Below are 288,358 nucleotides of genomic sequence, written 5' to 3'. Positions count from 1 at the left end.
TTCTAGGTGGGATTAGTAAAATTGGCACACTGCAATTTGCTCATTCATGTATCTCTTGGCCTCAGTAACTCCTTAGGAATTCTGATGGGAGGGGTGAGTTCGTCTCTCAGCGCCATATTTGCCAACTCGACATGAATCTCTCTGTTATCAGCCGTGCACATGCATACGTCATTCCCAGGAAATCATTTAGTTGTTCGTATCTACAAAAAGAATAGAATCTATTAGTTATATATTCATTAACTATTAACATAATCCATGTGCATATACACATTTGCATACATACTGTACATACACATAGATTATTCCATCATCTCTATATTGATTCACACTGATTAGGTAATCTATTTAAAGAAACTAATTGATTTTCTATAATATATATTTTACCTTGACAGACCCCCCTAAAATCAATTATTTGCTTTTAATATCCATATGCTAAAAATCAGAGGGGGAGAAGAATTGACCGTATGTTAAGGCTATTCTGGAGCCCTACGATGTGACGGGCGCCCCGTCCCTTTTAGACGGACCCACTGACGTTCCTAAATCTAACTCATACGAAGACCTACAGGAAAGGGATGGATGGAGACCCTAAACGATCTAGTGACTGGGTAATCGAGGGCCACCCCTAACACAGAAATATGGATATTAACTTTACAAACTCATTTACTTCCGGTAATCTCTCTGGTACAACACTTTTGTTCTAAGGAGAACTGTTTGTTCATAGATTTTGAGAGCCTTAGTAACTTTCCCTGTGGGGCCGATATTTTCTGGGATATACGTACAACAATGCTCATCTATCATTTTGCATACCCCTCCTTCTCTGCAAGTAACATATCCAGAGCTATTCTGTTTTGGAAGGCCATGGTAGATGTGGGTTCTAGTTGGTCAGCTATCCCGTGCAATGCATCTTTGGTGCAATTGACAAATCAATGTTGGCTATAATATATGTAATTTATCCAATCTACGTTCTTGTTAATGGTTATTATGGCTATTATGGGCTCAAATCCCGCCTTCACTTGGTCTCGGGCCTTGAATTTGTCTGGCACCCCCCTAAGCACTCTGAGAACATTAATATATATGTGTGGGTCAAAACTGCCTTTGGGGTTAACTTCTCTCTTGGCCCTGTATGTACCTGCAAACGCAGCCTTTATTTCCTCTTTGGATTCCTGAGACTCAGATATAAGGTAAACAGACATTATTGCTTTAGTTATGGCACACTCCCCAGTCCATTTGCCCTCCAGTCTAATCCTAATCTTCATGTCACCACATTCAAGGAAGTGTTGTACCAGAAAACTGGAATATCATTCTGTTTAGTAATAATTGCTTGGAATGCACGTGTTACCGTAACAAAGGCCCCCCCCCCCCCAGCTACTGTCATCAGACAAAGGAACATCAGGGTTGTGGGTCTGAGACCACCTTCTTGCAATGGGATGTGTGGACCCATGATTTTCGGTCTTCGACCTTCACAGCCGTAGGTGATGTAAGCAACACTTGGTAGGGCCCTTCATATCTGGCATCCAGTGTGCCTCGCACGTGATTCTTTATCCAGACAAATTCTCCAGGCTGGATGCTGTGAGTACCTGGTTCAAGATCTGAGTCTGGAATAGAAGAGTGTTAGTTTTAACTCTTTAGCAAGTCCGACAACAAAATTCACAAGCTTATCATTCCCTGAACTAAGCTGCTCTGGGTAATATCGACCCATTCTAGGTGGCCCCCCAAACAAGATCTCATATGGTGTGAGCCCTGTGGGTTGTCTCGGGGTATGTCGGACTGAGTATAGGGCAATAGGCAGCACCTCCTGCCATGGAAGTGACAATTCTTTAATGGCTTTAAGAATTTTGTTTTTTAAAGTGCCATTCATCCTTTCAACTTTGCCGTTACTTTGAGGACGATAAGGAGTATGCAGGCCCAAATCCGCCCCAATCATCTCCAAGATTGATTTGGTAACTTCTGCAGTGAAGGTGGGTCCTTGATCACTTTCAATCACTTCTGGAATCCCGAATCTGCAGATAAGTTCTGCCAGAAGCCTTTTCACTGTAGTTCTAGCAGTCAAGTTGGCTACTGGGTATGCTTCTGTACAGCCGGAAAACATATCCACCACCACCAGAACATATTCATATCTTCCACTCTTGGGTAATTGCATATGATCAATTTGGATTCTCTGGAAAGGATACTGTGACTTTGCCAGTTTCTTCTTTGGCACATGTTCTGTTCTTCCGGGATTACAAGTGTTACAAATCTCACAGTTCCTAGTATAGTTTGTAGCAAGAACTGAGATCTCTGGTGAAATGTAGAGTTTATTGATAACTGAAATCATCTGATTCTTCCCTCTATGTACCTTTCCATGAGCCCACTGAACCACCGCAGGATACAGTGCTCTTGGCAGACATAGTCTTCTTCCCACTCTCCAGAGACACACTGAAGAAGGCGTTTGCCAAGTTGATTACTGTAAAATGCGTTGCCTCAGGGGGAATTTCACTGAGTAATGTATGTGGATTTGGCATCACAGCTCTCAGATCTTGCACCATCCTAAATTTGTCCGGTTCTCCTCTTGCAGTTTTCTTCTTCACTGGAAACAATGGAGTATTAGCAGGAGAAACACAGGGCAGTAATGCTCCTTTCTTGAGTAATTCTTGGATCTGGGCATCTAATGACGCTTCTTGGGCTGCTTTCAGTGGGTACTGTGGGAGTCTGGGAATCCGTGAACCTTCTTTCAGGAAAACTTGAACTGGTGGGACAGGTAGCCGGCCTATATCATCAGGACCTTGAGACCAGAGTTCAGGTGGTATGCAGTCAAGATAATGCTGTGGTATGGCGGTTGTTGCAAATTGGATGACACACAATGGGAGGGCATGTACCTTTGTTTGTTCCTCTAATGATAACGGAGTAGAGACATCTAGATGCTTTCCATTCTCATTATATGATATCTGAGCATTTAACTTCTGGAGTAGATCTGCTCCCAACAAATTAAGCGGGCAGGTGTCTGAAACGAGCAATCTGGCCAGCAGCTTCTGTTCTTTCCCAATAGGCAATGGAAATGTTAGTCGGGATGAGTGTGGTTTTCCATCCACTCCCACACAAGAAAGGAAATCATCAGATATAAGCGATTCATAGGGTAAATCTCTTGACCGTATTACTGATCTGGCTGCACCCGTGTCTACTAAAAAAGGTAAAGTTCTGTCCCCTACATCTATTTTGACAGTAGAAATCAGTCCAGATTTAGTGGGGACGTTTTCAACTGAGGTCAAGGTGAGCACGGGTTTGCCACTGTCCTATGGGGGGTAATTCTGGTCTTCCCCCACAAACCTGCGTGGTGGGTCCCTGTTATTTTGGTACATCTGTTGCAGTGGCTGGTCTCTGTAATTCTGCACAGGTTCTCTTGGCATTGTCTCATATTCTCTCTGTGGTGGCTGCCGTGATGGCTGTCTATACTCTTGGCGGGAGTACCGTGGATTCCCTTGGTAGCGTGAAGAATCTCTTCTTTCAAATTGCGGGTTGTAGGAGAGTGGCATCGAGCCATAGAAAGGATCCCCTCTATTCTCTGGACATTCTCTTCTGAAATGACCTGGTTGGTTGCAATGGTGACAGATTGGTTCCCTTAGTCTTAAACTCACTCCTCTGTACATTTGTTGAGGAGCCATCCATCGTGGGGGTGAGCGGTATAGTTGTTGTGGGTATCCTGGGGGATATGGCAACTGTTCTTGTTGATTATCTGCAGGTTGATATGACTCGCCCCCTGGGCCGTGGGGTACCCGGAACCAGGCCTTCTGTATGATGCTGGGGGTAGTAGTGGCAACCCGATCCCGTGGCTCAGGGTGGTCAGACCAAATGGTGGCAGTCTATTTATCAGTGTTTTGAATGTCCGACTACGCCACCCGTGGATTGCAGTCAGGGATAACCGCCGCTGCTAGGCAGACCGCTGAGGCTGGTGTTGGTGTGCAGCACAGGGGTAGGATAACACCCCACGGGATGAGTGTAGCCTCAGGGCAGTGTAGGTGGACGCTGGGGGTGATAGTGCAGGCCGCAATAGTAAGAGTTCAGAGTCCACTTCAAACAGTCCAGGGTCTTTATTGTAGGAATTATTAATGACCCAACAGTAGTACCGGTTAGGAATGGGCCTGGGTGTCTGAGAGCATATGGGCGAGCCCACTGGTCAGGGTGAGTGTGTAGGCCTACCGTTCTCTCTATGCTCTTTCTGACTATCCCCCTCTTCGTGGTGTAATAGCCCACGTCCCTGAGCTGGCCGTGTACTTCTCGCCTGTATGGCTTGTGACTCGGGCCTTGTGTACCTTTTGCTTTCTCTTTGCTGTACTGGTCCCTCTGTGTGGCGGAGCCTCCAGGCTTCTTAGGCCAAGGGACTTGAAATCCCTCGCGGGTTGGTTCTCTTCTGCTGGGCTTGATAACCCGGGCAGCCTCGGACCCCAATGTCCGGTTAGATTCGTTCTCTCAGCCAGGACCGGCTCTCGTCGCCTCTGTCCCTGGCTTGTAGTTTCTCCTCTGCCCCATGGACTCCTCAGCTGCTGCTGACCTGTCCCTTTTCTCTGAGAACCCTTCTGGACACTTCAGAAGTGGGTTCTGGTCTCTCTAACCCTGCCCCAGTTCCAGCTTTTATAGGGGCAGCCAGCTCCCCCTACTGGCCTGGGACAGGAGGTGCTGCATGCTAATGGTCCCTAACCAGGGAACCTCCCTCCTGCTCTCAGACACAGCCTTTAATATTTGTGGCATCCAGGCCTGGGGTGGCACAGATAGATTGCTAGAGCAGCAGGAGCAGGAACAGGAGTCGGTGCAGGTGCTGGAGCAGGCTCTGGAGCAGGCCTTGGAGCAGGCCTTGGTACAGCATCCAATTGTTTCTCTATAGCTTTAGCAATAAGGAGTACCTTTCGCGGGGACATGTCCACATATTCTGGTCTGGAGTCTGTAAGCTTCGCTGAGATTTTCTCTCTGAGTCCCCTAACAAATGAAGTGACTAGCAGATTTTGTTGGATCCTCTGACCTTCATCGAACCCTTGATCCTTGAACAGAGTATGGATTCTGGTGTAAAATTTTTCGACATTCTCCCCTGATTCTTGAGTACAGTCCGATACACTGGTAGATGAGTCTGTGAGCCGCTCCTTGGCCCATTGCTGTAGTTGTTGACAAAAAGCTCCTCCTGATTGGTAAGTCTCCTTGTCTGTCACTTGGCTGTCATTCAGAGCTACTTGAATTATTGGCCAGAAGGCATAATAATAATCATCATTTTTATTTTTTTAGTGCCAACATATTTCGCAGCACTTTACAATTTTAGGGGATAGGCATCTCCCGCTCTAATGCTAATGATTTCATGAAGATCTTTCCAAGTGGCTGAATAAGTTAGTTGAATTTGTCTGATTCTTCTGTAGAACGCCATAGGGTGTCTGTCTGGGTCAGGTAGTTGACTAATCACTAGATTAACTTGCCAGGGTGTGAATGCCACATATCTATTATGGTGATCTGGCACTGGAGATTCTGACTGAGAAGATGTTAAGGGAGATACTGGCAACACAGCAATAGGAGGTGGGCTTGTTTGTCTAGGAAATAGTTCATTTGGGTTATATTCTGAGGTCATCTGGCGGCTGAGTGGGTCTGATCTAGCTGGGTGAGAATTTGAGATTTATGATAATCATTGCTGATTAGTCTTATCTCCTCCAACTTATTTAGTCCTCTATACTCCCGTATAGCTTGGACTATTGCTTGGGCACAGGCTTGCATAGGAAATCCATACATTCCAGAACTTACAGCAGGAAGAGCAATAGAAGTAAGGTTCCTTGTTCCAGCATAGTTCAGAATATTGTTGATTGTAGCTCTAAGTTGTGACACACAGTGATCATGATGATCTTCATCATACACTGGACCTACTGCATGAATGATAAGCCTGCATGGTAATGTGGCACCCCAGGGGTCTGGTTCCCACAGTAATAGCAATATTACGTCTGTGAGCAGGTGGGAGGTTTCCTGGTCAGACATCCTATGCATGCCACACCTCCTGCCCAGTCCTGGGAGGGGAAGAACTTCCCCTATATAAAGCTGGGGCTGAGGCAGGGTTAGGGTGAGAAAGAGCAGAGAACACAGACAGAGACACAGTCTGGTCTGTAGTGGAGCAGCTTTAGGAACAAGAATGATCAGGAGCTCTGTGGGAGCTGTGCTAAAAGAGATCAGGGGCTGGAAGCTGTAGAGCTCGCCCTGATTGAAGAGTTCTTACCGGACCCGGAGTCCGAGGCTGTGGGGATTAATCCTTACCCAGCAGCAGAAACCGCCCGGCAGGGGATTTCAGGTCCTCTGGCCAAGAAACCCGAAGGCACGGTCACACGCAAGGGACCAGCACCGCGACGTGGAGCGGAAGCTACCAGAAGGCCCCGAGTCACCGGCCATACGGGTGAGCACCACACGGTACACTCAGGGACGTGGGCTACTTTTATCAGCCTCTAGCAAGTTAGCCAGAAGAGTACGATTAGTTGGGGAGGCCTACAACTCCGCCTGGCCAGGGGAGATCCCATCAGCTCACGGACTGACCAGGCCCCGATCGCTAGCCAGTACTCCGGGAGGGTCTACCTTGTCACCAGTAAAGACCCAAAACTACACCGCACCGTCTCTGAGTGGTTCCTGCTACCCCCCTTCAAACACGTCGGCTGCCCTGTGGCCATACCCCTCCCGTTGGGGGTTCTACCATCTACGCTGCACAACCTTACCACCGGCCTCAGCGGTCTGCCCTGCAGCGGCGGCTTCATAGCCGCATTCAACGGGTGGCGTAGTCGAACACCGTACCATCTTCTGCTAAATACTGCCACTCAGTTTGACTCCCTGGGCACGGACCGGGTCACCGCCACGAGACTACTACCCCTATCAGATCCGGCTCCGGTTAGGCCCCCGCGTGCGCAACGCTACTCAGCACAGGCCCAGGGGCGCGTCAACTTTTGGCGTAGTCGGCAGGATTTCGTGCCCGCAACCACCGGGTACTGCGTGCCTGAAAAAGAGACTTTTAAACTTACCATCCGGCGCCATCTTCTGCCTTCTTCCCGCCATCCGTGAAGTTTTCCCGCCATCCGGCGCCATCTTCTGCCTTCTTCCCGCCATCCGTGGAGTTTTCCCGCCGTTGGACGCCATCTTGAAGACGCCGCGCGGGAAGAAGAGGGGCGTGGACTCCGAAAAGCCCGCGAGAACTGAAGCCCCGCCTCACGTGCGGACGTTGCGTAAGGTCCTGGAAGGAGCCCAGCAGACGCCGACGTCATAGGAGCGCGACGGAAGGTCCTCGACCCTGACGATCCACTGTGGAGCCGCGGCCTACGGAAGAGGATCATCGCAAGGTAGGCCACGGTCCACTAGGGGGGAGGAAGATGTCGGATACAGAGGAGAGCTTCACTGCCGCAGCCACCGCCAGCGCCACCGCTGCTGCGGTCATGCCTTTCACTATGCCCTATATCCCGGGGGCAGCCTGGCTACCCCAGTACTCAGGGGAGTCACATACCCTGAATGACTTTAGAGAAAAGCTGGATAGCCTCTTCCAGGTGTACCCCCTCACAGAAGAGCAAAAAGTGAGCATCCTGGTGGCCCAACTAACCGGGGCAGCCCAAAGGGAGGTAAAGTCCTGGCCACCTGGGAGGAGGACTGTCGCAGGGATATTAACCCGGCTGAAGGACACCTTTGATACAAGCACCTCAGCCGAGATTAAGCTTAGATTCTACGGGTGCAAACAGCGAGCACATGAGAATATAAGGGACTATGCACTAAATCTACAAGAGGCCCTGAGAGCCATTAAGCAGACCGACCCTGACGGCGTGGGAAACGAGGACAGGCTGTTGACCGAACAATTTATAGAGGGACTATATTGCAATGCCCACCGAACCCAGTTGCGGGCAATGGCCTTACAGGATCCTCATCTGGACTTTGCACAGTTCAAGGACAGAGCCATCCGGGTGCTCCGAGAACCGGCACCGGGTGGCGTGGTGACCCACAGGCGCCCTACTACCGCTTACCACCAGGAGGCGGCGCCCTTGTCGGCAGGGCCTGTGGGAGCTGACGCGCAGGCTTTGAACAATGACCCGGCTCCAGACCTGCACCATCAGGTCCAAGAGCTAGCTAAAAGCGTAGCTGCGCTAACCCGAACTGTGCAGTCTTTACAGGTTTCTGCTCCAGGGAAGATCCAGCTGGCATCCGGACCGGAGGACATCCCGTGGCGTCGACCAAGGAGGACCCCACCGGCCAGAGGAAGACCCAGCGACCGATACAACGAGGACGGACAACCCATCTGCCGCCGCTGCAATCAACCCGGACATATGGCAAGGTACTGTCCTTTAAACTGGCACAACCTGGGGTAGAGGGCCGACCCCTAGGAATAAGATCACCAGGCCCATCGAACTGGCGTGACAAATATGTGGGAGGACGTCCAGTCTTGCCTGTGGTACTGGATGGCATTCCTATGAGTGCCCTACTTGACACCGGGTCACAGGTCACCACAATCCCGTACGTGCTCTTCAAGCAGTACTGGAATGACTCGGATATAACCCGCTACCCTGACGTCGACTTGAGTATCATCGCCAGCAATGGTCAACCCGTGCCACAGATCGGATTCAAAGAGATGACCATTAAAATCGGTAGAGTCGAACTGGCAGCACAGGGACTGATCATTGTAGACATTGACAAGCGCGAGAGTTACCCAAAGATAACTCTAGGAACTAATGTGATTGAAAATTGTCTTGCAGAGGTGATTTTCATTTTACAGCAGGTTGCCAAGAACGCCAGCTCCGGCCAGCAGCGAGTGCTCCAAAAAGAGATCCGGGCACTGATGCGGCGGCAACAGGTGGAACTCTCCGGTGGTGAGATTGGAAGCGTGAGAATGTGTGACCCTTTCCCTATTGCCATGCCCCCAAAAAGTGAAATGATGATTTGGTGCCGGGCAGCTATTGGTCTAAGAGGTAGAGACTACCAAGCAATGGTAGAACCCGTCTACTCAGACAGTAGGCCCACCATTTTGACAGCACGGGGGGTGGTTGATGTACGCCATGGGAGGGTGCCCGTTTGCATAATAAACATCGGGAAAAGGGAAGTGTACCTGCCTCGGTATGCTACGCTAGCCAAATTGTATACCATCAATCAGAATTCTGTACAGGCCGTGGAACCCTTACCTCCATCCCAACCAGAGGAAGGTAACGGCTCTAAGAAACCAATGGAGGACTGGTGTCAGCAACTACACCTGGGTACTGACTCCACTCCCTCACACCAGAAACAAGGAGTCTATCGGGTGGTTCAAGAGTACGAGAGAGTGTTTAGTAAACACCCGTTAGACTTCGGGCAAGTAAAGGGGGTAGAACACCATATCCCCACGGGAGACCATCTTCCCATAAAGGAGAGATACCGACCCGTACCCCCTGCACACTACCAACACGCCAAGGGGATGCTTAGAGACATGAAGGAGGCTGGGGTAATCAGGGATAGCTGTAGCCCCTGGGCAGCTCCACTAGTCTTGGTTAAAAAGAAAGACAACACCATGAGAATGTGTGTAGATTACCGGAAAATCAACCGTATCACACACAAAGATGCGTACCCCTTACCAAGGATAGAGGAGTCTTTGGCTGCTTTAAAATCTGCTAACTTCTTCTCCACTTTGGATCTCACTAGCGGGTACTGGCAGGTTCCTGTAGCAGAGGCGGACCGGGAGAAGACCGCATTCACCACCCCGATGGGACTTAGCGAGTTTACCTGCATGCCGTTCGGACTCTGCAACGCACCAGGAACCTTCCAACGATTGATGGAATGCTGTCTGGGACACCGAAACTTCGAGACGGTCCTGTTATACCTGTACGATGTCATCGTCTACTCCAAGACCTACGAGGACCACCTGAAACACCTGGCAGAAGTGTTCGAAGCTCTGGCAAACTACGGCCTAAAGGTGAAACCCTCCAAGTGTCACCTCCTGAAACCAAAGGTGCAATACCTGGGACACGTGGTGAGTGCTGACGGAGTGGCTCCCGACCCTGATAAGATCACCGCAATTAAGGAATGGCCAAGCCCCTCCAGCGTAAAGGAAGTGCGGCAGTTACTCGGGTTGGTAGGCTACTACCGAAGATTCATTCCCGGTTTCACCAAAAAGGCAGCTCCTATGCAGGACCTCCTGATAGGCCAGTCCAGGAAGGCCAAGAACCAGAAGCCGCCCTTCAAATGGGAGAAGCTGGAAGAAGAGTCCTTCCGCCAGCTGAAGATGGCCCTCACGGGGGATGAAATCCTGGCGTACCCTGATTACAGCCAGCCCTTTATCCTCTACACCGACGCAAGTAACATCGGGCTAGGAGCCGTACTGTCCCAGATCCAGCAGGGGAAAGAACGGGTAATTGCTTACGCCAGCCGAAAACTGCGACCCACCGAAAGAAACCCTGAGAATTACAGCTCATTCAAGCTAGAGTTCCTGGCAGTGGTGTGGGCAGTCACCGAACGCTTTAGGCACTACCTCGCCTCTTCCCGGTTCACCGTGTACACGGATAACAACCCGTTGACACACCTGGATACGGCAAGACTCGGTGCCCTGGAGCAGAGATGGATGGCCCGCCTGTCCAACTACGAGTTCACGATCAAGTACCGGGCAGGACGCTCCAATACAAACGCGGATGCCTTGTCCAGAATGCCAAACCTACCGGACGTAGGGGAAGATCCAGAGGAACTGGAAGAAGTTGAACTCCCCGCGTTCCACCGTCATGGGACTATCCAGTATTCCCACCGTGTAAGGAGTAAGCAATCTGCTACGTTCAACCCCTTACCTCATTACAACTGGGCGGAAACGCAAGACAGTGACCCCGCCGTCCGACTGGTGAAGGAGATGCTGACTCAGCCAGATGCCCGCCTTGACCCAGACGCTCCGGAGGAGACCAAGCAACTGTGGGCTGAGAAGAGTCGACTGTTCCTTTACAAGGGGAAGTTGTGCCGCAGAATGGTTAACGCCCGGACGCATGAACTGATCTGGCAAGTAGTGGTGCCAAGAAGAGATGCGGCTATGGTACTGGAGGCATACCACGACGGAGCTGGGCACTTCGGATGGAAGAAGCTGGAGTTCCTGCTGCGCGGGCGGTTCCACTGGGTAGGCATGAGAGGAACCATCGAGAGGTGGTGCAGAGACTGTGGACCGTTCCACCTACGAAGGAAGGACCGTGCTAGCCAGAAGACTCCCTTGCAGCCCATCATCACCCGACAGCCACTGGAACTGGTAGCCCTGGACCATGTAAAACTGACCCCCAGCAGAAGTGGCTACGTCTATGCGTTAACCATCGTGGATCACTACTCCCGGTTCTTGGTTGTCGTCCCCGTCAAGGACTTAACGGCTCAAACAGCAGCTAGAGCCTTCCAGCAGCACTTCTGCCGTCCACACGGATACCCAGAGCAGGTGCTGACGGACCAAGGACCTGCCTTTGAAGCGGAAGTCTTCCAGGAGTTCTGTACTCTGTATGGCTGCCGGAAGATAAGAACAACACCCTATCATCCGCAAACCAATAGGCTCTGCGAGAAAATGAACCAGGTGGTGATGGATCTTCTGAAAACATTGCCCCTGGAAGAACGCAGTCTGTGGCCTGAGAAACTGCCTGATCTGGTGGACCTATACAACCACATCCCGGTAGGTTCTACCAACTGTACCCCGGCTTACCTAATGAGAGCAAGACCTGGTAAGCTTCCTGTTGATCTGGAGATGGGAGTCCTGACACCCGAGGGCACTTCACCAGAAGCAGACTGGGACACAGAAAGACAGCAGCAGTACCGGAAGGTACAGGAGAGCGTGGAGCGAAGTCTCTGTCAAGCTAGAGAAAGACAGGAGAAGACTTACAACCAGTATGCTCCCGCTGTTCCCCTGGTACCTGGAGAGCAGGTCTTGAAGAGGAAGAGACGCCTCCACAAGTTGGACGACCAGTGGGAGAAGGACCCGTACACCGTACTGCCCTCAAGCCATGAGAACCCGAAAGTCTGCATAATCAGTAAGGACGGAGGAGAAACCACAGCCATTGTCTCCCGAGATCACCTGAAGAAGTGTCCCGAACAGCTACGAAGCCCTGAAGAAGAGCAAGAAGACCCTCGACCCTCAGAGGAAAGGGAAGATATGGTCAGTACTGTGCTCGGAGACTTCCTTCGGTCTTGGACTCAAGTCAATGGCGCTGTTGTGGTACCCGTCCTCACCTTCCTCCAACCAGCATCTCAAGTACCTACGGAGAGACAGGTAGAGCTGGAAGAGCAGCCGGTCCAGGAGGCAGAAGACCCCACACAAGCAGACCAGGAGGATCAACCCTCTGCTTATAGTGAGCCTGCCGTACCCCTAGTGAGCCAAAGAGCCCGTAGACAGCTGCCCAGTTTAGTTTTGATAGCTCCTACCACCCGTAGCTCAGGACCAGTCAGTCAGCTCCGTAGGTCCACTAGGGTCACTAAAGGCCAGTTGCCCGTACGTTGGAGGATCTAGGTGTTTAAACTGTTTATTTGTATTTACCTGTTTTCTGTTACTTGTAAATAATTGTGTATTTTTAGTTATTTTATAGGTGTCGTTTAGGGATTATCCGGAATCCTTTGTACATATGTTGGAGCGTAACCCAGGAATGGACTAAAGACTGTTAAGGACTCGGGGCAGGACAGACCCCTACCTGGTTACGGCTCCCGGTCTCTTGGTGAAATGGACACCTTTGTTTTCTTCAAAGACTGCATCCGGTTGTGGACATGCCGTGACCATCCTAATGTGTTTTTCTTTATTGTACTGTTTCTGTTTTTACTTGTTATGTTTTACAAAAATATGTTTAGTCCCGGAGTACTAAATTTCACTAGGGGGGAATGTGGCACCCCAGGGGTCTGGTTCCCACAGTAATAGCAATATTACGTCTGTGAGCAGGTGGGAGGTTTCCTGGTCAGACATCCTATGCATGCCACACCTCCTGCCCAGTCCTGGGAGGGGAAGAACTTCCCCTATATAAAGCTGGGGCTGAGGCAGGGTTAGGGTGAGAAAGAGCAGAGAACACAGACAGAGACACAGTCTGGTCTGTAGTGGAGCAGCTTTAGGAACAAGAAAGATCAGGAGCTCTGTGGGAGCTGTGCTAAAAGAGATCAGGGGCTGGAAGCTGTAGAGCTCGCCCTGATTGAAGAGTTCTTACCGGACCCGGAGTCCGAGGCTGTGGGGATTAATCCTTACCCAGCAGCAGAAACCGCCCGGCAGGGGATTTCAGGTCCTCTGGCCAAGAAACCCGAAGGCACGGTCACACGCAAGGGACCAGCACCGCGACGTGGAGCGGAAGCTACCAGAAGGCCCCGAGTCACCGGCCATACGGGTGAGCACCACACGGTACACTCAGGGACGTGGGCTACTTTTATCAGCCTCTAGCAAGGTAGCCAGAAGAGTACGATTAGTTGGGGAGGCCTACAACTCCGCCTGGCCAGGGGAGATCCCATCAGCTCACGGACTGACCAGGCCCCGATCGCTAGCCAGTACTCCGGGAGGGTCTACCTTGTCACCAGTAAAGACCCAAAACTACACCGCACCGTCTCTGAGTGGTTCCTGCTACCCCCCTTCAAACACGTCGGCTGCCCTGAGGCCATACCCCTCCCGTTGGGGGTTCTACCAGCTACGCTGCACAACCTTACCACCGGCCTCAGCGGTCTGCCCTGCAGCGGCGGCTTCATAGCCACATTCAACGGGTGGCGTAGTCGAACACCGTACCATCTTCTGCTAAATACTGCCACTCAGTTTGACTCCCTGGGCACGGACCGGGTCACCGCCACGAGACTACTACCCCTATCAGATCCGGCTCCGGGTAGGCCCCCGCGTGCGCAACGCTACTCAGCACAGGCCCAGGGGCGCGTCAGTAATCTCCCTGGTCTGGTGGCTACCAGGTCTGTTGCCTCCACCGGTCATGAAGAATGTACAATGCTGTTAGGGTATGTGCACACGATGCAGAAATGCTCAGGATTTTTTCCTGAGCGTTTCTGCATCTCTCTGGCAGGAAAAAACGCATGCGGATTGTACATGCGGTTTCCTGCCAGGGACATGCGGAAATGAAGCGGTCTTCACTTTCATTTCCGCATGCGGGTTGACAAGCGCTTCCCAAGCGATTTTAGCATCACTTGGAAAGTGCTTGTCAACTTCACACTATATAAATCCATGCAACTGGCATGGATTTATATAGTGTGTGAATGTCAAAAAATAAAAAATAAATCTATACTTTACCCTCTGATGGCCCCCGGTGTCCTGCTTCGCTCGGTCCCGGCTGCCGGCAGTGAAGACTTTAGGACCTTCCGACGTCAGCGTCACGTGACCCGTCAGATGACTCTGACATCAGCGAAGGTCCTTCTTCATTCAGCCGCGAACCAAGCAGGAGCGCTGCGCGGTCCGTCAGAAGGTGAGAATATATATATTTTTTATTTTATTCTTTTTTTTTTAATGGTACCTGGGTCTGGATGAGAGTCTTCTCCTCCACACCTGGGTACCATCCGCACATTAGACCGCATGAAAAGCGCATCAACATATACAGTGATGCGGATTCCATGCGGTCTAATGCAAGTCAATGGCGGCAAAAGAGCAGCGTTTCCGCAAAATTAATTGACATTTTGCGGATTTTTGACGGCAGCGTTTACGCTGCGGAAAAATCCGCATCATGGGCACAGCACATGCAGATTTCAATTGGGGAACATTGCTTCCCTTCTACCATGCGTTTTTCATGCGTTTCCGCGGCGTTTACGCAACTGCAAAAACACTGCGGAAACGCATGAAAAACGCATCGTGTGAACTCAGCCTTACAGTCTTCCTGAATAGCATTACCTCCGGCTTGCACAATAGTCTTAGCCACTCCTCCCCTATGTTGTAATCTAGGGTTTGCTGCATTAACTATAGCATCCACCCGCTGTGTTACCAGATCCCCCAGACCTGCTGTTAGTACCGTTGATGACTTCCAAATCATTCTTTCTGTCCATGGTTTCAACACCTGTGGATATTCTTCATCTGAAAGGGTGGTACGGGAATCCTCCCGATCAGGAGTGAATTCTGATATTGGTGTACGAAATGTCACACCAGCTGGTTTACCTTCTGTATCGCTTATGGGTGTGGACGCTGATGGTGCTGATGGTGGTGGTGGTAGTGCTGCCGCCTCTTCATCCCCCGGCTCCCCCGGTTCAATTGTATTTCTCCTTCGGTTAAGGGCCTGCCGGAACTCCGGACTATTAAATAGAGTTTCAGCACTGGGCAAATGAGGATAGAGAGGAACATAGTCTTTTGGGACATAGTACGCACCATCCGGAGTGACAACCGGACACACTGGTATAGGAGTAAATGTTGCGGTTGATGTTCCGGGTGTAATGTGTATTGCGGCCTGTATTCCGGGTGCGCCAAGATGGCCGCCACTGGAAGGAAGCACACTACCGGAAGGGTGCGTGCCACTGGGAGGAAGCACACCCACTGACATCTGGTCAGAGGCTGGAGGTGATGCAATGGGTGTAGTAACATGGCCGCTGCAGGAAGGGTTGGAACTTTGGGCGGACATAGGTATAACAGATGAAGATGGGGCACTAGGAGTGGCTTGGGTAGTAGCGAGGGGTGGGCCTCCTGGACGGGGCGCATGACATGCAACACAATACTCCGCTGACATTGGATTCTGTTGGCCACAATTAGAACACACCCAACAATTCATTGCGCCGCTATTATAGGGCGGTGGCGGAGGCATCTCTCTAACATAGAAATAACCAGTTATGTTCCTTTTGTTATCCCTATCCTCAATTTCCACAAACCCTTCTTTCGATAAACTCAGCGCAACCTTTCTCCACATGTATGCACTTTGCAACAACCCATTATCTTCCAGTTTTCCCCTGTTTTCACAAATTGCTGCATTCAACATCTCGTACTGTAATCTACCCCCCAGGTACAACCCACACAATGACATAACTTTTTTGGTTTTCTCTACATATTTCCTTCCTTCTCTTCTAGCAACTATATCTTTGGGGTCTTGTAGCTCCTGATCGAGCGACCCCTGCCACACAAACAATGTCTTTAGTTTTTCCAGGATTTGGGCTCCAGGTGTCCCGTCCCCTTAGACTTATGATCAGACCAGGCAGCTGATACACAAGTAGAATTGTAACAGGTCCCTACACTCCCTACCAAGCACTGAATTGATTATTTTACGACTTAATGAAGCACTGAGCACCCCGCGCACCCACGTCCTAGTGACATTGTAATATGCCTCTTAACGATGCAGTTGGCTCCCCGAGTATTACACGTCTTAATAGAGGATTAGTTGACCCCGCTTGTCCACGCCCTAATAGCGTCTTAATACACGACTTATCAGCAACTTCACTCCCTGCATGTCCCACGACTTAATACACAACTTAATAGAGGATTGGTTGGCCCCGTGTGCCCGCGCCCTAATGGCGTCTTAATACACGACTTATCAGCATTCTCACTCCCCGCGTGCCCGCGTTATAAACAAAGAAATTTTCCTAAATTCTCAAGTGTATACTTGTACTCCCCTGCGTACAAAGATCGTTCTAATGGGACTGAACACCTCAGAAACCACAGAGCAGCAGTTAGCCAGGAGCGACTACACACCAGAGTTCTTGGAATCACACAGCGGGGACCGCCCAGTCGCACCGGGCCGTCCCTAAGGGCCAATCTAGACATCACAAACTCACCAGAGACTGCTCAAAATACGAATAAGCACTACGGATTCATTAAATCTGCAGACTTACCGTATTCAGTGATGAGAGTTGATCAGGTTCTCGCTTTGAGCAGTACCGGCTCGTCTGTAGGTGGTCCGGTGATGGGCACCCCAAGACCTAGAGTACCCTCGAGTGTGATCCGAGTCACGGCACCATTTGTGGAGGTTTCACCAATTTAAGATACACCAGGTAACTGCTCTCCTCCAAATTAAAGATGTCCGTGTGCATGCAAAGAAGCTAATTAACCAAATCTGCTAATCTGGTTAAAAAGCTTCACTCAGAGACTGAACCGTGCAAAATGGCATACTTTATTATGTAGACAAGGGGTTATAGAGTATTCCACTCCTAGGTGGGATTAGTAAAATTCATTTCTCTTTCTGATAACTTGGCACACTGCAATTTGCTCATCCATGTATCTCTTGGCCTCAGTAACGCCTTAGGAATTCTGATGGGAGGGGGTGAGTTCGTCTCTCAGCGCCATCTTTGTCAACTTGACATGAATCTCTCTGTTATCAGCCATGTACATGCATACGTCGTTCCCAGGAAATCATTTAGTTGTTCATGCCTACAATAAGAACAGAAACTGTTAGTTATATATTCATTAACTATTAACATAATCCATGTGCATATTCACATTTGCATACATACATACACATAGATTATTCCATCATCTCTATATTAATTCACACTGATTAGGTAATCTATTAAAAGAAACTAATTGATTTTCTATAATATATATATTTTATCTTGACAATAGTACCATCGCCGTATTGCCGCTCAATACTGACCATAGAGAGGTTTTCACTCCTCATGTCACATAGTACACTGCCGGGGACATTTATACCATACTGGACCCTATAAATACAGGGAACATAGATGGAAGTATTAAAAATGATATGACAATATTTGCCATCCCTCTAGAGAGAGGACGTCCGCTCAGTTTGGCGGTAGTATGTGTTCACCATATGGCGGTATAATGTGGGTGGTTTTATACGGTGATACTACATTTTCTTTTTTATCGTGTATTCATTACATAATGATAACAAGTAATGACATTTTTAGGGCCACATATAATATAATATAATATACATGCCCTTTTTTTACATTCCTCAACATGGAAATTGTAGCAAGAAGGAGAAGTGGTGGAATTCTGGAAATCCCAGGATGGAGACGTCACTGATCTGCAGAAGATGAAAGAAAATGTCTGAGTCTTGGAATATGATGAACCCCACGAAAAAGATGATTTATTTTGTGTAAAGGCAGTAAAATATAAGAAGGATATAAATTGTATATTGTTATTATCATTTCTACTGCAGGAGAAAAGCTGATCTGTCCGTTATACTGAGGAGTGAACAGGGGGTAAAATAACACAGAATTGTTGTTTCTTCTCTACATTTCACCTCCAAAAAAGTGTAGAATGAATTATCCAAAAGACGAATCTATCAGAGAATGGAGCGACATCTTGTCACGCAGAAATGAAGCCCTCCTATAACTTCATTGCCTAAAAAATGTAAAACTTTCTGCTCTCAGGATCCGGCGACACCAGAAGAAATGATTTATTTCCAGTATATTTATATCCTGTGATTTCTGTAATTCAGGAGTTTTCCTTCTTGGTTTTACAATTTCAATGTTGAGGGATTTATAACAATACTTGATGGTGGCTCGATTCTAACGCATCGGGTACTCTAGAATAGGTATGCGGCCGACCGGGCGCAAGCAGCAGAGCGGTGTTAAAATTTGGCACCAATATCGCTGATTGGTCACGGCCGGCCACCGCGACCAATCAGCGAAGCGGTGTTTAAATTAGGCGCCAATATCGCTGATTGGTCACGGCCGGTGGTTGCGACTAATCAGCAGAGCGAGGTTTAAATTTGGCGCCAATACTGCTGATTGGTCGCGGCCGGCGACCGCGACCAATAAGCAGAGCGTTGTTTAAATTTAGCACCAAAATTGCTGATTGGTCGCGGCCGGCCACCGCGACCAATCAGCAGAGCGGGTTTACATTTGACGCCAAAATCGCTGATTGGTCACGCCCGGCAGTAGCGACCAATCAGCAGAGCGGTGTTTCAATTTGCCCCCAAAATCGCTGATTGGTCGGGGCCGGCAGCCGCAACCAATCAGCGTCGTATTAGTGAGGACCGGGGAGCAGCGCTGCCTGTGCGAGTACTTCCGCTGCCAGCAGCTGGGAGATGAGCGGCTGCTCGCAGCAGAAGCATCCCGACCGGCGGTGCCGCTCCTCGGTTCTCCGTTCACACTTGCCGTTGGGAGAAAATAGAGCATTGTTTACATTTTGCGCTAATCTCGCTGATTGGTCGCGGTCGGCTGTCATCCACGACCAATCAGCAGAGCATTGTTTAAATTTGGCGCCAATCTCGCTGATTGGTCGCGGCTGGAGACCGCGACCAATCAGCAGAGCGTTGTTTAAATTTGGCGGCAAGATCGGTGATTGGTCGCGGCTGCTATTTAAATGTGGCGCCCAAATTGGTGACCAATCAGCAGAGCGGTGTTTAACTTTAGCGCCAAGATCACTGATTGGTCGCAGGCGGAGAGCGCGACCAATCAGCAAATCGTATTGGCAGGGTCGGACTGGGGTGCCTAGGGCCCACCAGGGGAACTGACTCTAGGGGCCCACACTACAGCCCACCATAAACGGTATTATTACTTGTTATGCTTGTCTATAATGCACTATAGTTACATGATTGGCTGCACTGTGGAGCACTGAGCGGCAGGACTTTCTTCGAACAGTCATTCCATACTGCCAGAGTGTCTATAATGGTAACTTGTCACCTTGAAAAACGCTATTTATCTGCAGATATAGGGGTAATCTGCAGGTAAATAGGGTTTAAAGCCTGGTTAGACGGCTTAATGGAAAAGCGTTGGCTACACGGAGAAAATTACGTTTTATTCTCCCTGCCGCCACTCGCTTCCTGTCATAGGATCGGTGCAAGGAGGGAGACATTACAGTCACCGCGAACTACAAAGTGAGGGTGCTGCAATAACGTCCGACACCTGGATTGTGACACTTCCATGGAGCCCAACCTCAGGCTGAGCTTCATTGAATGACTAACATGGCAGCAGCACCTGGTAACTAGTGCTGAGCGAGAATGGTCAGATAAGGTGTGATCCCAGCATGCTCGGGTGTTATCCAGGTATCTTGTAGTGCTCTGCTAATATGCTCGAGTCCCCAGGGTAGCATGTTTTGCGGCAGTAGACAGACGCAACACATGCAGGAATTGCCTGTTTGTTAGGTAATCCCTGCATATGTTGCTTCTATCTACTGCTGCAAAACATGTTACCGCAGGGACTCGAGCATATTAGCAGAGCACTACAAGATACCTGGATAACACCCGAGCATGCAGGGATCACACCTTATCTGACCACACTCACTAAGCACTACTGGCAACCCATCAGCAATCTGCAACTGCGTCACAGGGGGCAGAAGGGAGCAGGTGACTGCATGCACCGGGCATCATGCTACCTAAATGCTGCTGTCAGTGATTGACAAGGGCACTTAAATACTCAAAACAGCAGCAATCAAGGCGAGCTCTGATCACTGCTGTTACAGGCAGACGCCGGCTATGTAACACAGCCGACATCTGCCTGGTATGGAGCAGGCTCAGCTCCTGAACCCGCTCCATACAAGTACAACCCAATGGTGACAGTTATGACAAGGTTAGCAAATTTCACTTGTCTGTTCCTAAATGTGGAAAGACAAATGGAATTCCCTAACACATGTGAAAGAGACCTAATAGATTTAGTAAAGGTGCCTCAAGCATATGAATGTTATTACACACCACAATGCACAGTTACATACACACATCTTACAAAATACATACTATTCCAGATACGCAGACGAGCACAAACACATCAGTACATGAATACATCATCTGAACCACCACCATTTGTAATGTCAGGTCAGCCCCATATATCTTTGTATCGCATAAACCTACAACTCCCAGTATGTAATTAACAATAGAGATACTGGGAGTTATCAGTCATCATCAGACTGCGGACCATACAGGAACCACAGTACTGATGAGACACAGGCAGGATCACAAATGAACATTTACATCCAGGTTTCTTACCTGAGACGTCTTCTCTGATTAGAGTCGTTCTCTTTCTTTTCTTCCTCTTGTCCAGTCTCCATGATGACTTTTCTCATCCACAGCTCGTCTCTGCAGACTTCCATCTTCTCCGGTCTTCTGCAGCACATCCCGACAAGATGCCCTTAAAGATTATAATGCTCCTGAATAACAATATCTACACTGAGCCCCTGAATAAACCTAACTCTTACAATGCTTCCTGCACAAAACATGACATACACTCTACCCCTCTTATGGTACCTGCTCTCCACACTGTCCTATCCTTACCATACTGGGCCCCCTCTTCACATTGTCCTCTCACACGGTGTCCCCCCTATACTACCCAGTCTCTATACTGTGCCCCTTCATCACACTCCCCCTCCTCAGCATACTGTTCCCTCCTTTCTGTGCCCTCACACTGTTTCCCCCATACTGCCGCATCTCTATACCTTCCCCCACACTACCTAGTCTCTGTGCTGTGTCACCTCACACTTTTCTCTCCCCATACTGTCTCCTCACACTATTCCCCCACTCTCCATACTGTTTCCTCATACATCCCCATTCTGTTCCTGCACTCATTCCCACCCCTCCCCTAGTTCACCATACTGTTTCTTCACATATCTCCCCATTCTGTCTCCTAAAATTTCTCTCCCATCTCTCTCCAAATATAATAAATCTTCGGAAGAGCACACAGACATGCAGAAGCACGCTTACACACACAAAAGCGCACACAGACACATACTAAGGGCTCTTTCACACGTCAGTACATGCGGTGACCGTTTCCACACGTACCAGAGACACTGACACACGTAGACCCATTCACATGAATGCGTATGTGCACATGTCAGTGTGTTTCCACTTTCTACAGACCATGTGGTGTCTGTGGGCAAATCACGCTGACATGTCTGTTTTTTACCTGCTGTCCAGACCGCAAAAAGTCCCGCACACTGATGACAGTTAGCACCCGGTGCTTGGGAAGAGCGCTGAGCGCTGCCCTCATCATAGATCCCTGCAGGCGCTGCGATCAGTACCAGCAGGGTCAATGATGAGAGTAGTAGTCTACTCCCGCCATGTCCAACTGTAAAAAGAATAAATTAAAAAAAACCTTATACTAACCTCTACTAAGTGTCACCCGCTGTAATCCGTGCGAGCGTTCACGCCGAGGAGAATGTCTCCTGCAGCGAGTGGGCTCCGGAGCTGCGCTCAACAAGCGGTGCCCTGTCATTCACTAAGCGCAGCTCTGGAGCAAGCTCGCTGCAGGAGTCATTCTCCTCAGCGTGAGCGCTCGCACGGATTACAGCAGGTGACACTTAGGAGAGGTGAGTATAAGGATTTTTTTATTTTATTCTTATTTTTACAGTTGGACACGGACACGGTGGGAGTAGACTACTACTCTCATCATTGACCCCGCTGCTGCTGATCACAGCGCCTGCAGGGATCTATGATGAGGGCAGCGCTCAGCACCCGGCTCTTGGGAACAGCGCTAACTGTATACTGATTCCCAAGCGCTGGTACGTGTCACACGGATGACACACAGGTGGACACGGATATTTCCAGTCCCGTAAATATCAGGACATGTGAAAGAGCCCTAATATACACACGCAGATACACATGCTCACAGAAATGGGGACAAGTACACACACAGGCAAGCACACACAGAAATGCACAGACACACTCAGACAATCACACACAAAAATGCAGACACGCAGGGAAGCACACACACACATATGTGTGAAGACACATAAACACACAGTCATATACACACACACCGGCATATACACACACACACACATACAGGCATATACACACACAGGCATATACACACACACACACACACACAGGCATATACACACACTGTACACACACAGGCATATACACACACTGTACACACACTGTACACACACAGGCATATACACACACTGTACACACACAGGCATATACACACACACAGGCATATACACACACAGGCATATACACACACACACACACAGGCATATACACACACTGTACACACACAGGCATATACACACACTGTACACACACTGTACACACACAGGCATATACACACACTGTACACACACAGGCATATACACACACTGTACACACAGGCATATACACACACAGGCATATAAACACACTGTACACACACACACACTGTACACACACACACACTGTACACACACACACAGGTATATACACACACACACACAGAGACATACACACACTGTACACACACAGGCATATACACACTCTGTACACACACAGGCATATACACACTGTACACACACAGGCATATACACACACACTGTACACACACAGGCATATACACACTGTACACACACAGGCATATACACACACACTGTACACACACAGGCATATACACACACTGTACACACACACACACAGGCATATACACACACACTGTACACACAGGCATATATACACGCACTGTACACACAGGCATATATACACACACTGTACACACAGGCATATACACACACTGTACACACACACAGAGGTATATACACACTGTACACACACACACAGGCATATACACACACTGTACACACACACACAGGCATATACACACACACTGTACACACACACAGGCATATACACACACAGGCATATACACACACACTGTACACACACACGCATATACACACACACTGTACACACACAGGCATATACACACACACTGTACACACACACACAGGCATATACACACACACTGTACACACACATGCATATACACACACACTGTACACACACACACACAGGCATATAGACACACACTGTACACACACACGCATATACACACACACTGTACACACACACACAGGCATATAGACACACACTGTACACACACACACACAGGCATATACACACACACTGTACACACAGGCATATACACACACACTGTACACACAGGCATATACACACACACTGTACACATGTGGCACCCCAGGGGTCTGGTTTCCACAGTAATGTAATGTTATGTCTGAGAGCAGGTGGGAGGTCCTTTGGTCAGGGATCCTGTGCATGCCACACCTCCTGCCCAGTCTTGGGAGGGGAAGAACTTCCCCTATATAAACCCGGGGCTGAAGCAGGGTTAGGAGTCAAGGAGAGTAGAGACAAGAAACAGTCACAGGAAGAAACAGCAGAAGCTCAGTGGGAGCAATACTACTACAAGTCAGGGGCTGGCAGCTGCAGAGCTCGCCCTGACTGAGAAGCTTTCTTACCGGACCCGGCGTCCGAGGCTGTGGGGACTAACTCTTACCCAGCAGCAGAAGCCGATCGGCAGGGGATTTCAGGTCCTCAGGCCCAGAAACCCGAAGGCACGGTCACACGCGTGGGACCAGCGCCGCCATCGTGGAGCGGAAGCCATTAGAAGGCCCCGAGTCACCGGCCATACGGGTGAGCACCACACGGTACACTCAGGGACGTGGGCTACTTATACCCGCTTCTAGCAAGGTAGCCAGAAGAGTACAGTCAGTTTGGGAGGCCTACAACTCCACCTGGCCAGGGGAGATCCCATCTGCTCAAGGACTGACCAGGCCCCGTTCGCTAGCAAGTACTCCGGGAGGGTCTATCGTTGTTACCAGTAAAGACCCTGAATTACACCGCACCGTCTCTGAGTGGTTCCTGCTACCCTCATCTTCCACGTCGGCTGCCCTGAGGCCATACCCCTCCCGTTGGGGGTTATACTATCACGCTGCACAATTCTACACCGGCCTCAGCGGTCTGCCCTGCAGCGGCAGCTCCATAGCTGCAAATCAACGGGTGGCGTAGTCGACACTCAAATAACATCTATCAAGACTGCCACACACTGAGTTGACTCCCTGGGCACGGACCGGGTCCCCGCCACTCGGAGACTACAACCCTCATCTGATCCGGTTCCGGGTAAGCCCCCGTGCGCGAGACGCTGCGCGACACAGCAGGCCCAGGGGCGCGTCAACTTTGGCGTAGTCGGCAGGATTTCGTGCCCGCAACCACCCGGTACTGCGTGCCTGAAAAAGAGACTTTTCAAACTTACCTGTGGTGAAGATTCCCGCCATCCGGCGCCATCTTCAGCCTTCTTCCCGCCATCGGTGAAGTTTCCCGCCATCCGGCGCCATCTTCTGCCTTCTTCCCGCCATCCGTGGAGTTTTCCCGCCATTGGACGCCATCTTGAGGACGCCGCGTGGGAAGAAGAGGGGCGTGGACTCCGAAAGCGCGCGAGAACTGAAGCCCCGCCTCACGTCCGGACGTTGCGTAAGGTCCTGGAAGGAGCCCAGCAGACGCCGACGTCACAGGAGCGCGACGGAAGGTCCTCAACCTTCCACTGCGGAGCCGCGGCCTACGGAAGAGGATCATCGCAAGGTAGGCCACGGTCCACTAGGGGGGAGGAAGATGTCGGATACGGAGGAGAGCTTCACTGCCTCAACCCCCGCCAGCGCTACCGCTGCTGCAGTTATGCCCTTCACCATGCCCTATATCCCGGGAGCAGCTTGGCTACCCCAGTACTCAGGGGAGTCACATACCCTGCATGACTTTAGAGAAAAGCTGGATAGCCTCTTCCAGGTGTACCCCCTCACAGAAGAGAAAAAAGTGAGCATCCTGGTGGCCCAACTAACCGGAGCAGCCAAAAGGGAAGTAAAATCCTGGCCACCTGGGAGGAAGACTGTCGCAGGGATACTAACCCGGCTGAAGGACAGCTTTGATACCCGCACCTCAGCCGAGATTAAGCTTAGATTCTACGGGTGCAAGCAGCGAGCGCATGAGAGTATAAGGGACTATGCACTAAACCTACAAGAGGCCCTGAGGGCCATTAAGCAGACCGACCCTGATGGAGTGGGAAACGAGGACAGGCTGTTGACCGAACAGTTTATAGAGGGACTATATTGTAATACCCACCGAACCCAGTTGCGGGCAATGGCCTTACAGGATCCCCATCTGGGCTTTGCACAGTTCAAGGACAGAGCCATCCGGGTGCTCCGAGAACTGGCACCGGGTGGCGTTGTGACCCACAGGCGCCCTGCTATCACTTACCACCAGGAGGCGGCGCCTTTGTCGGCAGGGCCTGTGGGAGCTGATGCGCAGGCTTTGGACAATGACCCGGCTCCAGACCTACACCATCAGGTCCAAGAGCTAGCTAAGAGCGTTGCTGCGCTAACCCGAACTGTGCAGTCTTTACAGGCTTCCACCCCAGGGAAGATCCAGCTGGCATCCGGACCGGAGGACATCCCGTGGCGTCGACCAAGGAGGACCCCACCGGCCAGAGGAAGACCCAGTGACCGATACAGCGAGGACGGACGACCCATCTGCCGCCGCTGCAATCAACCCGGACATATGGCAAGGTACTGTTCTTTAAACGGGCACAACCTGGGGTAGAGGGCCAACCCCCAGGAAAAAGATCACCAGGCCCATCGAACTGGCGCGACAGATATGTGGGAGGACGTCCAGTCTTGCCTGTGGTACTGGATGGCATTCCCATGAGTGCCCTACTGGACACCGGGTCACAGGTCACCACCATCCCGTACGTGCTCTTTAAGCAGTACTGGAATGACTCGGATATTACCCGCTACCCTGACGACGACTTGAGTATCATCGCCAGCAATGGCCAGCCCGTGCCACAGATCGGATTTAAAGAGGTGACCATCAAAATCGGTAGAGTCGAACTGGCAGCACAGGGACTGATCATTGTAGATATTGACAAACATGAGAGTCACCCAAAAATAACTCTAGGAACTAATGTAATTGAAAATTGTCTTGCAGAGGTGATTTTCCTTTTACAGCAGGTTGCCAAGAACGCCAGCTCCGGCGAGCAGCGGGTGCTCCAGAAAGAGATCCGGGCACTGATGCGACGGCAACAGGTGGAACTCTCCGGCGGTGAGATTGGTAGCGTAAGAATGTGTGACCCTTTTCCTATAGCCATGCCCCCAAAAAGTGAAATGATGATTTGGTGCCGGGCAGCTATTGGTCTGAGAGGTAGGGATTACCAGGCAATGGTAGAACCAGTTTACTCGGACAGTAGGCCCACCATTTTGACAGCACGGGGGGTGGTTGATGTACGCCATGGGAGGGTGCCCGTTCGCATAATAAATATCGGGGAGAGGGAAGTGTACCTGCCCCGGTATGCCACGCTAGCCAAATTATATACCATTAACCAAAATTCTATACAATCTGTGGAACCCTTGCCTCCATCTCACCCGGAGGAAGGTAACGGCTCTAAGAAAAACATGGAGGACTGGTGTCAGCAACTACATCTGGGTACTGACTCCACTCCCGCACACCAGAAACAAGGAGTCTATCGGGTGGTTCAAGAGTACGAGAGAGTGTTCAGTAAACACCCGTTAGACTTCGGGCGAGTCAAGGGGGTAGAACACCACATCCCCACGGGAGACCATCCTCCTATAAAAGAGAGGTATCGACCCGTACCCCCTGCCCACTACCAACACGCCAAGGGGATGCTTAGAGACATGAAGGAGGCTGGGGTGATTAGGGATAGCTGTAGCCCCTGGGCAGCTCCACTAGTCTTAGTCAGAAAAAAAGACAACACCATGAGGATGTGTGTAGATTACCGGAAAATCAACCGTATCACACACAAGGATGCGTACCCCTTACCAAGGATAGAGGAGTCATTGGCTGCTTTAAGATCTGCTAACTTCTTCTCTACCTTGGATCTCACTAGCGGGTACTGGCAGGTTCCTGTAGCAGAGGCGGACCGGGAGAAGACCGCATTCACCACCCCGATGGGACTTAGCGAGTTCACCTGCATGCCGTTCGGACTCTGCAACGCACCAGGAACCTTCCAACGACTAATGGAGTGTTGTCTGGGCCACAGAAACTTCGAGACGGTCCTGTTGTACCTGGACGATGTCATCGTATATTCCAAGACGTATGAGGACCACCTGAAACACCTGGCGGAAGTGTTCGAAGCTCTGGCGAGTTACGGCCTAAAGGTGAAACCCTCCAAGTGTCACCTCCTGAAACCAAAGGTGCAGTACCTGGGACACGTGGTGAGCGCTGACGGAGTGGCTCCCGACCCTGATAAGATCACCGCAATTAAGGAATGGCCAAGCCCCTCCAGCGTAAAAGAAGTGCGGCAGTTCCTCGGGTTGGTAGGCTACTACCGAAGGTTTATTCCCGGTTTCACCAAAAAGGCAGCACCTATGCAGGACCTCCTGATAGGCCAGTCCCGGAAGGCCAAGAACCAGAAGCCGCCCTTCAAATGGGAGGAGCTGGAAGAAGAGTCCTTCCGCCAGCTGAAGATGGCCCTCACGGGGGACGAAATCCTGGCGTACCCGGATTATAGCCAGCCCTTTATCCTCTACACCGACGCCAGTAACATCGGGCTAGGAGCCGTACTGTCCCAGATCCAGCAGGGGAAGGAACGAGTAATCGCCTACGCCAGCCGAAAACTGCGACCCACCGAAAGGAACCCCGAGAATTACAGCTCATTTAAGCTGGAGTTCCTGGCCGTAGTATGGGCAGTCACCGAGCGCTTTAAGCATTACCTCGCTTCTTCCCGGTTCACCGTGTACACGGATAACAACCCGTTGACACACCTGGACACGGCAAGACTCGGTGCCCTGGAGCAGAGGTGGATGGCCCGTCTGTCCAACTACGAGTTCACAATCAAATACCGGGCAGGACGCTCCAATACCAACGCGGACGCCCTGTCCAGGATGCCCAACCTGCCGGACGGAGGAGAAGATCCGGAGGGACTGGAAGAAGTTGAACTCCCTGCGTTCCACCGTCATGGGACTATCCAGTATTCCCACCGGGTAAGGAGTAAGCAGGCTGCTACGTTGAACCCCTTACCCCACTACAACTGGGCGGAAACGCAAGACAGCGACCCTGCCGTTCGACTGGTGAAGGAGATGCTGACTCGGCCGGAGGCTCGCCTTGAACCAGACGCTCCGGAGGAAGCCAAACAACTATGGGCAGAGAAGAGTCGACTGTTCCTTTACAAAGGGAAGTTGTGCCGCCGAATGGTTAACTCCCGGACGCATGAATTACTCTGGCAAGTAGTGGTGCCACGAAGAGACGCAGCCATGGTGATGGAGGCATACCACGACGGAGCTGGACACTTCGGGTGGAAGAAGCTGGAGTTCCTGCTGCGCGAGCGGTTCCACTGGGTAGGCATGAGGGGAACCATCGAGAAGTGGTGCAGAGACTGTGGCCCGTGCAACCTGAGAAGGAAGGACCGTGCCAGCCAGAAGACTCCCCTGCAGTCCATCGTCACCCGGCAACCGTTGGAACTGGTAGCCTTGGATCATGTAAAACTGACCCCAAGCAGAAGTGGCTACGTCTACGCGTTAACCATCGTGGATCATTACTCCCGGTTCTTGGTTGTCGTCCCCGTCAAGGACTTAATGGCTCAAACAGCAGCTAGAGCCTTCCAGCAGCACTTCTGCCGTCCACACGGGTACCCGGACCAAGTGCTGACGGACCAGGGACCTGCCTTTGAAGCAGAGGTCTTCCAGGAATTCTGCAATCTGTATGGCTGCCGGAAGATAAGGACGACACCCTACCATCCGCAAACTAATGGACTTTGTGAGAAAATGAACCAGGTGGTAATGGATCTTCTAAAAACGTTGCCCCTGGAAGAACGCAGTCTGTGGCCTGAGAAGTTGCCCGATCTGGTGGACCTATACAACCACATCCCGGTAGGTTCCACCAACTGTACCCCGGCTTACCTAATGAGGGCAAGACCTGGTAAGTTACCTGTTGACCTGGAAATGGGAGTCCTGACACCCGAGGACACTTCACCAGAAACAGACTGGGACACAGAGTGGCAGCAGCAGTACCGGAGAGTACAGGAGAGCGTGGAACGAAGTCTCTGTCAGGCTAGGGAAAGACAAGAGAAAACTTACAACCAGTATGCTCCCGCTGTTCCCCTGGTACCTGGAGAGCAGGTCTTGAAGAGGAAGAGACGGCTCCACAAGTTGGACGACCAGTGGGAAAAGGACCCGTACACCGTACTGCCCTCAAGCCACGAAAACCCGAAGGTTTGTACCATCAGTAAAGATGGAGGGGAAACCACAGCCATTGTATCCCGGGACCACCTGAAGAAGTGTCCCGAACAACTGAGGAACCCTGAGGAGGAACAAGAAGACCATCGACCCGTAGAGGAAAGGGAAGATATGGTTAGTACTGTGCTCGGGGACTTCCCTCGGTCTTGGACTCAAGTCAATGGTGCAGTTGTGGTACCCGTACTCACCTTCCTCCAACCAGCATCCCAAGCACCTACGGAGCAACAGGTAGAGCTGGAAGAACAGCCGGTCCAGGAGGCAGAAGACCCCACACCCGCAACCCAGGAGGATCAACCCTCTGCTTGCAGTGAGCCTGCCATATCCCTAGTGAGCCAAAGAGCCGGTAGACAGCTGCCCAGTTTGCCCTTGACAGCTCCTACACCCTGTAGTTCAGGGCTAGGCAGTCAGCTCCGTAGGTCCACTAGGGCCACTAGAGGCCAGTTACCCGCACGCTGGAGGATTTAAAGTGTATAAATTGTTTTATTTATGTTTACCTGTGTATTGTTGCTTGTGTATAATTTTGTGTTTCTAGTTATTTTTAGGAATCCTTGGTGGATCTACCGGGAATCCTTGTACAATTAGTTGGAGCGTAACCCAGGATGGACTAGAGACTGTTAAGGACTCGGGGTAGGACGGACCCCTACCTGGTTACGTCTCCCTGTTTTGGTGAAATGGACACCTTTGTTTCTTCAAAGACTGCACCCGGTTACGGACATGCCGTGACCACCTTTATGTGTTTCTTTATTGTATTGTTATATCTTGTTATGTTTTTCTAAAATATGTTTAGTCCCGGAGTACTAAATTTCACTAGGGGGGAATGTGGCACCCCAGGGGTCTGGTTTCCACAGTAATGTAATGTTATGTCTGAGAGCAGGTGGGAGGTCCTTTGGTCAGGGATCCTGTGCATGCCACACCTCCTGCCCAGTCTTGGGAGGGGAAGAACTTCCCCTATATAAACCCGGGGCTGAAGCAGGGTTAGGAGTCAAGGAGAGTAGAGACAAGAAACAGTCACAGGAAGAAACAGCAGAAGCTCAGTGGGAGCAATACTACTACAAGTCAGGGGCTGGCAGCTGCAGAGCTCGCCCTGACTGAGAAGCTTTCTTACCGGACCCGGCGTCCGAGGCTGTGGGGACTAACTCTTACCCAGCAGCAGAAGCCGATCGGCAGGGGATTTCAGGTCCTCAGGCCCAGAAACCCGAAGGCACGGTCACACGCGTGGGACCAGCGCCGCCATCGTGGAGCGGAAGCCATTAGAAGGCCCCGAGTCACCGGCCATACGGGTGAGCACCACACGGTACACTCAGGGACGTGGGCTACTTATACCCGCTTCTAGCAAGGTAGCCAGAAGAGTACAGTCAGTTTGGGAGGCCTACAACTCCGCCTGGCCAGGGGAGATCCCATCTGCTCAAGGACTGACCAGGCCCCATTCGCTAGCAAGTACTCCGGGAGGGTCTATCGTTGTTACCAGTAAAGACCCTGAATTACACCGCACCGTCTCTGAGTGGTTCCTGCTACCCTCATCTTCCACGTCGGCTGCCCTGAGGCCATACCCCTCCCGTTGGGGGTTATACTATCACGCTGCACAATTCTACACCGGCCTCAGCGGTCTGCCCTGCAGCGGCAGCTCCATAGCTGCAAATCAACGGGTGGCGTAGTCGACACTCAAATAACATCTATCAAGACTGCCACACACTGAGTTGACTCCCTGGGCACGGACCGGGTCCCCGCCACTCGGAGACTACAACCCTCATCTGATCCGGTTCCGGGTAAGCCCCCGTGCGCGAGACGCTGCGCGACACAGCAGACCCAGGGGCGCGTCACACACACACAGGCATATACACACACAGGCATATACACACACACTGTACACACACACGCATATACACACACACTGTACACACACAGGCATATACACACACACTGTACACACACAGGCATATACACACACTGTACACACACAGGCATATACACACACACTGTACACACACAGGCATATACACACACTGTACACACACACATGCAGGCAGCATATACATAAAAATCCATACAAACACACAAATATTACAGTACCTTGGCTTGTCTCCAGCCCACAGACACGCTCCTAATGTGGGAGACTGCAGTGCAGGGCGCGCTGTGACGTCACTTTTAGCAGACGTGCTTCCCTGTCTGCTGAGTGTGACGCTGCAGTGCAGCCCCTGCTCTCCTGCTCCCAGGCCCCTCCCGCTACTGTCCTGGGCATCGCGTCGGTGAAAGTGCGTGCGCGCGCCCTTAAAGGGCCCACGACCACTTTTTTTTTTTTTTTTAATTCTTCAGTTCCCTCTGCATGGGGCCCGGGGCCCACCGGGAAATTTCCCGGCGCCCCGCCAGGCCAGACCAAGCCTGCGTATTGGTGAGGACCGGGGAGCGGAATCGTATTGGTGAGGACCGGGGAGCGCCACGGCCTGTGCGGGTACTTCCGCTGCGAGAACACGGGACATGAGCGACTGCTCGCAGCAGAAGTATCCTGACCCGCAGCGCTGCTCCCCGGTCCTCCCTTGACACGCTAGCCGCTGATGTCCCCACAGTATCCTCATGGTGTTACAAAGGTCCGGACATTTGTGTTAAAAATCGCTGATTGGTCGCTGGCGCTGCCCGCACCAATCAACGATTTGGGCGCCAAATTTAAATATCGGCCGCGCATCTGATAACTGTATGTAAACGTATATGCAGTGTGTGTATATATATATATATATATATATATAAATATATATGTAGCACCCTGAGGATTCGGCTGCTACAGGGGTATTGCACCTCAACCCAGAGGTGTGATATTCCACTCCCGGGTAAGGATGGAGTGTGGACCTGAGCTCGGTAGGCTGCATGCTCTACACACATCCCATTTCCGAGGAGCAGACCGACGGTACTCCCACTTAGAAATGTGCAGGTACGACCGAGTCTGTTCCTGGCTGGAGTGGGAGGGGGGTGGAACATCCCAAGTAGTGTAGGGGCAGATAGGGGGAGCAGCCTGGGTAAAGATAGGAGCTCATTGGGTGCTGGTCACCTGAGCTCACACATAGAGGGTGTATATAAGGTGGGCACCATCAAAGAACAGAGTCAGTCTTTGCAGAGGAGTCAGTCTGCCACAATCGGTCAGTCTGTCAGAGTCAGGAAGAGGAGCAGAGAAGCCCCAGAGAGAGAGAGAGGAGAAAGCAAGAAAGACCCAGAGGGGGAAACAGAAAAGGAACTCTGAGAACCCAAAGTCCATCAGCGGGTGAAGAGTTGGCAAAAGGGTACCGGATCCCAAGCTGGTGGGGGCAAAAGCACACCCTAGCCAGAGACCGGAGGCCGTGGGCAGCGTCTGCCACGGCCACCCACCACATCCACCCCGAAGGCATACCACGTGGAGGGTCAGGGAACCCAAGGCCAGGGGTGTCCCAACAGAAGGCCCGAGGGAGCTGGACCTGGGTGGATCACTAGTGGGGACGGCCAGAGGAAAGGACAGAAGGAGAGCTCAGGGTCACGCTCCGGACTTGTTTGGGGGTTAGCTGGATCCAGGACCTGGTGGACGCAGCACGGCTCGGGTGGTCACTTGAAGCTGGAGTGACCGGAACATCAGCAGTGAGTAAATACCCTAAACTGCACAACCCGACTCTGTCTTCCTTTCACATCTATGCTGCACCACCACAACCCCCATCCTCTGCACCTGACCCCCTGAGGCTATACCCCACCCGTTGGGGGTTATACCACCAAAAGCTGCACCTACACCATCAGCCTCAGCGGACCCTGCTGCAGCGGCGGCCGTAGTGACCGCAATACAACGGGTGGCGTAGTCGACAAAAAGAACTTTATAACATCTGTAGGACTGCCACATACAACTGAGTTTGACACCCTGGGCACGGACCGGGTCACAGCCACTCGGAAGACTACAACTCCCATCTGATCCGGCTCCGGATATTCCCCCTAAAGAATATGGCCCAGGGGGCGCGTCAACTTTGGCGTAGTCGGCAGGATTACGTGCCCACAACAACCGGGTACTGCGTGCCTGAAGAAAAGAACAAGTTTACCTCAAAAAGAAGTCTCCTGCCGGTTCCGGAGGGTCCCCGCCATCGGACTCCATCACAGGTCGATTTCCGCCGGTTGTCCGCCATTAACAGCTTTTTCCCGCCATCTGCAGAGTTTCCCGCCACTGGGAGACGATTCCCGCCATTTACAAAGGTTTCCCGCCTTGTCAGAGCGGACGCCATTATGGGCGTGCCAGAGGATGGCAAGAGGCCGCCTCCCATCGTGGGCCAGGACCGAAAATGGCGCCAAAAGTGGAAACCGCCCCCACCAACAGAGACTGTGATGCTAGAGGTGTCTGTCAGCGTGAAAGAACAGCCCCTGGAGCTGACAATCACCAAGTGGCCCCGGGACCGCCCTCGAAGGGGGAGGAGACGAAAGGAGAGAACAAAGATGGGTGTCGCTTGGAGCAGTCGAGAGCGAGCGCACCCGGAGGCAAGAAGCCTGGAGAAGAGTATCGGAGGAGCTTACCCGGAGATGGCGAGAAAGCAGAGCAGCACCGGCCCGCTGGCCAGGAGCCTGCTGGAGACAACAGAAGAGGGAGAGCAGAGCAGCACCGGCCCGTTGGTCAGGAGCCTGCTGGAGACAACTGAAGGAGAGCAGAGCGGCACCGACCCGTTGGTCAGGAGCCTGCTGGAAGCAACGACCCCACTAGGCCTAGTGGAGGTCCTAGCACAGCTCCCCCGAGACCGGGAGTGTGCACAGACCGCTCTGGAGGGCCTCGCAAGGAGGATGGCCCGGGTGCAGCGAGAGACGTTGGCGGAGTGGAGCCGTGAGATGGCCCAGCAGACCGAGACCTGTCAGCGGAGCACGCCACCCGAGACGAGGAAACAGACCGCCTCTGAGGATGGCGCGGGAGGATTGAAGGCCGGAGACGGCGCCGAGAAGGGAGCCGAACGAGTGGAGGCAGGTAAAGGGGACGTCTATACCCCAAACCGGGAAACCGCGTACCTGCCCCAGCTCCCCGTCGCAGAGCCCGAAGTCTATCCTGCCGTGCCCGTCGCTGCAACGTCACCGCCGCAGACTAGGCCTCAAACGGGAGCCGCGACCCCTGTGACGTCACACGCCTCGACCCCGAGCGTGACCAAGCAGGAAGTACCACCAGCCTGGTCGCAAGGCCTAGTACCCCCGGGCGCCGCAATACCAACAGCGCCCCCTACCTCCGCGGAGCCCCCGGCCTGGTCGCAGGGCCAAGTAGCCCAGGGTGCCGCCGTCCTTACGGTGCCCTTTACCTTCCAGATACCCCAGGCCTGGCCGCAAGGCCCGGGCAACCCGGGCGCTAACACCACCGCGCCCATAAGACCAAGAGTGCCGCATCTGGGAGAGGACCTGTACGCCCAGCATACGTGCCCGGATGGGCAGCCATTTATATGGCCACCGGAGTTCCACCATCCCCGACTCCGGAGAGAGAGACCCCTGGATGAACCCCTGATCCCGGCTCCAAAGCCCGTAAAGAGGATCTCGCCCCCGCTAGCAGAAGCGCAGTTTGAGTGGGACCCCACCGGAGAAGATCTCATGGGGTTCACTCAAGAGACTCGGGCAGCTGCAGCGGAGCGTGCTGAGTGCTGCCGCCAACAGCTCGAGGACTTTGAGAGGGAGCGGAGAGAGAGGCGGGTCCGGGAACAGCAAGCTCAAATAAGGAGCGCGGAGCAGAAGAGCCGGGCCAGGAGAGACCCCCGTGCAGCGCATAGTCCCCGCACCACCGGGACTGTGATAAAGTTTAACATGCAGCATGGGTGGGGCTTCATCCGAGACCACCGCACCCTAGGCGACGTCTTCGTGACCAGGAGAGACGTTGAGTCCCACCTACCGGAGGGACACAGAGGTCGTGACCTTTACATCGGGGACGAGGTCACCTTCACCCGGCACAAGTGTGCCAAAGGACCCTACGCCCTCCATGTGCATCGTCTGACGGAGGAAGAGCTGCGGTGTGAGGAGGAAGAACAAGAGGACCCGGACGGGTCTGAAACTAGAGTTAAAGGTAACCATAAAGAAAGAGCAGGAGGACGCCGTCGTTAAGTACAGCAGAGTAGAAGCTGTATATAGTTGCCCGTCGGGGCACCGTGAACTGAAACTGTTACTGTTGCTAATGTAGTCCCCGTTGGGACCAGCATGTGTGAACTGTTACCCGTAATTCCCTAAATCCCACTGACCGAGGACTGAGAGCGGTCATTCCTCCCTAATACTTGGCCGAGGACTGAGAGCGGCCACTACCCCTGTATATAGTTGCGCGTCCTAAAGCGCCCCCTACCGGTTTTATAGGAAAACCATTTGTCTAGAGAGACTGTCGCACTTTACCCGGTCACAAGTTGCACAGTGACCGGAGGAGGAGCCAGAGGCGACGAGAAAGTTTTATATGAAAAGTTTTATTAATATATATATATATGATGTTTTATATGTTTATGCAAAAATTTGTATGTTTTTGGTGTTTTGTTCTTACAGCCCGAGGACGTGCTGTGATTTACCAGGGGGGAATGTAGCACCCTGAGGATTCGGCTGCTACAGGGGTATTGCACCTCAACCCAGAGGTGTGATATTCCACTCCCGGGTAAGGATGGAGTGTGGACCTGAGCTCGGTAGGCTGCATGCACTACACACATCCCATTTCCGAGGAGCAGACCGACGGTACTCCCACTTAGAAATGTGCAGGTACGACCGAGTCTGTTCCTGGCTGGAGTGGGAGGGGGGTGGAACATCCCAAGTAGTGTAGGGGCAGATAGGGGGAGCAGCCTGGGTAAAGATAGGAGCTCATTGGGTGCTGGTCACCTGAGCTCACACATAGAGGGTGTATATAAGGTGGGCACCATCAAAGAACAGAGTCAGTCTTTGCAGAGGAGTCAGTCTGCCACAATCGGTCAGTCTGTCAGAGTCAGGAAGAGGAGCAGAGAAGCCCCAGAGAGAGAGAGAGGAGAAAGCAAGAAAGACCCAGAGGGGGAAACAGAAAAGGAACTCTGAGAACCCAAAGTCCATCAGCGGGTGAAGAGTTGGCAAAAGGGTACCGGATCCCAAGCTGGTGGGGGCAAAAGCACACCCTAGCCAGAGACCGGAGGCCGTGGGCAGCGTCTGCCACGGCCACCCACCACATCCACCCCGAAGGCATACCACGTGGAGGGTCAGGGAACCCAAGGCCAGGGGTGTCCCAACAGAAGGCCCGAGGGAGCTGGACCTGGGTGGATCACTAGTGGGGACGGCCAGAGGAAAGGACAGAAGGAGAGCTCAGGGTCACGCTCCGGACTTGTTTGGGGGTTGGCTGGATCCAGGACCTGGTGGACGCAGCACGGCTCGGGTGGTCACTTGAAGCTGGAGTGACCGGAACATCAGCAGTGAGTAAATACCCTAAACTGCACAACCCGACTCTGTCTTCCTTTCACATCTATGCTGCACCACCACAACCCCCATCCTCTGCACCTGACCCCCTGAGGCTATACCCCACCCGTTGGGGGTTATACCACCAAAAGCTGCACCTACACCATCAGCCTCAGCGGACCCTGCTGCAGCGGCGGCCGTAGTGACCGCAATACAACGGGTGGCGTAGTCGACATAAAGAACTTTATAACATCTGTAGGACTGCCACATACAACTGAGTTTGACACCCTGGGCACGGACCGGGTCACAGCCACTCGGAAGACTACAACTCCCATCTGATCCGGCTCCGGATATTCCCCCTAAAGAATATGGCCCAGGGGGCGCGTCATATACAGTACAGACCAAAAGTTTGGACACACCTTCTCATTTAAAGATTTTTCTGTATTTTCATGACTATGAAAATTGTACATTCACACTGAAGGCATCAAAACGATGAATTAACACATGTGGAATTATATACTTAACAAAAAAGTGTGAAACAACTGAAAATATGTCTTATATTCTAGGTTCTTCAAAGTAGCCACCTTTTGCTTTGATGACTGCTTTGCACACTCTTGGCATTCTCTTGATGAGCTTCAAGAGGTAGCCACCGGAAATGTTTTTCACTTCACAGGTGTGCCCTGTCAGGTTTAATAAGTGGGATTTCTTGCCTTATAAATGGGGTTGGGACCATCAGTTGTGTTGTGCAGAAGTCTGGTGGATACACAGCTGATAGTCCTACTGAATAGACTGTTAGAATTTGTATTATGGCAAGAAAAAAGCAGCTAAGTAAATAAAAACGAGTGGCCAACATTACTTTAAGAAATGAAGGTCAATCAGTCCGAAAAATTGGGAAAACTTTGAAAGTGTCCCCAAGTGCAGTTGCAAAAGCCATCAAGCGCTACAAAGAAACTGGCTCACATGTGGACCGCCCCAGAAAAGGAAGACCAAGAGTCACCTCTGCTGCTGAGGATAAGTTTATCCGAGTCACCAGCCTCAGAAATCCCAGGTTAACCCCAGCTCAGATTAGAGACCAGGTCAATACCACACAGAGTTCTAGCAGCAGACTCATCTCTACAACAACTGTTAAGAGGAGACTTTGTGCAGCAGGCCTTCATGGCAAAATAGCTGCTAGGAAACAACTGCTAAGGACAGGCAACAAGCAGAAGAGACTTGTTTGGGCTAAAGAACACAAGGAATGGACATTAGACCAGTGGAAATCTGTGCTTTGGTCTGATGAGTCCAAATTTGAGATCTTTGGTTCCAACCACCGTGTCTTTGTGCGACGCAGAAAAGGTGAACGGATGGACTCTACATGCCTGGTTCCCACCGTGAAGCATGCAGGAGGAGGTGTGATGGTGTGGTGGTGCTTTGCTGGTGACACTGTTGGGGATTTATTCAAAATTGAAGGCATACTGAACCAGCATGGCTACCACAGCATCTTGCAGCGGCATGCTATTTCATCCGGTTTGCGTTTAGTTGGATCATCATTTATTTTTCAACAGGACAATGACCCCAAACACACCTCCAGGCTGTGTAAGGGCTATTTGACAAAGAAGGAGAGTGATGGGGTGCTACGCCAGATGACCTGGCCTCCACAGTCACCAGACCTGAACCCAATCGAGATGGTTTGGGGTGAGCTGGACTGCAGAGTGAAGGCAAAAGGGCCAACAAGTGCTAAGCATCTCTGGGAACTCCTTCAAGATTGTTGGAAGACCATTTCCGGTGACTACCTCTTGAAGCTCATCAAGAGAATGCCAAGAGTGTGCAAAGCAGTCATCAAAGCCAAAGGTGGCTACTTTGAAGAACCTAGAATATAAGACATATTTTCAGTTGTTTCACACTTTTTTGTTAAGTATATAATTCCACATGTGTTAATTCATAGTTTTGATGCCTTCAGTGTGAATGTACAATTTTCATAGTCATGAAAATACAGAAAAATCTTTAAATGAGAAGGTGTGTCCAAACTTTTGGTCTGTACTGTATATATGGAATGGAAGGGGGGAGGGATAGAGCATATATACATGGAATGGGAGGGGGGAGGGAAAGAGCATATATACATGGAATGGGAGGGGGGAGGGAAAGAGCATGTATACATGGAATGGGAGGGGGGAGGGAAAGAGCATATATATATGGAATGAGAGGGGGGAAGGGAAAGAGCATATATACATGGAATGGGAGGGGGGAGGGAAAGAGCATATATACAGGGAATAGGAGGGGGGAGGGAAAGAGCATATATACATGGAATGGGAGGGGGGAGGGAAAGAGCATATATACATGGAATGGGAGGGGGGAAGGGATAGAGCATATATACATGGAATGGGAGGGGGGAGGGAAAGAGCATATATACATGGAATGGGAGGGGGGAGGGAAAGAGCATATATACATGGAATGGGAGGGAGGAGGGAAAGAGCATATATACATGGAATGGGAGGGGGGAAGGGATAGAGCATATATACATGGAATGGGAGGGGGGAGGGAAAGAGCATATATACATGGAATGGGAGGGGGGAAGGGATAGAGCATATATACATGGAATAGGAGGGGGGAGGGAAAGAGCATATATATGTAGCACCCTGAGGATTCGGCTGCTACAGGGGTATTGCACCTCAACCCAGAGGTGTGATATTCCACTCCCGGGTAAGGAAGGAGTGTGGATCTGAGCTCAGATAGACTGCATGCACTACATACATCCCATTTCAGAGGAGCAGGCCGACGGTACTCCCACTTAGAAATGTGCAGGTACAACCGAGCCTGTTCCTGGCTGGAGTGGGAGGGGGGTGGTACATCCCATGTAGTGTAGGGGCAGATAGGGGGAGCAGTCTGGGTAGTGATAGGAGCTCATTGGGTGCTGGTCACCTGAGCTCACACATAGAGGGATATATAAGGAGGGCACCAACTAAGATCAGGGTCAGACGCTGAGAACAAGTCAGTTGGAGAGGAGAGAGAAGAAAACAGCAGCCCTGGAGAGAGAGAGAGGAGAAAGAAAGAGAAAGACCCAGAGGGGGACAGCAGAAGGGACCCAAGAACCCAAATTAGAGCACCGGGTGAGGAGTCAGCACAAGGGTACCGGAACCCAAGCTGGTGGGGGCAAAAACATCCCTAGCCAGAGACCGGAGGCTGTGGGCAGCATCTGCCACGGCCACCCACTACATCCACCCTGAAGGCATACCACATGGAGGGTCAGGGAACCTAAGGCCAAGGGTTGCCCAACAGAAGGCCCGAGGGAGCTGGACCTAGGTGGATCACTGGTGGGGACGGCTGAAGAAAGGACAGAGGGAGAGCTCAGGGCCACGCTCCGGACTTGTTTGGGGGTTGGCCGGATCCAGGACCTGGTGGACGCAGCACGGCTCGGGTGGTCACTCGGAGCTGGAGTGACCGAAACATCCGCAGTAAGTAAACTCCCTTAACTGCACAACCCGAGTCTGTCTTCATTGCCGGCTGCACCGCACCACCACAACCCCCATCCTCTGCGCCTGTCCCCTCTGAGGCTATACCCCTCCCGTTGGGGGTTATCCCACCAAGCTGCACATCCACCATCAGCCTCAGCGGACCCTGCTGCAGCGGCGGCCACAGTGACCGCATTACAACGGGTGGCGTAGTCGACACAAAAGAACTCTTATAACATCAGTAAGGACTGCCACATAACACTTAGCTTGACGCCCTGGGCACGGGACCGGGTCACAGCCGCTCGGAGACTACAACCCCCCATCTGATCCGGTGCCGGGTATTCCCCTCAAAAAGGAATATGTCCCAGGGGGCGCGTCAACTTTGGCGTAGTCGGCAGGATTACGTGCCCGCAACACCCGGGTACTGCGTGCCTGAAGAAAAGTGCAAGTTTACCTCAGAAAGAAGTCTCCCGCCGGTTCCGGAGGGTCCACGCCATCGGACTCCATCACCAGTCGTTTCCCGCCGATTGTCCGCCATTTCCAACTTGTTCCCGCCATCTGCAGAGTTTCCCGCCACTGGGCGACGCTTCCCGCCAAAACCGCAGATTTCCCGCCTTGGAAGAGCAGCGGACGCCATTATGGGCGTGCCAAAGGAGGGCAGGAGGCCACCTCCCATCGTGGGCCAGGACAGAAAATGGCGCCAAAAGTGGAAACCGCCCCCACCAACAGAGACTGTGATGCTGGAGGTGTCTGTCAGCGTGAAAGAACTCCCCCTAGAGCTGACAGTCACCGAGTTGCCCCGGGACCGCCCTCGAAGTGGGAGGAGACGAAAGAAAAGAACGAAGATGGGTGTCGCTTGGAGCAGTCTGGAGCGAGCGCACCCGGAGGCAAGAGGTCTAACAAGGAGTAGCGGAGAAGCTCACCCGGAGATGGAGAGAAAGCAGAACAGCACCGGCCCGCTGGCCAGGAGTCTGCTAGAGACCGAGGAAGGAGGGCAGAGCAGCACCGGCCCGCTGGCCAGGAGCCTGCCGGAAGCCGAGCAGAGCAGCACCGACCCGATGGTCAGGAGCCTGCTAGAGTCCACAACCCCGCTAGGTCTAGCGGAGATCTTAGCACAGCTCCCCCGAGACCGGGAGTGTGCACAAACTGCCCTGGAGGGCCTCGCACGGAGGATGGCCCGGGTACAGCGGGAGATACTGGCGGAGTGGAGCCGGGAGATGGCTCAGCACGCAGAGACCAGTCAGCGGAGCACGCTACCCTGGAAGAGGAAGCAGACCGCCTCTGAGGATGGCGCAGGAGGACCCAAGGCCGGAGACGGCGCCGAGGAGGGAGCCGAACGCATGGAGGCAGGTAAAGGGGACGCCTATACCCCAAGCCGTGACACCGCTCACCTGCCCCAGCTCCCCGTCGCAGAGCCCGAAAGTCCCCCTGCTGTGCCCGTAACCGCCAGGTCACCGCCATGGACTAGGCCCCGACCGGAAGTCGCCGCAGCGACCCCTGTGACGTCACGCGCCTCGACCCGGAGCGTGACAAAGCAGGAAATACCACCAGCCTGGTCGCAAGGCCTAGTACCCCCGGGCGCCGCATCACCAACAGCGCCCCCTACCTCCGCGGAGCCTCCGGCCTGGTCGCAAGGCCAGGTAGCACAGGGCGCCGCCGTATTTACGGTGCCCTTCACCTTCCAGATACCCCAGGCCTGGCCGCAAGGCCCGGGCAACCCGGGCGCCACCACCACCGCGCCCGCGCCCGTAATACCAAGAGTGCCGCATCTGGGAGGAGTCAGAGGACCCGGACGGGTCTGAAGAAACATCATATCAAGAAAGAGCAGGAGGAAGACGCCGTTGAGTGCGGCAGAGCAGGAGTTGTAAATAGTTACCCAATCGGGGTATAAAGGAACTGAAACTGGAACTGTTGCTGCTGCTAAAATAGTCCCCGTTGGGACCAGTGAACTGTTGTACCCGTTAACCCCTTCATCCTACAGGCTGAGGACTGTGAGCAGCCATTCCCTTTCCTCTACCTGGCCGAGGACTGAGAGCGGCCAACTTCCAACTTTCACTGTATATAGTTGCGCTTCCTAAAGCGCCCCCTACCGGTTTTATAAGAAAACCAGATTTTTCTAAGAGACTGTCGCACTTTTCCCGGACACACGTTGCACAGTGTCCGGAGGAGGAACCAGAGACAAGAGAAGTCTACGAGAATGTTTATATAAAAAGTTTTATATATATATAATGTTTATATGTTTTATATGTTCATATAAAAATTTTGTATGTTTTGGTGTTTTATGTCTTACAGCCCGAGGACGTGCTGTGATTTACCAGGGGGGAATGTAGCACCCTGAGGATTCGGCTGCTACAGGGGTATTGCACCTCAACCCAGAGGTGTGATATTCCACTCCCGGGTAAGGAAGGAGTGTGGATCTGAGCTCAGATAGACTGCATGCACTACATACATCCCATTTCAGAGGAGCAGGCCGACGGTACTCCCACTTAGAAATGTGCAGGTACAACCGAGCCTGTTCCTGGCTGGAGTGGGAGGGGGGTGGTACATCCCATGTAGTGTAGGGGCAGATAGGGGGAGCAGTCTGGGTAGTGATAGGAGCTCATTGGGTGCTGGTCACCTGAGCTCACACATAGAGGGATATATAAGGAGGGCACCAACTAAGATCAGGGTCAGACGCTGAGAACAAGTCAGTTGGAGAGGAGAGAGAAGAAAACAGCAGCCCTGGAGAGAGAGAGAGGAGAAAGAAAGAGAAAGACCCAGAGGGGGACAGCAGAAGGGACCCAAGAACCCAAATTAGAGCACCGGGTGAGGAGTCAGCACAAGGGTACCGGAACCCAAGCTGGTGGGGGCAAAAACATCCCTAGCCAGAGACCGGAGGCTGTGGGCAGCATCTGCCACGGCCACCCACTACATCCACCCTGAAGGCATACCACATGGAGGGTCAGGGAACCTAAGGCCAAGGGTTGCCCAACAGAAGGCCCGAGGGAGCTGGACCTAGGTGGATCACTGGTGGGGACGGCTGAAGAAAGGACAGAGGGAGAGCTCAGGGCCACGCTCCGGACTTGTTTGGGGGTTGGCCGGATCCAGGACCTGGTGGACGCAGCACGGCTCGGGTGGTCACTCGGAGCTGGAGTGACCGAAACATCCGCAGTAAGTAAACTCCCTTAACTGCACAACCCGAGTCTGTCTTCATTGCCGGCTGCACCGCACCACCACAACCCCCATCCTCTGCGCCTGTCCCCTCTGAGGCTATACCCCTCCCGTTGGGGGTTATCCCACCAAGCTGCACATCCACCATCAGCCTCAGCGGACCCTGCTGCAGCGGCGGCCACAGTGACCGCATTACAACGGGTGGCGTAGTCGACACAAAAGAACTCTTATAACATCAGTAAGGACTGCCACATAACACTTAGCTTGACGCCCTGGGCACGGGACCGGGTCACAGCCGCTCGGAGACTACAACCCCCCATCTGATCCGGTGCCGGGTATTCCCCTCAAAAAGGAATATGTCCCAGGGGGCGCGTCATATACATGGAATGAGAGGAGGAGGGAAAGAGCATATATACATGGAATGGGAGGGGGGAAGGGATAGAGCATATATACATGGAATAGGAGGGGGGAGGGAAAGAGCATATATACATGGAATGGGAGGGGGGAGGGAAAGAGCATATATACATGGAATAGGAGGGGGGAGGGAAAGAGCATATATACATGGAATGAGAGGAGGAGGGAAAGAGCATATATACATGGAATGGGAGGGGGGAAGGGATAGAGCATATATACATGGAATGGGAGGGGGGAAGGGAAAGAGCATATATACATGGAATGGGAGGGGGGAAGGAAAGAGCATATATACATGAAATGGGAGGGGGGAAGGGATAGAGCATATATACATGGAATGGGAGGGGGGAAGGGAAAGAGCATATATACATGGAATGGGAGGGGGGAGGGAAAGAGCATATATACATGGAATGGGAGGGGGGAAGGGATAGAGCATATATACATGGAATGGGAGGGGGGAAGGGATAGAGCATATATACATGGAATAGGAGGGAGGAGGGAAAGAGCATATATACATGGAATGGGAGGGGGGAGGGAAAGAGCATATATACATGGAATGGGAGGGGGGAGGGAAAGAGCATATATACATGGAATGGGAGGGGGGAAGGGAAAGAGCATATATACATGGAATGGGAGGGGGGAAGGAAAGAGCATATATACATGGAATGGGAGGGGGGAAGGGATAGAGCATATATACATGGAATGGGAGGGGGGAGGGAAAGAGCATATATACATGGAATGGGAGGGGGGAGGGAAAGAGCATATATACATGGAATGGGAGGGGGGAGGGAAAGAGCATATATACAGGGAATGGGAGGGGGGAAGGGATAGAGCATATATACATGGAATGGGAGGGGGGAGGGAAAGAGCATATATACATGGAATGGGAGGGAGGAGGGAAAGAGCATATATACATGGAATGGGAGGGAGGAGGGAAAGAGCATATATACATGGAATGGGAGGGAGGAGGGAAAGAGCATATATACATGGAATGGGAGGGAGGAGGGAAAGAGCATATATACATGGAATGGGAGGGGAGGGAAAGAGCATATATACATGGAATGGGAGGGAGGAGGGAAAGAGCATATATACATGGAATGGGAGGGGAGGGAAAGAGCATATATACATGGAATGGGAGGGAGGAGGGAAAGAGCATATATACATGGAATGGGAGGGGGGAAGGGATAGAGCATATATACATGGAATGGGAGGGGGGAGGGAAAGAGCATATATACATGGAATGGGAGGGAGGAGGGAAAGAGCATATATACATGGAATGGGAGGGAGGAGGGAAAGAGCATATATACATGGAATGGGAGGGAGGAGGGAAAGAGCATATATACATGGAATGGGAGGGGAGGGAAAGAGCATATATACATGGAATGGGAGGGAGGAGGGAAAGAGCATATATACATGGAATGGGAGGGGAGGGAAAGAGCATATATACATGGAATGGGAGGGAGGAGGGATAGAGCATATATACAGGGAATGGGAGGGGGGAAGGGATAGAGCATATATACATGGAATGGGAGGGAGGAGGGAAAGAGCATATATACATGGAATGGGAGGGGGGAGGGAAAGAGCATATATACATGGAATGGGAGGGAGGAGGGAAAGAGCATATATACATGGAATGGGAGGGAGGAGGGAAAGAGCATATACACATGGAATGGGGGGGGGGAGAGCATATATACATGGAATGGGAGGGGGGAGGGAAAGAGCATGTATACATGGAATGGGAGGGGGGAGGGAAAGAGCATATATACATGGAATGGGAGGGGGGAAGGGAAAGAGCATATATACATGGAATGGGAGGGGGGAGGGAAAGAGCATATATACATGGAATGGGAGGGGGGAGGGAAAGAGCATATATACATGGAATGGGAGGGGGGAAGGGAAAGAGCATATATACATGGAATGGGAGGGGGGAGGGAAAGAGCATATATACATGGAATGGGAGGGGGGAGGGAAAGAGCATATGTACATGGAATGGGAGGGGGGAGGGAAAGAGCATATATACATGGAATGGGAGGGGGGAGGGAAAGAGCATATATACATGGAATGGGAGGGGGGAGGGAAAGAGCATATGTACATGGAATGGGAGGGGGGAGGGAAAGAGCATATATACATGGAATGGGAGGGGGAGGGAAAGAGCATATATACATGGAATGGGAGGGAGGAGGGAAAGAGCATATATATGTAGCACCCTGAGGATTCGGCTGCTACAGGGGTATTGCACCTCAACCCAGAGGTGTGATATTCCACTCCCGGGTAAGGATGGAGTGTGGAACTGAGCTCGGTAGGCTGCATGCACTACACACATCCCATTTCCGAGGAGCAGACCGACGGTACTCCCACTTAGAAATGTGCAGGTACGACCGAGTCTGTTCCTGGCTGGAGTGGGAGGGGAGTGGTACATCCCAAGTAGTGTAGGGGCAGATAGGGGGAGCAGCCTGGGTAAAGTTAGGAGCTCATTGGGTGCTGGTCACCTGAGCTCACACATAGAGGGTGTATATAAGGTGGGCACCAACTAAGAACAGGGTCAGATGCAGAGAACAAGTCAGGAGCAGAGGAGAAGGAAAGACCCAGAGTGAGAGAGGAGAGAGAGAGACCCAGAGGCACAGAAGAACAGGACTCTAAGATCCCAAATTAAAACCCCGGGTGAAGAGTCGGCATCAGGGTACCGGAACCCAAGCTGGTGGGGGTAAAAACATTCCCCAGCCAGAGACCGGAGACCGTGGGCAGCGTTTGCCACGGTCACCCACTACATCCACCCCGAAGGCACACCACATGAAGGGTCAGGGAACCCAAGGCCAAGGGTGTCCCAACAGAAGGCCCGAGGGAGCTGGACCTAGGTGGATCACTGGTGGGGACGGCCAGAGAACGGGACAGAAGGAGAGCTCAGGGCCACGCTCCGGACTTGTTTGGGGGTTGGCTGGATCCAGGACCTGGTGGACGCAGCACGGCTCGGGTGGTCACTCGGAGCCGGAGTGACCAGTACAACATCTGCAGTAAGTAAACACCCTTAACTGCATAACCCGACTCTGTCTTCACTGCCGTCTGCACTGCACCACCACAACCCCCATCCTCTGCACCTGTCCCCCCTGAGGCTATACCCCTCCCGTTGGGGGTTATCATCACAAGCTGCACCTGCATCATCAGCCTCAGCGGACCCTGCTGCAGCGGCGGCCACAGTGACCGCATCACAACGGGTGGCGTAGTCGACACAAAAGAACTCTTAATAACATCTGTAGGACTGCCACATAACACTGAGCTTGACGCCCTGGGCACGGGGCCGGGTCACAGCCGCTCGGAGACTACAACCCCCCATCTGATCCGGTGCCGGGTATTCCCCTCTAAAAGGAATATGTCCCAGGGGGCGCGTCAATTTTGGCGTAGTCGGCAGGATTACGTGCCCGCAACACCCGGGTACTGCGTGCCTGAAGAAAAGTGCAAGTTTACCTCAGAAAGAAGTCTCCCGCCGGTTCCGGAGGGTCCACACCATCGGACCCCATCACAGGTCGTGTCCCGCCGATTGTCCGCCATTTCCAGCTTGTTCCCGCCATCTGCAGAGTTTCCCGCCACTGGGCGACGCTTCCCGCCAAATCCGAAGATTTCCCGCCTTGGAAGAGCAGCGGACGCCATTATGGGCGTGCCAAAGGAGGGCAAGAGGCCGCCTCCCATCGTGGGCCGGGACAGAAAATGGCGCCAAAAGTGGAAACCGCCCCCACCAACAGAGACTGTGATGCTGGAGGTGTCTGTCAGCGTGAAAGAACTACCCCTGGAGCTGACAGTCACCGAGTTGCCCCGGGACCGCCCTCGAAGTGGGAGGAGACGAAAGGAGAGAACAAAGATGGGTGCCGCCTGGAGGAGTCTGGAGCGAGCGCACCCGGAGGCAGGAAGCCTGGAGAGGAGCAGCAAAGAAGCTCACCCGGAGATGTCCAGAGAGCAGAGCAGCACCGGCCCGCTGGCCAGGAGCCTGCTGGAAGAAGAGCAGAGCAGCACCGACCCGTTGGTCAGGAGCCTGCTAGACACCACGACCCCGCTAGGCCTAGTGGAGGTCCTTGCACAGCTCCCCCGAGACCGGGAGTGTGCACAAACTACCCTGGAGGGCCTCGCACGGAGGATGGCCCGGGTACAGCGAGAGATATTGGCGGAATGGAGCCGGGAGATGGCCCAGCAAGCCGAATCCAAGACCCGGAGCACGCCAGCCAAGATGAGGAAACAGACTGCCTCTGAGGATGGCGCGGGAGGACCAAAGGCCGGAGACGGCGCCGAGAAGGGAGCCGAACGCATGGAGGCAGGTAAAGGGGACGTCTACACCCCAAGCCGGGACACCGCTTACCTGCCCCAGCTCCCCGTCGCAGAGCCCGAAAGTCCCCCTGCTGTGCCCGAAAACGCCATGTCACCGACGCAGACTAGGCCCCAACCGGAAGCCGCCGCCGCGACCCCTGTGACGTCACACGCCTCGACCCCGAGCGTGACCAAGCAGGAAGTACCACCAGCCTGGTCGCAAGGCCTAGTACCCCCGGGCGCCGCAATACCAACAGCGCCCCCTACCTCCGCGGAGCCTCCGGCCTGGCCGCAAGGCCAGGTAGCCCAGGGCGCCGCCGTATTAACGGTGCCCTTCACCTTCCAGGTGCCCCAGACCTGGCCGCAAGGCCTGGGCAACCCGGGCGCCACCACCACCGCGCCCATAAAACCTAAAGGGCCGCATCTGGGAGAAGATCTGTTCGCCCAACACACATGGCCGGACGGGCAGCCCTTTGTCTGGCCCAGGGAGTACTACGAACAAGAGCTCCAAAAGAGGGCAAGGCCCATGTGTGAACCCCTGATCCCGGCTCCAAAGCCCGTTAAGAGGATCTCGCCCCCGCTAGCAGAAGCGCAGTTTGAGTGGGACCCCACCGGAGAAGATCTCATGGGGTTCACTCAAGAGACTCGGGCAGCCGCAGCGGAGCGTGCAGAGTGCTGCCGCCAGCAGCTCGAGGTCTTTGAGAGGGAGCGGAGAGAGAGGCGGGTCCGGGAACAACAAGCCCAGATAAGGAGCGCGGAGCAGAAGAGCCGGGCCAGGAGAGACCCCCGTGCAGCGCATTGTCCCCGCACCATCGGGACAGTGATCAAGTTCAACCAGCAGCATGGGTGGGGCTTCATCAGAGACCACAACACCCCCGGCGACGTTTTTGTAACGCGCAGAGACGTTGAGTCCCATCTGCCGGAGGGGCACAGAGGTCGTGACCTTTATATCGGGGACGAGGTCACCTTTACCCGGCACAAGTGTGCCAAAGGACCTTACGCCCTCCACGTACACCGCCTGACGGAGGAGGAGTTGCGGTGCGAGGAGGAGGAGCAAGAGGACCCGGACGGGTCTGAAGTTACCACCAGCTATAAAGAAAGAGCAGGAGGACGCCGTCGTTAAGTACAGCGAAGCAGGAGCTGTATATAGTTGCCCGTCGGGGCACCATAAACTGAAACTGAAACTGTTACTGTTGATAATATAGTCCCCGTTGGGACCAGCATGAGTGAACTGTTTACCCGTTTACCCCTTAATCCCACAGGCTGAGGACTGTGAGCAGCCATTCCCTTTCCCTCCTTACCTGGCCGAGGACTGAGAGCGGCCAACTTCCCCTTGTATATAGTTGCGCGTCCTAAAGCGCCCCCTACCGGTTTTATAGAAAACCTGTTTTTCTAAGAGACTGTCGCACTTTTCCCGGACACACGTTGCACAGTGTCCGGAGGAGGAGGAACCAGAAACAAGAGACGACGAGAATGTTATATGAAAAGTTTTATATATATATAATGTTTTATATGTTTTATATGTTTATAAAAATTTGTATGTTTTGGTGATGTTTTATGTCTTACAGCCCGAGGACGTGCTGTGATTTACCAGGGGGGAATGTAGCACCCTGAGGATTCGGCTGCTACAGGGGTATTGCACCTCAACCCAGAGGTGTGATATTCCACTCCCGGGTAAGGATGGAGTGTGGAACTGAGCTCGGTAGGCTGCATGCACTACACACATCCCATTTCCGAGGAGCAGACCGACGGTACTCCCACTTAGAAATGTGCAGGTACGACCGAGTCTGTTCCTGGCTGGAGTGGGAGGGGGGTGGTACATCCCAAGTAGTGTAGGGGCAGATAGGGGGAGCAGCCTGGGTAAAGTTAGGAGCTCATTGGGTGCTGGTCACCTGAGCTCACACATAGAGGGTGTATATAAGGTGGGCACCAACTAAGAACAGGGTCAGATGCAGAGAACAAGTCAGGAGCAGAGGAGAAGGAAAGACCCAGAGTGAGAGAGGAGAGAGAGAGACCCAGAGGCACAGAAGAACAGGACTCTAAGATCCCAAATTAAAACCCCGGGTGAAGAGTCGGCATCAGGGTACCGGAACCCAAGCTGGTGGGGGTAAAAACATTCCCCAGCCAGAGACCGGAGACCGTGGGCAGCGTTTGCCACGGTCACCCACTACATCCACCCCGAAGGCACACCACATGAAGGGTCAGGGAACCCAAGGCCAAGGGTGTCCCAACAGAAGGCCCGAGGGAGCTGGACCTAGGTGGATCACTGGTGGGGACGGCCAGAGAACGGGACAGAAGGAGAGCTCAGGGCCACGCTCCGGACTTGTTTGGGGGTTGGCTGGATCCAGGACCTGGTGGACGCAGCACGGCTCGGGTGGTCACTCGGAGCCGGAGTGACCAGTACAACATCTGCAGTAAGTAAACACCCTTAACTGCATAACCCGACTCTGTCTTCACTGCCGTCTGCACTGCACCACCACAACCCCCATCCTCTGCACCTGTCCCCCCTGAGGCTATACCCCTCCCGTTGGGGGTTATCATCACAAGCTGCACCTGCATCATCAGCCTCAGCGGACCCTGCTGCAGCGGCGGCCACAGTGACCGCATCACAACGGGTGGCGTAGTCGACACAAAAGAACTCTTAATAACATCTGTAGGACTGCCACATAACACTGAGCTTGACGCCCTGGGCACGGGGCCGGGTCACAGCCGCTCGGAGACTACAACCCCCCATCTGATCCGGTGCCGGGTATTCCCCTCTAAAAGGAATATGTCCCAGGGGGCGCGTCATATACATGGAATGGGAGGGGGGAGGGAAAGAGCATATGTACATGGAATGGGAGGGGGGAGGGAAAGAGCATATATACATGGAATGGGAGGGGGAGGGAAAGAGCATATATACATGGAATGGGAGGGGGGAGGGAAAGAGCATATGTACATGGAATGGGAGGGGGGAGGGAAAGAGCATATATACATGGAATGGGAGGGGGGAGGGAAAGAGCATATATACATGGAATGGGAGGGGGGAAGGGATAGAGCTTATATACATGGAATGGGAGGGGGGAGGGAAAGAGCATATATACATGGAATGGGAGGGAGGAGGGAAAGAGCATATATACATGGAATGGGAGGGGGGAGGGAAAGAGCATATATACAAGGAATGGGAGGGGAGGGAAAGAGCATATATACATGGAATGGGAGGGGGGAGGGATAGAGCATATATACATGGAATGGGAGGGGGAGGGAAAGAGCATATATACATGGAATGGGAGGGGGGAGGGAAAGAGCATATATACATGGAATGGGAGGGGGGAGGGAAAGAGCATATATACATGGAATGAGAGGAGGAGGGAAAGAGCATATATACATGGAATGAGAGGAGGAGGGAAAGAGCATATATACATGGAATGTGAGGGGGGAAGGAAAGAGCATATATATGTAGCACCCTGAGGACTCGGCTGCTACAGGGGTATTGCACCTCAAACCAGAGGTGTGGTATTCCACTCCCGGGTAAGGATGGAGTGTGGGACTGAGCTCAGTAGGCTGCATGCACTACATACATCCCATTTCCGGGGGACAGAACTACGGTACTCCCACCAAGTAGATGTGCAGGTACGACAGCGTCTGTCCCTGGCTGGAGTGGGGGGGGGGGTGGAACATCCCAGTAGTGTAGGGGCAGATAGGGGAGGGGCTCTGGGCATAGAGATAGGAGCCCAATGGGTGCTGGTCACCTGGGCTCACACATAGAGGGAGTATATATGGTGGGCACCATCTTAGGACAGGGTCGAGTTCAGTCTGAGGAGAAGCAGAGCAGAGGAGCTCAGCCAGGAGGGCTGACAGGGAGCTGTGGCTCCGGCTGGGCCCAGCTCCAGGGCCAGGCTTGTAGTGGAGAGGAAGAAGGAAGGCCCAGAGACGCAGAAAAGAGGGAACCCTAAGATCCCAGAAGCAAACCAAAAAGGGTGAAGGGTTGGCAGAAGAGGGCACCGGATTCCAAGCTGGCGGAGGCAAAAGTAACCCTTAACCAGGAACCGGAGGTCGTGGGCAAGCTTTGCCACGACCCTCACCACATCCACCAGGAAGGTACACCAAGAGTAGGGTCAGGAAAGCCAGAGAAGGTTTTACCATAGAAGGCCCAAGGGAACCGGACAAAGGTGGATCCCTGGTGGGGACGGCCAGGAGAAAGAGAGAGAGAGGGAAGCTCAGGACCACGCTCCGGAACTGCCTGGGGGTTGGCCGAGTCCAGCACCTGGTGGATGCAGCACGGCTCGGGTGGTCACTCAAGGCCAGAGTGACTGAAGGAACACCTGTGAGTAAAAACCCTGAAACTGCATCTCACGTCTCTGACTCTCCTTTCTGCACTATCACTACCCCCATCATCCACACCAGCTGCCCTGAGGCCATACCCCTCCCGTTGGGGGTTATACCACCATCGCTGCACCCATACTACCGGCCTCAGCGGACTGTTCTGCAGCGGCGGCGTCAAAGCCGCACTCAACGGGTGGCGTAGTCGACACAGAAACAACATCTACCAAGACTGCCACACACTTAGTTTGACCACCCTGGGCACGGACCGGGTCACCGCCACAAGGACTACTACCCCTATCTAGATCCGGCTCTGGGTATCCCTTGAACATGGCCCAGGGGGCGCGTCATATACATGGAATGGGAGGGGGGAGGGATAGAGCATATATACATGGAATGGGAGGGGGGAGGGATAGAGCATATATACATGGAATAGGAGGGGAGGGAAAGAGAATATATACATGGAATGGGAGGGGGGAGGGATAGAGCATATATACATGGAATAGGAGGGGAGGGAAAGAGCATATATACATGGAATGGGAGGGGGAGGGAAAGAGCATATATACATGGAATGGGAGGGGGGAGGGAAAGAGCATATATACATGGAATGGGAGGGGGAGGGAAAGAGCATATATACATGGAATGGGAGGGGGGAGGGAAAGAGCATATATACATGGAATGGGAGGGGGGAGGGATAGAGCATATATACATGGAATGGGAGGGGGGAGGGATAGAGCATATATACATGGAATGGTAGGGGGAGGGAAAGAGCATATATATGACGCGCCCCCTGGGCCATGTTGTTAGGGATACCCGGAGCCGGATCAGATGGGGGTTGTAGTCTCCGAGTGGCTGTGACCCGGTCCGTGCCCAGGGTGTCAAACTCAGTGTGCGGCAGTCCTTGCAGATGTTCTTAGTGTCGACTACGCCACCCGTTGATTTGCGGTCAAAAGGCCGCCGCTGCAGGATGGTCCGCTGAGGCTGGTGGTGGTGTGCAGCTGTGGTAGTATAACCCCCAACGGGAGGGGTATAGCCTCAGGGGGTCAGACGTGGAGGATGGTGGTTGTGAAGGTGCAGCAAGGAGACTCAGAGTCAGGAGATGCAGTTCAGGGCTTTTACTTACTGGTGTTCTTTTGGTCACTCTGGCCTTGAGTGACCACCCGAGCCGTGCTGCGTCCACCAGGTCCTGGACTCGGCCAACCCCCAGGCAATTCCGGAGCGTGGTCCTGAGCTCCTTTCTGACTCTCCCTTCCTCTGGCCGTTCCCACCAGGGATCCACTTTTGGCCGGCTCCCTCGGGTCTCTTGTTGGTCAAGCCTCCTCTGGGCTCCCTGACCCTATGCTCGGTGTGCCTTTCTAGTGGATTTGGTGAGGGTCGTGGCAGATCCTGCCCACGACCTCCGGTTCCTGGCTAAGGTGTGCTTTGGCCTCTGCCAGCTTGGGTTCCGGTACCCTGGTCCGCCAACCATTCACCCTTCTGTCCTTATTCTGGGATCTTGGGGTTCCTTCTTGTTTCCTCTCTGGGTCCTTCTGACTCCTCTCTCTCTCTCTCAGCAGGCTCTGTTCTGGAGCTGGGCCCAGCCGGAGCCACAGCTCCCTGTCAGCCCTCCTGGCTGAGCTCCTCTGCTCTGCTCCTCAGGCTAAAGACTCTCACTGACTGACTCTGTTCTAAGATGGTGCCCACCTTATATACTCCCTCTATGTGTGAGCTCAGGTGACCAGCACCCAATGAGCTCCTATCTTTACCCAGACTACTCCCCCTATCTGCCCCTACACTACTGGGATGTTCCACCCCCCTCCCACTCCAGCCAGGGACAGACGCTGTCGTACCTTCACATATACTTGGTGGGAGTACCGTAGTTCTGTCCCCCGGAAATGGGATGTATGTAGTGCATGCAGCCTACTAGCTCAGTTCCACACTCCATCCTTACCCGGGAGTGGAATACCACACCTCTGGCTTGAGGTGTAATACCCCTGTAGCAGCCGAGTCCTCAGGGTGCTACATATACATGGAATGGGAGGGGGGAGGGATAGAGCATATATACATGGAATGGGAGGGGGAGGGAAAGAGCATATATACATGGAATGGGAGGGGAGGGAAAGAGCATATATACATGGAATGGGAGGGGGGAGGGATAGAGCATATATACATGGAATAGGAGGGGAGGGAAAGAGCATATATACATGGAATGGGAGGGGGGAGGGAAAGAGCATATATACATGGAATGGGAGGGGGAGGGAAAGAGCATATATACATGGAATGGGAGGGGGGAAGGAAAGAGCATATATACATGGAATGGGGGGAAAGAGCATATATACATGGAATGGGAGGGGGGAGGGAAAGAGCATATATACATGGAATGGGAGGGGGGAGGGAAAGAGCATATATACAGTACAGACCAAAAGTCTGGACAGACCTTCTCATTAAAAGATTTTTCTGTATTTTCATGACTATGAAAATTGTACATTCACACTGAAGGCATCAAAACTATGAATTAACACATGTGGAATTATAAACTTAACAAAAAAGTGTGAAACAACTGAAAATATGTCTTATATTCTAGGTTCTTCACAGTAGCCACCTTTTGCTTTGATGACTGCTTTGCACACTCTTGGCATTCTCTTGATGAGCTTCAAGAGGTAGTCACCGGAAATGGTTTTCACTTCACAGGTGTGCCCTGTCAGGTTTAATAAGTGGGATTTCTTGCCTTATAAATGGGGTTGGGATCATCAGTTGTGTTGTGCAGAAGTCTGGTGGATACACAGCTGATAGTCCTACTGAATAGACTGTTAGAATTTGTATTTTGGAAAGAAAAAAGCAGCTAAGTAAAGAAAAACAAGTGGCCATCATTACTTTAAGAAATGAAGGTCAGGCAGTCTGAAAAATTGGGAAAAATTTGAAAGTGTCCCCAAGTGCAGTTGCAAAAACCATCAAGCGCTACAAAGAAACTGGCTCACATGAGGACCGCCCCAGGAAAGGAAGACCAAGAGTCACCTCTACTTCTGAGGATAAGTTTATCCGAGTCACCAGCCTCAGAAATCGCAGGTTGACAGCAGCTCAGATTAGAGACCAGGTCAATGCCACACAGAGTTCTAGCAGCAGACACACCTCTACAACAACTGTTAAGAGGAGACTTTGTGCAGCAGGCCTTCATGGTAAAATAGCTGCTAGGAAACCACTGCTAAGGACAGGCAACAAGCAGAAGAGACTTGTTTGAGCTAAAGAACACAAGGAATGGACATTAGACCAGTGGAAATCTGTGCTTTGGTCTGAGAGTCCAAATTTGAGATCTTTGGTTCCAACCACCGTGTCTTTGTGCGATGCAGAAAAGGTGAACGGATGGACTCTACATGCCTGGTCCCCACCGTGAAGCATGGAGGAGGAGGTGTGATGGTGTGGGGCTGCTTTGCTGGTTACACTGTTGGGGATTTATTCAAAATTGAAGGCATACTGAACCACCATGGCTACCACAGCGTCTTGCAGCGGCATGCTATTCCAACCGGTTTGCGTTTAGTTGGACCATCATTTATTTTTTAACAGGACAATCATGGGCGGACCTATCGCCCGTGCAGCCGGTTCATTGAACGGGGCCCCCGAGGGAGAGGGGGCCCCTCCAGCCTCCAGCAGGGCCGCCATCAGAGAATGACTGCCCTGACACCAACAAGGGGCCCAGCCAGTCGGGGCCCCCTCGGGGCCCCCCTCTTGTGCGTCTCCTCATGGGGCCCCCCCCGCCATCACATGACCGGAAATGTCCCTGTGCTCAGCATGGGCCCCCGGCCCCATGCTGAGCACAGGGACATCTCCGGTCATGTGACGGCGCCGGCACAATACTTACCCCTCCCCGTGCCTCCGCAGCGTCTTACGCGTCCTCTGACTGTGATGTCTCAGGTCAGAGGGCGCGGTGATGTCTTTACACCGCGCGCGCTCTCTCCTGACCTGTCACAGTGCAGAGCGGGAAGACGCGGGCAACGCTGGAGTCCGGAGCAGCGCCAGCAGCAGGTAAGAAGTGAGGTGAGTATTGTTTTTTTTATTTTTTTCATGTATGGGGGCATGGGGCATTATATGGTGGGGAGAGAGAGGGTGTGACATCCTGCATGGGGCATTATATGGGGGGGTGATATCCTGCATGGAGCATTATATGGAGGGAGAGGTGACATCCTGCATGGGGCATTATATGGGGGGTAGAGGTGACATCCTGCATGGGGTATTATATGGGGGAGGTGACATCCTGCATGGGGCATTATATGGGGGGGTGACATCCTGCATGGGGCATTATATGGGGGGGTGATATCCTGCATGGGGCATTATATGGGGGGTGACATCCTGCATGGGGCATTATATGGGGGGAGAGGTGACATCCTGCATGGGGCATTATATGGGGGGTAGAGGTGACATCCTGCATGGGGCATTATATGGGGGTAGAGGTGACATCCTGCATGGAGCATTATATGGGGAGTAGAGGTGACATCCTTCATGGGGTATTATATGGGGGGTAGAGGTGACATCCTGCATGGGGCATTATATGGGGGGGTGACATCTTGCATGGGGCATTTTATGGGGGGTAGAGGTGACATCCTGCATAGGGCATTAAAAGGGGGGTGTCATCCTATATGAAGCATTATAAGGGGGGAACAGCCTGCATGAAGCGTTACATGGGGGCCAATATTCTGTATGGAGTGTTATATGGGGGTCAGTATTCTGTATGGAGCGTTATATGGGGGACAGTATCCTGTACGGAGCGTTATATGGGGACCAGTATCCTGTATGGAGCATTATATGGGGACCAGTATCCTGTATGGAGCATTATAAGGGGGTCAGTATCCTGTATGGAGCATTATATGGGGCCCATAATACTGTATGGAGGACTATACTGTCCGGTCTGCACTGTGCGCTGTGAGGATTCGCCGGCTTCTGAGCTATTGTAGAATTTACAATAGATATCGCTCATGTAATGTAGTAAGTGAAATCCTTGGCCTTGTACTATACATATATATTTATCTGTGGTATCTGAGCATCATGAATCATGGTATGTGTTAAAGGGGCCACTGAAACTCTGTCGCCCAGGGCCCACAAAAATCTGGAGCCGGCCCTGGGGGTAAGTATAACAAGTTTTATTTTTTTTAAATACAATTAATTAACTAGGAGTGGGGGGAATCAGAGATGCACGAGGGGATGAGAGATGCACGGGGAGGGGGGGGTCCTTCATGCCCCCTATGAAGGGCAGGGGGGGGCCCCCAAAAAGTTCTTGCACAGGGGCCCACTACAGTTTGTGTCCGCCCCTGGGTGGAGTCACTGTGTACATTCATTACATTACTGATCCTGAGTTACATCCTGTATTACACTCCAGAGCTGCACTCACTATTCTGCTGGTGCAGTCACTGTGTACATACATTACATTACTGATTCTGAGTTACATCCTGTATTATAATCCAGAGCTGCACTCACTATTCTGCTGGTGTAGTCACTGTGTACATACATTACATTACTGATCCTGTACTGATCCTGAGTTACATCCTGTATTATACTCTAGAGCTGAACTCACTATTGTGCTGGTGCAGTCACTATGTACATACATTACATTACTGTTCCTGTACTGATCATGAGTTACATCCTGTATTATACTCCAGAGCTGCACTCACTTTTCTGCTGGTGCTGTCACTGTGTACATATATTACATTACTGATCCTGTACTGATCCTTAGTTACATCCTGTATTATACTCCAGAGCTGAACTCACTATTGTGCTGGTGCAGTCACTGTGTACATAAATTACATTACTGATCCTCTACTCATCCTCAGTTAATTCCTTTATTATACTCCAGAGCTGCACTCACTATTCTGCTGGTGGAGTCACTGTGTACATACATTACATTACTGATCCTGAGTTCCATCCTGTATTATACTCCAGAGCTGCACTCACTATTCTGCTAGTGCAGTCACTGTGTACATACATTACATTACTGATCCTGAGTTCCATCCTGTATTATACTCCAGAGCTGCACTCACTATTCTGCTGGTGCAGTCACTGTGCACATACATTACATTACTGATCCGGTTCTGATCCTGAGTTACATCCTGTATTATACTCCAGAGCTGAACTCACTATTCTGCTGGTGCAGTCACTGTGTACATACATTACATTACTGATCCTGTACTGATCCTGAGTTACATCCTGTATTATACTCCAGAGCTGCACTCACTATTCTGCTGGTGCAGCCACTGTGTACATATATTACATTACTGATCCTGTACTGATCCTGAGTTACATCCTGTATTATACTCCAGAGCTGCACTCACTATTCTGCTAGTGCAGTCACTGTGTACATACATTACATTACTGATCCTGAGTTCCATCCTGTATTATACTCCAGAACTGCACTCACTATTCTGCTAGTGCAGTCGCTGTGTACATACATTACATTACTGATCCTGAGTTCCATCCTGTATTATACTCCAGAGCTGCACTCACTATTCTGCTGGTGCAGTCACTGTGCACATACATTACATTACTGATCCGGTTCTGATCCTGAGTTACATCCTGTATTATACTCCAGAGATGCACTCACTATTCTGCTTGTGCAGTCTCTGTGTACATACATTACATTACTGATCCTCTACTGATCCTGAGTTACATCCTGTATTATACTCCAGAGCTGCACTCACTATTCTACTGGTGCACCAATGTGTACATATATTACATTACTGATCCTGTACTGATCCTGAGTTACATCCCTTATTATACCCCAGAGCTGCACTCACTATTCTGCTAGTGCAGTCACTGTGTACATACATTACATTACTGATCCTGAGTTCCATCCTGTATTATACTCCAGAGCTGCACTCACTATTCTGCTTGTGCAGTCACTGTGCACATACATTACATTACTGATCCTCTACTGATCCTCAGTTACATCCTGTATTATACTCCAGAGCTGCACTCACTATTCTGCTGGTGGAGTCACTGTGTACATACATTACATTACTGATCCTGCACTGATCCTGAGTTATATACTGTATTATACTCCAGAGCTGCTCTCACTATTCTGCTGGTGCAGTCACTGTGTACATACATTACATTACTGATCCTGAGTTACATCCTGTATTATACTCCAGAGCTGTACTCACTATTCTGCTGGTGCAGTCACTGTGTACATACATTACATTACTCATCCTGAGTTACATCTTGTATTATAATCCAGAGCTGCACTCACTATTCTGCTGGTGCAGTCACTGTGTACATACATTACATTATTGATCCTGTACTGATCCTGAGTTACATCCTGTATTATACTCCAGAGCAGCACTCACTATTCTGCTGGTTCAGTCACTGTGTACATACATTACATTACTGATCCTGAGTTACATCTTGTATTATAATCCAGAGCTGCACTCTCTATTCTGCTGGTGCAGTCACTGTGCACATACATTACATTACTGATCCTGTACTGATCCTGACTTACATACTGTATTATACTCCAGAGCTGCACTCACTATTCTGCTGGTGCAGTCACTGTGCACATACATTACATTACTGATCCTCTACTCATCCTCAGTTACTTCCTTTATTATACTCCAGAGCTGCACTCACTATTCTGCTCGTGGGGTCACTGTGTACATACATAATATTACTGATCCTGAGTTACATCCTCTATTATAATCCAGAGCTGCACACACTATTCTGCTGGTGCAGTCACTGTGTACATACATTACATTACTGATCCTGAGATACATCCTGTATTATACTCCAGAGCTGCACTCACTATTCTGCTGGTGCAGTCACTGTGTACATACATTACTGATCCTGAGTTCCATCCTGTATTATACTCGAGAGCTGAACTCACTATTCTGCTGGTGCAGTCACTGTGTACATACATTACATTACTGATCCTGAGTTCCATCCTGTATTATACTCCAGAGCTGTACTCACTATTCTGCTGGTGCAGTCACTGTGTACATACATTACATTAGTGATCCTGAGTTACATCCTGTTTTATAATCCAGAGCTGCACTCACAATTCTGCTTGTGCAGTCACTGTGTACATATATTACATTACTGATCCTGTACTGATCCTGACTTACATCCTGTATTATACTCCAGAGCTGCACTCACTATTCTGCTGGTGCAGTCACTGTGCACATACATTACATTACTGACCCTCTACTGATCCTCAGATACATCCTGTATTATACTTCAGAGCTGCACTCACTATTCTGCTGGTGGATTCACTGTGTACATACATTACATTACTGATCCTGCACTGATCCTGAGTTATATCCTGTATTATACTCCAGAGCTGCACTCACTATTCTGCTAGTGCAGTCACTGTGTACATACATTACATTACTGATCCTGAGTTCCATCCTGTATTATACTCCAGAGCTGCACTCACTATTCTGCTAGTGCAGTCACTGTGTACATACATTACATTACTGATCCTGAGTTCCATCCTGTATTATACTCCAGAGCTGCACTCACTATTCTGCTAGTGCAGTCACTGTGCACATACATTACATTACTGATCCGGTTCTGATCCTGAGTTACATCCTGTATTATATTCCAGAGCTGCACTCACTATTCTGCTGGTGCAGTCACTGTGTACATACATTATATTACTGATCCTGTACTGATCCTGAGTTACATCATGTATTATACTCCAGAGCTGCACTCACTATTCTGCTGGTGCAGCCACTGTGTACATATATTACATTACTGATCCTGTACTGATCCTGAGTTACATCCCTTATTATACCCCAGAGCTGCACTCACTATTCTGCTAGTGCTGTCACTGTGCACATACATTACACTACTGATCCTGAGTTCCATCCTGTATTATACTCCAGAGCTGCACTCACTATTCTGCTGCTGCAGTCACTGTGTACATACATTACATTACTCATCCTGAGTTACATCTTGTATTATAATCCAGAGCTGCACTCGCTATTCTGCTGGTGCAGTCACTGTGTACATACATTACATTACTGATCCTGAGTTACATCTTGTATTATAATCCAGAGCTGCACTCTCTATTCTGCTGGTGCAGTCACTGTGCACATACATTACATTACTGATCCTGTACTGATCCTGACTTACATACTGTATTATACTCCAGAGCTGCACTCACTATTCTGCTGGTGGAGTCACTGTGTACATACATTACATTACTGATCCTGAGATACATCCTGTATTATACTCGAGAGCTGCACTCACTATTCTGCTGGTGCAGTCACTGTGTACATACATTACTGATCCTGAGTTACATCCTGTATTATACTCGAGAGCTGAACTCACTATTCTGCTGGTGCAGTCACTGTGTACATACATTACATTACTGATCCTGAGTTCCATCCTGTGTTATACTCCAGAGCTGTACTCACTATTCTGCTGGTGCAGTCACTGTGTACATACAATTACATTACTGATCCTGTACTGATCCTGAGTTACATCCTGTATTATACTCCAGAGCTGCACTCACTATTCTGCTTGTGCAGTCACTGTGTACATATATTACATTACTGATCCTGTACTGATCCTGACTTACATCCTGTATTATACTCCAGAGCTGCACTCACTATTCTGCTGGTGCAGTCACTGTGCACATACATTACATTACTGACCCTCTACTGATCCTCAGATACATCCTGTATTATACTTCAGAGCTGCACTCACTATTCTGCTGGTTTAGTCACTGTGTACATACATTACATTACTGATCCTGCACTGATCCTGAGTTATATCCTGTATTATACTCCAGAGCTGCACTCACTATTCTGCTGGTGCAGTCACTGTGCACATGCATTACATTACTGATCCGTTTCTGATCCTGAGTTACATCCTGTATTATACTCCAGAGCTGCACTCACTATTCTGCTGGTGCAGTCACTGTGTACATACATTACATTACTGATCCTGTACTGATCCTGAGTTACATCCTGTATTATACTCCAGAGCTGCACTCACTGTTCTGCTGGTGCAGCCACTGTGTACATATATTACATTATTGATCCTGTACTGATCCTGAGTTACATCCTGTATTATACTCCAGAGCTGCACTCACTATTCTGCTAGTGCAGTCACTGTGCACATACATTACATTACTGATCCTGAGTTCCATCCTGTATTATACTCCAGAGCTGCACTCACTATTCTGCTGGTGCAGTCACTGTGTACATACATTACATTACTGATCGTGAGTTACATCCTATATTATACTCCAGAGCTGCACTCACTATTCTGCTGGTGCAGTCACTGTGTACATACATTACATTTCTGATCCTGAGTTACATCCTGTATTATAATCATGAGCTGTACTCACTATTCTGCTGGTGCAGTCACTGTGTACATATATTACATTACTGATCTTGTACTGATCCTGACTTGCATCCTGTATTATACTCCAGAGCTGCACTCACTATTCTGCTTGTTCAGTCACTGTGCACATACATTACATTACTGATCCTCAGTTATATCCTGTATTATACTCCAGAGCTGCACTCACTATTCTGCTAGTGCATTCTCTGTGTACATACATTACATTACTGATCCTGAGTTATATACTGTATTATACTCCAGAGCTGCTCTCACTATTCTGCTGGTGCAGTCACTGTGCACATACATTACATTACTGATCCTGTACTGATCCTGAGTTACATCCTGTATTATACTCCAGAGCTGCACTCACTATTCTGCTGGTGCAGTCACTGTGTACATACATTACATTACTAATCCTGTGCTGATCCTGAGTTACATCCTGTATTATACTCCAGAGCTGCACTCACTATTCTGCTGGTGCAGTCACTGTGTACATACATTATATTACTGATCCTGTACTGATCCTGAGTTGCATCCTGTATTATACTCCAGAGCTGCACTCACTATTCTGCTGGTGCAGTCACTGTGTACATACATTACATTATTGATCCTGTACTGATCCTGAGTTGCATCCTGTATTATACTCCAGAGCTGCACTCACTATTCTGCTGGTGCAGTCACTGTGTACATACATTACATTATTGATCCTGTACTGATCCTGAGTTACATCCTGTATTATACTCCAGAGCAGCACTCACTATTCTGCTGGTGCAGTCACTGTGTGCATACATTACATTACTGATTCTGTACTGATCCTGAGTTACATCCTGTATTATACTCCAGAGCTGCACTCACTATTCTGCTGGTGCAGTCACTGTGTACATACATTACATTATTGATCCTGTACTGATCCTGAGTTACATCCTGTATTATACTCCAGAGCAGCACTCACTATTCTGCTGGTTCAGTCACTGTGTACATACATTACATTACTGATCCTGAGTTACATCTTGTATTATAATCCAGAGCTGCACTCTCTATTCTGCTGGTGCAGTTACTGTGCACATACATTACATTACTGATCCTGAGTTACATCTTGTATTATAATCCAGAGCTGCACTCTCTATTCTGCTGGTGCAGTCACTGTGCACATACATTACATTACTGATCCTCTACTCATCCTCAGTTACTTCCTTTATTATACTCCAGAGCTGCACTCACTATTCTGCTCGTGGGGTCACTGTGTACATACATAATATTACTGATCCTGAGTTACATCCTCTATTATAATCCAGAGCTGCACACAATATTCTGCTGGTGCAGTCACTGTGTACATACATTACATTACTGATCCTGAGATACATCCTGTATTATACTCCAGAGCTGTACTCACTATTCTGCTGGTGCAGTCACTGTGTACATACATTACATTGCTGATCCTGTACTGATCCTGAGTTACATCCTATATTATACTCCAGAGCTGCACTCACTATTCTGCTGGTGCAGTCACTGTGTACATACATTACATTACTGATCCTGAGTTACATCCTGTTTTATAATCCAGAGCTGCACTCACTATTCTGCTTGTGCAGTCACTGTGTACATATATTACATTACTGATCCTGTACTGATCCTGACTTACATCCTGTATTATACTCCAGAGCTGCACTCACTATTCTGCTGGTGCAGTCACTGTGCACATACATTACATTACTGACCCTCTACTGATCCTCAGATACATCTTGTATTATACTTCAGAGCTGCACTCACTATTCTGCTGGTGGAGTCACTGTGTACATACATTACATTACTGATCCTGCACTGATCCTGAGTTATATCCTGTATTATACTCCAGAGCTGCACTCACTATTCTGCTGGTGCAGTCACTGTGCACATACATTACATTACTGGTCCGGTTCTGATCCTGAGTTACATCCTGTATTATACTCCAGAGCTGCACTCACTATTCTGCTGGTGCAGTCACTGTGTACATACATTACATTACTGATCCTGTACTGATCCTGAGTTACATCCTGTATTATACTCCAGAGCTGCACTCACTGTTCTGCTGGTGCAGCCACTGTGTACATATATTACATTATTGATCCTGTACTGATCCTGAGTTACATCCTGTATTATACTCCAGAGCTGCACTCACTATTCTGCTAGTGCAGTCACTGTGCACATACATTACATTACTGATCCTGAGTTCCATCCTGTATTATACTCCAGAGCTGCACTCACTATTCTGCTAGTGCAGTCACTGTGAACATACATTACATTACTGATCCTGAGTTCCATCCTGTATTATACTCCAGAGCTGCACTCACTATTCTGCTGGTGCAGTCACTGTGCACATACATTACATTACTGATCCGGTTCTGATCCTGAGTTACATCCTGTATTATACTCCAGAGCTGCACTCACTATTCTGCTGGTGCAGTCACTGTGTACATACATTACATTACTGATCCTGTACTGATCCTGAGTTACATCATGTATTATACTCCAGAGCTGCACTCACTATTCTGTTGGTGCAGCCAATGTGTACATATATTACATTACTGATCCTGTACTGATCCTGAGTTACATCCCTTATTATACCCCAGAGCTGCACTCACTATTCTGCTAGTGCAGTCACTGTGTACATACATTATACTACTGATCCTGAGTTCCATCCTGTATTATACTCCAGAGCTGCACTCACTATTCTGCTGGTGCAGTCACTGTGTACATACATTACATTACTGATCCTGAGTTACATCCTATATTATACTCCAGAGCTGCACTCACTATTCTGCTGGTGCAGTCACTGTGTACATACATTACATTTCTGATCCTGAGTTACATCCTGTATTATAATCATGAGCTGTACTCACTATTCTGCTGGTGCAGTCACTGTGTACATATATTACATTACTGATCTTGTACTGATCCTGACTTGCATCCTGTATTATACTCCAGAGCTGCACTCACTATTCTGCTTGTTCAGTCACTGTGCACATACATTACATTACTGATCCTGAGTTATATACTGTATTATACTCCAGAGCTGCTCTCACTATTCTGCTGGTGCAGTTACTGTGCACATACATTACATTACTGATCCTGTGCTGATCCTGAGTTACATTCTGTATTATACTCCAGAGCTGCACTCACTATTCTGCTGGTGCAGTCACTGTGTACATACATTATATTACTGATCCTGTACTGATCCTGAGTTACATCCTGTATTATACTCCAGAGCTGCACTCACTATTCTGCTGGTGCAGTCACTGTGTACATACATTACATTACTAATCCTGTGCTGATCCTGAGTTACATCCTGTATTATACTCCAGAGCTGCACTCACTATTCTGCTGGTGCAGTCACTGTGTACATACATTATATTACTGATCCTGTACTGATCCTGAGTTGCATCCTGTATTATACTCCAGAGCTGCACTCACTATTCTGCTGGTGCAGTCACTGTGTACATACATTACATTACTGATTCTGTATTGATCCTGAGTTACATCCTGTATTATACTCCAGAGCTGCACTCACTATTCTGCTGGTGCAGTCACTGTGTACATACATTACATTATTGATCCTGTACTGATCCTGAGTTACATCCTGTATTATACTCCAGAGCAGCACTCACTATTCTGCTGGTGCAATCACTGTGCACATACATTACATTACTGATCTTCTACTAATCCTCAGTTACTTCCTTTATTATACTCCAGAGCTGCACTCACTATTCTGCTCGTGGGGTCACTGTGTACATACATAATATTACTGATCCTGAGTTACATCCTCTATTATAATCCAGAGCTGCACTCACTATTCTGCTAGTGCAGTCACTGTGAACATACATTACATTACTGATCCTGAGTTCCATCCTGTATTATACTCCAGAGCTGCACTCACTATTCTGCTGGTGCAGTCACTGTGCACATACATTACATTACTGATCCTGAGATACATCCTGTATTATACTCCAGAGCTGCACTCACTATTCTGCTAGTGCAGTCACTGTGAACATACATTACATTACTGATCCTGAGTTCCATCCTGTATTATACTCCAGAGCTGCACTCACTATTCTGCTGGTGCAGTCACTGTGCACATACATTACATTACTGATCCGGTTCTGATCCTGAGTTACATCCTGTTTTATACTCCAGAGCTGCACTCACTATTCTGCTGGTGCAGTCACTGTGTACATACATTACATTACTGATCCTGAGATACATCCTGTATTATACTCCAGAGCTGCACTCACTATTCTGCTAGTGCAGTCACTGTGAACATACATTACATTACTGATCCTGAGTTCCATCCTGTATTATACTCCAGAGCTGCACTCACTATTCTGCTGGTGCAGTCACTGTGCACATACATTACATTACTGATCCGGTTCTGATCCTGAGTTACATCCTGTTTTATACTCCAGAGCTGCACTCACTATTCTGCTGGTGCAGTCACTGTGTACATACATTACATTACTGATCCTGTACTGATCCTGAGTTACATCATGTATTATACTCCAGAGCTGCACTCACTATTCTGTTGGTGCAGCCACTGTGTACATATATTACATTACTGATCCTGTACTGATCCTGAGTTACATCCCTTATTATACCCCAGAGCTGCACTCACTATTCTGCTAGTGCAGTCACTGTGTACATACATTATACTACTGATCCTGAGTTCCATCCTGTATTATACTCCAGAGCTGCACTCACTATTCTGCTGGTGCAGTCACTGTGTACATACATTACATTACTGATCCTGAGTTACATCCTATATTATACTCCAGAGCTGCACTCACTATTCTGCTGGTGCAGTCACTGTGTACATACATTACATTTCTGATCCTGAGTTACATCCTGTATTATAATCATGAGCTGTACTCACTATTCTGCTGGTGCAGTCACTGTGTACATATATTACATTACTGATCTTGTACTGATCCTGACTTGCATCCTGTATTATACTCCAGAGCTGCACTCACTATTCTGCTTGTTCAGTCACTGTGCACATACATTACATTACTGATCCTGAGTTATATACTGTATTATACTCCAGAGCTGCTCTCACTATTCTGCTGGTGCAGTCACTGTGCACATACATTACATTACTGATCCTGTACTGATCCTGAGTTACATCCTGTATTATACTCCAGAGCTGCACTCACTATTCTGCTGGTGCAGTCACTGTGTACATACATTACATTACTAATCCTGTGCTGATCCTGAGTTACATCCTGTATTATACTCCAGAGCTGCACTCACTATTCTGCTGGTGCAGTCACTGTGTACATACATTATATTACTGATCCTGTACTGATCCTGAGTTGCATCCTGTATTATACTCCAGAGCTGCACTCACTATTCTGCTGGTGCAGTCACTGTGTACATACATTACATTACTGATTCTGTATTGATCCTGAGTTACATCCTGTATTATACTCCAGAGCTGCACTCACTATTCTGCTGGTGCAGTCACTGTGTACATACATTACATTATTGATCCTGTACTGATCCTGAGTTACATCCTGTATTATACTCCAGAGCAGCACTCACTATTCTGCTGGTTCAGTCACTGTGTACATACATTACATTACTGATCCTGAGTTACATCTTGTATTATAATCCAGAGCTGCACTCTCTATTCTGCTGGTGCAGTCACTGTGCACATACATTACATTACTGATCCTGTACTGATCCTGACTTACATACTGTATTATACTCCAGAGCTGCACTCACTATTCTGCTGGTGCAGTCACTGTGCACATACATTACATTACTGATCCTCTACTCATCCTCAGTTACTTCCTTTATTATACTCCAGAGCTGCACTCACTATTCTGCTCGTGGGGTCACTGTGTACATACATAATATTACTGATCCTGAGTTACATCCTCTATTATAATCCAGAGCTGCACACAATATTCTGCTTGTGCAGTCACTGTGTACATACATTACATTACTGATCCTGAGATACATCCTGTATTATACTCCAGAGCTGTACTCACTATTCTGCTGGTGCAGTCACTGTGTACATACATTACATTGCTGATCCTGTACTGATCCTGAGTTACATCCTATATTATACTCCAGAGCTGCACTCACTATTCTGCTGGTGCAGTCACTGTGTACATACATTACATTACTGATCCTGAGTTACATCCTGTTTTATAATCCAGAGCTGCACTCACTATTCTGCTTGTGCAGTCACTGTGTACATATATTACATTACTGATCCTGTACTGATCCTGACTTACATCCTGTATTATACTCCAGAGCTGCACTCACTATTCTGCTGGTGCAGTCACTGTGCACATACATTACATTACTGACCCTCTACTGATCCTCAGATACATCTTGTATTATACTTCAGAGCTGCACTCACTATTCTGCTGGTGGAGTCACTGTGTACATACATTACATTACTGATCCTGCACTGATCCTGAGTTATATCCTGTATTATACTCCAGAGCTGCACTCACTATTCTGCTGGTGCAGTCACTGTGCACATACATTACATTACTGATCCGTTTCTGATCCTGAGTTACATCCTGTATTATACTCCAGAGCTGCACTCACTATTCTGCTGGTGCAATCACTGTGTACATACATTACATTACTGATCCTGTACTGATCCTGAGTTACATCCTGTATTATACTCCAGAGCTGCAATCACTATTCTGCTGGTGCAGCCACTGTGTACATATTTTACATTACTGATCCTGTACTGATCCTGAGTTATATCCTGTATTATACTCCAGAGCTGCACTCACTATTCTGCTAGTGCAGTCGCTGTGTACATACATTACATTACTGATCCTGAGTTCCATCCTGTATTATACTCCAGAGCTGCACTCACTATTCTGATAGTGCAGTCGCTGTGTACATACATTACATTACTGATCCTGAGTTCCATCCTGTATTATACTCCAGAGCTGCACTCACTATTCTGCTGGTGCAGTCACTGTGCACATACATTACATTACTGATCCGGTTCTGATCCTGAGTTACATCCTGTATTATACTCCAGAGCTGCACTCACTAATCTGCTGGTGCACCACTGTGTACAAATATTACATTACTGATCCTGTACTGATCCTGAGTTACATCACTTATTATACCCCAGAGCTGCACTCACTATTCTGCTAGTGCAGTCACTGTGTACATACATTACATTACTGATCCTGAGTTCCATCCTGTATTATACTCCAGAGCTGCACTCACTATTCTGCTGGTGCAGTCACTGTGTACATACATTACATTTCTGATCCTGTACTGATCCTGAGTTACATCGTATATTATACTCCAGAGCTGCACTCACTATTCTGCTGGTGCAGTCACTGTGTGCATACATTACATTACTGATCCTGAGTTACATCCTGTATTATAATCCTGAGCTGTACTCACTATTCTGCTGGTGCAGTCACTGTGTACATATATTACATTACTAATCTTGTACTTATCCTGACTTGCATCCTGTATTATACTCCAGAGCTGCACTCACTATTCTGCTTGAGCAGTCACTGTGCACATACATTACATTACTGATCCTCTATTGATCCTCAGTTACATCCTGTATTATACTCCAGAGCTGACTCACTATTCTGCTGGTGGAGTCACTGTGTACATTCATTACATTACTGATCCTGAGTTACATCCTGTATTATACTCCAGAGCTGTACTCACTATTCTGCTGGTGCAGTCACTGTGTACATACATTACATTACTCATCCTGAGTTACATCTTGTATTATAATGCAGAGCTGCACTCACTATTCTGCTGGTGCAGTCACTGTGCACATACATTACATTATTGATCCTGTACTGATCCTGAGTTACATCCTGTATTATACTCCAGAGCAGCACTCACTATTCTGCTGGTTCAGTCACTGTGTACATACATTACATTACTGATCCTGAGTTACATCTTGTATTATAATCCAGAGCTGCACTCACTATTCTGCTGGTGCAGTCACTGTGCACATACATTACATTATTGATCCTGTACTGATCCTGACTTACATACTGTATTATACTCCAGAGCTGCACTCACTATTCCGCTGGTGCAGTCACTGTGCACATACATTACATTACTGATCCTCTACTCATCCTCAGTTACTTCCTTTATTATACTCCAGAGCTGCACTCACTATTCTGCTCGTGGGGTCACTGTGTACATACATAATATTACTGATCCTGAGTTACATCCTCTATTATAATCCAGAGCTGCACACACTATTCTGCTGGTGCAGTCACTGTGTACATACATTACATTACTGATCCTGAGATACATCCTGTATTATACTCCAGAGCTGCACTCACTATTCTGCTGGTGCAGTCACTGTGTACATACATTACTGATCCTGAGTTACATCCTGTATTATACTCGAGAGCTGAACTCACTATTCTGCTGGTGCAGTCACTGTGCACATACATTACATTACTGATCCTGAGTTCCATCCTGTATTATACTCCAGAGCTGTACTCACTATTCTGCTGGTGCAGTCACTGTGTACATACATTACATTACTGATCCTGTACTGATCCTGAGTTACATCCTATATTATACTCCAGAGCTGCACTCACTATTCTGCTGGTGCAGTCACTGTGTACATACATTACATTACTGATCCTGAGTTACATCCTGTTTTATAATCCAGAGCTGCACTCACTATTCTGCTTGTGCAGTCACTGTGTACATATATTACATTACTGATCCTGTACTGATCCTGACTTACATCCTGTATTATACTCCAGAGCTGCACTCACTATTCTGCTGGTGCAGTCACTGTGCACATACATTACATTACTGATCCGGTTCTGATCCTGAGTTACATCCTGTATTATATTCCAGAGCTGCACTCACTATTCTGCTGGTGCAGTCACTGTGTACATACATTACATTACTGATCCTGTACTGATCCTGAGTTACATCATGTATTATACTCCAGAGCTGCACTCACTATTCTGCTGGTGCAGCCACTGTGTACATATATTACATTACTGATCCTGTACTGATCCTGAGTTACATCTCTTATTATACCCCAGAGCTTCACTCACTATTCTGCTAGTGCTGTCACTGTGCACATACATTACACTACTGATCCTGAGTTCCATCCTGTATTATACTCCAGAGCTGCACTCACTATTCTGCTGCTGCAGTCACTGTGTACATACATTACATTACTCATCCTGAGTTACATCTTGTATTATAATCCAGAGCTGCACTCACTATTCTGCTGGTGCAGTCACTGTGTACATACATTACATTACTGATCCTGAGTTACATCTTGTATTATAATCCAGAGCTGCACTCTCTATTCTGCTGGTGCAGTCACTGTGCACATACATTACATTACTGATCCTGTACTGATCCTGACTTACATACTGTATTATACTCCAGAGCTGCACTCACTATTCTGCTGGTGCAGTCACTGTGCACATACATTACATTACTGATCCTCTACTCATCCTCAGTTACTTCCTTTATTATACTCCAGAGCTGCGCTCACTATTCTGCTCGTGGGGTCACTGTGTACATACATAATATTACTGATCCTGAGTTACATCCTCTATTATAATCCAGAGCTGCTCACACTATTCTGCTGGTGGAGTCACTGTGTACATACATTACATTACTGATCCTGAGATACATCCTGTATTATACTCCAGAGCTGCACTCACTATTCTGCTCGTGGGGTCACTGTGTACATACATTACATTACTGATCCTGAGATACATCCTGTATAATACTCCAGAGCTGCACTCACTATTCTGCTGGTGCAGTCACTGTGTACATACATTACATTACTGATCCTGTACTGATCCTGAGTTACATCATGTATTATACTCCAGAACTGCACTCACTATTCTGCTGGTGCAGCCACTGTGTACATACATTATACTACTGATCCTGAGTTCCATCCTGTATTATACTCCAGAGCTGCACTCACTATTCTGCTGGTGCAGTCACTGTGTACATACATTACATTACTGATCCTGAGTTACATCCTATATTATACTCCAGAGCTGCACTCACTATTCTGCTGGTGCAGTCACTGTGTGCATACATTACATTTCTGATCCTGAGTTACATCCTGTATTATAATCATGAGCTGTACTCACTATTCTGCTAGTGCATTCTCTGTGTACATACATTACATTACTGATCCTGAGTTATATACTGTATTATACCCCAGAGCTGCTCTCACTATTCTGTTGGTGCAGTCACTGTGCACATACATTACATTACTGATACTGTACTGATCCTGACTTGCATCCTGTATTATACTCCAGAGCTGCACTCACTATTCTGCTTGTTCAGTCACTGTGCACATACATTACATTACTGATCCTCAGTTATATCCTGTATTATACTCCAGAGCTGCACTCACTATTCTGCTAGTGCATTCTCTGTGTACATACATTACATTACTGATCCTGAGTTATATACTGTATTATACCCCAGAGCTGCTCTCACTATTCTGTTGGTGCAGTCACTGTGCACATACATTACATTACTGATACTGTACTGATCCTGAGTTACATCCTGTATTATACTCCAGAGCTGCACTCACTATTCTGCTGGTGCAGTCACTGTGTACATACATTACATTACTGATTCTGTACTGATCCTGAGTTACATCCTGTATTATACTCCAGAGCTGCACTCACTATTCTGCTGGTGCAGTCACTGTGTACATACATTACATTATTGATCCTGTACTGATCCTGAGTTACATCCTGTATTATACTCCAGAGCAGCACTCACTATTCTGCTGGTTCAGTCACTGTGTACATACATTACATTACTGATCCTGAGTTACATCTTGTATTATAATCCAGAGCTGCACTCTCTATTCTGCTGGTGCAGTCACTGTGCACATACATTACATTACTGATCCTGTACTGATCATGACTTACATACTGTATTATACTCCAGAGCTGCACTCACTATTCTGCTGGTGCAGTCACTGTGTACATACATTACATTACTGATCCTGTACTGATCCTGAGTTACATCCTATATTATACTCCAGAGCTGCACTCACTATTCTGCTGGTGCAGTCACTGTGTACATACATTACATTACTGATCCTGAGTTACATCCTGTTTTATAATCCAGAGCTGCACTCACTATTCTGCTTGTGCAGTCACTGTGTACATATATTACATTACTGATCCTGACTTACATCCTGTATTATACTCCAGAGCTGCACTCACTATTCTGCTGGTGCAGTCACTGTGCACATACATTACATTACTGACCCTCTACTGATCCTCAGATACATCCTGTATTATACTTCAGAGCTGCACTCACTATTCTGCTGGTGGAGTCACTGTGTACATACATTACATTACTGATCCTGCACTGATCCTGAGTTATATCCTGTATTATACTCCAGAGCTGCACTCACTATTCTGCTGGTGCAGTCACTGTGCACATACATTACATTACTGATCCGGTTCTGTTCCTGAGTTCCATCCTGTATTATACTCCAGAGCTGCACTCACTATTCTGCTGGTGCAGCCACTGTGTACATATATTACATTACTGATCCTGTACTGATCCTGAGTTACATCCTGTATTATACTCCAGAGCTGCACTCACTATTCTGCTAGTGCAGTCACTGTGTACATACATTACATTACTGATCCTGAGTTCCATCCTGTATTATACTCCAGAGCTGCACTTACTATTCTGCTAGTGCAGTCACTGTGTACATATATTACATTACTGATCCTGAGTTCCATCCTGTATTATACTCCAGAGCTGCACTCACTATTCTGCTAGTGCAGTCACTGTGTACATATATTACATTACTGATCCTGAGTTCCATCCTGTATTATACTCCAGAGCTGCACTCACTATTCTGCTGGTGCAGTCACTGTGCACATACATTACATTACTGAACCGGTTCTGATCCTGAGTTACATCCTGTATTATATTCCAGAGCTGCACTCACTATTCTGCTGGTGCAGTCACTGTGTACATACATTACATTACTGATCCTGTACTGATCCTGAGTTACATCATGTATTATACTCCAGAGCTGCACTCACTATTCTGCTAGTGCAGCCACTGTGTACATATATTACATTACTGATCCTGTACTGATCCTGAGTTACATCCCTTATTATACCCCAGAGCTGCACTCACTATTCTGCTAGTGCTGTCACTGTGCACATACATTACACTACTGATCCTGAGTTCCATCCTGTATTATACTCCAGAGCTGCACTCACTATTCTGCTGCTGCAGTCACTGTGTACATACATTACATTACTCATCCTGAGTTACATCCTGTATTATAATCCAGAGCTGCACTCACTATTCTGCTGGTGCAGTCACTGTGTACATACATTACATTATTGATCCTGTACTGATCCTGAGTTCCATCGTGTATTATACTCCAGAGCAGCACTCACTATTCTGCTGGTGCAGTCACTGTGTACATACATTACATTACTGATCCTGAGTTACATCTTGTATTATAATCCAGAGCTGCACTCTCTATTCTGCTGGTGCAGTCACTGTGCACATACATTACATTACTGATCCTGTACTGATCCTGACTTACATACTGTATTATACTCCAGAGCTGCACTCACTATTCTGCTGGTGCAGTCACTGTGCACATACATTACATTACTGATCCTCTACTCATCCTCAGTTACTTCCTTTATTATACTCCAGAGCTGCGCTCACTATTCTGTTCGTGGGGTCGCTGTGTACATACATAATATTACTGATCCTGAGTTACATCCTCTATTATAATCCAGAGCTGCTCACACTATTCTGCTGGTGGAGTCACTGTGTACATACATTACATTACTGATCCTGAGATACATCCTGTATTATACTCCAGAGCTGCACTCACTATTCTGCTGGTGCAGTCACTGTGTACATGCATTACTGATCCTGAGTTACATCCTGTATTATACTCGAGAGCTGAGCTCACTATTCTGCTGCTGCAGTCACTGTGTACATACATTACATTACTGATCCTGAGTTCCATCCTGTATTATACTCCAGAGCTGTACTCACTATTCTGCTGGTGCAGTCACTGTGTACATACAATTACATTACTGATCCTGTACTGATCCTGAGTTACATCCTGTATTATACTCCAGAGCTGCACTCACTATTCTGCTTGTGCAGTCACTGTGTACATATATTACATTACTGATCCTGTACTGATCCTGACTTACATCCTGTATTATACTCCAGAGCTGCACTCACTATTCTGCTGGTGCAGTCACTGTGCACATACATTACATTACTGACCCTCTACTGATCCTCAGATACATCCTGTATTATACTTCAGAGCTGCACTCACTATTCTGCTGTTGGAGTCACTGTGTACATACATTACATTACTGATCCTGCACTGATCCTGAGTTATATCCTGTATTATACTCCAGAGCTGCACTCACTATTGTGCTGGTGCAGTCACTGTGCACATGCATTACATTACTGATCCGTTTCTGATCCTGAGTTACATCCTGTATTATACTCCAGAGCTGCACTCACTATTCTGCTGGTGCAGTCACTGTGTACATACATTACATTACTGATCCTGTACTGATCCTGAGTTACATCCTGTATTATACTCCAGAGCTGCACTCACTGTTCTGCTGGTGCAGCCACTGTGTACATATATTACATTATTGATCCTGTACTGATCCTGAGTTACATCCTGTATTATACTCCAGAGCTGCACTCACTATTCTGCTAGTGCAGTCACAGTGTACATACATTACATTACTGATCCTGAGTTCCATCCTGTATTATACTCCAGAGCTGCACTCACTATTCTGCTAGTGCAGTCACTGTGAACATACATTACATTACTGATCCTGAGTTCCATCCTGTATTATACTCCAGAGCTGCACTCACTATTCTGCTGGTGCAGTCACTGTGCACATACATTACATTACTGATCCGGTTCTGATCCTGAGTTACATCCTGTATTATACTCCAGAGCTGCACTCACTATTCTGCTGGTGCAGTCACTGTGTACATACATTACATTACTGATCCTGTACTGATCCTGAGTTACATCATGTATTATACTCCAGAGCTGCACTCACTATTCTGCTGGTGCAGCCACTGTGTACATATATTACATTACTGATCCTGTACTGATCCTGAGTTACATCCCTTATTATACCCCAGAGCTGCACTCACTATTCTGCTAGTGCAGTCACTGTGTACATCCATTATACTACTGATCCTGAGTTCCATCCTGTATTATACTCCAGAGCTGCACTCACTATTCTGCTGGTGCAGTCACTGTGTACATACATTACATTACTGATCCTGAGTTACATCCTATATTATACTCCAGAGCTGCACTCACTATTCTGCTGGTGCAGTCACTGTGTACATACATTACATTTCTGATCCTGAGTTACATCCTGTATTATAATCATGAGCTGTACTCACTATTCTGCTGGTGCAGTCACTGTGTACATATATTACATTACTGATCTTGTACTGATCCTGACTTGCATCCTGTATTATACTCCAGAGCTGCACTCACTATTCTGCTTGTTCAGTCACTGTGCACATACATTACATTACTGATCCTCAGTTATATCCTGTATTATACTCCAGAGCTGCACTCACTATTCTGCTAGTGCATTCTCTGTGTACATACATTACATTACTGATCCTGCGTTATATACTGTATTATACTCCAGAGCTGCTCTCACTATTCTGCTGGTGCAGTCACTGTGTACATATATTACATTACTGATCTTGTACTGATCCTGACTTGCATCCTGTATTATACTCCAGAGCTGCACTCACTATTCTGCTTGTTCAGTCACTGTGCACATACATTACATTACTGATCCTCAGTTATATCCTGTATTATACTCCAGAGCTGCACTCACTATTCTGCTAGTGCATTCTCTGTGTACATACATTACATTACTGATCCTGCGTTATATACTGTATTATACTCCAGAGCTGCTCTCACTATTCTGCTGGTGCAGTCACTGTGTACATACATTACATTACTGATCCTGTACTGATCCTGAGTTACATCCTGTATTATACTCCAGAGCTGCACTCACTATTCTGCTGGTGCACTCACTGTGTACATACATTACATTACTAATCCTGTGCTGATCCTGAGTTACATCCTGTATTATACTCCAGAGCTGCACTCACTATTCTGCTGGTGCAGTCACTGTGTACATACATTATATTACTGATCCTGTACTGATCCGGAGTTACATCCTGTATTATACTCCAGAGCTGCACTCACTATTCTGCTGGTGCAGTCACTGTGTACATACATTACATTACTGATTCTGTACTGATCCTGAGTTACATCCTGTATTATACTCCAGAGCTGCACTCACTATTCTGCTGGTGCAGTCACTGTGTACATACATTACATTACTGAACCTGTGCTGATCCTGAGTTACATCCTGTATTATACTCCAGAGCTGCACTCACTATTCTGCTGGTGCAGTCACTGTGTACATACATTACATTACTTATCCTGAGTTACATCCTGTATTATAATCCAGAGCTGCACTCACTATTCTGCTGGTGCAGTCACTGTGTAAATACATTCCATTACTGATCCTGTACTGATCCTGAGTTAAATCCTGTATTATACTCCAGAGCTGCACTCACTATTCTGCTGGTGCAGTCACTGTGTACATACATTACATTACTGATCCTGTACTGATCCTGAGTTACATCCTGTATTATACTCCAGAGCTGCACTCACTATTCTGCTGGTGCAGTCACTGTGTACATACATTACATTACTGATCCTGTACTGATCCTGAGTTCCATCCTGTATTATACTCCAGAGCTGCACTCACTATTCTGCTGGTGCAGTCACTGTGTACATACATTACATTACTGATCCTGTACTGATCCTGAGTTACATCCTGTATTATACTCCAGAGCTGCACTCACTATTCTGCTGGTGCAGCCACTGTGTACATATATTACATTACTGATCCTGTACTGATCCTGAGTTACATCCTGTATTATACTCCAGAGCTGCACTCACTATTCTGCTAGTGCAGTCACTGTGTACATACATTACATTACTGATACTGAGTTCCATCCTGTATTATACTCCAGAGCTGCACTCACTATTCTGCTGGTGCAGTCACTGTGCACATACATTACATTACTGATCCGGTTCTGATCCTTAGCTACATCCTGTATTATACTCCAGAGCTGCACTCACAATTCTGCTGGTGCAGTCACTGTGTACATACATTACATTACTGATCCTGTACTGATCCTGAGTTACATCCTGTATTATACTCCAGAGCTGCACTCACTATTCTGCTGGTGCACCACTGTGAACATATATTACATTACTGATCCTGTACTGATCCTGAGTTACATCCCTTATTATACCCCAGAGCTGCACTCACTATTCTGCTAGTGCAGTCACTGTGTACATACATTACATTACTGATCCTGAGTTCCATCCTGTATTATACTCCAGAGCTGCACTCACTATTCTGCTGGTGCAGTCACTGTGTACATACATTACATTACTGATCCTGTACTGATCCTGAGTTACATCCTATATTATACTCCTGAGCTGCACTCACTATTCTGCTGGTGCAGTCACTGTGTGCATACATTACATTACTGATCCTGAGTTACATCCTGTATAATAATCCTGAGCTGTACTCACTATTCTGCTGGTGCAGTCACTGTGTACATATATTACATTACTGATCTTGTACTTATCCTGACTTGCATCCTGTATTATACTCCAGAGCTGCACTCACTATTCTGCTGGTGCAGTCACTGTGTACATACATTACATTACTCATCCTGAGTTACATCTTGTATTATAATCCAGAGCTGCACTCACTATTCTGCTAGTGCAGTCACTGTGTACATACATTACATTACTGATCCTGTACTGATCCTGAGTTACATCCTGTATTATACTCCAGAGCAGCACTCACTATTCTGCTGGTGCAGTCACTGTGTACATACATTACATTATTGATCCTGTACTGATCCTGAGTTACATCCTGTATTATACTCCAGAGCAGCACTCACTATTCTGCTGGTGCAGTCACTGTGTACATACATTACATTACTGATCCTGAGTTACATCTTGTATTATAATCCAGAGCTGCACTCTCTATTCTGCTGGTGCAGTCACTGTGCACAAACATTACATTACTGATCTTGTACTGATCCTGACTTACATACTGTATTATATTCCAGAGCTGCACTCACTATTCTGCTGGTGCAGTCACTGTGCACATCCATTACATTACTGATCCTCTACTCATCCTCAGTTACTTCCTTTATTATACTCCAGAGCTGCACTCACTATTCTGCTGGTGGAGTCACTGTGTACATACATTACATTACTGATCCTGAGTTACATCCTGTTTTATAATCCAGAGCTGCACTCACTATTCTGCTTGTGCAGTCACTGTGTACATATATTACATTACTGGTCCTGTTCTGATCCTGACTTACATCCTGTATTATACTCCAGAGCTGCACTCACTATTCTGCTGGTGCAGTCACTGTGCACATACATTACATTACTGACCCTCTACTGATCCTCAGATACATCCTGTATTATACTTCAGAGCTGCACTCACTATTCTGCTGGTGGAGTCACTGTGTACATACATTACATTACTGATGCTGCACTGATCCTGAGTTATATCCTGTATTATACTCCAGAGCTGCACTCACTATTCTGCTGGTGCAGTCACTGTGCACATACATTACATTACTGATCCGGTTCTGATCCTGAGTTACATCCTGTATTATACTCCAGAGCTGCACTCACTATTCTGCTGGTGCAGTCACTTTGTACATACATTACATTACTGATCCTGTACTGATCCTGAGTTACATCCTGTATTATACTCCAGAGCTGCAATCACTATTCTGCTGGTGCAGCCACTGTGTACATATATTACATTACTGATCCTGTACTGATCCTGAGTTACATCCTGTATTATACTCCAGAGCTGCACTCACTATTCTGCTAGTGCAGTCACTGTGTACATACATTACATTACTGATCCTGAGTTCCATCCTGTATTATACTCCAGAGCTGCACTCACTATTCTGCTAGTGCAGTCACTGTGTACATACATTACATTACTGATCCTGAGTTCCATCCTGTATTATACTCCAGAGCTGCACTCACTATTCTGCTGGTGCAGTCACTTTGCACATACATTACATTACTGATCCGGTTCTGATCCTGAGTTACATCCTGTATTATACTCCAGAGCTGCACTCACTATTCTGCTGGTGCAGTCACTGTGTACATACATTACATTACTGATCCTGTACTGATCCTGAGTTACATCCTGTATTATACTCCAGAGCTGCACTCACTATTCTGCTGGTGCGGCCACTGTGTACATATATTACATTACTGATCCTGTACTGATCCTGAGTTACATCCTGTATTATACTCCAGAGCTGCACTCACTATTCTGCTAGTGCAGTCACTGTGTACATACATTACATTACTGATCCTGAGTTCCATCCTGTATTATACTCCAGAGCTGCACTCACTATTCTGCTAGTGCAGTCGCTGTGTACATACATTACATTACTGATCCTGAGTTCCATCCTGTATTATACTCCAGAGCTGCACTCACTATTCTGCTGGTGCAGTCACTGTGCACATACATTACATTACTGATCCGGTTCTGATCCTGAGTTACATCCTGTATTATACTCCAGAGCTGCACTCACTATTCTGCTTGTGCAGTCTCTGTGTACATACATTACATTACTGATCCTGTACTGATCCTGAGTTACATCCTGTATTATACTCCAGAGCTGCACTCACTATTCTGCTTGTGCAGTCTCTGTGTACATACATTACATTACTGATCCGGTTCTGATCCTGAGTTACATCCTGTATTATACTCCAGAGCTGCACTCACTATTCTGCTTGTGCAGTCTCTGTGTACATACATTACATTACTGATCCTGTACTGATCCTGAGTTACATCCTGTATTATACTCCAGAGCTGCACTCACTATTCTGCTTGTGCAGTCTCTGTGTACATACATTACATTACTGATCCGGTTCTGATCCTGAGTTACATCCTGTATTATACTCCAGAGCTGCACTCACTATTCTGCTTGTGCAGTCTCTGTGTACATACATTACATTACTGATCCTGTACTGATCCTGAGTTACATCCTGTATTATACTCCAGAGCTGCTCACACTATTCTGCTGGTGGAGTCACTGTGTACATACATTACATTACTGATCCTGAGATACATCCTGTATTATACTCCAGAGCTGCACTCACTATTCTGCTGGTGCAGTCACTGTGTACATACATTACATTACTGATCCTGAGTTCCATCCTGTATTATACTCCAGAGCTGTACTCACTATTCTGCTGGTGCAGTCACTGTGTACATACAATTACATTACTGATCCTGTACTGATCCTGAGTTACATCCTGTATTATACTCGAGAGCTGAACTCACTATTCTGCTGGTGCAGTCACTGTGTACATACATTACATTACTGATCCTGAGTTCCATCCTGTATTATACTCCAGAGCTGTACTCACTATTCTGCTGGTGCAGTCACTGTGTACATACAATTACATTACTGATCCTGTACTGATCCTGAGTTACATCCTGTATTATACTCCAGAGCTGCACTCACTATTCTGCTTGTGCAGTCACTGTGTACATATATTACATTACTGATCCTGTACTGATCCTGACTTACATCCTGTATTATACTCCAGAGCTGCACTCACTATTCTGCTGTTGCAGTCACTGTGCACATACATTACATTACTGACCCTCTACTGATCCTCAGATACATCCTGTATTATACTTCAGAGCTGCACTCACTATTCTGCTGGTGGAGTCACTGTGTACATACATTACATTACTGATCCTGCACTGATCCTGAGTAATATCCTGTATTATACTCCACAGCTGCACTCACTATTCTGCTGGTGCAGTCACTGTGCACATGCATTACATTACTGATCCGGTTCTGATCCTGAGTTACATCCTGTATTATACTCCAGAGCTGCACTCACTATTCTGCTGGTGCAGTCACTGTGTACATACATTACATTACTGATTCTGTACTGATCCTGAGTTACATCCTGTATTATACTCCAGAGCTGCACTCACTGTTCTGCTGGTGCTGCCACTGTGTACATATATTACATTATTGATCCTGTACTGATCCTGAGTTACATCCTGTATTATACTCCAGAGCTGCACTCACTATTCTGCTAGTGCAGTCACTGTGTACATACATTACATTACTGATCCTGAGTTCCATCCTGTATTATACTCCAGAGCTGCACTCACTATTCTGCTAGTGCAGTCACTGTGAACATACATTACATTACTGATCCTGAGTTCCATCCTGTATTATACTCCAGAGCTGCACTCACTATTCTGCTGGTGCAGTCACTGTGCACATACATTACATTACTGATCCGGTTCTGATCCTGAGTTACATCCTGTATTATACTCCAGAGCTGCACTCACTATTCTGCTGGTGCAGTCACTGTGTACATACATTACATTACTGATCCTGTACTGATCCTGAGTTACATCATGTATTATACTCCAGAGCTGCACTCACTATTCTGCTGGTGCAGCCACTGTGTACATATATTACATTACTGATCCTGTACTGATCCTGAGTTACATCCCTTATTATACCCCAGAGCTGCACTCACTATTCTGGTAGTGCAGTCACTGTGTACATACATTATACTACTGATCCTGAGTTCCATCCTGTATTATACTCCAGAGCTGCACTCACTATTCTGCTGGTGCAGTCACTGTGTACATACATTACATTACTGATTCTGAGTTACATCCTATATTATACTCCAGAGCTGCACTCACTATTCTGCTGGTGCAGTCACTGTGTACATACATTACATTTCTGATCCTGAGTTACATCCTGTATTATAATCCTGAGCTGTACTCACTATTCTGCTGGTGCAGTCACTGTGTACATATATTACATTACTGATCTTGTACTGATCCTGACTTGCATCCTGTATTATACTCCAGAGCTGCACTCACTATTCTGCTTGTTCAGTCACTGTGCACATACATTACATTACTGATCCTCAGTTATATCCTGTATTATACTCCAGAGCTGCACTCACTATTCTGCTAGTGCATTCTCTGTGTACATACATTACATTACTGATCCTGAGTTATATAATGTATTATATTCCAGAGCTGCTCTCACTATTCTGCTGGTGCAGTCACTGTGCACATACATTACATTACTGATCCTGTACTGATCCTGAGTTACATCCTGTATTATACTCCAGAGCTGCACTCACTATTCTGCTGGTGCAGTCACTGTGTACATACATTACATTACTAATCCTGTGCTGTTCCTGAGTTACATCCTGTATTATACTCCAGAGCTGCACTCACTATTCTGCTGGTGCAGTCACTGTGTACATACATTATATTACTGATCCTGTACTGATCCTGAGTTACATCCTGTATTATACTCCAGAGCTGCACTCACTATTCTGCTGGTGCAGTCACTGTGTACATACATTACATTACTGATTCTGTACTGATCCTGAGTTACATCCTGTATTATACTCCAGAGCTGCACTCACTATTCTGCTGGTGCAGTCACTGTGTACATACATTACATTACTGATCCTGTGTTGATCCTGAGTTACATCCTGTATTATACTCCAGAGCTGCACTCACTATTCTGCTGGTGCAGTCACTGTGTACATACATTACTGATCCTGTGCTGATCCTGAGTTACATCATGTATTATACTCCAGAGCTGCACTCACTATTCTGCTGGTGCAGTCACTGTGTACATACATTACATTACTTATCCTGAATTACATCCTGTATTATAATCCAGAGCTGCACTCACTATTCTGCTGGTGCAGTCACTGTGTAAATACATTCCATTACTGATTCTATACTGATCCTGACTTACATCCTGTATTATACTCCAGAGCAGCACTCACTATTCTGCTGGTGCAGTCACTATGTACATACATTACATTACTGATCCTGTACTGATCCTGAGTTAAATCCTGTATTATACTCCAGAGCTGCACTCACTATTCTGGTAGTGCAGTCACTGTGTACATACATTACATTACTGATCCTGAGTTCCATCCAGTATTATACTCCAGAGCTGCACTCACTATTCTGCAGGTGCAGTCACTGTGTATATACATTACATTACTGATCCTGTACTGACCCTGAGTTACATCCTATATTATACTCCAGAGCTGCACTCACTATTCTGCTGGTGCAGTCACTGTGTACATACATTACATTACTGATCCTGAGTTACATCCTGTATTATACCCCAGAGCTGCACTCACTATTCTGCTAGTGCAGTCACTGTGTACATACATTACATTACTGATCCTGCACTGATCCTGAGTTATATCCTGTATTATACTCCAGAGCTGCACTCACTATTCTGCTGGTCCAGCCGCTCCCTCTCTCCTCACACACATATTATACATATATACACAATAATAACTACTCATATTGCAGACTTCTGGTCCGGTTACCAAACAAATAATAACAATATAATAAGTAAAATAAACAATAACCGACAAAAATATATAGAAACTAATATATACATTTTTTTTATATATATTAATATAAAATAAATACTAACTATACAAATGTAAACATTACTAAACAAAACCCCCCACACTCAAGCCCACCAGTCCCTCCCCGGCACTGACCTGAGAGCTGGTCCTGCGCCTCATGCCTCAGTCCAACGTCCATAGGCCAGATCAGGCAGTGCCAGTTTTTCACCCAAATAACCAGATGAACCCACCTCCCCCCTTTTCCCTCCACCCAACCTAATACCTACACCCAAACCCATATATACAATATATACAGAAACAAACAATACAATAACCACAACTGACAAAGCCCAAGTTCGGCGCCTGCAGCCCTACATCACTGTCTACTGATCAAAACAAAACAAAAATCTATGGTGTCAGCAGCAGCCCACCACCAGGAGAGGAGACGACCAGACTAGGGCACACTAAAAGAAAAGCCCCTCCAGAGGAGAGCGGCCCTCCGTGTACCCAGTCTCTCATACTCCAGAGAACGTACCTTCACCAGGTCACCGAGTATGGTCCTAAACACATCGTCCACTGGGAGGATTTTCCACTGCGTCGATACTAAGCACCGTGCGTTCCACGTGTGATACCTAACCACTGCGCTAACTAGAAATAAGGTGCAGCGGTCCTGACCACCCAGGTCCCCGAATGCTCCATAGGCCAATTCCGCATAAGAGAGCCCGGCCAGCTGGGGCCAGCCAATGGAGGCGCCCACCCTGTTGTACACCTCTGTGTTAAAGGGACAACGAAGCAGGAAGTGGTCCATGCTTTCAAGCATGGTAACACAATGCTCTCGAGGACAGTTCCTGTCCTCAGAGCTCCTACTCTTCAGATTGTCCCTCACACACAGCTTCCCATGGAAGCAGCGCCAAGCCAAGTACCAAAACTTTGAGGGGATCCTGAAAGAATTCAAAAGATGCAGACCCACCCCAAGATCCCGACTTGGGCAATCCCTGCGCGCCAGAGGCCTCTGAAAATGGGTCAACAGAACCCTTTTGTCAAGGAGCTTCCTTGGCAGAGTCCTGAACTCCCACATTCCCAGACCCCACCTGCGAATTACCTTCAGAACCACAGTAGCGTAAGCTGGTAGATGTCCATGTGGTGTGCGTAGATCTTTCACTTGCCCTCCTGTCTCCCATTCCTGGAAGAAAGGCTGAAACCATCGCTTACAGGAGAATACCCACAGAGGAGCCCTCTCTTTCCAGAGGTTTGCAATATTGATCTTAATGAAGGTATTCACAAGGAATACCACAGGGTTCACCATACCCTACCCTCCTAGTCTCCTTGTATGGTAAGTAACCTCCTTCTTGACCAGGTTCAGTCTATTCCCCCATAACAGTTGGAAGAACAAACTGTAGACCCGAGTCCAGAGAGGCTCCAGCAAGATGCACACACTGCCCAGATAGATCAGCACAGGGAGCAGGTAAGTTTTGATCAGGTTTATCCTTTCCCTTAGGGTCAAAGACCAACCCTTCCATTGGTACACCTTCTGAATGGCGATCTGTAGCCTGCTGTCCCAATTTTGTTTGGGGTAATCCCCCTGGCCAAATTTGATGCCAAGAACTTTTGCAGAGACTTTGGGTTCTGGAAGGGTGTCCGGGAGATCAAAACCAGAATCTCCTCCTCCCAGCCAGAGACTCTCACACTTATCCCAGTTGATCTTGGACCCGGATGCCTCCGAGTAGCGATTTACCTCTGACATCAGCCATTCTGCCTCCCCATCAGAGGAAACAAAAATGGTGACATCATCGGCATACGCCACCACTCTCAGAGTGGCTTCCGGTGCTGCCCGGTCCATCACGATCCCAGCCAATGGTCCACGCTCCACCCTCCTAAGAAGTGGGTCAATCGCAAACACGTACAGCAGCGGGCTCAAGGGACAACCCTGGCGAACACCACACCCAACCTCAAAAGAGCTGCCAATCCAACCGTTCACAAGCGGGAAACTCTCTGCCCCAGCGTACAAGGTCTTAAGCCAATCAACAAACCCCCCCGGCCGGCCATACCTCAGAAGGACAGACCAGAGGTACTCATGATTAACCCGATCAAACGCTTTTGCCTGGTCCAATGACAGCATGTACCCCTTCCAGTGACCAGCCCTACTCTGCTCCACCGCCTCTCGGACACAGAGTACAGCACTAATTGTACTGCGGCCCGGAACAGAGCAATGCTGGGCTCCCGAAAGGAGCCGGGGCGCAAATTTCACCAGCCGATTAAACAGCACCTTTGCCAAAACCTTCCTGTCTGCATTGAGAAGCGTTATGGGACGCCAATTCTCAATGCAAGATGAGTCCTTACCCTTTGACAAGATAATCAGGGCAGACCTCCTCATTGACTTTGGCAGAGTGCCCGAGGAAAGACATTCATTGAATACCTCAGTCAAGAGGGGAACCAAGGCGTCCTTAAAGGTCTTATAGAATTCAGATGTTAAGCCATCTGGACCGGGAGATTTCTTTAGGGCAAGCCCTTCAATCGCCAACTTAACTTCCTCTTCCCTGATCATCTCTGTCAAAACGCCAAGAGAGGGGTCTACCCCTGGTTCGGGGACGGCTTCAGCCAGAAAAACCGACATCTCATCCCAATACAGATCCCTCTTCCCCAAGAGGTGCGAGTAGAAGGATCTGACAACCTCCAGGATCCCTGATCTGGATCTTTTCAGGGACCCCGCAGTGTCAACCAGTCCTGTAATAACTTTACTATTCACTGACATCTTGCAGTTTCTGTAAGGGTCGGGCGAGCGGTACTTCCCATAATCCCTCTCAAAAACCAAAGATGGTCTACAGGATCAATAGATACATCACCTGTACTACTAGATATGTTATATACTTTGCCACGTGTCCATGTGGACTTATATATGTGGGCATGACTACCCGTCAATTTAAAGTGCGTGTCCGCGAGCACGTTTTGGACATTATTGCTGCGGCTGACCACATGGACACATCCACCCTCAAAACCTTACCTCGCCATTTTAAGATCCACCACAATTGTGATGCGTCGATGCTCAAAATAAGGGGCATCGACTGCATAATACCCAGTATACGGGGGGGTAAGGTGGGTCAGCGACTGGCCCAAATGGAATCCTGTTGGATTTGGTCCCTCAACACATTGCACCCAAAGGGACTCAATGAGAGCATGAGCTATTCCCCCTTTCTCTAATCCCTAGTATCTACCACAAAGTTCTATCTAAGGTGGCCACAGTTAATTGAGGCTAGATTTTATAATCTTAACATCCAATATACATGGTTTTAATGATTTTAACTCACTGTTTTTCTTGCAATAATTAGTTCTTACCTTTTGTCTGGTCGTTTCTTTTCTTCACTATCTGGGGGTGGTTTCTCGATCCGGCCGTGAGAATGGGCCCTCTACCGGACATGGTGTTCCATTCAGTCCATGTGAATCTGCGGGGGATCATGGACGACAATCTGCATGGTGGAGATATTAAATTATTAAAGCTGTAAGATTATAATCTGTACTCATAGATACATCTATTATACTACATGTAAATATCAATTCATGCTATAATGTTGTATAAAACGAAAAAGTGGACTGATATTTTCTTCAATGACATTTTTCGATATTATGTATCTTAATGTTGTGTATCTTGCATATGAACATATGTTTTGTAGTATGTTGGGTGTCTATTGCACAATGGGTGTGCAGGGTACTGTTATATCTCCGTCATGTATGTTATGTACACACATACATATGGGCGCACACGGCGCAATTTTGTTTATTTATGTGTGTATATACACTGATGGACATCATCGCACACATGTATGTATTTGGGCGAATTATGGGGTATATATCTGATGACACAGCCAAATGTTGGCCCCCTAAAAAATTAAAAATTATGTTGATATAACAAATAACATCATTTGTGTGTGTGCCTGTGATCTGATATGTATATACAATCAGGGATGCCAAATATATCCGGATGGGTATCATCTGTTCTTTATTTTATTTTTTTATTTTTTTACCTCACATGTCGCACTTGGGTCTCCCCCCCCCCCCCCGGATCATGTTTTCTTTCCCTTCTTTCTTTATTTTATCTTTTAGACAATCTTTGATATGTGGCATCATGGCCTTATAGAACTGACTCTCGTTATTTCAGTGAGAGGGCTGCGATGATACCTGGTCTAGTGAAGGAGACAGTCAGGCAAATGTGCTGACTATGTGGGTCTGTGCGCCGGCCGGCTTTCCGTGTCCCAGTGACATGAGGTGTTGTGGCTATTCTGTAGCCCCCGCTTCTTTCACATGACGCGGATGCTGGCCGGCGTCCGGATCCCCATGGTGACGCACACGTCACTTCCGGTCCTGCGGTCTTTGTGTTCTAGCGGTGTGTGGCGTCAGGGATTATGCCCCGCCCCTCTGCTGTCACATGACGCGGATGCCGGCCGGCGTTCTACCTCCGCAATGACACTGTGTGTTTCAGCGGTGTGTTGCGTTAGGGCTTAAGCCCCGCCCCTCCACTGTCACATGATGCGGATGTCGGCTGGCGTCCTGGTCTCCGCAGTGACGCTGATATCACTTCCGGTCTTTAAATGTGCCTGGCGCCAATATAAGCAAGTGACAGCGAGGCAGCAAACATGCCCCCTGACGAAGGGAACCACCAAAACGCGCGTCGGGGCTTCTCTGCACCGCATGTGCCGACCTTAGACGGACCTCTAAATCTTTGACTATTCCCTGACTGTCTTCTGCTGAAGCTTGATATCTCTGGTATGTATATATAGTGACTTAGCAGGTCACTTATGGTTATATCTGGCATATGATAGGGAACGTACACTCAGCAGTATAGAACAGCATGGGTATTCTAGTCCAGTATAGGTGCTGTACTTGAAAATATGTATTGACATATCATCTATGTATGGTGTTACTCCTCAAATACTTAGATAGTCTATATCCGACTTAAATTGTACTGTTTGGTCCTGCATGTGTCCGCCATGTGGAGAGGGTTGTTGCGGGTTTCTATTCCTCATGTGTTTTCCACACTGATTCCTGCTTTTGTCTGATCATCTATGTACTAATAAATTTTGATGCATATCTTTAAAACCATTGGCTCCTTTTTCGTTGCTTTGTTTTGGTTGGATTTGTAATTTATGGCGATGGAGCCTAATATGTCCGTAATAGGGTAGTATTGAATAGAGTAACAATTCTATGGTTATTTATATTTGACACGATATATACTATCTACTCATGATTAGCGTGTATTATATTATTTTATATACATTGGGTACAGAAAGTATTCAGACCCCTTTAAATTTTTCACTCTTTGTTTCATTGCATTCTAAAAAGTTCATTTTTTTCTCATTAAAGTACACTCTACACCCCATCTTGACTGAAAAAAAAAACAGAAATGTAGAAATTTTTCCAAATTTATTAAAAAAGAAAAACTGAAATATCACATGGTCATAAGTATTCAGACCCTTTGCTCAGTATTGAGTAGAAGCCCCCTTTTGAGCTAGTACAGCCATGAATCTTCTTGGGAATGATGCAACAAGTTTTTCACACCTGGATTTGGGGATCCTCTGCCATTCTTCCTTTCAGATCCTCTCCAGTTCCGTCAAGTTGGATGGTGAACGTTGGTGGACAGCCATTTTCTGGTCTCTCCAGAGATGCTCAATTGGGTTTAGGTCAGGGCTCTGGCTGGGCCAGTCAAGAACGGTCACAGAGTTGTTCTGAAGCCACTCCTTTGTTATTTTAGCTGTGTGATTAGGGTCATTGTCTTGTTGAAAGGTGAACCTTCGGCCAAGTCTGAGGTCCAGAGCACTCTGGAAGAGGTTTTCATCCAGGATATCTCTGTACTTGGCCGCATTCATGTTTCCTTCAATTGCAACCAGTCATCCTATCCCTGCAGCTGAAAAACACCCCCATAGCATGATGCTGCCACCACCATGTTTCACTGTTGGGATTGTATTGGGCAGGTGATGAGCAGTGCCTGGTTTTCTCCACCCATACCGCTTAGAATTATCACCAAAAAGTTCTATCTTCATCTCATCAGACCAGAGAATCTTATTTCTCATAGTCTGGGAGTCCTTCATGTGTTTTTGAGCAACTTCTAGGCGGGTTTTCATATGTCTTACACTGAGGAGAGGCTTCCATCGGGCTACTCTGTCATGAAGGCCAAACTGGTGGAGGGCTGCAGTGATAGTTGACTTTGTAAAACTTTCTCCCATCTCCCTACTGCATCTCTGGAGCTCAGACACAGTGATTGGGTTTGTTCTTTACCTCTCTCACCAAGGCTCTTCTCCCACGATTGCTCAGTTTGGCTGGATGGCCAAGTCTATGAAGACTTCTAGTGGTCCCAAACTTCTTCCATTTAAGGATTATGGAGGCCACTGTGCTCTTAGGAACCTTGAGTAATTCAGAAATTATTTTGTAACCCTGGCTAAATCTTTGCCTTGCCACAATTCTGTCTCTGAGCTCCTTGGGCAGTTCCTTTGAGCTCATGATTCTCATTTGGTCTGACATGCACTGTGAGCTGTGAGGTCTTATATAGACAGGTGCTTGCCTTTCCAAATCAAGTCCTATCAGTTTAATTAAACACAGCTGGACACAATGAAGGAGTAGAACCATCTCAAGGAGGATCACAAGGAAATGGACAGCGTGAGACTTAAATATGAGTGTCTGAGCAAAGGGTCTGAATTCTTATGATCTTGTGATATTTCAGTTTTTTTCTTTTTTAATAAATTTGCAAAAATTTCTATATTTCTGTTTTTTTCAGTCAAGATGGGGTGCAGAGTGTACTTTAATGAGAAAAAAATGAACTTTTTAGAATTTACCAAATGGCTGCAATGAAACAAAGAGTGAAAAATGTAAAGGGGTCTGAATACTTTCCGTACTCACTGTATACATTTATTCAGGATGTGGGGGGGGCGCAATCCCGGGCCCATCAGACTATAGTTACCCCACTGTATGTACATATATATACAATATTCATTTTTTAGAGTTAGGCATATAACAATTTTTAACAACTGCATACCAATTCCGTCTTGTTTCAATGGCACTCTCATACATACACAGCGATGGGTGACATTGATGCCTGTTCCCCAGGTAGCACATTCTAATCCCACAACTGGGGTTATAAAATCCTTGGGGATTAATTTCATAGTGTTTTTATGAATTTTTTTTTATATAGTACTGTCCACACTGAGTATTTAATTCTCCCCTCTTTTCCTTCCTTTTTTTACTGTCCCATTTTACCATTCTTATTTGAATAAAAATGAATGAAAAACTAAAAATAAATACAATTGTTCACGTCCCCCACTCAACAACAGCGCTTCCGGCTGGAACATCACTCCGGACGGGCACAGGAGAGGGGCAGATTCGGGATGCTGCTCCCGCAACATTTCCACCTTGCCAGAGGACCCTACCATAGTCACTACCATGGAGTGGGAGCTGGAGGACTGCTAACAAAATTGTATTCATCTGAATGCTGGAAGCAACGGTGCTGTACATACCTAGTACAAATGAACTCAGCTGTCTCCCTGCGGTGGATCAGGGGATACCTTGTGTAATATTAAAGATTTTCCTGCAAAAATTGCTGTATATTCACAATTATTTGCTATTAGTCATTATTATATGTGGAGATTGTCTTACTGACCCCACAGCCCTGGTGAGAAGGGTGGTCTCTAGAATACAGAAGGTCTTATTATGTCACAGTGGGGATGTGACCCCTGGGCTCCCCAGGACGCCCAGCACCGAATCCAATTGGTTCCTGTGCATAAAACTTAGGTCGAGCCACATTTAGGTAAAAGGGTCCGAGTCTATGGATAAAATCTATGGATCAGAACATGTTTTTCCTACATTGACCATCATTTTCAGGTTTAACAGAATCACTGGTCCTCTCCTCCACTTTTGGCCGAGATCTGGAGGATTACTGGGAGACATGGAACAGATGTTCTCCTGTTTGTAGCCCACCCATCAGACATGTATGTCGTAAACAACTGACACCCCATAAATGTCAGGAGGACTCTATTAAATACAAAGGGACATTAATCAATTTAAAAGTTTTATTTTTAAATTAAGAATTGCATGGAAGGACGAGGAGATGTTCTTGGAGGAACCTCCTTCTTCAGCAGATGTTCTTTGCTGGTCAGGAGGCCACATGTAGATGGTGCCAGTCCTTCCATACAGGTACAGCATTGATGGTGGACGCGCTGTACTTTCCTCAGGGTGCTAGACGTGGCGGTTTTCTGCCCTCGCGATGTTTATGGAGCCGCGGTGACAGACACCAAATAAGCAGCTTTCTCGGATGGAGTGAGCAGCCCTGGATAGTCCACGCCGGCAGGATGAGATCACCCGGCGGAAGAGAGAACCTATGAGAAGAGACGTAACACTGATGTCAGTAACAGGACTCCATATCAGAGGACACGGCTGTGCGGTCACTGTGGCCGGACGGCAGAGGAATCATCCATACACAGGTACGGGGGGATTGTCCGCCATCATACATGTGACAATCCCACCACTGACAGATCTGCTCCACGGCCGACACCACACAACATGGGGCTTATTGTCACACTCACCTCTTCTCCTTTCCCCTTCTTCTTCTCTCTCTGGTTTTTGTTGTTTTTTCGGTTTTCTTTTCCCCTGAACTGGAAATTCGAATAAAAAACAAGAAAAAGATGTTGATTATAAACTCCTAAGAGATGAGCTTTGTATGGTTCTATAGGATGGTGTTATTCTCGTGGCTTGTAGCCCTGGTAATCGATTATTGCCCCATAATGGGGGAAATATGTCACACATACATAACATCAGCAGAGGGGTGAGAATTAGATTACCCAGAGAACTGATTAATATGAAACCTGCCATGTGGGGTCTCGACAAGGAGCTATGTCCCTTCTTACCATGACATTACTTGTAATGTGCCGCAGTGTTGCCTTATAATCAGTTACATAAACCTCAGTGTAACATTGAGGCCATAAAGGGGTCAGTATGGGCCATATGGGGCCGTGGGCGCAGGATTTGAGTCAGTTTGGCAGAAGACTGAACGGCCCCTTAGAACTTTTAATGCATAAAAGAATGAAGATTTTTACAGAATGAACTGCTCATCGCTTTATAGGGAGAAAAAAGTAGTAATTTTCTGATCCTTTATGTGCACGTTCACATTACACGTTTTGATCATAGACTGTGATAGGATGTCATATAGACCTGTACACACCTGACAATGGGGAGGACTCGCTGTAATTAGCAGTGAAACACTGCTTGTCTACATCAGGTTTAGAAGGGGAAGATTCTTGCTGCCTGTTTGGTAGAAGAAAAACATAAATTACAAGCGAAAACAATACAAAATGAACGAAAACCCGTCTGCAAGGCCGGTTAGGACATTTGGATAACATGGAGGAGGCACCCTGCTCAGGACCCACTTCTATCACTAAGAATGGAGAATCGCTAGTAATATTGGCCTGTAATGAGCTGGAAATGATTGACTGGTTGCAATGATCGGCTGTTATCGCCAGCGTTATCACAAGCCAGAACCACAGTGATCATCAATCATGGGGTGGTGGCGCTGGATATAGTGCTGAGTTACACTTATCTTACAGTTTATCTTCTGATATATCAGATCCAAACCCGATAATAATAATTTACTCACATGTCTGAGTGTTTTGCACTCTCTGGGGAATACACTGGAGGTGGCTTCAGTTCTTCATCGTTCATCACCCTGGTATTGGTGGAACAGAGCTAAAACATAGAGAAAAATAAAATAAATACATATTTAAACTTTATTTTAATTATAAGTTTTATAGATCTTACCGGTCACACTTACTTTAGAAAGCCTTTGAGACGATGATATAAAGTTCAGGCTTTCTGGCCAGTCATTATCCTCGCTTGTGTCCCCCTCATCTGAATCAATAAGTTCGTAATTGCTACATTGAGCTGAAAAGCACAAGTGTTATTAGACATTATTAGTATGAGACCCGATCACGGAAAGTCACCATTTTATCACTAATAATGATTGGGACTGATTGTCACAAAATATGAAAGACAAGACACACAAAAGCTTTCTGCAGATGACGTCTCCTTCTACTTACGGTCAAAGTAGCCAGTGTCCTCTTCTGACTCAAAGTCAGGAATGAAATGTGGCTCTTTACTTAGAAGACTGTCAAAGTCTATGCCACATAGGAATGGATGCATTTTGATCTCTTTCGCTCCTCCTGGGAAAGGAAGACAATAAAAAGTGATCTAGACATTATCAGATAGACAGCTCCATATCTGAACAGTTTATGTTACTCTGAACTAAAGACGTAACAGAGCTGATGTGAAGAAAAGTTGCTGAAAGTAAAGCAGAGAACCTCAGTGCTGATCCTCAGGGGCGTGATCATTTGTCTGGTCACAGATGTGTAATAATTCATTATTAATACTATTATATACATTACCTGTCCCAAGTCTATGTGCCGGATCTTTTCTGAGCAGCTCAGTGATGATGTCCTGAGCATCAGGTGGAGGAGTGCGATTATCAAATGTCCAAGTTATGTCATCTGTTATATTAAAAGAAAATGTTACAGAAAATAAAACCTCTTCATTTACTTTATTAAGACAAAAATCTTTTGTATTAACACAACAAGTAACTAAACCACAGAACCAATCTAAGCAAATAACAATGACACCACACCGCATTCAGATTATTTTACTTACCCCTTAATATACTGCAGTAAGTGTCATATTTGGAATCCCCATGAAATGGTACACGGAATAGAAGGAATTCGTGTAGGATGATCCCTACCGACCACCAGTCCACAGGCCGCCCATAGCCTTCCTGTAAGATGACTTCAGGGGCGATGTATTCAGGGGAGCCAGCAATCTGGAAAGCAACAGAAGAAGGAGATGAGGAGATGAGAAAATAATTGTGACGAATAACATCAGAGGAAAACGTTTTCTAGATGAGAAGATATCAGAGAAGAAGAAATAGATGAGAAGAGTAAAGATCAAGATCCTGTAAGTAAAGCCGACCTCATCATCACGGAACTCTCTGGTGACGTCCTCGGTTGGAGCCTCGTAGGTTTCTGATGTTGGTCTCATGAGGCCGAGTTTGGAAAGTCCGAAGTCCGTGACTTTAATATGACCAGATGCCGATACCAGGAGGCTGTGAAAAAACAGACGGTGTCAGCCCCAAGTAATAACCCATAGACTTTATGATAATCTCTAACTTTCTTCCTCCTAGAGGGGGCACTTACTTCTCAGGCTTCAGGTCTCGGTGCACCACACCAAAGCTGTGCAGGTATTCCACAGCCAGGACTGTTTCTGCAATGTACTTTCGGGCCAAGGGGACAGGTAAAGGTCCATAGATGTTCATAAGACTGCCACAGTCTCCTCCTACAGGAGAAAGCAAATATGACAGGAGAGGGTTTGTTACAATGTAAATTACACCTGATGCGTGTGAATGAGAAATAAGCGGAGACATTGGGGCAGGATGTCACACATAGAGATATACTGTGTAATAATGCAAAAGAAAAACAATGGAGCGTACCCCAATAGTAACTAGGACTGCGCTGAATGTCTATGAAGCCAAACCACAAATGTGCAAAAGCTGCAGAAATAAGTGCAAGGAAACAACGTCCCATATAAAAATGTGAAGCTATACTATGTATATTACAACAAATAACCTAAATAAATCTATAATTGATAGAAGGTGTCAGCCGTCTCATAGTATGGTGTAATATAATCTGACGGAGTATGAAACGCTTGTTGCAGCGCGGTACTCATACTTTTTTTCTTAAATATAGCTATCCACTCTCCTTCATGGTGGGATATTACCATCAACAAGAATATATTATATATACTACCCCATGCTATGAGATTGCTGACATCTTCTATGATTTATAGATTTATCTCGCTTATTTATTGTAAGACACTATACTTTTGTGGCCGTATTAGTATCCCTTTTTTCTATGAGTCACCTTGTTAGTTTAAGTTATTTATTCCATGGGACTAATAAAGATTCATATTTTTATATAGGGGGTTGTTTTATTGCATTTATTTGTACAGCTTTTGCTCATTTGTGGCTTTGCTTTATGTACTGTACAATGTAGAGCGTATACTATATACTGCAGAGCGACCCTATACAAAAAGACAGAGCTGGGCTTCATCTACGAGCCTCTGGTTCATTTCTCTATGAAATGCTCATCTACCGTGGTTCCCCGAAAATAACAACTACCCCGAAAATAAGCTCTAGCAAGGTTTTACAGGATGTTTGGAGTATGCTTGAAATATAAGTCCTACTCCAAAAATAAGCCCTAGTTACAGTCAGGGCCAGCATTAGGGCGGGGGGGGGGGAGACACTTGGCAGTTGCCCAGGGCCCGCACTCTTTTAGGGGCTCCCAGCATTTCTATTCCGAGGTTAAGACTGCTTAAGGACCTTTGGTGACATCATGGTCATGTGACCATGATGTGTCCATAGGTCCTTTAACTACAAGAGAGTCTAGATGAACTGAAGGGGAGGCCGGCAACTGTGTATCATTTATGCTGTGTGTGTATAGGCATGTGTATGTATGTGCTGTGTGCATGTACGTATCTATGTATGTGCTGTATGTGTATAGGCATGTGTATGTATGTGCTGTGTGTGCATGTACATATCTATGTATGTGCTGTGTGTGTATATACATCTGTATGTGCAGTATATGTGTGTATAAACATGTGTATGTATGTGCTGTGTGTGCATGTACATATATATCTATATATTTGCTGTGTGTGTATATACATGTGTATGCATGTGATGTGTGTGTATAGGCATGTGTATGTATGTGCTGTGTGTGCATGTACATATCTATGTATGTGCTGTGTGTGTATACATCTGTATGTGCAGTATATGTTAGAACTCTCCTGTTAGGTTTTTTCTAATTTGCTGGTCACAAGACCTTTTTTGCCTATTTAATCCTGCTCCGCACTCCTGGCCTTGCTGGACTTCATTGTAATTTCTAATCTTGAGCTAGCTTGGTGCTCTGTTGCCTTTCTCAGTCAGTTTTGCTGGGTCTTCGGAACCTCTATGTTCTATGTTGTTTGTTTGTCTTATTTCTGCTTCAATTTCTGCTAGGAGGTGTCCATCTTTCTCCCAGACCCTAGTTCTTGTAGGGATCCCTCCCTCACATCTATAGGTCTTCGTTCAGACTAGCCGAGGACTTTAGTGGGTCTGATCGCAGGATCAGGTTCCCCGTTACATCATAGGGATCCAGCTTAGTTCTATTGTAGGGACAGATCTCCTGTCTTTCCTTAGTGCTTGTAGCAGATCATAACAGTATATGTGTGTATAAACATGTGTATGTATGTGCTGTGTGCATGTACATATATATCTATGTATTTGCTGTGTGTGTATATACATGTGTATGTATGTGATGTGTGTATGTGCAGTGTTTCTGTGTATACAGTTGTGCTCAAAAGTTTACATACCCCAGCAGAATTTTTCTTTCTTGGTTTTGTTTCAGTGAATATGAATGATAACAAATAAACTTTTTCTCCACTCATGGTTATTGGTTGGGCGAAGCCATTTATTGTCAAACTCAGCAAATACTGGAGGCAAATTTGCACTCATCAGCCCAGAAGCTGCGCATGGGACATACTTGGACGTTCCAACATGACAACGATCCAAAACACAAGGCCAAGTCGACCTGTCATTGGCTACAGCAGAACAAAGTGAAGGTTCTGGAGTGGCCTCTCAGTCTCCTGACCTCAATATCATTGAGCCACTCGGGGGAGATCTCAAGAAAGTATTTCATGCAAGACATCACAGGAATTTACAGGAACTGGAGGCTTTTTGCCAAGAAGAATGGGCAGCTTTACCATCTGAGAAAATAGAGAACCTCATCCACAACTACCACAAAAGACTTCAAGCTGTCATTGATGTTAGAGGGGGCAATACACGGTATTAAGAACTGGGGTTTGTGAAGTTTTGATCAGGGTCATTTGGATGTTTTTGGTTGTCATTAAGATTTAAAAAGAGAAAACACAGTAGTTTGACAATAAATGGCTTCACCCAACCAATAACCATGAGTGGAGAAAAAGTTATCATTCATATTCTCTGAAACAAGGCCAAGAAAGGAAAAATTCTGGCGGGGTATGTAAACTTTTGAGCACAACTGTACATGTGAATATGTAGTGTGTGTATGTGCAGTGTGTGTGTTTGATGACATAGTTATATTTGAAAAAATGTTTCTTTTTTTCAAGAATAAATGTGGATTGTTGTGCATGAGGAAAACAATAAGACATCCCCTGAAAAACAACGAACCCATCTCTCACAGCAAAAAACTATAGACCCTGTGTTATTTTTGAGGAAACATGGTGCAAACTGTTAAAATTCAGTCAAATCCTCCTTTCTCCATAGTGGAGATTTCTGCCATGCTCAGTGAGGACATACCCTGAAGACCTTCACAGACAAATTCATTTTTCTGGCCTGTTGTTAACAGATAACTTATAGTAAAAGCAGTGTGGACATGTAACCATCTATGTGGTCACATTCTGCTTATGGAGAAGGTCCTAGAGATGAGCAGACCAGCGCTGGATATAGATACGATGGAGATGTCCTACCTGGTACATACTCCATGACCATGCACAGATGACGTGTAGTTGGAAAGGAGCACAACATGGAGGCCACGAAGGGACAATCTGCAAATGTTAGGATGTCCCTCTCTAGAAAGGCCCGTTCAAGTCTTACTGGATCTTTCAGCTTCTGCTTGTCCAGTTTCTTCATGGCGTATAACTGTTTGGAGTCTTTTTGGCGCACTAAGTGGACGGTTCTGAAGAGGAAGAAAATCGGTGGTTTATAATGTATTCTTACTAACAGTCTGTCTATAGACCTCATCACATCTCCTGTACTAATGGTGAATACTAGATATGCTGCCATCGCTACATAGATGATCTCCACTGGGAGGTCCTCATCCATGCCCCATCGTAAATGAACGGAATAATGACAATTAGATGTGCACAGAAGAGATGAGAGAATTAATTACAGTGAAATAGAATTCTACTCATATTTTACAAAGATCTGTATTCACCAACATGGCGATTTTATTTTGTAATTTGCTTCCTCATGGATTCAGCAAAATGATGAGCAAGTGGACACTATTTTCTAAACCTTAAAAGGCTTTCAAAATGTTAAAAAAAAAACACATTCTTATCCTCACCTCTCCGGCCCCTCTGCCTCAACTGCCTGGTCCGCACTTTCAAATCTCTGCTGCCAGTGCAGAAGTCCAAACATGTCTAAGGCTGAGACAGGACTTCTGGCATTGAGGAGGTCTAGGAGGATTCTGCACAAACGCATAAAAGCACGGTGTCGTGGCGTTGGGAACCTTCATGAGCTTGCATAGAATCCTCCTGAAGCTCCTCAAAACTAGAAGTTCTGGCCCAGCATGAGCAGCGGCAATCTGAAGATGTGGTGAGGACTGGACGGATGTTGGTAAAAAGCAGAGGGGTCGGAGAGGTGAGCAGTGAGGTCAGTATAAGTCTATTTTCCACTTTTTACATCTTACATTTATTAGGCTCTGGGGTCTGGAGAGAACCCAGACCATAACAAAAGACATTCAATTCGTGAATCACATTTCCCAGGAAAGTCTGCATGAACAGGCGAATGTGAATTATGCCAGATCCGCTCTTCTCTAGAGAACAGGGATGTGGACTCCAATAATTCCTCTATGGTAACACTGTACGGGCACAGAGACAGAGGGATCGTCATAAGGAGCCCTAGAAAACATAAATTATGCCGACATCAAGCTCACCCAAAAGCTCCACAGCTGAACTGTTTGATCTGTTTGTAGTCGCTCTTACAAGGATTTCTCCCTGGGTTCAATGATCCGATCAAGGCCTAGAAATAATAAGAAACGGCATTAAAGCATAAAATCTGCAGAAAGATAACATCTGTGGATGCAGGAACTTCTGTATATTATGTGGATGTGATACAAGCCGGACCCCCACAGACAACATTATATATAGGGGATATCCCCCATACACAGACATCACTGTACTGCAGGGGAGGAGACGGGAGATCACATAGCGGGGGCAGGAATAATAATGCCGCCATCACACACAATAGATCTGATCTACAAGAAGAATAGGGATATCCCCTCGTCATATGGGGGATAATATTATATGTGTAATTCACCCCCGTTGCCTGATCATACACAGACGTCTCCGCTGATACTTACACTGGCAGGTTCCTGGATCTCGGGGGTCTCACGTATTCCACCGTCAGTAATTGCCGGCACAGATATTCCTATAATAATGAGGAAACGTTTTGTATTAGACGATATCAGTACATAATATATAACATCCATATAAAGAAGGAGATGAGACGGGCTCTGTACACGGTGTAATACTGGTATATGGGATTCTGCACACAACATATATATTTATGGCTCCTCCATAGATGGATATTCTGGACCATAAATGGCCATTGTTCAGGATCTGATTCATCCTAGAACAATTACATGATCGGGGACCTAGGAGCCTCCTTGTACATGATGGAGAAGAGCACAGAGGAGAGAAGCGGAATTACCTGCGCCCCCTCCATTATAGTCTATAAGGGGCTCCGGAGCCGTCACCGGCCTCATACAGAGGTTGGAGAGTAAATCTACATGTTCTCTGCCGTTCTCTATAATATCCAGATATGTGAATGTAAGAATATTAGATGATTGCTCACCTTCCATCAGATCAGTGTTCAGCCCCTGCTGACTGGTATTAGGGTCCGGGATAGTCAGGTTTTCCCCCTCTTCGGAGTCACCTTCTGATGTTTCCTGATGGGTTTAATATGTGCAATTAATATAACATTTCACAAATACTAAATTACCGTATACAGTCCGTCCTCGACTTATGAACTTCTGACTTACAAACGACTCCAAGATACAAAGGGTTGATGTTGAAAAAAAAGCTAATATTCACCCTCCAGTCCTTTCCACTGTCATGTGCCATTTCTCTGGTCTCTTTACTATAGTCTAGGACTTCCGGCCGCATTCAGAACCCAGAGGTCACTGCTCATCATAAGGTCATAAGGATGAGGCTGGAAGTCCTGCCCCATAGTGAAGAGGCTGGAAATGTGGTGCACTATGATGGAAAAAGGAGGACCAGGTGGCGGGCAGCGAGCAAAAAGTTATTGTTTTTTTTTACCCGGTTTTAACTTATATACAAATTTGGGTTACAAACAAACCTATAGGATTTATCTAGTTTGTGACAAGGGGACGACCTGTACATAAGTCAGGAAGTACTAAACCAGGACCTAGGGAATAAGCTCAGTATTGGACGGACTATGCATAAGGCAGGAAGTACTAAACCTGGATCTACGGGACAATCTCAGTATTGGATGTACCATACACGGCCGCTCCCTCCAGAAAATCCACATGAATTTGTAAGGGACTTGTATCTACAGCTGTTTTCTAATAACTTCTATTATCAGAACTGCAGCATTTACAAGATGGAAGATTGTGATGATGGAATGAGACAGAGACGGAAACACAACCTCTGCAGCCGTAGAGACAGGCGGCCATAGAATATCCTGCACCTCTGACATCATAAATCTGCCCCTCTGCTGTATGACGGCTAATCTGGAGAAGATCAGACCAGGACGTGTGATATAGAAGGTGATGGATCCTTACCAGATGCTCCAGTGAGCCGGCCGGACGCTCCAGTACATACAGGACATTTTGGGCCAGTTGTATAATAAACGCCAATTCTCCACTTGAGGATTTTTCTTCAGACTATAAAGATGGAAAGAAATAGAAAGGGAAAATCATGAGAGAACATGGAGGAGGCCAGTTATGCCACTTTACTCCTGCGATCTACTCTACAATTACTACATATCTGGTGACTTGGTGCCAGTTGTCTATAATATAATCAGGGATGTGTCCGTCTGTCCGAAGCCTCTATAGACTGCGCCTGCACAGTCTGGCCCCAGACAGAAGAATGCATCCAGCCATTACAGGTGACAGATAAGATGAGTATATTGTACTGGAGATCGCAGTATGCGTAGGCACTGAAGGCATACGCATACCTAGGCCGGGGGAGGAATGCAACGTCGGAATCGGCGCTTGTGCATAGCGCACTATCTGGCGCCATTTTAGTGAAAGCAGATTTGCAGTGCGTCTTCAATAAAATGACACTGGACAGCGCTGTATGCGCACGCGAGTACTCTGGCGCCTTTTTGTTGAATACATGCGGTAAATGTGTCTTCACTAAAATGGAGCCAGATTCCGATTGTCATTTCAGTAAAATAACACAGGTGACGCGCTTCCGGGGAGCGATGGAAAGGTGAGTAGGATGGGTAGCACATAACAGGATGGGGGAGCAAGATGGGGGAGCACAAAACAGGATGGGGGAGCACATAACAGGATCGTGGAGCACATAACAGGATGGGGTGCACATAATAGGATGGAAGAGCACATAACAGGATGGGGGAGCACATAACAGGATGGGGGCAGCACATAGTATAAGGGCAGCACATAACAGGATGGGGAGCACATAACAGGATGGGGGAGCACATAACAGGATGGGGAGCACATAACAGGATGGGGGCAGCACATAGGATAGGGGCAGCACATAACAGGATGGGGAGCACTTAACAGGATGGGGGCAGCACATAGTATAAGGGCAGCACATAACAGGATGGGGAGCACATAACAGGATGGGGGAGCACATAACAGGATGGGGAGCACATAACAGGATGGGGGCAGCACATAGGATAGGGGCAGCACATAACAGGATGGGGAGCACATAACAGGTTGGGGGCAGCACATAACAGGAGGGGGGCAGCACATAACAGGATGGGGGAGCACATAACAGGATGGGGAGCACATAACAGGATGGGGGGGCAGGATGGTGGAGCACATAACAGGATGGCAGAGCACATAACAGGATGGGGAGCACATAACAGGATGGGGGAGCACATAACAGGATGGGGGAGCATGGACCAGAATGGGGGCAGCACATAACAGGATAGAGGAGCACATAACAGGATGGGGTAGCACATAACCGGATAGGGAAGCATATACCAGGATGGGGGAGCATATACCAGGATGGGGAAGCATATACCAGGAAGGGGGAAGCACATAACAGGATGAGGAAGCAGGATGGGGGAGCATGGACCAGGATGGGGGAGCATGGACCAGGATGGGGGAGCATGGACCAGGATGGGGGATCATGAACCAGGATAGGGGACCATATACCAGTAAAAATGCTCCCCACCCGGGCGTAGAATGGGTTCAATAGCTAGTATACTATATTACTGTCGGCCTAAAGAACAATTTTATGTGAATAAACTTATATTCCATCATTATTACTTTTATATGTTTTGTGCAGATTTCTGCTACTTACTTGTTGCACCAATGTCCTGATGTTCTTCTGTAAATGCTCAAGATATGCTGAGCTCATACGACCTTGCTGGTATTTGGTCAGGCAGTCTCTCACTAGCTCCATAACCAGCCGGTAAGTGAAGCTGAGGACGCCATCGGGTAGTGGTAGCACAATGTCAGGGGCATAGGTGGTAAGAATCCCCTGCAGCAGTGCTAACACCTGAAAATTGTCTGAAGGAATTTCAGACATTTCAAATAAATCCAAATCGCAGTCAGTAAATCACTAGCTATGTAGTTAATCACCAACAACAATGACACCGGAATGTCAAAGTGACACTGTAGCTGTAAACACTGGCACAAGTATTGGTGGTGCATTATGATGTCATAATAGCAGTGATATCATCACGGAATGTTGAGATGTTACCTTATATGGAGCTTCTCTCCATAAAAGTAAGTTGCCTAGCAACACAAGCAGCATCATCACAGGCTGAGCATCAGTACCAGGTGCAGGCATGGAGGAAAGACCTGTGGGGGCTTTACTCCTCTGACCAGCAGGGGTGATTTTTATGTTTTAAATTCAATCATTTACATCTGTTCTACATAATAAAAAATATATAATTTCTATAAGAAATCCAGATTCAGATGCTAAAAGAAGTATATTTACTGGTGGACCAGAGACTGCAGCTCAGAGGCCCACACCTCCCCCCACACCCGCTTCCCAAGATAGGGGTCTGTGCACAGCTCTCCGCAGCAGCCAGCAGCCAGGCAGCATTATGTGATGAGTATGGCAGCGCTGCAGTGCTGAAATCAGCAGGTCTGCGGCAGCACGGTATGGCATAGTGCGCCTGGGACCTATGGGATCTTCAAGGGTTTGTTCAGCGCCGCGTACTTCCATACTGGGAAGTGAACAGCGCTGATGACATCACATCTACAGATACATGATGGGACGGTGTAAGTGTGGTCGCCATCATGCCTGTGACTTGGTAGGTATCCTCAGACGGCAGCTCACTCACCTCCCAATGTGGAAGGAAGCGGCCGGAAAATCCTTTTAGTCTATAAAAAAAATTAAGATTCCACCAATTCTTGCAGACAATTTTTTTTGCTCTTCTCACCTCAGAAAAAAAAACAAATGATGAGAACATCTCATGTACCGCGCACTGTTACCCATAAATATTGTAGCTCGTTCCATTGAGCTCCTGGTCAAATCTAAACAGAAAAATGAAAGTTATGGGTCAATGATTAAAAAAGCAAAATAAACTGGATATCTGTGTAATTGTATCAACCTGCAGAATAAAGATAATTTGTCTACAGTGAGCGGCAAAAAAGAAGGAAAATAAAAAAGTGATGGAAGATTTATTTATTTATTCATCGTCACTCATATCATACCATTAAAAAAGAAAGAAACTGTAGTGGTGGTGAATTCTGATGTCATAATAGCGGTGATGTCATCATGGAATCTTGTGATGGAATCTTATATGGAGCTTCTCACCTTATAAGGAAGTTGCCTAGCAACAGTGAAGATGGTAAAACCATAGGGTGAGCATCAGTGCTTGTATGTAAGAGGGAGCTGTGGGCACCGGGCTCTTCTCATTGTAGCACCCTGAGGATTCGGCTGCTACAGGGGTATTACACCTCAAGCCAGAGGTGTGGTATTCCACTCCCGGGTAAGGATGGAGTGTGGGACTAAGCTCAGTAGGCTGCATGCACTACATACATCCCATTTCCGGGGGACAGAACTACGGTACTCCCACCAGTATATGTGCAGGTACGACAGCGTCTGTCCCTGGCTGGAGTGGGAGGGGGGTGGAACATCCCAGTAGTGTAGGGGCAGATAGGGGGAGTAGTCTGGGTAAAGCTAGGAGCTCATTGGGTGCTAGTCACCTGGGCTCACACATAGAGGGAGTATATATGGTGGGCACCATCTTAGGACAGGGTCTTTTTAGCCTGAGGAGCAGAGCAGAGGAGCTCAGCCAGGAGGGCTGACAGGGAGCTGTGGCTCCGGCTGGGCCCAGCTCCAGAGCCAAGCCTGCAGAGGGAGAGAGGAGAAAAGAAGGACCCAGAGAGAAAGACAAGAAGGGAACCCCAAGACCCCAGAATAAAGACAAAAGGGTGAAGGGTTGGCGGACAAGGGTACCGGATCCCAAGCTGACAGAGGCCAAAACAAACCTTAGCCAGGAACCGGAGGTCGTGGGCAGGATCTGCCACGACCCTCACCAAATCCACCAGAATGGCACACCGAGCATACGGTCAGGGAAGCCAGGGAAGGTTCAACCAACAAGAGACCCGAGGGAGCCGGACACAGGTGGATCCCTGGTGGGAACGGCCAGAGAGAGAGAGAGAGTCAGAAGGGAGCTCAGGACCACGCTCCGGAATCGCCTGGGGGTTAGCCGAGTCCAGGACCTGGTGGACGCAGCACGGCTCGGGTGGTCACTCAAGGCCAGAGTGACCAAAAGAACACCAGTAAGTAAAAACCCTGAACTGCATCTCCTGACTCTGAGTCTTCTTTCTGCATCATCACAACCCCCATCATCCACACCTGCTGCCCTGAGGCCATACCCCTCCTGTTGGGGGTTATACCATCACTGCTGCACATATACCACCGGCCTCAGCGGACTGCTCTGCAGCGGCGGCGTCAAAGCCGCACTCAACGGGTGGCGTAGTCGACAATCAAGTTAACATCTACTGCCATAGACTGCCACTTAGTTTGACACCCTGGGCACGGACCGGGTCACCGCCACAAGGACTACTACCCCTATCCAGATCCGGCTCCGGGTATCCCTTGCACATGGCCCAGGGGGTGCGTCATCATCAGTGAGGGGATTTATAAATATATTTATTAATATATGTATACACAATAAAAATCATAATTACGTATTTATAAGAAATCTGGATTCAGGATCTAAAAAAGTATCTTTATCTGGGGGGTTGAGGGACTGAAAGTCAGAAGCCCACGCCTCACCACCCCCCAACTTCCCAAGATGGGGGTCTCTATTACAAATATAACCCTGCCTGACATTTGAGAAAATCTAAATTTTGTTAATTATTACTAATTTTTATTACGAAACAGAAAAAAAGAGTCAGAATCAGGAGAATTCAGGGATGTTTAGATATTTAGCTCAAATTTTGAGTAGGTGACAGATCCTCTATAATCTTGGGGAATGAAACACTTGTCCTAATAAATCTCCTCCTACGTTCTCCGATCACCACCATATTTGTATTCCAAGAGCCTCAAAGCACCGGAAAGAGAAAGTAAGTGAAGAATCAGGTGCATTCTAATCTGTAACCATGGAGACACATAGGCTGCATAAGAGCTGTATACACTACACAAGATTTACAAATTTGTTTCATTTTTTATTTTAAGGAAACAAATAAAAAAAAATACTGTAAAAGATCTTCTAACAACTAGAAATGATTCCAGGATTGTCTTTCCACTATATATACAGTATATACTCACAACACAAAGGTTAACTAATAGTTTTAATGATTTTAATAATTATTTGTAAAAATATGAGAAACATTTATATAAAAATACAGCAAATGATAATAAATATTTCAATTATAAAACAAGAAATACGTCTTATAATAATATTACTCAGCGATTTATAAAAATAACAAAGTTCTTGTCGCTGCTGCTCCTGACGACCAATCAGATTTCTGCCGTTTTGCCTCTTGCAGTGCGGAATCGATGGCTGGAATCTGACTGGTTGCTACGGGCAACACTTTCATTATTCTCTACACTGTTTGTATAAATAATCCTTGAACTCTCGTTGTCGATAGCAACCGATTAGAATTCAGCTTTTACATTTGTAATTTACACGAGATAAATAAACGTGATTTCTGATTGGTCGCTAGGGGTAACAAAGACGCTACATGACAGCTGAGGCTCCGTGACAATGGCGTCTGTTACTCCAGGTACTGGATGATGGGCCGGACACAGGTGCAGCCCACCGTCACCAGCGGCTTCTCCAGCCTATAGGTGGGACACATCCTCTCATCTCACCACGCAGGACCAGGATCTCCTGTCTGATGGGGACTGAGTTCATGCTGAGGTCCACATGACCCTCCGGGTCCAAACATCCGCGGTGGAGACATCGGGCCTCGCTGATGACCGCAGGGAATCTGTTATTGTCCACATTAGAGCTGGTGGAAGGAGATGAGAGAAATCAGGACACAGCAGTAACCATGTTTAGTCCCCCATACTCCGGCCTGCTGACCCCTATATATCATTATTATTATTTCTGCCATTACTCCATGTACATTTACCTGTATTCCCATGGAGAGATGGAGCGGCTCCTCACACTGTCCGCCATTACTTGTGCAGAACTCCGACTGCCGACCTTCATATCCACCTTCACACGTGGAGGAAATGTGGTGTCCGGTGTGAAGAGACATCCCCCGCCGGACACTAGAGGGGCCTCCCAGCCATCAGCGCCAGGGACCTGCTCTTCTCCTCCATGGACACAAGAGATGAAGATCAGAAGAAGCAAAGTGGAGAAAACCTGAGGACAGAAGATGTCACACATGTGATAGGGGACATTGTGGAAGTGTCAACATTATGTAGTGATATAAGTAAGGGTTAAATAATGGATCAATAATATACACTAATAATATTCATACTCGTATGGACCTATCCCAAAGATATGCAACAGCGCTCAAGCCAAGAGCAACCAGATATGACTATATAACACATATAAGAAAGTCCAACATTTTAAGTGGAATTCATTCAACAATCTATTATACTAGCTATTGAACCCGTTCTACGCCCAGGTGGCGAGCATTTTTATTGATATATGGTCTCCCATATATCGTATGAGTATGTGTTCCCTCCTCCTGGTATTTGTGCTGCCCCCATCCTGTCCCCACGATCCTATCCTGGTATGCATGGCACACCTCAACCCCAATCCTGGTATGCATGGCACCCCTCATCCCCAATCCTGGTATGCATGGCACTCCTCACCCCCAATCCTGGTATGCATGACACCGCTTACCCCAATCCTGGTATGCGTGGCTCTCCTCATCCCCCATTCTGGTATGCATGGCACCCCTCATCCCCAATCCTGGCATGCATGGCCCCCTCATCCCCAATCCTGGTATGCATGGCCCCCCTCATCCCCAATCCTGGTGAGCATGGCACCCCTCATCCCCAATCCTGCTATGCATGGCCCCCCTCATACCCCAATACTGGTATGCATGGCAACCCTCATCCCCCAATCCTGGTATGCATGGTACCCCTCATCCAGCTATCCTGGTATGCATGGCACCCCTCAACCCCAATCCTGGTATGCATAGTACCCCTCACCCCCCAATCATGGTATGCATGGCACCCATCACCCCAATCCTGGTATGCATGGCACCCCTCAACCCCAATCCCGGTATGCATCGCACCCCTCATGCCCAATCCTGGTATGCATGGCACCCCTCATGCCCAATCCTGGTATGCATGGCCCCCCTCATCCCCAATCCTGGTATGCCTGGCCCCCCTCTTCCCCAATCCTGGTATGCATGGCACCCCTCATCCCCAATCCTGGTATGCATGGCCCCCCTCATCCCCCAATCCTGGTATGCATGGCAACCCTCATCCCCCAATCCTGGTATGCATGGTACCCCTCATCCCCCTATCCTGGTATGCATGGCACCCCTCAACCCCAATCCTGGTATGCATAGTACCCCTCACCCCCCAATCCTGGTATGCATGGCACCCCTCAACCCCAATCCCGGTATGCATCGCACCCCTCATGCCCAATCCTGGTATGCATGGCACCCCTCATGCCCAATCCTGGTATGCATGGCACCCCTCATGTCCAATCCTGGTATGCATGGCACCCCTCATCCCCAATCCCGATATGCATGGCACCCCTCATCCCCAATCCCGGTATGCATGGCACCCCTCATCCCCAATCCCGGTATGTATGGCACCCCTCATTCCCAATCCTGGTATGAATGCCACTCTTCATCCCAATCCTGGTATGCATGGGCCCCTCATCCCCAATAATGTTATACATGGTACACCTTATCCCTATCCTGGCATACATGGTACCCCTCATCCCTCTCCTGGTATGTATGGTACCCCTCATCCTGGTGTGCTTGGTACCCCTCATCCCAATTCAGGTATGTATGGCATCCTCATCCCAGAAACCTGGTATGCATGGCACCCAATCCCTCATCCTAGAATGCATGGTACCCCTCATCCTTATCCTGGTATGCAAGATACCCCTCATCCTGGTACGCATGGCACCCCATACCTCATCCTGGTATGCATGGTACCCCGCATTCCTATCCTAGCATGCTTGGTACCCCTCATCCCTATTCTGGTATGCATGGCACCCCTCACCCCCCCAATCCTGGTATGCATGGTCCCCTCACCCCCCAATCCTGGTTTGCATGGTCCCCTCACCCCCCAATCCTAGTATGCATGGTCCCCTCAACCCCCAATCCTGGCATGCATGGTCCCCTCACCTCCCAATCCTGGTATGCATGGGCCACTCATCCCCCAATAATGGTATGTGTGGTAGCCCTCATCCTGGTATGCATAGTCCCCTCACCCCCCAATCCTGGTATGTGTGGTACCCCTCACCTCCCAATACTGGTATGTATGGTTTCCTCACCCACCAATCCTGGCATGCATGGCACCCTCACCCCCCAATCCTGGTATGTGTGGTACCCATCACCCCCCAATCCTGGTATGCATGGTCCCCTCACCCCCCAATCCTGGTATGTGTGGTACCCCTCACCCCCCAATCATGGTATGCATGGTCCCCTCACCACCCAATTCTGGTATGTGTGGTACCCCTCATCCTGGTATGCATGATCCCCTCGCCCCACAATCCTGGAATGCATGGTCCCCTCACCACCAATCCTGGTATGTGTGGCCCCTTCATCCCTTTCACTCTGTACACACATACAAAAAAAATAAACAGTTATACTCATCTTTCTTCTCTGTGCTCCAGCGCTGCTGCGTCCTGTTTTGCCGGGGGCCTGGGGAGGAGTGCGGCGCTGGAGCACCGCGCTGTCCGGCGCCATTTTGCTGAAGACACACTGCAAATGTGTCTTCAGTAAAATGGCGCCAGATAGCGCTATGCGCATGAGCCCATCCGATGCCTCACTCCTGCCCCGGACTTCGGCGAAAAGAGGCGCCGTGGCAACGCTTCCCCCAGTCAGGTAAGTATGTATGTATGGAGATCGCGGGATGCGTTCAGTTTCTACGCATACCGCGATCTCCGGCGCCATATCCTCCTCTTATCTGTAACGGCTGGATGTATGATTCTGTTTGGAGTCAGACTGCGCATCGCGCATGCACAGTCTATCGAGGCTTTAGACAGAGACACGCATCGCAGGTTATATTATAGACTAGATATAGAACCCGTTCTACTCCCGGGTGGCGAGCATTTTTATTGGTATATGGTCTCCCAGGCTGGTATGTGCTGCACCCCTCCTGGTATTTGTGCTGCCCCAATCCTGTCCCCGCCTTTCTATCCTGATATGCATGGCACCCCTCATCCCTATCTTGGTATGCATGGCACCCCTCATCCCTATCCTGTAATGCATGGCACCCCTCATCCCTATCCTGGTATGCATGGCACCCCTCACCCCTATCATGGTATGCATGGCACCCCTCATCCCTATCCGGCATGCATGGCACCCTTCATCCCTATCCTGTAATAGATGGCACCCTTCACCCCCCATCCTGTAATGTATGGCATCCTTCACCCCCAATCCTGGAAGGCATGGCACCCCTCATCCCCAATAGTGGTATGCCTGGCACCCCTCATCCCCACTCCTGGTATGTGTGGTACTCCTCATCCCTATCCTGGTATTTATGGTATCCCTCATCCTGGTATGCATGGCACCCCTCACCCCCAATCCTGGTATGCATAGCACCGCTCACCCCCAATCCTGGTATGCATGGCACCCCTCAACTCCAATCCTGGAAATCATGGCATCCCTCATCCCCAATCCTGGTATGCGTGGCACCCCTCATCCCCAATCCTAGTATGTGTGGTACTCCTCATCCCAATCCTGGTATGCAGGGTACCCCATCCCTCATCCTTATCCTGGTACGTATGGTATCCCTCATCCTTGCATGCATGGGCCCCTCACCCACATCCTGGTATGCATGGCACTCCTCACCCACATCCTGGTATGCATGGCATCCCTCACTCCCATCCTGGTATGCATGGCACTCCTCATCCCTATGCTGGTATGCATGGCCCCTCATCCGAATCCTGGTATGCATGGCACCCCTCATCCCCAATCCTGGTATGCATGGCATCCCTCATCCCCAATCCTGGTATGCATGGCACCCCTCATCCCCAATCCTGCTATGCATGGCACCCTTCATCCCCAATCCTGGTATGCATGGCACCCCTCACCCCCCAATCCTGGTATGCATGGCTCCCTCATCCCCAATCCTGGTATGCATGGCCCCCTCTTCCCCAATCCTGGTATGCATGGCAACCCTCATGCCCAATCCTGGTATGCATGGCTCTCACATCCCCAGTCCTGGGTATGCATGGCTCACTCATCCCCAATCCTGGTATGCATGGCTCCCTCATCCCCAATCCTGGTATGCATGGCATCCCTCATCCCCAATCCTGGGAAGCATGGCACCCCTCATCCCCAATCCTGTTATGCATGGCACCCCTCATCCCCAATCCTGTTATGCATGGCACCGCTCATCCCCAATTTGGTATGCATGGCTCCCTCATCCTCAATCCTGGAATGCATGTCATCCCTCATCCCCAATCCTGGTATGCATGGCACCCCTAATCCCCAATCCTGTTATGCATGGCACCACTCATACTCAATCCTGGTATGCATGGCTCCCTCACCCCCATCCTGGTATGCATGCCATCCCTCATCCCTAATCCTGGTATGCATGGCACCTCTCTTCCCCAATCCTGGTATGCATGGCACCCTTCATCCCCAATCCTGGTATGCATGGCATCCCTCACCCCCCAATTCTGGTATGCATGGCTCCCTCATCCCCAATCCTGGTATGCATGGCCCCCTCTTCCCCAATCCTGGTATGCATGGCACCCCTCAACCCCAATCCTGGTATGCATGGCTCCCTCATCCCCAATTCTGGTATTCATGGTACCCCTCATCCCCAATCCTGGTATGCATGGCTCCGTCATCCACAATCCTGATATGCAAGGCACTCCTCATCCCTATCTTGGTATGCATGGCACTCCTCATCCCTATCCTGGTAAGCATGGGCCCCTCATTCCCAATCCTGGTATACATGGTACCCCTCATCACTATCCTGGTATGTATTGCACCCCTCATCCTCGTATGCATGGCACTCCATCACTCATCCTGGTATGCATGGTACCCCTCATCCCTATTCTGGTATGCATGGTACCCCTCATCCTGGTGTGCATGGCACCCCTCATCCCAATTCTGCTATGTATGGCCTCCTCATCCCAGAAACCTGGTATGCATGACAACCAATCCCTCATCCTAGTATGCATGGCACCCCTCATCCTTATCCTGGTATGCATGGTACCCCTCATCCCTATTCTGGTATGCATGGTACCCCTCATCCTGGTATGCATGGCACCCCATCCCTCATCCTGGTATGCATGGCACCCCGCATTCCTATTCTGGTATGCATGGCACCCCTCATCCCCTAATCCTGGCATGCATGGTCCCCTCAACCCCAAATCCTGGTATGTATGGTCCTCTCACCCCCCAATGCTGGTATACATGGTCCCCTCACCCCCAATCCTGATATGCATAGTCCCTTCACCCCCCAATCCTGGTATGTATGGTCCCCTCACCTCGCAATCCTGATATGCATTTTCCCTCACCCCCCAATCCTGGTATGCATGGCACCCCTCATCCCCAATCCTGTTTTGCATGGCACCCCTCAACCCCAATCCTGTTATGCATGGCAACACTCATCCCCAATTTGGTATGCATGGCTCCCTCATCCTCAATCCTGGTATGCATGGCATCCCTCATCCCCAATCCTGGTATGCATGGCACCCCTAATCCCCAATCCTGTTATGCATGGCACCAATCATCCTCAATCCTGGTATGCATGGCTCCCTCACCCCCATCCTGGTATGCATGGCACTCCTCATCCCTATCCTGGTATGCATGGCCCCTCATCCGAATCCTGGTATGCATAGCATCCTTCATCCTCAATCCTGGTAAGCATGGCATCCCTCATCCCCAATCCTGGTCTGCATGGCCCCCTCTTCCCCAATCCTGGTATGCATGGCTCCCCTCAACCCCAATCGTGGTATGCATGGCTCCCACATCCCCAGTCCTGGTATGCGTTGCTCCCTCATCCCCAATCCTGGTATGCATGGCTCCATCATCCCCAATCCTGGTATGCATGGCTCCCTCAGCCCCAATCCTGGTATGCATGGCTCCCTCATCCCTAATCCTGGTATGTGTGGCACCCCTCATCCCCAATCCTGTTATGCATGGCACCACTCATCCCGAGTCCTGGTATGCATGGCTCCCTCATCCCCAATCCTGGTATGCATGGCTCCCCTCATCCCCAATCCTGGTATGCATGGCTCCCTCATCCCCAATCCTGGTATGCATGGCACCCCTCATCCCCAATAATGTTATGCATGGCACCACTCATCCCCAATCCTGGTATACATGGCTCCCTTATCCCCAATCCTGGTATGCAAGGCACCCATCATCCCCAATCCTTGAATGCATGGCACCCCTCATCCCCAATCCTATTATGCATAGCACCTCTCATCCTCAATTCTGGTATGCGTGGCTCCCTCATCCCCAATCCTGGTATTCATGTTACGCCTCATCCCCAATCCTGGTATGCATGGCTCCGTCATCCACAATCCTGATATGCAAGGCACTCCTCATCCCTATCCTGGTATGCATGGCACTCCTCATCCCTATCCTGGTAAGCATGGGCCCCTCATCCCCAATCCTGGTATACATGGTACCCCTCATCACTATCCTGGTATGTATGGTACCCCTCGTCCTCGTATGCATGGCACTCCATCCCTCATCCTGTTATGCATGGTACCCCTCATCTCTTTTCTGGTATCGATGGTACCCCTCATCCTGGTGTGCATGGCACCCCTCATCCCAATTCTGCTATGTATGGCCTCCTCATCCCAGAAACCTGGTATGCATGACAACCAATCCCTCATTCTAGTAGGCATTGCACCCCTCATCCTTATCCTGGTACACATTGTACCCCTCATCCCTATTCTGGTATGCATGGCACCCCTCATCCCCTAATCCTGGTATGCATGGTCCTCTCACCCCCCAATGCTGGTATACATGGTCCCCTCACCTCCCAATCCTGATATGCATAGTCCCTTCACCCCCAATCCGGGTATGTATGGTTCCCTCACCTCGCAATCCTGATATGCATTTTCCCCTCACCTCCCAATCCTGGTATGCATGGTCCACTCTCCCCACAATCCTGGTATGCTTGGTACCCCTCATTCCCCAAATCCTGGTATATGTGGACCCCTCACCCCCAATCCTGGTATGTGTGGTGCCCTCACCCCCCAATCCTGGTATACATGGCACCCCATCCCTCATTCTGGTATGCATGGCACCCCTCATTCCCCAATCCTTTTTTGTGTAGTACCCCTTTATCCTGGTATACATGGTCCCCTCACCTCCCAATCCTGGTATGTATGGTCCCCTCACCCCACAATCCTGGTAAGCTTGGTACCCCTCATCCCCCAAATCCTGGTATGTGTGGCCCCCTCACCCCCAATCCTGGTATGTGTGGCCCCCTCACCCCCCAATCCTGGTATGTGTGGCCCCCTCACCCCCCAGTCATGGTATGTTTGGCCACCTCATCCCTTTCACGCTGTACACACATGCAAAAAAATAATCACTTATACTCACCTTTCTTCCCTGTGCTCCAGCGCTGCTGTGCCCTGTTCTGCCGGAAGCCGGGGGAGGAGTGTGGCGCCGGGGTACGTGCATGCCCATACCGCACTGTCCAGTGCCATTTTGCTGAAGACAAACTGCAAATGTGTCTTCAGTAAAATGGCGCCGGATAGCACTATGCACATGCGCCTATCCGACGCCTCACTCCTGCCCCGGTCTCTGGCGAAGAGCAACGCTCCTCCTGGTCAGGTAAGTATGTAAGTATGGCACCAGAGATCGCGGTATGCATTCAGTGTCTACGCATACCGCGATCTCCGGCGCCATACACACTCCTCTTACCTGTAACAGCTGGATGCGGCCTTCTGTCTGAAGCCAGACTGTGCGTCGCGCATGCGCAGTCTATAAAGGCATCAGACAGAGACACGCATCTCCCATTATATTATAGATTGTCATGTCATTGACCAAAAACCCAAGCTCAGGACAACAGTATCTATAATATAACGGCAGAGGCGTGTCTCTGTCCGAAGCCTCGATAGACTGCGCATGCGTGACGCGCCTGCTGAGTCTATACCCCCCACAGAGGCACGCATCCCCATCCTAAACGAGGATGTGGACTGTGGCGCCAGAAATCGCGGTACGCATAAGCACTGAACGCATACCGCGATTTCCGGCACCATAACAACTTACCAATCCGGGAGGTCAGTTGCCACGGCATCTCTTCAGGCAGAAGGCCGGGATCCACCGTCGGTACCGGCGCATGCGCATAGCGCACTTCCAGCGCCGTTTTATTGAAGACACATTGCAAGGGTGTCTTCAACAAGATGGCGCCGGAAACCGCGGTCTGCGCAGGCGCTGATCCGGCATCAGTGCTCTCCCCCGCCCTCTTCTGACATCACTAATCATTTAAATATCTAACGTACCCCCACACTTCGCCGCCATTTTAAAAACAGAAGATTTCTGCGTCACACAGCGCCTCCAGTTTCTAGCTTAAAAAAACAAAAACATTTTGTAGTATATATAGATATATATATTACACATATATCTATATATAAAGAAGATACTATATACAAATATATATATCTATATATACTATATAGAATAGTTATCAGAGTACTCCAACACAGTCAGCGGAGCAATCCCGCACAAAATACGTCAGCGGAGCAATCCCGCACAAAATACGTCAGCGGAGCAATCCTGCACAAAAAACCTCAGCGGAGCAATCCCGCACAAAATACGTCAGTGGAGCAATCCCGCACAAAATACGTCAGCGGACCAATCCCGCACAGAAAAACGTCAGCGGAGCAATCCCTCACAAAATACGTCAGCGGACCAATCCCGCACAAAACACGTCAGCGGAGCAATACCGCACAAAATACGTCAGCGGAGCAATCCCGCACAAAATAAGTCAGCGGAGCAATCCCGCACAAAAAACTTCAGCGGAGCAATCCCACACAAAATACGTCAGTGGAGCAATCCCGCACAAAATACGTCAGTGGAGCAATCCCGCACAAAATACATCAGCGGAGCAATCCCCCACAAAATACGTCAGCGGAGCAATCCCGCACAAAATACATCAGCGGAGCAATCCCCCACAAAATACGTCAGTGGAGCAATCCCGCACAAAAAACTTCAGCGGAGCAATCCCGCACAAAATACGTCAGTGGAGCAATCCCGCACAAAATACGTCAGCGGAGCAATCCCACACAAAATATTTCAGCGGAGCAATCCCGCACAAAATAAGTCAGTGGAGCAATCCCGCACAAAATACGTCAGCGGAGCAATCCCGCACAAAATACGTCAGCGGAGCAATCCCACACAAAATACGTCAGCGGAGCAATCCCGCACCAAATACGTCAGCGGACCAATCCCGCACAGAAAAACGTCAGCGGAGCAATACCGCACAAAATACGTCAGCGGAGCAATCCCGCACAGAATACATCAGCGGAGCAATCCCGCACAGAATACATCAGCGGAGCAATCCCGCACAAAATACGTCAGCGGAGCAATCCCGCACAAAAAAACGTCAGCGGAGCAATCCCGCACAAAATACGTCAGCGGAGCAATCCCGCACAAAAAATGTCAGTGGAGCAATCCCACACAAAATACGTCAGCGGACCAATCCCGCACAGAAAAACGTCAGCGGAGCGATCCCGCACAAAATACGTCAGCGGAACAATCCCGCACAGAATACATCAGCGGAGCAATCCCGCACAGAATACATCAGCGGAGCAATCACGCACAAAATACGTCAGTGGAGCAATCCCGCACAAAAAAACGTCAGCGGAGCAATCCCGCACAAAAAAACGTCAGCGGAGCAATCCCGCACAAAAAACATCAGTGGAGCAATCCCGCACAAAAAACGCCAGCGGAGAAATCCCGCACAAAAACCGTCAGCGGAGAAATCCCGCACAAAAAACCTCAGCGGAGCAATCCCGCACAAAATACGTCAGCGGACCAATCCCGCACAGAAAAACATCAGCGGAGCAATCCCGCACAGAAAAACATCAGCGGAGCAATCCCGCACAAAATACGTCAGCGGAGCAATCCCGCATAAAATACGTCAGTGGAGCAAACCCGCACAAAATACGTCAGCGGAGCAATCCCGCACAAAAAACATCAGCGGAGCAATCCCGCACAAAATACGTCAGCGGAGCAATCCCGCACAAAATACGTCAGCGGAGCAATCCCGCACAAAATACGTCAGTGGAGCAATCCCGCACAAAAAACGTCAGCGGAGCAATCCCGCACAAAATACGTCAGCGGAGCAATCCCGCACAAAATACGTCAACGGACCAATCCCGCACAGAAAAACGTCAGCGGAGCAATCCCTCACAAAATACGTCAGCGGACCAATCCCGCACAAAACACGTCAGCGGAGCAATACCGCACAAAATACGTCAGCGGAGCAATCCCGCACAAAATAAGTCAGCGGAGCAATCCCGCACAAAAAACTTCAGCGGAGCAATCCCACACAAAATACGTCAGTGGAGCAATCCCGCACAAAATACGTCAGTGGAGCAATCCCGCACAAAATAAGTCAGCGGAGCAATCCCGCACAAAAAACTTCAGCGGAGCAATCCCACACAAAATACGTCAGTGGAGCAATCCCGCACAAAATACGTCAGTGGAGCAATCCCGCACAAAATAAGTCAGCGGAGCAATCCCGCACAAAAAACTTCAGCGGAGCAATCCCCCGCAAAATACGTCAGTGGAGCAATCCCGCACAAAACACGTCAGCGGAGCAATACCGCACAAAATACGTCAGCGGAGCAATCCCGCACAAAAAATGTCAGTGGAGCAATCCCACACAAAATACGTCAGCGGACCAATCCCGCACAGAAAAACGTCAGCGGAGCGATCCCGCACAAAATACGTCAGCGGAACAATCCCGCACAGAATACATCAGCGGAGCAATCCCGCACAGAATACATCAGCGGAGCAATCACGCACAAAATACGTCAGTGGAGCAATCCCGCACAAAAAAACGTCAGCGGAGCAATCCCGCACAAAAAAACGTCAGCGGAGCAATCCCGCACAAAAAACATCAGTGGAGCAATCCCGCACAAAAAACGCCAGCGGAGAAATCCCGCACAAAAACCGTCAGCGGAGAAATCCCGCACAAAAAACCTCAGCGGAGCAATCCCGCACAAAATACGTCAGCGGACCAATCCCGCACAGAAAAACATCAGCGGAGCAATCCCGCACAGAAAAACATCAGCGGAGCAATCCCGCACAAAATACGTCAGCGGAGCAATCCCGCATAAAATACGTCAGTGGAGCAAACCCGCACAAAATACGTCAGCGGAGCAATCCCGCACAAAAAACATCAGCGGAGCAATCCCGCACAAAATACGTCAGCGGAGCAATCCCGCACAAAATACGTCAGCGGAGCAATCCCGCACAAAATACGTCAGTGGAGCAATCCCGCACAAAAAACGTCAGCGGAGCAATCCCGCACAAAATACGTCAGCGGAGCAATCCCGCACAAAATACGTCAACGGACCAATCCCGCACAGAAAAACGTCAGCGGAGCAATCCCTCACAAAATACGTCAGCGGACCAATCCCGCACAAAACACGTCAGCGGAGCAATACCGCACAAAATACGTCAGCGGAGCAATCCCGCACAAAATAAGTCAGCGGAGCAATCCCGCACAAAAAACTTCAGCGGAGCAATCCCACACAAAATACGTCAGTGGAGCAATCCCGCACAAAATACGTCAGTGGAGCAATCCCGCACAAAATAAGTCAGCGGAGCAATCCCGCACAAAAAACTTCAGCGGAGCAATCCCACACAAAATACGTCAGTGGAGCAATCCCGCACAAAATACGTCAGTGGAGCAATCCCGCACAAAATAAGTCAGCGGAGCAATCCCGCACAAAAAACTTCAGCGGAGCAATCCCCCGCAAAATACGTCAGTGGAGCAATCCCGCACAAAACACGTCAGCGGAGCAATACCGCACAAAATACGTCAGCGGAGCAATCCCGCACAAAATAAGTCAGCGGAGCAATCCCGCACAAAAAACTTCAGCGGAGCAATCCCACACAAAATACGTCAGTGGAGCAATCCCGCACAAAATACGTCAGTGGAGCAATCCCGCACAAAATAAGTCAGCGGAGCAATCCCGCACAAAAAACTTCAGCGGAGCAATCCCACACAAAATACGTCAGTGGAGCAATCCCGCACAAAATACGTCAGTGGAGCAATCCCGCACAAAATAAGTCAGCGGAGCAATCCCGCACAAAAAACTTCAGCGGAGCAATCCCCCGCAAAATACGTCAGTGGAGCAATCCCGCACAAAAAACTTCAGCGGAGCAATCCCACACAAAATACATCAGCGGAGCAATCCCGCACAAAAAACCTCAGCAGAGCAATCCCGCATAAAATACGTCAGCGGAGCAATCCCGCACAAAATACGTCAGCGGAGCAATCCCGCACAAAAAACCTCAGCGGAGCAATCCCGCATAAAATACGTCAGCGGAGCAATCCCGCACAAAATACGTCAGCGGAGCAATCCCACAAAAAATATTTCAGCGGAGCAATCCCGCACAAAATAAGTCAGTGGAGCAATCCCGCACAAAATACGTCAGCGGAGCAATCCCGCACAAAATACGTCAGCGGAGCAATCCCACACAAAATACGTCAGCGGAGCAATCCCGCACCAAATACGTCAGCGGACCAATCCCGCACAGAAAAACGTCAGCGGAGCAATACCGCACAAAATACGTCAGCGGAGCAATCCCGCACAGAATACATCAGCGGAGCAATCCCGCACAGAATACATCAGCGGAGCAATCCCGCACAAAATACGTCAGCGGAGCAATCCCGCACAAAAAAACGTCAGCGGAGCAATCCCGCACAAAATACGTCAGCGAAGCAATCCCGCACAAAAAATGTCAGCGGACCAATCCCGCACAGAAAAACGTCAGCGGAGCAATCCCGCACAAAATACGTCAGCGGAGCAATCCCGCGCAGAATACATTAGCGGAGCAATCCCGCACAGAATACATCAGCGGAGCAATCACGCACAAAATACGTCAGCGGAGCAATCCCGCACAAAAAAACATCAGTGGAGCAATCCCGCACAAAAAACGCCAGCGGAGAAATCCCGCACAAAAACCGTCAGCGGAGAAATCCCGCACAAAAAACCTCAGCGGAGCAATCCCGCACAAAATACGTCAGCGGAGCAATCCCGCACAAAATACGTCAGCGGACCAATCCCGCACAGAAAAACATCAGCGGAGCAATCCCGCACAAAATACGTCAGCGGAGCAATCCCGCATAAAATACGTCAGTGGAGCAATCCCACACAAAATACGTCAGCGGAGCAATCCCGCACAAAAAACATCAGCGGAGCAATCCCGAACAAAAAACGTCAGCGGAGCAATCCCGCACAAAAAACATCAGCGGAGCAATCCCGAACAAAATACGTCAGCGGAGCAATCCCGCATAAAATACGTCAGTGGAGCAAACCCGCACAAAATACGTCAGCGGAGCAATCCCGCACAAAAAACATCAGCGGAGCAATCCCGAACAAAAAACGTCAGCGGAGCAATCCCCCACAAAATACGTCAGCGGAGCAATCCCCCACAAAATAGGTCAGCGGAGCAATCCCGCACAAAAAAACGTCAGCGGATCAATCCCGCACAAAAAACCTCAGCGGAGCAATCCCGCACAAAAAAAGCCAGCGGAGAAATCCCGCACAAAAAACGTCAGCGGAGCAATCCCGCACAAAAAACGTCAGCGGAGCAATCCCGCACAGAATACGTCAGCGGAGCAATCCCGCACAAAATACGTCAGCGGACCAATCCCGCACAGAAAAACGTCAGCGGAGCAATCCCGCACAAAATACGTCAGCGGAGCAATCCCGCACAAAATACGTCAGCGGAGCAATCCCGCACAAAATACGTCAGCGGAGAAATCCCGCACAGAATACGTCAGCGGAGCAATCCCACACAAAATACGTCAGTGGAGCAATCCCGCACAAAAAACTTCAGCGGAGCAATCCCGCACAAAATACGTCATCGGAGCAATCCCGCACAAAATACGTCAGCGGAGCAATCCCGCACAAAATACGTCAGTGGAGCAATCCCGCACAAAAAACTTCAGCGGAGCAATCCCGCACAAAATACGTCAGCGGAGCAATCCCGCACAGAATACGTCAGCGGTGCAATCCCGCACAAAATACGTCAGCGGAGCAATCCCGCACAGAATACGTCAGCGGAGCAATCCCGCACAAAATACGTCAGCGGAGCAATCCCGCACAAAATACGTCAGCGGAGAAATCCCGCACAGAATACGTCAGCGGAGCAATCCCACACAAAATACGTCAGTGGAGCAATCCCGCACAAAAAACTTCAGCGGAGCAATCCCACACAAAATACGTCAGCGGAGCAATCCCGCACAGAATACATCAGCGGAGCAATCCCACACAAAAAAACATCAGCGGAGCAATCCCACACAAAATACGTCAGTGGAGCAATCCCGCACAAAAAACATCAGCGGAGCAATCCCGCACAAAATACGTCAGTGGAGCAATCCCGCACAAAAAACATCAGCGGAGCAATCCCACACAAAATACGTCAGTGGAGCAATCCCGCACAAAAAACATCAGCGGAGCAATCCCGCACAAAAAACTTCAGCGGAGCAATCCCACACAAAATACGTCAGTGGAGCAATCCCACACAAAATACGTCAGTGGAGCAATCCCGCACAAAAAACATCAGCGGAGCAATCCCACACAAAATACGTCAGTGGAGCAATCCCGCACAAAAAACTTCAGCGGAGCAATCCCACACAAAATACGTCAGTGGAGCAATCCCCCACAAAATACGTCAGCGGAGCAATCCCACACAAAATACGTCAGCGGAGCAATCCCGCACAAAATACTTCAGCGGAGCAATCCCGCACAAAATACGTCAGCGGAGCAATCCCGCACAAAATACTTCAGCGGAGCAATCCCACACAAAATACGTCAGTGGAGCAATCCCCCACAAAATATGTCAGCGGAGCAATCCCGCACAAAATACGTCAGTGAAGCAATCCTGCACAAAATACTTCAGCGGAGCAATCCCACACAAAATACGTCAGTGGAGCAATCCCGCACAAAATACTTCAGTGGAGCAATCCCGCACAAAATACGTCAGTGGAGCAATCCCGCACAAAATACTTCAGCGGAGCAATCCCACACAAAATACGTCAGTGGAGCAATCCCCCACAAAATATGTCAGCGGAGCAATCCCACACAAAATACGTCAGCGGAGCAATCCCGCACAAAATACGTCAGTGGAGCAATCCCCCACAAAATATGTCAGCGGAGCAATCCCCCACAAAATATGTCAGCGGAGCAATCCCACACAAAATACGTCAGCGGAGAAATGCAGCCACTTTATACTGAACATATATATATATAATACGTCAGCAGAGCAATCCAGCCACTTTCTACTGAATATATATAATACGTCGGCGGAGCAATCCGGCCACTTTCTACTGAATATATATAATACGTCAGCGGAGCAATCCAGCCACTTTCTACTGAATATATATAATACGTCAGCGGAGCAATCCGGCCACTTTCTACTGAATATATATAATACGTCAGCGGAGCAATCCAGCCACTTTCTACTGAATATATATAATACGTCAGCGGAGCAATCCAGCCACTTTATACTGAATATACATAATACGTCAGCGGAGCAATCCGGCCACTTTCTACTGAATATATATAATATGTCAGCGGAGCAATCCAGCCACTTTCCTCTGAATATATATAATACGTCAGCAGAGCAATCCGGCCACTTTCCTCTGAATATATATAATACGTCAGCAGAGCAATCCGGCCACTTTCCTCTGAATATATATAATACGTCAGCGGAGCGATCCAGCCACTTTCCTCTGAATATATATAATACATCAGTGGAGCAATCCGGCCACTTTATACTGAATATATATAATACGTCAGCGGAGCGATCCAGCCACTTTCCTCTGAATATATATAATACATCAGCGGAGCAATCCAGCCACTTTCCTCTGAATATATATAATACGTCAGCGGAGCGATCCAGCCACTTTCCTCTGAATATATATAATACGTCAGCGGAGCGATCCAGCCACTTTCCTCTGAATATATATAATACGTCAGCGGAGCGATCCAGCCACTTTCCTCTGAATATATATAATACGTCAGCGGAGCAATCCAGCCACTTTCCTCTGAATATATATAATACGTCAGCGGAGCGATCCAGCCACTTTCCTCTGAATATATATAATACGTCAGCGGAGCAATCCAGCCACTTTCCTCTGAATATATATAATACGTCAGCGGAGCGATCCAGCCACTTTCCTCTGAATATATATAATACGTCAGCGGAGCGATCCAGCCACTTTCCTCTGAATATATATAATACGTCAGCGGAGCAATCCAGCCACTTTATACTGAATATAAATATATATAATACGTCAGCGGAGCTATCCAGCCACTTTCTACTGAATATATATATATATATACTACATCAGCGGAGCAATCCGGCCACTTTCTGCTGAATATATATATATATATACTACGTCACCGGAGCAATCCAGCCACTTTCCTCTGAATATATATAATACGTCAGCGGAGCGATCCAGCCGCTTTTTTGACTATATCAAACGTCAACAGAGCTAAATATTTTAATTAAAGTTTACAACCTTATTCGTTCCGTAATTCCATTATAATGGCCCCCAAACGCCAGCAAGTTCTTTCTGAGGAGGAAACTCAGGCAAAAAAATCAAAAAGGGCTGAAGCTCAAAAGGTTGGTAGAAGTAGGGGTAAAAAACAGCACCTTAAATTGCAGCGTGAAAAAAATACTGTCAGAAGAAAGGCTGCCCGTCATAATCTCACCCCAAAAAAGCCTCAACAGATGCGCAACGCTGACGCTGAGAGGCATAGGTCTGCCCCAGAGAGGCATAGGTCTGCCCCAGAGAGGCGTAGGTCTGCCCCAGAGAGGCGTAGGTCTGCCCCAGAGAGGCATAGGTCTGCCCCAGAGAGGCGTAGGTCTGCCCCAGAGAGGCATAGGTCTGCACAGGAGAGGCATAGGTCTGCCCCAGAGAGGCGTAGGTCTGCCCCAGAGAGGCATAGGTCTGCCCTAGAGAGGCGTAGGTCTGCCCCAGAGAGGCGTAGGTCTGCCCCAGAGAGGCGTAGGTCTGCCCCAGAGAGGCGTAGATCTGCCCCAGAGAGGCATAGGTCTGCCCCAGAGAGGCGTAGGTCTGCCCCAGAGAGGCATAGGTCTGCCCCAGAGAGGCGTAGGTCTGCCCCAGAGAGGCGTAGGTCTGCCCCAGAGAGGCATAGTTCTGCCCCAGAGAGGCGTAGGTCTGCCCCAGAGAGGCATAGGTCTGCCCCAGAGAGGCGTAGGTCTGCCCCAGAGAGGCGTAGGTCTGCCCCAGAGAGGCATAGGTCTGCCCCAGAGAGGCGTAGGTCTGCCCCAGAGAGGCGTAGGTCTGCCCCAGAGAGGCATAGGTCTGCCCCAGAGAGGCGTAGGTCTGCCCCAGAGAGGCATAGGTCTGCCCCAGAGAGGCGTAGGTCTGCCCCAGAGAGGCGTAGGTCTGCCCCAGAGAGGCGTAGGTCTGCCACAGAGAGGCGTAGGTCAGCCCCAGAGAGTGTGACAGATGCTGAGCTTCAGCAGCATCGCAGCGCCAATGCTGAGAGACACAGAGGAGCCCGTACTAAACAACCAGCCCGCTGGGGTAAAAACGGAAGATCTCGCAACACTGCTTTGCTTACTGAAAACTTCAATGAAGACGACATTGGGGCATGCTATCTTGGCCCAATGAACAACAAATGTTCATTTTGTAATGCCAACCATTTCCAAAATGAAATTACAACAAACTGTTGTCCTAGTGGAACCATAAAACTGGAAGAAGTGTGAATGCATCCCGATATTACTAATTGCATGAAGAGATCAGAACCAAACTCCAAGAATTTCATGGAAAACATAAGATCATACAATAGTGCAAACGCTTTTGCATCCATGGGCGCACAAATTGACCAATCAATTAACAGGCGATCAGGTCCTTTCTGTTACAGAATCCATGGGCAAATTTACCATGCAACATCTGCGTTGCACCCTAACCAAGGTGAATCACCAACATACGCCCAGTTATATATTCTGGATTCGGCACAATCCAGCCAACAGTGGATGCATTCGTAATCTTATGGAAAATCTACAAAGAATTCTGGAAGATATCAATCCTTTCTCCAGAGAATACAAAAATATGTTGCAATTTGAACAAGAAGAAATGCTAAAAGCAAATCTAGAAAACCGAATGCCAATTGAATATAGCATGACTTTCGTGAGAGAAAAAGTAAATACTATGCACCCCGGCAGAATCAATGCTCCAACTGCCAGAGGGGAAATTGCTGCCATTTTCCACAGCACAGATGGTGCACCCCCAGAAAACCGTGACATTACCATTCATCCAAAAAGTGGAATTTTACAAAATATATCTATTCTGAGTAGACTCTGTGACCCAATGAGCTACGCTTTGCTTTTCCCTTATGGGGACTCTGGGTGGACTACAGAACTAAAAAAAACAGTTGGTCGAGGAAATGTGACTCCACTTCAATGGTATTCATACCACTTTGCCATTCGTGATGGTACTTTAACCAGTTCCTTAATGCAGGAAAGCTGACACACCAATTTATGGTTGATGCCTATTGCAAAACTGAGGCAAACCGTTTGAATTGGGTGCGCACAAATCAAAGTACTGTAAGAGCTGAAGAATATGACGTCCTTCACCAATTCATGACCAACCACCGTTTCATGAACATAAATATCCTACCTGGAAAAAAAGTCATATAGCCATCGACTTTCCAAGGAAGTCCAAGAAATATGGCACAAAACTACCAAGATGCCATGGCAATGGTCAGGAAATATGGCAAACCAGACCTATTTGTAACAGTAACGTGCAATCCAAAATGGAGGGAAATCAGGGAAAACTTACTTCCCAGTCAGCAACCATGCGACAGGCCCGATTTAGTAGCTCGAGTATTTAACATGAAACTAAAATTGCTACTTGGAGACCCAACCACATACCACAGATTTGGACGTGTTGATGGTATGGTGTATGTAATTGAGTTCCAAAAAAGAGGGCTCCCTCATGGACACATATTGGCATTTATGGCCCCGGAATACAAAGCCTGGGAAAAAGAAAGAATTGACAAAATTGTTTGTGCAGAGCTCCCGCACAAAGACACGCATCCGAAGCTTTATGAAATTGTACAATCTTGCATGATACACGGTCCATGTGGTCCACTTAATCCAAATGCACCATGCATGGACAATGGAAACTGTACAAGGTTTTCCCAAGGATTTCTGTTCCGAAACTAATAGCAATGTAAATGGATCCCCTAAATATCAACGCCGGGATGAGAACAACTTTGTTGAACTTGGTGGAAACAGGGTTGATAATAGATGGGTTGTACCTTACAATCCTTATCTTTCCTTAAAATACAATGCCCACATAAACGTTGAGATTTGCAGTTCTACAAAGTGTAAAATATTTGTTCAAATATGTTTACAAAGGGCATGATTGTGCAAATCTACAGTGTGTTACTGCTGCCACAGAACAAGAAGCCACGGTTGAATGGGATGAAGTAAAAAATGACTTAGAAACTCGATATGTAAGTGCACCTGAAGCATGCTGGAGACTCAGGGAATATAAAATGCACCATCAACCTGACCATGTGGAAAGATGAAATGTCCACCTTGAGGACAAGCATACAATATGCTTTATAGCAGGTAAAGAAGCTGAAGCTGTGCAGCGAAAAAACACCAAGTCTAAACTTCTTGCTGGGTTTAAACTGAATCGGGAAGATCCTAATGCCCAACAATATTTCTACATTGAAATCCCTGAACATTTCACTTGGGATGAAAAAAACGTTAAATGGAAACCATGTTGCAAATGTCATAAAACCACAATTGGCAGAATGTTTAACGTTAGTCCATTAGACAGAGAAAAATACTTTCTCCGAATTCTCCTTCTCAATGTTAGAGGTGCAACATCTTTTGAGGATCTCAGAACAACTGAAGGAAACCGTTTTGCTACTTTCCAAGAAGCCTGTATTGCAAGAGGGTTAACTGATGATGACTCTGAATGGGATACTCGCCTAACAGAAGCTGCCACTTATCAAATGCCAATACAACTTACACAATTGTCTGCATTTATTTGCATCATGTGTGAGCCGTCTAATGCTGCAGCATTGTTTCAAAGGCACAATAAAAATCTCATGGAAGACTATACCAGACGTTTCCCTCATGTAGAAAAGGCCGTCTATATGACATTACATGAAATTGAGCCTGTGTTACGGACACATGGAAAGTCATTACAAGATTTTGGCCTACACCTTCCTGTTGGCAAGTACGATGATCCAATCAATTCTGGCAAATATTACGACCCTGTTGCGGAAAAGGCTTTGAGGAGAAATTCCAAATGTTAAACCCAGGACAACGAAAGGCTTTCGAAAAAATCAGAGAAGCTTTTGAGATTCCAACTTGCAACAACGTCTATTTTTTATTGACGGACCTGGTGGAAGTGGTAAGACATTCCTGTATAATACAATCATGCATTACGTTCAGAGCAAAAATGAATTAGTCTTGCCATGTACATTTACAGGCATTGCTGCTACTTTGCTGGAAGGAGGCCGAACTTCCCATAATCTGTTCAAACTGCCTATACCAATTAATGAAACGTCGACGTGCAATATTCGTCATGGCAGCAATACTGCCAATGAGTTGAAAAACACCAAACTCATAATCTGGGACGAAGCTTCTACGGCTCCAGCTCATGCTGTAAATGCAGTTGACACCTTCTACAAAGAACTCATGGCTGAAGATCCAAAAGTTCCCTCCAAAAAAACGTTCGGAGGTGCAGTGTCTGTTTTTGGTGGAGATTTTTGACAAATCCTTCCTGTTGTACCACATGGCACCAGAACCGAAATAATTTCAGCATGCATGAAGAACAGCAATTGTTGGAGGAATATTGAAGTCCTCAAATTGGACCAAAACATGCGTACCAATGAGGACAATGTCCCCCAAGAACATCAAGGCTTTTCCCAATGGCTTTTAAACCTTGGAGATGGAAAACTTCAAGAACCAGGACTAGAGGAAGGTATCTTTGAAATTCCTTCTGTCTGCATTGAAAATGGATGTATTGTTGATGCTGTCTTTCCTCAAGTCATACAACCAGAAGGTAAAAGCATTGCAAACCGTGCAATCCTAACTCCAAAAAACCAACATTCACATGAACTGAATGAAAATGTTCTTAGACGAATTCAGTCTGAATTGAAATGCTACACCAGTATTGATTCCATTCAGCAAGATACTGCAAATGCTGAGGAAGCAGCAAACTATCCGATGGAGTTCTTAAACAGCTTAACGCCTGGTGGTATGCCTCCTCATAGATGACATTTGAAAGTTGGAGCAGTAGTCATGCTATTAAGAAACCTTAACTCAAGAAGAGGTCTTTGCAATGGCACCAGAATGGTTGTGAAGCAAATGATGTCAAAAGTCATTGACTGTGAAATCCTCAGCGGATCATTTAAAGGTACAAGGGTATCATTCCCAGAGTTATTCTGCCCCAAGCCATCCTCATCTTCCTTTTACTTTAAAACGAAAACAGTTTCCCTTAAGACTTGCTTATGCTATGACCATCAACAAAAGTCAAGGGCAAACACTGGATTCAGCTGGCATATATTTGCCATCTCCAGCCCTCAGCCATGGCCAACTTTATGTCGCCTCTTCAAGGACAAAATCCTTCCAACAAGTCAAAGTCAAAGTTTTTGCTACTGATCAACGAGGCAACTTAAAGAAAGACCACAGAGTTTACACCAAAAATGTTCTTTACACAGAAGTTTTTGCACAATAATTTTTTTTTCCAGCTAATAGTTTAACAAAATGTAAAATGTTATATATAACAGTGAATGTGTCTTTCTGTTCAAAGCCAAAATGGGTGGCGGCTGTGCAGTGTGGTGCCTGAGTCAGAGCGTGTGCACACTGCACTACGATGCCATTTTACTGAAGACACTGTGTGTGCAAATTCCCAGACACAGTGTCTTCAAGAAAATGGCGCCAGATATTGTGAGATGCGCACACGTTGACTCAGGCACTATTTTATGGGAACAGCACATACCAGGATGGGGGCACAGGATGGCAGCAGCACATACCAGGATGGGGGCACAGGATGGCAGCAGCACATACCAGGATGGGGACACAGGATGGCAGCAGCACATACCAGGATGGGGGCGCAGGATAGCAGCATATACCAGGATGGGGGCACAGGATGGGAGGAGCACATACCAGGATGGGGACACAGGATGGGAGGAGCACATGACAGGATGGAGGCCATATACCAATATAAATGCTCGCCACCCGGGCGTAGAACGGGTGGTTCAATAGCTAGTACATTATAGGTGAAGTAGACTCAAAAGACCAAAGCAGATTCAACCTTAAAGAACGAGTCATTACTTCTTCTTTTACCCATGAGCCCCGCACGTCATGTCCAACTGCCCCAATGCACATTTCGAATCTTCCTCAGGGGGTGCCGGTGCGTGCGTTGGGGCAGTTGGGCATGACGTGCGGACTCACGGGTAAGTGCCTCATTCATTACCAGTATACTTATCTCTAACATTCAAGAAGTTGTCCACTACTTTATGTATCCCCCCCGGGGCCCCTAAGACTTATTGTGAATACCTTCTGTTGCTGATAATGCCTGTGAGCGGCGCTATCGGTTGCCTCTCACAGGCATCACGTGACCCCGGCTGACGTCATGACAAGTGAGGCGTGACTCAGCACTGGGGTCCCCGCGGTGGCCGCTGGGTTGTGGGTGGGGTTACCCCCGCGTCACACCTTGCATCCACCGCGCGCTTTCCCAATGAATGGAGAGAGGCAGAGCGCGTGGTGGATGCTGGGTGTGACGAGGAGGGGTCCCCCGCCCACAGCCTGGCATCCACCCTGGAACCTGGAAGACAAAGACCCCCGGCTGCTGCCAGCACTTGTCGTGACATCAGCGGATGTCAGAGCCGGCTGCAGCCGGGGGTCACATGATGCCTGTGAGCGGCCAGTGATAGCGCCACTCACAGGCCGTATCTGCAACAGAAGGTATTTACAAGAAGTCTTAGGGGCCCCGGGGGGATACATGGGGGGGATATAAAGTAGTGGACATCCCCTTTCAGCCATGGCGCTCTGTTTTACCACCTGTGTGCCTGTTTTTATGTAATCTCCACCTATATGATGTGTGCTGCTCCTCTTTATTGATTTTGATTTAATTATACTGAGTTAGGACCTAAGCACTATAATACTGTTGTGGGGATCTATGTGATACTGCTATATCTATGTCAGATATGTAATTGGTCTGGCACCCCCACTAAAACCACGTCCCCTCCCCCACCCCCCACCCCCCCGTCCAACTAATCTCATATATGTGTGTCTCTCTTGTGATTAATACAATTGATATTGATATTTACTTTATGATTGAAGTAGTAATGACTCGTTCTTTAAGGCTGAATTTGTCATGTCATTGTATCATAACACAGGATAACAAAAAAAATGGTGGTAGCCCATGCAAGTGCTGCACTCACTCTTCTGCTGGTGCAGTCACTGTGTACATACATTACATTACTGATCCTGTACTGATCCTGAATTATATCCTGTATAATACTCCAGAGCTGCACTCACTATTCTGCTGGTGCAGTCACTGTGTACATAAATTACATTACTGATCCTGAGTTACATCCTGTATTATACTCCAGAGCTGCACTCACTATTCTGCTGGTGCAGTCACTGTGTACATACATTACATTACTGATCCAGAGTTATATCCTGTATTATACTCCAGAGCTGCACTCACTATTCTGCTGGTGCAGTCACTGTGTACATACATTACATTACTGATCCTGAGTTACATCCTGTATTATACTCCAGAGCTGCACTCATTATTCTGCTGGTGCAGTCACTGTGTACATACATTACATTACTGATCCTGAGTTACATCCTGTATTATACTCCAGAGCTGCACTCACTATTCTGCTGGTGCAGTCACTGTGTACATACATTACATTACTGATCCGGAGTTATATCCTGTATTATACTCCAGAGCTGCACTCACTATTCTGCTGGTGCAGTCACTGTGTACATACATTACATTACTGATCCTGAGTTACATCCTGTATTATACTCCAGAGCTGCACTCACTATTCTGCTGGTGCAGTCACTGTGTACATACATTACATTACTGATCCTGAGTTACCTCCTGTATTATACTCCAGAGCTGCACTCACTATTCTGCTGGTGCAGTCACTGTGTACATACATTACATTACTGATCCTGAGTTCCATCCTGTATTATACTCCAGAGCTGCACTCACTATTCTGCTGGTCCAGCCGCTCCCTCTCTCCTCACACACATATTATACATATACACACAATAATAACTACCTACACCATGACATCTGGTCCGGTTACCAAACAAATAATAACAATATAATAAACAATAACCGACAAATTATATACAAACTAATATATACATTCTTTTTTTTTTTTATTATTTTTTTTTATTATAAGTAAAATAAATACTAACTATACAAATATATACAAGACAAAACAAAACACCCCACACTCAAGCCCACCAGTCCCTCCCCGGCAGTGACCTGAGAGCTGGTCCTGCGCCTCATGCCTCAGTCCAACGTCCATAGGCCAGATCAGGCAGTGCCAGTTTTTCACCCAAATAACCAGTGTCCCACAAGATGAACCCACCTCCCCCTTTTCCCTCCACCCAACCTAACACCTCCACCCAAACCCATATATACAATATATACAGAAACAAACAATACAATAACCACAACTGACAAAGCCCAAGTTCGGTGCCTGCAGCCCTACATCACTGTCTACTGATCAAAACAAAACAAAAATCTATGGTGTCAGCAGCAGCCCACCACCAGGAGAGGCGATGACCAGACTAGGGCACACTAAAAGAAAAGCCCCTCCAGAGGAGAGCGGCCCTCCGTGTACCCAGTCTCTCATACTCCAGAGAACGCACCTTCACCAGGTCACCGAGTATGGTCCTAAACACATCGTCCACTGGGAGGATTTTCCCCTGCGTCGATACTAAGCACCGTGCGTTCCACGTGTGATACCTAACCACTGCGCTAACTAGAAATAAGGTGCAGTAGTCCCGACCACCCAGGTCCCCGAATGCTCCATAGGCCAATTCCGCATAAGAGAGACCGACCAGCCAGGGCCAGTCAATGGAGGCGCCCATCCTGTTGTACACCTCTGTGTTAAAGGGACAACGAAGCAGGAAGTGGTCCATGCTTTCAAGCATGGTACCACAATGCTCCCGAGGACAGTTCCTGTCCTCAGAGCTCCTACACTTCAGATTGTCCCTCACACACAGTTTCCCATGGAAGCAGCGCCAAGCCAAGTCCCAAAACTTCGAGGGATCCTGATAGAATTCAAAAGATGCAGACCCACCCCAACATCCCGACTTGGGCAATCCCTGCACACCAGAGGCCTCTGAAAATGAGTCAACAGAACCCTTTTGTCAAGGAGCTTCCTTGGCAGAGTCCTGACCTCCCACATTCCCAGACCCCACCAGCGAATTACCTTCAGAACCACAGTAGCGTAAGCCGGTAGATGTCAATGTGGTGTGCGTAGATCTTTCACTTGCCCTCCTGTCTCCCATTCCTGGAAGAAAGGCTGAAACCATCCCTTACAGCAGAATACCCACGGGGGAGCCCTCTCTTTCCAGAGGTTAGCAATATTGATCTTAATGAAGGTATTCACAAGGAATACCACAGGGTTCACCATACCCAACCCTCCTAGTCTCCTCGTATGGTAAGTAACCTCCCTCTTGACCAGGTTCAGTCTATTCCCCCATAACAGTTGGAAGAACAAACTGTAGACCCGAGTCCAGAGAGGCTCCGGCAAGATGCACACACTGCCCAGATAGATCAGCACAGGGAGCAGGTAAGTTTTGATCAGGTTTATCCTTTCCCTTAGGGTCAAAGACCAACCCTTCCATTGGTTCACCTTCTGAGTGGCGATCTCTAGCCTGCTGTTCCAATTTTGTTTGGGGCAATCCCCCTGGCCAAATTCGATGCCAAGAACTTTTGCAGAGACTTTGGGTCCTGGAAGGGTGTCCGGGAGATCAAAACCAGAATCTCCTCCTCCCAGCCAGAGACTCTCACACTTATCCCGGTTGATCTTGGACCCGGATGCCTCCGAGTAGCTATTTACTTCTGATATCAGCCACTCTGCCTCCCCATCAGAGGAAACAAAAACGGTGACATCATCGGTATACGCCACCACTCTCAGAGTGGCTTCCGGTGCTGCCCGGTCCATCACGATCCCAGCCAATGGTCCACGCTCCACCCTCCTAAGAAGTGGGTCAATTGCAAACACGTACAGCAGCGGGCTCAAGGGACAACCCTGGCGAACACCACACCCAACCTCAAAAGAGCTGCCAATCCAACCGTTCACAAGCGGGAAACTCTCTGCCCCAGCGTACAAGGTCTTAAGCCAATCAACAAACCCCCCCGGCAGGCCATACCTCAGAAGGACAGACCAGAGGTACTCATGATTAACCAGATCAAACGCTTTTGCCTGGTCCAATGACAGCATGTACCCCTTCCAGTGACCAGCCCTACCCTGCTCCACCGCCTCTCGGACACTAATTGTACTGCGGCCCGGAACAGAGCAATGCTGGGCTCCCGAAAGGAGCCGGGGTGCAAATTTCACCAGCCGATTAAACAGCACCTTTGCCAAAACCTTCCTGTCTGCATTGAGAAGCGCTATGGGACGCCAATTCTCAATGCAAGATGAGTCCTTACCCTTTGACAAGATAATCTGGGCAGACCTCCTCATTGATTTTGGCAGAGTGCCCGATAAAAGACCTTCATTGAATACCTCAGTCAACAGGGGAACCAAGGCGTCCTTAAAGGTCTTATAGAATTCAGATGTTAAGCCATCTGGACCGGGAGATTTCTTTAGGGCAAGCCCTTCAATCGCCAACTTAACTTCCTCTTCCCTGATCATCTCTGTCAAAACGCCAAGAGAGGGGTCTACCCCTGGTTCGGGGACGGCTTCAGCCAGAAAAGCCGACATCTCATCCCAATCCAGATCCCTCTTCCCCAAGAGGTGCGAGTAGAAGGATCTGACGACCTCCAGGATCCCTGATCTGGATCTTTTCAGGGACCCCGCAGTGTCAACCAGTCCTGTAACAACTTTACTATTCACTGACATCTTGCAGTTTCTGTAAGGGTCTGGCGAGCGGTACTTCCCATAATCCCTCTCAAAAACCAAAGATGCGTGTCTATCATACTGACACCTCATTAGCAAAGATTTCACTCTGGAGATCTCCTCCGGCTACCTCCAGTTGAGACAAGATGCTCGAGTTTCCTCCTCAGGCCCTGATACAGGTGGTACCTGTCCAGGCTCCAGAGTCTCGCCACCCTTTTCTTGAACATCTCCCACCACTCTGACTTACTACTACAAAGATCCAGTAAGGGTACCTGGCTCTGAAGAAAATCCTCAAAGGACTGTCTTATCTCCGCTTCTACCAAGAGAGACGAATTGAGCCTCCAAAAGCCTCTTCCTATCCGGGGAGTCTCTGTAACATTCAGAAAAAACAAAATCAAACAGAGATCGGAGAACTCCACCTCAACAGCAGATACTGCTGAAGAGACGGCTTCCTCCTTTAAATAAAACTTGTCTATCCTGGACCTACAGTTACCTCTATGATAGGTGAACCCCTCGTGGACTGCGGTGAGCCGGATGTGGACATCTACCAGGCGAGCTTCACTAGCTACACTATTAAGGGCGACGCCATCATAAGTCAGCTTGTCTCTGGAACCTCCTCTATCTCGGGGCCTCATGACAGTGTTAAAGTCCCCTCCAAAGACGACCTGCCGACTCGTAAAAAGGTAGGGCTTGATTCTCATAAAGAGACACTTCCGGTCCCACTTAGATTGGGGACCATAGATGTTAATGAGCAAGAGCTCTTGTCCCTTCATGAGGACATCTAATATCAGGCACCTCCCCATTTCTAACTCAATAACCCGTCGGCATTCTACCGGTGCGGTAAAAAGGACCGCCACTCCGCTATACGGCTCGGCCGCAAGAGACCAATAGGAGGGCCCAAGTCTCCACTCCCTCTGCCATATTTGGCAGCCTGGTCTCTTGCAAAAAGAAAACGTCAGCTTCAACCCGGCTGAGAAAATCAAAGGCCGCCAATCTAGCCATATTTGACTTAATGCTGGCGACATTAATGGACACCAGCGTCAACGGAGTGGGTACCGCCATCATTGGTGATTGAGTTAGATAGCTTTCTTCTTCCCACTCCCCTTATCCTCTGCCTCAGAGGAGGAATCCTTCCCCCTCTTTAATGATACAGAGGTGTCCATTCCCACATTTTTCCTTCTTTTTTCGTCCTTGTCTCCGGACTCTGGGCCAGTCCCTCCCCCCAAGGACCTTGCATCCCCAGGAGAAGGAGACTCGGCGCCCACTGTAAGCTCCGCCGAAGCCAGAACCTCACCCTCAGCCTCCTCTTTTGAGGAAGAGATGTTATCAAGGGCTTGGAAGCGGTTAGAAAGACCAACTAGAGGGGAGTCAGTTTTACCTTCCTTAGGTACCTTGGTCAGAGCGGGAGAAGATATTTTATCTCCCTTCTTTCTCTTCTTTTTGGTGCCGAGCTTACGCTTGTTCTCTAGCCACCGCTTATTGTCCTCATCCATACTTTCATATTGGGAGGATTCTGAGGCAGAGGGGGTTTTCTCCCTGTGGATCCTCCTGACCTTCTCATCAAACTCATCATCCCTCGGGGCCTCAGCAGCAACACTGGCATCCAGGACAGGGGCCGCCCCCGTAGCCCGGAGCTCGCCCCGCTCCCTCTCCTGTCTGCACTTGTCTAGACGCCTCAGCTGGGCAGGCATCTTTTTATTGTTTTTCTTCCCTGGCCCCTCAGCTCCCCCACCCCTGCTAGTCCTCTCCCCAGCAAAATCGGCCTCACGGCTTTCTCCCACCGGGGTCTCGACTGCATTAGCGAAGGAGCGAGGACAACGGCTGACTGGGTGACCTAACTCACCACACAGGTGGCACCTAATCTCCACACAAGAGGCAGCAAGATGACCGACACCCCCACACAACGCACATTTCTGCACAGTGCAGTTTGCACTGAAGTGTGTAGGGTCGCCGTACCTGTGACAGAGCTTTGGTTGCCCCAGGTAGAAGACCAGGATACGATCCCTACCCAGGAAGGCAGATGATGGAATGTGGGCAACCGTACCACCTGAACACTTAAGTTTTACCATAAACGTCCAGGCCCCTGACCAGATACCAAACTCGTTGCGTTTTTTATTTGGCATCTCCACCACCTCTCCACACTGACCAAGCCATAATCATCAACATTAACAGAAATAAACACTTGAAATAGATCACTCTGTGTGTAATGACTCTACATAATATATGAGTTTCACTTTTTGTATTGAAGAACTGAAATAAACTAACTTTTTGATGATATTCTAATTTAGTGAGATGCACTTGTATATTACCTCTCTTATCTGAGATTCGTGTACAGGAGACCTATATCAGTTGGGATAGCGTTTTACAGGCATCTAGTCAGGGATTATTGCATTGTACTCCGTGCTTGAAAAAAACTATTCCCTATTGAGAACGCTGTTAGCTGCTTTTAAAATAGGGACAGGTGCTAGATGGTATTATCAGCTGGAAATGAGTGTTCATTCTGGATGTGTTTGATCATATCTCACACACCACATGGCCAGATAAGGTAGCAAAATGTTAAAATGACATTTGCGGGTGAATGCATTTTTCACCGTTGAAAAAAATGCAAAAGTGCAAAAACACATCAAAAACGATAAGTGTGAACTTAGCCCAAGGTCTGGAGGTGCATTTTTGCTTTTGGTTATTTATTTGGCTTTATATACAGTGGCAAATCCAACCAAAACAAAGCAACGAAAAAGGAGCCAATGGTTTTAAAGATATGCATCAAAATTTATTAGTACATAGATGATCAGACAAAAGCAGGAATCAGTGTGGAAAACACATGAGGAATAGAAACCCGCAACAACCCTCTCCACATGGCGGACACATGCAGGACCAAACAGTACAATTTAAGTCGGATATAGACTATCTAAGTATTTGAGGAGTAACACCATACATAGATGATATGTCAATACATATTTTCAAGTACAGCACCTATACTGGACTAGAATACCCATGCTGTTCTATACTGCTGAGTGTACGTTCCCTATCATATGCCAGATATAACCATAAGTGACCTGCTAAGTCACTATATATACATACCAGAGATATCAAGCTTCAGCAGAAGACAGTCAGGGAATAGTCAAAGATTTAGAGGTCCGTCTAAGGTCGGCACATGCGGAGCAGAGAAGCCCCGACGCGCGTTTTGGTGGTTCCCTTCGTCAGGGGGCATGTTTGCTGCCTCGCTGTCACTTGCTTATATTGGCGCCAGGCATATTTAAAGACCGGAAGTGATATCAGCGTCACTGCGGAGACCAGGACGCCAGCCGACATCCGCATCATGTGACAGCGGAGGGGCGGGGCTTAAGCCCTAACGCCACACACCGCTGAAACACACAGTGTCATTGCGGAGGTAGAACGCCGGCCGGCATCCGCGTCATGTGGCAGCAGAGGGGCGGGGCATAAGCCCTGACGCCACACACCGCTAGAACACAAAGACCGCGGGACCGGAAGTGACGTGTGCGTCACCATTGGGATCCGGACGCCGGCCAGCATCCGCGTCATGTGACAGAAGCGGGGGCTACAGAATAGCCACAACACCTCATGTCACTGGGACACGGAAAGCCGGCCGGCGCACAGACCCACATAGTCAGCACATTTGCCTGACTGTCTCCTTCACTAGACCAGGTATCATCGCATCCCTCTCATTGAAATAACGAGAGTCAGTTCTATAAGGCCATGATGCCACATATCAAAGATTGTCTAAAAGATAAAATAAAGAAAGAGGGGAAAGAAAACATGAACTGGGGGGGGGGACCCAGAAATGTAGAAATTTTTCCAAATTTATTAAAAAAGAAAAACTTAAATATCACATGGTCATAAGTATTCAGACCCTTTGCTCAGTATTGAGTAGAAGCCCCCTTTAGAGCTAGTACAGACACGAATCTTCTTGGGAATGATGCAACAAGTTTTTCACACCTGGATTTGGGGATCCTCTGTCATTCTTCCTTTCAGATCCTCTCCAGTTCCGTAAAGTTGGATGGTGAACGTTGGTGGACAGCCATTTTCAGGTCTCTCCAGAGATGCTCAATTGGGTTTAGGTCAGGGCTCTGGCTGGGCCAGTCAAGAATGGTCACAGAGTTGTTCTGAAGCCACTCCTTTGTTATTTTAGCTGTGTGATTAGGGTCATTGTCTTGTTGAAAGGTGAACCTTCGGCCAAGTCTGAGGTCCAGAGCACTCTGGAAGAGGTTTTCATCCAGGATATCTCTGTACTTGGCCGCATTCATGTTTCCTTCAATTGCAACCAGTCATCCTATCCCTGCAACTGACAAACACCCCCATAGCATGATGCTGCCACTACCATGTTTCACTATTGGGATTGTATTGGGCAGGTGATGAGCAGTGCCTGGTTTTCTCCACCCATACCGCTTAGAATTATCACCAAAGTTATCAAAAAGTTCTATCTTCATCTCATCAGACCAGAGAATCTTATTTCTCATAGTCTGGTAGTCCTTCATGTGTTTTTGAGCAACTTCTATGCGGGTTTTCATATGTCTTGCACTGAGGAGAGGCTTCCATCGGGCTACTCTGTCATAAAGGCCAAACTGGTGGAGGGCTGCAGTGATAGTTGACTTTGTAAAACTTTCTCCCATCTCCCTACTGCATCTCTGGAGCTCAGACACAGTGATCTTGGGTTTGTTCTTTACCTCTCTCACCAAGGCTCTTCTCCCACGATTGCTCAGTTTGGCTGGACGGCCAAGTCTATGAAGACTTCTGGTGGTCCCAAACTTCTTCCATTTAAGGATTAGGGAGGCCACTGTGCTCTTAGGAACCTTGAGTAATGCAGAAATTATTTTGTAACCTTGGCCAGATCTGTGCCTTGCCACAATTCTGTCTCTGAGCTCCTTGGGCAGTTCCTTTGAGCTCATGATTCTCATTTGGTCTGACATGCACTGTGAGCTGTGAGGTCTTATATAGACAGGTGTGTGCCTTTCCAAATCAAGTCCTATCAGTTTAATTAAACACAGCTGGACACAATGAAGAAGTAGAACCATCTCAAGGAGGATCACAAGGTAATGGACAGCGTGAGACTTAAATATGAGTGTCTGAGCAAAGGGTCTGAATTCTTATGATCTTGTGATATTTCAGTTTTTTTCTTTTTTAATAAATTTGCAAAAATTTCTATATTTCTGTTTTTTTCAGTCAAGATGGGGTGCAGAGTGTACTTTAATGAGAAAAAAGAATGAACTTTTTAGAATTTACAAAATGGCTGCAATGAAACAAAGAGTGAAACAGTTAAAGGGGTCTGAATACTTTCCGTACCCACTGTATATATTTATTCAGGATGTGGGGGGGGGCGCGGTCCCGGGCCCATCAGACTATAGTTACCCCACTGTATGTACATATATATACAATATTCATTTTTTAGAGTTAGGCATATAACAATTTTTAACAACTGCATACCAATTCCGTCTTGTTTCAATGGCACTCTCATACATATACAGCGATGGGTGACATTGATGCCTGTTCCCCAGGTAGCACATTTTAATCCCCCAACTGGGGTTATAAAATCCTTGGGGATTAATTTCATAGTGCTTTTATGAATTTTTTTTTATATAGTACTGTCCACACTGAGTATTTAATTCTCCCCTCTTTTCCTTCCTTTTTTTACTGTCCCATTTTACCATTCTTATTTGAATAAAAATTAATGAAAAACTAAAAATAAATACAATTGTTCACGTCCCCCACTCAGCAACAGCGTTTCCGGCTGGAACATCACTCCGGACGGGCACAGGAGAGGGGCAGATTCGGGATGTTGCTCCCGCAACATTTCCACCTTGCCAGAGGACCCTACCATAGTCACTACCATGGAGTGGGAGCTGGAGGACTGCTAACAAAATTGTATTCATCTGAATGCTTGAACCAACGGTGCTGTACATACCTAGTACAAATGAACTCAGCTGTCTCCCTGCGGTGGATCAGGGGATACCTTGTGTAATATTAAAGATTTTCCTGCAAAAATTGCTGAATATTCACAATTATTTTCTATTAGTCATTATTATAGGTGGAGATTGTCTTACTGACCCCACAGCCCTGGTGAGAAGGGTGGTCTCTAGAATACAGAAGGTCTTATTATGTCACAGTGGGCATGTGACCCCTGGGCTCCCCAGGACGCCCAGCACCGAATCCAATTGGTTCCTGTGCATAAAACTTAGGTCGAGCCACATTTAGGTAAAAGGGTCCGAGTCTATGGATACAATCTATGGATCAGAACATGTTTTTCCTACATTGACCATCATTTTTAGGTGTAACAGAATCACTGGTCCTCTCCTCCACTTTTGGCCGAGGTCTGGAGGATTACTGGGAGACATGGAACAGATGTTCTCCTGTTTGTAGCCCACCCATCAGACATGTATGTCGTAAACAACTGACACCCCATAAATGTCAGGAGGACTCTATTAAATACAAAGGGACATTAATCAATTTAAAAGTTTTATTTTTAAATTAAGAATTGCATGGAAGGACGAGGAGATGTTCTTGGAGGAACCTCCTTCTTCAGCAGATGTTCCTTGCTGGTCAGGAGGCCACATGTAGATGGTGCCAGTCCTTCCATACAGGTACAGCATTGATGGTGGACGCGCTGTACTTTCCTCAGGGCGCTAGACGTGGCGGTTTTCTGCCCTCGCGATGTTTATGGAGCCGCGGTGACAGACACCAAATAAGCAGCTTTCTCGGATGGAGTGAGCAGCCCTGGATAGTCCACGCCGGCAGGATGAGATCACCCGGCGGAAGAGAGAACCTATGAGAAGAGACGTAACACTGATGTCAGTAACAGGACTCCATATCAGAGGACACGGCTGTGCGGTCACTGTGGCCGGACGGCAGAGGAATCATCCATACACAGGTACGGGGGGATTGTCCGCCATCATACATGTGACAATCCCACCACTGACTGATCTGCTCCATGGCCGACACCACACAACATGGGGCTTATTGTCACACTCACCTCTTCTCCTTTCCCCTTCTTCTTCTCTCTCTGGTTTTTGTTGTTTTTTCGGTTTTCTTTTCCCCTGAACTGGAAATTCGAATAAAAAACAAGAAAAAGATGTTGATTATAAACTCCTGAGAGATGAGCTTTGTATGGTTCTATAGGATGGTGTTATTCTCGTGGCTTGTAGCCCTGGTAATCGATTATTGCCCCATAATGGGGGAAATATGTCACATATACATAACATCAGCAGAGGGGTGAGAATTAGATTACCCAGAGAACTGATTAATATGAAACCTGCCATGTGGGGTCTCGACAAGGAGCTATGTCCCTTCTTACCATGACATTACTTGTAATGTGCCGCAGTGTTGCCTTATAATCAGTTACATAAACCTCAGTGTAACAATGAGGCCATAAAGGGGTCAGTATGGGCCATATGGGGCCGTGGGCGCAGGATTCGGGTCAGTTTGGCAGAAGACTGAACGGCCCCTTAGAACTTTTAATGCATAAAAGAATGGAGCTTTTTACAGAATGAACTGCTCATCGCTTTATAGGGAGAAAAAAGTAGTAATTTTCTGATCCTTTATGTGCACGTTCACATTACATGTTTTGACCACAAACTGTGATAGGATGTCATATAGACCTGTACACACCTGACAATGGGGAGGACTCGCTGTAATTAGCAGTGAAACACTGCTTGTCTCCATCAGGTTTAGAAGGGGAAGATTCTTGCTGCCTGTTTGGTAGAAGAAAAACATAAATTACAAGCGAAAACAATACAAAATGGACGAACACCCGTCTGCAAGGCCGGTTAGGACATTTGGATAACATGGAGGAGGCACTCTGCTCAGGACCCACTTCTATCAGTAAGAATGGAGAATCGCTAGTAATATTGGCCTGTAATGAGCTGGAAATGATTGACTGGTTGCAATGATCGGCTGTTATCGCCGGCGTTATCACAAGCCAGAACCACAGTGATCATCAATCATGGGATGGTGGCGCTGGATATAGTGCTGAGTTACACTTATCTTACAGTTGATCTTCTGATATATCAGATCCAAACCCGATAATAATAATTTACTCACATGTCTGAGTGTTTTGCACTCTCTGGGGAATACACTGGAGGTGGCTTCAGTTCTTCATCGTTCATCACCCTGGTATTGGTGGAACAGAGCTAAAACATAGAGAAAAATAAAATAAATATATATTTAAACTTTATTTTAATTATAAGTTTTATAGATCTTACCGGTCACACTTACTTTAGAAAGCCTTTGAGACGATGATATAAAGTTCAGGCTTTCTGGCCAGTCATTATCCTCGCTTGTGTCCCCCTCATCTGAATCAATAAGTTCGTAATTGCTACATTGAGCTGAAAAGCACAAGTGTTATTAGAGATTATTAGTATGAGACCCGATCACGGAAAGTCACCATTTTATCACTAAAAATGATTGGGACTGATTGTCACAAAATATGAAAGACAAGACACACAAAAGCTTTCTGCAGATGACGTCTCCTTCTACTTACGGTCAAAGTAGCCAGTGTCCTCTTCTGACTCAAAGTTAGGAATGAAATGTGGCTCTTTACTTAGAAGACTGTCAAAGTCTATGCCACATAGGAATGGATGCATTTTGATCTCTTTCGCTCCTCCTGGGAAAGGAAGACAATAAAAAGTGATCTAGACATTATCAGATAGACAGCTCCATATCTGAACAGTTTATGTTACTCTGAACTAAAGACGTAACAGAGCTGATGTGAAGAAAAGTTGCTGAAAGTAAAGCAGAAAACCTCAGTGCTGATCCTCAGGGGCGTGATCATTTGTCTGGTCACAGATATGTAATAATTCATTATTAATACTATTATATACATTACCTGTCCCAAGTCTATGTGCCGGATCTTTTCTGAGCAGCTCAGTGATGACGTCCTGAGCATCAGGTGGAGGAGTGCGATTATCAAATGTCCAAGTTATCTCATCTGTTATATTAAAAGAAAATGTTACAGAAAATAAAACCTCTTCATTTACTTTATTAAAACAAAAATCTTTTGGATTAACACAACAAGTAACTAAACCACAGAACCAATCTAAGCAAATAACAATGACACCACTCCGCATTCAGATTATTTTACTTACCCCTTAATATACTGCAGTAAGTGTCATATTTGGAATCCCCATGAAATGGTACACGGAATAGAAGGAATTCGTGTAGGATGATCCCTACCGACCACCAGTCCACAGGCCGCCCATAGCCTTCCTGTAAGATGACTTCAGGGGCGATGTATTCAGGGGAGCCAGCAATCTGGAAAGCAACAGAAGAAGGAGATGAGGAGCTGAGAAAATAATTGTGACGAATAACATCAGAGGAAAACGTTTTCTAGATGAGAAGATATCAGAGAAGAAGAAATAGATGAGAAGAGTAAAGAACAAGATCCTGTAAGTAAAGCCGACCTCATCATCACGGAACTCTCTGGTGACGTCCTCGGTTGGAGCCTCGTAGGTTTCTGATGTTGGTCTCATGAGGCCGAGTTTGGAAAGTCCGAAGTCCGTGACTTTAATATGACCAGATGCCGATACCAGGAGGCTGTGAAAAAACAGACTGTTAGAACCTTGCTGTTAGGTTTTTTTTCCTTTGCTGGTCACATGACCTTGTTGGCCTATTTAATCCTGCTCCGCCCTTCTGGCTTTGCTGGACTTCATTGTATATCTACTTTCTAGCTAGCCTGTGCTCTGTATCTAACTCTGTTAGTTTGCTTGGTCTACGGACCTCTAGGTTCTATCTATTTTGTTTGTTCGTCTGTCTGCTGCTATTTCTGTTAGGAGGTGTCCCATATTCCTCCCAGTCCTTAGTACTTGTAGGGATTCCCTCCCCAAATCTATAGGTCTCCGTACAGACTAGATTAGGACTTTAGCAGGTCTGATCGCAGGATCAGGTTCCCTGTTACATCGTAGGGATTCAGCTGAGTCTTATAGTAGGGACAGATCTCCTCTCTTTCCTTAGCTTTGGTAGCAGAACATAACAGTAAGTCCAGCCTGTAAATTCTCTAAGGAAAGATTTTTTTTGTTCCATCATGGTGTCGGTTCAGGATTTGGCTAAACACCTGCAGGGACTCTCTCTGGAAGTGGCCGAGCTCCGTCAGCACGTGAGTAACTGTCCTGGAGCATATTTCTTGGAGCCTAAGGTATGTTTGCCGGATTTATTTTTTGGTGAACATCGAGAATTTTTTTCATTTAAAAATGCTTGCTTATTGTATTTTCGTTTGAGACCCAAGTCCTCTGGGGATGAATCCCAGCGCGTAGGGTTCATAATGTCACTTTTGCGCAAAGAGCCTCAGGAGTGGGCCTTTTCTTTGCAACCTAGTGATACATGCTTCAGATCAGTGGATAGTTTTTTTTCTGCTTTAGGACTATTATATGATGATCCTGACCGTGTGGCATCAGCTGAGACTGAGTTGAGACGTTTAAAACAAGGATCAGGTAATATGGAAAAATATTGTACACATTTTCGTCGTTGGTCCACTCAAACAGGGTGGAACGATTCTGCTCTGAAAAGTCTATTTCTTGCTGGGCTCAGTGAAAAGGTTAAAGACCTGCTAATTGCTTATCCTACACCTGAGGATTTGCAACAGGCTATGCAATTAGCTATACGGGTGGACAGAAGACTGCGTGCTAGGGTTAATGAGAGCAAATCCTCTGCTATGTCAGTTTCTGGTTATGATAATGTGTGTACTAACAGTGGTGAACCGATGGAGATTGGATCGGTGGCACCTCGCTCTCAAGAAAAACACCGTCGTTTTTCAGAAGGCTTGTGTTTCTATTGTGGAAAATCTGGTCATTTGATTAAAGGCTGTGAGCTTCGTATGAAGAAAGAAAAAAAAATGGTCAGTCACGCCCGTATTGCCTGTTTAAATTCCAAGGGTATATTTTTAGCTGCTTCCACGATTGCTCAGGAAAAATTAATGGAATTTCGGGTGTTTGTTGATTGCGGGTCTACACTGAATGTAATTGATGGGGGATTCGTGGAAAAACTCAATTTAAAACCTGAACCTTTATCATCCCCCATTGCTGTGGTTTCTGTGGATGGCTCCCCTTTGAAGAATATTACTCTCAAGGTCAGTGAATTTCCTCTCACTATTAATGGTGTTCACCATGAGAAATTGGATTTGGTAGTGTTGAATAACTTGCCTTCTCCAGTAATATTGGGTTTGCCCTGGTTAAAATTTCACAATCCTGTACTGGATTGGTCTACCAGTGAAATTAAATCCTGGAGCCATAAATGTTATGACAAGTGTTGTAACGGGCGTATTGCAGCTTTGGATAGGGGAGAATTGCCTGTTCCTATTCAGGATTTTTGGAGAGTTTTTTCTGAGAAAGAATCGCAGGTTTTGCCTCCCCATAGAGACTATGATTGTTCTATTGAATTTGTCCCTGGAGCGACTCTTCCTAAAAGTCGTTTATTTAACCTTACTATTCCTGAGAGGAAGGCTTTGGAGGAATACATACAGACAAGTTTGGCCGCCGGTCACATTAGGCCCTCTAAGTCTCCTGTGGCGGTTGGATTTTTTTTTGTAAAAAAAAAGGACGGCGGTTTACGTCCTTGTCTGGATTTTCGTGAGATTAACAAAATTACGGTACGCAATCCTTACCCACTGCCATTGATTCCTGATCTGTTTAACCAGTTATTGGGGGCCAAGTGGTTCTCTAAAATTGACCTTAAGGGGGCATACAATCTGTTGCGCATGAAGGAGGGTGATGAATGGAAGACTGCTTTTAACACTCCTGTGGGTCATTTTGAGAATCTGGTTATGCCTTTTGGTCTTACTAATGCTCCTGCATTTTTTCAGAATCTGATTAATGACATCCTTAGACCTTTGATCGGTAAAAATGTGGTTGTGTATTTGGATGACATTTTGATTTATTCGCCAGATCTGGAGTCTCATTGGCGGAGCGTGCGTGAGGTATTACAGTTATTAATGGACAATTCGCTTTTTGCTAAGCTGGAGAAATGTGAGTTCGCTGTACAGAGAATTAGTTTTTTGGGCTACATTATCTCCAGCAAAGGTTTTGAGATGGATCCGGTTAAGGTTCAGGCTGTGCAGGAATGGCCTAGGCCTATTGGTTTGAAATCAATACAGAGGTTTTTGGGTTTCGCCAATTACTATAGAAAATTCATAAAAAATTTTTCTAGTATTGTCAAACCTCTGACTGATCTCACCAGGAAAGGTGCTGATGCGGTTCAGTGGTCTTCTGAGGCCATTGAAGCTTTTGTGTATCTCAAGGAGAGGTTCACCTCTGCTCCCATCCTTATGCAGCCTGATGTTACTAGGCCGTTTTTGGTTGAGGTTGATGCTTCCTCTGTGGGGGTTGGCGCAGTATTGTCTCAGGATAACGGGGATGGATTACATCCCTGTGCATTTTTTTCAAAAAAATTTTCGGAGACTGAATTGAATTACGATATTGGTAATCGGGAATTATTGGCTATTAAACTCGCATTTGAACACTGGCGCCACTTCTTGGAAGGTGCGGAATTTCCCGTTCAGGTTCTTACGGATCATAAAAATCTGATATATCTTGACGCTGCCAAGCGCCTGAATGCCCGTCAGGCTAGGTGGGCACTGTTTTTCTCGCGGTTTAATTTCTCCGTTACTTACATCCCTGGTACTAAGAATGTTAAGGCGGATGCCTTGTCTCGCAGTTTTTCTCCCATAGTCGGTGCTGAGAAAGAGGAAAACATTTTACAAGAAGGTGTTGTGATAGCTGCTTTAGACTCCGTTTTGGAAGATGAGATTCTTAAAGCTCAGGAGAATGCCCCATCTAACACTCCTCATGGGAGGTTGTTTGTGCCTGGGACCTTTAGGAGAGATTTGTTTGTTGAGTGTCACGAATCTCGGTTGGCAGGTCATCCCGGAATCTCTGAGACCAAGAGACTGGTGGGTCGCAGTTTTTGGTGGCCTGGATGGCAGAAGGAAGTCATTAAGTGGGTGCGCCAATGTACTATATGTGCTAGATCTAAGTCCTCACATACTCCTGCTGCGGGGTTGCTTTGTCCTTTGGAGGTCCCCAGTGCTCCTTGGACACATTTGGCTATGGACTTTATAACTGACCTTCCCCCCTCTGAGGGTTTTACTGTCATCTGGGTGGTCGTGGACCGTTTTAGCAAGATGTGTCACTTGGTTCCCTTCGTCAAACTGCCCTGCGCTAAAACTCTCGCTAAGGCCTTTGTCAAGGAAATTGTCAGACTTCATGGCGTTCCTACTGACATTGTTTCTGATAGGGGTCCTCAGTTCGTGGCTCGTTTTTGGCGTGCCTTTTGTGACAGGTTGGGAATTCATTTGTCGTTTTCGTCCGGATATCATCCTGAATCTAATGGCCAGACAGAAAGGAAAAACCAGGATGTTGAGCAGTTCTTGCGTTGTTTTGTGGCAGACAATCAAGAGGGGTGGTCTGAGTTTCTGCCACTTGCCGAATTTGCTCTGAACAATCATACATCTTCTTCTGCTGGTTGTTCGCCTTTTTTTTGTTGTTCTGGGAGACATCCGTCGTTTGGGTCGTTCTCCAAGTTGGGATCTGCCGTGCCTGAGGAGGAGAATTTTTCCGGTGATTTGGAAAGAGTTTGGACGGATGTGCGTGGTAATCTTCAGGAGGCCAACAGAAAATCTAAAGACTACTTTGATAGGAAACGACAGGAGGTTTTGTTCGCTGTTGGTGACATGGTTTGGTTGTCCTCTAGGAATCTGCGGTTGAGGATTCCTTCTAAGAAATTGGGTCCCAAGTTTGTAGGGCCCTTTAAGGTGCTTCAGGTTGTCAACCAATCTGCTGTTAGGTTGGAGGTTCCTACCTCCTGGAGAATTAATCCGGTCTTTCATGTCTCTCTGTTAAAAAAAGCTGTTGTGTCGGATGGTGACGCCTCTGCCTCTGTTCCTCCGGTGGTGGAGGACGGGGAATATGAAATTTCTCGCATCCTTGACTCTAGACGGTATAGAGGTAGTTTGCAGTATCTTGTGGCCTGGAAAGGTTTCGGACCCGAGGATAACTCTTGGGTGAGGTCAGATGATGTTTCCGCGTCCAGACTTATCAGAGCGTTTCACAGGAGATTTCCTGATAAGCCTGGTCCTAGGGGATCCGGAGGATCCTCTTAGAAGGGGGGGTACTGTTAGAACCTTGCTGTTAGGTTTTTTTTCCTTTGCTGGTCACATGACCTTGTTGGCCTATTTAATCCTGCTCCGCCCTTCTGGCTTTGCTGGACTTCATTGTATATCTACTTTCTAGCTAGCCTGTGCTCTGTATCTAACTCTGTTAGTTTGCTTGGTCTACGGACCTCTAGGTTCTATCTATTTTGTTTGTTCGTCTGTCTGCTGCTATTTCTGTTAGGAGGTGTCCCATATTCCTCCCAGTCCTTAGTACTTGTAGGGATTCCCTCCCCAAATCTATAGGTCTCCGTACAGACTAGATTAGGACTTTAGCAGGTCTGATCGCAGGATCAGGTTCCCTGTTACATCGTAGGGATTCAGCTGAGTCTTATAGTAGGGACAGATCTCCTCTCTTTCCTTAGCTTTGGTAGCAGAACATAACACAGACGGTGTCAGCCCCAAGTAATAACCCATAGACTTTATGATAATCTCTAACTTTCTTCCTCCTAGAGGGGGCACTTACTTCTCAGGCTTCAGGTCTCGGTGCACCACACCAAAGCTGTGCAGGTATTCCACAGCCAGGACTGTTTCTGCAATGTACTTTCGGGCCAAGGGGACAGGTAAAGGTCCATAGATGTTCATAAGACTGCCACAGTCTCCTCCTACAGGAGAAAGCAAATATGACAGGAGAGGGTTTGTTACAATGTAAATGACACATGATGCGTGTGAATGAGAAATAAGCGGAGACATTGGGGCAGGATGTCACACATAGAGATATACTGTGTAATAATGCAAAAGAAAAACAATGGAGCGTACGCTAATAGTAAGTAGGACTGCGCTGAATGTCTATGAAGCAAAACCACAAATGTGCAAAAGCTGCAGAAATAAGTGCAAGGAAACAACGTCCCATATAAAAATGTGAAGCTATACTATGTATATAGATGTGTATGTGCAGTGTGTGTGTATATAGCTGTGTATGTGCAGTATATGTGTATATAGCTGTGTATGTGCAGTATATGTGTATATAGCTGTGTATGTGTAGTATATGTGTATATAGCTGTGTATGTGCAGTGTGTGTGTATATAGCTGTGTATGTGCAGTGTGTGTGTATATAGCTGTGTATGTGCAGTATATGTGTATATAGCTGTGTATGTGCAGTGTGTGTGTATATAGCTGTGTATGTGCAGTATATGTGTATATAGCTGTGTATGTGCAGTATATGTGTATATAGCTGTGTATGTGCAGTATATGTGTATATAGATGTGTATGTGCAGTATATGTGTATATAGCTGTGTATGTGCAGTATATGTGTATATAGCTGTGTATGTGCAGTGTGTGTGTATATAGCTGTGTATGTGCAGTGTGTGTATATAGCTGTGTATGTGCAGTATATGTGTATATAGCTGTGTATGTGCAGTGTGTGTGTATATAGCTGTGTATGTGCAGTATATGTGTATATAGCTGTGTATGTGCAGTATATGTGTATATAGCTGTGTATGTGCAGTATATGTGTATATAGCTGTGTATGTGCAGTGTGTGTGTATATAGCTGTGTATGTGCAGTATATGTGTATATAGCTGTGTATGTGCAGTATATGTGTATATAGATGTGTATGTGCAGTATATGTGTATATAGCTGTGTATGTGCAGTATATGTGTATATAGCTGTGTATGTGCAGTGTGTGTGTATATAGCTGTGTATGTGCAGTGTGTGTGTATATAGCTGTGTATGTGCAGTATATGTGTATATAGCTGTGTATGTGCAGTGTGTGTGTATATAGCTGTGTATGTGCAGTATATGTGTATATAGCTGTGTATGTGCAGTATATGTGTATATAGCTGTGTATGTGCAGTAAATGTGTATATAGCTGTGTATGTGCAGTGTGTGTGTATATAGCTGTGTATTTGCAGTATATGTGTATATAGCTGTGTATGTGCAGTATATGTGTATATAGCTGTGTATGTGCAGTATATGTGTATATAGCTGTGTATGTGCAGTATATGTGTATATAGCTGTGTATGTGCAGTATATGTGTATATAGATGTGTATGTGCAGTGTGTGTGTATATAGCTGTGTATGTGCAGTGTGTGTGTATATAGCTGTGTATGTGCAGTGTGTGTGTATATAGATGTGTATGTGCAGTATATGTGTATATAGCTGTGTATGTGCAGTATATGTGTATATAGCTGTGTATGTGCAGTATATGTGTATATAGCTGTGTATGTGCAGTATATGTGTATATAGCTGTGTATGTGCAGTATATGTGTATATAGTTGTGTATGTGCAGTGTGTGTGTATATAGCTGTGTATGTGCAGTGTGTGTGTATATAGCTGTGTATGTGCAGTGTGTGTGTATATAGGTGTGTATGTGCAGTGTGTGTGTATATAGCTGTGTATGTGCAGTGTGTGTGTATATAGCTGTGTATGTGCAGTATATGTGTATATAGCTGTGTATGTGCAGTGTGTGTGTATATAGCTGTGTATGTGCAGTATATGTGTATATAGCTGTGTATGTGCAGTGTGTGTGTATATAGCTGTGTATGTGCAGTATATGTGTATATAGCTGTGTATGTGCAGTATATGTGTATATAGCTGTGTATGTGCAGTATATGTGTATATAGCTGTGTATGTGCAGTATATGTGTATATAGCTGTGTATGTGCAGTGTGTGTGTATATAGCTGTGTATGTGCAGTGTGTGTGTATATAGCTGTGTATGTGCAGTATATGTGTATATAGCTGTGTATGTGCAGTATATGTGTATATAGCTGTGTATGTGCAGTATATGTGTATATAGCTGTGTATGTGCAGTATATGTGTATATAGCTGTGTATGTGCAGTATATGTGTATATAGCTGTGTATGTGCAGTATATGTGTATATAGCTGTGTATGTGCAGTATATGTGTATATAGCTGTGTATGTGCAGTGTGTGTGTCATGACATGATTATATTTAAATATGTCCTTTTTTTTTTTTTAAATAAATGTGTATTGTTGTTTATGAGAAAACAATAAGGCATCCCCTAAAAATAAGCCCTAACCCATCTTTTGGAGCAAAAAATTGATATAAGACCCTGTCTTATTTTTTGGAAAAACCCTGTACAAACTGTAAAAATTCAGTCAAACCCTCCTTTATCTATAGTGAAAATTTCTGCCACATAATCATTTTTCTGGCATGTTGTTAACAGATAACTTATAGTAAAAGCAGTGTGGACATGTAACCATCTATGTGGTCACATTCTGCTTATGGAGAAGGTCCTAGAGATGAGCAGACCAGCGCTGGATATAGATACGATGGATATGTCCTACCTGGTACATACTCCATGACCATGCACAGATGACGTGTAGTTGGAAAGGAGCACAACATGGAGGCCACGAAGGGACAATCTGCGAATGTTAGGATGTCCCTCTCTAGAAAGGCCCGTTCAAGTCTTACTGGATCTTTCAGCTTCTGCTTGTCCAGTTTCTTCATGGCGTATAACTGTTTGGAGTCTTTTTGGCGCACTAAGTGGACGGTTCTGAAGAGGAAGAAAATCGGTGGTTTATAATGTATTCTTACTAACAGTCTGTCTATAGACCTCATCACATCTCCTGTACTAATGGTGAATACTAGATGAGCTGCCGTCGCTACATAGATGATCTCCACTGGGAGGTCCTCATCCGTGTCACATCCTGACTCACTGGAAAAGAGACAATTAGATGTGCACAGAAGAGATGAGCGAATAAAATACAATGGATTAGAATTCTACTCAAATTTTACATATATCCGCATTGGCCAAAATGGCGAAATTTTTGTAATTCTCTTCCTCATGGATTCGGCAAAATGGTGAACATTGGCTACTATTTTCTAAACCTTAAAAGTCCGTCAAAATGTTAAAAAATAAACAAACTCTTACACTTACCTCTCTGGCTCCTCTATCTCAACCTTTTGGTCCTCACTGTACTTTCAAAGCTGCTGCCAGTGCTGAAGCCCAAAAAAATGTCTAAGGCTGAGACAGGACTTCTGGCATTGATGACGTCTAGGAAGATTCTGCACAAACGCATAAAAGGTCATGGTGGCATGACATTGCAAATCTTCCTGCTCTTGCATAGAATCCTCCTGGACCTTCTCCAAGCTAGAAGTTCTGGCCCAGCGTGAGCGGCAGCAATCTGAAGACGCGGTGAGGATCGGACAGATGAGGCTGAGAAGCGGAGGGGTCGGAGAGCTGAGCAGTAAGGTCAGTATGAGTATTTTTTCCATTTTGTACATCTTACATTTATTAAGATCTGGGGTCTGGAGAGAACCCAGAGCGTAATAAGAGATATTACATTTGCCGAGTGATAACTTCTACGTCAATCACATTTCCCAGGAAAGTCTACACGAAAGGCGAATGTGAATTATGCCAGATCCGCTCTTCTCTAGAGAACAGGGATGTGGACTCCAATAATTCATCTATGGTAACACTGTACGGGCACAGAGACAGAGGGATCATCATAAGGAGCCCTAGAAACCGAATATTATGCCGACATCAAGCTCACCCAAAAGCTCCACAGCTGAACTGTTTGATCTGTTCGTAGTCGCTCTTACAAGGATTTCTCCCTGGGTTCAATGATCCGATCAAGGCCTAGAAATAATAAGAAATGGCATTAAAGCATAAAATCTGCAGAAAGATAAAATCTGTGGATGCCGGACCCCCACAGACAACATTATGTATATGGGATATCCCCCATACACAGACATCACTGTACTGCAGGGGAGGAGACGGGAGATCACATAGCGGGGGCAGGAATAATAATGCCGCCATCACACACAATAGATCTGATCTACAAGAAGAATAGGGATATCCCCTCGTCATATGGGGGATAATATTATATGTGTAATTCACCCCCGTTACCTGATCATACACAGACGTCTCCGCTGATACTTACACTGACAGATTCCTGGACCTCGGGGGTCTCACATATTCCACCGTCAGTAATTGCCGGCACAGATATTCCTATAATAATGAGGAAACGTTTTGTATTAGACGATATCAGTACATAATATATAACATCCATATAAAGAAGGAGATGAGACGGGCTCTGTACACGGTGTAATACTGGTATATGGGATTCTGCACACAACGTATATATTTATGGCTCCTCCATAGATGGATATTCTGGACCATAAATGGCCATTGTTCAGGATCTGATTCATCCTAGAACAATTACATGATCGGGGACCTAGGAGCCTCCTTGTACATGATGGAGAAGAGCACAGAGGAGAGAAGCGGAATTACCTGCGCCCCCTCCATTATAGTCTATAAGGGGCTCCGGAGCCATCACCGGCCTCATACAGAGGATGGAGAGTAAATCTACATGTTCTCTGCCGTTCTCTATAATATCTCGATATGTGAATGTAAGAATATTAGATGATTGCTCACCTTCCATCAGATCAGTGTTCAGCCCCTGCTGACTGGTATTAGGGTCCGGGATAGTCAGGTTTTCCCCCTCTTCAGAGTCACCTTCTGATGTTTCCTGTTCGTCACAATATGTACAATTAATGTAGCATTTCACAAATACTAAATCACCGTATACAGTCCATCCTCGACTTAGAAACATCTGACTTACAAACGACTCCAAGATACAAAGGGTTGATGATGAAAAAAAAAGCTAATATTCACCACTCTCCTCTCCGGCCGCCCCGCTGCTCACCACCTATCGTCCAGTCCTCTTCTTTCCAATGTCATGTGCTACTTCTCCGGTCTCTTCACTATAGTGCAGGACTTCTGGCCACATTCAGGACCCAGATTTCACTGCTCATCATAAGGTCATAAGGACGAGACGGGAAGTCCTGCCCCATAGTGAAGAGGCTGGAAATGTGGCACACTATGATGGAATAAGAGGACCGGGTGGCGGACAGCGAGCAAAATATTATTGTTTTTTTTTACTCTTTCCATTTTACATTCAAATTTGGGTTACAAACAAAACTATAGGATATATCTAGTTCATAACCCAAGGACGGCCTGTACATAAGGCAGGAAGGACTAAACCTGGATCTATGGGATAATCTCATTACTGGACGGACTCTACATAAGGCACGAAGTACTAAACCTGGATCTATGGGACAATCTCAGTATTGGACGGACTATACATGGCCGCTCCCTCCAGAAAATCAACATGAATATATAAGGGACTTGTATCTACAACTGTTCTCTAATAACTTCTATTGTCAGAACTGCAGCATTTAGAAGAATGAAGATTGTGATGATGAAGTGAGACAGAGGTGGAAACACAACCTCTGCATCGCTGAGTACAGAATGTCACTACAGAGGGTTGAGCTGCAGAGACAGGCTGCCATAGAACATCCTGCGCCTCTGACATCATAAATCTGCCACTCTGCTATTTGACGGCTAATCTGGAGAAGATTAGACCAGGACGTGTGATATAGAAAGTGATGGATCCTTACCAGACGCTCCAGTGAGCCGGCCGGACGCTCCAGTACATACAGGACATTTTGTGCCAGTTGTATAATAAAGGCCAATTCTCCACTTGTGGATTTTTCTTCAGCCTATAAAGATGGAAATAAATAGAAAAGGAAAATCATGAGAGAACATGGAGGAGGCCGATTATGTCACCACTTTACTCCTGCGATCTGCTCTACAATTACTACATATCTAGTGACTTAGTGCCGGTTATATATTATATTATTATCGGCCTAAAGAACTATTTTATGTGAATAAACTTATATTCTGTTATTATAACTTTTCGATGTTTTATGCAGATTTCTACCACTTACCTGTTGCACCAATGTCCTGATGTTCTTCTGTAAATGCTCAAGATATGCTGAGCTTATACGACCTTGCTGATATTTGGTCAGGCAGTCTCTCAACAGCTCCATAACCAGCCGGTAAGTGAAGCTGAGGACGCCATCGGGTAGCGGCAGCACAATGTCAGGGGCATAGGTGGTAAGAATCCCCTGCAGCAGTGCCAACACCTGAAAATTGTCTGAAGGAATTTCAGACATTTCAAATAAATCCAAATAAATCCAAATCGCAGTCAGTAAATCACTAGCTATGTAGCTAATCACCAACAACAATGACACCGGAATGTCAAAGTGACACTGGAGCTGTAAACACTGGCACAAGTAATGGTGGTGCATTATGATGTCATAATATCATCACGGAATGTTGAGATGTTACCATATATGGAGCTTCTCTCCATAAAAGGAAGTTGCCTAGCAACACAAGCAGCAACTCTATAGGCTGTCGGCAGTGAGCATTGTCAGAGGTAAAAATAAAGCAAGTGTCAGAGGCAAGCATTAATAAGCTATTAAAAAAAGCCCTGCATCCACTCCTATGTCACTAGGTAAAAAAATAATGACTCTACTTCTTTGGTGAATTATAACCCCCAGAATGCCCTGGAAGCTTCAGAAATTCAAGAAATGCTGTGAGTTGTGGTTCTCTCCAAAGGCAAAAGGATTGTAGTCAACCACATGTGACATAAATGGCCCCTATGGGATCTTCAAGGGTTTGTTCAGCGCCACTTACTTCCATACTGGGAGGTGACATCACGTCTACAGATACATGATGGGACGGTGTAAGTGTGGCCGCCATCATGCCTGTGACTTGGTAGGTTCCTCAGACGGCAGCTCACTCACCTCCCAATGTGGAAGGAAGCGGCCGGAGAACACTTTTAATCTATAAAAGAAATCAAGATTCCACCAAATCCGTGTAGAATATTTTTTGTTCTTTTCACTACACAAAAAAAAAATGATGAAAACGTCTCATGTACCGCGCACTGTTACCCATAAATATTGTAGCTCGTTCCATTAAAAAAAGCTCTTGCCTAAATCTAAGCAGAAAAATGAAAGTTATGGGTCAATGATTAAAAAAGCAAAATAAACTGGATATCTGTGTAATTGTATCAACCTGCAGAATAAAGATAATTTGTCTACAGTGAGCGGCAAAAAAAAGGAAAATAAAAAAGTGATGGAAGATTTATTTATTTATTCATCGTCACTCATATCATACCATTAAAAAAGAAAGAAACTGTAGTGGTGGTGAATTCTGATGTCATAATAGCGGTGATGTCATCATGGAATCTTGTGAGGGAATCATATATGGAGCTTCTCACCTTATAAGGAAGTTGCCTAGCAACAGTGAAGAAGGTAAAACCATAGGGTGAGCATCAGTGCTTGTATGTAAGAGGGAGCTGTGGGCACCGGGCTCTTCTCATCAGTGAGGGGATTTATAAATATATTTATTAATATCTGTATACACAATAAAAATCATAATTACGTATTTATAAGAAATCCGGATTCAGGATCTAAAAGAAGTATCTTTATCTGGGGGGTCCAGGGACTGAAAGTCAGAAGCACACGCCTCACCACCCCCCAATCTCCCAAGATGGGGGTCTCTATTACGAATATGACCCTGCCTGCACTCCTTATTAAAGAAATAGAAGAACTGGGAGGACTATTGAGTTACACCTTAGATATAGACAAAACTGAGACCTTATTATTAAGAAGCCCTTCAAAGCCACTATGGACAAAGAGATTCCAGTTCTGCTGGATTGAAACAGCGCTGAAATATTTGGGGATATACAGTGACATGTTAAAGTTTGGGCCACCCCCGGTCAAAATTAATGTTATAGTGAACAGCTAAGCAAGTTGAAGATGAATTGATCTCTAAAAGGCCTAAAGTTAAAGATGACGCATTTCCTTTGTATTTTAGGCAATATATATATATATATATACAGTGCCTACAAGTAGTATTCAACCCCCTGCAGATTTAGCTGGTTGACACATGCGGAATTAACTTGGCATTGTGACATTTGTACTGTAGATCAGCCTGGAAGTGGGAAATGCACTGCAGCAAATTTTGTTTTTGTTTTTTTTTTTTGTTTTTTTTTAAAACGTTAAAAGTTAATTCAGAGTGTCATTTATTATTCAACCCCTCAAACCACAAGAATTCTGTTTGGTCCCCCTAAAGTATTAAGAAGTAGTTCAGGCACCAAGAATAATGAGCTTCACATGTGTGGATTAAAGATCTCTTTTGCCAGCCTTTTCTGACTATTTAAGACCCTCCCCAAACTTGTGAACAGCACTCAGACATGGTCAACATGGGAAAGACAAAGGAGCATTCCAAGGCCATCAGAGACAAGATCGTGGAGGGTCACAAGGCTGGCAAGGGGTACAAAACCCTTTCCAAGGAGTTGGGCCTACCTGTCTCCACTGTTGGGAGCATCATCCGTAAGTGGAAGGCTTATGGAACTACTGTTAGCCTTCCACAGCCTGGACAGCCTTTGAAAGTGTCCTCCCGTGCCGAGGCCAGGCTTGTCCGAAGAGTCAAGGCTAACCCAAGGACAACAAGGAAGGAGCTCCGGGAAGATCTCATGGCAGTGGGGACATTGGTTTCAGTCAAAACCATAAGTAACGTACTCCACCGCAATGGTCTCCGTTCCAGACGAGCCCGTAAGGTACCTTTACTTTCAAAGCGTCATGTCAAGGCTCGTCTACAGTTTGCTCATGATCACTTGGAGGACTCTGAGACAGACTGGTTCAAGGTTCTATGGTCTGATGAGACCAAGATCGAGATCTTTGGTGCCAACCACACACATGACGTTTGGAGACTGGATGGCACTGCATACGACCCCAAGAATACCATCCCTACAGTCAAGCATGGTGGTGGCAGCATCATGCTGTGGGGCTGTTTCTCTGCCAAGGGGCCTGGCCATCTGCTCCGCATCCATGGGAAGATGGATAGCACGGCCTACCTGGAGATTTTGGCCAAGAACCTCCGCTCCTCCATCAAGGATCTTAAGATGGGTCGGAATTTAATCTTCCAACAAGACAACGACCCAAAGCACACAGCCAAGAAAACCAAGGCCTGGTTCAAGAGGGAAAAAGTCAAGGTGTTGGAGTGGCCTAGTCAGTCTCCTGACCTTAAACCAATTGAAAACTTGTGGAAGGAGCTCAAGAATAAAGTCCACATGAGACACCCAAAGAACCTAGATAACTTGGAGAAGATCTGCATGGAGGAGTGGGCCAAGATAACTCCACAGACCTGTGCCGGCCTGATCAGGTCTTATAAAAGACGATTATTAGCTGTAATTGCAAACAAGGGTTATTCCACAAAATATTAAACATAGGGGTTGAATAATAATTGACCCACACTTTTATGTTTAAAATTTAATAAAATTCAACTGAGCAACATAACTTTTTGGTTTGTAAGATTTATGCTTCTGTTCATAAATCCTACTCTCGTTTGCAGTTTGAAGGCTCTAACTTATTTGCATCTTATCAAACCAGCTAAATCTACAGGGGGTTGAATACTACTTGTAGGCACTGTATATATATATATATATATATATATATATATATATAGTCAGTTTTTACTTTTTAAAAATTACAAAAAGGAAAATGGGCCGATGCAAAACTTTGGGCACCCTTGGAGATTTGTGTGCTCAGATACCTTTGTTGACCAAGATTTCAGACCTTAATTAGCCTGTTAGGGTTATGGCTTGTTCATTATCATGGTTAGGAAAGTCCAGGTGATGCAAATTTCCCAGATTTATAAAAACCCAACCTCCTCTAAGCTTGTGACAAAAACCAGCAGCCAAGGGTTCTTCTAAGAAGCTGCCTAGCACTCTGAAAATGAAAATGGTGGAGGCCCACAAAGCAGGAGAAGGCTATAAGAAGATAGCAAAGCGTTTTCAAGTTGCCCTTTCCTCAGTTTGAATTGTAATAAAAAAATGGCAGCTACCAGGAACATTGGAGGTCAAGATAAAGTCTGGAAAACCAAACAAAATTTCAGTAAGAGCCACTCGTACGGTTGCTAGAGAGGCAAATCAGAACCCTGACTGACTGCAAAAAAACTTCAGAAAGATTTAGCAGACTTTGGAGTTGTGATACATTGTTCTACTGATTAGAGACACCTGCACAAATATGGCCTTCATGGAAGAGTCATCAGAAGAAAACCTCTCCTGCGTCCGACTTCTCACCATAAAATTCAGCATCAAAAGTATGCAAAAGAGCATCGAAACAAGCCTGATGCATTTTGGAAACAAGTCCTGTGGACCGATGAGGTTAAAATAGAACTCTTTGGCCACAATGATCAAAGGTCTGTGTGGAGAAAAAAGGGCACGGAATTTCAGGAAAAGAACATCTTGCCAACCCTTAAGCATGGGGGTGGATCAATCATGCTTTGGGGCTGTGTTACAGCCAATGGCACGGGGATCATTTCACGGGTAGAGGGAAGAATGAATTAAAATGAAATTTCAACAAATTCTTGATGCCAACATAACATCATCTGTAAAAAAGCTGAAGTTGAAAAGAGGATGGCTTCTACAAATTGATAATGATCCTAAGCACATGTCACAATCCACAATAGACTTCAACAGGAGCAAGCTGAAGGTTTTACAATGGCCCTCACAGTCCCCTGATCTGAACATCATTGAAAATCTTTGGCTCGACCTCAAAATAGCAGTGCATGCAAGACAACCCAGGAATCTCACAGAGCTGGAGTAAGGCTATTTGCCCACGATGCAGAAATGCTCCGGATTTTTTTTTTCCTGAGCATTTCTGCATCTCCCTGGCAGAAAAAACGCATGCGGATTGTACATGCGGATTGTACATGCGTTTTTTCTGCCAGGGACAAGCGTATGTCCCGCGTTTTTCACATGCGATTTGGCATGCGGGTTGTCAAGCGCTTTTCCAAGCAATTTTAGCATCACTTGGAAAAGTGCTTGACAACTTGTTCACACTTTATAAATCCATGTAACCGGCTTGGATTTATATAGTGTGACCAAGATAATAGTTAAAAAGAATGTTAAGGAGACCGGGGGCCATCAGAAGGTGAGTATAATGTTTATTTTTTATTTTAAATTCTTTTGCAGGTACCATGGTACCCGGGTCTGGATGAGAGTCTCCTCTTCTCCAGACCCGGGTACCATCCGCACATTGAGTCGCTTAATATCCGCATGTGCACATGTAGTCATGTGGATATTATGCGATTCAATGCAAGTCAATGGCGGTACGCAAAATTAATGGTAGTGCTGTGGATTTTTCCGCAATGATAATCCGCAGCGGTAATTTCCACAGCACGTGCATAGCACATGCGGATTATCATTGGGGAACATTGCAGACCTTCTACCAAGCGTTTGTTAAGCGTTTTGCGGTGGAATTGCTGCTGCGGAAACGCTTAAAAAACGCATCGTGGGCACACAGCCTTATAATCCAAGGAAGAATGGATGAAAATCCCTCAAACAAAAATTGAAAGACTTTTGTCTGGTTACAAAAATTTACGAAATTATGGCAAAATATCCAAATATAAACCAGTTATATCACATCTGTCATCATCACTAATCTAACAAAACAAGACTGGGACCCCAAATCATTCAATGGCTTTCCAAAGTGAATATAATGAAAGGACAAGTATCCTTGAATGATACATTTCTCCATGCCCTTATAGACAATACTAAACACAAACTCCAATGACAAAATATGGAATATGGATGATCCAAATCTAACTCATTCAAACATATTGGATTCTTTAGTTCAAGCACAAAAATATCTTCAATCATCCAGGTATCTAGAAAAGAGGCTAAAAGTTTGTCCCAGGTCGTACCGGACCCCCTCAAGGGGATATAGAATGGGACTATACACAACAAATAACTCCAAAAGCAAATCTTTATCATTGCTTATGGGGATGTCCAAGTATCCAAACTTTCATTTGCAATGACACACTTCACTAATTTTGTACCACAAGGTCACATCTATGGTTCTATCTTTTGTTACATGAACCCAGAAATGTATCAATATAAGAAAGGGGCGAATAAATTGTTACAGGAGTGAAATCTATTATTCACACCTAGGTCCAGAAACAACCACAGCCCTTCAAACTGTTTCTGTAAAAAATGTCATCATATCTATTCAAAACGGTCTGGGTAGAAGCTTCATTATCATTACATAAGGAAAATAAGCTTAAATATTAGAACAAATTCATAGACTGCACAAATGTTATTCAGTTTGTTTCTGTTGAAAACTGTTTTTGCTCCCACTTACTGCATAGTGCATTGCATGTTTACAATTTATTGACGCTTTTTTTATTTTAATGTTGTATTCCAATAAAAATATTTCAGGTTCTATAAAAAGAGCTTGATTATTGTATCATAATGATGATTAAAAGCCTGATGTTACCATTTTACTACAGTAAATTTATTACTTAAACATGAGCTATGTATGAGGGAGTTGGACTCTGGGAAATTGAGGAGTCGGACATTTCTCTTATCGACTCCACAGCCCTGCTATAAACACTGGTATAAGTAATGATGGTAAATTCATGGAATCTTGTAGTAATGTCATCATGGAATCTTGAGATGTTGCCTTATATAGAGCACCTCACCTTATAAAGAGGTTGCCTAGCAAGAAATAAGGCAGCAGTACTACAGGCTGAGCATCAGTACCAGATGCAGACATGGAGGAAAGAGCTGTGGGGGCTTTACTCCTCTGACCAGTGGGGGGATTTTTATGTTCTAAGATAAATCATTTATATCTGTTATACACAGTAAAATGTATATTATTACTAGTGATGATCAAGCACTAAAGTGCATGGGAGCTCGTTGCTCGAGTCAAGAAAATCATAATGCTTGGGTGCTCAACCCAAGTAGCGAGCCCAATGTGAGCCAATGGGAAACTTCAGCATTTTTTCGGCACCCCCCCCTCCCCGGGGTCTGGAGGGGGCCTATAAATTGGCCATGATATGGGAACAGCATGGGGAAGACCCCTGGAAGCATCTCTGTCTCCCAGGCCACTGCTGTGAACAATATTGTCAGAGTATTATGCCACTTTTTTACGGACTCACAATAAATCATACAATTACGAAACCAAAATGGATTTTCCTGCAAAACATGTTAAGGAACATCCTTTCCAGGGTAATGACTTATATATAAGGCAAAATAAATAACCAAAAACAAAAATGGCTCCTCCACACCTTGGGCTATGTTCACAAGTAGCGTTTTTGATGCATTTTTGCACTTTTGCATTGCTTTCAATGGTGGAAAATACATTTACTAGTAAAAGAAATTTTAACATTTTACTACCTTATCTTGTCATGTGGTGTGTGAGACATGATCGGACAAATCCTGTTATATTTATGAAGGAGGGACTGTCAAAAGTCACAAAGCCTATATTTACAAGGCCATTAGGCGGCTCTTACTATTGTTAGAGGGCCAGCAGTCGATCCTCACTATTGTTAGACAGCCATCAGCCGGCTATGCTTTGTTGTTCCCATTATAAAGGAGTGGGTCTCCTATACTGTTATTGCATATGCAGTGACTGCAATGGCTGCCAAAAATTAGGACACACTTCAATACCCCTTTGAAGAGACGTAGAGGAGGGCCTCATTAAAAAAATGTTCCCATTATAAAGTAATGGGTCTCCTATACTGTTATTGCATGAGCAGTGACTGCAAGGGCTTACAAAAATTTGGACGCACTCCAATACCCCCTTTGAACAGACGTAGAAGAGGGCCACATTAAAAAAAATTTCCCATTATTAAGGAGCGGGTCTCCAATACTGGTAATGCCTATGCACTAAGTGCAAAGGCTGTCAAAATTTAGGACGCAACCAAATACCCCTTTGAAGAGACGTAGAGGAAGTCCTCATTAAAAAAATTGTTCCAATTATTAAGGAGTGGGTCTCCTACAGTGGTAATGCCCATGCACTAAGCGCATGGGCTGAAAAACATTTACCCATGGGGGGTATACATGACAATACTGTATAACATACAGAATGTTAGAGGTAGGCCTAAAAATATTTCCTACGGGCAACTTAAACACCTTTTAAAAAAATTATGTGGGTGTTGCATGATGGTCACCCTGTTGATATGGTGATGGTGGATGAGGAGAAGGAGAAGGAGGAGGGTGACATAAAACAGACAAAATCAGGAAGCGTATACCCCTGTCTGGGTGTGAAGAGGCGCATGGGAATAGACCCCCCCCAACAAAAAACACTGAATTTGACTTTATGTTCTGCTGCTATCATCCAGTGGTGTTGAGAAGTCTGGCCTAATCCAGCCCTTGTTCATTTTGATAAGAGTCAACCCGCTCTGATAAAATGCTGGCGGCAGGGTAGGCCAGGACCTCCAAGGCGTAGAGAGACAGTTCATGCCTCATGTCCAGCTTGGATACCCAATAGTTATAAGGCACAGAGGAATCACAAAAGACGTTGGTACAGTTGGCAAGGTACTCCTTCAGCATCTTTCAAAACTTTCTCCTCCTTGTCAGAGTACCCCACGCATCAGGGCAGGGGCACTGGGAGTGTCTGAGAAAACTGTCCCAGACCTTTGACAGTGTTCCCCTACCTCTGCTACATCGTATTTGTGTCTCCCTCACCTGTACTCTTTGGTTGTCCAACAAACTGTGACCTTTGCTGCCAGCATTTTCAGATGGGAATTTTTTTAATAATTCTACAAGGGCCTTCTGGTACTGCAACATTTTATTAGACCGCTCTGCCCCGAGAAGGAGAGATAGAAAGATGTCCTTGTAGCGTGGATCCAGAAATGTGACAAACCAGTAATTATTGGTGGCCAAAATGCGTGGGTCACGGGAAAGGCAGTGGAACATAAAGTCAGCTATGTGTGCCAGACTGCCAACAGCCAAGACTTCCCTGTCCTGACCCAGAGGACCACTGTCCATGCTCTCCTCGTCCTCCTACTTGTTCTCCCTCTCCTCAGGCCATCCACATTGAACAAACGGTATGACTGTTGTGTGCGTAGTACCGTCTGTAGTGCAGGAAAACAGCTCCTGTTCCTCCTCCTCTTCCTCATTATCACCCAATCCATGTTGAGATGAGGCTGGGCTTTGTGACATCACCTTGTATAGTTCCTTGCTCCATCTCATCGTGCTCCGCCTACAATGCCTCCTCTTTAATTGTGAGCACAGAGCATTTCAGTAGACAGAGAGGCAGGATGGTGATACTAATTATGGCGTCATCGCCGCTCATCATCTTGGTGGAGTCCTCAAAGTTTTAGAGTACGGCACAGATGTCAGACATCCAGGCCCACTCATCAGCTCTAATTTGCGGAGGCTGACCTGAATACCGATGGGGATGTTGAAGCTAGAACTCAACAACTGCCATCTGCTGCTCACAAATCCTTCCCAACATATGAAACATTGAGTTCCATCGTGTGGTGACATCGCACACGAGTCAGTGAGTTGGTATGGCTAGGGTGGGGTAAGCTGTAAGTGACTTCCTGAAATGGGCACACACGTGGCGTTCTTTCACAAGCAGGTCATGCAGATCCGTGTAGGTTTTGAGAAACCGCTGAACCATTAGATTGATCACATGGGCCAGGCACGGCATGTGTGCGAGTTTGCCAAGCCTCAGAGTCACAACCATGTTCCGGTCATTGTCAAACATGATCTTGCCTGGCTGTAAGTTCAACAGTGACAGCCACAGATCTGCCTGCTCTATTACAGATGTCAACAACTTTGCAGCGGTGTGCAGTTTGTCACCTAAGCATATCAGCTTCAGCAGTGCCTGTTGACACTTGGCCGAAGCAGTGCTATAGTGCTTCCAGTCTCCGACTGAAGTGGTCATTTCGGAGATGGAGGCTGATGAGGAGGAGTTTCAGAAGCTGTAGAATCTGAGGGCAACCCTGGTTGACCCTGGGCCCGCAATCCGTTCTGGCCACAAGCACTTGTCCACGTGCCCGTGGTTAGGTGGACCTTCCCAGTGACTGTGTTGGTAAGGGCAGGTGAAATGTTCTGGGACACGTGCTTGTGTAAGGCGGGGACGGCACACCGGGAGAAATAGTGGTGGCTGGGGACCGAGTACCGAGGGGCACCCGCCGCCATGAATTTGCCGAAAGATTCTGTCTCCACGAGCCTAAAAGGCAACATTTCAAGTGCAAGCATTTGAAAAATGTGGCAGTTTAGTATTGTGGCCTGTGGGGCGTTAGCTGCATATTTGCCCTTGCATTCAAAGGACTGGGGTAGGGACAACTGAACACTGCGTTGTGACAAGGACGTGGACGTGGTTACTGATGGTGGTTGTTGCAAGTGTGCAAAAGAGGCATCTTTGCCTGCGCCATGGACAGGGGATTGGTGTGCACGCACAACAGCAGAACAGGCAGTGGTGTCCCCCGCAGAAACTGTTTCTGGACCCTAGCGTTTGGTCCAATTAGTCAGGTGCTTTGCTGTCATGTGCCTGATCATGCTGGTGGTCGTCAGGCTGGTAGTTTTGCAGCCCCTGCTGTTGCTGGCATGGCAGATGTTGCAAATGGCCTGTTTGGAATTAACTTGACAGTCTTTAAAAAAGTGCCAGACTATGGAAGACCTAACAGTTGGACTGGCAACTTCCCTCGTGTTGGTGTTCCGGAGAACTGTTGCCCGCCTTGTGTCTGTGGCCACCCCACTGCTTGTTCCTGCCTGTTGTGGTGCTACACCTCCCTCCCCCTGTGTGCTGCTGTCCTCGCTATGCATGTCACCTTGCCAGGTTGGTCAGTGACTTCATTGTCCACCACCTTGTCTTCCAAGTACGCACCCTGGGCCTCCTGATGACTTGCTGGCAATTGTGTCTCATCATCATCCACCTCTTGCGACAGTAATTGCATTTTCCCACCATCGCCTTCATGTGACTGTAGCTGCTCAAATACATGGGCATCGCTACATGTGATCTCCTCTTGCCCCGCTTGAAGCGCGCCGGGCGAGAGTCCTGAATCCCTAAATGGAAATGTGAACAGCTCTTCAGAGTGTCCAAGTGTGGGATCAGTTGTCTCCAGGCACTCGGCATGGGGGGAGAAAGGAGGATCAGAGTGAGGAATATGCGGTCCAGGCTCACAGCTACTGAAACTGGACCATATGGAAGACAGGGTGGTGGTGGTGGCAAACTGACTGGAAACATTATCTGCTATCCAACCAACAACCTTTTCACACTGCTTTGGCTTCAATAGTGGTGTTTCGCGGCCCCCTTCAAAGTAGGGCAGGAAGGTAGGTCGACATGATATGGGTGCTTTAGTGCTCCCTCAGCAGGCATAATTTCAGCTTGCCCACGACCTCGGCCTCTGCGTGCACCATCAGCATCATGTCCTCTTTCCAGTCCCTTGCCACGTGCCTTGCCCATTTTAAATGGAGTATAATATTTGTCACGTTCCCAAAAATGTCAGGATTATTACAGCAGTAATATCGGATCAAGTCTGATGACCACGGTTTTAAGCAGTGGCCTTATAGTATGGTATTGGTTAGCGTCCAAGTGTGAATAGGTTTGAACAGCACACAACTGACAGACTTTAAATGGAGTATAATATTTGTCACATTTCCAAAAATGTCAGGATTATTACCGCAGTAACATCGTATCACCTGAGATGGACAAGTTTCTCTGCTTCCACAATACAGCAATGCTATTAAAATCAAACAAATCTGGCTGTATGCTGCTAACAAGCAAATGGAGCAGTAAAAGTGGTGTATTATATCGCTTTTCAACCAAATAATTAGGATTAAGCGCAAAAAGAATATTAAACCTGTTATCTAAGGCTGTGGATATGAGTAACAGCAGCAGACAGAACGTTCAATGGATTTATTGTGCTGTATACACTCTCCACAAACTCTGCCTAACTCCTGCTATCACCAGTAATATATGCATCTGGATTAGTCCTTAGCAGGACTGTTAGTATAGATGTATATTGCTGTGGAATACCTGACTAAATCAACCGCCAATTCTCTCCCTCGCTCAGCAGCAGCTCTCCCTACTCTGCCTGTCTGAAGGGTAGACTGTGACGAGCATAGGGTCCCGGGTCTGATATAGACCTGATGATGCTGTGTGGCCAGCCAATCACTGTAATGCCACAACCAACATGGCTGCAGCATTACAGTGACGAGTGGCGAGTACCGAGCAGTTGCGAGCACGCTCGCTCATCGCTAATTATTACTCACCACCACACCCAGGTCTCTATTATAAATAACCCTGCCTGACATTAGAGAAATTCTACATTTTAAGTTAATTCTTTTTAATTCTTTCTACAAAACAGAAAAAAGAGTCGAAATCAGTGGAGCTCAGGGATGTTTAGATATTTAGCTAATTTTTTTTGAGCAGGTGACAGATCCTCTATAATCTTGGGGAATGAAACACTAGTCCTAATAAATCTCCTCCTACGTTCTCCGATCACCACCATATTTGTATTCCAAGAGCCTCAAAGCACCGGAAAGAGAAAGTAAGTGAAGAATCAGGCGCATTCTAATCTGTAACCATGGAGACACATAGGCTGCATAAGAGCTGTATACACTACACAAGATTTACAAATTTGTTTCATTTTTTATTTTAAGGAACCAAGTAAAAAAAAATACTGTAAAAGATCTTCTAACAGCTAGAAATGATTCCAGGATTGTCTTTCCACTATATATACTGTATATACTCACAACACAAAGGTTAACTAATAGTTTTAATGATTTTCTGTAATAAATATTTGTATAAATATGAGAAACATTTATATAAAAATACAACAAATGATAATAAATATTTCAATTATAAAACAAGAAATACGTCTTATAATAATATTACTCAGCGATTTATAAAAGTAACAAAGTTCTTGTCGGATTTCTGCCGTTTAGCCTCTTGCAGTGCGGAATCGATGGCTGGAATCTGACTGGTTGCTACGGGCAACACTTTCATTATTCTCTACACGGTTTTGTATAAATAATCCTTGAACTCTCGTTGCCGATAGCAACCGATTAGAATTCAGCTTTTACATTTGTAATTTACACGAGATAAATAAACGTGATTTCTGATTGGTCGCTAGGGGTAACAAAGACGCTACATGACAGCTGAGGCTCCGTGACAATGGCGTCTGTTACTCCAGGTACTGGATGATGGGCCGGACACAGGTGCAGCCCACCGTCACCAGCTGCTTCTCCAGCCTATAGGTGGGACACATCCTCTCATCTCACCACGCAGGACCAGGATCTCCTGTCTGATGGGGACTGAGTTCATGCTGAGGTCCACATGACCCTCCGGGTCCAAACATCCGCGGTGGAGACATCGGGCCTCGCTGATGACCGCAGGGAATCTGTTATTGTCCACATTAGAGCTGGTGGAAGGAGATGAGAGAAATCAGGACACAGCAGTAACCATGTTTAGTCCCCCATACTCCGGCCTGCTGACCCCCATATATCATTATTATTATTTCTGCCATTACTCCATGTACATTCACCTGTATTCCCATGGAGAGATGGAGCGGCTCCTCACACTGTCCGCCATTACCTGTGCAGAACTCCGACTGCCGACCTTCATATCCACCTTCACACGTGGAGGAAATGTGGTGTCCGGTGTGAAGAGACATCCCCCGCCGGACACTAGAGGGGCCTCCCAGCCATCAGCGCCAGGGACCTGCTCTTCTCCTCCATGGACACAAGAGATGAAGATCAGAAGAAGCAAAGTGGAGAAAACCTGAGGACAGAAGATGTCACACATATGATAGGGGACATTGTGGAAGTGTCAACATTATGTAGTGATATAAGTAAGGGTTAAATAATGGATCAATAATATACACTAATAATATTCATACTCGTATGGACCTATCCCAAAGATATGCAACAGCGCTCAAGCCAAGAGCAACCAGATATGACTATATAACACATATAAGAAAGTCCAACATTCTAAGTGGAATTCATTCAACAATATATTATATTGTCATTGTATCATAACAGAGGATAACAAATAAAATGGTGGTGGCCCCAAGCAAGTGCTGCACTCACTATTCTGCTGGTGCAGTCACTGTGTACATACATTACATTACTGATCCTGAGTTACATCCTGTATTATACTCCAGAGCTGAACTCACTATTCTGCTGGTGCAGTCACTATGTACATACATTACATTACTGATCCTGTACTGATTCTGAGTTACATCCTGTATTATACTCCAGAGCTGCACTCACTTTTCTGCAGGTGCAGTCACTGTGTACATACATTACATTACTGATCCTGAGTTCCATCCTGTATTATACTCCAGAGCTGCACTCACTTTTCTGCAGGTGCAGTCACTGTGTACATACATTACATTACTGATCCTGTACTGATCCTGAGTTATATCCTGAATTATACTCCAGAGCTGCACTCACTATTCTGCTGGTGCAGTCACTATGTACATACATTACATTACTGATCCTGAGTTCCATCCTGTATTATACTCCAGAGCTGCACTCACTTTTCTGCAGGTGCAGTCACTGTGTACATACATTACACTACTGATCCTGTACTGATCCTGAGTTACATCCTGTATTATACTCCAGAGCTGCACTCACTTTTCTGCAGGTGTAGACACTGTGTACATACATTACATTACTGATCCTGAGTTCCATCCTGTATTATACTCCAGAGCTGCACTCACTATTCTGCTGGTGCAGTCACTGTGTACATACATTACATTACTGATCTTGAGTTACATCCTGTATTATACTCCAGAGCTGCACTCACTATTCTGCTGGCGCAGTCACTGTGTACATACATTACATTACTGATCTTGAGTTACATCCTGTATTATACTCCAGAGCTGCACTCACTATTCTGCTGGTGCAGTCACTATGTACATACATTACATTACTGATCCTGTACTGATCCTGAGTTACATCCTGTATTATACTCCAGAGCTGCACTCACTTTTCTGCAGGTGTAGACACTGTGTACATACATTACATTACTGATCCTGCACTGATCCTGTGTTACATCCTGTATTATACTCCAGAGCTGCACTCACTATTCTGCTGGTGCAGTCACTGTGTACATACATTACATTGCTGATCCTGAGTTCCATCCTGTATTATACTCCAGAGATGCACTCACTTTTCTGCAGGTGCAGTCACTGTGTACATATATTACATTATTGATCCTGCACTGATCCTGAGTTCCATCCTGTATTATACTCCAGAGCTGCACTCACTATTCTGCTGGTGCAGTCACTGTGTACATACATTACATTACTGATCTTGAGTTACATCCTGTATTATACTCCAGAGCTGCACTCACTATTCTGCTGGCGCAGTCACTGTGTACATGCATTACATTACTGATCCTGTGTTACATCCTGTATTATACTCCAGAGCTGCACTCACTATTCTGCTGGTGCAGTCACTGTGTACATACATTACATTGCTGATCCTGAGTTCCATCCTGTATTATACTCCAGAGATGCACTCACTTTTCTGCAGGTGCAGTCACTGTGTACATATATTACATTATTGATCCTGCACTGATCCTGAGTTACATCCTGTATTATACTCCAGAGCTGCACTCACTTTTCTGCTGGAGCAGTCACTGTGTACATACATTACATTACTGATCCTTTACTGATCCTGAGTTACATCCTGTATTATACTGCAGTGCTGCACTCACTATTCTGCTGGTGCAGTCACTGTGTACATACATTACATTACTGATCCTTTACTGATCCTGAGTTACATCCTGTATTACACTGCAGAGCTGCACTCACTATTCTGCTGGTGCAGTCACTGTGTACATACATTACATTACTGATCCTGAGTTACATCCTGTATTTTACCCCAGAGCTGCACTCACTATTCTGCTGGTGCAGTCACTGTGTACATACATTACATTACTGATCCTGTACTGATCCTGAGTTACATCCTGTATTATACTCCAGAGCTGCACTCACTATTCTGCTGGTGCAGTCACTATGTACATACATTACATTACTGATCCTGTACTGATCCTGAGTTACATCCTGTATTATACTCCAGAGCTGCACTCACTATTCTGCTGGTGCAGTCACTGTGTACATACATTACATTACTGATCCTGAGTTCCATGCTGTATTATACTCCAGAGCTGCACTCACTTTTCTGCAGATGCAGTCACTGTGTACATACATTACATTACTGATTCTGAGTTCCATCCTGTATTATACTCCAGAGCTGCACTCACTTTTCTGCAGGTGCAGTCACTGTGTACATATATTACATTACTGATCCTGCACTGATCCTGAGTTACATCCTGTATTATACTGCAGAGCTGCACTCACTATTCTGCTCGTGCAGTCACTGTGTACATACATTACATTACTGATCCTGTACTGATCCTGAGTTCCATCCTGTATTATACTCCAGAGCTGCACTCACTTTTCTGCAGGTGTAGACACTGTGTACATACATTACATTACTGATCCTGAGTTCCATCCTGTATTATACTCCAGAGCTGCACTCACTATTCTGCTGGTGCAGTCACTGTGTACATATATTCCATTACTGATCCTGCACTGATCCTGAGTTACATCCTGTATTATACTCCAGAGCTGCACTCACTATTCTGCTGGTGCAGTCACTGTGTACTTACATTACATTACTGATCCTGTACTGATCCTGAGTTACATCCTGTATTATACTCCAGAGCTGCATTCACTATTCTGCTGGTGCAGTCACTGTGTACATACTTTACATTACTGATCCTGTACTGATCCTGAGTTACATCCTGTATTATACTCCAGAGCTGCGCTCACTATTCTGCTGGTGCAGTCACTGTGTACATACATTACATTACTGATCCTGAGCTACATCATGTATTATACCCCAGAGCTGCGCTCACTATTCTGCTGGTGCAGTCACTGTGTACATACATTACATTACTGATCCTGTACTGATCCTGAGTTACATCCTGTATTATTCTCCAGAGCTGCACTCACTTTTCTGCAGGTGTAGACACTGTGTACATACATTACATTACTGATCCTGAGTTCCATCCTGTATTATACTCCAGAGCTGCACTCACTATTCTGCTGGTGCAGTCACTGTGTACATATATTCCATTACTGATCCTGCACTGATCCTGAGTTACATCCTGTATTATACTCCAGAGCTGCACTCACTATTCTGCTGGTGCAGTCACTGTGTACTTACATTACATTACTGATCCTGTACTGATCCTGAGTTACATCCTGTATTATACTCCAGAGCTGCATTCACTATTCTGCTGGTGCAGTCACTGTGTACATACATTATATTTCTGATCCTGTACTGATCCTGAGTTACATCCTGTATTATACTCCAGAGCTGCGCTCACTATTCTGCTGGTGCAGTCACTGTGTACAGACATTACATTGCTGATCCTGTACTGATCCGGAGTTACATCCTGTATTATACTCCAGAGCTGCACTCACTATTCTGCTGGTGCAGTCACTGTGTACATACATTACATTACTGATCCTGAGTTACATCCTGTAGTATACCCCAGAGCTGCACTCACTATTCTGCTGGTGCAGCCACTGTGTACATATTTTACATTACTGATCCTGTACTCATCCTGAGTTATATCCTGTATTATACTCCAGAGCTGCATTCACTATTCTGCAGGTGTAGACACTGTGTACATCCATTACATTACTGATCCTGAGTTCCATCCTGTATTATACTCCAGAGCTGCACTCACTATTCTGCTGGTCCAGTGACTGTGTACATACATTACATTACTGATCCTGTGTTACATCCTGTATTATACTCCAGAGCTGCACTCACTATTCTGCTAGTGCAGTCACTGTGTACATACATTACATTACTGATCCTGTGTTACATCCTGTATTATACTCCAGAGCTGCACTCGCTATTCTGCTGGTGCAGTCACTGTGTACATACATTACATTGCTGATCCTGAGTTCCATCCTATATTATACTCCAGAGCTGCACTCACTTTTCTGCAGGTGCAGTCACAGTGTACATATATTACATTATTGATCCTGTACTGATCCTGAGTTACATCTTGTATTACACTGCGGAGCTGCACTCACTATTCTGCTGGTACAGTCACTGTGTACATACATTACATTACTGATCCTTTACTGATCCTGAGTTACATCCTGTATTACACTGCAGAGCTGCAGTCACTATTCTGCTGCTGCAGTCACTGTGTTCATACATTACATTGCTGATCCTGAGTTCCATCCTGTATTATACTCCAGAGCTGCACTCACTTTTCTGCAGGTGCAGTCACTGTGTACATATATTACATTATTGATCCTGAGTTCCATCCTGTATTATACTCCAGAGCTGCACTCACTATTCTGCTGGTCCAGTCACTGTGTACATACATTACATTACTGATCCTGAGTTCCATCCTGTATTATACTCCAGAGCTGCACTCACTATTCTGCTGGTGCAGTCACTGTGTACATACATTACATTACTGATCCTGTGTTACATCCTGTATTATACTCCAGAGCTGCACTCACTATTCTGCTGGTGCAGTCACTGTGTACATACATTACATTACTGATCCTGAGTTCCATCCTGTATTATACTCCAGAGCTGCACTCATTTTTCTGCAGGTGCAGTCACTGTGTACATATATTACATTATTGATCCTGTACTGATCCTGATTTACATCTTGTATTATACTGCAGAGCTGCACTCACTATTCTGCTGGTGCAGTCACTGTGTACATACATTACATTACTGATCCTTTACTGATCCTGAGTTACATCCTGTATTACACTGCAGAGCTGCACTCACTATTCTGCTGCTGCAGTCACTGTGTTCATACATTACATTGCTGATCCTGAGTTCCATCCTGTATTATACTCCAGAGCTGCACTCACTTTTCTGCAGGTGCAGTCACTGTGTACATATATTACATTATTGATCCTGCACTGATCCTGAGTTACATCCTGTATTATACTCCAGAGCTGCACTCACTTTTCTGCTGGAGCAGTCACTGTGTACATACATTACATTACTAATCCTGCACTGATCCTGAGTTACATCCTGTATTATACTCCAGAGCTGCACTCACTATTCTACTGGTGAAGTCACTGTGTACATACATTACATTACTGATCCTGAGTTACATCCTGTATTATACTCCAGAGCTGCACTCACTATTCTACTGGTACAGTCACAGTGTACATACATTACATTACTGATCCTGTACTGATCCTGAGTTACATCCTGTATTATACTCCAGAGCTGCACTAACTATTCTGCCAGTGCAGTCACTATGTACATACATTACATTACTGATCCTGAGTTACATCCTGTATTATACTCCAGAGCTGCACTCACTTTTCTGCAGGTGCAGTCACTGTGTACATATATTACATTACTGATCCTGCACTGATCCTGAGTTACATCCTGTATTATACTCCAGAGCTGCACTCAATATTCTGCTGGTGCAGTCACTGTGCACATACATTACATTACTGATCCTGAGTTCCATCCTGTATTATACTCCAGAGCAGCACTCACTTTTCTGCAGGTGCAGTCACTGTGTACTTACATTACATTACTGATCCTGTACTGATCCTGAGTTACATCCTGTATTATACTCCAGAGCTGCATTCACTATTCTGCTGGTGCAGTCACTGTGTACATACATTACATTACTGATCCTGTACTGATCCTGAGTTACATCCTGTATTATACTCCAGAGCTGCACTCACTATTCTGCTGATGCAGTCACTGTGCACATACATTACATTACTGATCCTGAGTTCCATCCTGTATTATACTCCAGAGCAGCACTCACTTTTCTGCAGGTGCAGTCACTGTGTACATACATTACATTACTGATCCTGAGCTACATCATGTATTCTACCCCAGAGCTGCGCTCACTATTCTGCTGGTGCAGTCACTGTGTACATACATTACATTACTGATCCTGTACTGATCCTGAGTTACATCCTGTATTATACTCCAGAGCTGCACTCACTATACTGCTGGTGTAGTCACTGTGTACATACATTACATTACTGATCCTGAGTTACATCCTGTATTATACTCCAGAGCTGCACTCACTATTCTGCTCGTGCAGTCATTGTGTACATATATTGCATTACTGATCCTGTACTGATCCTGAGTTACATCCTGTATTATACCCCAGAGCTGCGCTCACTATTCTGCTGGTGCAGTCACTGTGTACAGACATTACATTGCTGATCCTATACTGATCCTGAGTTACAGCCTGTATTATGCTGCAGAGCTGCACTCACTTTTCTGCAGGTGCAGTCACTGTGTACATACACTACATTACAGATCCTGTACTTATCCTGAGTTACCTCCTGTATTATACTCCTGAGCTGCACTCACTATTCTGCTGGTGGAGTCACTGTGTTCATACATTACATTACTGATCCTGTACTGATCCTGAGTTACATCCTGTATTATACTCCAGAGCTGCACTCACTATTCTGCTGGTGCAGTCACTGTGTACATACATTACTTTATTGATCCTGTACTGATCCTGAGTTACATCCTGTATTATACTCCAGAGCTGCACTCACTATTCTGCTGGTGCAGTCACTGTGTACATACATTACATTACTGATCCTGAGTTACATTCTGTATTATACTCCAGAGCTGCATTCACTATTCTGCTTGTGCAGTCACTGTGTACATACATTATATTTCTGATCCTGAGTTACATCCTGTATTCTACTCCAATGCTGCGCTCACTATTCTGCTGGTGCAGTCACTGTGTACAGACATTACATTGCTGATCCTGTACTGATCCTGAGTTACATCCTGTATTATACTCCAGAGCTGCACTCACTATTCTGCTGGTGCAGTCACTGTGTACATACATTACATTACTGATCCTGTACTGATCCTGAGTTACATCCTGTATTATACTCCAGAGCTGCGCTCACTATTCTGCTGGTGCATTCACTGTGTACATACATTACATTACATTACTGATCCTGAGCTACATCATGTATTATACCCCAGAGCTGCGCTCACTATTCTGCTGGTGCAGTCATTGTGTACATATATTACATTACTGATCCGGTACTGATCCTGAGTTACATCCTGTATTTTACTCCAGAGCTGCACTCACTATTCTGCTGGTGTAGTCACTGTGTACATACATTACATTACTGATCCTGAGCTACATCATGTATTATACCCCAGAACTGCACTCACTATTCTGCTGGTGCAGTCATTGTGTACATATATTACATTAATGATCCTGTACTGATCCTGAGTTACATCGTGTATTATACCCCAGAGCTGCGCTCACTATTCTGCTGGTGCAGTCACTGTGTACAGACATTACATTGCTGATCCTGTACTGATCCTGAGTTACAGCCTGTATTATACTCCAGAGCTCCACTCACTTTTCTGCAGGTGCAGTCACTGTGTACATACATTACATTACAGATCCTGTACTTATCCTGAGTTACCTCCTGTATTATACTCCTGAGCTGCACTCACTATTCTGCTGGTGGAGTCACTGTGTACATACATTACATTACTGATCCTGTACTGATCCTGAGTTACATCCTGTATTATACTCGAGAGCTGCACTCACTATTCTGCTTGTGCAGTCACTGTGTACATACATTATATTTCTGATCCTGTACTGATCCTGAGTTACATTCTGTATTATACTCCAGAGCTGCATTCACTATTCTGCTTGTGTAGTCACTGTGTACATACATTATATTTCTGATCCTGTACTGATCCTGAGTTACATTTTGTATTATACTCCAGAGCTGCGCTCACTATTCTGCTGGTGCAGTCACTGTGTTCAGACATTACATTGCTGATCCTGTACTGATCCTGAGTTACATCCAGTATTATACTCCAGAGCTGCACTCACTATTCTGCTGGTGCAGTCACTGTGTACATACATTACATTACTGATCCTGTACTGATCCTGAGTTACATCCTGTATTATACTCCAGAGCTGTGCTCACTATTCTGCTGGTGCATTCACTGTGTACATACATTACATTACTGATCCTGCGCTACATCATGTATTATACCCCAGAGCTGCGCTCACTATTCTGCTGGTGCAGTCACTGTGTACATACATTACATTACTGATCCTGTACTGATCCTGAGTTACATCCTGTATTATACTCCAGAGCTGCACTCACTATTCTGCTGGTGTAGTCAATGTGTACATACATTATATTACTGATCCTGAGCTACATCATGTATTATACCCCAGAGCTGAACTCACTATTCTGCTGGTGCAGTCATTGTGTACATATATTACATTACTGATCCTGTACTGATCCTGAGTTACATCCTGTATTATACCCCAGAGCTGCGCTCACTATTCTGCTGGTGCAGTCTCTGTGTACAGACATTACATTGCTGATCCTGTACTGATCCTGAGTTACAGCCTGTATTATGCTGCAGAGCCTCACTCACTTTTCTGCAGGTGCAGTCACTGTGTACATACATTACATTACAGATCCTGTACTTATCCTGAGTTACCTCCTGTATTATACTCCTGAGCTGCACTCACTATTCTGCTGGTGGAGTCACTGTGTACATACATTACATTACTGATCCTGAGTTACATCCTGTATTATACTCCAGAGCTGCACTCACTATTCTGCTGGTGCAGTCACTGTGTACATACATTACTTTATTGATCCTGTACTGATCCTGAGTTACATCCTGTATTATACTCCAGAGCTGCACTCACTTTTCTGCTGGTGCAGTCACTGTGTACATACATTACATTACTGATCCTGAGTTACATTCTGTATTATACTCCAGAGCTGCATTCACTATTCTGCTTGTGCAGTCAATGTGTACATACATTATATTTCTGATCCTGTACTGATCCTGAGTTACATCCTGTATTATACTCCAGAGCTGCACTCACTATTCTGCTGGTGCAGTCACTGTGTACATACATTACATTACTGATCCTGACTTACATCCTGTAGTATACCCCAGAGCTGCACTCACTATTCTGCTGGTGCAGTCACTGTGTACATATTTTACATTACTGATCCTGTACTGATCCTGAGTTACATCCTGTATTATACTCCAGAGCTGCATTCACTATTCTGCAGGTGCAGTCTCTGTGTACATACATTACATTACTGATCCTGTACTGATCCTGCGTTACATCCTGTATTATACTCCAGAGCTGCACTCACTATTCTGCTGGTGCAGTCACTGTGTACATACATTACACTACTGATCCTGAGTTACATCCTGTATTATACTGCAGAGCTGTACTCACTATTCTGCTGGTACAGTCACTGTGTACATACATTACATTACTGATCCTGAGTTACATCCTGTATTATACTGCAGAGCTGCACTCACTATTCTGCTGCTGCAGTCACTGTGTACATACATTACATTACTGATCCTGAGCTACATCCTGTATTATACACCAGAGCTGCACTCACTATTCTGCTGGTTCAGTCACTGTGTACATATATTACATTACTGATCCTGAGTTACATCCTGTACTATAGTCCAGAGCTGCACTCACTTTTCTGCAGGTGCAGTCACTGTGTACATACATTACATTACTGATCCTGAGTTACATCCTGTATTATACTCCAGAGCTGCACTCACTATTCTGCTGGTCCAGCCGCTCCCTCTCTCCTCACACACATATTATACATATATACACAATAATAACTACCTACACCATGACATCTGGTCCGGTTACCAAACAAATATAACAATATAATAAACAATAACCGACAAATTATATACAAACTAATATATACATTCTTCTTTTTTTTTTTTTTTTTTTAAATAAATAAAATAAAATAAATACTAACTATACAAATATATACAAGACAAAACAAAACCCCCCACACTCAAGCCCACCAGTCCCTCCCCGGCACTGACCTGAGAGCTGGTCCTGCGCCTCATGCCTCAGTCCAACGTCCATAGGCCAGATCAGGCAGTGCCAGTTTTTCACCCAAATAACCAGTGTCCCACAAGATGAACCCACCTCCCCCTTTTCCCTCCACCCAACCTAATACCTACACACAAACCCATATATACAATATATACTGAAACAAACAATACAATAACCACAACTGACAAAGCCCAAGTTCGGCGCCTGCAGCCCTACATCACTGTCTACTGATCAATAAAACAAAAATCTATGGTGTCAGCAGCAGCCCACCACCAGGAGAGGCGATGACCAGACTAGGGCACACTAAAAGAAAAGCCCCTCCAGAGGAGAGCGGCCCTCCGTGTACCCAGTCTCTCATACTCCAGAGAATGCACCTTCACCAGGTCACCGAGTATGGTCCTAAACACATCGTCCACTGGGAGGATTTTCTGCTGAGTCGATACTAAGCACCGTGCGTTCCACGTGTGATACCTAACCACTGCGCTAACTAGAAATAAGGTGCAGCGGTCCCGACCACCCAGGTCCCCGAATGCTCCATAGGCCCATTCCGCATAAGAGAGACCGACCAGCCGGGGCCAGCCAATGGAGGCGCCCACCCTGTTGTACACTTCTGTGTTAAAGGGACAACGAAGCAGGAAGTGGTCCATGCTTTCAAGCATGGTACCACAATGCTCCCGAGGACAGTTCCTGTCCTCAGAGCTCCTACACTTCAGATTGTTCCTCACACACAGTTTCCCATGGAAGCAGCGCCAAGCCAAGTCCCAAACCTTCGAGGGGATCCTGATAGAATTCAAAAGATGCAGACCCACCCCAAGATTCCGACTTGGGCAATCCCTGAGCGCCAGAGGCCTCTGAAAATAGGTCAACAGAACCCTTTTGTCAAGGAGCTTCCTTGGCAGAGTCCTGACCTCCCACATTCCCAGACCCCACCAGCGAATTACCTTCAGAACCACGGTAGCGTAAGCCGGGAGATGTTCATGCGGTGTGCAGAGATCCTTCACTTGCCCTCCTGTCTCCCATTCCTGGAAGAAAGGCTGAAACCATCCCTTACAGGAGAATACCCACGGAGTAGCCCTCTCTTTCCAGAGGTTTGCAATATTGATCTTAATGAAGGTATTCACAAGGAATACCACAGGGTTGACCATACCCAACCCTCCTAGTCTCCTCGTACGGTAAGTAACCTCCCTCTTGACCAGGTTCAGTCTATTCCCCCATAACAGTTGAAAGAACAAACTGTAGACCCGAGTCCAGAGAGGCTCCAGCAAGATGCACACACTGCCCAGATAGATCAGCAAAGGGAGCAGGTAAGTTTTGATCAGGTTTACCCTCTCCCTTAGGGTCAAAGACCAACCCTTCCATTGGTTCACCTTCTGAGTGGCGATCTCTAGCCTGCTGTCCCAATTTTGTTTGGGGTAATCCCCCTGGCCAAATTCGATGCCAAGAACTTTTGCAGAGACTTTGGGTTCTGGAAGGGTGTCCGGGAGATCAAAACCAGGATCTCCTCCTCCCAGCCAGAGACTCTCACACTTATCCCGGTTGATCTTAGACCCGGATGCCTCAGAGTAGCGATTTACCTCTGACATCAGCCATTCTGCCTCCCCATCAGAGGAAACAAAAACGGTGACGTCATCGGCATACGCCACCACTCTCAGAGTGGCTTCCGGTGCTGCCCGGTCCATCCCGATCCCAGCCAACGGTCCACGCTCCACCCTCCTAAGAAGTGGGTCAATCGCAAACACGTACAGTAGCGGGCTCAAGGGACAACCCTGGCGAACACCACACCCAACCTCAAAAGAGCTGCCAATCCAACCGTTCACAAGCGGGAAACTCTCTGCCCCAGAGTACAAGGTCTTAAGCCAATCAACAAACCCCCCCGGCAGGCCATACCTCAGAAGGACAGACCAGAGGTACTCATGATTAACCCGATCAAACGCTTTTGCCTGGTCCAATGACAGCATGTACCCCTTCCAGTGGCCAGCCCTACCCTGCTCCACCGCCTCTCGGACACAGAGTACAGCACTAATTGCACTGCGGCCCGGAACAGAGCAATGCTGGGCCCCCGAAAGGAGCTGGGGTGCAAATTTCACCAGCCGATTAAACAGCACCTTTGCCCAAACCTTCCTGTCTGCATTCAGAAGCGCTATGGGAGGCCAATTCTCAATGCAAGATGGGTCCTTACCCTTTGACAAGATGATCAGGGCAGACCTCCTCATTGACTTTGGCATAGTGCCCGAGGAAAGACACTCATTGAATACCTCAGTCAAGAGGGGAACCAAGGCGTCCTTAAAGGTCTTATAGAATTCAGATGTTAAGCCATCCGGACCGGGAGATTTCTTCAGGGCAAGCCCTTCAATCGCCAACTTAACTTCCTCTTCCCTGATCATCTCTGTCAAAACGCCAAGAGAGGGGTCTACCCCTGGTTCGGGGACGGCTTCAGCCAGAAAAGCCGACATCTCATCCCAATCCAGATCCCTCTTCCCCAAGAGGTGCGAGTAGAAGGATCTGACGACCTCCAGGATCCCTGATCTGGATCTTTTCAAGGACCCCGCAGTGTCAACCAGTCCTGTAACAACTTTACTATTCACTGACATCTTGCAGTTTCTATAAGGGTCGGGCGAGCGGTACTTCCCGTAATCCCTCTCAAAAACCAAAGATGCGTGTCTATCATACTGACACCTCATTAGCAAAGATTTCACTCTGGAGATCTCCTCGCGGCTACCTCCAGTTGAGACAAGATGCTCGAGTTTCCTCCTCAGGCCCTGATACAGGCGGTACCTGTCCAGGCTCCTGAGGCTCGAGAGCTGGCGGAAGAATCTCGCCACCCTTTTCTTAAACATCTCCCACCACTCTGACTTACTACTACAAAGATCCAGTAAGGGTACCTGGCTCTGAAGAAAATCCTCAAAGGACTGTCTTATCTCCGCTTCTTCCAAGAGAGACGAATTGAGCCTCCAAAAGCCTCTTCCCATCCGGGGGGTCTCTGTAACATTCAGGGAAAACAAAATCAAACAGTGATCGGAGAACTCCACCTCAACAACAGATACTGCTGAAGAGACGGCTTCCTCCTTTAAATAAAACCTGTCTATCCTGGACCTACAGTTACCTCTATGATAGGTGAACCCCTCGTGGCCTGCGGTGTGCCGGATGTGGACATCCACCAGGCGAGCCTCACTAGCTATACTATTAAGGGCGACGCTATCATAAGTCAGCTTGTCTCTGGAACCTCCTCTATCCCGGGGCCTCGTGACAGTGTTGAAGTCCCCTCCAAAGACGACCTGCCGACTTGTAAAAAGGTAGGGCTTGATCCTCATAAAGAGACACTTCCGGTCCCATTTAGATTGGGGACCATAGATGTTAATGAGCCGAAGCTCTTGTCCCTTCATGAGGACATCTAATATCAGGCACCTCCCCATTTCTAACTCAATAACCCGTCGGCATTCTACCGGTGCGGTAAAAAGGACCGCCACTCCGCTATACGGCTCGGCCGCAAGAGACCAATAGGAGGGCCCGAGTCTCCACTCCCTCTTAGCTATAAAAACCTCTGCCATATTTGGCAGCCTGGTCTCTTGCAAAAAGAAAATGTCAGCTTCAACCCGGCTGAGAAAATCAAAGGCCGCAAATCTAGCCATGTTTGACTTAATGCTGGCGACATTAATGGACGCCAGCGTCAACGGAGTGGGTACCGCCATCATTGGTGATTGAGTTAGATGGCTTTCTTCTTCCCACTCCCCTCATCCTCTGCCTCAGAGGAGGAATCCTTCCACCACACAGAGGTGTCCATTCCCACATTTTTCCTTCTTTTTTCGTCCTCGTCTCTGGACTATGGGCCAGTCCCTCCCCCCAAGGACCTTGCATCCCCAGGAGGAGGAGACTCGGCGCCCCCTGTAAGCTCCGCTGAAGCCGGAACCTCAGCCTCCTCCTCAGAGGAAGAGATGTTATCAAGGGCTTGGAACCGGTTAGAAAGACCAACTAGAGGGGAGTCGGTTTTACCTTCCTTAGGTACCTTGGTCAGAGCGGGAGCAGATGTTTTATCTCCCTTCTTTTTCTTCTTTTTGGTGCCGAGCTTACGCTTGTGCTCTAGCCACCGCTTATTATCCTCATCCATACTTTCATAATGGGAGGATTCTGAAGCAGAGGCAGTTTCCTCCCTGTGGATCCTCCTGACCTCCTCATCCAACTCATCATCCCTCGGGGCCTCAGCAGCAACACTGGCATCCAGGACAGGGGCTGCCCCGGTAGTCTGGGGCTCGCCCCTCTCCGTCTCCTGTCTGCGCTTGTCTAGACGCCTCAGCTGGGCAGGCGTCTTTTTATTGCTTTTCTTCCCTGGCCCCTCAGCTCCCCCACCCCTGCTAGTCCCCTCTCCAGCAGAATCGGCCTCACGGCTTACTCCCACCGGGGTCTCAACTGCATTAGCAAAGGAGCGAGGACAACGGCTGAATGGGTGGCCTAACTCACCACAAAGGTGGCACCTAATCTCCACACAAGAGGCGGCAAGATGGCCAACACCCCCACACAACGCGCATTTCTGCACAGTGCAGTTTGCACTGAAGTGTGTGGGGTCGCCGCACCTGTGACAGAGCTTCGGTTGCCCCAGGTAGAAGACCAGGATACGATCCCTACCTAGGAAGGCAGACGATGGAATGTGGGCAACCGTACCACCTGAACGCTTAAGTTTTACCATAAACGTCCAGGCCCCTGACCAGATACTAAACTCGTCGCGGTTTTTCTTTGGCATCTCCACCACCTCTCCATACCGTCCAAGCCACGTCATGATGTCATAGCAAGAAAACGACTCGTTACGAGTCATCACGGTCACTTTCTTGATCTGGTTTTGGCGAGACACTGCCTGAACGGCAAAGTCTCGCCAGCCGGGCTCATTTTTTGCCAACTCATAATTCGCCCAGAAGAGCTCAAGCCCCTCCGGGCGAACAAAGCTGACATCAAACTCAGGCATGGAATAGGGATGTATCAAGGCGTAGATGTCAATCGCCTTGAAGCCCATCCTCAGCAGGAGCTCCACAACTTTAGACCTTGGCGGACATGCATCACTGCCCCTCCACCGAAGACGGACCACATTCCTACGCACACTGCCTGGCCCGGCTGTTGGGAGGGACCACACTGTTTCTCCCCCTTTTTGCTCTCGGAAGGCCCCGAGGCCATGCCTCTCTATCCAGAAGGATAGATCAACCTCTCGACCCTCTACCATTAGTGATCTCTCCCCCTTCTTTAGAGCCTCCAGAAGGCGCCTTTGCAACATGCCGTCCCCACAGCCCGGAGACGAGGAGGATGCCCTATTTGCCCCGGAGGTGACACTGGCATAACTCTGGACAGGTGTTGCCACCCCCGGGGGGGCAACCGGACCAGTGACCAGATCAGCCCCAACAGTATCACCATTACCCACCTCCATCTCACCCTCCACCAAACCAGCAACCACACCACTAGACAATGAATTATCCTCATTCACCTCCACCACCACATTCATTCCTGCTGGACGAGTAACAATGGTGGATGACCTTTTGACCTCCGCATCAGGCACAAGGGACTCAGTCACCTCCATAGAACTGGAGGCGACCTCACCCCCGGTCTTATGTGTGCCCTCCACATCATCGGCCGGTAATTTCCGCTGTTTGGCATTTGGTATAATGTGCAGCTGATCTCTAGCTGCAGTTAGGCGCCGCTGATCTTTAGCATCAGGATCTTCCGGACCAGCGACGCCAACACAAAATAGCACTTTCGTGGGAGGACCGGAACGCTCAGCCCCAACTGCCCCCTCACACTGCCGCCGCTTCTCAACTAAGTGATCAGCGGCAACAGCATTCAGAGGCACCGAGGCTACCGGAGCTGCCCCCGACACCGGGCTGCTCCCCCCTCCCACTGAGGAGCGCACCACAGCATCGTGGCCTGATGGAACGCCCGCCGCCGGGCCGCCCTCACTGTCCAGCCTCTCGGCTGATGCACCTCCTGCTACGTCCCCACTACTACAAGCAGAGACGGAGCTCTGCGCCTCACTACCGCGCTCTGTAATCTCCCCGCGCCTTTGCACCGGATCCACAGCAGAACCCGGGCTGGGCTGGGCAACGGGGCTTATACAGCGAGCTGAGCCTGCCGCCGACTCAGGGGGTACAGGGAGGGGGGCATATACGTATCTTACCGCTTCCTGCAGCTTTGGCTTGGTCTTCTTTGCCTTTTTGTGGCCCCCAGGTGCCTCTTCTGGTAGATCATCACCAAGATGGAAGTTTTGGAGGCACACTGGGGACTCCAGGAGCTTAATCTCCGCCATTAGCGCCCCTCCCTGGCCGCTGCTGTCACTGTCCTCCCCAGAGCCGGCAGAACTGCGACCGGATGTCACTGTCGCCTGTCCTGCAGGGAGCTCGCTGCACGTGGCCTGCGGGTGACTTTGCAGGCTGCCAGGTGGGGCTTGCTGCTGGTCATCATCACTCTCATCATCCACCTGGCTCTCAGGCTGCAGCCCTATCTGCCTTTGCTCTGTGGTATCAGCCATTTCTCTAAAGCGGTCTTCATTTATAAGTTTTTCTTTGAAAGGACCACTCTGCTCCCTGATGGTGGCTTTCCTAAGTTCCAGGCGTTGAATTTCACTGCTCAGTCTTTTTACCTCGGCTTGGAGTTTTGCCTTCCTTGGTTTGGAGGCCCCCACAGCTTTGGCGCTTGTGCAGCGCAGCTCATCCCGGAGCCTCCTGATGAGCTTGCTGGCATCTTCATACTCACGGAGGCGGATCATGACCCGGGAGGCATAGGTGGACACAGACTCCCGGGGTCCCTGCAGCACCCATTCCCCCTCAGGGAGGTCGGCCTCACCTCCGTGAGCACTCAGCTTTCCTCCGGAAGGAGCGCCATCTTGCACGCCGCTGTCAGGCTTTTCCTCCATGCTGGAAGCCTTGCGGCTTCTGGGGGTCTCCACAATCCCGGGGGGAGTAGGAGCCACATTGCTGCGACTCCTGGTGCAGCGTCTCACCCCCGAGTCCTCTGATGTGCAGGCCGGTTGCTGGTTTCTTCTGCCCCCCGCCGGCCTGGTTCGGGAAGCAGAAGCCTGGGACTTGGCTCCATCACTCATCCCAGAAACCCGTTCCCTCCCTGGGAAAGAGAGAGAGCAGGTCCCCAGGTGGAGAGGTGTTGGTTTCTCAGAGATCAGGAGCTCACAGCAGGATCTGCAGCCACCACACCCGCAATCACCACACTGACTAGCAGCTGATCAGAGCTGCACCCAGTATGCTGCTGGTGGAGTCACTGTGTGCATACATTACATTACTGATCCTGAGTTACATCCTGTATTATACTTACTCCAGAGCTGCACTCACTATTCTGCTGGAGCAGTCACTGTGTACATACATTACATTACTGATCCTGAGTTACATCCTGTATTTTACCCCAGAGCTGCACTCACTATTCTGCTGGTGCAGTCACTGTGTACAAACATTACATTACATTACTGATCCTGTACTGATCCTGAGATACATCCTGTATTATACTCCGGAGCTGCACTCACTATTCTGCCAGTGCAGTCACTATGTACATACATTACATTACTGATCCTGAGTTACATCCTGTATTATACTCCAGAGCTGCACTCACTATTCTGCTTGTGCAGTCACTGTGTCCATATATTACATTACTGATCCTGCACTGATCCTGAGTTACATCCTGTGTTATACTCCAGAGCTGCACTCACTATTCTGCTGGTGCAGTCACTGTGTACATACATTACATTACTGATCCTGAGTTACATCCTGTATTATACCCCAGAGCTGCACTCACTATTCTGCTGGTGTAGTCACTGTGCACATATATTACATTACTGATCCTGCACTGATCCTGAGTTACATCATGTATTATACTCCAGAGCTGCACTCACTATTCTGCCAGTGCAGTCACTATGGACATACATTACATTACTGATCCTGCACTGATCCTGAGTTACATCCTGTATTATACTCCAGAGCTGCACTCACTATTCTGCTGGTGCAGTCACTGTGTACATACATTACATTACTGATCCTGAGTTACATCCTGTATTATACTGCAGAGCTGCACTCACTATTCTGCTGCTGCAGTCACTGTGTACATATATTACATTACTGATCCTGAGTTACATCCTGTATTATAGTCCAGAGCTGCACTCACTATTCTGCTGGTGCAGTCACTGTGTTCATATATTACATTACTGATCCTGAGTTACTTCCTGTATTATACTCCAGAGCTACACTCACTATTCTGCTGCTGCAGTCACTGTGTACATACATTATATTACTGATCCTGAGTTACATCCTGTATTTTACCCCAGAGCTGCACTCACTATTCTGCCAGTGCAGTCACTATGTACATACATTACATTACTGATCCTGCACTGATCCTGAGTTACATCCTGTATTATACTCCAGAGCTGCACTCACTAATCGGCTGGAGCAGTCACTGTGTACATACATTACATTACTGATCCTGAGTTACATCCTGTATTATACCCCAGAGCTGCACTCACTATTCTGCTGGTGTAGTCACTGGGTACATACACTACATTACTGATCCTGAGTTACATCCTGTATTATACTCCAGAGCTGCACTCACTATTCTGCCAGTGCAGTCACTGTGTACATACATTACTGATCCTGAGTTACATCCTGTATTATACCCCAGAGCTGCACTCACTATTCTGCTGGTGTAGTCACTGTGTACATGCATTACATTACTGATCCTGCACTGATCCTGACTTACATCCTGTATTATACTGCAGAGCTGCACTCACTATTCTGCCAGTGCAGTCACTATGTACATACATTACATTACTGATCCTGCACTGATCCTGAGTTACATCCTGTATTATACTCCAGAGCTGCACTCACTATTCTGCCAGTGCAGTCACTATGTACATACATTACATTACTGATCCTGAGTTACATCCTGTATTATACTCCAGAGCTGCACTCACTATTCTGCTGGTACAGTCACTGTGTACATACATTACATTACTAATCGGAGAGAATTATGAATACAGCTCTGGAGTATTATACTGGTTGTAATGATAAGTAATACAATATATTTAAGCAGTAATATGCGTCTCACAATTCGACAAACCCTTTCTAACAACATTCCCTCTTGAACATTGGAGAAACCTCACTGTCCTGTAATATTGCAGTATATTATATATAACGCTCTGGATTCATTGTAGCGTTTGTTCTGTTAGTAAATAACAATGTAACATTAATAGACCCCAGATGTGGTGATCAGAGAGGGGCCGCTGCTCTTACCAGGGATGGTGCGGCCATTGTTCTCCTGGATGTGCTCTGCTGCGGTTCTGCTGCTGGACTGGGCTGTGACCCCGACTCCAGGACACATTATATAAGGGTCACACTTGTTTCTGGCCTTTCCTGGAAAGTTCATTACCTGATATTCAGGCTTCAATAACTTTGTGTATTTTTTATGATTTATTTTTCCTAATCTTTAGTAATGGGAAACACTGGGAGAATGGAAAGGTCCGGATCATCTCCGCTGTGGAATCCCTTAATCACTAATTAACCTGCAGAGCGGACACAGAAATAATATTCCCTGATGAAGATAAGAAGAGTCATAAACCCGAGCGCGGACTTGTAATAACAAGTGTGAGAAGCAGAAGACGTTCTGTCCCTCCATATACTCAGAGGGGCATCTGCGGACTGCGGGGGATGTCAGATGTAGTAGACTGCCTTATAGGCGTGTGAGTGGTGTGACGGGGGTAATTCTGGGTATAATTAATTGGGGAAACAATATATAAAACACCATAAATGAGGGGTGTCAGTGCTTTATGTATGATCGTATGAATGCTCGGCGGTCTTTCCCCGCTCCACCCCGACTCATGGAGAAAGCCTGACAGTCCTGCTGCTTCCACCTAATTAAACAGAAAGCCCATAAAGCCAATTCATCATTGCCTTGGGTCTGTTTTTTGTTTGTGCCATATTCATCTTTTCATTTGCCCTTTTTTATCTCCACTGTTTTATTTCTTCATCTGTTGGTTTTTATGTTCTCCGTTGCCGGTGAGGTTTTGCCTTTCCAGATGTTTTCTTCTGGTTCATCATTTACGACTTTCTGAAAAGTTACAAAAGTTTTGCAGATATGCACTTGTGGCGCCCCTGCGGGTGGTTCAGTCTCCACAGGGGTACTGCATCTCAGCCAGAAGTGTGGTACCCCACTCTCAGGTAAGGAGGGAGCACTACCCGGGACCCACACACTCACATCCAACACTACACCACCTCATTAGGGAAGGGCAAGATTGCTCCTGAGGGAGAGCACAGCCCCTGTCCCTGTGTAGAGGTACACAGGGGGTCCATTCAAGTGCACCCAAATTAACTGAGAGTCTGCTGGATCACTTCCCCGGAGGACACAGGACGACGTGGGCGGTTATAATTCGGCGGCTGTAACCTGGAGGATCTTGACAACTGTGAGTAAAACCTGAAGACTGCACCCGCTGTGTCCTTGACTAATTGCTGCACCACCTGCCTTGCACTACACCAACATCTACCTCATCAAATACTATATCCTGCCCTGGAGCTGAGCTCTGCCGGTGGAGAGCTGCACTATCTCTGCTGCGTCACCATCAGCTCCAGAGGATCTGCACCGCAGCGGCGCCCCCTATAGCCACATACCACGGGTGGCGTCACAAATTTTATCCCCCTTTTCTTTATTCCCAAATTGACTTTCACTGTTCTTCATTTGACCGCCCTGGGCCATGGACCGGGTCACCGCCACCGTGACAATACAGGACCGGCCCGGCTACCGAGTACCCCACCGCCCATGGGGCGCGTCACTCCTCTCTCCTCTCCCTCCCTTGAGTGATTTTATGTATGCTAGTTTATTTTTTATTTTGGGCGGGGGGGGGGGGTGCAAAATGTGCAACTTATTGTGCTGAAGAAAGGCAAAAAAAAGTTTTAATAAAAATAAAGGAAATGTTTTTCTTTAGTGCAGAGTTCATGAATCATTGATATAAAGTTACTAGAGATGATGGAATCTGCCAGGATTTCTATTTGTCAAAACGTGTGAATTTTACAGGGAAATTTGATTTGCCGCAAAGTTATTCTCTGCTAATTGAATCTTCCTCATTATGGGGTCTCTATTGTAATATCTTTAATCTATTGTAACCGTTTGCCCTCTATGGTTCAGCAAGATGGCGGCTGCAGCCGGCTGTCGTTATGTTGAATATGCAATAAAACTTATATTCTGGAGAAAACGGAGTTTTGTACAATTCAAAATTCAATGAGAATTCCAGTCGAATAAATTTCATCATCTTTAATAGTTACATTACAGGAAAGCAATGATGGGGGAATAGTTATATTAGGAAACCCCGAGGTCCGTCACTGCTGTGAGTTATTATCTCTGAGGCCCCAGATAAGCGGAGAGTTCAGATAAACGATGGCCGTGATTTAGGGAAGTGCTGGGATCTGACGCTGGTTTCTCTCTTTTATAATCGGACATTATAGGGCAGAGTCGGACAGTCCACAGTGACGGCCTCCATTCCTCACCGGTCACAGACACTGCGGGAACTTACAGAAACTTTTAGGAAAACTCTGATTCCTGATATGGAGACTCCACCTGGAGCAAAAAGTGGTATAAATAGCGAGAGGGACGGGGATGGAAGGATCAGACAGGAGATCCACCGGAATATAGAGAGACCAGAAGAAGCAGGATGGTCCTTACAAGAACATCTCTCATCCTTGTGAGCAGGGGTGGATTAAGAGTAGCAAGGGCCCCGGGCAGTTTAGATGGCATGGCCCCCCCCACACACACACACCTGATGTATCACGTGACTTGTCACATGATCCCCCTTTGATAGATCATGTAATAGTTCATGTGAAATTAATTCTGCACAATATTAATATATTAACCCCTTCGCAACCTTGGGTTTTGTCGTTTTTGCTTTTTCGTTTTTTGCTCCCCTTGTTCCCAGAGCCATAGCGTCTTTATTTTTTGGACAATATGGCCGTCTGAGGGCTTATTTTTTGCGGGACAAGTTGTACTTTTCAACGCCATTACTAGTTTTACCATAGCGTGTACAGGAAAACGGTAAAAAAATTCCAAGTGCGGTAAAATTGCAAAAAAAGTCCAATACCACAGTTGTTTTTTATTTATTTTTTTACCACTTTCACTGAATGCTAAAACTGACTTGCCATTCTTATTCTCCAGATCATTACAAATTCGTAGACACCAAACATGTATAGGTTATTTTATATTTAAGTGGTGAAAAAAAATTCAAAAATTTGGTAAATTTTTTTTTAAAAAAATAGCGCCATTTTCCGAGACCTGTAGCGTCTCCATTTTTCGGGATCTGGGGCTGGGTGAGGGCTTATTTTTTGCGCGTCGGGCTTACGTTTTTATTGATAACATTTTGGGGTAGATCCGATGTTTTGATCGCCCGTTATTGCATTTTATTTCAATTTTGCGGCGACCAAAAAACGTAATTCTGGCGTTTAGAATTTTTTTCTCGTTACACCGTTTACCGATAGGATTAATTCTTTTTTTATTTTGATAGATCGGGCGATTCTGAACGCGGCGATACCAAATATGTGTATGTGTTTTTTTTTTTTTTATATTTTATTTTGAATGGGGTAAAAGGGGGGTGATTTAAACTTTTATATTTTTTTTATATTTTTAAAAACATTTTTTTTTCACTTACTGCATGCTTCTATAGTCTCCATAGGAGACTAGAAGCAGCAGTTGTCTGATCGTCTCTGCTAGATACAGGGGACCAGCAGATCCCCTGCATATAGCAGAAATGGTCCTGTGCTATGAGCGCCGACCACTAGGTGGCGCTCATAGCGACGAGATCATGACAACCACAGGCGTCTGCTGCAGACACTGGGTTGTCATGCACGCCCATCGGTTACCCGCGATCACGTGACGGGGTCGCCGGTGGGCGGGGCTTATGACGCGCAACCCAGAAGCGCGCGTTAAATGTCGCTGTCGGAGATTGACAGCGGCATTTAACATGTTAACAGCCGCGGGTGGATCGCGATTCCACCCGCGGCTGTTGCGGGCACATGTCAGCTGTAAGAATCAGCTGACATGTGCTCGGTTCAGTGCGGGCTCAGCGCCGGAGCCCTCACTGAACCGGGGGTACGCAAATGTGCGTACTAATACGGCAAGGGTTGGAAAGGGGTTAATTATAATTTTTTTTTTATATTAATTGTATGACTTAATATTGAGCACAATTAAGTATGCTGACATCCCCCTATGTATGTAGGGTCTCATACTGTATAATATGAGCTTTCACATAATCCTCCTATACACAGCAGGAGGCCGCCCGGCGCCCCCCCAGATACAGCAGGAGGCCGCACGGCGCCCCCCCCCCCAGATACAGCAGGAGGCCGCACGGCGCCCCCCCCCCCAGATACAGCCGGAGACCGCACGGCCCCCCCCCCAGATACAGCAGGAGGCCGCACGGCGCCCCCCCCAGATACAGCAGGAGGCCGCCCGGCGCCCCCCCCAGATACAGCAGGAGGCCGCACGGCGCTCCCCCCCCAGATACAGCAGGAGGCCGCACGGCGCTCCCCCCCCCAGATACAGCGGGAGGCCGCACGGCGCTCCCCCGATACAGCCGGAGGCTGCAAGGCGCCCATCGAGATACAGCCGGAGACCGCACGGCCCCCCCCCCCCCCAGATACAGCAGGAGGCCGCCCGGCGCCCCCCCCAGATACAGCAGGAGGCCGCACGGCGCTCCCCCCCCCAGATACAGCAGGAGGCCGCACGGCGCCCCCCCCCCCCAGATACAGCAGGAGGCCGCACGGCGCCCCCCCCCCCAGATACAGCCGGAGACCGCACGGCCCCTCCCCCCCAGATACAGCCGGAGACCGCACGGCCCCTCCCCCCCAGATACAGCAGGAGGCCGCACGGCGCCCCCCCCCAGATACAGCAGGAGGCCGCACGGCGCCCCCCCCCCCAGATACAGCAGGAGGCCGCACGGCGCCCCCCCCCAGATACAGCCGGAGACCGCACGGCCCCCCCCCCCCAGATACAGCAGGAGGCCGCACGGCGCCCCCCCCCAGATACAGCAGGAGGCCGCACGGCGCCCCCCCCCCAGATACAGCAGGAGGCCGCACGGCGCCCCCCCCCCAGATACAGCAGGAGGCCGCACGGCGCTCCCCCCCCAGATACAGCCGGAGGCCGCACGGCGCTCCTCCCCAGATACAGCCGGAGGCCGCACGGCGCTCCCCCCCCAGATACAGCCGGAGGCCGCACGGCGCTCCCCCCCCAGATACAGCCGGAGGCAGCACGGCGCTCCCCCCCCAGATACAGCAGGAGGCCGCATGGCGCCCCCCCCAAATACAGCCGGAGTCAGCACGGCGCCCCCCCCAGATACAGCTGGAGGCCGCACGGCACCCCCCCCAGATACAGCCGGAGGCCGCACGGCGCCCCCCCCAGATACAGCCGGAGGCCGCACGGCGCCCCCCCCGAGATACAGCAGGAGGCCGCACGGCACCCCCCCCAGATACAGCCGGAGGCCGCACGGCGCCCCCCCCAGATACAGCAGGAGGCCGCACACACACAAACAAACATATACAGACATATACAAAGACAAATATATACACGCATAGGCTGCGTTCCCACTGTGCGTTTTTCAAGCGTTTTTGCCACGGAATTTCCGCAGCGAAAACGCTGAAAAAACTCTTGGTAATACGTGCCCCATGGTCCCTAATGATAATCCTAATCCTAATGATAATGCGGATTATCATTGCGGAAAAATCCGCAGCATGTCCATTCATTTTGCGGACATGCAGTGTAATTGCCGCCATTGACTTGCATTGAATCGCTTAATATCCGTATGACTACATGTGCACATGCGGATATTAAGTGACTCAATGTGCGGATGGTACCCGGGTTTTGAGAAGAGGAGACTCTCATCCAGACCCGGGTACCATAGAACCTGTAAAAAAAAGAATTTAAAATAAATAAAATAAAGATTATACTTACCTTCCGTTGGCCCCCGGTCTCCTCAGCGATACGTCCAGTCTGTTGTATGCGTCGCGGTGGTGTGAAAGGACCTGCCATGATGTCATTTAGTCATGTGACAGGTCACACGACAGCTGACATCGGCTGTCGCGTGACCTGTCACATGACTAAATGACATCATGAAAGGTCCTTTCACACCACCGTGATCCGCCGAAGACACCGGACGCATCGCTGAGGAGACCGGGGGCCATCGGAAGGTAAGTATAATCTTTATTTTTTACCATTCTCATTCTTTTTTATAACTATTACTTGGTCACACTATATATGCCGGTTGCCGGTTGCATGGATTTATATAGTGTGACCAAGTTGTCAAGCACTTTTCCAAGTGATGCTGAAATCTCTAGGAAAGTGCTTGATAACCCGCATGCACGAATGCTGCAAAAACGCTTGACAAACGCTTCTACCTGGCGGGAAAAGCGCATGCACAATAAGCACGTACAATCCGCATGCGTTTTTCCTGCCAGGGAGAAGCGGAAAAAATCTGCAGCATTTCTGCATGGTGGGCACATAGCCATAAACACATTTGAAACAGAAAAATACATATAAAGAGACATATCACACAATGATATCGGCACACACTGACACATCACTCACCGTCCCCCTGCTCGGCTCCAGTCGTCCAGCTCCTCTCTGGTGGTAAGAAGCAGTGCAGGGCGCACTGCATGACGTCATGCTAGCAGACACTGCCGCGCACAGGGCCGTGTCTTCTAGCTGTGATGCGGCCGGGCCAGCACACGTGCGCACGCACGATATGCAGATATGCGCACACATGCACGCGGTACGCAGATATGCGCACAGACACATGCATACAGGCATACGTACATATCTTACAAACACATAAAACTGTCCTGTCCAGCAGCTCCTCAGGCATGTCTCAGTGCAGGGCCACCAGCGTGTCACAGACATGGCCCTGCTTTCAGAGGGGCCCACTCGCCGTTGGGGCCTGGGCTTCTTCTACAGCATCTGTGTAGGACCTCTAGCGCTGCTTGATTGCCGACACTTCACCTGACATGGCCGTGCGCTGTGCGGTTGAGTCTGGTAGTAATGGCGCGGCAGGGGCAATACACAAGCACAATTATAGGCGCAGTGTCGCCCCAGCCGTGTCATTAATACCAGACACAGCCACACAGCTCACGGCCATGTCAGGTGAAGTGCCAGTGGTCCTGCACAGGGGAAGCAGCCCGGGCCACAACAGAGAGTGAGCCCCCCTGATGGTCCACAAATACATACACATAGATAGATACACACACACATATACATACATACACACATATATATATATATATATATATATATATATATATATATAACACACACACACTGCACATGGACTTACCCTTTCTGTACATTATGCAGGTTCTTTCATCTTCCCTGTGGGGCAGCCTCCCCTCCTCTTGGGGCCCGACTGCAGAGTTCTCGGTGTAATTGCTGGGCAGGAGGGGGAGAGCGGAGAGGTAACATTCAGACCCGGGTAGGGGGCAGGGGGAGCAGTGGCCATGCTGTAAGCGGTCTCTGTGCTCTGCTGGAGGCCGGAGCAGGTGGGCGGAGCCTCCTCTACTGCACTTACACAGTCAGCACCTGGTGAGTCATCCTCGCAGCGCCGCGGGACACAGCAGAGCAGATTCCATCTTCCGGCTCCCGGGCCCTCCTGTCACACATTATAATGAGGTCAATCCGGCCACAGGCCCCTGGGAGCCCCGGGCCCCATGGCAGCCCCGGGCGGTAGCCCGGATTGACCTCATTATAATCCGCCTATGCTTGTGAGTATTATAGGGACCATGTTATACTATTGTGTTCAGTAAGGGAGATGATATCCAGAATTCAAATGTTAATTCCAATAGTCTGGAAAAAGTTCCATGATTTATAGCACTTGCAAGTATTTGATAAAATAATAGTTAAAGGAATTTTTCTATGAAGAGGTAAGATTATATTGAATGCTTTTATGAAATCAGAAGAGGAGAAAGGCAGGACTCTGATCCTAAATAGTTATTTTAAAATGATTTTTCAGCTCGGGGTTAATAAAACAGTTTATAAATGAAAAGTTCTATATCTTTCTATTATACTTTGGAGCCGATTCTTTGCTGATTGTTTTTTTTGCCGAGTTTTTGGTGTTCGGCACCTTTTATTTTTGTTTGTGGCGTATTCATCTTAACATTTACACCTTTTGTTTCAGTCCCTTTTTTATGTTTTCGTCCTTTTTTTGTTTGTTCGCTTCTTTTTTTCGCTACATTGCGGAGTTTAGGGTTTCCAGATGTTTTCGTCTGATTTATCATTTGTGACTTTTCAAAAAATCTTGCCCATATTTTGCAACATTTTAGCAGAACATTCAACTTTTTAAGCTAAAAAGTTGCAAGACAGGTTAAAGTAAAAAGCATTTTTTGATTTTAGCGCAAAGTTGATGAAACGTTTGGGCCATTTTGATGACTTTGGCACATTGAAAACCAAAGGACAAAAAAAAGAAAAAAAATGCAAATGATAAACTGGACCCTTTATGTTTCAATTGCTCCCAATTTTAAGGCTATGTGCCCACGTTGCATTTATGAAGCAGAAAATTTCTGCTGCATAAATGCAAGTCCTCTCCCGGAAAAACGCATGCGGAATTCCGCACGCGTTTATCGCGCATTTTTCGCGCGTTTATCACGCGTTTTCCACATGCGGAATTGCCTTGCGTTTTTTATGCATTGGACAAAGGCAATTCCGCTTGCGGAAACGCAAAATTAAATGACATGCTGCGGATTTTTGAACGCGGCATAAACACTGCGGAAAAATCCGCAGCATGTGCATAGAACTTGCGGAATCCCATTGGGGACCATGGGGTGCGGATATACATGCGTTTTTCAAGCGTTTGCGCTGCGGAAATTCCGCAGCATATACGCTTGAAAAATGCTACGTGGGCACACAGCCTAAAGATATTAGTTTGCTGTCAGTGAATGAGAACACTGCTGTTTCCATTCAGAGGCAGTAAACCTGTCTGTATCTAGTCGAGAAGCGGATACAATTGTATCCAGTGCAGACAATGCTCTGTGAGCAAAACCCCAGACTGATACAATGTAACAAGCTATTAGATTGTGGCTGATATATATTGTGCTCAGGAGCATTTTCTAGACTGGATACAATGTATCCGCTGAGAGCAGGAGCAGCAATGTGCAGGATTACGGCCTCCGAATGGAAACAGAACCGTCCTCATTCACTGACATCAAGCAGAGATCCTGAAGATGGTGAGAGATGAAACACAAAGTGTAATAACACAAAGATGGAGAAGATTTCATTTATTCACTGATTTACCGCTGCTCCTGACGCGCCCCCTGGGCCATATTCTTTTAGGGGGAATATCCGGAGCCGGATCAGATGGGGGTTGTAGTCTTCCGAGTGGCTGTGACCCGGTCCGTGCCCAGGGTGTCAAACTGAGTTGTATGTGGCAGTCATACAGATGTTATAAGTTCTTTATTGTCGACTACGCCACCCGTTGTGTTGCGGTCACTGTGGCCGCCGCTGCAGCAGGGTCCGCTGAGGCTGGTGGTGTAGGTGCAGCTTTGGTGATATAACCCCCAACGGGTGGGGTATAGCCTCAGGGGGATCAGGTGCAGAGGATGGGAGTTGTGGTGATGCAGTGTAGACGGCAATCAGAGACAGAGTCGGGTTATGCAGTTTAGGATGTTTACTCACTGCTGATGTTCTGGTCACTCCAGCTTCGAGTGACCTCCCGAGCCGTGCTGCGTCCACCAGGTTCTGGATCCAGCCAACTCCCAAATAAGTCCGGAGCGTGACCCTGAGCTCTCCTTCTGTCCTTTCTCTGGCCGTCCCCACTATTGATCCACCCAGGTCCAGCTCCCTCGGGCCTTCTGTTGGGAGACCCTTGGCCTTGGGTTCCCTGACCCTCCTCGTGGTATGCCTTCGTGGTGGATGTGGTGGGTGACCGTGGCAAACGCTGCCCACGGTCTCCGGTCTCTGGCTGGGGAGTGTTTTTGCCCCCACCAGCTTGGGTTCCGGTACCCTGATGCCGACTCTTCACCCGGGGATTTAATTTGGGGTCTTAGAGTCCTTTCTTCTGTTTTCCCCTCTGGGTCTCTCTTCTCCTCCGCTCGCTGACTTTCTCTCTGCAACTGACCCTGTTCTTAGTTGGTGCCCACCTTATATACACCCTCTATGTGTGAGCTCAGGTGACCAGCACCCAATGAGCTCCTATCTTTACCCAGGCTGCTCCCCCTATCTGCCCCTACACTACTTGGGATGTACCACCCCCCTCCCACTCCAGCCAGGAACAGACTCGGTCGTACCTGCACATTTCTAAGTGGGAGTACCGTCGGCCTGTTCCTCGGAAATGGGATGTGTGTAGTGCATGCAGCCTACCGAGCCCAGTTCCACACTCCATCCTTACCCGGGAGTGGAATATCACACCTCTGGGTTGAGGTGCAATACCCCTGTAGCAGCCGAATCCTCAGGGTGCTACACTCCCATCACTAGTGGTGACTAGTGTTGAGCGATACCTTCCGATATCAGGAAATATCGTATCGGATTGGATCGGGCCGATACCCAAAAAGTATCGGATATCGCCGATTCCGATACCGGAAACCAATGCAAGTCAATGGGACACAAATATCGGAATGAAAATAAACCCTTTCTTTCCTTGTAGGTTAATTCTACATGAAGTAAAACAACTAAGAATAATGTAGAATGACATGAAAAGCCGGCAATTCATCAGCGGCATACACCGGTACCCAACAATTTACAACAGAAAGAATAGAGCATCACACATAGATTAGATAGATAGAAACATGTCAGTCACATATATATGAAGTACAGTGACAGTGTTGCTTACTGTACTTGTCATTTAGTGTAAAGGATTTATTAAAAAAAATATTAGTGTTTTCGTGCACCGTCTCTTTAAAAAAGCCGGCCGGCAATTCAGCAGCGGTACCCGACAATTTATAACAGAAAGAATAGAGCTTCACACATAGATTAGATAGATAGAAACATGTCAGTCACATATATATGAAGTACAGTGACAGTGTTGCTTACTGTACTTGTCATTTAGTGTAAAGGATTTATTAAAAAAAATATTAGTATTTTCGTGCACCGTCTCTTTAAAAAAGCCGGCCGGCAATTCAGCATCTGTACCCGACAATTTAGAACAGAAAGAATAGAGAATCACACATAGATTAGATAGATAGAAACATGTCAGTCACATATATATGAAGTACAGTGACAGTGTTGCTTACTGTACTTGTCATTTAGTGTAAAGGATTTATTTAAAAAAATAATAGTGTTTTCATGCACCGTCTCTTTAAGAAAGCCGGCCGGCAATTCAGCATCTGTACCCGACAATTTAGAACAGAAAGAATAGAGAATCACACATAGATTAGATAGATAGAAACATGTCAGTCACATATATATGAAGTACAGTGACAGTGTTGATTACTGTACTTGTCATTTAGTGTTAAAATAAAGGATTTATTTAAAAAAAAAATTGGCGTGGGGTTCCCCTTAATTTTAGGCTCTAGCGGAGGTTAAGCAGACAGCTGGGGCAAATGTTTGAAGCCTGGGAAGGGGGTAATACCCACGGAGCTTCCCAGGCTACTAATATCAGCCCCCAGCTGAATACCTAGCCTTTACTAGCTATTAAAATGGGGGAACCCCCCCAAAAAAATAATGTGGGGTCCCCCCTAATTTAATAGCTAGCACAGGCTAGGCAGACAGCTGGGGGCTGATATTAATAGCCCAGGAAGGGTGCCATGAATATTGGCCCCCTCCCAGGCTAGAAACACCAGCCGTCAGCCGCCCCAGAAATGGCGCATCCATAGGATGCGCCAATTCTGGCACTTAGCCTCGCTCTTCCACGCTGCCCTGGTGCGGTGGCAGGGGGTAATAGGGTTGGGGTTGATGTCAGCTTATAATGCCAGCTGACATCAAGCCCAGGTTAGTAATGGAGAGGCGTCTATAAGACACCCCCATTACTAACCCCATAGTCAAAGTTAAAAGAAAACACAAACACCCAGAGTAAAGTCCTTTAATTGAAATAAAGACACAATTCTTTATTGTTCTAAATTAAACCATACTTACCATCACGCCCATTCCAGCTGAAGCCAACGATCTCCTGCAATAAAAGAAAAATAATAAAGCAACCTCATCCTTACCTTTCGATGGTTCCCAGGACAGCTCCAGCTCTGCTACATCGAGATGACAGGATGGACCGCAGCAGAAAGCTGCCATCCAGCCTGTCATCCCGCAGACACTGAGAAGGCAGGCATGCTTGCGCTCCTCAGTGTCTCTCTGTGACGTCATCCAGATGAGCCGAGTTCATGTCCAATGAACTCAGCTCACCTCATGCACGTCACTGACAGCGTGGGAAAGTTCTCCTGCACTCAGCGCTTCAGCGTGAGAATTCTCCCACGCTGTCAGTGACATACATGAGGTGAGGTCATGTCCAATGAACTCAGCTCACCTCATGCACGTCACTGACAGCGTGGGAAAATTCTCACGCTGAAGTGCTGAGTGCAGGAGAATTTTCCCACGCTGTCAGTGACGTACATGAGGTGAGCTGAGTTCATTGGACATGACCTCGGCTCATCTTTATGCCGTCACAGCCAGACATTGAGGAGCACAAGCATGCCTGTGCTTCTCAGTGTCTGCGGGATGACAGGATGGATGGCAGCGTTCTGCTGCGGTCCAGCCTGTCATCTCGATGTAGCAGAGCTGAAGCTGTCGTGGGAGCCATGGAAAGGTAAGGATGAGGTTGCTTTATTATTTTACTTTTATTGCAGGAGATCGTTGGCTTCAGCTGGAATGGGCGTGATGGTAAGTATGGTTTAATTTAGAACAATAAAGAATTGTGTGTTTATTTCAATTAAAGGACTTTTTTCTGGGTGTTGTGTTTTTTTAAATACTTTACTAGAAATTCATGGTGGTCATGTCTAATATTGGCGTGACCCCATGAATTTTGGGCTTAGGGCCAGCTGATAATACCAAGCTGGCCTTAACCCCTTTATTACCCAGTGAGCCACCGCACCAGGGCCCTGGATGAGTTGGGTACAGCGCCAGAAGATGGCGCTTCAATGAACGCGCCATTTTCTGGGGCGGCTGCGGACTGCAATTTGCAGCGGGGGTGGCCCAGAAAGCTTGGGTCTCCCTGCGCTGCGGATTCCAGCCCCCAGCTGCATAGTTGTATCTGGCTGGACACAAAAATAGGGCGAAGCTCCACGCATTTTTTTTTTTTAATTATTTCATGAAATTCATGAAATAATTAAGAAAAAAAGGGCTTCCCTATATTGTTGTGTCCAACCAGGTACAAATAGGCAGCTGGTGGTTGGGGGCAGCCCGTTCCTGCCTGCTGTACCTGGCTGGACACAAATATAGTGCGAAGCCCCACGTCAATTTTTTTTAAATCATTTCAGGAAATTCATGAAATAATTAAAAAAAATTGATGTGGGGCTTCGCCCTATATTTGTGTCCAGTCAGGTACAGCAGGCAGGAACGGGCTGCCCCCAACCACCAGCTGCCTATTTGTACCTAGCCGGACACAACAATATAGGGAAGCCCTTTTTTTCTTAATTATTCCATGAATTTCATGAATTAAAAAAAAAAAAACGTGGAGCTTCGCCCTATTTTTGTGTCCAGCCAGGTACAACTAGGCAGCTGGGGGCTGGAATCTGCAGCGCAGGGAGGCCCAAGCTTTCTGGGCCCCACCCGCTGCAAATTGCAGTCTGCAGCCGCCCCGGAAAATGGCGCGTTCATAGAAGCGCCATCTTCTGGCGCTGTACCCAACTCATCCAGGGCCCTGGTGCGGTGGCTCACTGGGTAATAAAGGGGTTAAGGCCAGCTTGGCATTATCAGCTGGCCCTAAGCCCGAAATTCATGGGGTCACGCCAATATTAGACATGACCACCATGAATTTCTAGTAAAGTATTTAAAAAAAACACAAACACCCAGAAAAAAGTCCTTTAATTGAAATAAACACACAATTCTTTATTGTTCTAAATTAAACCATACTTACCATCACGCCCATTCCAGCTGAAGCCAACGATCTCCTGCAATAAAAGAAAAATAATAAAGCAACCTCATCCTTACCTTTCCATGGCTCCCACGACGGCTCCAGCTCTGCTACATCGAGATGACAGGCTGGACCGCAGCAGAACGCTGTCATCCCGCAGACACTGAGAAGCGCAGGCATGCTTGCGCTCCTCAGTGTCTGGCTGTGACGGCATCCAGATGAGCCGAGGTCATGTCCAATGAACTCAGCTCACCTCATGCACGTCACTGACAGCGTGGGAAAATTCTCCTGCGCATGCGGTGAGCGTGAGAGACTCGGCTTATCGGGATGCCGTCACAGCCTGACACTGAGGAGCGCAAGCATGCCTGCGCTTCTCAGTGTCTGCGGGATGACAGGCTGGATGGCAACTTTCTGCTGCGATCCAGGCTGTCATCTCGATGAAGCAGAGCTGAAGCTGTCGTGGGAGCCATGGAAAGGTAAGGATGATGTTGCTTTATTATTTTACTTTTATTGCAGGAGATCGTTGGCTTCAGCTGGAATGGGCGTGATGGTAAGTATGGTTTAATTTAGAACAATAAAGAATTGTGTCTTTATTTCAATTAAAGGACTTTTTTCTGGGTGTTTGTGTTTTTTTTAAATACTTTACTAGAAATTCATGGCGGTCATGTCTAATATTGGCGTGACCCCATGAATTTCGGGCTTAGGGCCAGCTGATAATGCCAAGCTGGCCTTAACCCCTTTATTACCCAGTGAGCCACCGCACCAGGGCCCTGGATGAGTTGGGTACAGCGCCAGAAGATGGCGCTTCTATGAACGCGCCATTTTCCGGGGCGGCTGCGGACTGCAATTTGCAGCGGGTGGGGCCCAGAAAGCTTCGGCCTCCCTGCGCTGCGGATTCCAGCCCCCAGCTGCCTTGTTGTACCTGGCTGGACACAAAAATAGGGCGAAGCCCCACGCATTTTTTTTTTTTAATTATTTCATGAAATTCATGGAATAATTAAGAAAAAAAGGGCTTCCCTATATTGTTGTGTCCGGCTAGGTACAAATAGGCAGCTGGTGGTTGGGGGCAGCCCGTTCCTGCCTGCTGTACCTGGCTGGACACAAATATAGAGCGAAGCCCCACGTCAATTTTTTTTTAATTATTTCATGAATTTCCTGAAATAATTTAAAAAAATTGAAGTGGGGCTTCGCACTATATTTGTGTCCAGCCAGGTACAGCAGGCAAGAATGGGCTGCCACCAGCTGCCTATTTGTACCTGGCCGGACACAACAATATAGGGAAGCCCTTTTTTTCTTAATTATTCCATGAATTTCATGAAATAATGAAAAAAAAAAAAAACGTGGAGCTTCTCCCTATTTTTGTGTCCAGCCAGGTACAACTAGGCAGCTGGGGGCTGGAATCCGCAGCGCAGGGAGGCCCAAGCTTTCTGCCCCCCTCCCCCCCCCCCGCTGAAAATTGCAGTCCGCAGCCGCCCCGGAAAATGGCGCGTTCATAGAAGCTGGATGCTGTACCTGGCTGGCATACAAAAATATGGCGAAGCCCACGTCAAAAGTTTTGGGAAAAATTAATTAAAAAATAAATAATAATTTAGGGACTGCATCTTTATTAACTCCTCAAATGTCATTTAGTGTTAAAATAAAGGATTTATTTAAAAAAAAAATGGCGTGGGATCCCCCATAATTTTAGTCTCTAGCGGAGGTTAAGCAGACGGCTGGGGCAGATGTTTGAAGCCTGGGAAGGGGGTAAAACCCACGGAGCTTCCCAGGCTACTAATATCAGCCCCCAGCTGAATACCTAGCCTTTACTAGCTATTAAAATGGGGGACCCCCCCCAAAAAAATGACGTGGGGTCCCCCCTATTTTAATAGCTAGCAAAGGCTAGGCAGACAGCTGGGGCCTGATATTAATAGCCCAGGAAGGGTGCCATGAATAATGGCCCCCTCCCAGGCTAGAAACACCAGCCGTCAGCCGCCCCAGAAATGGCGCATCCGTAGGATGCGCCAATTCTGGCACTTAGCCTCGCTCTTCCACGCTGCCCTGGTGCGGTGGCAGGGGGTAATAGGGCTGGGGTTCATGTCAGCGCCAGCTGCCATGAAGCCCAGGTTAGTAATGATGGGCGTCTATAAGACACCCCCATTACTAACCTACAAAGTGTTAAAAAGAAAAAACACACTACACCCAGAAAAAAATAATTTATTTGAAATAAAACACACCATTTTATTTAATTCTTAGTTCACTAAAAATAATAGTTACCTGTCCACGTTCCTGTGCTGATCTCCCATGCACAGCTGTCACATCTGTAGATGGTGACAGCTGTGCATGGCTGCTGTAAGCTCACACTGCCGGGAACACGTCCGCTCCCGGCAGCGGGAGCCACTGACTGAGGTCACCGGAGTGCATTCAGGCAGCGCAGCTCCGGAGACCTCCTTTACGGCAGTGCTGTACCGTGGGAATTTCTCACGATACAGCAGGGCCGTAAAGCAGCTAACCGGAGCAGCGCTGCCTGAACTCCGGTGAACCCGCTTATGCAATGACGGGGCTGCTTTACGGCCCCGTCATTCTAGCGGCGGCAGCGGTTCAGAGCGGTCACATTCTATGTGGCTGCTCTGAACTGGAGATCTTCGTGGGACACTCGTGGACTACTCCGGAGGGGTAAGGATAAGGTTGTGGTTTATTATTTTATATTTTATTACAGGAGATCGATGGCTTCGGGGAATTAGGTGTCTAGGTGAGTATAGGTGTAGTTTTTTATTTTTTACTTTATTTTAGGTGGCGATCGGCGGGGACAGGTAATGTATGAACTAATTTATTGTAGGTAACCACTGGCCACCAATGACATGTATTTAACATTTATTGGGGCACAGTAGGGCAATTTAAATAGCAGGATCAGACTGATGGGAACTACTGCTCCCATCGAGCTGATCCTGCTGGCAGGAGTGGACGGGGGACAGACATAGGCCGATGGGAGTAGTAGTGTCACATCGGCCTATGTCTGCCTGCACGCACAGACACCCGCACAGACACCCGCACAAACATCGCACAGACACCCCGCACACAGACACCCCGCACACAGACACCCCGCACACAGACACCCCGCACACACACTAATCATGACCGGTCTGATGGTCTGTGAGGTGTGGCTGACCTGTGCGGTCGTGGGAAAGTTCATGTGAGTTCATGCAGTCAAGCATGAACTCACATGAACCCTCTGAGGGCACCGCGGCTACTTCAAATGAACAGCTGATCGGCATCACCTGATACCTCAGCTGTTCATTTGAAATAACCGGCGGGAAAGCGCAGCACAGAACGGGAAAGCCGGCGGTGAAGTCTTTTCACTGCCGGCTTCCCCGCCCGGGTCCTTCGCTCCTTGGTGCTGCGCTCCCTGCCCGGTCCTAACTTACGATCGGGATGGGAGGTGGCGAGGGGAGCGGAGGATCGGGGTGGGAGGCTGCGGGGAAGCAGTATGGGGCTGTGTGATTGTTTAAAAGCCGCCGGCTTTTTACCGCGCGCCGGCTTTTAAACAATCAGGAGAATTCTCCCCCGCTGGGATGGCATTCTGATGACAGGCTGGATCGCGCTGCCATCCAGCTTGTCATCCTTCACAGACACTGCAGAGCGCAGGCATTATGGGAACTTCCGATTCCGGTATTCGATATTGTAAAAGTATCGGAATTAAGTATCGGAATTCCGATACTGCGAATATCGGCCGATACCCGATATTACAGTATCGGAATGCTCAACACTAGTGGTGACGTTACATTTCTTAAAGAGACAGGACACATAATATTTGTAATTCTCCCTCTAAAGGTAGATAATAGACTCAGCCTTGTTAAAGGGGTTATAAGAAACTGTTTTATATATATATAAAGAAAACAAACCAAGTATTGCTCACCCTCCCCAGGTCTAACTCCAGCTTTCCGACACTGCCTGGTCTGTGCTGATTGTCTGCAGTGCTGACATCAAGTTGACAGCATTGCAACCAATCAGTGAGCTGAACACAACCATGATTGGCTGCAGAGTTGTCGATGTGATGTCAGTGCTGCAGACAATCAGCAGAGATCCGGCAGCAGCGGAGAGCTGGAGTTAGACCCAGGGAGGGGGAGTAATACTCAGTTTGTTTTGTTACAGCCACTGTAGCCCATGATAGTCACTATTCTGAAAGGGGACAACCCCTTCAAGGCAAACGTCATCTGCACAAGACAAGTTTCCCCTCTTCTGTTTGCAATGATGTGAATCATTCCCCATGTTCTCTCCATCTTTCCCTATCTCTCAGGCGGCCGTCCTGGTCTCCTTCAGCTCGTCGGCCTTTCTACCAGAGGAGGATTTGCCCCATGATCAGGAAGGATCTAGGGGTGAAGAGCTCCCTCTAGAGGGCAGACAGAGATGTCCTGGAAGAAGGAACCGGCGCCTGCCGACCAGTATGACAGTGGACACCAGTCTGATTGACAGCAGCTCTATGGACGGCTCGGTGCAGATGGAGGACGGTCCCACCCGCTCTCTGTCCCCCTGGGAATACAGGTAATATCACAACCTGTCACATTACAAGCAGCGCTGAATAGTGATACAGTCCGGTGGAGATTCCCGGAGTCTCCTATAGAAGGACGTCTAGTAAAGTATAGAAAGAAAATAATCTTTTCAGTAGAGTTACAATAGCAGGGAATAGCTTGTCGGGATGCTTTTATAACCCCTTTAGTGGAGAATAACGTCTTCCCACCTTCTAGCCGCCTCTCGTTCTTCTTTTCCTGCCTACAAGCTCCCAGTAACCGTTCAGAAATCTCCCCTGTCCCCAAATAGACTTCAGGGGAGGAGGGAGATGCAGCTGCAGTTATTAGGAATTAAACATGAAGGAGAGAAGCTGAGAGCGCGCGGCGCGGCTCTGACATCACCCGGAATAACCTTGTATGGAGGGAGAAACTGGAGATTTATAGAAGACTGAAGAAAAAGCCTCGAGAATCTGCAGGATGAGAACAAGGAGCGCGGACATGGACCAGGTGTTACACAGCTTCTCTCACTGTGTATTTTTATTCCCAGTCTCTGCACAGATCCCAACAGGTTCCCTATCGTCATTGCCGAGGCCGATTGTCTGACTTTTGCTTGTGTAGACGCTGATGGCCATGAAAGTCCAGACCTGATCTCCTTCCCCATCCAGCAGGAGGTGATGGTCCTACGACGGGAGCAGAAAGGCTGCAGCTTCTCCTACAGACTGGAGGGCGAGGTGGTGACTCTGGGCTGCACATGTGTCACACCAACCATCAGCTATTACTGAATACGTGGAAATATGGATGGTGGACGCCTGATTGTCAACTTATAAGATTTCTTAAGAATTTTTTATTTAAATAATAAAATAAAAGCAACTTTAATTTTTTTATAGTGTTATCTCTGGTTACAATAGATTTTGGGGTTTGGTAGTAGCTACTTGTCCATTACACAGGTCCATGTTATGGTGGAAAATACTGGTATCATCAGAGGACACATGCCGTATATTCTCATTGTATAGGGCCATGCTGCTCCTTCAGGTGTCCTCAAGTTCATATGGAGGCGTCTTTTCTTCTTTAGATTCCAATACAATGTTTCTAGGGAAAGTTCCTCCATAAAAAGAAATCTAATATGGCAGAACATCTGCTGCTCCGTAATATGAGGGAATCGGTGTGACGCTCTACAGGCGATGTGCAAATGGGCCTTCACCTTAAAGGTTTGGAACAAGATGGTGAGTTATCACTTATCCATAGGATAGGGGATAATTACTGATCGCTTGGGGCCCAATCACTAAAGACCCCACTAATCCCAAATGTGGGCTCCATAATGAATGGAGTGGAGGTCAAGTATGCAGACCCCTCATTATGTATGGGATTGTTGGATTGCCCAGACTAGCGCTCATTCTCAGGATTCCAAGACACGGACAAGATGGCGGATGAGACTATAAATTATCTTGAAAGTTTCTGACATGGCTGAAAATCAGTTTTTTGGCCATTATAAAATACTGTGAGGCCGATATATTAAGAATAAAGTTGTGCACGGACTGAAGTAGCATTACTGGCAGAAGAAACGCCAACGCTCTTGCAGAATTTGACAGGTGGACATAGCCATGTCCCATCCAGTCCCGGCTCCTCTCTAGCTCTGCCCAATTTGGCGGAGTTTCTTCAAACTGCCGAAAAAAAATTTAAAAGTCGGAATATTTCTGTACAACTCCTCTTTGCTCAATTTTTTTTAATACCTTTCAAAGCAGATTACGCCAGTTTTCTGACAAAAAAAGCTATGATGAAAGATTTTGGTAAGTCCATTACTACACACCACCAAAAATCCACCTCTCCCAGGGGCTTGCCTATAATAAGTGCAGGGTTTACTGTCTCCTTCGTGCCCTAGAGACTAGGGGAGCCAAAAAGGTCCCTTTGTCCCATATGTAAAGAGTCTAGATTATTACTACTAAAGACCTGTGTCAGTTGGAGGAACTGATGGAGATTTAGCATCTGGGCCCTCGAGCTTCTGGATACATCACTGATCACCCTTATACTAAAATAAGGATGTGGCAGCATCATGTTCTGTCTCAGGCTCTGGAAGACGCGTGAAGGTAAGGAGTAAAATGGGTTCTGAGGAAAGCAGGGAAATCCTGGAGAAAACCTTCTGCAGGTGACGACTCGTGAGCAGATTTATCTTCCAGCAAAGCGAGAACTCAGACCGTAAAACCAAAACTACACAGAATGGACTGAAAAACAACAATGTGGTGGGGTCACTGACCAAATCAACCCAATAAAGGACGCGTGGATAAACCTGAAGCTTAAGTGAGGATTGGGGAACATGGCAGGGATTGTCCAGACCTATAGACTTATCCAGGACTCAAGACAATGACTGCCAAAAAGTCCACCAATGTCTTCACTTACGTGTGTCTATGCTATGACTCTTTCAGGGTCATCTATTTGGTCTCCGACATGTCTCCTGGTTCATGTATTGCCCGTATTGTGTTATTATATAAAACGCTGGGTCATTGAGAGGAAGAGGAGCCGGAGCTATAATGTGCACCAGGGCTAAGGGACATTTAGGCCACGTGAGCGCAACATGCAGCCCGGGCTCCACAGTATGTAGATGGCCGTGCCACACTCTCTGCCCTGAAGTCCTTGTGAGATCCGGGTCAGCACCCGCTATCGACTGCTCCCATGTATCTTCTCTGGCTTGTGGCTTAAAGTGATGCCCAGAATGGACAAGACAGCGCTAATGGCACACAATGTGGCTAGCATGGCATAAACGGCAATGTTATGGAGGCACTGTGTGGCTGACACTGTTATGGGGGCATTGTGTATGAACTGGTCAGTCATCAACACTGGAGGTCCTATGTAAGTAGATCCCACCATTCACCAGGCACCTAAATCAGAGGAACGTACCGCCCCCTACTCCAGGTAGAAAAATGTAAAACCGTCCATGTTGTTAATATTGTGTAATATAAATGATTTTCCTGCATAAGTTGCTGAATATTCTTTATCATTTGCTGTTATAAATTTGTTATTAGTCATTATTACAGGTGGAGATTGTCTTACTGACCCCACAGCCCTAGTGAGAAGGGTGGTCTCAGAAGTGATCACTAGAATACAGAAGGTTATGTGACAGTGGGGATGTGACCCCTGGGCTCCCCAGGATGCCCAGCACCGAATCCAACTGGTCCCTGTGCATAACACTTATGTAGAGCCATATTAGGTAAAAAGGTCCAAGTCTATGGATAAAATCTATGGATCAGAACATGTTTTTTCTACATTGACCGTCATTCTTAGGTGTAACAGAATCACTGGTCCTCGCCTACACTTTTGGTTGAGGTTTAGAGGATTAATGGGAGACAGGTAACAGATATTCTCCTGTTTGGAGCCCACCCATCAAACATGTATAACGTATAGTACTGACGCCCCATAAATGTCTATTAAATCCAAAGGGACATTAATCAATTTGAAAGTTTTATTTTTAAATTAAGAATTGCATGGAAGGACGAGGAGATGTTCTTGGAGGAACCTCCTTCTTCAGCAGATGTTCCTTGCTGGTCAGGAGGCCACATGTAGATGGTGCCAGTCCTTCCATACAGGTACAGCATTGATGGTGGATGTGCTGTACTTTCCTCAGGGTGCTAGACGTGGCGGTTTTCTGCCCTCGCGATGTTTATGGAGCCGCGGTGACAGACACCAAATAAGCAGCTTTCTCGGATGGAGTGAGCAGCCCTGGATAGTCCACGCCGGCAGGATGAGATCACCCGGCGGAAGAGAGAACCTATGAGAAGAGACGTAACACTGATGTCAGTAACAGGACTCCATATCAGAGGACACGGCTGTGCGGTCACTGTGGCCGGACGGCAGAGGAATCATCCATACACAGGTGACCCTTATTAACATGACATTACTTGTAATGTGCCGCAGTGTTGCCTTATAATCAGTTATATAAACCTCAGCGTAACATTGAGGCCATAAAGGGGTCAGTATGGGTCATATGGGGCCGTGGGCGCAGGATTCGGGTCAGTTTGGCAGAAGACTAAAAGGCCCCTTATAACTTTTAATGAATAAAAGAATGAAGATTTTTACAGAATGAACTGCTCATTGCTTTATAGAGAGAAAAAAGTAGTAATTTTCTGATACTTTATGTGCACGTTCACATTACACGTTTTGATCATAGGCTGTAATAGGATGTCATATAGACCTGTACACACCTGACAATGGGGAGGACTCGCTGTCCTTAGCAGTAAAACACTGCTTGTCTACATCAGATTTGGAAGGGGAAGATTCTTGCTGCCTGTTTGGTAGAAGAAAAACATATAAATTACAAGTAAAAACAATAAGAACACCCGTCTGCAAAACCGGTTAGGACATTTGGATAACATGGAGGAGGCACCCTGCTCAGGACCCACTTCTATCACTAAGAATGGAGAATCGCTAGTAAGATTGGCCTGTAATGAGCTAGAAATGATTGACTGGTCGCAATGATCGTCTGTTATCGCCAGCGTTATCACAAGCCAGAACCACAGTGATCATCAATCATGGGGTGGTGGCGCTGGATATAGTGCTGAGTTACACTTATCTTACAGTTCATCTTCTGATATATCAGATCCAAACCCAATAATAATAATTTACTCACATTTCTGAGTGTTTTGCACTCTCTGGGGAATACACTGGAGGTGGCTTCAGTTCTTCATCGTTCATCACCCTGGTATTGGTGGAACAGAGCTAAAACATAGAGAAAAATAAAATAAATATATATTTAAACTTTATTTTAATTATAAGTTTTATAGATCTTACCGGTCACATTTACTTTAGAAAGCCTTTGAGACGATGATATAAAGTTCAGGCTTTCTGGCCAGTCATTGTCCTCGCTTGTGTCCCCCTCATCTGAATCAATAAATTCGTAATTGCTACATTGAGCTGAAAAGCACAAGTGTTATTAGAGATTATTAGTATGAGACCGGATCACGGAAAGTTACCATTTGATCACTAATAATGATTAGGACTGATTGTCACAAAATATGAAAGACAAGACACACAAAAGCTTTCTGCAGATGACGTCTCCTTCTACTTACGGTCAAAGTAGCCGGTGTCCTCTTCTGACTCAAAGTTAGGAATGAAATGTGGTTCCTTACTTAGAAGACTGTCAAAGTCTATGCCACATAGGAATGGATGCATTTTGATCTCTTTAGCTCCTCCTGGGAAAGGAAGACAATAAAAAGTGATATAGACATTATCAGACAGACAGCTCCATATCTGAACAGTTTATGTTACTCTGAACTGAAGACGTAACAGAGCTGATGTGAAGAAAAGTTGCTGAAAGTCAGAGCATGAAGAAAGGGAATGGAAAAGCAGGTAAAGCAGAGAACCTCAGTGCTGATCCTCAGGGGCGTGATCATTTATCTGGTCACAGATGTGTAATAATTCATTATTAATACTATTATATACATTACCTGTCCCAAGTCTATGTGCTGGATCTTTTCTGAGCAGCTCAGTGATGATGTCCTGAGCATCAGGTGGAGGAGTGCGATTATCAAATGTCCAAGTTATGTCATCTGTTATATTAAAAGAAAATGTTACAGAAAATAAAACCTCCTCATTTACTTTATTAACACAAAAATCTTTTGTATTAACACAACAAGTAACTAAACCACAGAACCAATCTAAGCAAATAACAATGACACCACACCGCATTCAGATTATTTTACTTACCCCTTAATATACTGCAGTAAGTGTCATATTTGGAATCCCCATGAAATGGTACACGGAATAGAAGGAATTCGTGTAGGATGATCCCTACCGACCACCAGTCCACAGGCCGCCCATAGCCTTCCTGTAAGATGACTTCAGGGGCGATGTATTCAGGGGAGCCAGCAATCTGGAAAGCAACAGAAGGAGATGAGGAGCTGAGAAAATAATTGTGACGAATAACATCAGAGGAAAACGTTTTCTAGATGAGAAGATATCAGAGAAGAAGAAATAGATGAGAAGAGTAAAGAACAAGATCCTGTAAGTAAAGCCGACCTCATCATCACGGAACTCTCTGGTGACGTCCTCGGTTGGAGCCTCGTAGGTTTCTGATGTTGGTCTCATGAGGCCGAGTTTGGAAAGTCCGAAGTCCGTGACTTTAATATGACCAGATGCCGATACCAGGAGGCTGTGAAAAAACAGACGGTGTCAGCCCCAAGTAATAACCCATAGACTTTATGACAATCTCTAACTTTCTTCCTCCTAGAGGGGGCACTTACTTCTCAGGCTTCAGGTCTCGGTGCACCACACCAAAGCTGTGCAGGTATTCCACAGCCAGGACTGTTTCTGCAATGTACTTTCGGGCCAAGGGGACAGGTAAAGGTCCATAGATGTTCATAAGACTGCCACAGTCTCCTCCTACAGGAGAAAGCAAATATGACAGGAGAGGGTTTGTTACAATGTAAATGACACATGATGCGTGTGAATGAGAAATAAGCGGAGACATTGGGGCAGGATGTCACACATAGAGATATACTGTGTAATAATGCAAAAGAAAAACAATGGAGCATACCCTACTAGTAACTAGGACTGCGCTGAATGTCTATGAAGCCAAACCACAAATGTGCAAAAGCTGCAGAAATAAGTGCAAGGAAACAACGTCCCATATAAAAATGTGAAGCTATACTATGTATATTACAATAAATAACCTAAATAAATCTATAATTGATAGAAGGTGTCAGCCGTCTCATAGTATGGTGTAATATAATCTGACGGAGTATGAAACGCTTGTTGCAGCGCGGTACTCATACTTTTTTTCTTAAATATAGCTATCCACTCTCCTTCATGGCTGGATATTACCATCAACAAGAATATATTATATATACTACCCCATCCTATGAGATTGCTGACATCTTCTATGATTTATAGATTTATCTCACTTATTTATTGTAAGACACTATACTTTTTTGGCCGTATTAGTATCCCTTTTTTCTATGAGTCACCTTGTTAGTTTAAGTTATTTATTCCATGGGACTAATAAAGATTCATATTTTTATATAGGGGGTTGTTTTATTGCATTTATTTGTACAGCTTTTGCTCATTTGTGGCTTTGCTTTATGTACTGTACTATGTAGAGCGTATACTATATACTGCAGAGCGACCCTATACATAAAGACAGAGCTGGGCTTCATCTACGTGCCTCTGGTTCATTTCTCTATGAAATGCTCATCTACCGTGGTTCCCCGAAAATAACACCTACCCCGAAAATAAGCTCTAGCAAGGTTTTACAGGATTTTTGGAGTATGCTTGAAATATAAGTCCTACTCCAAAAATAAGCCCTAGTTACAGTCAGGGCCAGCATTAGGAGGGGGGGGGGACACTTGGCAGTTGCCCAGGGCCCGCACTCTTTTAGGGGCTCCCAGCATTTTTATTCTGAGGTTAAGACTGCTTAAGGACTTTTGGTGACATCATGGTCATGTGACCATGATGTGACCATAGGTCCTTTAACTACAAGAGAGTCTAGATGAACTGAAGGGGAGGCAGGCTACTGTGTATCATTTATGCAGTGTGTGTATAGGCATGTGTATGTATGTGCTGTGTGCATGTACGTATCTATGTATGTGCTGTGTGTGTATAGGCATGTGTATGTATGTGCTGTGCGTGCATGTACATATCTATGTATGTGCTGTGTGTGTATATACATCTGTATGTGCAGTATATGTGTGTATAAACATGTGTATGTATGTGCTGTGTGTGCATGTACATATATATCTATGTATTTGCTGTGTGTGTATATACATGTGTATGTATGTGATGTGTGTATGTGCAGTGTTTCTGTGTATACAGTTGTGCTCAAAAGTTTACATACCCCGGCAGAATTTTTCTTTCTTGGTTTTGTTTCAGTGAATATGAATGATAACAAAAAAAAATTTCTCCACTCATGGTTATTGGTTGGGCGAAGCCATTTATTGTCAAACTCAGCAAATACTGGAGGAAAATTTGCACTCATCAGCCCGGAAGCTGCGGATGGGACGTACTTGGACGTTCCAACATGAAAACGATCCAAAACACAAGGCCAAGTCGACCTGTCATTGGCTACAGCAGAACAAAGTGAAGGTTCTGGAGTGGCCATCTCAGTCTCCTGACCTCAATATCATTGAGCCACTCTGGGGAAATCTCAAGCGCGCAGTTCATGCAAGACAGCCCAGGAATTTACAGGAACTGGAGGCTTTTTGCCAAGAAGAATGGGCAGCTTTACCATCTGAGAAAATAGAGAACCTCATCCACAACTACCACAAAAGACTCCAAGCTGTCATTGATGTTAGAGGGGGCAATACACGGTATTAAGAACTGGGGTATGTGAACTTTTGATCAGGGTCATTTGGATGTTTTTGGTTGTCATTAAGATTTAAAAAGAGAAAACACAGGAGTTTGACAATAAATGGCTTCACCCAACCAATAACCGTGAGTGGAGAAAAAGTTATCATTCATATTCTCTGAAACAAGGCCAAGAAAGGAAAAATTCTGCCGGGGTATGTAAACTTTTGAGCACAACTGTACATGTGAATATGTAGTGTGTGTATGTGCAGTGTGTGTGTTTGATGACATAGTTATATTTGAAAAAATGTTTATTTTTTTCAAGAATAAATGTGGATTGTTGTGCATGAGGAAAACAATAAGACATCCCCTGAAAAACAACGAACCCATCTCTCACAGCAAAAAACTATAGACCCTGTGTTATTTTTGAGGAAACATGGTGCAAACTGTTAAAATTCAGTCAAATCCTCCTTTCTCCATAGTGGAGATTTCTGCCATGCTCAGTGAGGACATACCCTGAAGACCTTCACAGACAAATTCATTTTTCTGGCATGTTGCTAACAGATAACTTATAGTAAAAGCAGTGTGGACATGTAACCATCTATGTGGTCACATTCTGCTTATGGAGAAGGTCCTAGAGATGAGCAGACCAGCGCTGGATATAGATACGATGGAGATGTCCTACCTGGTACATACTCCATGACCATGCACAGATGACGTGTAGTTGGAAAGGAGCACAACATGGAGGCCACGAAGGGACAATCTGCAAATGTTAGGATGTCCCTCTCTAGAAAGGCCCGTTCAAGTCTTACTGGATCTTTCAGCTTCTGCTTGTCCAGTTTCTTCATGGCGTATAACTGTTTGGAGTCTTTTTGGCGCACTAAGTGGACGGTTCTGAAGAGGAAGAAAATTGGTGGTTTATAATGTATTCTTACTAACAGTCTGTCTATAGACCTCATCACATCTCCTGTACTAATGGTGAATACTAGATATGCTGCCATCGCTACATAGATGATCTCCACTGGGAGGTCCTCATCCATGCCCCATCGTAAATGAACTGAATAATGACAATTAGATGTGCACAGAAGAGATGAGAGAATTAATTACAGTGAAATAGAATTCTACTCATATTTTACAATGATCTGTATTCACCAAAATGGCGATTTTATTTTGTAATTTGCTTCCTCATGGATTCAGCAAAATGATGAGCAAGTGAACACTATTTTCTAAACCTTAAAAGGCTTTCAAAATGTTAAAAAAACACATTCTTATCCTCACCTCTCCGGCCCCTCTGCCTCAACTGCCTGGTCCGCACTTTCAAATCTCTGCTGCCAGTGCAGAAGTCCAAACATGTCTAAGGCTGAGACAGGACTTCTGGCATTGAGGAGGTCTAGGAGGATTCTGCACAAATGCATGAAAGGTCACGGTGTCGTGGAGTTGGGAACCTTCATGAGCTTGCATAGAATCCTCCTGAAGCTCCTCAAAACTAGAAGTTCTGGCCCAGCGTGAGCAGCGGCAATCTGAAGATGTGGTGAGGACTGGACGGATGTTGGTAAAAAGCAGAGGGGTCGGAGAGGTGAACAGTGAGGTCAGTATAAGTCTATTGTCCACTTTTTACATCTTACATTTATTAGGCTCTGGGGTCTGGAGAGAACCCAGACCATAACAAAAGACATTCAATTCGTGAATCACATTTCCCAGGAAAGTCTGCATGAACAGGCGAATGTGAATTATGCCAGATCCGCTCTTCTCTAGAGAACAGGGATGTGGACTCCAATAATTCCTCTATGGTAACACTGTACGGGCACAGAGACAGAGGGATCGTCATAAGGAGCCCTAGAAAACATATATTATGCCGACATCAAGCTCACCCAAAAGCTCCACAGCTGAACTGTTTGATCTGTTTGTAGTCGCTCTTACAAGGATTTCTCCCTGGGTTCAATGATCCGATCAAGGCCTAGAAATAATAAGAAATGGCATTAAAGCATAAAATCTGCAGAAAGATAAAATCTGTGGATGCAGGAACTTCTCCTGTATATTATGTGGACGTGATACAAGCCGGACCCCCACAGACACCATTATATATAGGGGATATCCCCCATACACAGACATCACTGTACTGCAGGGGAGGAGACGGGAGATCACACAGCGGGGGCAGGAATAATAATGCCGCCATCACACACAATAGATCTGATCTACATGAAGAATAGGGATATCCCCTCGTCATATGGGGGATAATATTATATGTGTAATTCACCCCCGTTACCTGATCATACACAGACATCTCCGCTGATACTTACACTGACAGATTCCTGGACCTCGGGGGTCTCACATATTCCACCGTCATTAATTGGTGGCACAGATATTCCTATAATAATGAGGAAACGTTTTGTATTAGACGATATCAGTACATAATATATAACATCCATATTAAGAAGGAGATGAGACGGGCTCTGTACACGGTGTAATACTGGTATATGGGATTCTGCACACAACGTATATATTTATGGCTCCTCCATAGATGGATATTCTGGACCATAAATGGCCATTGTTCAGGATCTGATTCATCCTAGAACAATTACATGATTGGGGACCTAGGAGCCTCCTTGTACATGATAAAGAAGAGCACAGAGGAGAGAAGCAGAATTACCTGCGCCCCCTCAATTATAGTCTATAAGGGGCTCCGGAGCCGTCACCGGCCTCATACAGAGGTTGGAGAGTAAATCTACATGTTCTCTGCCGTTCTCTATAATATCCAGATATGTGAATGTAAGAATATTAGATGATTGCTCACCTTCCATCAGATCAGTGTTCAGCCCCTGCTGACTGGTATTAGGGTCCGGGATAGTCAGGTTTTCCCCCTCTTCGGAGTCACCTTCTGATGTTTCCTGATGGGTTTAATATGTGCAATTAATATAACATTTCACAAATACTAAATTACCGTATACAGTCCATCCTCGACTTATGAACTTCTGACTTACAAACGACTCCAAGATACAAAGGGTTGATGTTGAAAAAAAAGCTAATATTCACCCTCCAGTCCTTTCCACTGTCATGTGCCATTTCTCTGGTCTCTTTACTATAGTCTAGGACTTCCGGCTGCATTCAGGACCCAGAGGTCACTGTTCATCATAAGGTCATAAGGATGAGGCTGGAAGTCCTGCCCCATAGTGAAGAGGCTGGAAATGTGGTGCACTATGATGGAAAAAGGAGGACCGGGTGGCGGGCAGCGAGCAAAAAATTATTGTTTTTTTTTACCCTGTTTTAACTTATATACAAATTTGGGTTACAAACAAACCTATAGGATTTATCTAGTTTGTGACAAGGGGACGACCTGTACATAAGTCAGGAAGTACTAAACTAGGACCTAGGGAATAAGCTCAGTATTGGACGGACTATGCATAAGGCAGGAAGTACTAAACCTGGATCTACGGGACAATCTCAGTATTGGATGGACCATACACGGCCGCTCCCTCCAGAAAATCCACATGAATTTGTAAGGGACTTGTATCTACAGCTGTTTTCTAATAACTTCTATTATCAGAACTGCAGCATTTACAAGATGGAAGATTGTGATGATGGAGTGAGACAGAGACGGAAACACAACCTCTGCAGCCGTAGAGACAGGCGGCCATAGAATATCCTGCACCTCTGACATCATAAATCTGCCCCTCTGCTGTATGACGGCTAATCTGGAGAAGATCAGACCAGGACGTGTGATATAGAAGGTGATGGATCCTTACCAGACGCTCCAGTGAGCCGGCCGGATGCTCCAGTACATACAGGACATTTTGGGCCAGTTGTATAATAAAGGCCAATTCTCCACTTGAGGATTTTTCTTCAGACTATAAAGATGGAAATAAATAGAAAGGGAAAATCATGAGAGAACATGGAGGAGGCCGGTTATGCCACCACTTTCCTCCTGCGATCTACTCTACAATTACTACATATCTGGTGACTTGGTGCCAGTTGTCTATAATATAATCAGGGATGTGTCCGTCTGTCCGAAGCCTCTATAGACTGCGCCTGCACAGTCTGGCCCCAGACAGAAGAATGCATCCAGCCATTACAGGTGACAGATAAGATGAGTATATGGCACTGGAGATCGCAGTATGCGTAGGCACTGAAGGCATACTGCGTTCAGAGCCTACGCATACCTAGGCCGGGGGAGGAATGCAACGTCGGAATCGGCGCTTGTGCATAGCGCGCTATCTGGCGCCATTTTAGTGAAAGCAGATTTGCAGTGTGTCTTCAATAAAATGACACTGGACAGCGCTGTATGCGCACGCGAGTACTCTGGCGCCTTTTTGTTGAATACATGCGGTAAATGTGTCTTCACTAAAATGGAGCCAGATTCCGATTGTCATTTCAGTAAAATAACACAGGTGACGCGCTTCCGGGGAGCGATGGAAAGGTGAGTAGGATGGGTAGCACATAACAGGATGGGGGAGCAAGATGGGGGAGCACAAAACAGGATGGGGGAGCACATAACAGGATTGTGGAGCACATAACAGGATGGGGTGCACATAATAGGATGGAAGAGCACATAACAGGATGGGGGCAGCACATAGTATAAGGGCAGCACATAACAGGATGGGGACCACATAACAGGATGGGGGAGCACATAACAGGATGGGGAGCACTTAACAGGATGGGGGCAGCACATAGGATAGGGGCAGCACATAACAGGATGGGGAGCACATAACAGGATGGGGGAGCACATAACAGGATGGGGGAGCACATAACAGGATGGGGAGCACATAACAGGATGGGGGGGCAGGATGGTGGAGCACATAACAGGATGGCAGAGCACATAACAGGATGGGGAGCACATAACAGGATGGGGGAGCACATAACAGGATGGGGGAGCATGGACCAGAATGGGGGCAGCACATAACAGGATGGAGGAGCACATAACAGGATGGGGGAGCACATAACAGGATAGGGAAGCATATACCAGGATGGGGGAGCATATACCAGGATGGGGAAGCAGGATGGGGGAGCATGGACCAGGATGGGGGAGCATGGACGAGGATGGGGGAGCATGGACCAGGATGGGGGATCATGAACCAGGATAGGGGACCATATACCAGTAACAAATGCTCCCCACCCGGGCGTAGAATGGGTTCAATAGCTAGTATACTATATTACTGTCGGCCTAAAGAACAATTTTATGTGAATAAACTTATATTCCATCATTATTACTTTTATATGTTTTGTGCAGATTTCTGCTACTTACCTGTTGCACCAATGTCCTGATGTTCTTCTGTAAATGCTCAAGATATGCTGAGCTCATACGACCTTGCTGGTATTTGGTCAGGCAGTCTCTCACTAGCTCCATAACCAGCCGGTAAGTGAAGCTGAGGACGCCATCGGGTAGTGGTAGCACAATGTCAGGGGCATAGGTGGTAAGAATCCCCTGCAGCAGTGCTAACACCTGAAAATTGTCTGAAGGAATTTCAGACATTTCAAATAAATCCAAATCGCAGTCAGTAAATCACTAGCTATGTAGTTAATCACCAACAACAATGACACCAGAATGTCAAAGTGACACTGTAGCTGTAAACACTGGCACAAGTATTGTTGGTGCATTATGATGTCATAATAGCAGTGATATCATCATGGAATGTTGAGATGTTACCTTATATGGAGCTTCTCTCCATAAAAGTAAGTTGCCTAGCAACACAAGCAGCATCATCACAGGCTGAGCATCAGTACCAGGTGCAGGCATGGAGGAAAGACCTGTGGGGGCTTTACTCCTCTGACCAGCGGGGGTGATTTTTATGTTTTAAATTCAATCATTTACATCTGTTCTACATAATAAAAAATATATAATTTCTATAAGAAATCCAGATTCAGATGCTAAAAGAAGTATATTTACTGGTGGATCAGAGACTGCAGCTCAGAGGCCCACACCTCCCCCCACACCCGCTTCCCAAGATAGGGGTCTGTGCACAGCTCTCCGCAGCAGCCAGCAGTCAGGCAGCATTATGTGGTGAGTATGGCAGCGCTGCAGTGCTGAAATCAGCAGGTCTGCGGCAGCACGGTATGGCATAGTGCGCCTGGGACCTATGGGATCTTCAAGGGTTTGTTCAGCGCCGCGTACTTCCATACTGGGAAGTGAACAGCGCTGATGACATCACATCTACAGATACATGATGGGACGGTGTAAGTGTGGCCGCCATCATGCCTGTGACTTGGTAGGTTCCTCAGACGGCAGCTCACTCACCTCCCAATGTGGAAGGAAGCGGCCGGAAAATCCTTTTAGTCTATAAAAAAAATTAAGATTCCACCAATTCTTGCAGACGATTTTTTTTGTTCTTCTCACCTCACAAAAAAACCCAAATGATGAAAACATCTCATGTACCGCGCACTGTTACCCATAAATATTGTAGCTCGTTCCATTGAGCTCTTGGTCAAATCTAAACAGAAAAATGAAAGTTATGGGTCAATGATTAAAAAAGCAAAATAAACTGGATATCTGTGTAATTGTATCAACCTGCAGAATAAAGATAATTTGTCTACAGTGAGCGGCAAAAAAGAAGGAAAATAAAAAAGTGATGGAAGATTTATTTATTTATTCATCGTCACTCATATCATACCATTAAAAAAGAAAGAAACTGTAGTGGTGGTGAATTCTGATGTCATAATAGGGGTGATGTCATCATGGAATTTTGTGAGGGAATCATATATGGAGCTTCTCACCTTATAAGGAAGTTGCCTAGCAACAGTGAAGATGGTAAAACCATAGGGTGAGCATCAGTGCTTGTATGTAAGAGGGAGCTGTGGGCACCGGGCTCTTCTCATCAGTGAGGGGATTTATAAATATATTTATTAATATCTGTATACACAATAAAAATCATAATTACGTATTTAGAAGAAATCCGGATTCAGGATCTAAAAGAAGTATCTTTATCTGGGGGGTCCAGGGAATGAAGATCAGAAGCCCACGCCTCACCACCCCCCAACTTCCCAAGATGGGGGTCTCTATTACAAATATAACCCTGCCTGACATTTGAGAAAATCTAAATTTTGTTAATTATTACTAATTTTTATTACGAAACAGAAAAAAGAGTCGGAATCAGGAGAATTCAGGGATGTTTAGATATTTAGCTCAAATTTTGAGTAGGTGACAGATCCTCTATAATCTTGGTGAATAAAACACTAGTCCTAATAAATCTCCTCCTACATTCTCCGATCACCACCATATTTGTATTCCAAGAGCCTCAAAGCACCGGAAAGAGCAAGTAACTGAGGAATCAGGCGCATTCTAATCTGTAACCATGGAGACACATAGGCTGCATAAGAGCTGTATATGACACGCCCCCTGGGCCATGTTCAAGGGATTACCCGGAGCCGGATCTGGATAGGGGTAGTAGTCCTTGTGGCGGTGACCCGGTCCGTGCCCAGGGTGTCAAACTAAGTGGCAGTCTATGGCAGTAGATGTTAATTTGATCGACTACGCCACCCGTTGAGTACGCCGCCGCTGCAGAGCAGTCCGCTGAGGCCGGTGGTATATGTGCAGCAGTGATGGTATAACCCCCAACGGGAGGGGTATGGCCTCAGGGCAGCAGGTGTGGATGATGGGTGTAGTTATGTTGTAGAAAGGAGAGTCAGAGACTTGAGGTGCAGTTTCAGGGTTTTTACTCACGGTTGTTCTCTCAGTCACTCTGGCCTTGAGTGACCACCCGAGCCGTGCTGCGTCCACCAGGTCCTGGACTCGGCTAACCCCCAGGCAGTTCTGGAGCGTGGTCCTGAGCTCCCTTTCTCTCTCTCTGTCTCTGGCCATTCCCACCAGGGATCCACCTTTGGCCGGCTCCCTCGGGTCTCTTGGTGGTCAAACCTCCTCTGGGTTCCCTGACCCTATGCTTGGTGTGCCTTTCTGGTGGATTTGGTGAGGGTCGTGGCAAATCTTGACCACGACCTCCGGTTCCTGGCTGAGGATAAGTGGCCTCCACCAGTTCGGGTTCCGGTACCCGTGTCCGCCAACCCTTCACCCTTTTTGGTCTGATTCTGGGTTCTTAGGGTTCCTTCTGACTCTGCTTCTCTGGGCCTTTCTTCCTCCTCTCTCTCTTCAATGCAGGCTTGGCCCTGGAGCTGGGCCCAGCCGGAGCCACAGCTCCCTGTCAGCCCTCCTGGCTGAGCTCCCCTGCTAAAAAGACCCTGTCCTAAGATGGTGCCCACCTTATATACTCCCTCTATGTGTGAGCCCAGGTGACTAGCACCCAATGAGCTCCTAGCTTTACCCAGAGTACTCCCCCTATCTGCCCCTACACTACTGGGATGTTCCACCCCCCTCCCACTCCAGCCAGGGACAGACGCTGTAGTACCTGCACATATACTTGGTGGGAGTACCGTTGTTCTGTCCCCCGGAAATGGGATGTATGTAGTGCATGCAGCCTACTGAGCTCAGTTCCACACTCCATCCTTACCCGGGAGTGGAATACCACACCTCTGGCTTGAGGTGTAATACCCCTGTAGCAGCCGAATCCTCAGGGTGCTACATATACACTACACAAGATTTACAAATTTGTTTCATTTTTTATTTTAAGGAACCAAGAAAAAAAAATACTGTAAAAGATCTTCTAACAACGAGAAATGATTCCAGGATTGTCTTTCCACTATATATACAGTATATACTCACAACACAAAGGTTAACTAATAGTTTTAATGATTTTCTGTAATAAATATTTGTATAAATATGAGAAACATTTATATAAAAATACAACAAATAATAATAAAAATTTCAATTATAAAACAAGAAATACGTCTTATAATAATATTACTCAGCGATTTATAAAAATAACAAAATTCTTGTCGCTGCTGCTCCTGACGACCAATCAGATTTCTGCCGTTTAGCCTCTTGCAGTGCGGAATCGATGGCTGGAATCTGACTGGTTGCTACGGGCAACACTTTCATTATTCTCTACACTGTTTGTATAAATAATCCTTAAACTCTCGTTGCCGATAGCAACCGATTAGAATTCAGCTTTTACATTTGTAATTTACACAAGAAAAATAAACGTGATTTCTGATTGGTCGCTAGGGGTAACAAAGACGCTACATGACAGTTGAGGCTCCGTGACAATGGCGTCTGTTACTCCAGGTACTGGATGATGGGCCGGACACAGGTGCAGCCCACCGTCACCAGCTGCTTCTCCAGCCTATAGGTGGGGACACATCCTCTCATCTCACCACGCAGGACCAGGATCTCCTGTCTGATGGGGACTGAGTTCATGCTGAGGTCCACATGACCCTCCGGGTCCAAACATCCGCGGTGGAGACATCGGGCCTCGCTGATGACCGCAGGGAATCTGTTATTGTCCACATTAGAGCTGGTGGAAGGAGATGAGAGAAATCAGGACACAGCAGTAACCATGTTTAGTCCCCCATACTCCGGCCTGCTGACCCCCATATATCATTATTATTATTTCTGCCATTACTCCATGTACATTCACCTGTATTCCCATGGAGAGATGGAGCGGCTCCTCACACTGTCCGCCATTACTTGTGCAGAACTCCGACTTCCGACCTTCATATCCACCTTCACACGTGGAGGAAATGTGGTGTCCGGTGTGAAGAGACATCCCCCGCCGGACACTAGAGGGGCCTCCCAGCCATCAGCGCCAGGGACCTGCCCTTCTCTTCCATGGACACAAGAGATGAAGATCAGAAGAAGCAAAGTGGAGAAAACCTGAGGACAGAAGATGTCACACATGTGATAGGGGACATTGTGGAAGTGTCAACATTATGTAGTGATATAAGTAAGGGTTAAATAATGGATCAATAATATACACTAATAATATTCATACTCGTATGGACTTATCCCAAAGATATGCAACAGCGCTCAAGCCAAGAGCAACGAGATATGACTATATAACACATATAAGAAAGTCCAACATTTTAAGTGGAATTCATTCAACAATCTATTATACTAGCTATTGAACCCGTTCTACGCCCAGGTGGCGAGCATTTTTATTGATATATGGTCTCCCATATATCGTATGAGTATGTGTTCCCCCCTCCTGGTATTTGTGCTGCCACCATCCTGTCCCCACGATCCTATCCTGGTATGCATGGCACACCTCAACCCCAATCCTGGTATGCATGGCACCCCTCATCCCCAATCCTGGTATGCATGGCACTCCTCACCCCCAATCCTGGTATGCATGACACCGCTTACCCCAATCCTGGTATGCGTGGCTCTCCTCATCCCCCATTCTGGTATGCATGGCACCCCTCATCCCCAATCCTGGTATGCATGGCCCCCTCATCCCCAATCCTGGTATGCATGGCCCCCCTCATCCCCAATCCTGGTGTGCATGGCACCCCTCATCCCCAATCCTGCTATGCATGGCACCCCTCATCCCCCAATACTGGTATGCATGGCAACCCTCATCCCCCAATCCTGGTATGCATGGTACCCCTCATCCAGCTATCCTGGTATGCATGGCACCCCTCAACCCCAATCCTGGTATGCATAGTACCCCTCACCCCCCAATCCTGGTATGCATGGCACCCCTCATGCCCAATCCTGGTATGCCTGGCCCCCCTCATCCCCAATCCTGGTATGCCTGGCCCCCCTCTTCCCCAATCCTGGTATGCATGGCACCCCTCATCCACAATCCTGGTATGCATGGCCCCCCTCATCCCCCAATCCTGGTATGCATGGCAACCCTCATCCCCCAATCCTGGTATGCATGGTACCCCTCATCCCCCTATACTGGTATGCATGGCACCCCTCAACCCCAATCCTGGTATGCATAGTACCCCTCACTCCCCAATCCTGGTATGCATGGCACCCCTCAACCCCAATCCCGGTATGCATCGCACCCCTCATGCCCAATCTTGGTATGCATGGCACCCCTCATGCCCAATCCTGGTATGCATGGCACCCCTCATGCCCAATCCTGGTATGCATGGCACCCCTCATCCCCAATCCCGAGATGCATGGCACCCCTCATCCCCAATCCCGGTATGCATGGCACCCCTCATCCCCAATCCCGGTATGTATGGCACCCCTCATTCCCAATCCTGGTATGAATGCCACTCTTCATCCCAATCCTGGTATGCATGGGCCCCTCATCCCCAATAATGTTATACATGGTACACCTTATCCCTATCCTGGCATACATGGTACCCCTCATCCCTCTCCTGGTATGTATGGTACCCCTCATCCTGGTGTGCTTGGTACCCCTCATCCCAATTCAGGTATGTATGGCATCCTCATCCCAGAAACCTGGTATGCATGGCACCCAATCCCTCATCCTAGAATGCATGGTACCCCTCATCCTTATCCTGGTATGCAAGATACCCCTCATCCTGGTACGCATGGCACCCCATACCTCATCCTGGTATGCATGGTACCCCGCATTCCTATCCTAGCATGCTTGGTACCCCTCATCCCTATTCTGGTATGCATGGCACCCCTCACCCACCCAATCCTGGTATGCATGGTCCCCTCACCCCCCAATCCTGGTTTGCATGGTCCCCTCACCCCCCAATCCTAGTATGCATGGTCCCCTCAACCCCCAATCCTGGCATGCATGGACCCCTCACCTCCCAATCCTGGTATGCATGGGCCACTCATCCCCCAATAATGGTATGTGTGGTAGCCCTCATCCTGGTATGCATAGTCCCCTCACCCCCCAATCCTGGTATGTGTGGTACCCCTCACCTCCCAATACTGGTATGTATGGTTTCCTCACCCATCAATCCTGGCATGCATGGTCCCCTCACCCCCCAATCCTGGTATGTGTGGTACCCATCACCCCCCAATCCTGGTATGCATGGTCCCCTCACCCCCCAATCCTGGTATGTGTGGTACCCCTCACCCCCCAATCATGGTATGCATGGTCCCCTCACCACCCAATTCTGGTATGTGTGGTACCCCTCATCCTTGTATGCATGAACCCCTCGCCCCACAATCCTGGAATGCATGGTCCCCTCACCCCCAATCCTGGTATGTGTGGCCCCCTCATCCCTTTCACACTGTACACACATACAAAAAAAAATAAACAGTTATACTCACCTTTCTTCTCTGTGCTCCAGCGCTGCTGCGTCCTGTTTTGCCGGGGGCCTGTGGAGGAGTGCGGCGCTGGAGCACCGCGCTGTCCGGCGCCATTTTGCTGAAGACACACTGCAAATGTGTCTTCAGTAAAATGGCGCCGGATAGCGCTATGCGCATGAGCCGATCCGATGCCTCACTCCTGCCCCGGACTTCGGCGAAAAGAGGCGCCGTGGCAACGCTTCCCCCAGTCAGGTAAGTATGTATGTATGGAGATCGCGGGATGCGTTCAGTTTCTACGCATACCGCAATCTCCGGCGCCATATACTCCTCTTATCTGTAACGGCTGGATGTATGATTCTGTTTGGAGCCAGACTGCGCATCGCGCATGCACAGTCTATCGAGGCTTTAGACAGTGACACGCATCGCAGGTTATATTATAGACTAGATATAGAACCCGTTCTACTCCCGGGTGGCGAGCATTTTTATTGGTATATGGTCTCCCAGGCTGGTATGTGCTGCACCCCTCCTGGTATTTGTGCTGCCCCAATCCTGTCCCCGCCTTTCTATCCTGGTATGCATGGCACCCCTCATCCCTATCTTGGTATGCATGGCACCCCTCATCCCTATCCTGTAATGCATGGCACCCCTCATCCCTATCCTGATATGCATGGCACCCCTCATCCCTATCATGGTATGCATGGCACCCCTCATCCCTATCCTGGTATGCATGGCACCCTTCATCCCTATCCTGTAATAGATGGCACCCTTCACCCCCCATCCTGTAATGTATGGCATCCTTCACCCCCAATCCTGGAAGGCATGGCACCCCTCATCCCCAATAGTGGTATGCCTGGCACCCCTCATCCCCACTCCTGGTATGTGTGGTACTCCTCATCCCTATCCTGGTATGTATGGTATCCCTCATCCTGGTATGCATGGCACCCCTCACCCCCAATCCTGGTATGCAGAGCACCGCTCACCCCCAATCCTGGTATGCATGGCACCCCTCAACTCCAATCCTGGAAGTCATGGCATCCCTCATCCCCAATCCTGGTATGCGTGGCACCCCTCATCCCCAATCCTAGTATGTGTGGTACTCCTCATCCCAATCCTGGTATGCAGGGTACCCCATCCCTCATCCTTATCCTGATACGTATGGTATCCCTCAAACTTGCATGCATGGGCCCCTCACCCACATCCTGGTATGCATGGCACTCCTCACCCACATCCTGGTATGCATGGCATCCCTCACTCCCATCCTGGTATGCATGGCACTCCTCATCCCTATGCTGGTATGCATGGCCCCTCATCCGAATCCTGGTATGCATGGCACCCCTCATCCCCAATCCTGGTATGCATGGCATCCCTCATCCCCAATCCTGGTATGCATGGCACCCCTCATCCCCAATCCTGCTATGCATGGCACCCTTCATCCCCAATCCTGGTATGCATGGCACCCCTCACCCCCCAATCCTGGTATGCATGGCTCCCTCATCCCCAATCCTTTTATGCATGGCCCCCTCTTCCCCAATCCTGGTATGCATGGTAACCCTCATGCCCAATCCTGGTATGCATGGCTCCCACATCCCCAGTCCTGGGTATGCATGACTCACTCATCCCCAATCCTGGTATGCATGGCTCCCTCATCCCCAATCCTGGTATGCATGGCATCCCTCATCCCCAATCCTGGGAAGCATGGCACCCCTCATTCCCAATCCTGTTATGCATGTTACCCCTCATCCCCAATCCTGTTATGCATGGCACCACTCATCCCCAATTTGTTATGCATGGCTCCCTTATCCTCAATCCTGGAATGCATGTCATCCCTCATCCCCAATCCTGGTATGCATGGCACCCCTAAGCCCCAATCCTGTTATGCATGGCACCACTCATCCTCAATCCTGGTATGCATGCCATCCCTCATCCCTAATCCTGGTATGCATGGCACCTCTCTTCCCAATCCTGGTATGCATGGCACCCTTCATCCCCAATCCTGGTATGCATGGCATCCCTCACCCCCCAATTCTGGTATGCATGGCTCCCTCATCCCCAATCCTGGGAAGCATGGCACCCCTCATCCCCAATCCTGTTATGCATGTTACCCCTCATCCCCAATCCTGTTATGCATGGCACCACTCATCCCCAATTTGGTATGCATGGCTCCCTCATCCTCAATCCTGGAATGCATGTCATCCCTCATCCCCAATCCTGGTATGCATGGCACCCCTAAGCCCCAATCCTGTTATGCATGGCACCACTCATCCTCAATCCTGGTATGCATGGCTCCCTCACCCCCATCCTGGTATGCATGGCACTCCTCATCCCTATCCTGGTATGCATGGCCCCTCATCCGATTCCTGGTAAGCATGGCACCCCTCATCCCCAATCCTGGTATGCATGCCATCCCTCATCCCTAATCCTGGTATGCATGGCACCTCTCTTCCCCAATCCTGGTATGCATGGCACCCTTCATCCCCAATCCTGGTATGCATGGCATCCCTCACCCCCCAATTCTGGTATGCATGGCTCCCTCATCCCCAATCCTGGTATGCATGGCCCCCTCTTCCCCAGTCCTGGTATGCATGGCACCCCTCAACCCCAATCCTGGTATGCATGGCTCCCTCATCCCCAATTCTGGTATTCATGGTACCCCTCATCCCCAATCCTGGTATGCATGGCTCCGTCATCCACAATCCTGATATGCAAGGCACTCCTCATCCCTATCCTGGTATGCATGGCACTCCTCATCCCTATCCTGGTAAGCATGGGCCCCTCATCCCCAATCCTGGTATACATGGTACCCCTCATCACTATCCTGGTATGTATTGCACCCCTCATCCTCGTATGCATGGCACTCCATCACTCATCCTGGTATGCATGGTACCCCTCATCCCAATTCTGGTATGCATGGTACCCCTCATCCTGGTGTGCATGGCACCCCTCATCCCAATTCTGCTATGTATGGCCTCCTTATCCCAGAAACCTGGTATGCATGACACCCAATCCCTCATCCTAGTATGCATGGCACCCCTGATCCTTATCCTGGTATGCATGGTACCACTCATCCCTATTCTGGTATGCATGGTACCCCTCATCCTGGTATGCATGGCACCCCATCCCTCATCCTGGTATGCATGGCACCCCGCATTCCTATTCTGGTATGCATGGCACTCCTCATCCCCTAATCCTGGTATGCATGGTCCCCTCAACCCCCAATCCTGGTATGCATGGTCCTCTCACCCCCCAATCTTGGTATACATGGTCCCCTCACCCCCCAATCCTAATATGCATAGTCCCTTCACCCCCCAATCCTGGTATGTATGGTCCCCTCACCTCGCAATCCTGATATGCATTTTCCCTCACCCCCCAATCCTGGTATGCATGGCACCCCTCATCCCCAATCCTGTTATGCATGGCACCCCTCAACCCCAATCCGGTTATGCATGGCAATACTCATCCCCAATTTGGTATGCATGGCTCCCTCATCCTCAATCCTGGTATGCATGGCATCCCTCATCCCCAATCCTGGTATGCATGGCACCCCTAATCCCCAATCCTGTTATGCATGGCACCAATCATCCTCAATCCTGGTATGCATGGCTCCCTCACTCCCATCCTGGTATGCATGGCACTCCTCATCCCTATCCTGGTATGCATGGCCCCTCATCCGAATCCTGGTATGCATAGCATCCCTCATCCTCAATCCTGGTAAGCATGGCATCCCTCATCCCCAATCCTGGTCTGCATGGCCCCCTCTTCCCCAATGCTGGTATGCATGGCTCCCCTCAACCCCAATCGTGGTATGCATGGCTCCCACATCCCCAGTCCTGGTATGCGTGGCTCCCTCATCCCCAATCCTGGTATGCATGGCTCCATCATCCCCAATACTGGTATGCATGGCTCCCTCATCCCCAATCCTGGTATGCATGGCTCCCTCATCCCCAATCCTGGTATGCATGGCTCCCTCATCCCTAATTCTGGTATGCGTGGCACCCCTCATCCCCAATCCTGTTATGCATGGCACCACTCATCCCCAGTCCTGGTATGCATGGCTCCCTCATCCCCAATCCTGGTATGCATGGCTCCCTCATCCCCAATCCTGGTATGCATGGCTCCCTCATCCCCAATCCTGGTATGCATGGCACCCCTCATCCCCAATAATGTTATGCATGGCACCACTCATCCCCAATCCTGGTATACATGGCTCCCTTATCCCCAATCCTGGTATGCAAGGCACCCATCATCCCCAATCCTTGTATGCATGGCACCCCTCATCCCCAATCCTATTATGCATAGCACCTCTCATCCTCAATTCTGGTATGCGTGGCTCCCTCATCCCCAATCCTGGTATGCATGGCACCCCTCATCCCCAATCCTGGTATGCATGGTTTCCTCATCCCCAATCCTGGTATTCATGTTACCCCTCATCCCCAATCCTGGTATGTATGGCTCCGTCATCCACAATCCTGATATGCAAGGCACTCCTCATCCCTATCCTGGTATGCATGGCACTCCTCATCCCTATCCTGGTAAGCTTGGTACCCCTCATCCCCCAAATCCTGGTATGTGTGGCCCCCTCACCCCCAATCCTGGTATGTGTGGCCCCCTCACCTCCCAATCCTGGTATGTGTGGGCCCCTCACCCCCCAGTCATGGTATGTTTGGCCACCTCATCCCTTTCACGCTGTACACACATGCAAAAAAATAATCACTTATACTCACCTTTCTTCCCTGTGCTCCAGCGCTGCTGTGCCCTGTTCTGTTGGAGGCCGGGGGAGGAGTGTGGCGCCGGGGTACGTGCATGCCCATACCACACTGTCCGGTGCCATTTTGCTGAAGACAAACTGCAAATGTGTCTTCAGTAAAATGGCGCCAGATAGCACTATGCACATGCGCCTATCCGACGCCTCACTCCTGCCCCGGTCTCTGGTGAAGAGCAACGCTCCTCCTGGTCAGGTAAGTATGTAAGTATGGCACCAGAGATCGCGGTATGCATTCAGTGTCTACGCATACCGCGATCTCCGGCGCCATACACACTCCTCTTACCTGTAACAGCTGGATGCGGCCTTCTGTCTGAAGCCAGACTGTGCGTCGCGCATGCACAGTCTATAAAGGCATCAGACAGAGACACGCATCTCCCGTTATATTATAGATTGTCATGTCATTGACCAAAAACCCAAGCTCAGGACAACAGTATCTATAATATAAAGGCGGATGCGTGTCTCTGTCCGAAGCCTCGATAGACTGCGCATGCGTGACGCGCCTGCTGAGTCTATACCCCCCACAGAGGCACGCATCCCCATCCTAAACGAGGATGTGGATTGTGGCGCCAGAAATCGCGGTACGCATAAGCACTGAACGCATACCGCGATTTCCGGCACCATAACAACTTACCTATCCGGGAGGTCAGTTGCCACGGCATCTCTTCAGGCAGAAGGCCGGGATCCACTGTCGGTACCGGCGCATGCGCATAGCGCACTTCCGGCGCCGTTTTATTGAAGACACATTGCAAGGGTGTCTTCAACAGACACATTGAAGACACACTAGCAGTGTGTCTTCAACAAGATGGCGCCGGAAACCGCGGTCTGCGCAGGCGCTGATCCGGCGTCAGTGCTCTCCCCCGCCCTCTTCTGACATCACTAATCATTTAAATATCTAACGCACCCCCACACTTCGCCGCCATTTTAAAAACAGAAGATTTCTGCGTCACACAGCGCCTCCAGTCTCTAGCTTAAAAAAACAAAAACATTTTGTAGTATATATAGATATATATATTACACATATATCTATATATAAAGAAGATACTATATACAAATATATATATCTATATATACTATATAGAATAGTTATCAGAGTACTCCAACACAGTCAGCGGAGCAATCCCGCACAAAATACGTCAGCGGAGCAATCCCGCACAAAATACGTCAGTGGAGCAATCCCGCACAAAAAACCTCAGCGGAGCAATCCCGCACAAAATACGTCAGCGGAGCAATCCCGCACAAAAAAACCTCAGCGGAGCAATCCCGCACAAAAAACTTCAGCGGAGCAATCCCGCACAAAATACGTCAGCGGAGCAATCCCGCACAAAATACGTCAGCGGACCAATCCCGCACAGAAAAACGTCAGCGGAGCAATCCCGCACAAAATACGTCAGCCGAGCAATCCCGCACAAAATACGTCAGCGGAGCAATCCCGCACAAAATACGTCAGCGGAGCAATCCCGCACAAAATACGTCAGCGGAGCAATCCCGCACAAAATACGTCAGCGGAGAAATGCAGCCACTTTCTACTGAATATAAAAATCTAATAAGTCAGCGGAGCAATCCAGCCACTTTATACTGAATATATACGTCAGGGGAAAAATCCGGCCACTTTCTACTGAATATAAATATATATAATACGTCAGCAGAACAATCCGGACACTTTTTACTGAATATATATATATACAGTTATATGAAAAAGTTTGGGCACCCCTATTAATCTTAAGCTTAATGTTTTATAAAAATTGGTGTTTTTGCAACAGCTATTTCAGTTTGATATATGTAATAACTGTTGGACACAGTAATGTTTCTGCCTTGAAATGAGGTTTATTGTACTAACAGAAAATGTGCAATCTGCATTCAAACAAAATTTGACAGGTGCATAAGTATGGGCACCTCACCAGAAAAGTGACATTAATATTTAGTAGATCCTCCTTTTGCAAAAATAACAGCCTCTAGTCGCTTCCTGTAGCTTTTAATGATTTCCTGGATCCTGGATGAAGGTATTTTTGACCATTCCTCTTTACAAAACAATTCCAGTTCAGTTAAGTTTGATGGTCGCCGAGCATGGACACCCCTCTTCAAATGATCCCACAGATGTTCAATGATATTCAGGTCTGGGGACCGGGATGGCCATTCCAGAACATTGTAATTGTTCCTCTGCATGAATGCCTGAGTAGATTTGGAGCGGTGTTTTGGATCAATGTCTTGCTGAAAGATCCATCCCCTGCGTAACTTCAACTTTATCACTGATTCTTGAACATTATTGTCAAGAATCTGCTGATACTGAGTGGAATCCATGCGTCCCTCAACTTTAACAAGATTCCCGGTGCCGGCATTGGCCACACAGCCCCAAAGCATGATGCAACCTCCACCAAATTTTACTGTGGGTAGCAAGTGTTTTTCTTGGAATGCTGTGTTTTTTTTGCCGCCATGCATAATGCCTTTTTGTATGATCAAACAACTCAATCTTGGTTTCATCAGTCCACAGGACCTTCTTCCAAAAATAAATTGGCTTCTCCAAATGTGCTTTTGCATACCTCAGCCGACTCTATTTGTGGCGTGCTTGCAGAAACGGCTTCTTTCGCATCACTCTCCCATACAGCTTCTCCTTGTGCAAAGTGCGTTGTATAGTTGACCGATGCACAGTGACACCATCTGCAGCAAGTTGATACTGCAGCTCTCTGGAGGTGGTCTGAGGATTGTCCTTGACTGATCTCACCATTCTTCTTCTCTGCCTTTCTGATGTTTTTCTTGGCCTGCCACTTCTGGCCTTAACAAGAACTGTCCCTGTGTTCTTCCATTTCCTTACTATGTTCCTCACAGTGGAAACTGACAGGTTAAATCTCTGAGACAGCTTTTTGTATCCTTCCCCTGAACAACTATGTTGAATAATCTTTGTTTTCAGATCATTTGACAGTTGTTTTGAGGAGCCCATGATGCCACTCTTCAGAGGAGATTCAAACAGGAGAACAACTTGCAAGTGGCCACTTTAAGTAGCTTTTCTCATGATTGCATACACCTGGCTATGAAGTTCAAAGCTCAATGAGGTTACAAAACCAAAAAAAGTGCTTTAGTAAGTCAGTAAAAAGTAGGTAGGAGTATTTAAAACAAGAAAATGATAAGGGTGCCCATACTTATGCACCTGTCAAATTTTGTTTGAATGCAGATTGCACATTTTCTGTTAGTACAATAAACCTCATTTCAAGGTAGAAACATTACTGTGTCCAACAGTTATTACATATATCAAACTGAAATAGCTGTTGCAAAAACACGAATTTTTATAAAACATTAAGCTTAAGATTAATAGGGGTGCCCAAACTTTTTCATATAACTGTATACTACGTCAGCGGAGCAATCCAGCCACTTTCTACTGAATATATATAATACGTCAGCGGAGCAATCCGGCCACTTTCTACTGAATATAAATATATATAATACGTCAGCGGAGCAATCCGGCCACTTTCTACTGAATATATATATATATAATACGTCAGCGGAGCAATCCGGCCACTTTCTACTGAATATAAATATATATAATACGTCAGCGGAGCAATCCAGCCACTTTCTACTGAATTTAAATATATATAATACGTCAGCGGAGCAATCCAGCCACTTTCTACTGAATATATATAATACGTCAGCGGAGCAATCCGGCCACTTTCTACTGAATATAAATATATATAATACGTCAGCGGAGCAATCCGGCCACTTTCTACTGAATATAAATATATATAATACGTCAGCGGAGCGATCCAGCCACTTTCCTCTGAATATATATAATACGTCAGCGGAGCAATCCAGCCACTTTCCTCTGAATATATATAATACGTCAGCGGAGCAATCCGGCCACTTTCTACTGAATATATATATATATAATACGTCAGCGGAGCAATCCAGCCACTTTCTACTGAATATAAATATATATAATACGTCAGCGGAGCAATCCAGCCACTTTCTACTGAATATATATAATACGTCAGCAGAGCAATCCGGCCACTTTCTACTGAATATAAATATATATAATACGTCAGCGGAGCAATCCAGCCACTTTCTACTGAATATAAATATATATAATACGTCAGCGGAGCAATCCAGCCACTTTCCTCTGAATATATATAATACGTCAGCAGAGCAATCCGGCCACTTTCTACTGAATATAAATATATATAATACGTCAGCAGAGCAATCCAGCCACTTTCTACTGAATATAAATATATATAATACGTCAGCGGAGCAATCCAGCCACTTTCCTCTGAATATATATAATACGTCAGCGGAGCGATCCAGCCACTTTCCTCTGAATATATATAATACGTCAGCGGAGCAATCCAGCCACTTTCCTCTGAATATATATAATACGTCAGCGGAGCGATCCAGCCACTTTCCTCTGAATATATATAATACGTCAGCGGAGCAATCCAGCCACTTTCCTCTGAATATATATAATACATCAGCGGAGCAATCCAGCCACTTTCCTCTGAATATATATAATACGTCAGCGGAGCGATCCAGCCACTTTCCTCTGAATATATATAATACGTCAGCGGAGCGATCCAGCCACTTTCCTCTGAATATATATAATACGTCAGCGGAGCAATCCAGCCACTTTCCTCTGAATATATATAATACGTCAGCGGAGCAATCCAGCCACTTTCTACTGAATATAAATATATATAATACGTCAGCGGAGCAATCCAGCCACTTTCCTCTGAATATATATAATACGTCAGCGGAGCAATCCAGCCACTTTATCAAACGTCAGCAGAGCTAAATATTTTAATTAAAGTTTACAACCTTATTCGTTCCGTAATTCCATTATAATGGCCCCCAAACGCCAGCAAGTTCTTTCTGAGGAGGAAACTCAGGCAAAAAAATCAAAAAGGGCTGAAGCTCAAAAGGTTGGTAGAAGTAGGGGTAAAAAACAGCACCTTAAATTGCAGCGTGAAAAAAATACTGTCAGAAGAAAGGCTGCCCGTCATAATCTCACCCCAAAAAAGCGTCAACAGATGCGCAACGCTGACGCTGAGAGGCATAGGTCTGCCCCAGAGAGGCATAGGTCTGCCCCAGAGAGGCGTAGGTCTGCCCCAGAGAGGCATAGGTCTGACCCAGAGAGGCGTAGGTCTGGCCCAGAGAGTCATAGGTCTGCCCCAGAGAGGCGTAGGTCTGCCCCAGAGAGGCATAGGTCTGCCCCAGAGAGGCATAGGTCTGCCCTAGAGAGGCGTAGGTCTGCCCCAGAGAGGCATAGGTCTGCCCCAGAGAGGCATAGGTCTGCCCCAGAGAGGCGTAGGTCTGCCCCAGAGAGGCATAGGTCTGCCCCAGAGAGGCGTAGGTCTGCCCCAGAGAGGCATAGGTCTGCCCCAGAGAGGCGTAGGTCTGCCCCAGAGAGGCGTAGGTCTGCCCCAGAGAGGCGTAGGTCTGCCCCAGAGAGGCATAGGTCAGCCCCAGAGAGTATGACAGACGCTGAGCTTCAGCAGCATCGCAGCGCCAATGCTGAGAGACACAGAGGAGCCCGTACTAAACAACCTGCCCGCTGGGGTAAAAACGGAAGATCTCGCAACACTGCTTTGCTTACTGAAAACTTCAATGAAGACGACATTGGGGCATGCTATCTTGGCCCAATGAACAACAAATGCTCATTTTGTAATACCAACCATTTCCAAAATGAAATTGCAACAAACTGTTGTCATAGTGGAACCATCAAACTGGAAGAAGTGTGAATGCATCCCTATATTACTAATTGCATGAAGAGATCAGAACCAAACTCCAAGAATTTCATGGAAAACATAAGATCATACAATAGTGCAAACGCTTTTGCATCCATGGGCGCACAAATTGACCAATCAATTAACAGGCGATCAGGTCCTTTCTGTTACAGAATCCATGGGCAAATTTACCATGCAACATCTGCGTTGCACCCTAACCAAGGTGAATCACCAACATACGCCCAGTTATATATTCTGGATTCGGCACAATCCAGCCAACAGTGGATGCATTCGTAATCTTATGGAAAATCTACAAAGAATTCTGGAAGATATCAATCCTTTCTCCAGAGAATACAAAAATATGTTGCAATTTGAACAAGAAGAAATGCTAAAAGCAAATCTAGAAAACCGAATGCCAATTGAATATAGCATGACTTTCGTGAGAGAAAAAGTAAATACTATGCACCCCGGCAGAATCAATGCTCCAACTGCCAGAGGGGAAATTGCTGCCATTTTCCACAGCACAGATGGTGCACCCCCAAAAAACCGTGACATTACCATTCATCCAAAAAGTGGAATTTTACAAAATATATCTATTCTGAGTAGACTCTGTGACCCAATGAGCTACGCTTTGCTTTTCCCTTATGGGGACTCTGGGTGGACTACAGAACTAAAAAAAACAGTTGGTCGAGGAAATGTGACTCCACTTCAATGGTATTCATACCGCTTTGCCATTCGTGATGGTACTTTAACCAGTTCCTTAATGCAGGAAAGCTGACACACCAATTTATGGTTGATGCCTATTGCAAAACTGAGGCAAACCGTTTGAATTGGGTGCGCACAAATCAAAGTACTGTAAGAGCTGAAGAATATGACGTCCTTCACCAATTCATGACCAACCACCGTTTCATGAACATAAATATCCTACCTGGAAAAAAAGTCATATTGCCATCGACTTTCCAAGGAAGTCCAAGAAATATGGCACAAAACTACCAAGATGCCATGGCAATGGTCAGGAAATATGGCAAACCAGACCTATTTGTAACAGTAACGTGCAGTCCAAAATGGAAGGAAATCAGGGAAAACTTACTTCCCTGTCAGCAACCATGCGACAGGCCCGATTTAGTAGCTCGAGTATTTAACATGAAACTAAAATTGCTACTTGGAGACCCAACCACATACCACAGATTTGGACGTGTTAATGGTATGGTGTATGTAATTGAGTTCCAAAAAAGAGGGCTCCCTCATGGACACATATTGGCATTTATGGCCCCGGAATACAAAGCCTGGGAAAAAGAAAGAATTGACAAAATTGTTTGTGCAGAGCTCCCGCACAAAGACACGCATCCGAAGCTTTATGAAATCGTACAATCTTGCATGATACACGGTCCATGTGGTCCACTTAATCCAAATGCACCATGCATGGACAATGGAAACTGTACAAGGTTTTCCCAAGGATTTCTGTTCCGAAACTAATAGCAATGTAAATGGATCCCCTAAATATCAACGCCGGGATGAGAACAACTTTGTTGAACTTGGTGGAAACAGGGTTTATAATAGATGGGTTGTACCTTACAATCCTTATCTTTTCTTAAAATACAATGCCCACATAAACGTTGAGATTTGCAGTTCTACAAAGTGTAAAATATTTGTTCAAATATGTTTACAAAGGGCATGATTGTGCAAATCTACAGTGTGTTACTGCTGCCACAGAACAAGAAGCCACGGTTGAATGGGATGAAGTAAAAAATGACTTAGAAACTCGATATGTAAGTGCACCTGAAGCATGCTGGAGACTCAGGGAATATAAAATGCACCATCAACCTGACCATGTGGAAAGATGAAATGTCCACCTTGAGGACAAGCATACAATATGCTTTATAGCAGGTAAAGAAGCTGAAGCCGTGCAGCGGAAAAACACCAAGTCTAAACTTCTTGCTGGGTTTAAACTGAATCGGGAAGATCCTAATGCCCAACAATATTTCTACATTGAAATCCCTGAACATTTCACTTGGGATGAAAAAAACGTTAAATGGAAACCACGTTGCAAATGTCATAAAACCACAATTGGCAGAATGTTTAACGTTAGTCCATTAGACAGAGAAAAATACTTTCTCCGAATTCTCCTTCTCAATGTTAGAGGCGCAACATCTTTTGAGGATCTCAGAACAACTGAAGGAAACCGTTTTGCTACTTTCCAAGAAGCCTGTATTGCAAGAGGGTTAACTGATGATGACTCTGAATGGGATACTCGCCTAACAGAAGCTGCCACTTATCAAATGCCAATACAACTTACACAATTGTCTGCATTTATTTGCATCATGTGTGAGCCGTCTAATGCTGCAGCATTGTTTCAAAGGCACAATAAAAATCTCATGGAAGACTATACCAGACGTTTCCCTCATGTAGAAAAGGCCGTCTATATGACATTACATGAAATTGAGCCTGTGTTACGGACACATGGAAAGTCATTACAAGATTTTGGCCTACACCTTCCTGTTGGCAAGTACGATGATCCAATCAATTCTGGCAAATATTACGACCCTGTTGCGGAAAAGGCTTTGAGGAGAAATTCCAAATGTTAAACCCAGGACAACGAAAGGCTTTCGAAAAAATCAGAGAAGCTTTTGAGATTCCAACTTGCAACAACGTCTATTTTTTATTGACGGACCTGGTGGAAGTGGTAAGACATTCCTGTATAATACAATCATGCATTACGTTCAGAGCAAAAATGAATTAGTCTTGCCATGTACATTTACAGGCATTGCTGCTACTTTGCTGGAAGGAGGCCGAACTTCCCATAATCTGTTCAAACTGCCTATACCAATTAATGAAACGTCGACGTGCAATATTCGTCATGGCAGCAATACTGCCAATGAGTTGAAAAACGCCAAACTCATAATCTGGGACGAAGCTTCTACGGCTCCAGCTCATGCTGTAAATGCAGTTGACACCTTCTACAAAGAACTCATGGCTGAAGATCCAAAAGTTCCCTCCAAAAAAACGTTCGGAGGTGCAGTGTCTGTTTTTGGTGGAGATTTTCGACAAATCCTTCCTGTTGTACCACATGGCACCAGAACCGAAATAATTTCAGCATGCATGAAGAACAGCAATTGTTGGAGGAATATTGAAGTCCTCAAATTGGACCTAAACATGCGTACCAATGAGGACAATGTCCCCCAAGAACATCAAGGCTTTTCCCAATGGCTTTTAAACCTTGGAGATGGAAAACTTCAAGAACCAGGACTAGAGGAAGGTATCTTTGAAATTCCTTCTGTCTGCATTGAAAATGGATGTATTGTTGATGCTGTCTTTCCTCAAGTCATACAACCAGAAGATAAAAGCATTGCAAACCGTGCAATCCTAACTCCAAAAAACCAACATTCACATGAACTGAATGAAAATGTTCTTAGACGAATTCAGTCTGAATTGAAATGCTACACCAGTATTGATTCCATTCAGCAAGATACTGCAAATGCTGAGGAAGCAGCAAACTATCCGATGGAGTTCTTAAACAGCTTAACGCCTGGTGGTATGCCTCCTCATAGATTACATTTGAAAGTTGGAGCAGTAGTCATGCTATTAAGAAACCTTAACTCAAGAAGAGGTCTTTGCAATGGCACCAGAATGGTTGTGAAGCAAATGATGTCAAAAGTCATTGACTGTGAAATCCTCAGCGGATCATTTAAAGGTACAAGGGTATCATTCCCAGAGTTATTCTGCCCCAAGCCATCCTCATCTTCCTTTTACTTTAAAACGAAAACAGTTTCCCTTAAGACTGGCTTATGCTATGACCATCAACAAAAGTCAAGGGCAAACACTGGATTCAGTTGGCATATATTTGCCATCTCCAGCCTTCAGCCATGGCCAACTTTATGTCGCCTCTTCAAGGACAAAATCCTTCCAACAAGTCAAAGTCAAAGTTTTTGCTACTGATCAACGAGGCAACTTAAAGAAAGACCACAGAGTTTACACCAAAAATGTTCTTTACACAGAAGTTTTTGCACAATAATTTTTTTTTCCAGCTAATAGTTTAATAAAATGTAAAATGTTATATATAACAGTGAATGTGTCTTTCTGTTCAAAGCCAAAATGGGTGGCGGCTGTGCAGTGTGGTGCCTGAGTCAGAGCGTGTGCACACTGCACTACGATGCCATTTTACTGAAGACACTGTGTGTGCAAATTCCCAGACACAGTGTCTTCAAGAAAATGGCGCCAGATATTGTGAGATGCGCACACGTTGACTCAGGCACTATTTTATGGGAACAGCACATACCAGGATGGGGGCACAGGATGGCAGCAGCACATACCAGGATGGGGGCACAGGATAGCAGCACATAGTAGGATGGGGGCACAGGATGGCAGCAGCACATACCAGGGTGGGGGCGCAGGATAGCAGCATATACCAGGATAGGGGCACAGGATAGCAGCACATACCAGGATAGGGGCACAGGATGGCAGCAGCACAAGACCGGATTGGAGCACAGGATTAGAGCAGCACATACCAGGATGGGGGCACAGGATGGGAGCAGCACATACCAGGATGGGGGCACAGGATGGGAGCAGCACATACCAGGATAGGGGCACAGGTTGGGGGCAGCACATACCAGGATGGGGCAGAGGATAGCAGCAGCACATGACAGGATGGGGGCGCAGGATGGGAGCAGCACATGACAGGATGGGGGCGCAGGATGGGAGCAGCACATGACAGGATGGGGGCGCAGGATGGGAGCAGCACATGACAGGATGGGGGCGCAGGATAGCAGCACATACCAGGATGGGGGCACAGGATGGCAGCAGCACATACCAGGATGGGGGCGCAGGATAGCAGCACATACCAGGATGGGGGCGCAGGATGGCAGCAGCACATACCAGGATGGGGGCACAGGATGGGAGGAGCACATGACAGGATGGAGGCCATATACCAATATAAATGCTCGCCACCCGGGCGTAGAACGGGTGGTTCAATAGCTAGAACATTATAGGTGAAGTAGACTCAAAAGACCAAAGCAGATTCAACCTTAAAGAACGAGTCATTACTTCTTCTTTTACCCATGAGCCCCGCACGTCATGTCCAACTGCCCCAATGCACATTTCGAATCTTCCTCAGGGGGTGCCCCTGCGTGCGTTGGGGCAGTTGGGCATGACGTGCGGACTCACGGGTAAGTGCCTCATTCATTACCAGTATACTTATCTCTAACATTCAAGAAGTTGTCCACTACTTTATGTATCCCCCCCGGGGCCCCTAAGACTTATTGTGAATACCTTCTGTTGCTGATAATGCCTGTGAGCGGCGCTATCGGTTGCCTCTCACAGGCATCACGTGACTCCGCGCTGACGTCATGACAAGTGAGGCGTGACTCAGCACTGGGGTCCCCGCGGTGGCCGCTGGGTTGTGGGCGGGGTTACCCCCGCGTCACACCTTGCATCCACCGCGCGCTTTCCCAATGAATGGAGAGAGGCAGAGCGCGTGGTGGATGCTGGGTGTGACGAGGAGGGGTCCCCCGCCCACAGCCTGGAGTCCACCCTGGAACCTGGAAGACAAAGACCCCCGGCTGCTGCCAGCACTTGTCGTGACATCAGCGGATGTCAGAGCCGGCTGCAGCCGGGGGTCACATGATGCCTGTGAGCGGCCAGTGATAGCGCCACTCACAGGCCGTATCTGCAACAGAAGGTATTTACAAGAAGTCTTAGGGGCCCCGGGGGGATACATGGGGGGGATATAAAGTAGTGGACAACCCCTTTCAGCCATGGCGCTCTATTTTACCACCTGTGTGCCTGTTTTTATGTAATCTCCACCTATATGATGTGTGCTGCTCCTCTTTATTGATTTTGATTTAATTATACTGAGTTAGGACCTAAGCACTATAATACTGTTGTGGGGATCTATGTGATATTGCTATATCTATGTCAGATATGTAATTGGTCGGGCACCCCCACTAAAACCACGTCCCCTCCCCCACCCCCCACCCCCCGTCCAACTAATCTCATATATGTGTGTCTCTCTTGTGATTAATACAATTGATATTGATATTTACTTTATGATTGAAGTAGTAATGACTCGTTCTTTAAGGCTGAATTTGTCATGTCATTGTATCATAACACAGGATAACAAAAAAAATGGTGGTAGCCCATGCAAGTGCTGCACTCACTCTTCTGCTGGTGCATTCACTGTGTACATACATTACATTACTGATCCTGAGTTACATCCTGTATTATACTCCAGAGCTGCACTCACTATTCTGCTGGTGCAGTCACTGTGTACATACATTACATTACTGATCCGGAGTTATATCCTGTATTATACTCCAGAGCTGCACTCACTATTCTGCTGGTGCAGTCACTGTGCACATACATTACATTACTGATCCTGAGTTACATCCTGTATTATACTCCAGAGCTGCACTCATTATTCTGCTGGTGCAGTCACTGTGTACATACATTACATTACTGATCCTGAGTTACATCCTGTATTATACTCCAGAGCTGTACTCATTATTCTGCTGGTGCAGTCACTGTGTACATACATTACATTACTGATCCGGAGTTATATCCTGTATTATACTCCAGAGCTGCACTCACTATTCTGCTGGTGCAGTCACTGTGTACATACATTACATTACTGATCCTGAGTTACATCCTGTATTATACTCCAGAGCTGCACTCACTATTCTGCTGGTGCAGTCACTGTGTACATACATTACATTACTGATCCTGAGTTAACTCCTGTATTATACTCCAGAGCTGCACTCACTATTCTGCTGGTGCAGTCACTGTGTACATACATTACATTACTGATCCTGCACTGATCCTGAGTTATATCCTGTATTATACTCCAGAGCTGCACTCACTATTCTGCTGGTCCAGCCGCTCCCTCTCTCCTCACACACATATTATACATATATACACAATAATAACTACCTACACCATGACATCTGGTCCGGTTACCAAACAAATAATAACAATATAATAAACAATAACCGACAAATTATATACAAACTAATATATACATTCTTTTTTTTTTTTATTATTTTTTTTTATTATAAGTAAAATAAATACTAACTATACAAATATATACAAGACAAAACAAAACACCCCACACTCAAGCCCACCAGTCCCTCCCCGGCACTGACCTGAGAGCTGGTCCTGCGCCTCATGCCTCAGTCCAACGTCCATAGGCCAGATCAGGCAGTGCCAGTTTTTCACCCAAATAACCAGTGTCCCACAAGATGAACCCACCTCCCCCTTTTCCCTCCACCCAACCTAACACCTACACCCAAACCCATATATACAATATATACAGAAACAAACAATACAATAACAAACAATACAATAACCACAACTGACAAAGCCCAAGTTCGGCGCCTGCAGCCCTACATCACTGTCTACTGATCAAAACAAAACAAAAATCTATGGTGTCAGCAGCAGCCCACCACCAGGAGAGGAGACGACCAGACTAGGGCACACTAAAAGAAAAGCCCCTCCAGAGGAGAGCGGCCCTCCGTGTACCCAGTCTCTCATACTCCAGAGAACGCACCTTCACCAGGTCACCGAGTATGGTCCTAAACACATCGTCCACTGGGAGGATTTTCCCCTGCGTCGATACTAAGCACCGTGCGTTCCACGTGTGATACCTAACCACTGCGCTAACTAGAAATAAGGTGCAGTGGTCCCGACCACCCAGGTCCCCGAATGCTCCATAGGCCAATTCCGCATAAGAGAGACCGACCAGCAAGGGCCAGTCAATGGAGGCGCCCATCCTGTTGTACACCTCTGTGTTAAAGGGACAACGAAGCAGGAAGTGGTCCATGCTTTCAAGCATGGTACCACAATGCTCCCGAGGACAGTTCCTGTCCTCAGAGCTCCTACACTTCAGATTGTCCCTCACACACAGTTTCCCATGAAAGCAGCGCCAAGCCAAGTCCCAAAACTTCGAGGGATCCTGATAGAATTCAAAAGATGCAGACCCACCCCAACATCCCGACTTGGGCAATCCCTGCACACCAGAGGCCTCTGAAAATGAGTCAACAGAACCCTTTTGTCAAGGAGCTTCCTTGGCAGAGTCCTGACCTCCCACATTCCCAGACCCCACCGACGAATTACCTTCAGAACCACAGTAGCGTAAGCCGGTAGATGTCAATGTGGTGTGCGTAGATCTTTCACTTGCCCTCCTGTCTCCCATTCCTGGAAGAAAGGCTGAAACCATCCCTTACAGCAGAATACCCACGGGGGAGCCCTCTCTTTCCAGAGGTTAGCAATATTGATCTTAATGAAGGTATTCACAAGGAATACCACAGGGTTCACCATACCCAACCCTCCTAGTCTCCTCGTATGGTAAGTAACCTCCCTCTTGACCAGGTTCAGTTTATTCCCCCATAACAGTTGGAAGAACAAACTGTAGACTCGAGTCCAGAGAGGCTCCGGCAAGATGCACACACTGCCCAGATAGATCAGCACAGGGAGCAGGTAAGTTTTGATCAGGTTTATCCTTTCCCTTAGGGTCAAAGACCAACCCTTCCATTGGTTCACCTTCTGAGTGGCGATCTCTAGCCTGCTGTTCCAATTTTGTTTGGGGCAATCCCCCTGGCCAAATTCGATGCCAAGAACTTTTGCAGAGACTTTGGGTCCTGGAAGGGTGTCCGGGAGATCAAAACCAGAATCTCCTCCTCCCAGCCAGAGACTCTCACACTTATCCCGGTTGATCTTGGACCCGGATGCCTCCGAGTAGCTATTTACTTCTGATATCAGCCACTCTGCCTCCCCATCAGAGGAAACAAAAACGGTGACATCATCGGCATACGCCACCACTCTCAGAGTGGCTTCCGGTGCTGCCCGGTCCATCACGATCCCAGCCAATGGTCCACACTCCACCCTCCTAAGAAGTGGGTCAATTGCAAACACGTACAGCAGCGGGCTCAAGGGACAACCCTGGCTTACACCACACCCAACCTCAAAAGAGCTGCCAATCCAACCGTTCACAAGCGGGAAACTCTCTGCCCCAGCGTACAAGGTCTTAAGCCAAACAACAAACCCCCCCGGCAGGCCATACCTCAGAAGGACAGACCAGAGGTACTCATGATTAACCAGATCAAACGCTTTTGCCTGGTCCAATGACAGCATGTACCCCTTCCAGAGACCAGCCCTACCCTGCTCCACCGCCTCTCGGACACAGAGTACAGCAGTAATTGTACTGCGGCCCGGAACAGAGCAATGCTGGGCTCCCGAAAGGAGCCGGGGTGCAAATTTCACCAGCCGATTAAACAGCACCTTTGCCAAAACCTTCCTGTCTGCATTGAGAAGCGCTATGGGACGCCAATTCTCAATGCAAGATGAGTCCTTACCCTTTGACAAGATAATCAGGGCAGACCTCCTCATTGATTTTGGCAGAGTGCCCGATAAAAGACATTCATTGAATACCTCAGTCAACAGGGGAACCAAGGCGTCCTTAAAGGTCTTATAGAATTCAGATGTTAAGCCATCTGGACCGGGAGATTTCTTTAGGGCAAGCCCTTCAATCGCCAACTTAACTTCCTCTTCCCTGATCATCTCTGTCAAAACGCCAAGAGAGGGGTCTTCAGCCAGAAAAGCCGACATCTCATCCCAATCCAGATCCCTCTTCCCCAAGAGGTGCGAGTAGAAGGATCTGACGACCTCCAGGATCCCTGATCTGGATCTTTTCAGGGACCCCGCAGTGTCAACCAGTCCTGTAACAACTTTACTATTCACTGACATCTTGCAGTTTCTGTAAGGGTCTGGCGAGCGGTACTTCCCATAATCCCTCTCAAAAACCAAAGATGCGTGTCTATCATACTGACACCTCATTAGCAAAGATTTCACTCTGGAGATCTCCTCCGGCTACCTCCAGTTGAGACAAGATGCTCGAGTTTCCTCCTCAGGCCCTGATACAGGTGGTACCTGTCCAGGCTCCAGAGTCTCGAGAGCTGGCGGAAGAATCTCGCCACCCTTTTCTTGAACATCTCCCACCACTCTGACTTACTACTACAAAGATCCAGTAAGGGTACCTGGCTCTGAAGAAAATCCTCAAAGGACTGTCTTATCTCCGCTTCTACCAAGAGAGACGAATTGAGCCTCCAAAAGCCTCTTCCTATCCGGGGAGTCTCTGTAACATTCAGAAAAAACAAAATCAAACAGAGATCGGAGAATTCCACCTCAACAGCAGATACTGCTGAAGAGACGGCTTCCTCCTTTAAATAAAACTTGTCTATCCTGGACCTACAGTTACCTCTATGATAGGTGAACCCCTCGTGGACTGCGGTGAGCCGGATGTGGACATCTACCAGGCGAGCTTCACTAGCTACACTATTAAGGGCGACGCCATCATAAGTCAGCTTGTCTCTGGAACCTCCTCTATCTCGGGGCCTCATAACAGTGTTAAAGTCCCCTCCAAAGACGACCTGCCGACTCGTAAAAAGGTAGGGCTTGATCCTCATAAAGAGACACTTCCGGTCCCACTTAGATTGGGGACCATAGATGTTAATGAGCCAGAGCTCTTGTCCCTTCATGAGGACATCTAATATCAGGCACCTCCCCATTTCTAACTCAATAACCCGTCGGCATTCTACCGGTGCGGTAAAAAGGACCGCCACTCCGCTATACGGCTCGGCCGCAAGAGACCAATAGGAGGGCCCAAGTCTCCACTCCCTCTGCCATATTTGGCAGCCTGGTCTCTTGCAAAAAGAAAACGTCAGCTTCAACCCGGCTGAGAAAATCAAAGGCCGCCAATCTAGCCATATTTGACTTAATGCTGGCGACATTAATGGACACCAGCGTCAACGGAGTGGGTACCGCCATCATTGGTGATTGAGTTAGATAGCTTTCTTCTTCCCACTCCCCTTATCCTCTGCCTCAGAGGAGGAATCCTTCCCCCTCTTTAATGATACAGAGGTGTCCATTCCCACATTTTTCCTTCTTTTTTCGTCCTTGTCTCCGGACTCTGGGCCAGTCCCTCCCCCCAAGGACCTTGCATCCCCAGGAGAAGGAGACTCGGCGCCCCCTGTAAGCTCCGCCGAAGCCAGAACCTCACCCTCAGCCTCCTCTTCTGAGGAAGAGATGTTATCAAGGGCTTGGAAGCGGTTAGAAAGACCAACTAGAGGGGAGTCAGTTTTACCTTCCTTAGGTACCTTGGTCAGAGCGGGAGAAGATATTTTATCTCCCTTCTTTCTCTTCTTTTTGGTGCCGAGCTTACGCTTGTTCTCTAGCCACCGCTTATTGTCCTCATCCATACTTTCATATTGCGAGGATTCTGAGGCAGAGGGGGTTTCCTCCCTGTGGATCCTCCTGACCTCCTCATCAAACTCATCATCCCTCGGGGCCTCAGCAGCAACACTGGCATCCAGGACAGGGGCCGCCCCCGTAGCCCGTTGCTCGCCCCGCTCCCTCTCCTGTCTGCACTTGTCTAGACGCCTCAGCTGGGCAGGCATCTTTTTATTGTTTTTCTTCCCTGGCCCCTCAGCTCCCCCACCCCTGCTAGTCCTCTCCCCAGCAAAATCGGCCTCATGGCTTTCTCCCACCGGGGTCTCGACTGCATTAGCGAAGGAGTGAGGACAACGGCTGACTGGGTGACCTAACTCACCACACAGGTGGCACCTAATCTCCACACAAGAGGCAGCAAGATGACCGACACCCCCACACAACGCACATTTCTGCACAGTGCAGTTTGCACTGAAGTGTGTAGGGTCGCCGTACCTGTGACAGAGCTTTGGTTGCCCCAGGTAGAAGACCAGGATACGATCCCTACCCAGGAAGGCAGATGATGGAATGTGGGCAACCGTACCACCTGAACACTTAAGTTTTACCATAAACGTCCAGGCCCCTGACCAGATACCAAACTCGTCGCGGTTTTTATTTGGCATCTCCACCACCTCTCCACACTGACCAAGCCATAATCATCAACATTAACAGAAATAAACACTTGAAATAGATCACTCTGTGTGTAATGACTCTACATAATATATGAGTTTCACTTTTTGTATTGAAGAACTGAAATAAACTAACTTTTTGATGATATTCTAATTTAGTGAGATGCACTTGTATATTACCTCTCTTATCTGAGATTCGTGTACAGGAGACCTATATCAGTTGGGATAGCGTTTTACAGGCATCTAGTCAGGGATTATTGCATTGTACTCCGTGCTTGAAAAAAACTATTCCCTATTGAGAACGCTGTTAGCTGCTTTTAAAATAGGGACAGGTGCTAGATGGTATTATCAGCTGGAAATGAGTGTTCATTCTGGATGTGTTTGATCATATCTCACACACCACATGGCCAGATAAGGTAGCAAAATGTTAAAATGACATTTGCGGGTGAATGCATTTTTCACCGTTGAAAAAAATGCAAAAGTGCAAAAACACATCAAAAACGATAAGTGTGAACTTAGCCCAAGGTCTGGAGGTGCATTTTTGCTTTTGGTTATTTATTTGGCTTTATATACAGTGGCAAATCCAACCAAAACAAAGCAACGAAAAAGGAGCCAATGGTTTTAAAGATATGCATCAAAATTTATTAGTACATAGATGATCAGACAAAAGCAGGAATCAGTGTGGAAAACACATGAGGAATAGAAACCCGCAACAACCCTCTCCACATGGCGGACACATGCAGGACCAAACAGTACAATTTAAGTCGGATATAGACTATCTAAGTATTTGAGGAGTAACACCATACATAGATGATATGTCAATACATATTTTCAAGTACAGCACCTATACTGGACTAGAATACCCATGCTGTTCTATACTGCTGAGTGTACGTTCCCTATCATATGCCAGATATAACCATAAGTGACCTGCTAAGTCACTATATATACATACCAGAGATATCAAGCTTCAGCAGAAGACAGTCAGGGAATAGTCAAAGATTTAGAGGTCCGTCTAAGGTCGGCACATGCGGAGCAGAGAAGCCCCGACGCGCGTTTTGGTGGTTCCCTTCGTCAGGGGGCATGTTTGCTGCCTCGCTGTCACTTGCTTATATTGGCGCCAGGCACATTTAAAGACCGGAAGTGATATCAGCGTCAATGCGGAGACCAGGACGCCAGCCGACATCCGCATCATGTGACAGCGGAGGAACGGGGCTTAAGCCCTAACGCCACACACCGCTGAAACGCACAGTGTCATTGCGGAGGTAGAACGCCGGCCGGCATCCGCGTCATGTGACAGCAGGGGGCGGGGCATAAGCCCTGATGCCACACACCGCTAGAACACAAAGACCGCGGGACCGGAAGTGACGTGTGCGTCACCATGGGGATCCGGACGCCGGCCAGCATCCGCGTCATGTGACAGAAGCGGGGGCTACAGAATAGCCACAACACCTCATGTCACTGGGACACGGAAAGCCGGCCGGCGCACAGACCCACATAGTCAGCACATTTGCCTGACTGTCTCCTTCACTAGACCAGGTATCATCGCATCCCTCTCATTGAAATAACGAGAGTCAGTTCTATAAGGCCATGATGCCACATATCAAAGATTGTCTAAAAGATAAAATAAAGAAAGAGGGGAAAGAAAACATGAACTGTGGGGGGGGGGGTACCCAGAAATGTAGAAATTTTTCCAAATTTATTAAAAAAGAAAAACTTAAATATCACATGGTCATAAGTATTCAGACCCTTTGCTCAGTATTGAGTAGAAGCCCCCTTTAGAGCTAGTACAGCCATGAATCTTCTTGGGAATGATGCAACAAGTTTTTCACACCTGGATTTGGGGATCCTCTGTCATTCTTCCTTTCAGATCCTCTCCAGTTCCGTCAAGTTGGATGGTGAACGTTGGTGGACAGCCATTTTCAGGTCTCTCCAGAGATGCTCAATTGGGTTTAGGTCAGGGCTCTGGCTGGGCCAGTCAAGAATGGTCACAGAGTTGTTCTGAAGCCACTCCTTTGTTATTTTAGCTGTGTGATTAGGGTCATTGTCTTGTTGAAAGGTGAACCTTCGGCCAAGTCTGAGGTCCAGAGCACTCTGGAAGAGGTTTTCATCCAGGATATCTCTGTACTTGGCCGCATTCATGTTTCCTTCAATTGCAACCAGTCATCCTATCCCTGCAACTGAAAAACACCCCCATAGCATGATGCTGCCACCACCATGTTTCACTGTTGGGATTGTATTGGGCAGGTGATGAGCAGTGCCTGGTTTTCTCCACCCATACCGCTTAGAATTATCACCAAAGTTATCAAAAAGTTCTATCTTCATCTCATCAGACCAGAGAATCTTATTTCTCATAGTCTGGTAGTCCTTCATGTTTTTTTGAGCAACTTCTATGCGTGTTTTCATATGTCTTGCACTGAGGAGAGGCTTCCATCGGGCTACTCTGTCATAAAGGCCAAACTGGTGGAGGGCTGCAGTGATAGTTGACTTTGTAAAACTTTCTCCCATCTCCCTACTGCATCTCTGGAGCTCAGACACAGTGATCTTGGGTTTGTTCTTTACCTCTCTCACCAAGGCTCTTCTCCCACGATTGCTCAGTTTGGCTGGACGGCCAAGTCTATGAAGACTTCTGGTGGTCCCAAACTTCTTCCATTTAAGGATTAGGGAGGCCACTGTGCTCTTAGGAACCTTGAGTAATGCAGAAATTATTTTGTAACCTTGGCCAGATCTGTGCCTTGCCACAATTCTGTCTCTGAGCTCCTTGGGCAGTTCCTTTGAGCTCATGATTCTCATTTGGTCTGACATGCACTGTGAGCTGTGAGGTCTTATATAGACAGGTGTGTGCCTTTCCAAATCAAGTCCTATTGACGCGCCCCTGGGCCTGTGTCGCGCTGCGTTGTGCATGCGGGAGCTTACCCGGAGCCGGATCTCTTGAGGGTTGTAGTCTCGTGGCGGTGATCCGGTCCGTGCCCAGGGAGTCAGACTAAGTGGCGCTGTATTAGCGGTAGATGTTGGACGACTACGCCACCCGTTGAGTACAGCTAAGGAGCTGCTGCTGCAGGGCAGACCGCTGAGGCCGGTGGTAGGATTGTGCAGCGTGATAGTATAACCCCCAACGGGAGGGGTATGGCCTCAGGGCAGCCGACGTGGATGATGGGGGTAGCAGGAACCACTCAGAGACGGTACGGTGTAGTTCAGGGTCTTTACTGGTGACAACGATAGACCCTCCCGGAGTACTGGCTAGCGATTGGGGCCTGGTCAGTCCTTGAGCAGATGGGATCTCCCCTGGCCAGGCGGAGTTGTAGGCCTCCCAAACTAACGATACTCTTCTGGCTACCTTGCTAGAAGCGGGTATAAGTAGCCCACGTCCCTGAGTGTACCGTGTGGTGCTCACCCGTATGGCCGGTGACTCGGGGCCTTCTAGTAGCTTCCGCTCCACGACGGCGGTGCTGGTCCCACGCGTGTGACCGTGCCTTCGGGTTTCTTGGTCAGAGGACCTGCAATCCCCTGCCAGTCGGTTTCTGCTGCTGGATAGGAGTTAGTCCCCACAGCCTCGGACTCCGGGTCCGGTGATAACTTCTCAGTCAGGGCGAGCTCTGCAGCTGCCAGCCCCTGACTCCTTGTAGCACTGCTCCCACAGAGCTCCTGATGTTCTTTCCTATATCTGCTTCTCTTCTCTGTCTCTACTTCTTCTCTACTCCTGGCATGGACCAGGAGCTGGGCCCAGCCGGAGCCACAGCTCCCTGTCAGCCCTCCTGGCTGAACTCTCCCTCTGAACTCTCTAACCCTGCCTCAGCCCCAGGTTTATATAGGGGAAGTTCTTCCCCTCCCAGGACTGGGCAGGAGGTGTGGCATGCATAGGATTCCTGACCAAGAGACCTCCCACCTGCTCTCAGACATAACATTGCTGTTACTGTGGAAACCAGACCCCTGGGGTGCCACATTCCCCCCTAGTGAAATTTAGTACTCCGGGACTAAACATATTTTTAGAAAAACATAACAAGGTATAAACAATAATAATACAATAAGAAAAACACATAAAGATGGTTACGGCGTGTCCGCAACCGGGTGCAGTTTTGAAGAAAAGCAAGGTGTCCATTTCACCAAAACAGGGAGACGTAACCAGGTAGGGGTCTGTCCTGCCCCGAGTCCTTAACAGTCTTTAGTCCATTCCTGGGTTACGCTCCAACCATGTACAAAGGATTCCCGGCAAATCCACCAAAGACTCCCATAAATTACTAGAAACACATAATTATTTACAGGATATGGCCGCTCTCAGTCCTCGGCCAGTGGGGATAAGGAATGGCTGCTCACAGTCCTCAGCCTGGTTTAAGATAGGGGCACATGGGGAACAATTCACTAATCCCAACGGGGACCATATTTTAATTAGCAGCAGTCCTTGTACCCTTACGGGTAACTATTTACAGCTCTTTATTCACGCTACTTCCCTTCAGTAGCTATGTCCTCTTTGTGCTCCCTCCTGAGAGTAGTCCTCAGACCCGTCCGGGTCCTCTTGGCTTTCCTCGTATTGGTAGTACTGCAGCTCCTCCTCGGTTAGCTGGGTTAGTATCTCTGCGACAGTCCTCCTCTCAGGTGGCCAGGACTTTACCTCCCTTTGGGCTGCCCCGGTTAATTGGGCCACCAGGATGCTCACTTTTTGCTCCCCTGTGAGGGGATACACCTGGAAGAGGCTATCCAGCTTTTCTCTAAAGTCATGCAGGGTATGTGACTCCCCTGAGTACTGGGGTAGCCAGGCTGCCCCCGGGATATAGGGCATGGTGAAAGGCATGACCGCAACAGCGGTGGCGCTGGCGGGGGTTGAAGCGGTGAAGCTCTCCTCCGTATCCGGCATCCTTCTCCCCCCTAGTGGACCGTGGCCTACCTTGCGATGATCCTCTTCCGTAGGCCGCGGCTCCGCAGTGGATCGTCAGGGTTGAGGACCTTCCGTCGCGCTCCTGTGACGTCGGCGTCTGCTGGGCTCCTTCCAGGACCTTACGCAACGTCCGGACGTGAGGCGGGGCTTCAGTTCTCTCGCGCTTTCGGAGTCCACGCCCCTCTTCTTCCCACGCGGCGTCCTCAAGATGGCGTCCAATGGCGGGAAAACTCCACGTATGGCGGGAAGAAGGCCGAAGATGGCGCCGGATGGCGGGAAAACTCCACCGATGGCGGGAAGGAAGCGGAAGATGGCGCCGGATGGCGGGAATCTTCACCACAGGTAAGTTTGAACATTCTTTTTCAGGCACGCAGTACCCGGTGGTTGCGGGCACGAAATCCTGCCGACTACGCCAAAAGTTGACGCGCCCCTGGGCCTGTGTCGCGCTGCGTTGCGCATGCGGGAGCTTACCCGGAGCCGGATCTCTTGAGGGTTGTAGTCTCGTGGCGGTGATCCGGTCCGTGCCCAGGGAGTCAGACTAAGTGGCGCTGTATTAGCGGTAGATGTTGGACGACTACGCCACCCGTTGAGTACAGCTAAGGAGCTGCTGCTGCAGGGCAGACCACTGAGGCCGGTGGTAGGATTGTGCAGCGTGATAGTATAACCCCCAACGGGAGGGGTATGGCCTCAGGGCAGTCGACGTGGATGATGGGGGTAGCAGGAACCACTCAGAGACGGTACGGTGTAGTTCAGGGTCTTTACTGGTGACAACGATAGACCCTCCCGGAGTACTGGCTAGCGATTGGGGCCTGGTCAGTCCTTGAGCAGATGGGATCTCCCCTGGCCAGGCGGAGTTGTAGGCCTCCCAAACTAACGATACTCTTCTGGCTACCTTGCTAGAAGCGGGTATAAGTAGCCCACGTCCCTGAGTGTACCGTGTGGTGCTCACCCGTATGGCCGGTGACTCGGGGCCTTCTAGTAGCTTCCGCTCCACGACGGCGGTGCTGGTCCCACGCGTGTGACCGTGCCTTCGGGTTTCTTGGCCAGAGGACCTGCAATCCCCTGCCGGTCGGTTTCTGCTGCTGGATAGGAGTTATTCCCCACAGCCTCGGACTCCGGGTCCGGTGATAACTTCTCAGTCAGGGCGAGCTCTGCAGCTGCCAGCCCCTGACTCCTTGTAGCACTGCTCCCACAGAGCTCCTGATGTTCTTTCCTATATCTGCTTCTCTTCTCTGTCTCTACTTCTTCTCTACTCCTGGCATGGACCAGGAGCTGGGCCCAGCCGGAGCCACAGCTCCCTGTCAGCCCTCCTGGCTGAACTCTCCCTCTGAACTCTCTAACCCTGCCTCAGCCCCAGGTTTATATAGGGGAAGTTCTTCCCCTCCCAGGACTGGGCAGGAGGTGTGGCATGCATAGGATTCCTGACCAAGAGACCTCCCACCTGCTCTCAGACATAACATTGCTGTTACTGTGGAAACCAGACCCCTGGGGTGCCACACTATCAGTTTAATTAAACACAGCTGGACACAATGAAGGAGTAGAACCATCTCAAGGAGGATCACAAGGTAATGGACAGCGTGAGACTTAAATATGAGTGTCTGAGCAAAGGGTCTGAATTCTTATGATCTTGTGATATTTCAGTTTTTTTCTTTTTTAATAAATTTGCAAAAATTTCTATATTTCTGTTTTTTTCAGTCAAGATGGGGTGCAGAGTGTACTTTAATGAGAAAAAAGAATGAACTTTTTAGAATTTACAAAATGGCTGCAATGAAACAAAGAGTGAAACATTTAAAGGGGTCTGAATACTTTCCGTACCCACTGTATATATTTATTCAGGATGTGGGGGGGGGCGCGGTCCCGGGCCCATCAGACTATAGTTACCCCACTGTATGTACATATATATACAATATTCATTTTTTAGAGTTAGGCATATAACAATTTTTTTTTTGTTTTTTTGACTTGTTTGCATTCTGTGCAATTTAAGGGTGTGGCATGCCCTTTGTTGAGCTGATTGGTATATATGTAGCTTACCACGGGCCTAGGTGGTCTGGAGTTGGGACCCGGTCCTATTTGTCTACCCTTTTATATGCATTACTTCAACTTTGATATACAGTAAGGTTTTTAATATAGGCAGTATAGGTACCGTCCCAATTTAGGGTCACCTTGCCGCTGGTGGGACGGCTTGTATACTTTTTTTGATCAAAAATAGTTCACTAAGTACCCTATATTTATTATGCAATTTTGCTTTACATTTATATATAATTATGGTAGGGTATGAGATATATTTTTGACTTGCTTCTTTTTTGCTAATTTTTAACAACTGCATACCAATTCCGTCTTGTTTCAATGGCACTCTCATACATACACAGCGATGGGTGACATTGATGCCTGTTCCCCAGGTAGCACATTTTAATCCCCCAACTGGGGTTATAAAATCCTTGGGGATTAATTTCATAGTGCTTTTATGAATTTTTTTTATATAGTACTGTCCACACTGAGTATTTAATTCTCCCCTCTTTTCCTTCCTTTTTTTACTGTCCCATTTTACCATTCTTATTTGAATAAAAATTAATGAAAAACTAAAAATAAATACAATTGTTCACGTCCCCCACTCACCAACAGCGCTTCCGGCTGGAACATCACTCCGGACGGGCACAGGAGAGGGGCAGATTCGGGATGTTGCTCCCGCAACATTTCCACCTTGCCAGAGGACCCTACCATAGTCATTACCATGGAGTGGGAGCTGGAGGACTGCTAACAAAATTGTATTCATCTGAATGCTGGAACCAACGGTGCTGTACATACCTAGTACAAATGAACTCCGCTGTCTCCCTGCGGTGGATCAGGGGATACCTTGTGTAATATTAAAGATTTTCCTGCAAAAATTGCTGAATATTCACAATTATTTTCTATTAGTCATTATTATAGGTGGAGATTGTCTTACTGACCCCACAGCCCTGGTGAGAAGGGTGGTCTCTAGAATACAGAAGGTCTTATTATGTCACAGTGGGGATGTGACCCCTGGGCTCCCCAGGACGCCCAGCACCGAATCCAATTGGTTCCTGTGCATAAAACTTAGGTCGAGCCACATTTAGGTAAAAGGGTCCGAGTCTATGGATAAAATCTATGGATCAGAACATGTTTTTCCTACATTGACCATCATTTTTAGGTGTAACAGAATCACTGGTCCTCTCCTCCACTTTTGGCCGAAGTCTGGAGGATTACTGGGAGACATGGAACAGATGTTCTCCTGTTTGTAGCCCACCCATCAGACATGTATGTCGTAAACAACTGACACCCCATAAATGTCAGGAGGACTCTATTAAATACAAAGGGACATTAATCAATTTAAAAGTTTTATTTTTAAATTAAGAATTGCATGGAAGGACGAGGAGATGTTCTTGGAGGAACCTCCTTCTTCAGCAGATGTTCTTTGCTGGTCAGGAGGCCACATGTAGATGGTGCCAGTCCTTCCATACAGGTACAGCATTGATGGTGGATGTGCTGTACTTTCTTCAGGGTGCTAGACGTGGCGGTTTTCTGCCCTCGCGATGTTTATGGAGCCGCGGTGACAGACACCAAATAAGCAGCTTTCTCGGATGGAGTGAGCAGCCCTGGATAGTCCACGCCGGCAGGATGAGATCACCCGGCGGAAGAGAGAACCTATGAGAAGAGACGTAACACTGATGTCAGTAACAGGACTCCATATCAGAGGACACGGCTGTGCGGTCACTGTGGCCGGACGGCAGAGGAATCATCCATACACAGGTACGGGGGGATTGTCCGCCATCATACATGTGACAATCCCACCACTGACAGATCTGCTCCACGGCCGACACCACACAACATGGGGCTTATTGTCACACTCACCTCTTCTCCTTTCCCCTTCTTCTTCTCTCTCTGGTTTTTGTTGTTTTTTCGGTTTTCTTTTCCCCTGAACTGGAAATTCGAATAAAAAACAAGAAAAAGATGTTGATTATAAACTCCTGAGAGATGAGCTTTGTATGGTTCTATAGGATGGTGTTATTCTCGTGGCTTGTAGCCCTGGTAATCGATTATTGCCCCATAATGGGGGAAATATGTCACACATACATAACATCAGCAGAGGGGTGAGAATTAGATTACCCAGAGAACTGATTAATATGAAACCTGCCATGTGGGGTCTCGACAAGGAGCTATGTCCCTTCTTACCATGACATTACTTGTAATGTGCCACAGTGTTGCCTTATAATCAGTTACATAAACCTCAGTGTAACAATGAGGCCATAAAGGGGTCAGTATGGGCCATATGGGGCCGTGGGCTCAGGATTTGAGTCAGTTTGGCAGAAGACTGAACGGCCCCTTAGAACTTTTAACGCATAAAAGAATGGAGATTTTTACAGAATGAACTGCTCATCGCTTTATAGGGAGAAAAAAGTAGTAATTTTCTGATCCTTTATGTGCACGTTCACATTACATGTTTTGACCACAAACTGTGATAGGATGTCATATAGACCTGTACACACCTGACAATGGGGAGGACTCGCTGTAATTAGCAGTGAAACACTGCTTGTCTCCATCAGGTTTAGAAGGGGAAGATTCTTGCTGCCTGTTTGGTAGAAGAAAAACATAAATTACAAGCGAAAACAATACAAAATGGACGAACACCCGTCTGCAAGGCCGGTTAGGACATTTGGATAACATGGAGGAGGCACCCTGCTCAGGACCCACTTCTATCACTAAGAATGGAGAATCGCTAGTAATATTGGCCTGTAATGAACTGGAAATGATTGACTGGTTGCAATGATCGGCTGTTATCGCCGGCGTTATCACAAGCCAGAACCACAGTGATCATCAATCATGGGGTGGTGGCGCTGGATATAGTGCTGAGTTACACTTATCTTACAGTTGATCTTCTGATATATCAGATCCAAACCCGATAATAATAATTTACTCACATGTCTGAGTGTTTTGCACTCTCTGGGGAATACACTGGAGGTGGCTTCAGTTCTTCATCGTTCATCACCCTGGTATTGGTGGAACAGAGCTAAAACATAGAGAAAAATAAAATAAATATATATTTAAACTTTATTTTAATTATAAGTTTTATAGATCTTACCGGTCACACTTACTTTAGAAAGCCTTTGAGACGATGATATAAAGTTCAGGCTTTCTGGCCAGTTATTATCCTCGCTTGTGTCCCCCTCATCTGAATCAATAAGTTCGTAATTGCTACATTGAGCTGAAAAGCACAAGTGTTATTAGAGATTATTAGTATGAGACCCGATCACGGAAAGTCACCATTTTATCACTAAAAATGATTGGGACTGATTGTCACAAAATATGAAAGACAAGACACACAAAAGCTTTCTGCAGATGACGTCTCCTTCTACTTACGGTCAAAGTAGCCAGTGTCCTCTTCTGACTCAAAGTTAGGAATGAAATGTGGCTCTTTACTTAGAAGACTGTCAAAGTCTATGCCACATAGGAATGGATGCATTTTGATCTCTTTCGCTCCTCCTGGGAAAGGAAGACAATAAAAAGTGATCTAGACATTATCAGATAGACAGCTCCATATCTGAACAGTTTATGTTACTCTGAACTAAAGACGTAACAGAGCTGATGTGAAGAAAAGTTGCTGAAAGTAAAGCAGAGAACCTCAGTGCTGATCCTCAGGGGTGTGATCATTTGTCTGCTCACAGATGTGTAATAATTCATTATTAATACTATTATATACATTACCTGTCCCAAGTCTATGTGCCGGATCTTTTCTGAGCAGCTCAGTGATGATGTCCTGAGCATCAGGTGGAGGAGTGCGATTATCAAATGTCCAAGTTATGTCATCTGTTATATTAAAAGAAAATGTTACAGAAAATAAAACCTCTTCATTTACTTTATTAAAACAAAAATCTTTTGGATTAACACAACAAGTAGCTAAACCACAGAACCAATCTAAGCAAATAACAATGACACCACACCGCATTCAGATTATTTTACTTACCCCTTAATATACTGCAGTAAGTGTCATATTTGGAATCCCCATGAAATGGTACACGGAATAGAAGGAATTCGTGTAGGATGATCCCTACCGACCACCAGTCCACAGGCCGCCCATAGCCTTCCTGTAAGATGACTTCAGGGGCGATGTATTCAGGGGAGCCAGCAATCTGGAAAGCAACAGAAGAAGGAGATGAGGAGCTGAGAAAATAATTGTGACGAATAACATCAGAGGAAAACGTTTTCTAGATGAGAAGATATCAGAGAAGAAGAAATAGATGAGAAGAGTAAAGAACAAGATCCTGTAAGTAAAGCCGACCTCATCATCACGGAACTCTCTGGTGACGTCCTCGGTTGGAGCCTTGTAGGTTTCTGATGTTGGTCTCATGAGGCCGAGTTTGGAAAGTCCGAAGTCCGTGACTTTAATATGACCAGATGCCGATACCAGGAGGCTGTGAAAAAACAGACGGTGTCAGCCCCAAGTAATAACCCATAGACTTTATGATAATCTCGAACTTTCTTCCTCCTAGAGGGGGCACTTACTTCTCAGGCTTCAGGTCTCGGTGCACCACACCAAAGCTGTGCAGGTATTCCACAGCCAGGACTGTTTCTGCAATGTACTTTCGGGCCAAGGGGACAGGTAAAGGTCCATAGATGTTCATAAGACTGCCACAGTCTCCTCCTACAGGAGAAAGCAAGTATGACAGGAGAGGGTTTGTTACAATGTAAATGACACATGATGCGTGTAAATGAGAAATAAGCGGAGACATTGGGGCAGGATGTCACACATAGAGATATACTGTGTAATAATGCAAAAGAAAAACAATGGAGCGTACCCTAATAGTAACTAGGACTGCGCTGAATGTCTATGAAGCCAAACCACAAATGTGCAAAAGCTGCAGAAATAAGTGCAAGGAAACAACGTCCCATATAAAAATGTGAAGCTATACTATGTATATAGATGTGTATGTGCAGTGTGTGTGTATATAGCTGTGTATGTGCAGTATATGTGTATATAGCTGTGTATGTGCAGTATATGTGTATATAGCTGTGTATGTGCAGTATATGTGTATATAGCTGTGTATGTGCAGCATATGTGTATATAGCTGTGTATGTGCAGTGTGTGTGTATATAGCTGTGTATGTGCAGTATATGTGTATATAGCTGTGTATGTGCAGTATATGTGTATATAGCTGTGTATGTGCAGTATATGTGTATATAGCTGTGTATGTGCAGTATATGTGTATATAGATGTGTATGTGCAGTATATGTGTATATAGCTGTGTATGTGCAGTATATGTGTATATAGCTGTGTATGTGCAGTGTGTGTGTATATAGCTGTGTATGTGCAGTGTGTGTGTATATAGCTGTGTATGTGCAGTATATGTGTATATAGCTGTGTATGTGCAGTGTGTGTGTATATAGCTGTGTATGTGCAGTATATGTGTATATAGCTGTGTATGTGCAGTATATGTGTATATAGCTGTGTATGTGCAGTATATGTGTATATAGCTGTGTATGTGCAGTGTGTGTGTATATAGCTGTGTATGTGCAGTATATGTGTATATAGCTGTGTATGTGCAGTATATGTGTATATAGCTGTGTATGTGCAGTATATGTGTATATAGATGTGTATGTGCAGTATATGTGTATATAGCTGTGTATGTGCAGTGTGTGTGTATATAGCTGTGTATGTGCAGTGTGTGTGTATATAGCTGTGTATGTGCAGTATATGTGTATATAGCTGTGTATGTGCAGTGTGTGTGTATATAGCTGTGTATGTGCAGTATATGTGTATATAGCTGTGTATGTGCAGTATATGTGTATATAGCTGTGTATGTGCAGTATATGTGTATATAGCTGTGTATGTGCAGTGTGTGTGTATATAGCTGTGTATGTGCAGTATATGTGTATATAGCTGTGTATGTGCAGCATATGTGTATATAGATGTGTATGTGCAGTGTGTGTGTATATAGCTGTGTATGTGCAGTGTGTGTGTATATAGCTGTGTATGTGCAGTATATGTGTATATAGCTGTGTATGTGCAGTGTGTGTGTATATAGCTGTGTATGTGCAGTATATGTGTATATAGCTGTGTATGTGCAGTATATGTGTATATAGCTGTGTATGTGCAGTATATGTGTATATAGCTGTGTATGTGCAGTGTGTGTGTATATAGCTGTGTATGTGCAGTATATGTGTATATAGCTGTGTATGTGCAGTATATGTGTATATAGCTGTGTATGTGCAGTATATGTGTATATAGCTGTGTATGTGCAGTGTGTGTGTATATAGCTGTGTATGTGCAGTATATGTGTATATAGCTGTGTATGTGCAGTATATGTGTATATAGCTGTGTATGTGCAGTATATGTGTATATAGCTGTGTATGTGCAGTGTGTGTGTATATAGCTGTGTATGTGCAGTATATGTGTATATAGCTGTGTATGTGCAGTATATGTGTATATAGATGTGTATGTGCAGTGTGTGTGTATATAGATGTGTATGTGCAGTATATGTGTATATAGCTGTGTATGTGCAGTATATGTGTATATAGCTGTGTATGTGCAGTGTGTGTGTATATAGCTGTGTATGTGCAGTATATGTGTATATAGCTGTGTATGTGCAGTATATGTGTATATAGCTGTGTATGTGCAGTATATGTGTATATAGATGTGTATGTGCAGTATATGTGTATATAGCTGTGTATGTGCAGTGTGTGTGTATATAGCTGTGTATGTGCAGTGTGTGTGTATATAGCTGTGTATGTGCAGTATATGTGTATATAGCTGTGTATGTGCAGTGTGTGTGTATATAGCTGTGTATGTGCAGTATATGTGTATATAGCTGTGTATGTGCAGTATATGTGTATATAGCTGTGTATGTGCAGTATATGTGTATATAGCTGTGTATGTGCAGTGTGTGTGTATATAGCTGTGTATGTGCAGTATATGTGTATATAGCTGTGTATGTGCAGTATATGTGTATATAGATGTGTATGTGCAGTGTGTGTGTATATAGCTGTGTATGTGCAGTGTGTGTGTATATAGCTGTGTATGTGCAGTATATGTGTATATAGCTGTGTATGTGCAGTATATGTGTATATAGCTGTGTATGTGCAGTATATGTGTATATAGCTGTGTATGTGCAGTATATGTGTATATAGCTGTGTATGTGCAGTATATGTGTATATAGCTGTGTATGTGCAGTATATGTGTATATAGCTGTGTATGTGCAGTATATGTGTATATAGATGTGTATGTGCAGTATATGTGTATATAGCTGTGTATGTGCAGTGTGTGTGTATATAGCTGTGTATGTGCAGTATATGTGTATATAGCTGTGTATGTGCAGTATATGTGTATATAGCTGTGTATGTGCAGTATATGTGTATATAGATGTGTATGTGCAGTATATGTGTATATAGCTGTGTATGTGCAGTATATGTGTATATAGCTGTGTATGTGCAGTATATGTGTATATAGCTGTGTATGTGCAGTGTGTGTGTATATAGCTGTGTATGTGCAGTATATGTGTATATAGCTGTGTATGTGCAGTATATGTGTATATAGATGTGTATGTGCAGTGTGTGTGTATATAGATGTGTATGTGCAGTATATGTGTATATAGCTGTGTATGTGCAGTATATGTGTATATAGCTGTGTATGTGCAGTATATGTGTATATAGCTGTGTATGTGCAGTATATGTGTATATAGCTGTGTATGTGCAGTATATGTGTATATAGCTGTGTATGTGCAGTATATGTGTATATAGCTGTGTATGTGCAGTATATGTGTATATAGATGTGTATGTGCAGTATATGTGTATATAGCTGTGTATGTGCAGTGTGTGTGTCATGACATGATTATATTTAAATATGTCCTTTTTTTTTTTTAAATAAATGTGTATTGTTGTTTATGAGAAAACAATAAGGCATCCCCTAAAAATAAGCCCTAACCCATCTTTTGGAGCAAAAAATTGATATAAGACCCTGTCTTATTTTTTGGAAAAACCCTGTACAAACTGTAAAAATTCAGTCAATCCCTCCTTTATCTATAGTGAAAATTTCTGCCACATAATCATTTTTCTGGCCTGTTGTTAACAGATAACTTATAGTAAAAGCAGTGTGGACATGTAACCATCTATGTGGTCACATTCTGCTTATGGAGAAGGTCCTAGAGATGAGCAGACCAGCGCTGGATATAGATACGATGGAGATGTCCTACCTGGTACATACTCCATGACCATGCACAGATGACGTGTAGTTGGAAAGGAGCACAACATGGAGGCCACGAAGGGACAATCTGCGAATGTTAGGATGTCCCTCTCTAGAAAGGCCCGTTCAAGTCTTACTGGATCTTTCAGCTTCTGCTTGTCCAGTTTCTTCATGGCGTATAACTGTTTGGAGTCTTTTTGGCGCACTAAGTGGACGGTTCTGAAGAGGAAGAAAATCGGTGGTTTATAATGTATTCTTACTAACAGTCTGTCTATAGACCTCATCACATCTCCTGTACTAATGGTGAATACTAGATGAGCTGCCGTCGCTACATAGATGATCTCCACTGGGAGGTCCTCATCCATGCCCCATCGTAAATGAACTGAATAATGACAATTAGATGTGCACAGAAGAGATGAGAGAATAAATTACAATGGATTAGAATTCTACTCAAATTTTACATATATCCGCATTGGCCAAAATGGCGAAATTTTTGTAATTCTCTTCCTCATGGATTCGGCAAAATGGTGAACATTGGCTACTATTTTCTAAACCTTAAAAGTCCGTCAAAATGTTAAAAAATAAACAAACTCTTATACTTACCTCTCTGGCTCCTCTATCTCAACCTTTTGGTCCTCACTGTACTTTCAAATCTGCTGCCAGTGCTGAAGAACAAGAAAATGTCTAAGGCTGAGACAGGACTTCTGGCATTGATGACGTCTAGGAAGATTCTGCACAAACGCATAAAAGGTCATGGTGGCATGACATTGCAAATCTTCCTGCTCTTGCATAGAATCCTCCTGGACCTTCTCCAAGCTAGAAGTTCTGGCCCAGCGTGAGCGGCAGCAATCTGAAGACGCGGTGAGGATCGGACAGATGAGGCTGAGAAGCGGAGGGGTCGGAGAGCTGAGCAGTAAGGTCAGTATGAGTATTTTTTCCATTTTGTACATCTTACATTTATTAAGATCTGGGGTCTGGAGAGAACCCAGAGCGTAATAAGAGATATTACATTTGCCGAGTGATAACTTCTACGTCAATCACATTTCCCAGGAAAGTCTGCACGAAAGGCGAATGTGAATTATGCCAGATCCGCTCTTCTCTAGAGAACAGAGATGTGGACTCCAATAATTCCTCTATGGTAACACTGTACGGGCACAGAGACAGAGGGATCGTCATAAGGAGCCCTAGAAACCAAATATTATGCCGACATCAAGCTCACCCAAAAGCTCCACAGCTGAACTGTTTGATCTGTTTGTAGTCGCTCTTACAAGGATTTCTCCCTGGGTTCAATGATCCGATCAAGGCCTAGAAATAATAAGAAATGGCATTAAAGCATAAAATCTGCAGAAAGATAACATCTGTGGATGCCGGACCCCCACAGACAACATTATGTATATGGGATATCCCCCATACACAGACATCACTGTACTGCAGGGGAGGAGACAGGAGATCACATAGCGGGGGCAGGAATAATAATGCCGCCATCACACACAATAGATCTGATCTACAAGAAGAATAGGGATATCCCCTCGTCATATGGGGGATAATATTATATGTGTAATTCACCCCCGTTACCTGATCATACACAGACGTCTCCGCTGATACTTACACTGACAGATTTCTGGACCTCGGGGGTCTCACATATTCCACCGTCAGTAATTGCCGGCACAGATATTCCTATAATAATGAGGAAACGTTTTGTATTAGACGATATCAGTACATAATATATAACATCCATATAAAGAAGGAGATGAGACGGGCTCTGTACACGGTGTAATACTGGTATATGGGATTCTGCACACAACGTATATATTTATGGCTCCTCCATAGATGGATATTCTGGACCATAAATGGCCATTGTTCAGGATCTGATTCATCCTAGAACAATTACATGATCGGGGTCCTAGGAGCCTCCTTGTACATGATAAAGAAGAGCACAGAGGAGAGAAGCAGAATTACCTGCGCCCCCTCCATTATAGTCTATAAGGGGCTCCGGAGCCGTCACCGGCCTCATACAGAGGATGGAGAGTAAATCTACATGTTCTCTGCCGTTCTCTATAATATCTCGATATGTGAATGTAAGAATATTAGATGATTGCTCACCTTCCATCAGATCAGTGTTCAGCCCCTGCTGACTGGTATTAGGGTCCGGGATAGTCAGGTTTTCCCCCTCTTCAGAGTCACCTTCTGATGTTTCCTGTTCGTCACAATATGTACAATTAATGTATCACTTCACAAATACTAAATCACCATATACAGTCCGTCCTCGACTTAGAAACATCTGACTTACAAACGACTCCAAGATACAAAGGGTTGATGATGAAAAAAAAAGCTAATATTCACCACTCTCCTCTCCGGCCGCCCCGCTGCTCACCACCTATCGTCCAGTACTCTTCTTTCCAATGTCATGTGCTACTTCTCCGGTCTCTTCACTATAGTGCAGGACTTCTGGCCACATTCAGGACCCAGATTTCACTGCTCATCATAAGGTCATAAGGACGAGACGGGAAGTCCTGCCCCATAGTGAAGAGGCTGGAAATGTGGCACACTATGATGGAATAAGAGGACCGGGTGGCGGACAGCGAGCAAAATATTATTGTTTTTTTTTACTCTTTCCATTTTACATTCAAATTTGGGTTACAAACAAAACTATAGGATATATCTAGTTCATAACCCAAGGACGGCCTGTACATAAGGCAGGAAGGACTAAACCTGGATCTATGGGATAATCTCATTACTGGACGGACTCTACATAAGGCACGAAGTACTAAACCTGGATCTATGGGACAATCTCAGTATTGGACGGACTATACATGGCCGCTCCCTCCAGAAAATCAACATGAATATATAAGGGACTTGTATCTACAACTGTTCTCTAATAACTTGTATTGTCAGAACTGCAGCATTTAGAAGAATGAAGATTGTGATGATGAAGTGAGACAGAGGTGGAAACACAACCTCTGCATCGCTGAGTACAGAATGTCACTACAGAGGGTTGAGCTGCAGAGACAGGCTGCCATAGAACATCCTGCGCCTCTGACATCATAAATCTGCCACTCTGCTATTTGACGGCTAATCTGGAGAAGATTAGACCAGGACGTGTGATATAGAAAGTGATGGATCCTTACCAGACGCTCCAGTGAGCCGGCCGGACGCTCCAGTACATACAGGACATTTTGTGCCAGTTGTATAATAAAGGCCAATTCTCCACTTGTGGATTTTTCTTCAGCCTATAAAGATGGAAATAAATAGAAAAGGAAAATCATGAGAGAACATGGAGGAGGCCGATTATGTCACCACTTTACTCCTGCGATCTGCTCTACAATTACTACATATCTAGTGACTTAGTGCCGGTTATATATTATATTATTATCGGCCTAAAGAACTATTTTATGTGAATAAACTTATATTCTGTTATTATAACTTTTCGATGTTTTATGCAGATTTCTGCCACTTACCTGTTGCACCAATGTCCTGATGTTCTTCTGTAAATGCTCAAGATATGCTGAGCTTATACGACCTTGCTGATATTTGGTCAGGCAGTCTCTCAACAGCTCCATAACCAGCCGGTAAGTGAAGCTGAGGACGCCATCGGGTAGCGGCAGCACAATGTCAGGGGCATAGGTGGTAAGAATCCCCTGCAGCAGTGCCAACACCTGAAAATTGTCTGAAGGAATTTCAGACATTTCAAATAAATCCAAATAAATCCAAATCGCAGTCAGTAAATCACTAGCTATGTAGCTAATCACCAACAACAATGACACCGGAATGTCAAAGTGACACTGGAGCTGTAAACACTGGCACAAGTAATGGTGGTGCATTATGATGTCATAATATCATCACGGAATGTTGAGATGTTACCATATATGGAGCTTCTCTCCATAAAAGGAAGTTGCCTAGCAACACAAGCAGCAACTCTATAGGCTGTCGGCAGTGAGCATTGTCAGAGGTAAAAATAAAGCAAGTGTCAGAGGCAAGCATTAATAAGTTATTAAAAAAAGCCCTGCATCCACTCCTATGTCACTAGGTAAAAAAATAATGACTCTACTTCTTTGGTGAATTATAACCCCCAGAATGCCCTGGAAGCTGCAGAAATTCAAGAAATGCTGTGAGTTGTGGTTCTCTCCAAAGGCAAAAGGATTGTAGTCAACCACATGTGACATAAATGGCCCCTATGGGATCTTCAAGGGTTTGTTCAGCGCCGCTTACTTCCATACTGGGAGGTGACATCACGTCTACAGATACATGATGGGACGGTGTAAGTGTGGCCGCCATCATGCCTGTGACTTGGTAGGTTCCTCAGACGGCAGCTCACTCACCTCCCAATGTGGAAGGAAGCGGCCGGAGAACACTTTTAATCTATAAAAGAAATAAAGATTCCACCAAATCCGTGTAGAATATTTTTTGTTCTTTTCACTACACAAAAAAAAAATGATGAAAACATCTCATGTACCGCGCACTGTTACCCATAAATATTGTAGCTCGTTCCATTAAAAAAAGCTCTTGCCTAAAGCTAAGCAGAAAAATGAAAGTTATGGGTCAATGATTAAAAAAGCAAAATAAACTGGATATCTGTGTAATTGTATCAACCTGCAGAATAAAGATAATTTGTCTACAGTGAGCGGCAAAAAAAAGGAAAATAAAAAAGTGATGGAAGATTTATTTATTTATTCATCGTCACTCATATCATACCATTAAAAAAGAAAGAAACTGTAGTGGTGGTGAATTCTGATGTCATAATAGCGGTGATGTCATCATGGAATCTTGTGAGGGAATCTTATATGGAGCTTCTCACCTTATAAGGAAGTTGCCTAGCAACAGTGAAGATGGTAAAACCATAGGGTGAGCATCAGTGCTTGTATGTAAGAGGGAGCTGTGGGCACCGGGCTCTTCTCATCAGTGAGGGGATTTATAAATATATTTATTAATATCTGTATACACAATAAAAATCATAATTACGTATTTATAAGAAATCCGGATTCAGGATCTAAAAGAAGTATCTTTATCTGGGGGGTCCAGGGACTGAAAGTCAGAAGCACACGCCTCACCACCCCCCAATCTCCCAAGATGGGGGTCTCTATTACGAATATGACCCTGCCTGCACTCCTTATTAAAGAAATAGAAGAACTGGGAGGACTATTGAGTTACACCTTAGATATAGACAAAACTGAGACCTTATTATTAAGAAGCCCTTCAAAGCCACTATGGACAAAGAGATTCCAGTTCTGCTGGATTGAAACAGCGCTGAAATATTTGGGGATATACAGTGACATGTTAAAGTTTGGGCCACCCCTGGTCAAAATTAATGTTATAGTGAACAGCTAAGCAAGTTGAAGATGAATTGATCTCTAAAAGGCCTAAAGTTAAAGATGACGCATTTCCTTTGTATTTTAGGCAATATATATATATATATATATTGAAGTTGAAAAGAGGATGGCTTCTAAAAATGATAATGATCCTAAGCACATGTCACAATCCACAATAGACTTCAAAAGGAGCAAGCTGAAGGTTTTACAATGGCCCTCACAGTCCTCTGATCTGAACATCATTGAAAATCTTTGGCTCAACCTCAAAATAGCAGTGCATGCAAGACAACCCAGGAATCTCACAGAACTGGAGTAAGGCTATGTGCCCATGATGCAGAAATGCTCCGGATTTTTTCCTGAGCATTTCTGCATCTCCCTGGCAGAAAAAACGCATGCGGATTGTACATGCGGATTGTACATGCGTTTGTTCTGCCAGGGACAAGCGTATGTCCCGCTTTTTTCACATGCGATTTCGCATGCGGAGTAATAAGCGCTTTTCCAACCAATTTTAGCATCACTTGGAAAAGTGCTTGACAACTTGGTCACACTATATAAATCTATGCAACCGTCATGAATTTATATAGTGTGACCAAGTAATAGTTAAAAAGAATGGTAAAAAAGTAAACATTATACTTACCTTCTGATGGCCCCCGGTCTCCTTCTCCGGTGCGTCCAGTGTGTTTGGCAGCTCACAGTGGTCTAAAAGGACCTTTCATGACGTCATTTAGTCATGTGACAGGTCACGCGACCGCCGACGTCAGCGGTCACGTGAGCCTTCACATGACTAAATGACGTCATGGAAGGTCCTTTTAGACCATTGCGAGCCGCCGGGGACCCAGGACACACCGCTAAGGAGACAGGGGGCCATCAGAAGGTGAGTATAATGTTTTATTTTTTATTTTAAATTCTTTTTTTTTGCAGGTACCATGGTACCCAGGTCTGGATGAGAGTCTCCTCTTCTCCAGAACAGGGTACCATCCGCACATTGAGTCGCTTAATATCCTCATGTGCACATGTAGTCATGTGGATATTATACGATTCAATTCAAGTCAATGGCGGTACGCAAAATTAATGGTAGTGCTGCGGATTTTTACGCAATGATAATCCGCAGCAGAAATTTCCACAGCACGTGCATAGCACATGCGGATTATCATTTGGGAACATTGCAGACCTTCTACCAAGCGTTTTTTAAGCATTTCCGCGGCGGAATTGCAGCTGTGGAAACGCTTAAAAAACGCATCGTGGGCACACAGCCTTATAATCCAAGGAAGAATGGATGAAAATCCCTCAAATAAGAATTGAAAGACTTTTGTCTGGTTACAAAATGCGTTTACAAGCTGTGATACTTGCAAAAGGGGGCGCTACTAGGTACTAACCACACAAGGCGCCCAAATTGACGAAATTATGGCAAAATATCCATATATAAGCCAGTTATATCACATCTGTCATCATCATTAATCTAACAAAACAAGACTGGGACCCCAAATCATTCAATGGCTTTCCAAAGTGAATATAATGAAAGGACAAGTATCCTTGAATGATACATTTCTCTATGCCCTTATAGACAATACTAAACACAAACTCCAATGACAAAATATGGAATATGGATGATCCAAATCTAACTCATTCAAACATATTGGATTCTTTAGTTCAAGCACAAAAATATCTTCAATCATCCAGGTATCTAGAAAAGAGGCTAAAAGTTTGTCCCAGGTCGTACCGGACCCCCTCAAGGGGATATAGAATGGGACTATACACAACAAATAACTCCAAGAGCAAATCTTTATCATTGCTTATGGGGATGTCCAAGTATCCAAACTTTCATTTGCAATGACACACTTAACTAATTTTGTACCACAAGGTCATCTATGATTCTATCTTTTGTTACATGAACACAGAAATGTATCAATATAAGAAAGGGGCGAATAAATTGTTACAGGAGTGAAATCTGTTATTCACACCTAGGTCCAGAAACAACCACAGCCCTTCAAACTGTTTCTGTAAAAAATGTCATCATATCTATTCAAAACGGTCTGGGTAGAAGCTTCATTATCATTACATAAGGAAAATAAGCTTAAATATTAGAACAAATTCATAGACTGCACAAATGTTCTTCAGTTTGTTTCTGTTGAAAACTGTTTTTGCTCCCACTTACTGCATAGTGCATTGCATGTTTACAATTTATTGACGTTTTTTTTATTTTAATGTTGTATTCCAATAAAAATATTTCAGGTTCTATAAAAAGAGCTTGATTATTGTATCATAATGATGATTAAAAGCCTGATGTTACCATTTAACTGCAGTAAATTTATCACTTAAACATGAGCTATGTATGAGGGAGTTGGACTCTGGGAAATTGAGGAGTCGGACATTTCTCTTCTCGACTCCACAGCCCTGCTATAAACACTGGTATAAGTAATGATGGTAAATTCATGGAATCTTGTAGTAATGTCATCATGGAATCTTGAGATGTTACCTTATATAGAGCACCTCACCTTATAAAGAGGTTGCCTAGCAAGAAATAAGGCAGCAGTACTACAGGCTGAGCATCAGTACCAGATGCAGACATGGAGGAAAGAGCTGTGGGGGCTTTACTCCTCTGACCAGTGGGGGGATTTTTATGTTCTAAGATAAATCATTTATATCTGTTATACACAGTAAAATGTATATTATTACTAGTGATGATCAAGCACTAAAGTGCATGGGAGCTTGTTGCTCGAGTCAAGAAAATCATAATGCTTGGGTGCTCAACCCAAGTAGTGAGCCCAATGTGAGCCAATGGGAAACTTCAGCATTTTTTCGGCACCCCACCCCTCCCCGGGGTCTGGAGGGGACCTATAAATTGGCCATGATATGGGAACAGCATGGGGAAGACCCCTGGAAGCATCTCTGTCTCCCAGGCCACTGCTGTGAACAATATTGTCAGAGTATTATGCCACTTTTTTACGGACTCACAATAAATCATACAATTACGAAACCAAAATGGATTTTCCAACAAAAAATGTTAAGGAACATCCTTTCCAGGGTAATGACTTATATATAAGGCAAAATAAATAACCAAAAACAAAAATGGCTCCTCCACACCTTGGGCTATGTTCACAAGTAGCGTTTTTGATGCATTTTTGCACTTTTGCATTGCTTTCAATGGTGAAAAATACATTTACTAGTAAAAGAAATTTTAACATTTTACTACCTTATCTTGTCATGTGGTGTGTGAGACATGATCGGACAAATCCTGTTATATTTATGAAGGAGGGACTGTCAAAAGTCACAAAGCCTATATTTACAAGGTCATTAGGCGGCTCTTGCTATTGATAGAGGGCCAGCAGTCTATCCTCACTATTGTTAGAGAGCCATCAGCCGGCTATGCTTTGTTGTTCCCATTATAAAGGAGTGGGTCTCCTATACTGTTATTGCATATGCAGTGACTGCAATGGCTGCCAAAAATTAGGACACACTTCAATACCCCTTTGAAGAGACGTAGAGGAGGGCCTTATTAAAAAAATGTTCCCATTATAAAGTAGTGGGTCTCCTATACTGTTATTGCATGAGCAGTGACTGCAAGGGCTTACAAAAATTTGGACGCACTCCAATACCCCCTTTGAACAGACGTAGAAGAGGGCCACATTAAAAAAAATGTTCCCATTATTAAGGAGCGGGTCTCCAACACTGGTAATGCCTATGCACTAAGTGCAAAGGCTGTCAAAATTTAGGACGCAACCAAATACCCGTTTGAAGAGACGTAGAGGAAGTCCTCATTAAAAAAATTGTTCCCATTATTAAGGAGTGGGTCTCCTACACTGGTAATGCCCATGCACTAAGCGCATGGGCTGAAAAACATTTACCCATTGGGGGTATACATGACCATACTGTATAACATACAGAATGTTAGAGGTAGGCCTAAAAATATTTCCTACGGGCAACTTAAACACCTTTTAAAAAAATTATGTGGGTGTTGCATGATGGTCACCCTGTTGATATGGTGATGGTGGATGAGGAGAAGGAGAAGGAGGAGGGTGACATAAAACAGACAAAATCAGGAAGCGTATACCCATGTCTGGGTGTGAAGAGGTGCATGGGAATAGACCCCCCCAACAAAAATCACTGAATTTGACTTTATGTTCTGCTGCTATGATCCGGTGGTGTTGAGAAGTCTGGGTTAATCCAGCCCTTGTTCATTTTGATAATAGTCAGCCTGTCAGCATTTTCAGTTGACAGGCAGATGCACTTTTCAGTTATAATACCCCCAGTGGCACAATAAACCCGCTCTGACAAAATGCTGGCGGCAGGGTAGGCCAGGACCTCCAAGGCGTAGAGAGACAGTTCATGCCTCACGTCCAGCTTGGATACCCAATAGTTATAAGGCACAGAGGAATCACCGAAGACGTTGGTACACTTGGCAAGGTACTCCTTCAGCATCTTCCAAAACTTTCTCCTTCTTGTCAGAGTACCCCACGCATTAGGGCAGGGGCACTGGGAGGGTCTGAGAAAACTGTCCCAGACCTTTGACAGTGTTCCCCTACCTCTGCCACATCGTATTTGTGTCTCCCTCACCTGTACTCTTTGGTTGTCCAACAAACTGTGACCTTTGCTGCCAGCATTTTCAGATGGGAATTTTTTTAATAATTCTATAACAAGGGCCTTCTGGTACTGCAACATTTTATTAGACCGCTCTGCCCCGAGAAGGAGAGATAGAAAGATGTCCTTGTAGCATGGGTCTAGAAATGTGACAAACCAGTAATTATTGTTGGCCAAAATGCGTGGGTCACGGGAAAGGCAGTGGAACATAAAGTCAGCTATGTGTGCCAGACTGCCAACAGCCAAGACTTCCCTGTCCTGACCCAGAGGACCACTGTCCATGCTCTCCTCGTCCTCCTCCTTGTTCTCCCGCTCCTCAGGCCATCCACATTGAACAAACGGTATGACTGTTGTGTGCGTAGTACCGTCTGTAGTGCAGGAAAACAGCTCCTGTTCCTCCTCCTCTTCCTCATTATCACCCAATCCATGTTGAGATGAGATGAGGCTGGGCTTTGTGACATCACCTTGTATAGTTCCTTGCTCCATCTCATCGTGCTCCGCCTACAATGACTCCTCTTTAATTGTGAGCACAGAGCATTTCAGTAGACAGAGAGGCAGGATGGTGATGCTAATTATGGCGTCATCGCCGCTCATCATCTTGGTGGAGTCCTCAAAGTTTTAGAGGACTGCACAGATGTCAGACATCCATGCCCACTCATCAGCTCTAATTTGCGGAGGCTGACCTGAATACCGATGGGGATGTTGAAGCTAGAACTCAACAACTGCCACCTGCTGCTCACAAATCCTTCCCAACATATGAAAGATTGAGTTCCATCGTGTGGTGACATCGCACACGAGTCAGTGAGTTGGTATGGCTAGGGTGGGGGAAGCTGTAAGTGACTTCCTGAAATGGGCACACACGTGGCGTTCTTTCACAAGCAGGTCATGCAGATCCGTGTAGGTTTTGAGAAACCGCTGAACCACTAGATTTATCACATGGGCCAGGCATGGCATGTGTGCGAGTTTGCCAAGCCTCAGAGTCACAACCATGTTCCGGTCATTGTCAAACATGATCTTGCCTGGCTGTAAGTTCAACAGTGACAGCCACAGATCTGCCTGCTCTATTACAGATGTCAACAACTTTGCAGCGGTGTGCAGTTTGTCACCTAAGCATATCAGCTTCAGCAGTGCCTGTTGACACTTGGCCGAAGCAGTGCTATAGTGCTTCCAGTCTCCGACTGAAGTGGTCATTTCGGAGATGGAGGCTGATGAGGAGGAGTTTCAGAAGCTGTAGAATCTGAGGGCAACCCTGGTTGACCCTGGGCCCGCAATCCGTTCTGGCCACAAGCACTTGTCCACGTGCCCGTGGTTAGGTGGACCTTCCCAGTGACTGTGCTGGTAAGGGCACGTGAAATGTTCTGGGACACGTGCTTGTGTAAGGCAGGGACGGCACACCTGGAGAAATAGTGGTGGCTGAGGACCGAGTACCGAGGGGCACCCGCCGCCATGAATTTGCCGAAAGATTCTGTCTCCACGAGCCTAAAAGGCAACATTTCAAGTGCAAGCATTTGAAAAATGTGGCAGTTTAGTATTGTGGCCTGTGGGGCGTTAGCTGCATATTTGCCCTTGCATTCAAAGGACTGGGTTAAGGACAACTGAACACTGCGTTGTGACAAGGACGTGGACGTGGTTACTGATGGTGGTTGTTGCAAGTGTGCAAAAAGAGGCATCTTTGCCTGCGCCATGGACAGGGGATTGGTGTGCACGCACAACAGCAGAACAGGCAGTGGTGTCCCCCACAGAAACTGTTTCTGGACCCTAGCATTTGGTCCAATTAGTCAGGTGCTTTGCTGTCATGTGCCTGATCATGCTGGTGGTGGTCAGGCTGGTAGTTTTGCAGCCCCTGCTGATGCTGGCATGGCAGATGTTGCAAATGGCCTGTTTGGAATTAACTTGACAGTCTTTAAAAAAGTGCCAGACTATGGAAGACCTAACAGTTGGACTGGTAACTTCCCTCGTGTTGGTGTTCCGGAGACCTGTTGCCCGCCTTGTGTCTGTGGCCACCCCACTGCTTGTTCCTGCCTGTTGTGGTGCTTACACCTCCCTCCCCCTGTGTGCTGCTGTCCTCGCTATGCATGTCACCTTGCCAGGTTGGTCAGTGACTTCATTGTCCACCACCTTGTCTTCCAAGTACGCACCCTGGGCCTCCTGATGACTTGCTGGCAATTGTGTCTCATCATCATCCACCTCTTGCGACAGTAATTGCATTTTCCCACCATCGCCTTCATGTGACTGTAGCTGCTCAAATACATGGGCATCGCTACATGTGATCTCCTCTTGCCCCGCTTGAAGCGCGCCGGGCGAGAGTCCTGAATCCCTAAATGGAAATGTGAACAGCTCTTCAGAGTGTCCAAGTGTGGGATCAGTTGTCTCCAGGCACTCGGCATGGGGGGAGAAAGGAGGATCAGAGTGAGGAATATGCGGTCCAGGCTCACAGCTACTGAAACTGGACCATATGGAAGACAGGGTGCTGGTGGTGGCAAACTGACTGGAAACATTATCTGCTATCCAACCAACAACCTTTTCACACTGCTTTGGCTTCAATAGTGGTGTTTCGCGGCCCCCTTCAAAGTAGGGCAGGAAGGTAGGTCGACATGATATGGGTGCTTTAGTGCTCCCTCAGCAGGCATAATTTCAGCTTGCCCACGACCTCGGCCTCTGCGTGCACCATCAGCATCATGTCCTCTTTCCAGTCCCTTGCCACGTGCCTTGCCCATTTTAAATGGAGTATAATATTTGTCACGTTCCCAAAAATGTCAGGATTATTACCGCAGTAACATCGTATCACCTGAGATGGACAAGTTTCTCTGCTTCCACAATACAGCAATGCTATTAAAATCAAACAAATCTGGCTGTATGCTGCTAACAAACAAATGGAGCAGTAAAAGTGGTGTATTATATTGCTTTTCAACCAAATAATTAGGATTAAGCGAAAAAAGAATATTAAACCTGTTATCTAAGGCTGTGGATATGAGTAACAGCAGCAGACAGAAAGTTCAATGGATTTATTGTGCTGTATACTCTCTCCACAAACTCTGCCTAACTCCTGCTATCACCAGTAATATATGCATCTGGATTAGTCCTTAGCAGGACTGTTAGTATAGATGTATATTGCTGTGGAATACCTGACTAAATCAACCGCCAATTCTCTCCCTCGCTCAGCAGCAGCTCTCCCTACTCTGCCTGTCTGAAGGGTAGACTGTGACGAGCATAGGGTCCCGGGTCTGATATAGACCTGATGACGCTGTGTGACCAGCCAATCACTGTAATGCCACAACCAACATGGCTGCAGCATTACAGTGACGAGTGGCGAGTACCGAGCAGTTGCGAGCACGCTCGCTCATCGCTAATTATTACTCACCACCACACCCAGGTCTCTATTATAAATAACCCTGCCTGACATTAGAGAAATTCTACATTTTAAGTTAATTCTTTTTAATTCTTTCTACAAAACAGAAAAAAGAGTCGAAATCAGTGGAGCTCAGGGATGTTTAGATATTTAGCTAATTTTTTCTGAGCAAGTGACAGATCCTCTATAATCTTGGGGAATGAAACACTTGTCCTAATAAATCTCCTCCTACGTTCTCCGATCACCACCATATTTGTATTCCAAGAGCCTCAAAGCACCGGAAAGAGAAAGTAAGTGAAGAATCAGGCGCATTCTAATCTGTAACCATGGAGACACATAGGCTGCATAAGAGCTGTATACACTACACAAGATTTACAAATTTGTTTCATTTTTTATTTTAAGGAACCAAATAAAAAAAAATACTGTAAAAGATCTTCTAACAACTAGAAATGATTCCAGGATTGTCTTTCCACTATATATACAGTATACACTCACAACACAAAGGTTAACTAATAGTTTTAATGATTTTAATAAATATTTGTAAAAATATGAGAAACATTTATATAAAAATACAACAAATGATAATAAATATTTCAATTATAAAACAAGAAATACGTCTTATAATAATATTACTCAGCGATTTATAAAAGTAACAAAGTTCTTGTCGCTGCTGCTCCTGACGACCAATCAGATTTCTGCCGTTTTGCCTCTTGCAGTGCGGAATCGATGGCTGGAATCTGACTGGTTGCTACGGGCAACACTTTCATTATTCTCTACACTGTATAAATAATCCTTGAACTCTCGTTGCCGATAGCAACCGATTAGAATTCAGCTTTTACATTTGTAATTTACCCGAGATAAATAAACGTGATTTCTGATTGGTCGCTAGGGGTAACAAAGACGCTACATGACAGCTGAGGCTCCGTGACAATGGCATCTGTTACTCCAGGTACTGGATGATGGGCCGGACACAGGTGCAGCCCACCGTCACCAGCTGCTTCTCCAGCCTATAGGTGGGACACATCCTCTCATCTCACCACGCAGGACCAGGATCTCCTGTCTGATGGGGACTGAGTTCATGCTGAGGTCCACATGACCCTCCGGGTCCAAACATCCGCGGTGGAGACATCGGGCCTCGCTGATGACCGCAGGGAATCTGTTATTGTCCACATTAGAGCTGGTGGAAGGAGATGAGAGAAATCAGGACACAGCAGTAACCATGTTTAGTCCCCCATACTCCGGCCTGCTGACCCCCATATATCATTATTATTATTTCTGCCATTACTCCATGTACATTTACCTGTATTCCCATGGAGAGATGGAGCGGCTCCTCACACTGTCCGCCATTACTTGTGCAGAACTCCGACTGCCGACCTTCATATCCACCTTCACACGTGGAGGAAATGTGGTGTCCGGTGTGAAGAGACATCCCCCGCCGGACACTAGAGGGGCCTCCCAGCCATCAGCGCCAGGGACCTGCCCTTCTCTTCCATGGACACAAGAGATGAAGATCAGAAGAAGCAAAGTGGAGAAAACCTGAGGACAGAAGATGTCACACATGTGATAGGGGACATTGTGGAAGTGTCAACATTATGTAGTGGTATAAGTAAGGGTTAAATAATGGATCAATAATATACACTAATAATATTCATACTCGTATGGACCTATCCCAAAGATATGCAACAGCGCTCAAGCCAAGAGCAACCAGATATGACTATATAACACATATAAGAAAGTCCAACATTCTAAGTGGAATTCATTCAACAATATATTATATTGTCATTGTATCATAACACAGGATAACAAATAAAATGGTGGTGGCCCCATGCAAGTGCTGCACTCACTATTCTGCTGGTGCAGTCACTATGTACATACATTACATTACTGATCTTGAGTTACATCTTGTATTATACTCCAGAGCTGCGCTCACTATTCTGCTGGTGCAGTCACTGTGTACATACATTACATTACTGATCTTGAGTTACATCCTGTATTATACTCCAGAGCTGCACTCACTATTCTGCTGGTGCAGTCACTGTGTACATACATTACATTACTGATCCTGAGTTACATCCTGTATTATACTCCAGAGCTGCACTCACTATTCTACTGGTGCAGTCACTGTGTACATACATTACATTACTGATCCTGAGTTACCTGCTGTATTATACTACAGAGCTGCACTCACTATTCTGCTGGTGCAGTCACTGTGTACATACATTAAATTACTGATCCTGTGTTGCATCCTGTATTATACTCCAGAGCTGCACTCACTATTCTGCTGGTGCAGTCACTGTGTACATACATTACATTACTGATCCTGTGTTACATCCTGTATTATACTCCAGAGCTGCACTCACTATTCTGCTGGTTCAGTCACTGTGTACATACATTACATTACTGATCCTGAGTTACCTCCTGTATTATACTACAGAGCTGCACTCACTATTCTGCTGGAGCAGTCACTGTGTACATACATTAAATTACTGATCCTGTGTTACATCCTGTATTATACTACAGAGCTGCACTCACTATTCTGCTGGTGCAGTCACTGTGTACATACATTACATTACTGACCCTGAGTTACCTCCTGTATTATACTACAGAGCTGCACTCACTATTCTGCTGGTGCAGTCACTGTGTACATACATTAAATTACTGATCCTGAGTTACATCCTGTATTATACTCCAGAGCTGCACTCACTATTCTGCTGGTGCAGTCACTGTGTACATACATTATATTACTGATCCTGAGTTACATCCTGTATTATACTCCAGAGCTGCACTCACTATTCTGCTGGTGCAGTCACTGTGTACATACATTACATTACTGATCCTGAGTTACCTCCTGTATTATACTACAGAGCTGCACTCACTATTCTGCTGGTGCAGTCACTGTGTACATACATTACATTCCTGATCCTGAGTTACATCCTGTATTATACTCCAGAGCTGCACTCACTATTCTGCTTGTGCAGTCACTGTGTACATACATTACATTACTGATCCTGTACTGATCCTGAGTTACATCTTGTATTATACTCCAGAGCTGCACTCACTATTCTGCTGGTGCAGTCACTGTGTACATTCATTACATCACTGATCCTGTACTGATCCTGAGTTACATCTTGTATTATACTGCAGAGCTGCACTCACTATTCTGCTGGTGGAGTCACTGTGTACATACATTACATTACTGATCCTTTACTGATCCTGAGTTACATCCTGTATTACACTGCAGAGCTGCACTCACTATTCTGCTGCTGCAGTCACTGTGTACATACATTACATTGCTGATCCTCAGTTCCATCCTGTATTATACTCCAGAGCTGCACTCACTTTTCTGCAGGTGCAGTCACTGTGTACATGTAGCACCCTGAGGATTCGGCTGCTACAGGGGTATTACACCTCAAGCCAGAGGTGTGGTATTCCACTCCCGGGTGAGGATGGAGTGTGGAACTGAGCTCAGTAGGCTGCATTCACTACATACATCCCATTTCCGGGGGACAGACCAATGGTACTCCCACTAGAGAAATGTGCAGGTACGACAGTGTCTGTCCCTGGCTGGAGTGGGAGGGGGGTGGAACATCCCAGTAGTGTAGGGGCAGATAGGGGGAGCAGTCTGGGTAATGCTAGGAGCTCATTGGGTGCTGGTCACCTGAGCTCACACATAGAGGGAGTATATAAGGTGGGAACCATCTTAGATCAGGGTCAGTCTGTCAGAGTTGAGTCAGAGAAGCAGAGCAGCTCAGCCAGCTCCAAGGCCAAGAGAGAGAGAGAGGAGAAAGAAGGACCCAGAGGGGGAGAAGAGGGAACTCCAAGAACCCAAAATTAGACCAGAGGGTGAAGAGTTGGCACAAGGGTACCGGATCCCAAGCTGGTGGAGGGCCCTAATCCTTAGCCAGAGACCGGAGGTCGTGGGCAGGATCTGCCACGACCACCCACTAAATCCACCCGGAAGGCAAACCGTGAATAGGGTCAGGGAACCCAGAGACAAGGGTTTTACCAACAAGAGGCCCGAGGGAGCCGGACTTAGGTGGATCCCTGGTGGGGAAGGCCAGAGAGAAGGACAAGTCAGAAAGGGAGCTCGGGACCACGCTCCGGAATCGCCTGGGGGTTGGCCGAGTCCAGGACCTGGTGGACGCAGCACGGCTCGGGCGGTCACTCAAGGCCGGAGTGACCAACACAAAAGCAGTAAGTAAAACCCTGAACTGCACAGCCCGACTCGGAGTCTTATTACTACTCTCACTGCACCACCACAACCACCACCCTCTACAGCTGACCCCCTGAGGCTTTACCCCTCCCGTTGGGGGTTATACTACCTGAGCTGCGCACACACCACCAGCCTCAGCGGACCCTGCTGCAGCGGCGGCCGTACTGACCGCAAATCAACGGGTGGCGTAGTCGACACTAAAGAACATCCAGTAACATTTGTAGGACTGCCACACACTGAGCTTGACACCCTGGGCACGGACCGGGTCACCGCCACTCGGAGACTACAACCCCCACCTGATCCGGCTCCGGGTATCCCCCAAACAACACTGGCCCAGGGAGCGCGTCATACATACATTACATTACTGATCCTGAGTTACATCCTGTAGTATACCCCAGAGCTGCACTCACTATTCTGCTGGTGCAGTCACTGTGTACATATTTTACATTACTGATCCTGTACTCATCCTGAGTTATATCCTGTATTATACTCCAGAGCTGCATTCACTATTCTGCTGGTGCAGTCTCTGTGTACATACATTACATTACTGACCCTGTATTGATTCTGCGTTACATCCTGTATTATACTCCAGAGCTGCACTCACTATTCTGCTGGTGCAGTCACTGTGTACATACATTACATTACAGATCCTGAGTTACATCCTGTATTATACTCCAGAGCTGCACTCACTATTCTGCTGGTGCAGTCACTGTGTACATACATTACATTACTGACCTGAGTTACATCCTGTAGATCTTTTATTATAAAAATGAAAAACATAACAAAATTAATAACAAGAAAATAAACAATGTAATGAACTGGTCCAGCCGCTCCCTCTCTCCTCACACACATATTATACATATACACACAATAATAACTACCTACACCATGACATCTGGTCCGGTTACCAAACAAATAACAATATAATAAACAATAACCGACAAATTATATACAAACTAATATATACATTCTTTTTTTTTTAAATAAATAAAATAAAATAAATTAAAATAAATACTAACTATACAAATATATACAAGACAAAACAAAACCCCCCACACTCAAGCCCACCAGTCCCTCCCCGGCACTGACCTGAGAGCTGGTCCTGCGCCTCAGTCCATGTCCAACGTCCATAGGCCAGATCAGGCAGTGCCAGTTTTTCACCCAAATAACCAGTGTCCCAAAAGATGAACCCACCTCCCCCCTTTTCCCTCCACCCAACCTAACACCTACACCCAAACCCATATATACAATATATACAGAAACAAACAATACAATAACCACAACTGACAAAGCCCAAGTTCGGCGCCTGCAGCCCTACATCACTGTCTACTGATCAATAAAACAAAAATCTATGGTGTCAGCAGCAGCCCACCACCAGGAGAGGAGATGACCAGACTAGGGCACACTAAAAGAAAAGCCCCTCCAGAGGAGAGCGGCCCTCCGTGTACCCAGTCTCTCATACTCCAGAGAACGCACCTTCACCAGGTCACCGAGTATGGTCCTAAACACATCGTCCACTGGGAGGATTTTCCGCTGCGTCGATACTAAGCACCGTGCGTTCCACGTGTGATACCTAACCACTGTGCTAACTAGAAATAAGGTGCAACGGTCCCGACCACCCAGGTCCCCGAATGCTCCATAGGCCCATTCCGCATAAGAGAGACCGGCCAGCCAGGGCCAGCCAATGGAGGTGCCCACCCTGTTGTACACCTCTGTGTTAAAGGGACAACGAAGCAGGAAGTGGTCCATGCTTTCAAGCATGGTACCACAATGCTCCCGAGGACAGTTCCTGTCCTCAGAGCTCCTACACTTCAGATTGTCCCTCACACACAGTTTCCCATGGAAGCAGCGCCAAGCCAAGTCCCAAACCTTCGAGGGGATCCTGATAGAATTCAAAAGATGCAGACCCACCCCAAGATTCCGACTTGGGCAATCCCTGAGCGCCAGAGGCCTCTGAAAATGGGTCAACAGAACCCTTTTGTCAAGGAGCTTCCTTGGCAGAGTCCTGACCTCCCACATTCCCAGACCCCACCGGCGAATTACCTTCAGAACCACGGTAGCGTAAGCCGGGAGATGTCCATGCGGTGTGCGGAGATCCTTCACTTGCCCTCCTGTCTCCCATTCCTGGAAGAAAAGCTGAAACCATCCCTTACAGGAGAATACCCACAGAGGAGCCCTCTCTTTCCAGAGGTTTGCAATATTGATCTTAATGAAGGTATTCACAAGGAATACCACAGGGTTGACCATACCCAACCCTCCTAGTCTCCTCGTACGGTAAGTAACCTCCCTCTTGACCAGGTTCAGTCTATTCCCCCATAACAGTTGAAAGAACAAACTGTAGACCCGAGTCCAGAGAGGCTCTGGCAAGATGCACACACTGCCCAGATAGATCAGCAAAGGGAGCAGGTAAGTTTTGATCAGGTTTATTCTTTCCCTTAGGGTCAAAGACCAACCCTTCCATTGGTTCACCTTCTGAGTGGCGATCTCTAGCCTGCTGTCCCAATTTTGTTTGGGGTAATCCCCCTGGCCAAATTCGATGCCAAGAACTTTTGCAGAGACTTTGGGTTCTGGAAGGGTGTCCGGGAGATCAAAACCAGGATCTCCTCCTCCCAGCCAGAGACTCTCACACTTATCCCGGTTGATCTTAGACCCGGATGCCTCCGAGTAGCGATTTACCTCTGACATCAGCCATTCTGCCTCCCCATCAGAGGAAACAAAAACGGTGACGTCATCGGCATACGCCACCACTCTCAGAGTGGCTTCCGGTGCTGCCCGGTCCATCCCAATCCCAGCCAACGGTCCACGCTCCACCCTCCTAAGAAGTGGGTCAATCGCAAACACGTACAGTAGCGGGCTCAAGGGACAACCCTGGCGAACACCACACCCAACCTCAAAAGAGCTGCCAATCCAACCGTTCACAAGCGGGAAACTCTCTGCCCCAGAGTACAAGGTCTTAAGCCAATCAACGAACCCCCCCGGCAGGCCATACCTCAGAAGGACAGACCAGAGGTACTCATGATTAACCCGATCAAACGCTTTTGCCTGGTCCAATGACAGCATGTACCCCTTCCAGTGGCCACCCCTCCCCTGCTCCACCGCCTCTCGGACACAGAGTACAGCACTAATTGTACTGCGGCCCGGAACAGAGCAATGCTGGGCTCCCGAAAGGTGCTGGGGTGCAAATTTCACCAGTCGATTAAACAGAACCTTTGCCAAAACCTTCCTGTCTGCATTGAGAAGCGCTATGGGACGCCAATTCTCAATGCAAGATGGGTCCTTACCCTTTGACAAGATGATCAGGGCAGACCTCCTCATTGACTTTGGCAGAGTGCCCGAGGAAAGACACTCATTGAATACCTCAGTCAAGAGGGGAACCAAGGCGCCCTTAAAGGTCTTAGAGAATTCAGATGTTAAGCCATCCGGACCGGGAGATTTCTTCAGGGCAAGCCCTTCAATCGCCAACTTAACTTCCTCTTCCCTGATCATCTCTGTCAAAACGCCAAAGAGGGGTCTACCCCTGGTTCGGGGACAGCTTCAGCCAGAAAAGCCGATATCTCATCCCGTTCCAGATCCCTCTTCCCCAAGAGGTGCGAGTAGAAGGATCTGACGACCTCCAGGATCCCTGATCTGGATCTTTTCAGGGACCCCGCAGTGTCAACCAGTCCTGTAACAACTTTACTATTCACTGACATCTTGCAGTTTCTGTAAGGGTCGGGCGAGCGGTACTTCCCGTAATCCCTCTCAAAAACCAAAGATGCGTGTCTATCATACTGACACCTCATTAGCAAAGATTTCACTCTGGAGATCTCCTCGCGGCTACCTCCAGTTGAGACAAGATGCTCGAGTTTCCTCCTCAGGCCCTGATACAGGCGGTACCTGTCCAGGCTCCTGAGGCTCGAGAGCTGGCGGAAGAATCTCGCCACCCTTTTCTTAAACATCTCCCACCACTCTGACTTACTACTACAAAGATCCAGTAAGGGTACCTGGCTCTGAAGAAAATCCTCAAAGGACTGTCTTATCTCCGCTTCTTCCAAGAGAGACGAATTGAGCCTCCAAAAGCCTCTTCCCATCCGGGGGGTCTCTGTAACATTCAGGGAAAACAAAATCAAACAGTGATCGGAGAACTCCACCTCAACAACAGATACTGCTGAAGAGACGGCTTCCTCCTTTAAATAAAACCTGTCTATCCTGGACCTACAGTTACCTCTATGATAGGTGAACCCCTCGTGGCCTGCGGTGTGCCGGATGTGGACATCCACCAGGCGAGCCTCACTAGCTATACTATTAAGGGCGACGCTATCATAAGTCAGCTTGTCTCTGGAACCTCCTCTATCCTGGGGCCTCGTGACAGTGTTGAAGTCCCCTCCAAAGACGACCTGCCGACTCGTAAAAAGGTAGGGCTTGATCCTCATAAAGAGACACTTCCGGTCCCATTTAGATTGGGGACCATAGATGTTAATGAGCCGAAGCTCTTGTCCCTTCATGAGGACATCTAATATCAGGCACCTCCCCATTTCTAACTCAATAACCCGTCGGCATTCTACCGGTGCGGTAAAAAGGACCGCCACTCCG

The sequence above is a fragment of the Phyllobates terribilis genome, unplaced genomic scaffold (assembly GCF_046119375.1).
Source record: "Phyllobates terribilis strain yellow unplaced genomic scaffold, ASM4611937v1 Scaffold_3__8_contigs__length_932513732, whole genome shotgun sequence".
Classification (NCBI taxonomy): domain Eukaryota; kingdom Metazoa; phylum Chordata; class Amphibia; order Anura; family Dendrobatidae; genus Phyllobates; species Phyllobates terribilis.
Note: the sequence above shows the minus strand (reverse complement) of the source record.